General features: G+C 43.5%; 2 protein-coding genes across 3 annotated transcripts; both read right to left on the reverse strand.

The window, feature by feature from the left end:
* Nucleotides 1-72,869: 72,869 nt before the first annotated feature.
* LOC135550674 (UV radiation resistance-associated gene protein-like) lies at nt 72,870-208,972 on the reverse strand. The gene is made up of 15 exons (XM_064981695.1): nt 208,618-208,972; nt 203,578-203,695; nt 202,859-202,893; nt 199,343-199,504; nt 199,094-199,168; nt 198,898-198,983; nt 184,059-184,164; nt 177,525-177,651; nt 171,313-171,397; nt 168,782-168,881; nt 168,568-168,628; nt 162,115-162,280; nt 143,013-143,088; nt 91,642-91,733; nt 72,870-75,202 (listed from the first exon to the last, which is right to left on the reverse strand). Exons 1-15 carry the CDS (start codon nt 208,702-208,704, stop codon nt 74,398-74,400), a joined length of 2,181 nt encoding a protein of 726 aa, XP_064837767.1. The 5' UTR covers nt 208,705-208,972; the 3' UTR covers nt 72,870-74,397.
* Nucleotides 208,973-214,175: 5,203 nt separating this feature from the next.
* Nucleotides 214,176-240,563, reverse strand: LOC135550675 (diacylglycerol O-acyltransferase 2-like). 2 transcript variants are annotated; one of them, XM_064981696.1, is made up of 8 exons: nt 240,312-240,563; nt 238,727-238,858; nt 232,566-232,673; nt 232,216-232,286; nt 219,836-220,040; nt 219,284-219,458; nt 216,785-216,987; nt 214,176-215,811 (listed from the first exon to the last, which is right to left on the reverse strand). In XM_064981696.1, exons 1-8 carry the CDS (start codon nt 240,349-240,351, stop codon nt 215,657-215,659), a joined length of 1,089 nt encoding a protein of 362 aa, XP_064837768.1. In that variant the 5' UTR covers nt 240,352-240,563; the 3' UTR covers nt 214,176-215,656. The 2 variants fall into 2 exon arrangements, with proteins under 2 accessions (XP_064837768.1, XP_064837769.1); XM_064981697.1 differs by lacking the exon at nt 240,312-240,563 and adding an exon at nt 239,287-239,320.
* Nucleotides 240,564-243,793: the final 3,230 nt, after the last annotated feature.

Here is a 243,793-nt window from a genome sequence, read left to right on the forward strand (position 1 = left end):
GCCTACTGCCTTTATTCACATAGATCATTTCCTGTGGACCTCTCGGCCCTTTGTCTGACTGTGCCTATAATCCCCTTGGCTACATACTGCAGCACACTGCAGCTCCAGTGCCGGCCCTATCACTCTTCCCCAGCCCCAACCCCCTTTGCCAGGTATCCACATTTATTTCCAGCTGGAAATAACCACTGCCTACACCCGGACCCAGCCCCCATCAACCCAACTGTTATGTGGAGTGGAACAGGGAAACCCAAGAGCAGACTCAGACGAGGGGACTGGGATGAAGTAATCAAGACATTTATTGAAACACAGGGGGAAGATGGAGTGCAGGCCAGGGGAAGCTCGGGCGGGTTGCAGGAAACCAGGTGTGGAGGCTGAGGCTGGAGTGAGAGGGGTTGGGACAACAGGGTAAGTAGGTCCGGAGGGGAATCCAAGGGAGCAGTAGAGTGGAATCCAGGACAGAGTAGCAGGATGAGGAGACGTGGCACTGGAGACAGGAACAAGAGTCAGAGCAGGCAGAACTGTAGCAGAGAGGAAAACTGTGTCAGACAAGGAAAACAGGCACAACAGGATCTAATAGTAACAAACGGCTAGAAATGTAGACTGAGCAGAGATTACGATCTGGCAGTGTGGAAGTGGCAGGACTGAGTATTTGTAGAGGTCTTGATTATGGACAGGTTGAAGCTGGTGGGGATCTGCTCTGACTGAGCACACCTGTCTCCGCCCACACAATCAGAGAGAGGGAGAGAGCACTGGGGGAGTGGCAGCAGGTCAAGGAGACACAGGATGAGCAGTTGAGGGCATGACAGGAGCAGATGTAACAGTAACCCCCTTCTACCGGCGCCACTTGACTTATCTGGGTGTGAGGTATAGAAATCACGTAAGAGGGAGGGGTCCAGAACGTGACGGTGGAGCACCCAGCAGCGCTCCTCCGGTCCGTATCCTTCCCAGTCCAACAGGTACTGCCAGCCGCGACCCCGACAGCACACATCCAAAATCCGCCGAATGGTATAGGCAGGATGGTCATCAATGAGCTGAGGGGGTGGAGGAGCTGCTGCAGGCTGAGACAGGGGACTGGAGCAGACAGGTTTAATCAGGGATACATGAAAGGTAGGATGGATCCTGAGAGAGGCTGGGAGTTTCAGGTGCACAGCAGAGGGGTTAATGACACTTTCAAAGGGACCAATGAAATCGGAGGGAAGGTTTCTTCGATGACACCTTCAATGGCAGATCCTTTAATGAGAGCCATACCTTTTGACCTGGGGTGTAGACTGGGGCTGAGACCCGGCAACGGTTGGCTTGGGACTGGGTCCTGCCGGAGGCGCAAAGGGCAGCCTGAGTCTTCCTCCAGGTACAATGACAACGACGCAGATGGTCCTGGACAGAGGGAACCGCAACCTATTTGGCAGGGAACAAGAGGGGTAGGTAACCCAGAGCACACTCGAAGGGTGACATACCTGACGAGGCATTGGTGAGGGTGTTGTGGGCATATTCAACCCATGGTAGCTGAGCGCTCCAGGAGGAAGGGTTAGCAGAAGTCACACAGCGTAGGGCAGTCTCCATCTCTTGGTTGGCCTGGGGTCCCCTGTCGGAAACGATGTCAGTGGGAATGCCATGCCGACGAAACACGTGGCATACTAGCAGGTCCGCAGTCTCCCTGGAGGACGGGAGCTTGGAGAGGGGAATGAAGTGAGACACTTTGGAAAACCTGTCAATAATGGTGAGGATTACGAAGTTACCGTTAGATGGGGAAGGCCTGTGATGAAGTCCAGAGCTATGTGTGGCCAGGGGCGACTGGTTATGGGAAGAGGGCACAGCAGTCCGGAAGTGGTTTAGTAGAGGTTTTGTTCCGAGAACAAACCAAGCAGGCTGAGACAAACTCCAGGACATCCCTCCATGGTGGACCACCAGTAGCGCTGATGCAGGAAGGGGAGGGTCCGGTTCATACCAGTGTAACAGGTGAGGAGAGTAGAATGGCCCCACTGAAGAACCTCAGAGACAACACAATCTGGAACAAACAGAGCATTCCTAGGACCGTTACATGGGTCAGGCTGGTTCTGCTGAGCCTGGAGGATACAGGAATTGATCTCCCAGGCGATGGCGGCAATGATGCAGGTGGATGGCACAATGGTTTCTGGCTTGGTTCCCGTGTTGTCGGTGGTGAACTGGCGGGAGAGGGCATCAGGCTTGGGATTCTTAGAACCGGGGCGATAAGTGAGTGTTAAATTGAATCTACCGAAGAACAAGACCCACTTGGCTCGCTGGGAGTTCAGATGTTTGGTGGTCTGGATGTAGGACAGGTTTTTAATGGTCAGTCCACACAATGAATGGGGGAGCGGGGGGGGGGCAGAGCCCTCCAGCCAGTGACGCCATTCCTCAAGAGCCAGGAGTTCCCGGTTTCCGATGTCAAAATTCCTCTCTGCAGGTGAGCGCTTACAGGAAAAGAATGTACATGGGTGGACCTTCTGATCAGAGGGGGAATGTTGAGACAGAACAGCACCTACCCCGGTGTCAGAGGCATCCACCTCCACGGTGAACTGAAGTCCTGGGTTGGGCTGATTAAGGACCGGAGCGGAGGTGAAGCTTGACACTTGAGTTCCAGGAATGCTGCCTCTGCCTCAGGAGTCCAGTGGAACGGAGGTGGAGGTGACAGTGGTGAGAGGTGTAGCCAGACGGTTGTAGTTGTGGATGAAACGTCTGTAAAAATTTGCAAACCCCAGGAAACGCTGTAGCTGCTTCAGGTTGGAGGGCGCAGGCCACTCTGACTGCCATGACCTTGGCGGGGTCCATATGTAACTGTCCCTGTGCAATAATATAACCCAGGAAAGACAGTGGCAGCATGGAACTCACTTTTTCTCCAACAGCAGTTGAAGAACTTGGTGAACGTGTTGCTGATGAGCCTCAGGGTCCTTGGAAAAAATCTAAATAGACAAAGTGGCAAGGGTACTTGTTCTTTACTGTGATATTATTCAGCGCACGGAAGTCTATGCACGGCCTCAGTGACCCATCCTTTTTCTTCACAAAGAAAAAGCCAGCACAAACCGAGGAGGAAGATGGCTTGATAAGTCCTGCAGCCAGAGAATCCTGGATGTACCTCTCCATAGACTCTTGCGCGGGGATAGAGAGGTTTAATAACCGGCTACTGGGAAAAGGAGCTCCAGGCTGGAGGTCAATGGCGCAGTCATACGGCTGATGAGGTGGCAGCGATGGGACGCGGTGCTTGCTGAACACAGGAGCTAGATCGTGATACTCGGGAGGAACTGATGACAGGTCCGGAGATTCTGGAATTAACTGGGGAACAGACAAGGCAGGGGCAGAGTAACAAAATGAACTCCAAGTGGTTACCTTTCCAGCAGTCCAGTCAATCTGTGGGTTGTGTAGCTTTAACCAGGTCTTGATTATGGAACAGGTTACAGCTGGTGGGGGATCTGCTCTAACTCAGCACACCTGTCTCCGCCCACACAATCACACACACACAGAGAGGGAGAGGGAGAGAGCACTGGGGGAGTGGCGGCAGGTCAAGGAGACACAGGATGAGCAGTAGAGGGCGTGGCAGAAGCAGATGTAACACCAAAAGTGGGTGAGCAGGAAAAATGTACCCATTAGGATGTGGTTCTGTTATCTGTGTATGTATGTGTGGGTGAAAGAGAGAGAAAGAGAGAGAGGGTTAAAACTAAAGAGAATCAGGGTCTTCACATTCCATTGTACTCTCGTCTCTGTACAGCCCTCTTTGCCTCTTCGGTCACTTAGGTTCAACTGAAAAAGTGTATGGATCTGCTAAAGAACATGGAATCCTCCTGTTTTCTAGGTGAGCAAGACATGACATCTCCCAGAGGGAGATCTCCTCTCTTAGCCCATGAACACCACCTCTAAAAAATGTGATCTGATTCACAGTTACCTAGTATACGCAAACAGTATAACCTGGTACAGAAACACATGAACTCTGTATAGGCTAATCTACAGTGACATGTTAATGCTACAGCAGCTCCCTTCCCTCTCAGTGAGAGAGGGTTTCCCCAGCATGGGGCGGCAGGGTGCGGTACAATGCCTGATTTACTGCCACCCTAATGTGGAGCAGAGCTCAAAGAGAGACTCGAGGGGGGCCTGGGATGCACCCTAACCCCGTTCCCCTTTCCTCTTCTTCTCCTCACTCTCTCTCTCTTCATCTGAGAGAACACTGACACTGGTCAGCAGTGGCAGAGTTCCCCTACTATAAATGCATTAGGCTGGTGTCAGGTGCCTAGAGCCAACACATGGCTATTCTAGATCAGCTTGTTTGTTTACTTTGGGTAGTTGATCAATGAAATAAGGACGTTGGGCCTCTGAACACTGACAGACGGCAAGGTCAAAGAAATGTGTTTGTTTGTGTTCGAAAAACAACAATGAATTATTGAAGTACACACGCAGGATCTTAATTTGAGCCAGTTTGCTACAGCAGGAAAATAATCCTGCAGTAACAGGAAATGTTAATTATTATGTGGATTGTAATTGATTAACATTTTTTGTAGGAGTTGATACATTTTATGTTAGGGCAAATCACGTCTGACATTTTAAAGTGGAAATTGCTAACTTTAGAGGCCTTTTTATACCTTGATTAAACTAGAAGTTCGCATTTCCTGCTGTGCTCAGCAACAAAAGAGCAATCAAATTAAGATCCTACATCTGTACCCATGTTTTAATGTAAACCTTGTCATATTTTCTAATAGCATCCACGTAATGTACACAGAGAGATTCGATAGAGGCTTTGATATAGCCTATGCTGTAAACATTTAAACCGCCAATTAAAACCATACTTCACTTCACACACGATTTGTTTATGGTGGGTAATGCTGGAGTCACACACCAATCCATGCAATCTTCCCCGTCTCTTCATCCATCTGCTGTGACAGCTAAACTCAGCGCCGCAAAAAGATGGACCAAATATTTACTCTCCTTAATTGTTCCTTGTGGTGGCCTCCTCCTCCTCTCCTCTGACTCTCTCTCAGCAGGAGGGAATCATAGGTTTATTTCGGGAATCATCAGCAAGAGTGCTTGCTCGACTCCTTTCCTTGTGTTTTTATTCACTTTACGTCATAACACCTCTTATAACTGTACTTCCAGTTCAATGGTGTTTATGTTAAAACTGTGTATTGCTGTGGTTATCCAGTTCAAAATATTCATACATCCATACATAGATACCACTATGTTTGAGATAGTTGGCATAATAGAAGAAAGCAGCTTAACCGAGAGGAGAAATGTTATAGCATAATTTAACTTCATTAAACTAATTATTCTCCAGTTTCCAAGTATCAAATCTGTTTCCAAGTATTGCAGAAATGCTAATTGGAAGGGTTTTCCGAAAAGAGACATAGAATTGATAGAAAAACCCAGACTGTTGGTTAGGACGTATAAAACATGTCATCTCCATGGCAACTGAAACATTTCAAGATGGCCATTCAGTAAGGAGAATTCATAATTACATGACCTGCCATGACCACCTCTCCTCAAAGACCCTCATCCTGAAGAGTGCTCTGAAAGCTGGGCACATCAGAGGACATTACTCCCACCAAATATTGCAGCGAACACAGGAAATACACAGACTATTCTGGCATTTTCAGATGTGTCAATTGCTCGAGAAACATTTACATGAACCCTACTCTAAAATGCCTGCACTCAATTCTGGACTCAACTCAAGTCAATTCTAGAAGAATTTGGTTTCTATTTTTTCTTTGCGATTGCATCAATGATTGTAAAAGAGTGCAATGGGATCATTAAATGCCAGGAAGAATTATACTGGTGGGACCATTCTGAACAAAACAAACAGAGATCTCATCTACTTCTGAGCAAAACACAACACTTCAACTCCATAACACTTCTTCTTCTAAATAGTTTCCTTTCAAGTGTTTGTACACTTCACTGGAATAAAGGATAAGGCCTCATTTCATAGGGAGTTCACAAAATCATTTTAAATCGACTAAATATTTCCCAATTTGTCTCGCCCATTTCCTCTTTTCTTTCCTAACAGCAATTGGAGGACAGCCAGCCACAGGGGGGATTGTTTCCCTGTGACCCAGAGGCATAGCCTTTAATGTTGGCCTGAGATGTAGCCTTAGCCTAGTGGTCAACTCCCCTCTCAACAAAGAGGCTTTATTGGAGTCACCTCCCTGCAGGGAGTTTCTCCTTTTATATTGGGAGAGCTGAGATTAGCTGGTCTGGCCACTGTCCTTTTGTCCTGTTGTAGTTACAAGGTGAGGGCTGCTCTGCTAACCTAACCCTAACCCAACAGGCTCTGAGGGGTCAGTCCTACCCAGCAGGGTGGCACAGTGGTAGGCCAACACATTCCTCTTAGTTGGGTTCTATAGGCTGGGGTTGTGGCTGAGAGTAACCATCTCTGGTTACTGATCAAAGTCAGGTCTGGTCCCCAGTCAGGCCTGTCCATGGCACACAGCATGAGAGAGGCAGCAGAGTCACACTGAGACGCTCAGAAAAACCCTGGTGTGAGTTTGTCAGCTGACTACAGATTTACTTGAAACAAACACAGCATATGTGTGTGTGTATGTGTGTATATGTCAGGGTTTGAGTGTGTGTGTGTCAGGGTGTGTGTGTGTATATGTATGTATGGCATTAAGAAAATCATTCATTTAAGCCCCATTCATACCTGGTTCTAACTTGCGTCCTTTGTCCTGATCTTGTACACATTCTGATTGTGTCCACATTTTTAGACATGTGTAAACAATCAAAAGATACATTCTGATCTGATTGTAATCAGATTATCCTGCCCACCTCTGGAGGTAGTCAGACACGCATTGTGTTTGGATATCTTACAAATGTAAATCATAATTATTCCATTCTCTAAAATAATTGACAGGTGGCACCATTGACTGATTACATCAATATGTGTTTTACAATAATTAAATATTATTTTGAAAGAATTGCTGTGATATAACATACATAAGGGAGGTAAACAATGCAGACACAGTGGATGGTTAACAGACACATTATAATACCATGTGTAGACACATTTCTGAAAATGTGGACACATTCTGAATGTGCCTACAAGATCAGAACAAAGGACTCATGTTAGCACCAAGTATAAATGGGGCTAGAATTTTAGTCTCTCTGGCAGCACTTGACTGCATTGTTACATCATGCACGGTGAATTAGTGACTTATTTTTACTTGCAAAGGGAGGTGACCCGGTGTTAGAGTCAGACAGACAGCCACATTCAGCCCTGAAATTTAGCTGTAGCCTCTGTGGTTAACTCTGATCACAGAGGGTCACATCAAGGCCATCCCACATACACAATACATTGAAACACGGAAGTACCCACATGTGGTATTCAATAGTAAGAACAGGTGTTTTAACCATATCTCTTCTAGAATGAACAGCGGACATGTGCTTGTGAAGGTGGTTACAAACACAAACATCTCAAGGATTTTTTTGTGGGTCAGAGGCAGCCAGAGGCAGCCAGTCAGGATGGTTGCTGAAGGCCCATCCCCTCTGCAGCCCTGTTCTGTGGGGAGGATGCCCAAACCACACCAGAGTTCTGTTTTCTATCAGTCACTTTGAATTACCTCTCTCAACATCAACAGGCCAGGGGATGGGGGCTGTGTGTCCATCCACAGGGCCTGGGAAAACTCAGCAGACCATTGGTGTCTGGGCATAGAGGCTAGGTTGCTAGGTTGACCTAATGATCAGATGGAGAGCCAGTGGGGCTGAATAGTTGCATTTCAATAATTCTAGCCTCCTGTGGTAGCACACAGATACTGGCAAACCTATAATCAACATGAACAGCCAAAACACTATCAGATCATTTGTTATACTCAAATTTCCCATTGGCTGTGCTAGCTAGGTTGGCTAAAACTGCACCAAGGGTAAATTCCCTGTAAACTCCCCTAGGTTGACCCTTCCCACCGCCCGCAACCGTAGGGCTATTCAAAGGGTGGTGCGATCAGCCCAACGCCTCATTGGGGGCATACTGCCTGCCTTCCAGGACATCTACAGATACCGTTGTCACAAGAAGGCCAAGAATATCATCATGGACCTCAGCCACTCGAGCCACGGACTGTTCATCCTCCTACCGGGTGGAGACAGTGCAGGTGCATCAAAGCTGGGACTGAGAGCCCTGAGAGGTTGTACTTCCGGCGCCGACAGAGATGGCCGCCTCGCTTCGCGTTCCTAGGAAACTATGCAGTTTTTTGTTTTTTTACGTGTTATTTCTTACATTAGTACCTCAGGTCATCTTAGGTTTCATTACATACAGCCGAGAAGAACTACTGTATATAAGATCAGCGTCAACTCACCATCAGTACGACCAAGAATATGTTTTTCACGATGCGGATCCTGTGTTCTGCCTTACAAACAGGACAACGGAATGGATCGCATGCAGCGACCCCAAAAAACGACTCCGAAAAAGAGGGAAACGTAGCGGTCTTCTGGTTAGACTACGGAGACAGGCACATCGTGCCCCACTTCCTAGCATTCTTCTTGCCAATGTCCAGTCTCTTGACAACAAGGTTGATGAAATCCGAGCAAGGGTAGCATTCCAGAGGGACATCAGAGACTGTAACGTTCTGTGCTTCACGGAAACATGGCTCACTGGAGAGACGCTATCCGATGCGGTGCAGCCAACGGGTTTCTCCACGCATCGCGCCGACAGAAACAAACACCTTTCTGGTAAGAAGAGGGGTGGGGGTGTATGCCTTATGGCTAACGAGGCATGGTGCGATGAAAGAAACATACAGGAACTCAAATCCTTCTGTTCACCTGATTTAGAATTCCTCACAATCAAATATAGACCGCATTACCTACCAAGAGAATTCTCTTAGATTATAATCACAGCCGTATATATCCCCCCCAAGCAGACACATTGATGGCTCTGAACGAACTTTATTTAACTCTTTGCAAACTGGAAACCATTTATCCGGAGGCTGCATTCATCGTTGTTGGGGATTTTAACAAGGCTAATCTGAAAACAAGACTCCCTAAATTTTATCAGCATATCGATTGCGCAACCAGGGGCGGAAAAACCTTGGATCACTGTTACTCTAACTTCCGCGACGCATATAAGGCCCTGCCCCGCCCCCATTCGGAAAAGCTGACCACAACTCCATTTTGCTGATACCTGCCTACAGACAAAAGCTAAAAAAAGAAGCTCCCACGCTGAGGTCTGTCCAACGCTGGTCCGACCAAGCTGACTCCACACTCCAAGACTGCTTCCATCACGTGGACTGGGACATGTTTCGTATTGCGTCAAATAACAACATTGACGAATACGCTGATTCGGTGTGCGAGTTCATTAGAACGTGCGTTGAAGATGTCGTTCCCATAGCAACGATTAAAACATTCCCTAACCAGAAACCTTGGATTGATGGCAGCATTCGTGTGAAACTGAAAGCGCGAACCACTGCTTTCAATCAGGGCAAGGTGTCTGGTAACATGACTGAATACATACAATGCAGCTATTCCCTCCGTAAGGCTATCAAACAAGCTAAGCGTCAGTACAGAGACAAAGTAGAATCCCAATTCAACGGCTCAGACACAAGAGGCATGTGGCAGGGTCTACAGTCAATCACGGACTACAGGAAGAAATCCAGCCCAGTCACGGACCAGGATGTCTTGCTCCCAGGCAGACTAAATAACTTTTTTGCCCGCTTTGAGGACAATACAGTGCCACTGACACTGCCTGCAACGGAAAAATGCGTTCTCTCCTTCACTGCAGCCGAGGTGAGTAAAACATTTAAACGTGTTAACCCTCGCAAGGCTGCAGGCCCAGACGGCATCCCCAGCCGCGCCCTCAGAGCATGCGCAGACCAGCTGGCTGGTGTGTTTACGGACATATTCAATCAATCCCTATACCAGTCTGCTGTTCCCACATGCTTCAAGAGGGCCACCATCGTTCCTGTTCCCAAGAAAGCTAAGGTAACTGAGCTAAACGACTACCGCCCCGTAGCACTCACTTCCGTCATCATGAAGTGCTTTGAGAGACTAGTCAAGGACCATATCACCTCCACCCTACCTGACTCCCTAGACCCACTCCAATTTGCTTACCGCTCAAATAGGTCCACAGACGATGCAATCTCAACCACACTGCACACTGCCCTAACCCATCTGGACAAGAGGAATACCTATGTGAGAATGCTGTTCATCGACTACAGCTCGGCATTCAACACCATAGTACCCTCCAAGCTCGTCATCAAGCTCGAGACCCTGGGTCTCGACCCCGCCCTGTGCAACTGGGTACTGGACTTCCTGACGGGCCGCCCCCAGGTGGTGAGGGTAGGTAACAACATCTCCTCCCCGCTGATCCTCAACACTGGGGCCCCACAAGGGTGCGTTCTGAGCCCTCTCCTGTACTCCCTGTTCACCCACGACTGCGTGGCCACGCACGCCTCCAACTCAATCATCAAGTTTGCGGACGACACAACAGTGGTAGGCTTGATTACCAACAACGACGAGACGGCCTACAGGGAGGAGGTGAGGGCCCTCGGAGTGTGGTGTCAGGAAAATAACCTCACACTCAACGTCAACAAAACTAAGGAGATGATTGTGGACTTCAGGAAACAGCAGAGGGAACACCCCCCTATCCACATCGATGGAAAAGTAGTGGAGAGAGTAGCAAGTTTTAAGTTCCTCGGCATACACATCACAGACAAACTGAATTGGTCCACTCACACAGACAGCATCGTGAAGAAGGCGCAGCAGCGCCTCTTCAACCTCAGGAGGCTGAAGAAATTCGGCTTGTCACCAAAAGCACTCACAAACTTCTACAGAGGCACAATCGAGAGCATCCTGGCGGGCTGTATCACCGCCTGGTACGGCAACTGCTCCACCCTCAACCGTAAGGCTCTCCAGAGGGTAGTGAGGTCTGCACAACGCATCATCGGGGGCAAACTACCTGCCCTCCAGGACACCTACACCACCCGATGTTACTGGAAGGCCATAAAGATCATCAAGGACATCTACCACCCGAGCCACTGCCTGTTCACCCCGCTATCATCCAGAAGGCGAGGTCAGTACAGGTGCATCAAAGCTGGGACCGAGAGACTGAAAAACAGCTTCTATCTCAAGGCCATCAGACTGTTAAACAGCCACCACTAACATTGAGTGGCTGCTGCCTACACACTGACACTGACTCAACTCCAGCCACTTTAATAATAGGAATTGATGGGAAATGTTGTAAATATATCACTAGCCACTTTAAACAATGCTACCTTATATAATGCTACTTACCCTACATTATTCATCTCATATGCATACCTATATACTGTACTCTATATCATCGACTGCATCCTTATGTAATACATGTATCACTAGCCACTTTAACTATGCCACTTTGTTTACATACTCATCTCACATGTATATACTGTACTCGATACCATCTACTGTATCTTGCCTATGCTGCTCTGTACCATCACTCACTCATATATCCTTATGTACATATTCTTTATCCCCTTACACTGTGTATAAGACAGTAGATTAGGAATTGTTAGTTAGATTACTTGTTGGTTATTACTGCATTGTCGGAACTAGAAGCACAAGCATTTCGCTACACTCGCATTAACATCTGCTAACCATGTGTATGTGACAAATAAAATTTGATTTGATTTGAGACTGATTAACAGCGTCTATCTCTAGACCATTACACTGTTAAACAGTCATCACTTGCCGGCCTCCACTCAGTACTCTACCCTGCACCTTAGAGACTGCTGTCCAATGTACATAGAGCCATTAAAACACTGGTCACTTTAATAATGGTTACCCACTTAATATGTTTAAACTGTATTCTATTCATGGCTCATCCTATGTACAGTGCCTTAAGAAAGTATTCATGAACTAAGACTTATTCCATACTTCGTTGAGTACAGCCTAAATTCAAAATGGACTAAATATATATATTTTTTCTCACAAACAATACCCTATAATGACAAGATGAAAACATGTTTTTAGAAATGTTTGCTAATTGATTGAAAATTCAATACAGAAAGTACGTAACTATTCATACCACTGAGTCAATATTTTGTAGAAGCACCTTTGGCTGTGATTATAGCATCTTGGGTATGTCTGTATAAACTTTACACATCTGGATTTGGGGATTACTCAAACTCTGTTAAGCTACATGGGGAGTGGCAGGGAACAGCAATCTTCAAGTCTTTCCAAAGATTTTTAATGGGATTCAAGTCTGGGCTTTGGCTGGGCCACACAGGGTCATTTTAGTTCTGAAGTCATTCCAGCGTTGCTTTGGCTGTAAGCTTGGAATGTAAATCTTCGCCCCCAGTCCAAGGTCTTTTGCACTTTGAAGCATGTTCTAATCAAGGATTTGCCTATATTTGGCTCCACTCATTGTTCAATCTATCAAATCAAATGTTATTTGTCACATGCGCCAGATACAACAGGTGTAGATCTTACAGTGAAAGGCTTACTTACAAGCCCTTAACCAACTATGCAGTTTTAAGAAAAACCTAAAAAAGTAAGAAATGAAAGTAACAAATAATTAAAGACCAGCAGTAAAATAACAATAGTGAGGCTATATAAAGGGGGTTACCGGTCCTTACCTGTCTCCCAGTCCCTGCCGCTGAAAAGCATCCCCATAGCATGATGTTGCTAAAGGCAGAAACTCAAACAGGAAGCACCCGTAGTAAGCACTATTCAATGTTGGTCTGACCAATCGGAATCCACACTTCAAGATTGTTTTGATCATGCGGACTGGGATATGTTCAGAGTAGCTTCAGAAAATAATATCTACACATATACCGATAGGGCGAATGAGTTTATCAGGAAGTGCATAGGGGTTGATGTACCCACTGTGACTATTAAAACCTACCCCAACCAGATAGATGGATAGATGGGAGCATTCAAGCGAAACTGAAAGTGTGAACCATCGTATTTAACCAGGGCAAAAAGACTGGGAATATGGAAGAATACAAACAGTGAAGTTATTCCCTCTGCAAAGCAATCAAGCAGGCTAAACGTCGGTATCGGGACAAAGTTGAGTCCCAGTTCAACGGCTCAGACACGAGACGTATGTGGCAGGGTCTACATACAATCACGGATTAGAAAAGGAAAACCAGCCACGCTGCGGACACTGACATCTCGCTTCCGGACAAGCTGAACACCTTCTTCACTCGCTTTGAGGATAATACAGTGCCACCGACGTGACCTGCTATCAAGGTCTGTGGGCTCTTCTTCTCCGTGGCCGACGTGAGTAAGACATTTAAGTGTGTTAACCCTCGCAAGGCTGCCGGCCTAGATGGTATCCCTAGCCGCATCCTAGGGATACTATCTAGGCCAGATGGCTGGTGTGTTTACAGATATATTCAATCTCTCCCTATCTCAGTCTGTTGTCCCCACATGCTTCAAGATGGCCACCATTGTCCCTGTACCTAAGAAAGCAAAGGTAATTTAACCTGTTGAAACTCCCCATCCCGGATCCGGGATCGTGACTAAAGCCTCAGGCTCATTAGCATAACGCAACGTTAACGATTTCTGAAAATCGCAAATAAAATGAAAATAATGCGTCTGCTCTCAAGCTTAGCCTTTTCTTAACAACACTGTCATCTCAGATTTTCAAAAAATGCTTTTGAACCATAGAAATGGACTAATTTGTGTAAGAGTATGCTAAGCTAGCTTAGCATTTTGAGTAGCATTTAGCACGCAACATTTTCACAAAAACCAGATAACCAAATAAATAAAATCATTTACCTTTGAAGAGCTTCGGATGTTTTCAATGAGGAGACTCTCAGTTACATACCAAATGCGCAGTTTTTCCTGAGAGCGTCTGTGTGTAGGAGAAATCGTTCCGTTTTGTACATCGCATTTGGCTACCAAAACGAACCGAAAATTCAGTCACCGACAACGTCAAACTTTTTCCGAATTAACTCCATAATATCGACCGAAACATGGCAAACGTTGTTTGGAATCAATCCTCAAGGTGTTTTTTCACATATCTCTTCATTGATATATCGTTCGTGGAAGCTTGCATTCTTCTCTAAATTCCATGGAAAAATACTTGCAGCTGACTTTTGCGCACCAATTTCGGCGCAGGACACCGGGCGGACACGTGGTAAATGTGGTCTCTTATGGTCAATCTTCCAATGATATGCCTACAAATACGTCACAATGCTGCAGACACCTTGGGGAAACGACAGAAAGGGCAGACTTACTCCTCTCGCATTCACAGCCATATAAGGAGACAATGGAAAACAGAGCCTCAAAAATCCTGCTCATTTCCTGGATGCCGTCTCATCTTGGTTTTGCCTGAAGCTCACGTTCTAGGGCACGCACAGAAAATATCTTGGTAGTTCTGGACACGTCAGAGTGTTTTCTTTCGAAAGCTATCAATTATATGCATAGTCGAGCATCTTTTTGTGACAAAATATCTTGTTTAAAACGGGAACGTTTTTCATCCAAAAATGAAATAGCGCCCCCAGAGCATCAAGAGTTTAACTAAATTACTATCGCCCTGTAGCATTCACCTCTGTCATCATGAAGTGCTTTGAGAAACTAGTCAAGGGTCATATCACCTCCACCTTACCTGCCACCTTAGACTCACTTCAATTTTCTTACCGCCCCAATAGATCCACAGATGATGTAATCGCCACCACACTGCACACTGCCCTGTCCGATCTGGACAAGAGGCATACCCATGTAAGAATGCTGTTAATTGACTATAGCTCAGCATTCAACACCATAGTATCCTCCAAGCTCATCATCAAGAATGAGGCCCTGAGTCTGAACCCCGCCCTGTGCAACTGGGTCCTGGACGTCCTGACGGGTCGCCCCCATATGGTGAAAGTAGGAAACAACACGTCCTCTTTGCTGACCATCAACTCTAGGGCCCAACAAGGGTGCGTGTTCAGCCCCCTCCTGTACTCCCTGTTCACCCATGGCTGTGTGGCCAAGCACGCCTCGAACTCAATTATCAAGTTTGCAGATGACACAACAGTAGTAGACTTGATTACCAACAACAATGAGACAGCCTACAGGGAGGAAGTGAGGGCTCTGGGAGTGTGGTCAAATCAAATCAAATCAAATTTATTTATATAGCCCTTTGTACATCAGCTGATATCTCAAAGTGCTGTACAGAAACCCAGCCTAAAACCCCAAACAGCAAGCAATGCAGGTGTAGAAGCACGGTGGTTAGGAAAAACTCCCTAGAAAGGCCAGAACCTAGGAAGAAACCTATAGAGGAACCAGGCTATGTGGGGTGGCCAGTCCTCTTCTGGCTGTGCCGGGTAGAGATTATAACAGAACATGGCCAAGATGTTCAAATGGTCATAAATGACCAGCATGGTCGAATAATAATACGGCAGAACAGTTGAAACTGGAGCAGCAGCACGGCCAGGTGGACTGGGGACAGCAAGGAGTCATCATGTCAGGTAGTCCTGGGGCATGGTCCTAGGGCTCAGGTCCTCCGAGAGAGAGAAAGAAAGAGAATTAGAGAGAACATATGTGGGGTGGCCAGTCCTCTTCCGGCTGTGCCGGGTGGAGATTATAACAGAACATGGCCAAGATGTTCAAATGTTCATAAATGTCCAGCATGGTCGAATAATAATAAGGCAGAACAGTTGAAACTGGAGCAGCAGCACGGCCAGGTGGACTGGGGACAGCAAGGAGTCATCATGTCAGGTAGTCCTGGGGCATGGTCCTAGGGCTCAGGTCCTCCGAGAGAGAGAAAGAGAGAGAGAAGGAGAGAATTAGAGAACGCACACTTAGATTCACACAGGACACCAAATTGGACAGGAGAAGTACTCCAGATATAACAAACTGACCCCAGCCCCCCGACACATAAACTACTGCAGCATAAATACTGGAGACTGAGACAGGAGGGGTCAGGAGACACTGTGGCCCCATCCGAGGACACCCCCGGGCAGGGCCAAACAGGAAGGATATAACCCCACCCACTTTGCCAATGCACAGCCCCCACACCACTAGAGGGATATCTTCAACCACCAACTTACCATCCTGAGACAAAGCTAAGTATAGCCCACAAAGATCTCCGCCATGGCACAACCCAAGGGGGGGGGCGCCAACCCAGACAGGATGACCACATCAGTGAATCAACCCACTCAGGTGACGCACCCCTTCCAGGGACGGCATGAGAGAGCCCTAGTAAGCCAGTGACTCAGCCCCTGTAATAGGGTTAGAGGCCAGGCAGAGACAGCAAGGGCGGTTCGTTGCTCCAGAGCCTTTCCGTTCACCTTCCCACTCCTGGGCCAGACTACATTCAATCATATGACCCACTGAAGAGATGAGTGTTCAGTAAAGACTTAAATGTTGAGACCGAGTTTGTGTCTCTGACATGGGTAGGTAGACCGTTCTATAAAAATGGAGCTCTATAGGAGAAAGCCCTGCCTCCAGCTGTTTGCTTAGAAATTCTAGGGACAATTAGGAGGCCTGCGTCTTGTGATCGTAGCGTACGTGTAGGTATGTACGGCAGGACCAAATCAGAGATAGGTAGGATGTAATGCTTTGGAGGTTAGCAGTAAAACCTTGAAATCAGCCCTTGCTTTGACAGGAAGCCAGTGTAGGGAGGCTAGCACTGGAGTAATATGATCAAAGTTTTTGGTTCTAGTCAGGATTCTAGCAGCCGTATTTAGCACTAACTGAAGTTTATTTAGTGCTTTTTCCGGGTAGCCGGAAAGTAGAGCAGGAAAATAACCTCTCACTCAACATCAACAAAACTAAATAGATGATCGTGGACTTCAGGAAACAGCAGAGGGAGCACCCGCCTATCCACATCGATGGGACCACAGTGGAAAAGGTGGAAAGCTTCAAGTTCCTCGGCATACACATCACTGACAAACTGAAATGGTCCACCCACACAGACAATGTGGTGAAGAAGGCGCAACAGCGCCTCTTCAACCTCAGAACGCTAAGGAAATTTCTAAAACCCTCACAAACTGACAAGCTTTTACAGATGCACAATTGAGAGCATCCTGTCGGGCTGTATCACCGCCTGGTACGGCAACTGCACCGCTCACAACCAAAAAGCTCAGAAGATAGCCCTATTTGGTAAAAGACCAAGTCCATATTATGGCAAGAACAGCTCAAATAAGTAAAGAGAAACGACAGTCCATCATTACTTCAAGACAGTCAATTTGGAAAATGTCAAGAACTTTGAAAGTTTCTTCAAGTGCAGTCGCAAAAACCATCAAGCCAAAATAAATGCTTCACAGAGATCAAGTGACAGACACATCTCAACATCAACTGTTCAGAGGAGACTGCGTGAATCAGGCCTTCATGGTCGAAATGCTGCAAAGACACCACTACTAAAGGATACTAATAAGAGGAAGAGACTTTCTTGGGCCATGAAACAAGAGCAATGGACATTAGACTGGTGGAAATTTGTGCTTTGGTCTGATGAGTCCAAAATTTGGGAGTAGGTCAATGGATGATCTCTGCATGTTTGGTTCCCACCATGAAGCATGGAGTGTGATGGTGTGGAGGTGCTTTGCTGATGACCCTGTCAGTGATTTATTTACAATTCAAAGCCCACTCTAACAGCATGGCTACCACATCATTCTGCAGCAATACACAATCCCATCTGGTTTGCGCTTAGTGGGACTATTATTTGTTTTTCAACACAACAATGACGCAACACACCTGCAGGCTGTGTAAGGACTATTTGACCAAAAAGGAGAGTGATGGAGTGCTGCATCAGATGACCTGGCCTCCACAATCAACCAACCTCAACCCAATTGAGATGGTTTGGGATGAGTTGGACCGTAGAGTGAAGGTAAAGCAGCCAACAAGTGCTCAGCATATGTGGAAACTCCTTCAAGACTGTTGGAAAAGCATTCCAGGTGAAGCTGATTGAGAGAATGCCAAGTGTGCAAAGCTGTCATTAATGCGAAGGGTGGTTACTTTGAAGAATCTCAAATATAAAATATATTTTGACTTGTTTACACTTTTTATGGTTGCTACATGATTCCATATGTTATTTCATAGTGCTGATGTCTTCACTATTATTCTACAATGTAGAAAATAAAAAATAAATAGAGAAACCCTTGAATGAGTAGGTCTGTCCAAACCTTTGACCGGTACTGTGCTTTATGCCATCATCACAATTACATCTCAGAGATCTATGGACAGTTCTTTGGACTTCATGGTACAGTTTCTGCTCTGACATACACTTTCAACAGTGGGACTTTATAGGTGTGTTTATTTCCAAATCATGTCCAAACAATTGAGTTGGCCACAGGTGGACTCCAATCAAGATGTAGTGACATCAAGGAAATTGGTTGCACCTGAGCTCAATATGGAGTGTCATAGCAAAGAGGTGTGAATACTTATGTAAATTAGATATTTATGTATTTCATTTTCAATGCATTTACATAAATGCATAAAAACAGGTTTCCACCTTTGTCATCGTGGGGTATTGTGTGTAGATGGCTGAAACAATTAATATTTAATCCATTTTGAATTCAGGCTGTAACACAACAAAATGTGGAATAAGTCAAGTGGTGTAAACACTTTCTGAAGGCACTGTAACTACTGCAGTACACATACTTCTTCACATACTGTCTACACACACCATTCACATACATACACTGAGTGTACAAAACATTAGCAACTCCTTCCTAATATTGCCCTCAGAATAGTCTCAGTTCGTCGGGGCATGGACTCTACAAGGTGTTGAAAGTGTTCCACAGGGATGCTGGCCCATGTTGACATCAATGCTTTGCACAGTTGTGTCAAGCTGGCTGGATATCCTTTGGGTGGTGGCCATTCTAGATACACACAGGGAATTGTTGAGCGTGAAAAACCCACGCAGTTCTTGACACACTAAAACCGGTGCGCCTGGCACCTACTACCATACTCCATTCAAAGGCACTTCAATCTTTTGTCTTGCGCATTCACTCTCTGAATGGCACACATACACAATCCATGTCTCAATTGTCTCAAGGCTTAAAAATGTTTCTTTATCCTGTCTCTTCCCATTCATCTACACTGATTGAAGTGGCGACAGGCGACATCAATAAGGGATTATAGCTTTTACCTGGATTCACCTGGTCAGTCTATGTTATGGAAAGAGAATATGTTCCTAATGTTTTGTACACCCAGTGTATCTATTCATTCCAGACTCTGGTCCGGAAGCTAATTTCCTGCAATTCTATCCATTTTGTCATGGGGTTTTGTACTGTGTATTTATTAAAATACTACATTATTGATTTAGCTCAATCTATTATTTCTACTACTGTACATTGCATTATAGTTACACTGTTGATACACACCACATACTTATTTATTTACAGGATTCTTGACATAGCTCACTCTAAAATATCTACTGCTGTACATATCATTCTGAGTGTTACGGATACAAGTATACTGTGTGTGTATCCTGTGTGTGTTTCTTTTCTCTCCTTCTCCCCTCACAGGTGAAAATCATCACTCCCCAATCAGTCACCAATCATCAATCAGAAGACACACATCCTCCTGTTTCCTACCCAATCACCGTTCCTTTCCCTTTGTTTAAAAAGTCTGTCAGTTGTTTGCTGTAAAGCTCAATCTCTCTGGAAATGCCATGTCTGTAGATCTCTATGTGTCACTCTCTCTTTGTGTATTGACCTCTCTTTTGTTTGAGCACCTCCATATCACTTTGTCCTCACCTGTGAGTATTGTTTTTGGTTATGGTGTTTGTTTGCTGGTGGGAAAAGGGGGAACCATGACAAGTCGACTATGGGCATACACTACCCGTAGGTAAACTTTGTTAAATACACTAGTTAGAACTGGGCGGACCACCCACTGTATTTTTGGTTAGTTAGTTAGCTGTTGTTAAAGTAGGCTAGTCTAGCTTAGGGGTGTTTTTGAATACTTATTGTTTCTTTCCTTGGGTCCAGCTCAGCCCCTTTTCCTGCTCCCCCCATTACTTTGTTTTCCAAAAAACCCTGAGTTTGACGGTAGATTTCAGTTGTCGTGGTTATTTCATTCACACTTTTACTTTGTCACTATTATAAATTGCATGAGTTATGTTACGGGTCTCATTACCATCCCCCCCGAGACTGTCGGGCCAAAAGGGATTCGTAACACTGAGTATAGCTTGTGTAAATTCATCCGAAGTAGAAACATTTAAATTGCCTTTGGATTATTGTTAGATTTGGGCTCCCGAGTGGCGCAGCGGTCTAATGCACTGCATCTCAGTGCAAGAGGCATCACTACAGTCCCTGGTTTGAATCCAGACTGTATAACATCTGGCTGTGATTGGGAGTCCCATTGGGTGGCGCACAATTGGCCCAGCATAGTCCTGGTTTTGCCAAGACAGGCCATCATTGTAAATAAGAATTGGTTCTTAACTGACTTGCCTAGTTAAATAAAAACATTGCTATTTGAGTTGTGAACTGGATTCGTTCTGACATTCCTGGATATTTTTGTATTATTTGTGTACTTGTTTGACATTACATTGCAGTGTTATGAGCTAGTAACATAAGCATTTCGCTGCACCCCCTATAACTGCTGCCTGGGGCCTGTTGTGTTGCTAAAGACACAGCTAATTGGTGTCATCAAACCAAATGTATGGGTCCTAATGGTCTGGTAGAAATTATGCCTTGTAAATCAGGCAGGGTGGGAGGAGAAGAATGTTATCCCTGCATGACATGGCAGGCGTTCAGAATATTCAGAAGGTTTTCGAGGGAAATGTTGGAAACCGCAACCTGAATGACATAATTCTGCTGTAAAACTGGATCGACATTTGTTTGAGTTGAGTGTGCATGTATGATTCACAAGAAGCCCTTTTTGGGGATATGTGTTTCTTTTCTGAACACTGTAATGGAAAGAGTTTACTTCCTTGTGGCTAGAGTCAGTGTGATTGTGTCGCTGTGTGGTTATAGCCAGATGGCTAAGTCAGTGTGTCTGTTTGAGGGGTGACTTCTCTGAGTCTATTGGTGGGTAAAAGGCGTGTGGTAAGTACATTACAGTATATACAGTGCCTCCAGAAAGTATTCACACTCCTTGACATTTTCCACATTTTTTTTACAGCCTGAATTTAAAATGGATTAAATTGTGATTGTGTCACTGATCTACACACAATACCCATAATGTTGAAGTTGAAAGAATTCAATCGTTTTGTTACGGCAAGCCTAAATCAGTTCAGGAGTACAAATTTGCTTAAGTCACATAATAAGTTGCGTGGGCTCACTCTCTGTACAATAATAGTGTTTTACAGGATTTGACGAACCCATCTCTGTACCCCACACATACAATTATCTGTAAGGTCCGTAAGTCGAATAGTGAATATCAAGCACCGATTCAACCACAAAGACCAGGGATGTTTTCCTATGGTATGCAAAGAAGGGCACCTATTGGTAGATGGGTAAAACAAAGCAAACATTGAATATCCCTTCGAGCAATGTGCAATTAGTCATTTTACACTTTGGATGGTGTATTGATACACCCCGTCACTACAAAGATACAAGAGCACTTCCTAAATCAGTTGCCGGATGGATGGATCAACAACATTGAAGTTACTCCACAATACTAACATAAATGACAGAGTGAAGTAAGAAGAAGGAATAAAAATAAAACATGCATCTTGTTTACAATAAGGCAGTAAAGTAATACTGTGATAATTATGTTTGGGGCAAATCCAACACAACCAACACAAAATATGAAGAGTATCACTACTTATTTTCAAGAATGGTGGTGGCTGCATTATGTTATGGGTATTCTTGTAATCAGCAAGGATTAAGGTGTTTTTTAGGATAAAAATAACTGGAATAGAGCTAAGCACAGGCAAAATCCTAGAGGAAAACCTGTTTCAGTCTGCTTTCCTACAGACACTGGGAGAAAAATGTACTTTTCAGAAGGACAATAACCCTAAACACAAGGCCAAATATGCACTGGAGTTGCTTACCAAGTCGACATTGACTCAGGGAGTTGAATACTTACAGTGCATTCGGAAAGTATCCAGACCCCTTCCCTTTTTCCACATTACAGTCTTATTATAAAATGGATTAAATAAAAAAATGTAAATGGGAAAGTTTATTTCTGGAGCTCCCCGTAAGTTGTGTTTTGGGAGCTGCTTATCGCCTGCATTCAGGCTCTGTATATGTGGATCGTCTGTCTGTTGGATCCGCATGGGTTGATTGACACATCCAGCAGAATTGTATTCTGACATATGCTATGGGCTAAGGCATCTCGAAGATATCCCCTAGTCCTATACTGGACTAATGGCAAGATATGGACACCAGAGTTTTCAAGGTGGTAATTCAGCCATTCTGTGGCTCTGGGTGAGTTTTCTATATGGCCTACCGATTGCGAGCTAAACGGAAATGCGGCGCATTGGCCATGGAGCTGGCAGATATGTTTACATTTGGTTAGATTTACCAGTGTTATTTAGATGGAAGATGTGAGCTAAATGCGGTAGATCTATAGCTAGCTAGCGTTAGCATAGAGGTAGTAAGCTAGTCTTTCAGTTACCCGGTTCACTTCCATGCCAGTGATAATGCTGGTACTGCTGGCTATTTGAGATGCTTTAGAAGCCACGTTAACGGTAGGGACAGCATACACTTTGAGAAACAACTTCTTGCTGAAGTCCTCCTTCCATTGTTAGCTGTGGAAGTTCTCACGGTTGAAATGTACCCAGCAGATTGAAGAGTAGACACCCAATTTGCCTGCCTCCATCTCACAAATGTATCCTGCTTTTTACAACGTTTTTCATTCACCATGTGACGCTGATGCCTGTGCGTTGTTAGAGCTGATTTTGAGAAAAACGATAGTTTGAAGGCATGTTTATGACAGAAAGAGTATCTGGTTAACATGGAGACAGCTTGATTCACTTACTAAACGTCTCGTCAAAGAGATCACATTTATTTTGTGAGATAGCAATCAAGCCAGGATAACCAAATTGCGTCAGAAGATAATAAACCACGTTTCTTGTTACTATTACTTTCTAGCATGTCAATCTAGTTTACAGAGTAGCTAGCTAGCTAACGGGCCAGTTAGCTTTGTAGCCATGGATTGTGCACCTTCATGTTTAGCTAGCTAAGTAGCTGGTGGATGTTTACGTTTTGAAACCAACTTTCACTTTCACAAAGGATATTTACATTATCTATACTGACTGAAGCAGTTAAGGGACCTCATAGGCACCCTTAACTCTTTCAGGTAATTTAAAGGAGGAAATTCATAATTAAATGTTTTGTGTGACTGACAAAGTTAAGGAAATTTTTCTGCGAAAAGATAAGGGGGAAATTAACTTACGGGATTTTATGCAACCGGCCCAGACACTCAAGTATGCAGCTGGTTATATTGTTTTAACTACTCCTATAGAAATGGTAGTCTGTCAGCAGGAAGGTCTGATTTCTCTATTATTAAAACAAGACCCAGATGGCAAATATAAAGACCCAGTCTTTCTAAAAAACTGGAGGCCTCTTACACTTCAATGTTATACAAAAATTCTAGCAAAATGCATAGCACTCAGAATTAAAAGGGTTTTACCAGGTATTGTTCATCCTGATCAGACAGGTTTGTTACATAGACGATACATTAGAGATAATATACGACAACTACTAGAAATAATAGAACATCATGAAACGTATAAGAAGCCAGGAATGGTATTTATAGTGGATTTTTGAAAAGGCATTTGATAAAGTAAGCCTGGATATTATTTATAAATGCCTGGATTTTTTTCAATTTCGGTAATTCTCTTATAAAATGGGTAAAAAATAATGTATAGCGACCCCAGGTGTAAAATAGTAAATAACGGCTACGTCTCAGAGAGTTTTGAATTGTCAAGAGGAGTTAAACTAGGGTGTCCGCTGTCACCATATGTATTCGTTATGGCCATCGAAATGCTAGCTATTAAAATGTGATCCAATAACAACATTAGAGGATTAGAAGTACAAGGCTTAAAAAGAAAGGTTTCCAGGTATGCCGATGACTCAAGTTTTATATTAAGTCCGCAAGCCAGATCCCTGCAATCTCTCATTAAAGATCTAGATAACTTTTCTGTACTCTCTGGACTTAAACCTAATTATGATGTGTACAATATTACGTATTGGATCCTTAAAAAATACAACTTGGTGAAGTGAAGTAGACATAGTCGGTATTCATGTCACAAAAGATATAAATAAGCTCTCCACAATGAATTTCAATAGAAAAAGACAAATCAAATCATATGAGCAAAAAATGTTTCGCTTTATCTGGGACGCTAAACCAGACAAAATAAAATGAGCCTATCTATATAATGAATATGAATTGGGTGGGTTGAGATTATTAAATATAAAAGAATTAAACCTCTCTCTAAAAGCTTCACTCATTCAAAAGTTTAATTTGAACCCTAAATGCTTCTCAAGTAGATTAATAAGAAAAGCTCATCTATGGTTTAAAAATAGCCTTTTTGCCTTTATGCAGATTGCCATGTCTCATTTTCGATTAATTGAAAATGATATTTTTTTTCAAAGTATCTGTCTTTTTCAAACAAGCATTGCAGAGCTGGCTACAATTTCAATTTCATCCCCCTGAAAAAATAAAACAAATATTATCGCTGAACTCAAATGTGCTGGTTAATAAAATACCTGTATTTATGGGAAAGATGTTTTGAAAAGGGTATTTTGTTCTTAAATTATATTGTAAATTGTAATGGTAGAGTTATTTCCTTCATGGAGTTATCAGAATTGTACAGGAAGGTCTGCTCAATCCAAGAGTACAACCAATTGATTATTGCCCCAAAAATGGAGGAGACGGGTGGCAGCGGAAGGAGGTTGGGAACTGGTCTGTCTGCCCAATATAAAGGAAAAAAAATAGCATACAAAATAGGAGTATACCAGTATACCAGTTTCATTTGAGGACCAGGATGTTGACAACTGTGCCATACAGATTGCAAAATAGTTGGGAAGAGATGTTTGATGTACCGATTCCATGGTACAGGATGTATGAGTTGATATATAAAACAACGCAAGATTCAAGACTTCGTGCTTTTCAGCTAAAATTATTATATAGAATTCTTGCCACCAACAAAATGTTGAATATTTGGGGCATAAAATCATCAAAGCTCTGCAGATTTTGTTGTGAGGATACAGAATCAATAGGCCATTTATTTTGGTATTTCTCTCAGGTAGCCTGTTTCTGGTCTCAGGTTCAAGAATGGCTGAAAATGCATAACATTGATCTAAAATTGACCCTAGAAATAGTATTGTTAGGAGATCTGGAGAGACCGGGTCAGTCAATTACTAATATACTCGTAAAAGTATTTATCTTCAACACGCAATCTGTAGATTCTATTTGATTAGTTAAATTGAAATTGTACATTAAACATCATAGCATAGTTGAAAGATATGTGTTGCGTAGAAATACGAAGTGGGTGGCCAGCAGAGATAGATGGGATGATCTGAGGGAAGCTGAGGGTTGGGATGGGCTGAGGGAAGCTGAGGGTTGGGATGGGCTGAGGGAAGCTGGTATGGGGCGGCAGCGTAGCCTAGTGGTTAGAGCGTTGGACTAGTAACCGGAAGGTTGCGAGTTCAAACCCCCGAGCTGACAAGGTACAAATCTGTCGTTCTGCCCCTGAACAGGCAGTTAACCCATTGTTCCCAGGCCGTCATTGAAAATAAGAATGTGTTCTTAACTGACTTGCCTGGTTAAATAAAAGGTTAAAAAAAAATGTGGAATTGGAGACAAGTGGGAGTGGAGTTGCTGTGTGAGAGAGAGGAGGATGGTCAAAAGATAAAGGGGGAAAAAAGTCCAATAAAACATAATAAAAGTACACTTGAATGACACTAAGTGGCAGTGTTTTTACAACTAATGCCGGTTTGCCTGAGGCTGATGCCGTGCAGGTGTTTGTACACATGCATATACACACACTCTCATTCAAATAAACACATACAAGAACACACACATACATGTAATAGTGCCAGACATGCACACAAACATATACAGTTGGCATTGCTGTTATGATTTCAGTTGACCTTGATGTCCTTTGTTTTAAAAAAAGAATTTGCATTGTTTGCTGTTTTCTTCTGTCTTTTCCCTTTTTCTCTTTAGTTCATTCTCTTTGTTGTTGGTGCATTGCGGGGTTCTTGGGAATGGGGCATGGAATTAATTGTATTTTTTAATTTTTTATTCCGTGAGGGGTCTCGAATGGTGGAGGGACAGCTATTGGGGAACTGTGGTGGGATCTTGGAGGGTTCTGGTTTCACAAGATTGTGATCATGAAAAAGGAAACTATGACATGTATTTTATATCACTGTCATGCACACGCACCCTCACACATAAGGATTTCTCTGTTGCAGAAAGACTGATACATGTTTGATAGTTTCTTGATGCTGTATTGTTTGTCCTTCATGTTCTAATACTTTAATGTTACCCCTTCCTTGTGTTTTTTTTGTAATACATTTTTTTAAGTATTAAAAAGTATGTAGCTGGTACCACTCAACCTAGGATCTGAGTCAGGGTTGTGTGTTGACATAAGGCTCAGTAAAATAAGCCTGGTATAATGCTGCTGGGACATTTCTCAAGAAATGTATGTCCTACAGTCAGGGTCAGTTGCAACAGTTGGGCATTAAAAAATTGGTCTTAACCTCTTTGAACTCTAGGGGCAGTATTTCATTTTTGGATAAAAACACGTTCCCGTTTTAAACAAGATATTTTGTCACAGAAAGATGCTCAACTATGCATATAATTGACAGCTTTGGAAAGAAAACACTCTGACGTTTCCAAAACTGCAAAGATATTATCTGTGAGTGCCACAGAACTGATGCTACAGGCGAAACCAAGATGAAACTTCAAACAGGAAATGAGCAAAGTTTTTGAAGCGCTGTTTTCCAATGTCTCCTTATATGGCTGTGAATGCGCCAGCAATGAGCCCACAATTTCTGCCGTTTCCCCAAGGTGTCTGCAGCATTGTGACGTATTTGTAGGCATATCATTGGAAGATTGACCATAAGAGACCACATTTACCAGGTGTCCGCCCGGTGTCCTGCGTCAAAATTGGTGCGTAAACCTCAGCTGCAAGTATTTTTCCATGTAATTCAGAGAAGAAAGCAGACTTCCACGAACGATATATCAACGAAGAGATATGTGAAAAACACCTTGAGGATTGATTCTAAACAACGTTTGCCATGTTTCAGTCGATATTATGGAGTTAATTTGGAAAAAAGTTTGGCGTTTTGGTGACTTTTTTTTTGGTAGCCAAAAGTGATGTACAAAACGGAGCGATTTCTCCTGCACAAAGAATCTTTCAGGAAAAACTGAACATTTGCTATCCAACTGAGTCTCCTCATTGAAAACATCTGAAGTTCTTCAAAGGTAAATGATTTTAATTGAATGCTTTTCTGGGTTTTGTGAAAATGTTGCCCGCTAAATGCTATGCTAGCTATCACTACTCTTACACAAATGCTTGTTTTGCTATGGTTGAAAAGCATATTTTGAAAATCTGAGAAGACAGTGTTGTTAAGAAAAGGCTAAGCTTGAGAGCTAGCATATTTATTTCATTTGCGATTTTCATAAATAGTTAACGTTACGTTATGCTAATGAGCTTGAGGCTATAACTGGATACAGGGTTTTTTCGTAGCCAAACGTGAACAAAACGGAACAATTTGTCCTACACAAATAATATTTTTTGAAAAACTGAACATTTGCTATCTAACTGAGTCTCCTCATTGAAAAAATCTGAAGTTCTTCAAAGGTAAATTATTTTATTTGAATGCTTTTCTTGTTTTTGTGAAAATGTTGCTGGCTGAATTCTAGGCTTATAGCTATGCTAGCTATCAATACTCTTACACAAATGCTTGTTTAGCTATGGTTGAAAAGCATATTTTGAAAATCTGAGATGACAGTGTTGACAAAAGTCTAAGCTTGAGAGCAAATATATTTATTTCATTTCATTTGCGATTTTCATGAATAGTTAACGTTGCATTATGCTAATGAGCTTGAGGCTATAAATAGGATCCCGGATCCGGGATTGCTCGTCGCATGAAGTTAAATGCTAGGTTGGGTGCAGCTACTGTACGTCTGACTTTGGGATAAAGTTAGTGCAACAGGCGTAAGCAATGAGCGTTCATGAGATTTGATGCTTCATAATGATGGTTGCTAGGCAGCACCCATTGCTCGGCTGTTACCATCCTCGTGGCAGTTCTAAACTTTGTGCCATGTCCCATCACTTCGCAAAGCCTACCACTATGCATGCACGTTTGTTTGTTTTACCACAACTGGACAATCAGTATATCACTGAATTACCAAAATATTTCAATAAAGTAGGCTAATGCCATTGAAGGAAAATATTGTAACGTGCGGCACAGTCGATAGCGCGCCGGACCTCGGGCTAGAAGGTCGGGGGTTCGAGACCTGCTCCTTGCCTGTTTCATTACAATATCATATTGTTGCTTACTGAAACTGCCAAAGTCATTCAACCGTTTTAATAACTTTAAAGCAATAGCCGTGTGTGGTCAAGTATAATTGCATGATGATAATCTTTAGTGTAGTTTGCTCGCCTAGCAGTGTTATCAGAACCTATATAACAAGTGGATTATTTTGCTCTTCACTCGTGTAGTAGCCTAGGCTATATACCGACTAAAACCCTTTGACTTGTCTGATAATCAATCAATGTGATTTCTTTTCACTGAATCTCCATCCTTATATTTGGTTATTTGACTCTTGTCTGGACAAATGAGTGGAGGTGGCAGCTCATCTATTCTTTTACTAATTAATGTCTGATGAGACACATTTAGTATGCTATAATGTAGCATAAATTAAGAGTATTATTTTTGCTATTCTCAAAAAGCCTGCGGAGGTTGTGAAATATGAAAAGGAGACATCATTTTAAAAATACAGATTGCTATTATTTTCTCTGCATGAAAGAAAGTCCCAATTTAACACCCTATGCTTGCTCCCTACTAGGCATAGCCCAAGCGTAGCTCATAGAAGGGCTTACACCCAGGTGGTGCAACAGGTATAATTCATAGGTCCGGCGTAGAGAAATTTAATGTTGAGCTAAATGTAAAAAAAAGAAATACAAATAATTTCAGACTTTTTAAAAGGAACGACATAAACACGTACTTTTTGGGGTTCGAACCAATTCAGATCTTTATTTTGCTGGTCGGAACAGTGGAACAGAACAAAATAATACATTGAAGAATGGTTCTGTTCATAACTAAACAATTGGAAAATAATTTTGGTTCCAACCCCTGGACTGTATGCCATTACAGGTCTTTGGTTTCAAGCCCTGAATGGTCAACATGCTGCAGGGGGCTGAGTGGCTCCCCGCCCTCCTCCAGAGCCCAGAGGTCAATCAGATCAATGCTGTCATGTGACCTCCCCTCCTTGAACCACCTCACTTCACTAACCCATATCTCTGGCATCTAGGCCCAGCCACACCAAACAAGGAGCTCCGCCTGGTACAGTACTTGGACCCCAGAGATACTAACATGCAGGGAATGGATGCAGTTTGGAACACTGAACTGTTTGGAACTGACATCTACTTAAAAAATCCATCAATCCTTCAAAACATATATACAAAATATTGAAAACACACAAGCAATACTGCTCATTCAGTCCATAATTATGGGGTTTGTATGTTTACAGATGTACTGTACTTCTATCTGCAGACAGACTGACAGACTGCTCCTTTGAAGCCCCTGGGCCACAGCCGTGGAAGTAGTTTGGGGGTGAGGATGCTGCAGAAAAATATATATATTGGTCTGCTAATAAAGAACTAGGAAAGGCCCAGTGCACTACATTTGGGACATTTGAGTGTTTTCCAGCATTTGTAACTTGAGTCTGATAATTATCTGTACAAAACAGTTAATCTGATAATAGCTGTGGAATATATAGATACTTGCTTGAACTGTGTTTCTTGAAATACTTTGCAAATGCAACTTCTTTCTACGTGAAAACCCGAAATGGTCTATTCATTCCTTTTTAGTAGACACTTATCTAGAGCAACTTTTTGCATACTTTTTCATTCTTTTTCATACTGGTCCCCCATGGGAATCAAACTCACCACCCTTGTCACGTTCTGACCATAGTTCTGTTATTTTATTCTTTGTTTTAGTATGGTCAAGGCGTGAGTTGGGGTGGGCAGTCTGTTTGTTTTTCTATGTTGGTTTTTGAGTTCGGCCTAGTATGGTTCTCAGAGGCAGCTGTCAATTGTTGTCCCTGATTGAGAATCATACTTAGGTAGCCTGGGTTTCAATTTTGGTTTGTGGGTGTTTGTTTCCGTGTGAGTGTTTGGGCCAAACGGTACTGTTTCGGTTTTGTAAATTCAGTTTTAATAAAAAATCATCATGAACACTTACCACGCTGCACTTTGGTCTGATCCTTACTCCTCCTCAGACGAAGAGGAGGAAATCCGTTACAGAAACACCCACCACAAGAGGACCAAGCAGCGTGGTAACGGGCAGCGGCCGAAAACACAAGACTCCTGGACTTGGGAGGAGATTTTGGACGGCAAGGGACCCTGGGAACAAGCAGGGGAATATCGCCGCCCTAAAGCAGGGCTGGAGGCAGCGAAAGCGGAGAGGCGCCGGTATGAGGAGGCAGCATGGCAGCGCGGCTGGAAGCCCGAGAGGCAGCCCCAAAAATTTATTGGGGGGTGGCACACGGGGAGTGTGGCTAAGTCAGGTAGGAGACCTGAGCCAACTCCTTGTGCTTACCGGAGAGCGAGAGGGACCGGGCAGGCACCGTGTTATGCGGTGGAGCACACGGTGTCCCCGGTATGTGTGCATAGCCCGGTGCGGTACATTCCAGCTCCTCGTATCGGCTGGGCTAGAGTGGGCATCGAGCCAGGTGCCATGAAGCCAGCTCTACGCATCTGGTCTCCAGTGCGTCTCCTCTGGCCGGCATACATGGCACCAGCCTTACGCATGATGTCCCCGGTTCGCCAGCACAACCCAGTGTCGGGCTATTCCACCTCGCCGCACTGGCCTGGCAACAGGGACCATTCAACCAGGTAAGGTTGGGCAGGCTCGGTGCTCAAGAGCTCCATTGCGCCTGCATGGTCCGGTTTATCAGGTGCCATCTCCACGCACCAGCCCTCCGGTGGCAGCCCCCCGCACCAGGCTGTCTCTCCGTCTTCTCCCTACAGGTGCTCCCACCTGTCCAGTGCCGCCAGAGTCTCCCGTCTGTCCTGACAGGTGTCCTCCCGAGTCTCCCGTCTGTCCTGAGCCGCCGGAGTCTCCCGTCTGTCCTGAGCCGCCGGAGCCTCCCGTCTGTCCTGAGCCGCCGGAGCCGCCCGTCTGTCCTGAGCCGCCGGAGCCGCCCGTCTGTCCTGAGCCGCCGGAGCCGCCCGTCTGTCCTGAGCCGCCGGAGCCGCCCGTCTGTCCTGAGCCGCCGGAGCCGCCCGTCTGTCCTGAGCCGCCGGAGCCGCCCGTCTGTCCTGAGCCGCCGGAGTCTCCCGCCTGTCCGGTGCCTCCCACCTGTCCGGCGCTGCCGGAATCTCCCGTCCAGTCGGGACCGGTGGCGAGGGTCCCCAGTCCGAGGTCGGCGGCGAGGGTCGCTGCTCATAAGAGGCCAAGGGGGCGGTTGAGGAGGCGGACAAAAACTATGGTGAAGTGGGGGCCACATCCCGTGCCAGAGCTGCCACCGCGGACAGACGCCCACCCAGACCCTCCCCTATAGGTTCAGGTTTTGCCGCCAGAGTCCGCACCTTTGGGGGGGGGGGGTGTACTGTCACGTTCTGACCATAGTTCTGTTATTTTATTCTTTGTTTTAGTATGGTCAGAGCGTGAGTTGGGGTGGGCAGTCTTAGTAGTCTTTTCTATGTTGGTTTTTGAGTTTGGCCTAGTATGGTTCTCAATCAGAGGCAGCTGTCAATTGTTGTCCCTGATTGGGAATCATACTTGGGAAGCCTGGGTTTCACTTTTTGTTTATGGGTGTTTGTATCGTGTAAGTGTTTGGGCCACGGTACTGTTTCGGTTTTGTAAATTCACGTCGTTATTTTGTGTTTTGTGTTCTGAGTTTGAATTAAAAATCATCATGAACACTTACCACGCTGCGCTTTGGTCTGATCCTTACTCCTCCTCAGACAAAGAGGAGGAAATCCGTTACAACTCTAGCATTGCAAGCACCATGCTCTACCACCTGAGCCACATCATCACATCATCATAAATCACTTGATGTCTCAATGTACTCAATTGCTGTATCGTGCATTGTTTTTGTTCATCTATGATGAAAAGTCTACAGGTACAAATTTAGATGACCAGCCATGTACAATACAGTAATGTACATTTACATAAAGTGGTTTGTAAGAATGGTAAATAAATACTGCACAAAAAGTGGTTTTCAATGTTATTTGATCACGAAAAATATTTAATTTGGATGTTTTGTGTCTTTGCCCATAACGTTGCAAATATTTGATGTAAATATTTGAGGACATGGTTACGTTCTTTCTGGATTCCATTAGAATGACAATTTCAGAGAAAGGGACAGGGCAACAACTCTTACAATTCCAACTATTGAATCCTGCAAAATACAGTTTTAATTATACAACTACCTTTTTTTGCCTGCGCTACAGACATCTATATAGGTCCGCCAATACAAGTACAGGCCCAGTGCGCTACATTTGTGCAAAAATTAGCACCCTCAGCACCCTTACTTCCCATGGGTATGCCCAGGGCATCAAGATCTAAGCTGTATTGTATCTGCCTAGCTTTAATCTGGCCTCTACTACTGTGAACCATGACATCTCCACCCAACCAATCCTGTCCTGTCTGCCTCTTGTCTTCACCCTGCAGCCCTGATGCCTTGCCTTTTCTCAGTCCACTGCTGGCTGAGAGGAGATCTTAGAAATATAATTACAGCAACTGCAATTCCCATTCAAGTCAGAAATCTGACAATGAAAGAATGATAGAGAACCATGGAGCATATTTACATTGGTTTCTATTTAAATAAGTGAATTGTCTGATCACATTAAAACGTTGTCTGAAACTCCTCATAAAAACTCCTCAACTTTATCCCCTGTTCCCCAACACAATGTGAAACTGATCAACTGAAGCAATTGAGCCTCACATTTGCATAAGTGAGAACTGGCCTCTTAACTGTTTTTCACAAAAGCCTCTAAAGAAAACCTGTTTTGAAAAACTTGGAAATGTTCTGTCTCACACTAAGCCTGGAAAATAATACTTCTGTGACTGGAAGTCCTTGAGAAATGTCTTTTGGATTTGTCTTTTCAGACCAAACCTGATACGTGGCTCCAAGCTGTCTAATCTCTTTCTCTATGATTGTCAAAGTAAAGACGGTTTTATGAAACCCACTCATGTCACTTTTAAACTGTTGGCCATGCATCAAAATCAATCACCAAAAACGGAAAGTATATAGCTGTGTAAAAATGCAATAAAATGTCCTGTGGAACCATTTCTTCCCTTAATGTCTGAGCATGTCATGTTTGTCCCCTAATAAGTAAGCATTCATCCCACCACTTGACCTCAAGGAGAACTCACTCAACATCAACCCAGATCCTACCCTGCCATGGGTTCTGCCAGCCAGATCCTGCAACCCCCCCCCCCCCCTACGATGTTAGAATCTGTTAATAATTTACAGGACGCACAAAAGTAAATCACCAAAGCAAGAATCCAGAGCCATGAAACCATGGCACTCCAGTTCTTTGGCGGAGCAGATATGGGCATTCAATTTATATTGAGCTTTATAAGGCACATTACATTTAATAATTAAAAAAAAATGGGTATTTGATGTCGAAGTGTGGATCATGTAATCTCACACAACAAAGGACATCTCTGATCGATAAAGCGGTAAAAGTCAAACGTTTATAGGCCGCAGTTCACTTGTGTTAGCCAACCATTTCACACGCACACAATAACCAGACCTCAATACTGGGCTCTTCTTACATGACCTGTTGGACATACTGCAGCCCATTGAGCCAATTGGGGAAGAAGTAACTATGATGGAATATATATATATATATATATATATATATATATATATTGGGGCAAAAAAGTATTTAGTCAGCCACCAATTGTGCAAGTTCTCCCACTTAAAAAGATATGAGAGGCCTGGAATTTTCATCATAGGTACATTTAAACTATGACAGACAAAATGAGAAGAAAAAAAGGATTTAAAAAGGATGTAGGATTTTTAATGAGTCTATTTGCAAATTATGGTGGAAAATAAGTATTTGATCACCTACAAACAAGCAAGATTTCTGGCTCTCACAGACCTGTAACTTCTTCTTTAAGAGGCTCCTCTGTCCTCCACTCGTTACCTGTATTAATGGCACCTGTTCAAACAGGTTCAGTTAATACAGGTAATGAGTGGAGAACAGGAGGGCTTCTTAAAGAAAAACTAACAGGTCTGTGAGAGCCGGAATTCTTACTGGTTGGTAGGTGATAAAATACTTATGTCATGCAATAAATGCAAACTAATTACTTAAAAATCATACAATGTGATTTTCTGGATTTTTGTTTTAGATTCCGTCTCTCACAGTTGAAGTGTACCTATGATAAAAAATTACAGACCTCTACATGCTTTGTAAGTAGGGAAAACCTGCAAAATCGGCAGTGTATCAAATACTTGTTCTCCCCACTGTACATATATATATATATATCTATATATATCTCCAAAATGTTGTATTCAAATCTGCAGCTAAAAATCTGCAGCTCAAATCTGCAGCCAAAATCCTAATTGAAAGCTTTTGGAGTTATATATATATATATATAATATATATATATATATATAACTCCAAAAGCTTTCAATTAGGATTTTGGCTGCAGATTTGAATACAACATTCTAGGTATTGGGAGGCACAGTAACTGTACACTAGTGGAAAGGTATTAATTAATACAGTGTGTGTGTGTATATATGTATATATATATATATACAAAACATTCTCTCAAGGCTAAAAATGTATTCTTTAACATGTCTCCTCCCCTTCATCTATACTGATTGAATTAGATTTATCAAGTGACATCAAAAAGGGATTGTAGCTTTCACCTGGATTCACCTGGTCAGTCTATGTCATGGAAAGAGCAGGTCTTCCTAATGCTTTGTACACTCAGTGTATATATTGAAAGAAATACATGTACAGTAAGAGTACATCCTTTTTAGAAAGTCAAACGATTATTTCTGTGTAAAATCCTTCTTGAAAATCTGTATAATCTTTTCTGGTCTTCTCCATATGGTGCAACTATTCTGAGCAGCAATGTGGCTAACAGCAGAATCCTTATCCTTCAGTCAACAGAACTCTCTCCATTACCTGTCTCAGTGACCAACAGCAGCACGCTCTCAGCTGATGGCCAGAAGAACCAGCTACTGTATTACCTGTCTACACAACATGTCATCCACTCCTGAGAGCCATTTATCTGACCAGCTTTACCACTGATGCAGAACACAATATGGCCAGTAGAAACATGGCTCGGTGGCACATTCAAACATATTCCTCATAGGAACTGTGGTGAATAACAAAGCAACACATTATATTATATTCCTTGTTTTTAATCATAAAACACAATGTTGTGTGCTGTGTTTCATATTTCCAGTGTGGTCCAACTCTTTTCATGTATTATCTTCCATGTGTGGAGTGCATTACCATTATTTACAAAGTCATTTTCCAAGGGCAACATTTATTTGATATTGTGCAAAACATTTTTTTAACTGTGAACAAAATGTACAGTGAAGCCATTTCATATTTGTTCATTAGCATTAGCACATTAGCCTTCCATCAACTAATCTAAGGGACTCAAAGTAAGGGACTCAAAGCCCCATATTGCCATTTTAATGACGATGAATGGATATTTAAAAGTGTTGACACGAAATGTCAAAAGCAAGTGTAAACATTCACATACATTTAACATCACATTAAGATCCTATCACATCTGGCTGGCACCTACTTATGAAACACGCCTTCACTTATGTAATCTGTTCCACACAGGGTTACTGTAGCTTCGTCATTATTTTCCTTGTCTGTGAAAACCCAGGGAATGTGGAGTTTGTTCCTGTACTGATTGTTTTACAATGATAAGATGATAAACTTGAGGACTCTTGAGGGATTTTGCACCAGGCCCGGTTGTGCCAGCAAGGTGATACACAAGGATGGCATTGAACAGCTACCGCCCTCTGCCTCCCACCTCACATCAGCATCACCCATCCACACATTCCTGTCCTTTTAGTTGTGTGTATGAGTCAGTCAACCACATGGTCAGTCCAAATGGACTTCAGCTAAATGATTGCTCTATATGGCCTCTGCTTTGGACTAGGATGTGGAGGAGTTGTAGCAACAGGGTTGGCAGGCTGTGGACAAAAATAAAGCTATACTGTCTCCACTGACCTCTGGCAATAACCAGACCATTTTTTTCTGAGCACAGTATAAATATTTTGACTAGGCAATTAACAAGCTTTCTTCTCTTATGGTTATATAAACTCTAATCGCCTTCAATAAATAATTTGGGTTTATATATGAATGAGGACTTGCTCAGGGTGAAACAGAAAGGATGGGGCTTGTTACTGTTCTTCTGCTGCCGATGCAGAATGAGGTGGGGTGAGCTCCAGTGGGATTGAAACGGAGGCTGATTTCAAAAAAATAAACTGACCTCATATTTTACATGAGCTGGCCAAGTACGGAGCTTAAAATGGCCTCAATAGAATAAACAAATACGTACCCTGGTTTATTTGCACCTACTGTACAGTCTATGAATCCACCATTTTCAGAGAAGATCCCAATATACAGGTGTTAATGAGCATGCAGAACAACAAGTCTAGGTCCAAAAGGCTCCTTAACAGCTTCTACCCCCAATATATATGACTGCTGAACAATTAATCAATGGCCACACGAACAACTTACATTGACCGCATCGCACATACCCCTACCTACATGTACAATTTACCTCGACTAACCTGTACCCCCGCACATTGACTCGGTACCGGTACCCCGGTACAGACTCATTATTATTATGGAATTTTATTGTTACTTTTAATTAAAATATTTAACTTTAGTTTATTTTGTAAATATCTTCTTAACTCTATATTTCTTGAACTGCATTGTTGGTTAAGGGCTTGTAAGTAAGCATTTCACGGTAAGGTCTACACTCACGGTAAGGTCATGCATTCCATGCATGTGGCAAATCAAATTTGATTTAGTAATGATAATAATGATGTTGATTATGATGATGAGGACTGGAAGCGCTGAGAAAGTTTAATGAAAGTTAGTGGATCATTTTGACAAATATAACACAAAAACAACATAAACATGTTCAAATCAAATTTATTTATATAGCCCTTCTTACATCAGCTGATATCTCAAAGTGCTGTACAGAAACCCAGCCTAAAACCTCAAACAGCAAGCAATGCAGGTGTAGAAGCACGGTGGCTAGGAAAAACTCCCTAGAAAGGCCAAAACTTAAGAAGAAACCTAGAGAGGAACCAGGCTATGAGGGGTGGCCAGTCCTCTTCTGCCTGTGCCGGGTGGAGATTATAACAGAACATGGCCAAGATGTTCATATGTTCATAAATGACCAGCATGGTCAAATAATAATAACCACAGTAGTTGTCGAGGGTGCAACAAGTCAGAACCTCAGGAGTAAATGTCAGTTGGGTTTTCATAGCCGATCATTAAGAGTATCTCTACCGCTCCTGCTGTCTCTAGAGAGTTGAAAACAGCAGGTCTGGGACAGGTAGCACGTCCAGTGAACAGGTCATGGATCCATAGCCGCAGGCAGAACAGTTGAAACTGGAGCAGCAGCACGGCCAGGTGGACTGGGGACAGCAAGGAGTCATCATGGCAGGTAGTCCTGAGGCATGGTCCTAGGGCTCAGGTCCTCCGAGAGAGAGATAGAAAGAAAGAGAGAATTAGAGAGAGCATACTTAAATTCACACAGGACACCGGATAAGACAGGGGAAGTACTCCAGATATAACAGACTGACCCTAGCCCCCCGACACATAAACTACTGCAGCATAAATACTGGAGACTGAAACAGGAGGGGTCAGGAGACACTGTGGCCCCATCCGATGATACCCCCAGACAGGGCCAAACAGGAAGGATATAACACAGCACAGCCCCCACACCACTATCTTCAACCACCAACTTACCATTCTGAGACAAGGCAGAGTATTGCTCACAAAGATCTCCGCCACGGCACAACCCAAGGGGGGGCACCAACCCAGACAGGAAGATCACGTCAGTGACTCAACCCACTCAAGGGACACACCCCTCCCAGGGACAGCATGGAAGAGCACCAGTAAGCCAGTGACTCAGCCCCTGTAATAGGGTTAGAGGCAGAGAATCCCAGTGGAGAGAGGGGAACCGTCCAGGCAGAGACAGCAAGGGCGGTTCGTTGCTCCAGAGCCTTTCTGTTCACCTTCACACTCCTGGGCCAGACTACACTCAATCAGATGACCCACTGAAGAGATGAGTCTTCAGTAAAGACATAAAGGTTGAGACCGAGTTTGCGTCTCTGACATGGGTAGGCAGACCGTTCCATAAAAATTGAGCTCTATAGGAGAAAGCCCTGCCTCCAGCTGTTTGCTTAGAAATTCTAGGGACAAATAGGAAGCCTGCGGTCTTGTGACCATAGCGTACGTGTAGGTATGTACTGCAGGACCAAATCAGAGAGATAGGTAGGAGCAAGCCCATGTAATGCTTTGTAGGTTAGCAGTAAAACCATGAAATCAGCCCTTACCTTAACAGGAAGCCAGTGTAGGGAGGCTAGCACTGCAGTAATATGATCACATTTTTTGGTTGTAGTCAGGATGTTCATAGTGATATTCTTTGGCCCTTTGGTGCCTGAGGGTCTCTTGGCCTTTTGATTCACCACACACCTTCTGTGAGCCTGGTGGGTTGGTGGGAGAAACAAGAACAGGGAGGGGGGAAGCAAATAAATCAGTACAACAGCCCTCTTACACAAGATGATCCTTTACGATTTATTCCAAATATGTGGTTTGATATGCTTGTTTAAATTTATTCCCAGCACTGGACTTAGAAATATGAAATTATAGGCCTAGCACTTTCTCGGTCAGCCCTTGAACAAAATGACATTTTGTGAACATCTTATTACTGTGCTGTTTAAGTAAGTTTTAAAATATCTTCATAGACGTCACATAGATTTGCAGAGGTAGTTGAGGTCTTGAAATTGTTGTTGTTTATTTATATAAGCAGGTTCATGGTCATTACAACTGTAAAAAAGAAATGACATTTACATTCAGAGTCTGAAGCGTCATTTTCCGCTACCAAGCCTCTATACTCACAGTCAAAGCGTATTCCCGTTAGGGGTCTAGCAGATCTACATGTCCCTTTTTTCATGGTGATTTATGGGGCTGCTGAACTGCATGTAGGGTAATTAATAATGGTTTAATTTATCCCAGGCCAAGTGTACACAGACTTCACTAAATGAGAGGACAGCTCGACTCAGCCCAGAAAATCCCACATGATTTAAACCTAAACCTGCTTAATCCCCCTGGACACACACAGCTGAGGCCTTCTACAGAACAGAGCCATTCACTGAATCAGTAATAAAACAAAAACACCTGGCTACAATTCTGACACATGAAACATTGTATCTATACTGTCCTTTTCATATGGAAACAGGACGCCAAGACACACATTGTATCTTAGTAGAACAGTGGATGGGACGTACAGTGTCTATAAAACAAGCGTCATCTCTTCCAATCGTTTCCAGCACCTGTCAGGAGTCTTGGGGAGGAAGGCCTGATCGCTTCAATAGAGCATGAGCAGTGGGCATAAACGTTGGCTCAAAGGTGATCTGGAGGAAAACAATGGCTTGGGAAGGAAAGCCCTCTATTATTATTATTATTTTTTTTCTCTCTCTCTCTCTCTCTCTCTCTCTCTCTCTCTCTCTCTCTCTCTCTCTCTCTCTCTCTCTCTCTCTCTCTCTCTCTCTCTCTCTCTCTCTCTCTCTCTCTCTCTCTCTCTCTCTCTCTCTCTCTCTCTCTCTCTCTCTCTCTCTCTCTCTCTCTCTCTCTCTCTCTCTCTCTCTCTCTCTCTCTCTCTCTCTCTCTCTCTCTCTCTCTCTCTCTCTCTCTCTCTCTCTCTCTCTCTCTCTCTCTCTCTCTCTCTCTCTCTCTCTCTCTCTCTCTCTCTCTCTCTCTCTCTCTCTCTCTCTCTCTCTCTCTCTCTCTCTCTCTCTCTCTGGCAACTCTGCTCTATATCAACTCCTCTAGAAGGTCAGCTCCAGACAGGAGTGTGACCCCTTCTCTTTCTTGTTGTTGCATGGCCTGCCTGCGAATGAACGGCATGTCAGGTGTTAGCTGATACCTCTTTCTGCTGAAGAGCAAAGGGATATGGTCAAAAAATAATACGGAAAACGGTCCCATATTAAAAGCAGGGATGCATTAGGCTGGAAAACGTCTTGTTCTGAGTGGGGCTAAAGGTGAACGTTTTACAGACTGCAAAAAGTGTTGCTCTTTTTTTTCTTTCTAAAGTGTGCTGCTCGAGTGGCTCAGGTAACTAATAACACCACAGTTTGTATATAACTCGGAGGGGTGGGGGCTGTTCTGAGCTGGGAGACAGGACCCATGGGGGACATATAGCTCTCCTCACAGTCACTCCCTATAGGCTACCTGGGAGACACATCATGGAGACAGCACTTCCTCTCCTGGAGAGCCAAACAGCCCCGTGACCAGACAAGCATGCCTTTCATTTCATCTGACCTACTTTGGTCTGTCTGGCGGAGGCATGGCAGGAATGGTTGCTTATATTTGAGGATTCTGTGAATGGAATTATACATGGAATACTATTGTGATTAACTACTGATTAAGAAATTAGTTCTATGAAAACTTTTGTCTGTTTCTTTTCTCCAATATATCAGAAGAAAATAGTCTGCCTCAGATGAGAGGAATCCTGAGAGAATGTTATTTTACTCAGTTCTTGTGCTGACGAAGATGGAACTTTGCGTTATTCTGCTTGGGTGGCTCTTTGGCTGAGGCTCAGCCTCACTCAGCAGATATGATGACTTGTTAGCTGTGTGTGATGATTCGAAAAATTTGAAAATTCTATATTCTTATTCAAAACACCATGTTCAGCTGCCCACCACTTCTAGATCTTTACAACATGACTTGGTGGTAGAATGGAATGATAGAAGAGACTTTTCCAATCTGACCAATAAATTCAAACAGTCCTCTTTAATACGACAGTTAATTCTATAGATGAAGATATTGAGGAATCGTTTTGCTGAAACATTGAATTAAAGAAAAGAAGAAATCACATTCATGATATTTATCCAGAATTTAAAAGAACTGTTTAAAGGTTTGGGATGATTTTCCACAAATAATAAAACATACATAAGCAAACTACAAGCCAATGTGAAGGTATTCGCAGGGCGTTATTTTGTGTTTTGGTGGATGAAATCTATTTCCTTGTTTGATATTCTACATAACGCACACTCGATACTGTATGTTGTCTTTAATAAAGCAGTTAGTTAAGAAACAAAGCATTGATTGAGAAAAAAAACTTCTCAGCACGTACAGTACCTCCCTTCATGAATGACAAATGATTGCTTTATCACTGACAATCGTTCCCTTCGCCACAGCCATACTGTGAACTGTGCCAGTTGACCCTATGATAAACTCACAGAACTGTTGAGAGCCATGCAGTTGAGCTCTGGGCTTTAATCTCCTCATGTAAACATGATCTGTGTGTGTGTATGTGTCCAGGGTTGACTCTATACCTAACTTAGTAAATACCCTTGGGCACGTAGTAGAGTTTATATGCAGGGCACACCCTGGGTCGTACCTGTGTGCGTGTGTGTGGAGCTGTCCAACAGAACACCCTCAGCACATAAAGCCTCCAGGTCAGAGAGGCTGGTTTATTTGTATTTACTACAGGGCTGGCAGGTGGGAGAAAGGTGTGGCAACATTTCCCACCAACAGACAGCATGACCAAGAGTGTGCTGCTTTGATTAAAGGTCAGTAGTTACTCTGCCATCCCACAGACTAGCCACACACACACACACACACACACACACACACACACACACACACACACACACACACACACACACACACACACACACACACACACACACACACACACACACACACACACACACACACACACACACACACACACACACACAGGGCTTTACAAGTGTCATCCAGAGCTCTGATGAAATAAAGACAACGTTTTTTCCACTTTGCTCATAATACCATAGACCCGTCTCGTTTTTCCAGCATCCCCACTGGCTAAGCCCCTCGACAGGTCTCGTAAAGCTGCCCTGCCCTGCGCTGTGGAGAGGACATCCAAATAAAATAGAATCAAATCAAATGACATGCGCCGAATGCTTACTTATAAGCCCTTAACTCTATTTCTTGAACTGCATTGTTAGTTAATAAAATATTTACAAAATAAACGAAAGTAAAAAATGTAATAAAAAGTAACACAATAAAATAACAATAATGAGGCTATATACATAGATTACCGGTACCAAGTCAATGTGCGGGGGACAGGTGGAGTGGGGTGGTGTCAATGTATATAGTCTGTGTGGCCATTTGATGAATTGTTCACCCGTTTTAAGAGTTGGGGGTAGAAGCTGTTAAGGAACCTTTTGGATTTAGACTTGGCGCTCCGGTACCGCTTGCTGTGCGGTAGCAGAGAGAACAGTCTAAGACTAGGGTGACAGGAGTCTTTGACAACTTTTTGGGCCTTCCTCTGACACCGCCTAGTATATAGGTCCTGGATGGCAGGAAGTGATACGGCCCAGTGATGACAGTGATGTCTCGTATGCACTACGTATGCACTGTAGCGCCTTGCGGTCGGATGCCGAGCAGTTGCCATACCAGGCGGTGATGCAACCAGTGCTCTTGATCTGGGGACCCATGCCAAATCTTTTCCTGAGCGGGAAAATGCGTTGTCGTGCCTTCTTCACGACTGTCTTGGTGTGTTTGGACCATGATAGTTTGTTGGTGATGTGGACACCAAGGAACTTGAAACTCTCGACCCTCCTCTACAGCCCCGTCTACAGCCCCGTCCCTGTAGTCCACAATCATCTCCTTTGTCTTGATCACGTTGAGGGAGAAGTTGTTGTCCTGGCACCACACTGCCAGGTCTCTGACCTCCTCCCTATAAGCTGTCTCAGTACAGAGTACAGGAGGGGACAAAGCACGCACCCCTGAGGGGCCTAGCATCTGCGTCATCTGACCACTTCCGTATTGAGCAAGTCACTGGTACTTCCCGCTTTAGTTTTTTGCTTGTAAGCAGGAATCAGTAGGATATAATTCTGATCAGATTTGCCAAATGGAGGGCGATGGAGAGCTTTGTATGAGTCTCTCTGTGTGGAGTAAAGGTGGTCTAGAGTTTTTTCCCTCTCGTTGCACATGTGACATGCTGGTAGAATTAGGATGCATTAAAGTTTGCCTGCATTAAAGTCCCTTGCCACTAGGAGCGCCGCTTCTGGATAAGCATTTTCTAGATTGCTTATGGCCTTACACAGCTTGTTGAGTGCGGTCTTAGTGCCAGCATCAGTTTGTTGTGGTAAATAGACGGCTACAAAAAAATAGTGTATTCGGAAAGTGTTCAGACCCCTTCACTTTTTCCACATTTTGTTGCATTACAGCCTTATTCTAAAATGGGTGAAATGCATGTTTTTCGTCATCAATCTACACACAATACCTCATAATGACAAAGCGAGAACAGGTTTAGACATGTTTGCTCATTTATCAAACTTAAAAAACAGAAAAGTACTTATTTACATAAGTATTCAGCCACCTTTGCTATGAGACTCGAAATTGAGCTCAGATGCATCCTGTTTCCATTGATCACCTTGAGATGTTTTTACAAGTTGACTGGAGTCCACCTGTGGTAAATGAAATTGATTGGACATGATTTGGAAAGGCACACACATGTCTATATAAGGTCCCACAGTTGACAGTACATGTCAGAGAAAAAACCAAGCCATGAGGCCAAAGGAATTGTCCGTAGAGCTCAGAGACAGGATTGTGTCAAGGCACAGATCTGGGGAAGGGTACCAACACATTTCTGCAGCATTGAAGGTCCCCAAGAACACAGTGGCCTCCATCATTCTTCAAAGGAAGAAGTTTGGAACCACCAAAACTCTTCCTGGACCTGACCACCTGGCCAAACTGAGCAATTGAGGGAGAAGGGCCTTGGTCAAAGAGGTGACAAAGAACCCGATGGTCACTCTGACAGAGCTCCAGAGTTCCTCTGTGAAGATGGGAGAACCTTCCAAAAGGACAACCATCTATGCAGCACTCCACCAATCAGGCATTTTTGGTAGAGTTGCCAGATGGAAGCCACTCCTCAGTAAAAGCCTCATGACAGCCCGATTGGAGTTTGCCGAAAGCCACCTAAAGGTTTCTCAGACCATGACAAACAAGATTCCCTGGTCTGATGAAACCAAGATTGAACTCTTTGGCCTGAATGCCAAGCGTCACATCTGGAGGAATCCTGGCACCATCCCTACGGTGAAGCATGGTGGTGGCAGCACCATGCTGTTTTTCAGCGGCAGGGACTGGGAGATTAGTCAGGATAGAGGGAAAAATGAACAGAGCAAGGTACACAGAGGTCCTTGATGAAAACCTGCTCCAGAGTGCTCAGGACCTCAGACTGGGCTGAAGGTTCACCTTCCAATACGACAATGACCCTAATCACACCGCCAAGACAACGCAGGAGTGGCTTCGGGACAAGTTTCTGAATGTCCTTGAGTGGGCCAGGCAGAGCCCGGACTTGAACCTGATCTGACATCTATGGAGAGACCTGTAAATAGCTGTGCAGCGACGCTACACCTCCAACTATACAGAGCTTGAGAGGATCTGCAGAGAAGAATGGGAGAAACTCCCCAAATACAGGTGTGCCAAGCTTGTAGTGGCATACCCAATAAGACTCAAGGCTAAAATTGCTGCCAAAGGTGCTTCAACAAAGTACTGAATAACGGGTCTGAATACTTATGTAAATACGATATTTAAGTTTTCTAAAAACCTGTTTTTTACTTTGTAATTATGGGGTATTGTGTGTAGATTGATGAGGAAAAACACTAATGTAATCAGTTTTAGAATAAGACTGTACTGTAACAAAATGTGGAAAAATGAAGGGGTCTGAATACTTTCCAAATGCACTGTAGATGAAAACTCTCTTGGTAGATAGTGTGGTCTACAGCTTGTCATGAATTACTGTACCTCAGGTGAGCAATACCTTGAGACTTCCTAAATATTAGACATCGCGCACCAGCTGTTATGGACACCACCCCTCGTCTTACCGGACGTAGCTGTTCTGTCCTGCCGATGCACGGAAAACTTAGTCACCTGTATATTATCCGTGTCATCGTTCAGCAACGACTCGGTGAAACATAATATATTGCAGTTTTTAATGTCCCGTTGGTAGGATAGTCTCAAACAGAGCTCATCCAATTTATTCTCCAGTGATTGCACGTTGGCCAATAGAACGGATGGTAGAGGCGGGTTACCCATTCGTCAACTTATTCTAACAAGGCACCCCAATCTCCACCCCTTGTACCTCTGTCTTTCCTTCATGAGAATGACAGGGATTGGGCCTGGTCTCGGAGAAACAGTATATCATCCTAATCGGACTCAAAAAATAATAATCTTCATCCAGTTAGAGGTGTGCAATCACTGTTCTGATGTCCAGAAGCTCTTTTCGGTCATAAGAGACAGTAGCAGCAAGGTTATGTACAAAATAAGTTACAAACAATGTGAAAAAAAAACACAAAATAGCACAGTAGGAGCCAGTAAAACGGCATCCATCCCCTCCGGCATCATTCTCAAGCATTCTCATTACACGCTATTAGCTTCTAAAGCCCACCAAGTGTTGCACCCACAGTGGAAAAAGTCTGCTCTGTTTTCCCTTAGGAACAGACTGAAAACGTTAATCCCCCTATGAGCTATGAGTTGAGGCCTGCCAGAGGATTAGAGGCTACATTGAACAGCTCACTGAAGGTAGAAATAGCGGCGGCGGCCCCAACTCACAGCTCATAGGGGGGTCTGAAAAATGGTAGTCGTCATGTCCACACAGAAGTGAAAAAAGTGAGATATTCTAAGGACAAATATAACCTCCTGGGACTAAAGAACCATCCAGCAGCATTGCAGAGACGGGAGGTACTACATCAAAAGTGTCAGGGGTTCATTAATGCATTTTTGTTTTTCTCTTGGTGTCAACACTGTTATTTTATGAGCAAACAAAGTGTCTCACTTAACAGCTGTGACCCACCTGGGACATGGACATCGTGGAGGAAAGTATGTAAGGGGTAAATGCAGTAATAAGCCCATGGTCACCTTCCCAGGGCCAGTAGAGCTGCATTGCAATGACAGTGGGCTGGGGTGTGAAGCAGAGACAGGCAGGACATACACTCCTCATATAAACTTGGCTCATCTTGGGCCCCCAGACTAGGTCATGTCTAGATGGGATTCACATCTATATACACACACACACACACACACACACACACACACACACACACACACACACACACACACACACACACACACACACACACACACACACACACACACACACACACACACACACACACACACACACACACACACACACACACACACACACACACACACACGTGTGCGGCCTCTGACACACTATACAGGCCCATGTGCTCAGACACACATACACATACGGTGACACACGTGCTGAATGTGGAAAAGTTCCAGTATGCTCAGAGAGAAGAGCTCAGAGTGATGTACTGTACTGTACCATGTGGGAGGGCTGTGGACTGAAGACACCCAATCCGCATCTTGTGTCTGATACCGTTTATGTCGGCTATTTATGTTACATCAATTATTTCAGACTGGGATCAGTAGGCAAACATTTAATCTAATTCAGCACATGGAAAGCGGAACGGTAAGAAGTAGGGAGTTTAAAGCTATGCGTCTCTAAGAATAATAATAATAATACAAACTTTGTAGCTACCACAGTGTTGAAACCTCAGCTAGCCGCCATCACAGGAGGCAAAAATGAATTCCTGTCTCGAGATGCCAAAGGCTGTTAGAGTTAACGCCAGCGCTCCGGAGGTCTTCAATGAGAAGGGAACAGGGAGTCAAAATGACAGTTATTTTATGGAAGGAGCAGCTTGCACACAAATAGTGCACTAAAGAAAGGGAGAGTAGAGGAGAAGAATGTCTGAATGTTTTCATTTAAGACTGAGGAGGTGATTAAATCAGGGAAGAGAAACATGTCCCTTAGAGACGGGCCTTAGCAACGCAACAATGCGTCTCTACTGAGACATAAAGAGGCATTCAGTAGGAGGAAGACAGGGGGAGAGGAGGAAAGGACAGTTTACTTTTCTCATTCCCATGACTGACCTGTCTGACTAAGAGTCAGGAGCACAGGCTAACACCATTCACATCTGCCCTCATACTTTTGATAAACAGTCAAGCAGGCCGAGGAGTTTTAGTAACGTCCGTCTACCCTGCAACAGGTTTTAAATGCTGCTTCTCTTCCACTGAAGGGTTGTTGAGAACTGTGGTTGATGGGGATACAGTTAAAGTTACAGCAGCTGATGGACAAACATCACCAAAGTAGCACTTACCTAGCCCACGCCCCTAATGTAGCACAGTTTCTTTGTTTAACAGCTGTACAGTAACATATAAGAAGAAAACAAAGCCCATACTATTTTAGCCATGAACACATTCTGGGACATGGAGCATCTCTTTCTCAGTGGTGCCCGGCCTGTAGGTAAGACTTTAGCACTGTGCTAACCACACAGCCCGGCCCCTACTCCACTCCTTATTGTCCATATTGTCACCTCGTAGCCCTGATGTAACTGTTGACATCCATACGAATACCCACATACTTTCCCATTCAAAATGGATGATCTGATTACCATCCTGAGACAGAAAACAGACTGAAGAGAAACAACAATCTGGTTCTGTGTGTCAAGTCTGTATAGGCTCCTGCTCCTGCTCCAGGCCAGGTAGTTTTTTAATGCCTGCTAGCCTGAGGGAGATCCCCAGTGAGCACAAGGCATTCTGGGGGTAATGGGAAATCCTCCTCATTTCGCTCATACAGGGTGATTTATTCTGCCGACTTAAGTTGTAGCACATGTGTCTCGCATGGACATAACAGCATATCGGATATGACTGCTGCCACTATGCCCTATGATTCATTTGTTAGGGAATGAAGCGGAATTGGGGGGCCCATCCAGTGGTCTGCCAACCCTTGTACTGTACACAGACGGGTACAGCACTGAAGCTTAAAATGATCTCCTACATGTCACACTGATGCCAAGAGTACCAGTAAAAAAAATATTTCTAGCCAATAACTGTCTAACCAGTGTATGTAAAAACAGCATCTGCCTTTGTAAAATCTCACTAGAATTCTTCAGAACTTTAAGGTAGAAGGACAAATCTGTGGGATGAATTGAGATCCATAGAAAGGGCAACAATCAGGATTTTACAACCTTAGACTCCAAAATAGTGATTGTTCCTATTGAAATGTATTTCTGCCCTCCTTTTCTATTGTTCATCCCCATATCCAGTATCCACTTAGTGTCTATTCTTAGTTCTATTGTTCATCCCCATATCCAGTATCCATTTAGTGTCTATTCTTAGTTCTATTGTTACATCCCCATATCCAGTATCCACTTACTGACTATTCTTAGTTCTATTGTTCATCCCCATATCCAGTATCCACTTAGTGTCTATTCTTAGTTCTATTGTTCATCCCCATATCCAGTATCCATTTAGTGTCTATTCTTAGTTCTATTGTTCATCCCCATATCCAGTATCCACTTAGTGTCTATTCTTAGTTCTATTGTTCATCCCCATATCCAGTATCCACTTAGTGTCTATTCTTAGTTCTATTGTTCATCCCCATATCCAGTATTCACTTAGTGTCTATTCTTAGTTCTATTGTTCATCCCCATATCCAGTATTCACTTAGTGTCTATTCTTAGTTCTATTGTTCATCCCCATATCCAGTATCCACTTAGTGTCTATTCTTAGTTCTATTGTCTGTGGGATTATGGTGACATGTTCTCTTTTATCGCTGCCACAGCACCTTGAGTGTACATCACCTCCAGGTTACTGGAGGTCACCCAGTGCAACACGATCTCCTCAGCTTTATGCTGGATGTGTACAGTACTTACTGGCACAGTGTTCTGCTGTGACAATAAATGGTCATCCGGAAGTTGTCGATTTCCTTAGAGAAAGTAAACACATCTTTTAAATCAAGCCATTGTGGATGTTCAACCTTTCTTTCTTGTGTTGTCAATATTTTCAAGAGTTTATTTATTTGTCCTCGAACGTATCAGCACATATATTGCCGTAGCAGGTCGTATCTGAAAAGTGTGAACCTTAAGCAACATCCTGATAAGATGAAGGCTAGTTAGAGAAAGTATTTCCACAAATGAAAATCATCTTGATCCGCTATTCCAGTGGTCTCCAGTGTCACTGATTGGAGGATAAAGATAAAGAGGTAAAGACAGTATATACAATGTGACATGTGGTTGTTGTGGCTACAGTGGAACAGCTAAATAATCAGTGTATTTGAAGTCAATCTGAACAGAATTCATGTCACGTGTGTCTTCATGCTCATCAGGTTAAGTTAGACCTGGTAGGAACACAACTGAAACAGCAGTTGTGTCTCCTATAAGGAAGGAGGGACTGATTTTGACAGCTCACACATACATATGCATCCAATAAAACCCAGAGGTAGAGGGGTCAAATTTGAGCTGCTAAAACCAACAAAACATCTGAGGGTGGAGATATAAATCTGACAAAGGCAATATTAGTCAGAGAAGGATAAATGAGACCTTTCAAGAAGGAGAAGTGAAGGCATCTCTCCACAGGCCAGTGCAGTACCCCTCTGGGGGTTGAGCTCAGCGCTGGACCCCCGTCCCACCCCCAGGACTGGATCACTCCTTTAGCTGATCTAGCTCTCATTTAGACCAATCGTGTTAGGTCTGTGCTCTGTGGTGCTGCTCTCTGATCCTCACCCAGCAGCTTCTACTGTAATCCATATAGCAGAGCTCCTTCTCTTTCTCCCTACCTCCCTCCCATCCATCCATTCCACCACCACAAATAACTCACCTCAGCTGACAGGTAACTCAGAGTGAAACATGAGGTGCTATGTCTCATCTTTCTCAAGGTGGTGTGAATGAGAATCAAATTCATTTTGATTGGCGACAAAAAAATAATTTCATGAAACTTTCTGTGAATGTCAAACGAGATTAAACATATTGATATTTATTATCATTTTTATAATATTTCTTTTTAATAAGATAACGCTTAGGATTTAGTGTATTAGTTACCCTGGTACGCAGTGTTGGGGAGTAACGGATTTCATGTCATTTCAAAAAACGTTAACTATAATGCTTCACGTAACCAGCAAAAAATATTGAAATCAAATTACAGATACTTTTGAAAAACTAGTCGATTTCTTCAACGATTAATTTTAAATTCAGAAATTCAGAATGACATTCAAATCAGCATTGAAAAAAGGCACAAGTGTAAGTTTGTTCCACCTGAGCGAGTCTGACCACAAATCAGAGACCACTATGATGACACACCAACTGTGTTTGATGGATCGTGGGAAAAGAGCAGGAATAGGCTTTTGTAGGCTACAGTCCAAGCTATGTCTTCCAATGCTGCGACTGCTGTCGGCATCCACAGATTATCCAATTAAAGTAAACGCTTGGAGGTAAGGATGACAGCAGTGTTGTAGTATACGGTGATATGGATATCACTTATTATTGATATCTACATAGCACATTAATGTGATTATGAGTCACACTGCTGCTCTCTCATTTAGCTATTTGTGCCTTACGGATTATGGATGGCTATTCACAAATCTAAAATGCACTTTTGCAACAGCTACATAGCATGGATCCCAGCCTATGGAATAAAAGTGGGGCTTTTATTGCGCAATCTAATTCATGCTGATAAAAAAACAAAAACAAATCACATGCTCAAACTCGCACACTTTTTAAAGGGGCAATCTGTAGTTGCTACATCCATTTTTGGACTTTGATATATATATATATATACATATATAGATATATCTATAGAGTTGGGCAGGTTACTTTCTAAATATATATATATATATATATATATATATATATATATATATATATATATATATATATATATATATATATATATATCTATAGAGTTGGGCCTTTCTATATATGATATATATAACCATTGATTCTTGAAGAATATCTCATAAATGCCTCATGAGTTTAGTTCAACTGTCACACTCCAAAATATAAGCTTGTTTTTCTCCAATGTTTGTAAACATTGTAAATGTAAACAAACTCAGTATAGCCTCATATCAAAATGAATGTTTTAACCATGTTATCATGGATGGTCAGTCCTTGCATCCATAGCTCTGTCTATGAATCTGAGAGTGGTCACATTTCTGTTGGCCCATCCCTCAGCTTTTTACCAAAGCAGAAGCGGGGTGGCCGTTTTGTTATTGTTTCATCTGTGAATTTGCTCTTTAAACAGCTGCATATCATCAAGATATCAAAGTGTCACCAACAAAAAGGTAAACAATAGGCCTATAGCAAATGCAGCACACGGCATTCATTTTTCACATGTAAATAGCACTTTTCAGTAGCGCTGAAAGCATTCCATTCAGTGAGCGCAGCGTTTATTTTTCAACTCGAATCAATGAGCCCAATCAGTCCTCCATGACAGCAAAATCATAAACAACAGAGTAGGGCTGGCTAATATGTCCTAAGTTTTGGGGGTTATGCTCAGGTAAAACAATTTGGATAATCTATACTTCCATGCATCCAAGAGCTATCCTTGAAGCTCAAGGGGTATAACATTTATTGGAATTCTGATAGACTTTGGTTTTTAATGTAAATATATAATTTAATCGTATTGGTATATGTAACTGATTGTTATATGTAATGTAACATAACCAACCCATGAAGTAAAATTTAACATCCATATCTGGCCAGCTATGTACATTTTAACATTGATTTATTCTGCAATAGATGTCTTACAATTGATATCATTAATTTCTCTCTTCTAATGCCTCTTAAGAGGAAAATAATCTAAAAGTACCTGAATGTAATCAGATTATGTTAAGGAGTTTGGGTAACCCAAAAGTTACGTTACTGATTACAATTTTGGACAGGTAACTAGTAACTGTAACGGATTACATTTAGAAAGTAACCTGCCCAACCCTGCTGGTATGTAAATAGTAGCTTGGTCTTGGCAGTCCTCAAAGAAGTATCATGTGCCACGTAACAGTACTGCATAAATAAACCAGCAGCACATCCAGAAGAAGTAGGCAGTTGTTGGCCGCCCTTACAAAGTCAGGGGCAATTCATGATCTCTACGTGACCCGCTGCAGTTAGTACAGGCCGATATTAAATCACACCACTCGTAATTGATTCATTTCAGACGGCTCCCTAATCGTGCCATAGACTGGGTCCTGGCAGACAGACCTTATACTAGGCCGTAACCCCAAGAGGCCTCTCACATACCCCTCAGTGATAAAGGTCCCCAGTGGGAGCAGAGCTGGGATTAAGGAGGCTTTATGCTTCATGTTTGTCAGGCGTACAGCTCAGGCAGCTAATGACCGCTTCTTCATAAATCTCCCCCTGGCCTGCCTGGGACCTGGCTGGCTCAGAGTTCTGGATGGGACTTCCTCCTGTCTGGATCAGACACATCCTCTCTTCTCTAAACTCCAAACCAACCTGCCTCCTGTCCTATTTATAATAACAAAAAATCCATTCTCAGACCGGTAGTGTCTATGCTCTGATGTGGAGGGGAAAGCATTCTAAGGCACACATAGGCCAAGGGATCATTTGATTGGATGCAGCAATCACTATTAGGAGGCCATCTGCACATTGACACATACAGCCAATGAAAAGGGTACGCCCCCCTGGTACGATTTAAGACAACGTTGATCCCACTTATCATTGAACGAGACACTCCTGACATTGCGCAATAAAATACATTGAATCCAATAACGTCTGACTATGTCTGTAGCAAGCCGTTTCAATTTAGCCCCCTGTTCCATATCGGTAGGAATTCCACAGTAGGGGAAGACTGGAAACACATGTGGTTACAGGAGCTTCAAGATATGCTGCTGCCTGCTGAGCAGATGGATGCTCTGATGCTCTGCTCTTAACGTGGGCCAGACCAGGGACCAACAGAGGCCTTGCTTTTATCACCCCTACCTGTCTGGCTTATCTTTAGGGCTTCTGGAAGAAATGATGGAGAGGTGGGGAGCAGAGGGGAGCCAAAATTAGAGGTAGTAGGGAAGACAAGGAAAGACAAGAGACTGCTGTAGAGTCTCCGAGGGAGACTAGCTGTCAATCACAGGTGGGAAAAGCTTTGACTTTTACACTCACACCTCACCTGGATGTCAGGCTTTGATGCCGATCTCTCCGTGTGAGACCACCACTGTGGTCTGATTTGACATTTCATGCTGTCACTGAAGATTATATTACATGCCGTCTGTCTCTGGATGTACAGAAATATGTCCAGGAACAGGTCAAGAAAGAAATGCCCTCACATTGTTAAGACACTTCACTGAGGCCTCAGTTGATCAACCTATATCCCACTAGCACTGATGGAGATGCTTTGCAGGGACAGTGTTGGGTAAAGAAGTGGGGCAGGTGTAAAGGCGTGCAGAACCATGAGTGAGAACAGAGGCTGTGGTGTCTGTTGTCTGGCGTTGCTGTAGTCCAAGGGTGGAGCCCTCTGCTCTGTAACTCAGTATCTGTGAAAATGTGGGTTCTGTTTTGGAGGCACTGTCTGTATACCATAAACAGTTTCCTGACTGACTCTCTGTTGCCATATTTACATGTTCCGTTGTGATTTGTCAGTCAACAACGGGTCTGTTTAATTGTCTGCCCTCTGTTGACAGTGTTGTTGGAAAACATGACTAATGTAAACAAGAGTTTTCCCTGTTAGTTAACACCATCAACGTTTCCTTTTACTGTGGCAATTTGGATCGAAAACACAATATTAGCCACTTTAAATGCAATATACCAAAACAAAACAAACTATGCACAACGCATCAGAGTAGGATTCTATGGCATTGACATGCAAGACTCAGCCCTTACTCTACACAGACCTGTGCGGAATAACCAATCAGAGCTGCAGTAGGCCTATATGCAAATAGACCATACGGATCTGTGACATTTAAACTGGACTGTTTACAGCATGCGCTTGTTTTGAGATCAAAGCGAGAGCTGCACGTAGCCACGTGTGCACATTTTGTTAATATCCTTTGCCAGTTAGTGAGTTATTAGCCCACTTATAGATAATTTGTAGTCAGCAATACGGGAGTGATTGCTTCCTACAAGAGCACAAAACATGTACATTCCTAGACTTTGAAAAGAGAGTCAGGTAAAGAGCTTTTTTTTACTTAAAGGGGCAGTGTTGTATTTTGAGACTAATTAATAGTATCGAAATAATAATGCATTTTATTTTGTAAAGTGGTTTCTTTCATCAAACAACACAACAACATGTTTGTCACCTGCTTGTCTAAAGGACAAGTGGATAAACAGGTTAATTTCAAGCCCTGCATGTTTTTTCAAAAGTCTCATGAAATGTAGGTCTACATTGAACACCACACATTGGCTGCTACTGTAGGCTGAATGATAGAACAGCTATTTCCATGTTAAAATGCTATGGGATGCATTTTCTCCATTTTGTTAATGGTAGGCCGCTCTGGTAGGCCTACACAGTGTTCACAGTAAATGCACGCTGGAAGTTGCATAGAATGTGTGCTCAGCAGACCTGAAATTTACTCAAAATTGGAACAAATTGGAGGGAACATAGGTCAACATATATAGTAATTTGTGTCAAAATAATGAATTTGCCTTATCATGAAATAGCAGGTCAAAGCCTTGTCTTTCTATGTGATTGCTTCCCCAAGATAGAAAGAGCACTTCTCTAACCAACGGCAAAAGTGGGAGCAAAGTGTTTCCAGAGGATCTAGACTACAAACACACATTCCATAGTCCATATCCCTATCAAAGGCGGCTGTGAGGACATTCAATGGAATACAGTAACACTATCAGACATCTTTTATCAAAAACAACGACATAATAGCATTCTATCCTAACGAGAAATAACTTTCCTCAGATAATCCAATAAACAATATAATATGGAATGTCAATCCTCACTTTTTGAACGAGGCATTCATACTGTGTCCAATTGCAATGTAAAACCAGTAATGACAATGAAGTTAATAGCGTAATAGTTCTATTATATTATTAAAGGAAGGGCGAATAATATCCATTTCGAGGGTTTCTAATGGACCACTAGCGTGACAAAGACAGCATTAAACCCTGGAATGTTCTAGGAATCATTTACAACCTTGACATGTTATACTTCTGCTAAAAAAATCTTGTTGCATTCTTCATGGTGGATCAAAATCAAATCATTACAAAGGGAGCAAGGGGATACTCTGCTATACAGTAAGAGCAGGTAAGTCTCTATACATTAGAAGGGAGGAAGCAGGAGGATGTGAGAATCTTGTCTGTGACTAACTGTTGTGGCCCATCGATCACCAGTGAGAGATAGGCCTATCTTTTAATAAGGAGCCACACAGTGACAGACAATAGCAAGTATTTCTCAGTACTCTTCAAAAGGCCCAACAATCCTTTCTCCCTTATTCTGTTTTATCACATATGGGGTGTCTTTCAATCTCTCTCTCTCACTCTTTCTATATTTGTACCAGCTCATCCCCCTTATGCAATGCTACTGGATTTCAGTTCTTGAATAACAACAATTTTTCGGGGTTCGTCTCTCTGAAAAGTTGGTCAGAGAAGTGAGTGTGAACATAGCGTGTGGAATGAGTGGTGTCTGCCGAATGAGTGACCGCAGAGGAGAGCAGAGCTGGAGCCAAGGAGCAAATCGCTGGAAGGGTCCAAAGTTGCAGAGCCATGGCATGTTCCTTCCCCTGATGGAAACTAGGCCATATGGAACTCCAGATGGATATGGAATGCCTGGACCACAGAGCCTTCTCCACCTCCATAGCACCCAACTGAGGGTGTGTAGAGTGTGCAGTGTGTAGAGTGTGTGTAGGAGTTTGAAAAATAATAATAATGAATATGTGTGAGGGAAAATGAAAGGCTTTGATACAGACTACCATGAAAGTTGCAACTGAAGGGTAACACAATGTGGATTACACAATTTTCCTCTGCATGCTCAAATGCCTTGTAAAATACTCTGTACATTAAATAAATTACAGGTTTCTCTTTGCTGGATGCTTAGTGAGTCTAAAATGTACTGTTCTGCACCATTACTCAAAGCTGAATCAATAAAATACTACATTATATGTTTCCTTCTATGTCGCTATGTCTAATGTACTAGCTTTTCAATGGCAGGAAAATCTATCTTTTTATTCAGTCTATGATTTGATCCAAGATGTTTATGTATTCTGCAGAGAGTGCCAAAATTTCGCAGGAAGCAAGTGAATAGAAACAATCCACAGACAACATGACAACTAAGGAGGAATGGAGGGAAATGGGGAATAGACTAAAGGACAAATGGCAGAGAACTGCTAATCCGGGCCTAGCTGAGACTGAAATTGCTATGGTGGAAGAGGAGGACCAATGAATGAGCGGTGTGACTTGACCCTGAGGAACCTCACATAATTAAATAGAACACTATTTCATATCAGTGTATGTAAAATATTATGTTATAGTAATACATTATATTGCATATTGATGGTGAACCTTGGCTTCTACAGAGCACGCTTCCCCCCATCAGACCACAAGCTTGATCTGATTGGGTTCCTGACTACTATTAATGGAGCCCTATCAGATCCAACTGCACTGTCCAGCCAGCCCAGAGGATACTGGGCTGGTTGAACCCCATGTGGCATAGCATGTGGATATAGCGTGTGGAGACTTGGGGATGGATTTGTGTGTGCATTAAGAATGCTGATGAAGATGTTAGCAATGACAATGTTTCCTCAGTTATTTACTTAAATCTCTTCTTTTGGCTTAAGAAGCAGCATCTCTAAATATATAGTAAACTCTCAGATTTGGAGGTTGAATACAGAGAGCATGTCCCAGGATGACTTGGTCACTGAATTGTACTTTCATAGACATTTGACAAGTCTGCAAGAAGACTAGAGAGGTTTGTAATAAATTAAACTAACACATTGATGAATGGTTGCTGAAAATAATAATCCCAGATACATATCTAAAACCAATTGTTGGGTTTGGCCATCTAGGGCGGTCTGCCGCTGCATATAGATGTGCATAGCAACCGGGAGGATGGAGAAAAAAAAACATTAACAGCATATTTATCAGCCAAGGGAAATATTGTATTATTTCTGAAAAGATATCCATATATACAGTGGCTTGCGAATGTATTCACCACCCATTTTTCCTATTTTGTTGCCTTACAACCTGGAATTAAAACAGATTGTAGGGGTTTGTATCATTTGATTCACACAACATGCCTACCACTTTGAAAATGCTAAATATTTATTACGAAACAAACAAGAAATAAGACCAAAAAAACCCCAGGAAACTTGAGTGTGCATAACTATTCACCCCCCAAAAGTCAATACTTTGTAAAGCCACCTTTTGCATCAATTACAGATGCAAGCCTCTTGGGGTATGTTTCTATAAGCTTGGCACATCTAGCCACTGGGATTCTTTCCATTCTTTAAGGCAACACTGCTTCAGCTCCTTCAAGTTGGATGGGTTCCACTGGTGTACAGCAATCTTTAAACCATACCACAGGTTCTCAATTGGATTGAGGTCTGGGCTTTGACTAGGCCATTCCAAGACATTTAAATGTTTCCCCTTACACCACTCAAGTGTTGCTTTAGCATTATGCTTAGGGTCATTGTCCTGCTGGAAGGTAAACCTCCATCCCAGTCTCAAATCTCTGGAAGACTGAAACACATTTCCCTCAAGAATTTCCCTATATCTAGCACCATCCATCATTCTTTCAATTCTGACCAGTTCCTAGTCCCTGCCGATGGAAAAACATCCCCACAGCATGATGCTGCCACCACCATGCTTCACTGTGGGGATGGTATTCTCGGGGTGATGTGAGGTGTTGGGTTTGCGCTAGACATTGCGTTTTCCTTGATGGCCAAAAAGCTACATTTTAGTCTCATCTGACCAGAGAACCTTCCATATTTTGGGAAGTTTTCCACATGCCTTTTGGCGAACACCAAACGTGTTTGCTTATATTTTTCTATAAGCCATGTTTTTCTAGCCACTCTTCCGTAAAAACCAGCTCTGTGGAGTGTACAGCTTAAAGTGGTCATATGGACAGATACTCCAATCTCTGCTGTGGAACTTTACAGCTCCTTCAGGGTTATCTTTGGTCTCTTTGTTGCCTCTCTGATTCATGTTTATTCCATGTGTTACTCTGTTGTTGTTTGTGTCGCACTGCTTTGCTTTATCTTGGCCAGGTCGCAGTTGTAAATGAGAACTTGTTCTCAACTAGCTTACCTGATTAAATAAAGGTGAAATTAAAAATGTAAAAAATTAAATAAAAAGGCCCTCCTTACCTGGTCCGGGAGTTTTGGTGGGCTGCCCTCTCTTGGCAGGTTTGTTGTTGTGCCATATTCTTTCCATTTAAAAATAATGGATTTAATGGTGCTCCGTGGGATGTTCAAAGTTTCAGATATTTTTTTATAACCCAACCCTGATCTGTACTTCTCCACAACTTTGTCCCTGACTTGTTTGGAGAGCTCCTTGGTCTTCATGGTGCCGCTTGCTTGGTGGTGCCCCTTGCTTAGTGGTGTTGCAGAATCTGAGACCTTTCAGAACGTGTATATATATTATATATATATATATATATATATATATATATATATACTGAGATCATGTGACAGATCATATGATACATAGATTGCACACAGGTGGACTTTATTTAACTAATTATGTGAAATCTGAAGGTAATTGGTTGCACCAGATCTTATTTAGGGGCTTCATAGCAAAGGGGGTGAATAAATATGCACACACCACTTTCCTGTTTTTTATTTTTTAGAATTTTTTGAATCAAGTATTTATTTTCATTTCACTATTTTGTGTATGTCCACTACATGAAATCCAAATAAAAATCCATTTAAATTACAAGTTGTAATGCAACAAAATAGGAAAAACGCCAAGGGGGATGAATACTTTTGCAAGGCACTGTATTTTAGGATGTAGTGCATCCCTGGAAATAATCAGAATGAATGTAAACATAACAGTTTTGAAAACATAGCTTTCTCTTGGCACAACTTACCCTGAGTATGGGGTAAATTTAGCATAGGGACAGGGTAAGTTCAACCACCTTGGGATAAGTAGGTAATGGTGTCCTGGGACTGTGGCGGGTGAAATTCATGGCAAGGGGGTGTGGTTTACTGTAAATCTTACATTTATGCCTACATTCATATACAGTATAGATCTCTCTGTTCAATATCACTTACCCTTTCATTTCTTGACCAGTTGTCTGGGCCAGGCATGTTGTTTTGATGTGCCTCTTTTACTCTATCACAGCCTATCCTTTGCTCAGGTTCATGTTTGTTTTCTTTTTTTTGTCAAGGTTCCTCTTCAGTGTCATTCAGTAAATGTTTTCATCCCATGCTGCTGCTTGAATGGACTTCTTCCCTTCTCTGACTTCCTTGGCTGCTCTCTCAAGAACCTCAAGTGAGGTTAGACCGCTGCTTGTTTCACATTTGTATACACGGGGATGATGATGTCTGCTCTGTAACAATAAAAATTCACCATTTTGAGTTCATATGCATGACACTGCAAAAATACTATGCATATTATGCATAAAACTGACTAAACGTCATCATTATTTGTATGGGGTATGGTGGCCATTACTCAACATACACCATGGCCATTGGCTCATGTACAAAACAATCTTAACCCTTTGACGCGTACGATCACATATTTGTGATCCTTGTTGAATGGTCCCTGCAGTGTACGATCACATATTTGTGATCCTTGTTGAGTGGTCCCTGTAGTGTACAATCACATATGTGTGATCCTTGTTGAGGGGTTCCTGCAGTGTACGATCACATATTTGTGATCCTTGTTGAGTGGTTCCTGAAGTGTACGATCACAAGCATGTGATTGGAACAGGAGCAAAAGAACGTATGATACAACAAACGCGTTTAAACAGCATTGTTGTCTGAAAAGTATCGAAACAATGTTTTGTATTGATGGGAAATAAAGGTATTCACAACTTTATTCTTCAATTTCACCTTTTATTTTAAAAGATAAATGTGAACTTCATCATCCGAACATCACACGGTACACATTCACAGCTAAACTCATTCCATTAACCAGTCTAAATAACAGGTTGCTCTGACAAAAAAAAACAAGTTATTGACCTAACAGCTAGATTTGTTTACAATGTACCACATCTCTGGTGAGCACAAGCGAGAAATGTAATATTGTTTAGAAAAGAGATGTGTGTCAGTTAAGCTAACAGAAGCTAAATTCTTTATGATGTCAGCAATGTTTATTTATGTTTGACCTTGTGAAAACTCCCTAATTCCAGAATGCCATTCACTATAAGACACAAATAAAGTCAAAAGATGGCTGCGCTCATTTCCTGAAAAATATTAACTTGGTTTAGTCACTTTTCAGCATATAACAAATCGTCAATGTACATGTTACAGTGTATACAAGACCAGGAGCACATGACTTGACAAGTTGTTTACCGTTTTTGACAAATAACAAAGCAAATAAAATGTTTTCACCTTACAGATCATCACACCAAATACAAGCCTACCGCCTAGCCCAACCGTCGCGTCGTGAAAGCTACTGTAAACAGGGATAAAACCATTTTAGGGGGGTTTCATTTCATTTGTGGGGGGTTTTCAAGTCCATGGGGTGTAGAAATGGGTGAAGATATCATGGGGGGATTTGATGCAGGAAATATTACTATGAGGGGGGATTTATCAATAAATGGGGGGCAAACACAAGAGAAGTTTATATGATAAATAAAAATAAAACCCCTGGAAAAAGAGGTCTGAGCTGGCATCCCTGAAGTACTACAATCTGATGCCGCGTTCAAAACAACTAGGAACTTGGAAATCTCCAACTTCCAACTTCAGTGCATTCAAGACAACTGGGAACTGGGAAAAAACGAGCTCCGACTAGGAAAAATGATTTTGAATGGTCATCCAACTCAGAATTCTTCTTTCTAGAGGTCTGACTTCCCGACCTGAAGATCATTGATGTCATGATTTGACCTAGTATTTTTCAGAGTTCACAGTTGTCTTGAAAGCACCATAAGTCAGTCAAATGAACTATCCCTTGTTATGTCTTTGTTCTGACAGACACTTACGTGACAACCAGAATGCATTGTATGATGTCAACAAACATGGTGCCACACATAGCCGGCAAATAGCTTAGCATTAGCTCATCATAATCAGTACATTCAAAAAAGTATTTCACACACATCATATGTGTCCATTACAATCTATGCAAGAATCGGAATGCATGATTTGTTACCAGTACTTGAAAACATGTGAATAAATCCATACATACATACGGTGTGCTCCTGCAGAAAATAAGCCACTTACTTTGATAGGAACTCACACATGTCCAAAGTCCAATGTGTAAGGAAAACAACCAATGCGGGCGCCAGCCAGAAAACGTGCTGGGGGAAAACGCTTGTGAAAGGCCTGTTCTGACTAGAGATCCGCAATGTCTTCATACTTGATCTGGGCAAACACGAGGGAAGTGCTTGGGCTCTCGATGAAGAGAGAGATGAAGAGAGAAGTTTGTCCAGCTCAGAGGAGCCTCAAACATAAATTGTCCGCAACAGTGAAATGAGCTACTTCTTATGTGAATTAACGAGGAGGTGGAACACACCTCAATTCAAACTGTGGTTAGAAAATAATTCAAAATTGACAAGATGAAACATAACCTATGGATAATTAGCAGGCAGCATTCCTTGGTTTGAGGCCAGAGCGGGTAACTGTCCGGTTTGAGGCCAGAGCGGGTAACTGTCCGGTTTGAGGCCAGAGTGGGTAACTGTCCTGTTGCGTAACAATCACATTTTGGAACAGTGAGAGTTCAACTGACATCACGCAAATGAAAAAAACTCACACAGGTGCGACGGTTAGAGATAGTTTTAAGTATCTAGTTCCAAATATCTACTTTGGTTTAGATACACGCATCACGAAACCTGGAACATACGGAAAATTGACTTCGTGAAAATCTGTATTTTGCACCGAACTTGCTTACCACTTTTTACATGTAGTTTCTTCGTTCACAGACTCCATGACCTCTTCCTAAATATTTAATATAGAAACAACAGGTGGCTCAACTAACTCGTTGGCTCCACTTACCCCACTCTCTCCTAATGTACTTCAGAGGGCCCTATTTTCAGGCAGTGAGCTATTGCCTCTGATATCAAAGCATCACCACAGGTTGGAAGCCATTCTTCCCTTCAGTGAACATATTTTATACTCTGACTGACATACAGCCCACAGAACAGAGTAAATCTTATAGCAGGGTCTTCATACCTGCTGATAGGGTTTATATAACGAGATGCCAGGCCATGTTAGGCCAGGGCAGAACCTTTTCCTCCCTCTAACTTCACCTCCTCTTTTTGTTCCTCATGTAGCAGCTCCCTCTCTCCTTTCTTTCTCTCTCTCTCTCTGTCTCTCCCCTCCCTCTCTACTCACAGCTGCCTGGTTGCAGAGTGAAGAACAGCATCAGATGTACGTGAGTCCTGTGGTCAGGAATGGCTTCTGATCAAAGGCTTCAATACACCTCGGCATCATAACCAGATAATTAATAGGGAGAACTCCTTCTGGGTCTTCTCATATGAAAGGTATAATGGTCTTCTCTGGGAAAATAAATGATTGCCGTGTCATATAAAATATATGATTGGCTTCTTATGTACATCCTTGCTGACCGTGTACATGTGTGTCTCATTAAAAGATGCGCTCTGATTAAGTCAGAGCACAGACGACCAAACGTCTTCAGACATTTCGAGAGACAGTTTGGTCCAGGGGAGAAGCTGTCCAGAGAACGGTTCGAACTGCTCTGTCTAGACAGTTGAGGAAGTCTGCAGAAACGCAGAAAAGAGGGGATTTAGAATGTTTATAGACACTTACAAATGACGTGTGGGTGGGTTATACACTGAGTGTACAAAACATTAGGAACACATCTTTCCATGAATCCAGGTGAATTATTATTGACGTCACTTGTTAAATCCACTTAAACCAGTGATGGGGAGGAGAAAGGTTAAAAGAAGGAGTATGACATGGATTGGGTATGTGTGCCATTCAGAGGGTGAATGGGCAAGACAAAATATTTAAGTGCCATTGAACAGGGTATGGTAGTAGGTGCCAGACGCACTGGTTTGAGTGTGTCAAGAACTGCAACGCTGCTGGGTTTTTCATGCTCAACATTTTTTATCAATAATTGTCCACCATCCAAAGGACATCCAGGCAACTTGACACAACTCTGAGAAGCATTGGAGTCTACATGGGCCAGCATCCCTGTTGAACACTTTCAACACCTTGTAGAGTCCATGCCCAGACGAATTGAGGCTGTTCCAACTCAAAATTAGGAAGGTGTTCCTAATGTTCTGTACATTCAGTGTACATGGCTGACAGTGTAAACATAACTGCACTCTCCTCTTCTCATGCATATTTTAACAGAATTGGTGCATTAGGTCTACTAATCCTCTCAATTAGGTCTGCTGCCTGCAAAATGTGTCTGGGCATACATGGGTGAAAGGGTCACTGTCAACCACAGGAGGTTTGTGGCATCTTCATTGGGGAGAACAGGTTTGAGTTATTGACTGGAGCGGAATAAGTGGAATGGTGTCAAACACATCAAACACATGGTTTCTAGGTGTTTGATGCCATTCCATTTACGCCGTTCTGACCATTATTATGAGCCGTCCTCCCCTCAGCAGCCTCCTGTGCTGTCAACATTATAAATACCCTCTCCTCGCCTCATGTATATTCATTCAGAACTGATGCAATCCTAATCCCCTAAGAAAGGTCTGCAGGCTGCCATTGTTGTGAAGAGTATGGTGAGAGGATGGTCATCCATCCTATCAGTCACAAGATACACATAATCTATTAATGCATGGCTGTCCCTCAAAGGGAAAAGAAAGAATGAAAACATTTGAGAAATGAGGACAGAAAGAAAGAGAGAGCGATGCAGTGTCCAAGAGAGCACATCTTACATCTCACAGAAACACATGTAGCCATCTATAGCTGTACAACAAACTGATCATCTGGTAACAAAAATCTGATAATTCCTTTGGTGTCATGAGAGATATTTTGGTGATATTGTTACCCATTGTTAGCCGAAAGGGTCTGTTGCAAAAAATGTATTGTGTATTCCTCTCCCCCCATATGTCAGTGTCAATTACGCCACTCATAGTTTGTAAAGGTACTTATAGAATGGCACAAAGTGTTAATTTAACACACAGTGTTCATTTGAGCTTGTTAGCTAGCAAGCACTGCGTTGACGTCAGCCTAAGCGATTGTGTCCTATGAATTTAATCTCACAAAGGTCCACAAAGGAACCGTCACTGCAATGTTATTTTTTGCCCAGTATATTCCACTGTCATCTCTCCAATCCCAATATTGATATCTCTCCAATGAAATCAATTCCACACAAATTCATTTCATGAGGCTCAACATGTGCCTGTGGAGAGAAGTGATTCAGCCTCATAAAAAGGCAGGTTTGCGGAGAGGGAGGGAAAGATTTGGGCTTTTAAATGAAAACACTGGAGGGGTGACTGGACCGGGGGGCTGAGATGGGTGAAACAGCTGACTGGACTGCAATGCGGCGTTGCATGGCCTAGACATGCTCACACAGTCCAGACCCCAGGAGAGGAGAAGAGAGGAGAGGCTGGGATGCCTTCTTTTAGTATATTTTTGCAAACAATATTATCAAATTTTCCTTCATTGATCGTTTATTTTCTAGTACTCCGTATTTCCGTAATTACTTTTTTATTGTTGTTGCATTGTCGAGAGGTGAACCTGGAAGTCAGCATTTTGTTGCACTGTGTACTTCACATATATCACGTGTATATGACGAATAATCAAACTTGAACTATTTCTCAGACATGGGGACCGGAGCAGAGCGTTTTCCCTCCATACTTGTAACCTATTCCCCTTATCCTTGTATTACGACTATAATCCAGCTATAAATAATTATGGTCCCAGTATGAGGTATCTGCTCACTAATGACTTAAAAACTCCACTCCACATTCCTCTCTCTGTCAACTTAAATCTATACTGTTGAACACCTGCCAGATGTGATTTTTGACTCAAGCTCTCATCTCATTCTCATCACCTCTGATTAGCCTTAAATGGACTGTTGATGGGGCGAGGCAAATAGCATTACTCACACAATGGTACAGTAGGCTACACTCTAGCTGCATTTCATTCAACTCTATGACATTGAAGTAATGTTGATGGAATGGAACAATCGGAATGGAGTTTTCTATAGATGCTCCCACAAACTGCCGTTGTTTTAAACGAGGCAAGGCTCTGTACGTGTGTTGGTAATGTACGTGTAGGAAACACCATGAGTGGAAGGGGTATTCTCATATTATTCCATATATAGACAAACACACAGCTATAAAGCGAGCTGTGCACTGATTTGGACAGTGTGTATTTTGCGAGGTGGCGCTGATAGTGAACAGCCCAGCAGACCTAACACAATGGCCATTATGAACTCTCAAGCTGTGCTCCACGTTTCACACATACATAGACGGGTTTACAGATGGGAGGATAGAATTAGGCCTGCTCACTCTCCCTGCTCTATCAAGCTTTCTATTCGCCCATACAGTACACATTACATAGAGCCTTTGCAGTACGCATACCAACTTCCCCTTGCTATAACAGAGCATACACCTGTACATGACCATATTAAGTCACCCACAACTCCTTACCTGGGTTCCTAAGGCGACATCATCCCCCACTCTAGTGTCGCTGTGATTGGCTGAGCTGACATTCCCAGCTCTGTGTCTGAGGCACCTGTACAGGATTAGGTCGAAGGTAGACAGACACATTGTAACAGTGAGACAGAGAGTTTATAGAATTGCGGAAATAGGAAACAGCCTTATGAAGACCTGGACACAGAAAACACTGAGGGACGTATATAAAAGTGCTTGCATTAGTGCAATAAACAATAAACCATAAAAGGTACAACAAAAACTTATAAATAAAAGTAAGAAAACTGAGTTTAGAGTACAACGTAAAAAAGACAGATCCACATCATACTTTTTGGAGAAATGTCCTCTGGTGTGATGTTTGGCCATAATGACCATCGTTATGTTTGGAGGAAAAAGGGGGAGGCTTGCAAGCCAAAGAACACCATCCCAAACGTGAAGCACGGGTGTGGCAGCATCATGTTGTGGGGGTGCTTTGATGCAGGAGGGACTGGTGCAGTTCACAAAATAGATGGCATCATGAAGGAGGAAAATTACGTGAATATATTGAAGCAACATCTCAAGACATCAGTCAGGAAGTTAAAGATTGGTCGCAAATGGGTCTTCCAAATGGACAATGACCCCAAGCAAACTTCCAAAGTTGTGGCAAAATGGCTTAAAGACAAAAAGTCAAGGTATTGGAATGGCCATCACAAGCCCTGACCTCAATCCTATAGAAAATTTGGCTATGCTACCAAATATTAATTGCGCGTATGTAAACTTCTGACCCACTGGGAATGTGATGAAAGAAATAAAAGCTGAAATAAATCATTCTCTCTACTATTATTGTGACATTTCACATTCTTAAAATTAAGTGGTGATCCTAACTGACCTAAAACAGGGATTTTTTTACTAGGTTTAAATGTCAGGAATTGTGAAAAACTGAGTTTAAATGTATTTGTCAAAGGTGTATGTAAACTTCCCACTTCATCTGTATCCCCTTTCCCTTATACAGAATAAGATATAAATGCAACATGTAAAGTGTTGGTCCCATGTTTCATAAACTGCAATTAAGGTCCCCGACCATATGCACAAACAACTTACTTCTCTCAAATTTTGTGCACAAATATGTTTACATCCCTGTTAGTGAGCATTTCACCTTTGCCAAGATAATCCATCCAACTGAGAGGTACGGCATATCAAGAAGCTGATTAAACAGCATGATCATTACGCAGGTGCACCTTGTTTTGGGGAAAATAAATGACCACTCCAAAATGTGCAGTTTTGTCACACAACACAACGCCACATATAGATTTGTGGGAGCATGTAATTGTCATGCTGACTGCAGGACTGTCCAACAGAGCTGTTGCCAGAGAATTGAACGTTAATTTCTCTACCATAAGTTAACTCCAACCTCGTCTTAGAGAATTTGGCAATACAGCCGACCGGCCTCACAACCGCAGACCATGTGTAACCACACCAAGAACCTCCACATACGGCTTCATCACCTGCAGGCCCACCCATGGCTGCGCCCCTGCCCAGTCATGTGAAATCCATAGATTAGAGCACAATTAATTCATTTCAATTGACTGATTTCCTTCTATGAACTGTAACTCAGTAAAATCTTTGAAATTGTTGCATGTTATATATTTTCGTGGTATAATTGTGCATAAACTTGTGCATAAATGTGTGCATACAGCGCATTTGGAAAGTATTCAGACCCCTTCCCTTTTTCCACATTTTGTTAAGTTACAGCCTTTTTCAAAAATAATTTTAAAATATATATTTCTCATCAATCTACACACAATACCCCATAATGACAAAGCGAACAGGTTTTTTAGAATTTTTGTAAATGCACGATACCCAAAAAACAATACCTTATATACACAAGTATTCCGTAGCTATGAGACTCAAATTTGAGCTTAGGTGCATCCTGTTTCCAACGATCATTTTTGAGATGTTTCTACAACTTGATTGAAGTCCACCTGTGGTAAATTCAATTGACTGGATATGATTTGGAAAGGTACACACCTGTCTATATAAGTTCCCACAGTTGACAGTGCATGTCAGAGAAAACACCAAGCCATGAGGTCAAAGGAATCGTCCGTAGAGCTCAGAGACAGGATTGTGTCGAGGTACAGATCTGGGGAAGGGTACCAAAATAGTTCTGCAGCATTGAACGTCCCCATCATTCTTTTAAAAAACTATTTTGTGATTACGATTTTGTCTTATCGCTGCAACTCCCCAACGAGCTCGGGAGAGACGAAGGTCGAGTCATGCGTCCTCCAAAACATGACCCACCAAACCGAACACCTGCTCGCTTAACCCAGAAGCCAGATGCACCAATGTGTGGGAGGAAACACTGTTCAACTGACGACCGAGTGTATGTAAACTTCTGACCCACTGGAATTGTGATACAGTGAATGATAAGTGAAAATCTGTCTGTAAACAATTGTTGGAAAAATGACTTGTCATGCACAAAGTAGATATCCTAATCGACCTGCCAAACCTATAGTTTAACAAGAAATTTGTGGAGTGGATGAAAAACGAGTTTTAATGACTCCAACCTAAGTGTATGTAAACTTCCAACTTCAACTGTATGTAAATGTAATAATTTCAGTTTAAAAAAATAAATAAATTTGCCAACATTTCTAAAAAAAAAAAAACATTTCCGTTTTTGCTTTGTCATTATGGGGTATTATGTGTAGATTGATGTGGAAAAAAACTATTTAATCCAAAGGCTGTAACGTGGAAAAAGTCAAGGGGTCTATGGGGTATTATGTGTAGATTGATGTGGAAAAAACTTTCCAAAAAAGCAAGGGGTCTATGGGGTATTATGTGTAGATTGATGTGGAGAAAAACTATTTAATCCAAAGGCTGTAACATGGAAAAAGTCAAGGGGTCTGACTACTTTCCAAATACACTGTACAGTTGTGGCCAAAAGTTTTGAGAATGACACAAATATTAATTTTCATAAAGTTTGCTGCTTCAGTGTCTTTAGATATTTTGTCAGATGTTACTATGGAATACTGGAGTATAATTATAAGTATTTCATAAGTGTCAAAGGCCTTTGACAATCACATGAAGTTGATGCAAAGAGTCAATATTTGCAGTGTTGACCCTTCTTTTTCAAGACCTCTGCAATCCGCCCTGGCATGCTGTCAATTAACTTCTGGGCCACATCCTGACTGATGGCAGCCCATTCTTGCATAATCAATGCTTGGAGTTTGTCAGAATTTGTGGGTTTTTGTTTGTCCACCCGCCTCTTGAGGATTGACCACAAGTTCTCAATGGGATTAAGGACCCAAAATATTGATGCTTTGTTCCCCGAGCCACTTAGCTATCACTTTTGCCTTTTGGCAAGGTGCTCCATCATGCTGGAAAAGGCATTGTTCATCACCAAACTGTTCCTGGATGGTTGGGAGAAGTTGCTCTCGGAGAATGTGTTGGTACCATTCTTTATTCATGGCTGTGTTCTTAGGCAAAATTGTGAGTGAGCCCACTCCTTTAGCTGAGAACCAACCCCACACATGAATGGTCTCAGGATGCTTTACTGTTGGCATGACATAGGACTGATGGTAGCGCTCACATTGTCTACTCTTTCCAGCTGCCACAAACAATCGGAAAGGGGATTCATCAGAGAAAATGACTTTACCCCAGACCTCAGCAGTCCAATCCCTGTACCTTTTGCAGAATATCAGTCTGTCCCTGATGTTTTTCCTGGAGATAAGTGGCTTGACACCAGGCCATCCTCCAAAAGTCTTTGCCTCACTGTGCATGCAGATGCACTCACACCTGCCTGCTGCCATTCCTGAGCAAGCTCTGTACTGGTGGTGCCCCGATCCCGCAGCTAAATCAACTTTAGGATATGGTCCTGGCGCTTGCTGGACTTTCTTGGGTGCCCTTCACAACAATTGAACCGCTCTCCTTGAAGATCTTGATGATCCGATAAATGGTTGATTTAGGTGCAATCTTACTGGCAGCAATATCCTTGCCTGTGAAGCCCTTTTTGTGCAAAGCAATGATGGCGGCACGTGTTTCTTTAGAGGTAACCATGATTGACAGAGGAGGAACAATGATTCCAAGCACCACCCTCCTTTTTAAGCTTCCAGTCTGTTATTCGAACTCAATCAGCATGACAGCGTGATCTCCAGCCTTGTCCTCATCAGCACTCACACCTGTGTTAACGAGAGAATCGCTGACATGATGTCAGCTCGTCCTTTTGTGGCAGGGCTGAAATGCAGTGGAAATGTTTTTTGGGGGGGATTCAGTTAATTTGCATGGCAGAGGGACTTTGCAATGAATTACAATTCATCTGATCACTCTTCATAACATTATGGAGTATATGCAAATTGCCATCATACAAACTGAGGCAGCAGACTTTGTGAAAATGTATATTTGTGTCATTCTCAAAACTTTTGGCCACGACTGTACATTCCAAACAGTTTAACATGTTCAACAGTTCACAGTGAGGACATCCGGATAGGATAGTGTATTTGTAGTAGCTGAATACTCACATATCTATATGGTTCCCAGGATGTATGGAACAAGTGAATCCAGTTGTTTGTAACCCAATTTGAGCAAACCAATGCAGTTCTTTTGAGATGTGTTATTAGGTTACCCAGATTATTTGGGTTATTTCCTACAGTGGTAATGAAGGGCCTCAAACGGGCAGGATAGATTCATTGCAAGACGATATCAGTCATGTAACTCTTTAAAAGATGACCAGAGGACATATTAGTTTCCAGAGCCATGCGGTCTGTCAGGGTGGAGTAGACTAAAAGTGCATGACACAACTGGCTGGATAAGCTCAGAATCGGACAGGGACATGACTTTGGTAGTACAAAATGGAGGGAACTCTTTGTTGTCTCGTGTCTTAAAAGGAACAAAGAGGTTAAAGTAAGTTCCTAGAAGCTAAATATAGAATAAAGAGAAGGAAGGGGGGTAGAGGTACAGTATACTGTTTCAGTATGAAGTCATGTCTTGAATTGTTAATCAAATCATAGAGATATAGTAGAAAGATATGAGAAAAAAGAAAATAGATATGTAAAACATCAAGCCCTTTCCTTGTCTCCTCCTCTCTGGTCATTTAACTCAATTACAGATGAAAGGCTTTCTAAGGACAAGACCGCTGAACCTGAAAGCCCCTCCTTCCACACAACCATCTAATGGGGTGCAGGAATGTCGGTTGAGTTCTTACGTGACCATTGTATTTTCCTTTCCTTCTTAAAAATACTTTTGATGGCTCCATTATGAATGTATGTCAGCTATGGATAGGACATACACTGATTTCCTTTATGCCATGGGATGTTTGGCTGGAATTTAAGGTGCTCATTGGTCATCTCTTCACCTCACAGCTGCAACTAGCCAGCAGATCCAACACCTTATGCTTTTTTACAGCTGCACTACAAGGTCAGACAGGTTGTTTGCTTAAATTAAGACACCGTGGAGGCGGCGCGAGATATGGCTTGGAATACGTACCTCAATCCAGAGATAAGAAATGGCGTTGTACTCTGAATCGTACAATTATCCCAGCTGTTACACCGAGAAGATTAAACGACTGCTAGTTTTTTTCAGAAAACTGTATGCATCAGTGTATTTGAGTATGTGCCATCGAACTCATGTTGCTACAGGGTCCAGTTATGTTTTTGGAGCTCCAACAGAGAAATCAACTATTGAAAGAGAACAACAATGTTCTAGTGTGTGGCTGTTTATTGCCTTAGTTACTGCACCCTTCACAACACTGACATGGATTACCAATGAATTACTGTACTTCAGACGAGCATCATAGTGTTGGGAGAGTTGAACATATTCTAAGCCATTCCCCGCACTGGAATTCTATCTGGATTATACTTTGTAGTTCAACGCACGTTCTAGTGCCATTCATACATTGATGCTGTGGCTTCTGCTACCGCTACCTAGTACGAGGACGAAAAGGTCAGTTTTTCATTCAATCTTCTCGGCTTAACAGTTGAGATAATGGGACAATTCAGAGTCAACACCATTTTTCCTCTCTGGATTGAGGTATGTTTTCCGAGCCATAGCTAGCACCGGCCCCGTGGTGTCTTCATTTAAACAAACCGCCTGTCCGACCCTGTTGTGCAGCTGTAAGCAAGCATCAGGTGTCGGATCTGCTGGCTAAACTGCAACCAACCAAACACTATCTGGTACATTAGCTATGATGATACAGTTACCCAATAAAGACAAATCTAATCTACATTCCTTACAAGCTCTTACAAAATGCAACTTCATTGACTTCTTTATATCCCATTCTGAAGACATCTGGCTGCAGACATAACCATTGAACGACAGTTAATAAAGGGGTCCTATTTCTCTCCATGAAAGATAGAGGCTTGGATATCTGGCGATTTGAATAAAACTAACTGAAAAGCAGATTGAATAGTCTTTCGTTTAGAACAAATGAGAGTGTTTGCAGCTTCAATTCGAGCTAATGAGGTGTGCGTGTGTGATCCAGAAGGGGGACTGAGGGGGAGCCAGAGGACAGGGCTGGGCTGGACTGGATTGCCTGATTGACTGCATCATTATCCTGCTGACAGAACTACACCGCACTCATTAATTTACACTCAAACATACATACACTCACAAACACACCATCCCTGACTCAATAATGCACTCACACGTGCATGCACACATGCATTGGTCTCTCATACAAAATAGGTTTGATTTCAACAGCTGCATTTAGACAGGCAGCCCAATTCTGTTTTTTTTTCCTCACTAATTGGGATTTTGACCAATCAGATCAGCCCTGAAAAATATCTGACATGAAAAGATCTGATGTGATCGGTCACAAGACCAATTAGTGGGAAAAAATATCAAATTTGGCTACCTGTCTAAACACAGCCTAATCTCAGAAACCCAGAACTAAAATCTTGTGAATTGCATCAGATGCTTGATTATGTTCTGGGGCAGAGCGGTAGCTTCATCTCCATCTCTTTGCAAGTTACAGGCAAGACTATGGGCCAAATGTTCCTTCCCCTTCTGAAATTGAAAAGATGCGAACACCTGAGAAATTGGGACAAGAAATCAGCGCACCAGAACAAAGTTACTTGTAAGTTGTCCTCTCACACAGTCTGTTGACAGATGCTACAATACCAGTTATGTTACAAGAGATTACGAGCCTAACCTGGATAAATAAAGGTTAAATAAAAGGCATACGCACGCACATCTCTGAAACAAACACAGGTAGACCACAGTGTAAACGGGGCTACATACATCCATGCTATTGGACTGTAAGTCTTTATTAACAAAAAACTCTCCATACAAAAGTATATGTACAAGGTCACATGCTGTATAGCATTTAATGGAAATGACCTACAATGGTTTAATCTCTCATTTTAAATACAATACATTTCAACATCCACCACAGTACTTGATCATAATACACCCCCCCCCCCCAAAAAAGGGATGTTTTTAGGGGGCTTGTTCCAAATCCATCTATGCTGTATATGGTGGGCAGTATGCAAATCAGTTGTCCATATCAGCTTCTGTCTACAGGGATCTCTGGTCCTTTCCAGAGGGGACACAGTTAGATCCAGATTATTATGTACGTATTTGAAAGATTTGAACCCAGGGCTGATGACCATTAACACTTGACAATATCAATGAATGACTGACTGCCCATGAGAGGAAAAGAGAAACCATGATTTCCTTTAAAACAAGCAAACAAACAAATGCAGTGAGAGACATAAATAACACACATAGTGGCCAATGGACACCAACGCAAGAAAACAAAAAGTGTCTCAACAGGGAAAAGAAAAAGAAAGCAGACAAAATAGATAAGCGGACTAAAATGTAAAAAGGTCATTATGTGTCATTAATATGTAGGGCCTGAGTGCAACATTTCAACAGCATACAGTACACATCATTCATGTTTTGGTCTATTGAATAATATCTGGATAATTGGACTTCATATGAATACTTATATCAATGGTGCTTATTAAAATAGTCAAATAAGGAGAAAGCAGGTATGGAGGAGAAAGCCAGAAAAATTGCACTGTATCCCTGCCATGTGCCATGAGCTCAAGCCTGCCTAGCTTCGCTCCTCTCTTTTCTTTTCTCTTCTCAACCAGAACAGAACAGTGATGGCCCCTGGAGATAGAGACAGGGCAGCTGTCGGTCAACGGTCTAAGCTGCCCTGGCCTAGTGACTGGTCGGTTTCCTAATATGTGACAGAGGTCAGAGGTGGGATAGGTCTTTGCTGTAAGTCATTTCCTCTGTCAGCCATGCTGAAGACTTTGGCTCTGTTCTAATTAACCTTTCCTTCCTCATTCCCTTTAAGCCATTACTGATTTAGCAGGACTGTACAGGTACAAGTAGGGACTCCACTATAGCTTTCATGAACCCACTCATGTTAGATCACTGCTTACTTCAAGGAAGGATGCATTTTATGTGTGTAGTTACCACACACACACACACACACACACACAATCTCCATCTCACAACACTGCCATGCACCCTGAAAGAAGAAGGCCCAGGAAGCGTTTCAATCACAAACATTCGCTTTATTTCATTTAAAGGATTATAGAAATATTTTTTGAGAAGAAGTGCAAATTGGTCATCATTCCAGATAATTTAGCGCCTATGTTTGTTTTTCTATTGCTGCTTGGGGAGAGGGACAATCACACCAAAGCACACACACAGGACCCCCCCCCCTGCACTATGTTCATGTCCCTGACTCATGTGCCATGTGACTCCTGTCCTCACCCCTAAGGTCCCACAGGACCTCACTTCTCAGAGTTCTTGCGTGGCCTGCGGAAGCTGGACATGTTCTCGTTTAGTGCATAGATGCGGCGGGAGAACTCCTCGAAGCCGGCGGCATCCAGCTCGCCCAGAACCTGCTCGTCACACTCCACGGCCACGGCGTGCTCCACGGGGATGCAAGGGTAGTCCTCCAGCCTGGCCCCATCCACAAGGCCCATCCCTAAACCCAGGCCTGTGGCCTCTGTCCCCATAATCTCCTCTGCCTGCTCCACTGAGCAGCACATCTCTGGGTTTAATGCTATGGTCAACATTAGCCCTGCTGCGGGCCCCCCCAGCCCCTCGCCTGGCACTACTGAGCCGTTCATGGTATGGTCTGCATGCTGCTCACTGGTGGTGCTTCTAGCCGGAGTGGGGGAATCTGAGCCTCCTGTAGTAGTGCTGGAGGGCTGTTGCTCTTGCTCCTCCACAACCACCTTTACCTCTCTTTCTACCTCTCGTTCTCCCTCCCCCAGGGCTGGTCCCTGAACCTCCAGAGTCTTGGCCAGGTCAATGCTAGAGTCCAGGGAGGAGGACAAGTGCTTGGGAGAGGGGTTGGGGTCAGGCGGTGCACTCTGGGGCTGGTCCATGGACATGGTCGTGTCGTAGCTGGGAGGAGGGGAGGCCTTGTATTTCTGCTTGTCTGCCTCGGAACTGGCCCTTTTCCTCAGTGAGCCCGGATCTGGAGAGCTGGTGTGGCTGGGGAAGCCCACTTCGGACGCAGCCGAGACACTGAGCTGAGACTTGGCTCCTGTCGGGACCGGGATGGAGCTGGAGACATGGTGCCGGTCACTGTGGGAGAGGAGAGAGAGGGAGGTAGGGAGAGAAAGAAAGAGTTGATGGATATGCTCATAAGTCTTTCACATTCAACGAGGGTCATGGAGAGCGGGAGGGAGGCCCCCCTCCCCTGCCCAGCCCCCAGGCCTCTCTGATCGGACATGGTTCTGCATTGATCTCATCTCTCCCCCTCCTGATCCAGAGCCCAGACAGCTGGCCCACTGCAAATCACTCCCCATTATTACATAAAAAACATTTGCTCAGCTCATGTGACAGCAGGGCCCTGCAGAGTGGAAGCTCACAGCATGCCTCCTATAAAGTATTCAATACATTTTTGCGGAATAACAGATAACGGACGTGGCAGTGTAGACTGCAACCCCCATTCGTCCCATGCTAACGCCAACTGTAAATTAACTTAAAACGTCACCACCCTGTTGAGCCATACTTAACCTGTTCATTCAGGTATGAGGAGTCATTGGTGGCATATCTCACATGGTCAAAGGTGAAATTGGGCCCCTGTGCTGTTAGAGGTCCACCTGTGGCTGGTTAGAGAACAGAGGAGCCTGGGTAAGTGATCCTGGCTAGTTAAATGGCTTAATGGGGTGGTGTCCCTGTATCAGATGCCTGGTTGTCTTTTAGATAGTCTAGTCTAGCATGTGACAGCAGGACACACACAGAGGACATAAAGGCCTTTGCCAGGGGATGTTTCAAACACGACTGACTGGTCATTGCCAAACTGTTTGATGGAATGCTTCAGGACTCAACACATGGTAGCTTGTAAAGAGGGTCCTGACTGTGGCCCCTACCCCATGTGGAGACAGTAGAGCACAGGGCATTGATGCAGGGTTCACACACAGGGTTTAAAAACCCACACGTGCACGGCTCATTCCTGATGAGGGAGTCACGAGACAAGACAGCGGTTTTCACCCAGTCTACAGACCGCTCTATAAAGGAGGACCCGTAGAGTACACACACATGCACACAGTGGATGGCCAATGTCATACCTGATGATAATTACAGCTCATGGACAGCATTTAATAAGGCACTTACAGGAACACATAAGATGAGGTCAAACATTCATGCAAGGTAAAGCAAATAGACAAGGAGTAGATGCCAGTAATCTGGCATGAGTGCTCTTCTTTTGAGCCAAAACTGGGAATGTCCTGTGCTGTACTTACTCACCGTCTATCAGAAAACATCTAATGCAATTGCAATTGCCTTCACATTGGCCATTAACAACGATATATCCCATAAACCGAGTCAAATAGAAACAACATGCTGTTCAAAACCCTTGATCAGTTTTCTCCAAGACAAAGACAAATGTTTTGCCATTAGTGATTTGTATCGGTGAACTCTTAAACAAAATCATTCTGGTGTGTGTTGAGATGATTTGGAATACGGGAATAATAACAGACCTCCCAGGCCTACCGAGTGCCGCAGCAGTCTAAGGCACTGCATTGCAGTGCTGAGACACCACTACAGCCTCGGGTTCGATCCCAGGCTATGTCACAGCCGGCCGTGACCAGGAGACCCATGGGGCGGTGCATAATTGGCCCAGCATTGTCCAGGTTAGGGGAAGGTTTGGCCGGACGGGATTTCCTTGTCTCATCGTGCTCTAGCGACTCCTTGTTGCGTGCCTGCAAGCTGACTGCGGTCGTCAGTTGGTGGTTCAGGGTGAAAAATTGAGAGAATGCCAAGAGTGTGAAACGCTGTCATTAGGGCAAAGGGTGGCTATTTTGAATAATCTCAAATATAAAATATATTTAGATTTGTTTAACACTTTTTTGGTTACTACATGATTCCATATGTGTTATTTCATAGTTTTGATATCTTCACTATTATTCTACAATGTAAAAAATAGTAAAAATGAAGAAAAAACTTTGAATGAGTAGGGGTTCTAAAACCTTTGACCGGTAGTGTATATATTATTATTATTTTGAACTGATTTTGAACTGAATTATCATTCCAGCGAGCGAAACCAAACCGTGGCCCAGGCTGGGCTCCTACCAAACAGAGGACAGGTTGTACTGTTTATTAAGCAGGAGTTTCAAACGTTCCATCCGTAATTTATAACAAGCTAATGACTGCATTCAGTCCGTTATTCACTGAATGACGTCCTCGGGGCAAGAGCTCAGACAGATCCCATCTCTGATTTGAATTAATATCAGGCCTTCTGGTTTCTCCCTGGCTCTCTCCCAGTGCCCCTACCACAGAGAAATCCATGTCCGCTTTAGGAGAACCTAGGTTTGGACCCAGGAGATAGCTGGCCAACACAGATGCCTACATGTGTTTCGGCCTCGTCCCAGAAACACAGTAATATGATATACAACCAGACTGTGTAAAACATATGGCCTCTTCTTCTCTGGGAATGTTTAGATAGCACAATTTCCCTGGCCTGGATAAAAGAGAATTTCTTGTTTGGAGCACGTTTGTTTGTTACATTAAGTTCCCCTCAACATCTGTCAAATTAAGCACCTTAATCAAGAGTGTAGTAGAGAGGATGAGGGCTTGTGTGGCTGGAAGGAGAGGTGATCGAGGCTAGCCCAGACAAATTTCCTGCAATGCGCGGTCATAATAATTTTTTTATGCAGCACATCTGATGGCAGAGCAGTTGTGACCGGCTGGTTGTGACCAGAGCCTGGACTCAAACCCAGAACCTTAGACCACTGCGCCACTCGGGAAGTCCCACTTTGGACGTTTTAACTCATCATTAAGTTTGACAATTTCTGCAAGCACTGGTGGACTTCCTTGTCAATGATTTCCCCACATAAACACTACCTGAGCCCTCCGCCTAAACCATTAGGCTCATACTTGGCGGGTTCAACAGCAGATATGTCCACTTCTCCCTCAACATGTTTGTTTTAACGCGGGTCTCTCTTCCTCTCTGCAGTGTCAGACTCAGTCCTGGATATTCCAGGTAGGCCAGGAATTTACTAAACCAAACATTTTCCACTGTCTTCTCCTCAGACAGGCCTCATTTCAACTTCAAGGCATAACTCTTTTCATATCCAATTCCTGTTAAGGACCCGTGATCAGAGCCAAAACACACAATGCCAGATAAGATTCAGGCTTTGATGTCATTGAAACTGAAAATCCCACAGGAACTACTAAACCAAATGCTATAACAGAAATATTGTAATACTCACTACGGGGGGTGGAGGGGAATTTAAGTGAACATCTCCTGTCTCCAAGTCTGGCCCTTTGATGATGGAGAACTTAACATTCATCTCCACATCACCATAGCACAGCATGTACAACATATTGTACAAGTTGATAGTATAAACACCAACACTGTTGTCAATAGTGACTACATTGTAGTTTACTTTATTCTCAGCAGTTTTGTATGGCACAGAGATAAAGACATAGCCTAGCTATAGCAACCCATTCCAAACAGAGGTGAGAACTACAGTATCCCACACTGTCTCACAGTACAACAGATAGTGTGACTTCTTGCCTACATTCTGTTCATTACAAGGTAATAGCTGTCGGGAGTCAATGCAATATCACAACTATTAATGATATCGGCTGGCCTTGTTAGTACAGTACCCTGCTTCTCAGCGACACAAAGGAGAGCAGGTCTGATCTGTGCTGGACTGGGGTGTCTGATTCATAGAGAGGCCTGGTGGTGAGGAGCGTTCCTCCAGAGGTGATCTCATCCATCGGGACGACTGTACAGCTAAAACACACACACACACACCGCAACTCACAGCCAAGTGTGTGTGCGTGCGTCGATCTGTGTAGGAATGCTCACACTCATCCAAGCACATTCGTTTTATTTGATTCATTATACTGCATGAGTTCCTCCCCAACATTAGGCGTCTACTATTACTATCTCAACAATTACCATCCCTTTCCTGGAACAATATTATCTGCATAAAGAAACACCTACTGTGCTGTATGATGACATTTAACAGCTTCACCACAATGCATGTTCAGTTATTTACTGATACTAATCAGTACCAGTACTCCTGACCATATTATTGGTGATTTGGTCTGAACCTGCTTGGTTGTTTCTCACACACACACACACACACACACGGACGGACTGAAGGAAGAAAGGAAATGTTTAGCCGTGTGTGACTGACAACCAAACAGGTTCAGACCAAATCACCAATAATATGGTCAGGAGTACTGGTACTGACTAGTATCAGTAAATAACTGAAGGCAGATGGGAGGGGTCCAGCTTTACATCTGTTATCACTGTTCTCTCACCAGGGGTTTTGGGGGGGGTTCTTCAAAATCTCTGGGGGGCGGTTTCATTTACAAAGCAAGTAGAACTGCCTTTGGTAATGTCTAAATGTTTAACACGGTCTTTTCAGTCCCTCGGTTTTAGTTTAGCATTCACCCTGACTCCCTTATCCACATGCTTGGTTCTGTAACATTAGAGGGCAAGGTTCACAAGCCCTTCCATTTCTATACACCGGTGTCTACAGTGGCACTGAGATCGACAGAAGTCTAGACTCAGTTTGCAACTGTTTTAGTAGGAAGGGATCCGTTTAGAAACATTAAAGAAGACACACAGTCTCCTGTAAGGTACAAACCCTAAACACACCCATATATTTCCCAATGAAGTCCCCTGGATACATCCCATGTACCCATGCATGAGAGGATCCTTCCTAGTCAGCTTATTGTGCATGTTGAATTAGCAATATACGGAGGGGGAAACATCTCTACAGTTCATGGATGGAAACGGTTCCCTTGGACATGTCCTCGCCCCGTATAGAGGGGAGGAGAGGGGAACGGATATCAAACCTCTCTCCCTCTCAGTCTACCGGTTAACTCCCTGCAGCTGCCACACAGCATTTTTATGCGTCCATATTTCATTCGCTTGGCCCCTCCGCTGGAAATAGTATCTAAATTGAGGCTTTTTAAGGCTGGGAGAACTGGAAGTGATACGGTTGTGAGGAGGGTCAATAAAATAAGTCCCATGCAAAAGGAGAGTAGAATTGAATGCATGTCCTCCCTGTTTCAGTGTTTCACTACTGCAGGGTGGAGTCCCAGAGTCAGGCCACCTTCCGGCGGTTCGAGGGGAGAACTATGTGGGTCCTGTGACGAGGACCGAACTTATGGCCTGCTAAGACTAAAGGTTCTCACACAGACAGTCTGAGCTTAGTGTGAGCAGCCAGCCACCGCCCCCTGACGAATGTTCTAGCACTGTGTGTGTGTGTGTGTGTGTGTATGGGTAAGGCAGGCTCTCAAGACGGAAACAAAATCATGTACACCATATATAAAAGTAGGTGGATAACCCTTCAAATTAGTGGATGCGGCTTTTTCAGTCACACCCCTTGCTGACAGGTATATAAAATCAAGTATACAGCCATGCATTCTCCATAGACAAACTTTGGCAGTAGAATGGCCTTACTGAAGAGCTCAGTGACTTTCAAGGTGGCACCGTCACAGGATGCCACCATTCCAACAAGTCAGTTCGTCAAATTTCTGCCATGATAGAGCTGCCTTGTCAACTAAGTGCTGTTACTGTGAAGTGGAAATGTCTAGGAGAAACAACGGCTCAGCTGCGAAGTGGTAGGCCACACAAGCGGGACAGGACTGCCGAGCGCTGAAGAGTGTAAACACTTACCACCGAGTTCCAAACTGCCTCTGAAAGAAACGTCAGCACGATAACATGTCGGGAGCTTCATGAAAAGGGTATCCATGGTCGAGCAGACGCACACAAGCCTAAGATTACCATGCGTAATGTCAAGCCCGCCACCATTGGACTCTGGAGCAGTGGAAACGCGTTCTCTGGAGAGATGAAGCACGCTTCACCATTTGGCAGTATGACGGACTAATCCGGGTTTGGCGGATGTCAGGAGAATGCTACCTGCCCCAATGCATAGTGCCAATCGTAAAGTTTGGTGGAGGATGAATAATGTTCTGGGGCTGTTTCTGTGCTTCCAACTTTGTGGCAACAGTTTAGGGAAGGCCCACGCATATTACATTTACATTTACATTTAAGTCATTTAGCAGACGCTCTAAAGCGAGGTCCATACAGAAATGGTTTGTTAAGATCTGTGTGGAAGAACTTGACCAGCCTGCAGAGCCCTGACCTCAACCCCATCGAACACCTTTGGGATGAATTGGAACGCCGACTGCGAGCCAGGCCTAATCGCCTGACCTCACTAATGCTTGTGAGTAAATGGAAGCAAGTCCCCACAGCAATGTTCCAACATCTAGTGGAAAACCTTCCCAGAAGAGGGGAGGCTGTTACAGCAGCAAAAGGGGGACCAACTCCATATTAACGCCCAAGACTTTGGAATGAGATGGTCGATGAGCAGGTGTCCACATACTTTTGGTCATGTAGTGTATGTGTGCACATGGGTGCATGTTGCGTAAGCGCCTGTGTGTATGTGCGCCTGTATGTGTGTGTGTGTGTGTGTGTACATGGCCAGCTCCGGAGACAGAAACAGAACTTTTACGGTCCTCAGAAAGGGACACCTGAGTCAACACAGTGGAACCCTAGTTCCCCTGTGTACAATTATTGTGTTACTTTTTGATTGATTCCATTTTTTTTTTTTACTTTAGTAAATATTTTATTAACTCTACTTCTACAACTGCATTGCTGGTTAAAGGGCTTGTATGTTAACATTTCATGGTAAGGTAACACCTGTGTCGGTGCATGTTACAAATAAAAACTGATTCGATTTGCGGCCTCATTGTCTGGCAGTGGAGTGGGGCCCCAGAACCCAGAGGAAAGGAGTCATAGAATCCCAGAGCTCCACTCCCAAGCTTCAAGACACACCGCCAGGTCAGCCATTTTCATATATCTTCCTCTATCTTAACCCTTTAAACTCGTACCAGTATACTGGTTGAAAATGGCAGATTTGGGCACCGATAAACACCTACATTTGTTTAGGGTGAACAGTAAAATGATGTACATGATGTCAGAGCTCAGGGTCTGCGCTTCACAGCTCTGAATGGGTTTTGACTGACAGCCGGTCAGAGCTCAGGGTCTGCGCTTCACAGCTCTGAATGGGTTTTGACTGACAGCCGGTCAGAGTTCAGGGTCTGCGCGCTGAATGGGTTTTGACTGACAGCTCTGGGTCTGCGCTTCGCATGGGTTTTGACTGACAGCCGGTCAGAGCTCAGGGTCTGCGCTTCACAGCTCTGAATGGGTTTTGACTGACAGCCGATCAGAGCTCAGGGTCTGCGCTTCGCAGCTCTGAATGGGTTTTGACTGACAGCTCAGAGGGTCTGCGCTTCACAGCTCTGAATGGGTTTTGACTGACAGCCGGTCAGAGCTCAGGGTCTGCGCTTCACAGCTCTGAATGGGTTTTGACTGACAGCCGGTCAGAGCTCAGGGTCTGCGCTTCACAGCTCTGAATGGGTTTTGACTGACAGCCGGTCAGAGTTCAGGGTCTGCGCCGGTCGGAGCTCAGGGTCAGCTCTGAATGGGTTTTGACTGACAGCCGGTCAGAGCTCAGGGTCTGCGCTTGAGTTCTGAATGGGTTTTGACTGACAGCCGGTCAGAGCTCAGGGTCTGCGCTCGGAGCTCAGGGTCTGCAGCTTCTGAATGGGTTTTGACTGACAGCCGGTGGGGGTCTTTTGACTGACAGCCGGTCAGAGCTCAGGGTCTGCGCTTCACAGCTCTGAATGGGTTTTGACTGACAGCCGATCAGAGCTCAGGGTCTGCGCTTCACAGTTCTGAATGGGTTTTGACTGACAGCCGGTCAGAGCTCTGAATGGGTTTTGACTGACAGCAGGGTCTGGTCACAGCTCAGGGTCTGCTCTGAATGGGTTTTGACTGACAGCCGGTCAGAGTTCCGATCAGAGCTGACAGGGTCTTCGGGTCTGCACAGCTCTGAATGGGTTTTGACTGACAGCCGGTCAGAGCTCAGGGTCTGCGCTTCACAGCTCTGAATGGGTTTTGACTGACAGCCGGTCAGAGTTCAGGGTCTGCGCTTCACAGCTCTGAATGGGTTTTGACTGACAGCCGGTCAGAGCTCAGGGTCTGCGCTTCACAGCTCTGAATGGGTTTTGACTGACAGCCGGTCAGAGCTCAGGGTCTGCGCTTCGCAGCTCTGAATGGGTTTCGATTAAGAGGACTCAATTTATTTTGAAAGACAAAACCTTGAGGATTATAATAAATACAACTTTGATGTCATACAAAATGTGCACTTCACATCCTAAATCATAAAACTCATGTAATATACACTGTCAATGATCACTCTGTTTGATGTACAGTTACAAGAGGACATGGCGTTATACCCTGGGTTGTTCTGAACAGAATGAGCCTTTCTTTGTTTATTGTGAAGGAAATTTGCTGCTGCACAAGCACCTGAATGCTATCATGACTCCTTTCTATGCGCACCAAAATGATGATCTGTTTCCCTGAACTGCATGGGGAAAGCCTAACACGGTAATATTGTATTTTATAACTTTCAAATGATGCCCACCTGACCCAGATTACGATTTATAACGGACCGTTTTAATTGCGGAAACAACAACATCTCTTCAGTAGGTCATATGATTGAGTGAAGTCTGACCCAGGGGTGTGAAGGTGAACAGAAAGGCACTGGAGCGATAAACTGCCCTTGCTGTCTCTGCCTGCCGGTTCCCCTCTCTCTACTGGGATTCTCTGCCTCTAACCCTATTACGGAGGCTGAGACACTGGCTTACTGGTGCTCTTCCATGCCGTCCCTAGGAGGGGTGCGTCACAGACGTAAACTTCCTGTCCGGGTTGGCGCCCCCCTCGGGTTCGTGCCGTGGGGGAGATCTTCGTGTCAGGGGAGTAAGTTGTTAGATATCCCTCTAGTGGTGTGGGGCCTGTACTTTGGCAAAGTGGGTTGGGTTATATCCTGCCTGGTTGGTCCTGTCCGGGGGGTATCGTCGGATGGGGACACAGTGGCTCCCGGACCTCCTGTCTCAGACGCCAAACAGGGGGGCGAGGGTCTCACTCCCTCCCTCCCTCCCTCCCTCCCTCTCTACCTCTCTACCTCCCTCCCTGATCACGGACCATGCCTCAGGACTACCTGGTCTGATGACTCCTTGCTGTCCCCAGTCCACTGTCCTGCCTGCGGCTATGGAACCCTTACCTGTTCACCGGACGTGCTGTTTCGACTCTCTCTCTCTACCGCACCTGCTGACTCTGAATGATTGGCTATGAAAAGCCAACTGAAATTTACTCCTGAGGTGCTGACCTGTTGCACCCTCTATGACCACGTCATTTCCGGTCACAACTTGCAGACTTGTTTACGTGTTGCTGTGCGTTTTGTTGCCAACCTGTTTTGCTACCTGACAACTTTACGGTTTTTACTTTTTAATTACCGTGTTTTTTTCCCCTCAACTTTTTCACTCCAGACGCTTTATCTGGACATGGTTCGTCAGGACTTCCAACAGCCAAAGCTAAGTAGTAACATTAACATGATGCCTTCTAACTGCAGTCACTGTACTCATAATATACAGGAGAACGATCGCCTTACGGCAAGGATAGCTGTGCTACAAGCCCAGCTTCAGAAGCAATCGTTAGGCAAGGGTCATTTCAGTGTAGGAAAGGATGAAACAGTGTCTGTGCCACCAGTAAGTACAGATAGTAACGTTAGTATAAATCCCCTCGCACGGTCCCCGCAGCCGGACAACTTTCTCACGGTTTCTGGAAGGAAATGCTGTAGGAATGCTCAACCGGTGTCGCTCATTCAGCCGACAGAAACTTTCAACCGGTTTTCCCCATTAAGCAGCGAGTCGGAGTCAGAGGCCGAGCCTTCTCGTCTCTACTCCTCCCATTACGGGGTCTGAGACGCCGAAGCTTCCCACCATTAGCTCTGACAAATTGAAAACTCTAGTCATTGGCGACTCCATTACCCGCAGTATGAGACTGAAAACGAATCATCCAGCGATCATACACTGTTTACCAGGGGGCAGGGATACCGACGTTAAGGCTAATCTGAAGATGGTGCTGGCTAAAGCTAAAACTGGCGAGTGTAGAGAGTATAGAGATATTGTTATCCACGTCGGCACCAACGATGTTGGGATGAAACAGTCAGAGATCACCAAGCGCAACATAGCTTCTGCGTGTAAATCAGCTAGAAAGATGTGTCGGCATCGAGTAATGGTCTCTGCCCCCTCCCAGTTAGGGGGAGTGATGAGCTCTACAGCAGAGTCTCTGGCCCCCTCCCAGTTAGGGGGAGTGATGAGCTCTACAGCAGAGTCTCACAACTCAATCGCTGGTTGAAAACTGTTTTCAAGCCTGACCTGCTGAGGAGTGACGGACTCCATCCTAGCTGGAGGGGTGCTCTCATCTTATCTACCAACATAGACAGGGCTCTAACTCCTCTAGCTCCACAATGGAATAGGGTGCAGGCCAGGCAGCTAGCCAGCCTGCCAGCATAGTGGAGTCTGCCACTAGCACAGTCAGTGTAGTCAGCTCAGCTATCACCATTGAGACCGTGTCTGTGCCTCAACCTAGGTTGGGCAAAACGAAACAAGGAGGTGTTCGCCTTAGCAATCTCACTAGGATAAAGACCTCCATTCCTGTCATTATTGAAATAGATCATGATACCTCACATCTCAAAATAGGGCTACTTAATGTTAGATCCCTTACTTCAAAGGCAATTATAGTCAATGAACTAATCACTGATCATAATCTTGATGTGATTGGCCTAACTGAAACATGGCTTAAGCCTGATGAATTTACTGTGTTAAATGAGGCCTCACCTCCTGGCTACACTAGTGACCATATCCCCCGTGCATCCCGCAAAGGTGGAGGTGTTGCTAACATTTACGATAGCAAATTTAAATTTACAAAAAAAAAAAATACGTTTTCGTCTTTTGAGCTTCAAGTCATGAAATCTATGCAGCCTACTCAATCACTTTTTATAGCTACTGTTTACAGGCCTCCTGGGCCATATACAGCGTTACTCATTGAGTTCCCTGAATTCCTATCAGATCTTGTAGTCATAGCAGATCATTTTCTAATCTTTGGTGACTTTAATATTCACATGGAAAAGTCCACAGACCCACTCCAAAAGGCTTTCGGAACCATCATCGACTCAGTGGGTTTTGTCCAACATGTCTCTGGACCCACTCACTGTCACAGTCATACTCTGGACCTAGTTTTGTCCCATGGAATAAATGTTGTGGATCTTAATGTTTTTCCTCATAATCCTGGACTATCGGACCACCATTTTATTACGTTTGCAATTTTTCTAACTTAATTGAGGAAAATAAGAACAATCCGAAATTCCTTTTTGATACTGTCGCAGAGCTAACTAAAAAGCAGCATTCCCCAAGAGAGGATGGCTTTCACCTCAGCAGTGATAAATTCAGGAACTTCTTTGAGGAAAAGATAATGATTATTAGAAAGCAAATTACGGACTCCTCTTTAAATCTGCGTATTCCTTCAAAGCTCAGTTGTCCTGAGTCTGCACAACTCTGCCAGGACCTAGGATCAAGAGAGACGCTCAAGTGTTTTAGTACTATATCTCTTGACACAAAAATAATCATGGCCTCTAAACCTTCAAGCTGCATACTGGACCCTATTCCAACTAAACTACTGAAAGAGCTGCTTCCTGTGCTTGGCCCTCCTATGTTGAACATAATAAACGTCTCTCTATCCACCGGATGTGTACCAAACTCACTAAAAGTGGCAGTAATAAAGCCTCTCTTGAAAAAGCGAAACCTTGACCCAGAAAATATAAAAAACTAAAAATCGGCCTATATCGAATCTTCCATTCCTCTAAAAAATGTTAGAAAAGGCTGTTGCGCAGCAACTCACTGCCTTCCTGAAGACAAACAATGTATATGAAATGCTTCAGTCTGGTTTCAGACCCCATCATAGCACTGAGACTGCACTTGTGAAGGTGGTAAATGACCTTTTAAATGGCATCAGACAGAGGCTTTGCATCTGTCCTCGCGCTCCTAGACCTTAGTGCTGCTTTTGATACCATCGATCACCACATTCTTTTGGAGAGATTGGAAACCCAAATTGGTCTCCACGGACAAGTTCTGGCCTGGTTTAGATCTTATCTGTCGGAAAGATATCAGTTTGTCTCTGTGAATGGTTTGTCCTCTGACAAATCAACGGTACATTTCGGTGTTCCTCAAGGTTCTGTTTTAGGACCACTATTGTTTTCACTATATATTTTACCTCTTGGGGATGTCATTCGAAAACATAATGTTAACTTTCACTGCTATGCGGATGACACACAGCTGTACATTTCAATGAAACATGGTGAAACCCGAAAATTGCCCTCGCTAGAAGCATGTGTTTCACACATAAGAAAGTGGATGGCTGCAAACTTTCTACTTTTAAACTCGGACAAAACAGAGATGCTTGTTCAAGGTCCCAAGAAACAAAGAGATCTTCTGTTGAATCTGACAATTAATCTTAATGGTTGTACAGTTGTTTCAAATAAAACTGTGAAGGACCTCAGCGTTACTCTGGACCCTGATCTCTCTTTTGAAGAACATATCAAGACCATTTCAGGGACAGCTTTTTTCCATCTACGTAACATTGCAAAAATCAGAAACTTTCTGTCTAAAAATGATACAGAAAAATTAATCCTTGCTTTTGTCACTTCTAGGTTAGACTACTGCAATGCTCTACTTTCCGTCTACCTGGATAAAGCACAAAATAAACTTCAGTTAGTGCTAAATACGGCTGCTAGAATCCTGACCATGCTAGAACCAAAAAATGTGATCATATTACTCCAGTGCTAGCCTCTCTACACTGGCTTCCTGTCAAAGCAAGGGCTGATTTCAAGGTTTAACTGCTAACCTACAAAGCATTACATGGGCTTGCTCCTACCTATCTCTCTGATTTGGTCCTGCCGTACATACCTACACGTACGCTACGGTCACAAGACGCAGGCGTCCTAATTGTCCCTAGAATTTCTAAACAAACAGCTGGAGGCAGGGCTTTCTCCTATAGAGCTCCATTTTTATGGAACGGTCTGCTTACCCATGTCAGAGACGCAAACTCGGTCTCAAACTTTACGTCTTTACTGAAGACTCATCTCTTCAGTGAGTCATATGATTGAGTGTAGTCTGGCCCAGGAGTGGGAAGGTGAACGGAAAGGCTCTGGAGCAACGAACCGCTCTTGCTGTCTCTGCCTGGCCAGTTCCCCTCTTTCCACTGGGATTCTCTGCCTCTAACCCTATTACAGGGGCTGAGTCACTGGCTTACTGGGGCTCTCTCATACCGTCCCTGGGAGGGGTGCGTCACCTGAGTGGGTTGAGTCACTGATGTGATCATCCTGTCTGGGTTGGAGCTCCCCACTTGGGTTGTGCCGTGGCGGAGATCTTTGTGGGCTATACTCAGCCTTGTCTCAGGATGGTAAGTTGGTGGTTGAAGATATCCCTCTAGTGGTGTGGGGGCTGTGCTTTGGCAAAGTGGGTGGGGTTATATCCTTCCTGTTTGGCCCTGTCCGGGGGTGTCGTTGGATGGGGCCACAGTGTCTCCTTACCCCTCCTGTCTCAGCCTCCAGTATTTATGCTGCAGTAGTTTGTGTCAAGGGGGCTTGAGTCAGTTTGTTATATCTGGAGTACTTCTCCTGTCCTATTCGGTGTCCTGTGTGAATTTAAGTGTGCTCTCTCTAATTCTCTCTTTCTCTCTTTCTTTCTCTCTCTCGGAGGACCTGAGCCCTAGGCCCATGCCTCAGGACTACCTGGCATGATGACTCCTTGCTGTCCCCAGTCCACCTGGCTGTGCTGCTGCTCCAGTTTCAACTATTCTGCCTTATTATTATTGGACCATGCTGGTCATTTATGAACATTTGAACATCTTGGCCATGTTCTGTTATAATCTCCACCTGGCACAGCCAGAAGAGGACTGGCCACCCCACATAGCCTGGTTCCTCTCTAGGTTTCTTCCTAGGTTTTGGCCTTTCTAGGGAGTTTTTCCTAGCCACCGTGCTTCTACACCTGCATTGCTTGCTGTTTGGGGTTTTAGGCTGAGTTTCTGTACAGCACTTTGAGATATCAGCTGATGTACGAAGGGCTATATAAATAAATTTGATTTGATTATTATTATTATTTGACCCTGCTGGTCATCTATGAACGTTTGAACATCTTGACCATGTTCTGTTATAATCTCCACCCGGCACAGACTGGCCACCCCTCAGAGCCTTGTTCCTCTCTAGGATTCTTCATAGGTTCATGCCTCTATAGGGAGTTTTTCCTAGCCACCATGCATCTACATCTGCATTGCTTGCTGTTTGGGGTTTTTGGCTGAGTTTCTAAATAGCACTTTGTGATATCTGCTGATGTAAAAAGGGCTTTATAAATACTTTTGATTGATCGAAAAGTAAGGGCTCTATTTCCGGCTGTTATTAAAGCAAGTTAGTTTGCAATTTCAAGTACATCAAAGCTGAGCAGAGAGACTGAAAAACAACATCTCAAGGCCATCAGACTGTTAAATACCCATCACTGGCCGGCTTCCACCTGGTTACGTAATCCTGTACCTTAGAGGCTGCTGCCCTATATACATAGACTTTGAATCACTGGCCACTTTAATAATGGAATGCTAGTGACTTTAATAATGTTTAAATAATGTTTACATACTGCTTTACTCACCTCATATGTTATACTGTATTCTATCCTACTGTAGTTTAGTCAAAGCCACTCCGCCATTGCTCAATCTAATATTTATATATTTCTTAATTCCATTCTTTTACTTTTAGATGTGTGTATTGTTAGATTCTACTGCACTGTTGGAGCTAGAAACACAAGCATTTCACTACACCCACAATAACATCTGCTAAATATGTGTGTGTCCCAATACAATTTGATTTGATTTGGAATTTCTGGTAGGCCTAGGCCCAATATAAGCATGAATGCTATTGAAGCCATGCAATTTACTTAGAACAAACGTGGACTGCAAATGGATTCAAGTTAACGTATTTAGCAAAGATAGGCCTACATTCTGATTGACCGGTGAGGGGCCAAGCCTCGATATATCCACAACTATTTGTTTCATCAAAACCCAGCCCTTTCGCACCAACGCCAGCAAGTGCACTGATAATTGTGATAGTGAAAATAGTTAAAATATTTCTGACACATGCCTGAACCTATAGCGCTATCGCCTGCGCTTAGATTTACCATTGTGTTAGGTTGTTAAAATAGAGCCCTTAGATTTACCATTGTGTTAGGTTGTTAAAATAGAGCCCTTAGATTTACCATTGTGTTAGGTTTGTTAAAATAGAGCCCTTAGATTTACCATTGTGTTAGGTTTGTTAAAATAGAGCCCTTAGATTTACCATTGTGTTAGGTTTGTTAAAATAGAGCCCTTAGATTTACCATTGTGTTAGGTTGTTAAAATAGAGCCCTTAGATATACCATTGGGTTAGGTTGTTAAAATAGAGCCCTTAGATTTACCATTGCCTTAGGTTTGTTAAAATAGAAACCCCAATTGTGTGATGGCGAGGGTGCAGGGTTGTGTTTGCTTGCTCTAGCTCCTCAACGGCACAACTAGGAGAGCATAAAAAAACACTTTGTAGAGGTGTGTGGCCACTTGGAGACACCAGTTTGTCCTCTCACCTTGTAAGAAATGTTTGTCTTATGTTTCACCTACCCACATTTTCCCAGGAATATTCTTATCATGCTAATGAAAGTATCCAGAGTATTGTCAGATTTTGTTATCAACAAATGTAGCAAAAAGTTCAGTAAATGTAAAATGCACATTAAATCAACAGTGTAATGTTTGGATTCAGTCTTGTGTCAGGTGAACTGTTCTGTCCTCACCTTTGGATTAATAACTTTCCCATAATCTCCAAACTGTTCCCTTTCAATTGCTACCATGGTTATGCATCTGCTTTTCATATTTCTTCTGTTACAAGCAGTTCAATTTAGCCCTATCCATATAGGACAATTCCCATGAGTGTAAAGGGTTATTAAGGGCTTCCACTTCCCATTAGGAGGATATGGAGGATTCAATTGCTTTGCTTTAAAATGGCCTCTTTCCTTTCAAAACAAAAGGTTATTCAATTAAGGTTGTAAAACACATTTTCCCCTTTTGCTGACCCTGGGAGAGCAGAGCAGATCAAAGGAGATAATTTCCCCTTTTATAGGGCTGTGTGCTGGATGGTTGGAGTCATAGAATTAGAATTACTAGAACAGGTATTCCCATTCAAGTCAATGTTCTGTGATGGTTGAACTGGCGGCTGTAGTCTGAGAATGTCTCTACTATGGACTGATTCTCAGGTTCTATGGTGGCATCATTCAATGTCTGCGGCCTGAGGCTTGGCAGATCTGAATGAATGTCTGACGTCCATCAGACCCCATGAAATAGCTGCACACAAACACAGTAAGTTCAAACGCATGTGAAGTTTAACTCTGAACTCCTTAGGCTGGTTTTGAAGAACCCCTAAGAAACATACACTGCTGTATTCACCAATATTTTCAACTGAAACCATCTGAAGTGAAAAAATATGTAAAGTAAGAGATAGTGAGAGCAAGAGTGCTATGTGGGGTGGCCTAGTAAGACAGTGAGAGAATGAGAGTGCACTTATACAAGTGCTTACCATCGGACTAGAAGGCCATGCTCCAGGAAGTTCTTGAGGTTGGGCAGGGTCTGACGGAGGTCTGGAGTGGACAGGCCATGCTGGTATCTCAGCTGGGAAGGAAAAACAAAGCATACCTTAGCAGCGAACAGAGCATTCTTTACCATATCATACTGAACCATACTATAACCAAGCATATCATACTGAACCATATCATACTGAACCATACTATAACCAAGCATATCATACTGAACCATATCATACTGAACCGTACCATAACCAAGCATATCATACTGAACCATATCATACTGAACCATACTATAACCAAGCATATCATACTGAACCATATCATACTGAACCGTACCATAACCAAGCATATCATACTGAACCGTACCATAACCAAGCATATCATACTGAACCATATCATACTGAACCGTACCATAACCAAGCATATCATACTGAACCGTACCATAACCAAGCATATCATACTGAACCATAACCAAGCATATCATACTGAACCGTACCATAACCAAGCATATCATACTGAACCGTACCATAACCAAGCATATCATACTGAACCATATCATACTGAACCGTACCATAACCAAGCATATCATACTGAACCATATCATACTGAACCGTACCATAACCAAGCATATCATACTGAACCGTACCATAACCAAGCATATCATACTGAACCATATCATACTGAACCGTACCATAACCAAGCATATCATACTGAACCATATCATACTGAACCGTACCATAACCAAGCATATCATACTGAACCATATCATACTGAACCATACTATAACCAAGCATATCATACTGAACCATATCATACTGAACCGTACCATAACCAAGCATATCATACTGAACCATATCATACTGAACCGTACCATAACCAAGCATATCATACTGAACCATATCATACTGAACCATACTATAACCAAGCATATCATACTGAACCATATCATACTGAACCGTACCATAACCAAGCATATCATACTAGAACTGTACCATAACCAAGCATATCATACTGAACCATTCCCATCATATGTCTCTGGACAAGGCAAGAATTCATACAACCCAACAGGGAGACTAAAGCATATCATACATTGAACTTCTCACTTTGGACTATTAACCAATGCATATCATACTGAACCATATCATAACAGACATCTGTGCTATAACCAATGCATATCATACTGAACCGGCATAACCAAGATATCATACTGGAAGAGATGGGGTAACCAAGCATATCATACTGAACCGTCCTCCAAACCATATCATACTGAACCATATCATACTGAACCTCCCCCTACTCTCTAACCAAGCATATCATACTGAACCATATCATACTGAACCTCCTCCCATAACCAAGCATATCATACTGAACCGTACCATAACCAAGCATATCATACTGAACCTCCCTCCATAACCCAGCATATCATACTGAACCTCCCTCCATAACCAAGCATATCATACTGAACCATATCATACTGAACCAGTCCTCATAACCAAGCATATCATACTGAACCATATCATACTGAACCGTACCATAACCAAGCATATCATACTGAACCGTCTCCATAACCAAGCATATCATACTGAACCATATCATACTGAACCTCCCTACCATAACCAAGCATATCATACTGAACCGTCCCTCTCCATAACCAAGCATATCATACTGAACCGTACCATAACCAAGCATATCATACTGAACCATATCATACTGAACCGTACCATAACCAAGCATATCATACTGAACCATATCATACTGAACCGTACCATAACCAAGCATATCATATAGAACCGTACCATAACCAAGCATATCATATAGAACCGTACCATAACCAAGCATATCATACTGAACCATATCATACTGAATCGTACCATAACCAAGCATATCATATAGAACTGTACCATAACCAATCATATCGCTTTTATTCATCCATTCCCATGTTTCTCTAGTTTTTGATGTCTCTGGACAAGGCAGAGAATTACAACCCAACAGGGAGACTAAAGCATATCTGAAGCATTGTAACTTCTCACTTTGGACTATTATTTACATAATGGTTATCATCCTTCCATGCTAACAGACATCTGTGCTAATGTGGAAAGGTGTGTGGAGCGGCAGATGAAACGTGGACGGTGAGAAGGCAGAATGACGAACATCTGGAAGAGATGGGGTAAAACCACAGAGAGCAACTCTCCCTCTCTCCAGTCCTCAAACCTCCCTCCCTCTAGTCCTCTAACCTCCCCGTCTCTCTCTCTCTCCAGTCCTCTAACCTCCCTCCCTCTCTCCAGTCCTCTAACCTCCCTCCCTCTCTCCAGTCCTCTAACCTCCCTCCCTCTCTCCAGTCCTCTAACCTCCCTCCCTCTCTCCAGTCCTCTAACCTCCCTCCCTCTCTCCAGTCCTCTAACCTCCCTCCAGTCCTCTAACCTCCCTCCCTCTCTCCAGTCCTCTAACCTCCCTCCCTCTCTCCAGTCCTCTAACCTCCCTCTAACCTCCCTCTCTCCAGTCCTCTAACCTCCCTCTCTCTCTCCAGTCCTCTAACCTCCCTCCCTCTCTCCAGTCCTCTAACCTCCCTCTAACCTCCCTCTCTCCAGTCCTCTAACCTCACTCTCTCTCTCTCTCTCTCTAGTCCTCTAACCTCCCTCTCTCCAGTCCTCTAACCTCCCTCTCTCTCTCCAGTCCTCTAACCTCCCTCTCTCTCTCCAGTCCTCTAACCTCCCTCTCTCTCTCCAGTCCTCTAACCTCCCTCTCTCTCTCCAGTCCTCTAACCTCCCTCTCTCTCCAGTCCTCTAACCTCCCTCTCTCTCTAGTCCTCTAACCTCCCTCTCTCTCCAGTCCTCTAACCTCCCTCTCTCTCCAGTCCTCTAACCTCTCTCTCTCTCTCTCTCCAGTCCTCTAACCTCCCTCTCTCTCTCTCCAGTCCTCTAACCTCCCTCTCTCTCTCGCCAGTCCTCTAACCTCCCTCTCTCTCTCGCCAGTCCTCTAACCTCCCTCTCTCCAGTCCTCTAACCTCACTCTCGTCAGTCCTCTAACCTCCCTCGTCTCCTCTAACCTCCCTCTCGTCAGTCCTCTAACCTCCCTCTCTCTCCTCTAACCAGTCCTCTAACCTCCCTCTCTCTCTCCCTCTCCAGTCCTCTAACCTCCCTCTCGCCAGTCCTCTAACCTCCCTCTCGTCCTCTAGTCCTCTAACCTCCCTCTCGTCCAGTCCTCTAACCTCCCTCTCGTCAGTCCTCTAACCTCCCTCTCGCCAGTCCTCTAACCTCCCTCTCTCCAGTCCTCTAACCTCCCTCTCGCCAGTCCTCTAACCTCCCTCTCGCCAGTCCTCTAACCTCCCTCTCGCCAGTCCTCTAACCTCCCTCTCTCTCTCCAGTCCTCTAACCTCCCTCTCTCTCTCCAGTCCTCTAACCTCCCTCTCTCTCTCCAGTCCTCTAACCTCCCTCTCTCTCTCAGTCCCTCCTAACCTCTAACCTCCCTCGCCAGTCCTCTAACCTCCCTCTCTCTCTCCAGTCCTCTAACCTCCCTCTCTCTCTCCAGTCCTCTAACCTCCCTCTCGTCAGTCCTCTAACCTCCCTCTCGTCAGTCCTCTAACCTCCCTCTCGTCAGTCCTCTAACCTCCCTCTCGTCAGTCCTCTAACCTCCCTCTCTCCAGTCCTCTAACCTCCCTCTCGTCAGTCCTCTAACCTCCCTCTCGTCAGTCCTCTAACCTCCCTCTCGTCAGTCCTCTAACCTCCCTCTCGTCAGTCCTCTAACCTCCCTCTCGCCAGTCCTCTAACCTCCCTCTCGCCAGTCCTCTAACCTCCCTCTCGCCAGTCCTCTAACCTCCCTCTCGCCAGTCCTCTAACCTCCCTCTCCCAGTCCTCTAACCTCCCTCTCGCCAGTCCTCTAACCTCCCTCTCGCCAGTCCTCTAACCTCCCTCTCGCCAGTCCTCTAACCTCCCTCTCGCCAGTCCTCTAACCTCCCTCTCGCCAGTCCTCTAACCTCCCTCTCGCCAGTCCTCTATTCATCCGTCATAAAATCAACGCTCACAGGGACGTGAGCCAAAGTCAGAGTGGACAGGCTGTTCAATTTGCAGGTGTAATGACATCACTATATACAGTATATGACACAAGACAGCACCACACCAAGGCAGTCAGGGAAGGAGAGTAGTCCTAGTCACCCCTGCTGTCCTCAGGTTAAATAAACAATCTTGTATCTCTCCCCAACAGCAGAGCAGCAACATGCTCCATGTCAGTCATATAACTCACTAGGCCCTGTGTCACAGACACTCACACCGGTCAGTCTACATGTTTTCTTTACATTATACTGTGACCCCCATTCTTCTCTACACACCGCCATAACCTGGATCCATCCCGCTCTCCCTCGCTCCACGCCTTACACTACAGTGATTGATGAAGCACATGTGATTCTAATTAGGCCAGACACAGTACCAGTGTATTGCTCCCACCAGTCCAACACTCACCCATTACATACCACTGCAAACCAACCATACACCATATATATATACACACACACACACACACACACACACACACACACACACACACATATGCATATATATATATATATATATATGATAACGGTGGGGAGAAGTACAACGATAACAGAGGAATTACAGAGAAGTAAATGTTGGAGCCCCGGGGGCCAAAGGTCACATTTCCTAGTTTGTGTTTATAGTTAGAGGAAAATAATGGTTTTCTGGGATCAGCAGTCATGTCAACACATTCATTGAAGTCTGTTTTTTGTGGCCTGGGCTGTAATATTCTGTCAGGACTGTAATGCTGTATGGTGGTTCTAGTAAAGCTTGACTAATGGCATGAGGAGTGGCATAAGCATTAACACATGGGTCCCTGCTGCCACTGCCAGAGCACACAGTACAGCAGGGTGTGTGTGTGTGAGAGAGTGTGTGTGTGTATGTGAGAGCGTATCTATGCATGTGTGTGAGAGAGTGTGTTTATGCATGTGTGTCAGCACGTATACAGTACATATTCACGAATGCTCATGCCCATGTGTATCTTTGGCTCGGTATACCCCTCTCTCCCCTCTGGGGGACCCATGGAACCAGCGTTATCTATGGTATCTGCACAGACCTCCCAATCTCTGTGGTAGGTTTTGTGTTTGACCAAGAGCAGCACAGATTGAACAAGGCAGGGAGAGGGGCGTACAGTGTGTAGCTCCAAACCCCTGTTGGTGATACTACAACAACACTGGGATCCATTCATGGTTTTAAGTAAAACTTTGGGTCTGACCAAATGACGGTGTAGCGCTGTCCACAAGGCAGACCAAAAGGAATCGGTTTTGAAATAGTCGGCCAAGATCAATATTTCCTGTTTTAAAACCCAGAAAGAATCCAGCTACGTTTGGCAGGGGGCCTTGAATGTTCTCTCTCCCCCCGAAGAGGAAAATGAAATAAAACAACAGCTTACACTGAAGATACTGATGAGATATAAGCATAGAGTAAATGTTATGTTTCGAGCATAGGTAAACTTATTTTGATCAGCCATATTACTGAGTCAAGGACAACAAACTCATGGCCAAGCTTCAAGGCTCAGCAAAACACATTTTTAATCCTCACTCTTTGTTAGTGACTGAATGGTACTCGGCTCAGAGGTGCGCGTGATGTGAGCTTTCTGACATGCTATTGTGTGTGTGAGCATGAATGCATGTACGTGAGACTGCTATCATTTACCCCCAGGCTGTGTTTGAAACCCTGCCAAGTGTGCAGCACAGAAATGGGATAGGGGCAAAGACAGAGTGAGGGATGACGTCACTGGATTGTCCCGCGCACACTATTGTTGGGGTAATTGTTAGGGGGATACAGAGGAGAGGATCCTGAGTGTGTGAATGCTCAGAGGACTGAGAGATGACTCTCCTGGAACCTGGACAAAAGTATGTGTCTTACTGCTGAAGCCTCCAGGAAAGATACAAGATAGGGAGAAGCCATTCCAGCAGCACTTCTCTCTACAAGTTCCATCATGCTCACACAGGTCTGTGCCAACTCTCTGCCAATGGGCACTACACACAACACTTGACCAACAAGTGTCTGGTTGGCACCATCCCTGATATGGCCTGCCTCCGTGTCATGGCGTCTACCTAAACCATATAAATGTCATCTGTGCCACGTCCTTAAGACCATGTGTGGTAGGCTAGTTGCAATGTGCTTTGCTGTCTCTGGAGCCTGGACTGAGGTGTGTAGGACTCAGGCTGTCTGTTGAGGAGGCGCATGCTTGCCATGGACTGGTTTCCCTGCTGTTCATTTACATGAAGTTATTCCTCAGAGCACCAAATCATATGTGTGTGCCTGTGTGTGTGTGCGTGGACGGCTCTTGGCTCTGGACTTGGAGGGGGAAGGATTACATCCTGGCCCTTCACTGCTGTCAAAGCAAACAACTGCCCTTTCCCCCCCTCCTTCTTTTCACCCTCAACTGAGGGACAAATAGAAAAACATTCAATGTTCTGGCCACATAAAGAGAGTTGGGAAAACATAACAGGGAAGCTGTGAGTGTGAAAGAGAGAAATGTGAGACAGCTTTGCCTGACATGAAGCGGGATGTCGCTTTCAATTAAAAGCAACAACACAGGCTTGAACACAGAGAGAAACAAACTGCCTAGAGGGAGGGAGGGATAGTGGGTCTGGCTTGTTAAATAGACCATTTGTTTAGGAAACTGACAAGGCGAGAAATAAACTCTGATTTTGTTGTCCTATGATACTCAAATCACATGGCGTGTTTCATTTTGGATTAAATGAGAGGGTTGACTGAATAAAAATGTAAATAAATATTATCGTAAACATGAACATTTCCAGCTCAACAACTAATTAGCACATTTCTAAGTCAAAAGTTTGGACACACCTACTCATTCAAGAGTTTTTCTTTATTTGTACTATTTTCTACATTGTAGAATAATAGTGAAGACATCAAACATACATATGGACTCATGTAGTAACCAAAAAAAGTGTTAAATCAAAATAGATTTTAAAATTTGAGATTCTTCAAAGTAGGCACCCTTTGTCTCGATGACAGCTTTGCACACTCTTGGCATTCTCTCAACCAGCTTCATGAGGAATGCTTTTCCAACTGTTTTGAAAGAGTTTCCAAATATGCACTTGTTGGCTGCTTTTCCTTCACTCTGCTGTTCAACTCATCCCAAATAATCTCAGTTAGGTTGAGGTTGGGTGATTGTGGATGCCAGGTCATCTGATGCAGCACTCCATCACTCTCCTTGATCAAATAGTCCTTACACAGCCTGGAGGTGTGTTTTGGATCATTGTCCTGTTGAAAAACAAATGATAGTCCCACTAAGCGCAAACCAGATGGGAAGGCAAATCGCTGCAGAATGCTGTGGTAGCCAAGCTGGTTAAGTGTGCCTTGAATTCTAAATAAATCACTGACAGTGCCACCAGTAAAGCACCCCCACACATCCTCCTTCATGCTTCACGGTGGGAACCACACATGCGGAAATCATCTGTTCACCTACTCTGCGTCTCACAAAGGCACATCGGTTGGAACCAAAAATCTCAAATTTGGACTCATCACGCCAAAGGACAGATTTCCACCGGTCAAATGTCCATTGCTCTTGGTTCTTCTCCCAAGCAAGTCGCTTCTTATTATTGGTGTCCTTTAGTAGTGGTTTCTTTGCAGCAATTCAACCATGAAGGCCTGATTCACACAGTCTCCTCTGAACAGTTGATGTTGAGATGTGTCTAGTTTTTTGAACACTGAAGCATTTACTTGGGCTGCCATTTCTGAGGCTGGTAACTCGAACAAACTTATCCTCAGCAGCAGGTCGAAACTCTAGGTCGTCCTTTCCTGTGGCGGTCCTCATGAGAACCAGTTTCATCATGGTTCTCTGTCTGTCCCCTCCCTGTCATCATAACGCTGACTGACCTTCATGTCTTAAAGTAATGATGGACTGTTGTTTCACTTTGCTTATTTGAGCTGTTCTTGCCATAATATGGACTTGGTATTTTACCAAATAGGGCTATATTCTGTATACCACCCCTATCTTGTCACAACACAACTGATTGGCTCAAACGCATTAAGAATGAAAGAAATTCCACAAATTAACAAGGCACACCTGTTAATTTAAATGCATTCCAAGTGAGATTCCAAGTGACCTAACTGAGATTATTTGGGATGAGTTGAACAGCAGAGTGAAGGAAAAGCAGCCAACAAGTGCATATTTGGAAACTCTTTCAAAACAGTTGGAAAAGCATTCCTCATGAAGCTGGTTGAGAGAATGCCAAGAGTGTGCAAATCTGTCATCAAGGCAAAGGATGGCTACTTTGAAGAATCTCAACTATATTTTGATTTGTTTAACACTTTTTTGGTTACTACATTTCATAGTTTTGATGTCTTCACTATCATTCTACAATATATAAAATAGAAAAAATAAAGAAAAACCCTAGAATGAGTAGGTGTGTCCAAAATTCTGACTTTAGGTCAGCCTGTCATTTCACATTTTCGGCTGGCCGCACCCATAGGGGGAGGGTTATTTCGCATGACGTGATGCTAGCTGGGGGCCTGACAAACAGATCCAGCACAGCTCCTCACACAGACCTTTGAGTCTGTCCCCTCCCTGTCATTCAGACACCTGCATTTAGCCACTTCACAGACTCCTGTATAGAGCACTGGTACAACACAGGAAACTGTCTTAGTGTTTTGATACCGCCTGTGGGCTGGGCATGATGTGTTGCAGGATGTGTGAATGGACCTCTAACCACGACAAGAAGAGTCAAAGACACCTCCCAGTCCCATCCACCACAGTAGGGCCTAAGAGCCAGAGGAATGTCGTGTCTGTGTACAGCTCAGCTACTTCAATCCAACCGGGCCCAACAAAATGCACTTCAGCTGAATAAAGCATCCCAACCCGCTGGTTTACATGCTACCCATCACTTTGTGAGGCGCTGTTTGTTTTCAACTCAGGCTCTGCCGCAGCCATGTAAACATCCCGGCGTATGCCATGTCTTACTGTTTACGGTCATTTTGTCACAGCCAATCGTCCTCAAATCTGAGAATGCCTTGACGGGGGCCTCTTCCAGTTCTGAGGTTAATTGCTGGCGACCTTCCTTACTTACCAGAGCCGTCGGGCCGGCCTTCATAATGGAGTGCCCCTTTTCACCATGAGATCATTTGACACGCCGTTCGTCCGCACAGCAGTCACAACAGTTCATGCGGTTATTAGAATCACCTGACAAGTGGTGTGCCGAGACGTCCACCAGGGATGGGGAGCAGACTCACTACAGGAAACCTGTAATGTGGTTCATCAGGAGGGTTATTTTCACGTCACAAGGTTATAGAGACTCAACCATCTCATTAGCAACGGAAATTGTTGAAAGGTTATAAAAACGATTCTAATAAATGCAACAGCTGGACAATGGATGAAGATACTCAACTTTTTTAAATGTATTTTTATAATCCATCAGATAGACAGAATTATAGCACAAAATGTTTACTTGCACGGACAAATTATGAATGGAGTACAGGGATTTGTGTGTGAATTCAGGCATGTATTTAGTCAAAAAAAATGTATGTACTCATACATTTTCTTATTGTAGGCTGTATTTAAAAAAAAGATTCTGTTAAAATAAAGAAAATGATTTACATAAATACAGCAGGTTTATCTGCATACAGAATATTAATGAATGAACATAAATGGGTGGAACAGGGCTGCAACGACCAAACACCTGCTCTGTCTACAAGAGGTCGACCGATTAATCGGAATGGCCCATTAATTAGGGCCGATTTCAAGTTTTCATAACAATCGGAAATCGGTATTTTTGGGCGCCGATTTAATTTTAATTGTATTTTTTTAAACCTTTATTTAACTAGGCAAGTAAGTTAAGAACACATTCTTATTTTTTATGAAGGCCTAGGAACGGAGGGTTAACTGCCTTGTACCTTGTCAGCTCGGGGGATTCAATCTTGCAACCTTATAGTTAAATAGTAATAATAGCAATAACGACCTGCCTCTCTCTAGTTGCCCTCCACAAGGAGACTGTTAGGCGAATGCAGTAAGCCAAGGTAAGTTGCTAGCTAGCATTAAACTTATCTTATAAAAAACAATCAATCATAATCACTAGTTAACAACATGGTTGCATTGCATTTAATCTGACTGAGCATACAAGTATCTAAGTGTCTGAGTGAGCGGTGGTAGGCGGAAGCAGGCGCGTAAACATTCATTAAAACAGCACTTTTGTGCATTTTGCCAGCAGCTCTTCATTGTGCCTCATGACTTCAAGCCTATCAACTCCCGAGATGAGGCTGGTGTAACCGAAGGGAAATGGCTAGCTTAGCGCACGCTAATAAGGTTTCAAACGTCCCTCACTCTGAGCCTTCTAGTAGTTGTTCCCCTTGCTCTGCATGGGTAACGTTGCTTCGATGGTGGCTGATGTTGTTGTGTTGATGGTTCGAACCCAGGGAGGAGCGAGGAGAGGGACGGAAGCTATACTGTTACACTGGCAATACTAAAGTGCCTATAAGAACATCCAATATTCAACGGTTAATGAAATACAAATGGTATAGAGGGAAATAATCCTATAATAACTACAACCTAAAACTTCTTACCTGGGAAAATTGAAGACTAATGTTAAAAGGAACCACCAGCTTTCATATGTTCTCATGTTCTGAGCAAGGAACTGAAACGTTAGCTTTCTTACATAGCACATATTGCACTTTTACTTTCTTCTTCAACACTTTGTTTTTTCATTATTTAAACCAAATTGCACATGTTTCATTATTTACTTGAGGCTAAATTGATTTTATTGATGTATTATATTAAGTTAAAATAAGTGTTCATTCAGTATTGTTGTAATTGTCATTATTACAAATAAAATCTGCAGATTAATCGGTATCGGCTTTTTTTTTTTGGGGGGGGGGGGGGGTCCTCCAATAATCGGTATCGGCGTTGAAAAATCATAATCGGTCGACCTCTACTGTCTACCCTACCTGTGCTGTCTAGACTGCCCCATGAATTACTGTTGTCATATTCTCTTGCATAATTCAACATGTGTGTCAATTGGAGGACACCTTCCGATTAAAAATCTACAGTTGAAGTCGGAAGTTAACATACACCTTAGCCAAATACATTTAAACTCAGTTTTTCACAATTCCTGTTATTTAATCCTAGTAAACATTCTCTGTATTAGGTCAGTTAGGATCACCACTTTATTTTAAGAATGTGAAATGTCAGAATAATATTATAGAGAATTATTATTTCAGGTTTAATTTCTTTCATCACATTCCCAGTGGGTCAGAAGTTTACATACGCTCAATTAGTATTTGGTAGCATTGACTTTAAACGGTTGGGTGAACTTGGGTGAAACATTTCGGGTAGCCTTCCACAAGCTTCACATAATAAGTTGGGTGAATTTTGGCCCATTCCTCCTGACAGAGCTGGTGTAACTGGGTCAGGTTTGTAGGCCTTCTTGCTCGCACACGCTTTTTCAGTTCTGCCCACAAATCTTCTATGGGATTGAGGTCAGGGCTTGTGATGGCCACTCCAATACCTTGACTTTTTGTCCTTAAGCCATTTTGCCAGGATTTTGGAAGTATGCTTGGGGTCATTGTCCATTTGGAAGACCCATTTGCGATCAAGCTTTAACTTCCTGACTGATGTCTTGAGATGTTGCTTCAATAAATCCACATAATTTTCCTTACTCAAGATGTCGTCTATTTTGTGAAGTGCACCAGTCCCTCCTGCAGCAAAGCACGCCCAGAACATGATGCTGCCACCCCGTGCTTCACGGTTGGGATGGTGTTCTTCGGCTTGCAAGTACAATCTTTGTCCCCATGTGTCCCCATGTGCAGTTGCAAACCGTAGTCTGGCTTTTTTATGGCAGTTTTGGAGCAGTGGCTTCTTCCTTGCTGAGTGGCCTTTCAGGTTATGTCGATATAGGACTCGTTTTACTGTGTATATACAGTGCCTTGCGAAAGTATTCGGCCCCCTTGAACTTTGCGACCTTTTGCCACATTTCAGGCTTCAAACATAAAGATATAAAACTGTATTTATTTTGTGAAGAATCAACAACAAGTGGGACACAATCATGAAGTGGAACGACATTTATCGGATATTTCAAACTTTTTTTAACAAATCAAAAACTGAAAAATTGGGCGTGCAAAATTATTCAGCCCCCTTAAATTAATACTTTGTAGCGCCACCTTTTGCTGCGATTACAGCTGTAAGTCGCTTGGGGTATGTCTCTAGCAGTTTTGCACATCGAGAGACTGACATTTTTTCCCTTTCCGATTTTCCCATACTTTCGCAAGGCACTGTAGATACTTTTGTACTGGTTTCCTCCAGCATCTTCACAAGGTTCTTTGCTGTTGTTCTAGGCTTGATTTGCACAGTCAACTTAGTGTATGTAAACTTCTGACCCACTGGAATTGTGATACAGTGAATTATAAGTGAAATAATCTGTCTGTAAACAATTGTTGGAAAAAGTACTTGTGTCATGCACAAAGTAGATGTCCTATCCGACTTGCCAAAACAATAGTTTAACAAGAAATTCGTGGAGTGGTTGAAAAACAAGTTTTAATGACTCCAACCTAAGTGTATGTAAACTTCCGACTTCAACTGTACATGCTTGGCTCTAGATTAAATTGATCTAAAAATACTTTACATTGTTTGCAAAATCAGAGATAATATCAATAAAATCTGAGCGTTCATTTTTGGAACTTGCTTTAGTTTCGGCGCCTCTAATTTGTAAACATTTCAATTATATTAAATGATTTACTTCTTTCAATTCCACAAAAAATGTACACCCATCAAAATAAAGTTATCTTTCTTCTCTTTCTTGTGATGTAAGTGTTGAGATGGTGTGTTAAATAAAAGATTTAAGTGTCAAGTGGATTTTGCACCCCTCAAACACAGGAAATAGATGGCTGAGAAAGACAGATCCTCAGGTGGGTGGGGCATGCGTGTTGCTACTCTCATTACCCTCAGTTGACTCCACCATCGACAATTAGGCCTACTCATGAATTCCAATCAGAATAGTACTAAGTACTAATCCTGCTGGTAAAATCTGGGGTTCTGTCCCCTATGGTAAACATTAAAATAGTATTAGTGTTTCTCATAATACATGAGGGAGACTAGGCTTAGTTTTTTTCAACTCCCTAAGGACAGCAATCAGGGGCCCTCTGTTGGCTCGACTTTAACCCACTTTAGAGGGGCCCTAGCAGGTGTGGCCTCCCAGGTCAATAACAGGGCCTCCAGTAGAGGTCAGGATAATATGTAGTGGTGGTCCGTATATCTCCATACGGTCTCTAATGAGAGTCCCTGGCTGTTACGGGAACAGCACTATGGCTATGGGAGAAGGCTGTCATCAACAATACTTCAAGTGCTTTTTCTTTATAAAACTGTGGCATGTGTGTTAACCATTACTGGGTTTGGTTGGGTCACTCATATAAATATGTATCATATAACAGTAGCTAGATAATGTAGTGAAAACGCAAAAACAACTTTCCTTGATCTGAGACCATAGTAACAAAAAAAAGAGCAACATAATTCCATCTGCCACACAAATGATGACAACAAACAAGCCTTGAATGAGTAAGCAATTCATCCTTATGGACCAGTGCCTTCCTCTCTCTTTATGCTTCATAACTTCTCCTCCTCCACAACATCAGGTCCACATGTTGTGGTGATAAGCAGGCCTGTGTCCACTGCTATCACAAGCCTGTTTCCTCTAGATTCTAGCTGACGCAGCCATAGCATATCTTAATGACCCGTGAGCGCAGACCAGCCTGCTTGGAACACAGCTACGAGAATGGACTGCTTATGTGAAACTGAATAACCAAAAACGGTTAGCATTTTTCGTCATGAATCTTGTTCTGGAAACAGCTTTGCAGAGTCGTCACTAGCTGGCACAGCCACAAAGTAATGACATCAGATTTTAAACCTAATGGCTAACACTAACCTTATATTAAGAACAAAAAGCACATGTGTTTTTAAGAACTTTTACAATATAGTACATTTTTACTTTACATTTGGCCTAAGGGGAAATCGCTCAGTTCTGCCTTCAGGACAAGACTCATGACAATACATGTCAACCTGCAAAAGAACTATGGGTTATTACAGCAGAAACTATACATACTGTAGGCACCCGACTCATACATAGAGCCGTCCAGTATATAGGGAGGGCAACTCAATAATAGGAAGGTGTTTCTAATATGTTGTACACTCAGTGTAAGAGCTCTGTTAAATCTGACAAGAGGCCCTATTGAAACTGCCATTACCATTATCATGGAACGTCCTGCACCAAAATGAGGACTGAAGTTTTACAGTACATAAACAACACAAGTGTTTCTGTTTATGAGATATCTCCCCACATTTACCAGAATTCCTGCAGTCTTCAGTAGCAGTTAGGGATGAGTCAGATTCCAGATTCAATGTTTCCCAGGGTTTATACTCCACTAGGCCCATCCACTGTATGGACACTTCTACACCTCTATTAGATTAGCTTGGTATATATGCAAAAGATTATCTAGTCCCTCGTGGCAGACTGTTGCATAGGGCAAGATTTGGTTCTGAGAGCCAAGATGAAAGATTATGAGCATTCAAATGTAATTATTGGTGTTGGCAGTGACCTTATCACAGTAAGAAATTCATGAAATTAGCCAAACCTAAAAGAAATATTGGCCATAGGCAGCTTTTATGCATATCTTGAAACAGCTCCTGGACCAAGCAAAATATGATATATCCTGTACCTATTTTTCTTACAAACACAGTGCACTTAATATTCCATAGGGTACATCTCACTAGTTTCTTTCCCATCCTAAATGTACACCATCTGTCCTCCTCCTTCTCTCAGTCTCCTTTTCCTCCACTCTTCCTTCTCTCCCTGTGGTAATTCATCCCAGGTGTGATGTGTTCACTGCAGTGCCATCTCTCTAATTCAAACCAGGTGTGATGTGTTCACTGCAGTGCCATCTCTCTAATTCAAACCAGGTGTGATGTGTTCACTGCAGTGCCATCTCTCTAATTCAAACCAGGTGTGATGTGTTCACTGCAGTGCCATCTCTCTAATCCAAACCAGGTGTGATGTGTCCACTACAGTGCCACCTCTCTAATCCAAACTAGGTGTCATGTGTTCACTGCAGTACCATCCCTCTAATTCAAACCAGCCCGGCACGCCCCTTACTGTTACACATTATTGAGAATTATAATGCCGCCAAATCCAGTCAACAGAGTCACATAATTATGGGAAAGGCTGTGTAAACTGAATGGGAAAGGCTGTGTGAGATTAAATGGGAAAGGCTGTGTGAGATTAATAGGAAAGGCTGTGTGAGATTAATGGGAAAGGCTGTGTGAGATTAATGGGAAAGGCTGTGTGAAATGAATGGGAAAGGCTGTGTGAGATTAATGGGAAAGGCTGTGTGAGATTAATGGGAAAGGCTGTGTGAGATTAATGGGAAAGGCTGTGTGAGATTAATGGGAAAGGCTGTGTGAGATTAATGGGAAAGGCTGTGTGAGATTAATGGGAAATTCGGTTAGGAAACCACCGGTGACAAGAGCCCAGTTATTCCCCATTGACCCCAACCACTGAAGGGTAGGATGGGGGCTAGACCTCATCTCTATCCATACACAGCCATATAGAGCCTCACAAACAACCTATAGGGGCTGTTTGTGTGTTTGGGATGACAAATAAACAGACCAGTGGCAATAACATATGGTTATTATACAGTAACAACATGTTCTATAATGACACCTATTGAAAGAGCCACCATGTCTGTCCATGGGGTTGGGGTCTGTCTGGTCTTATCCTAAGGAGGAGTGGTGAACTCTCATCCACTGTAACACTAGATCCAGGTTACAGTAGAGCAGAGAAACCCAACACCCACACTGCCTCTTTTACTGTACACACAGGGGTCAAAACGTCCTGTTAGTAATGCAGGAAAACTAGCAGGACCATCATTTATCCTCTGTGTTAATTCTATGGCAGTTAGTTCTCATGGTGACTCTGTCCGGATCTCCCTAAACAGTTTGACGAGGCTGACCTCACAGTCACAGTACATTCCCCTTTCAAATGATTCTGGTTCCATCCTTGAGGGAAGCTTCAAACCTTTGAAGGCAACATGGTAAATGGAACCTAGCAGGGGTAGGGTTTGGAACGCACTCACTATGGCTGGTGAATGGAGTGAAAGGGTGGGTAATTTTGGCTTGAGCCGGCACGAGTCTAAAGTCTCCTGCTTAGCATGGAAATATGTATTAATGGAGGAAATTGTTCCTCAAGAAACAAAACAAACTTTGCCTCAGTTGTGGCGTACGCCTTTCATAAGGCACTGCCAAATATAACCATTAAAACATTAATTACATTTTAGCCAAAGTCTGGTCGGTCACATAAATTGTTTTATTTGGGAGAAAGTGTTGCGGTATTTTAATAGGAACCTATATTTCATCTTTATTTTTTAAGCATGCATGTTTCCACAAGGCCACTAAAAACAGTGCACTGTGTAGCTTGGGGAATATACAAAAATCGGTCAGTGGTCAGGTGCCCATCCTGGCCCTGCTGGCCAACCACAGCTCCTCTAACTCATCCACTAACTCCCTCTCTCTGAAAGGGTACATTTTCTCTTTTTATGGGAGGGCTTTACGACCAGGTTATTTTGTATTAGTCCTTACTACAGGTCACAGTCAAAGCCTGAGTCGTTACACTGACCACATTTCTTCAAAATCTCACATGGTAACGATGAACCTGGGATATTTTGCTGCTCTGTTTTGGTGGGTGAGAGCTAAGAGCTATTTCCCAAAAAGCTGAATTTATAGTGATGGGGGGGGGGTTGGGTCGATACAGTTACATATTGGGATATTATTGACATTAATTGATATCATATCGGGATATTATTATCGTATTGATTTGACATCGCAATATTATTTTTGCGCTAGCTGGCTGTATCTGCACCAAACGCCAGTATAGCTTCTTGTCCATCTTTTTAAATAGGGGAAAACAATTCTGCACCTTTATTTCCATAATTGTATAAAACTTGTTTTCTCATGGCTCTCTTTTGTCCCTCTGCAGCAGACATATGGGGAAAGGAAGGGGAAAAGGGATACCAAGTCAGTTGCATGCAACCCAACCAAGGTGTGGGGGTTGGCCTTAATCGAGGTCTGCGTCATCAGCACCCAGGGAGCAGTTGTTAGGGGTTAACTCACTTGCTCAAGGGTAGAACGGCAGATTTTTCCACTTTGCAGACTCTGGGATTTGGACACACCTACTCATTCAAAGGTTTTTCTTTAATCTTACTATTTTCTACACTGTAGAATAATAGTGAAGACATCAACACTATGCAATAACACGCATGGAATCATGTCATAACCAGAAAAGCTTTGCCTTGATGACAGCTTTGCACACTCTTGGCATTCTCTCAACAAGCTTCATGAGGTAGTCACCTCGAATGCATTTCAATTAACAGGTGTGCCTTGTTAAAAGTTAATTTGTTCAATTTCTTTCCTTCTTAATGCAATTGAGCCATTCAGTTGTTGTGATAAGGCAGGGGTGTTATACAGAAGATAGCCCTATTTGGCAAAAGACCAAGTCCATATTATGGATAGAATAGCTCAAATAAGCGCATAGAAACGACAGTCCATCGTTACTTTAATTTCAATAACTTTGAAAGTTTCTTCAAGTGCATTCGAAAAACCATCAAGTGACACGATGAAACTGGCTATCATGAGGACCACCACAGGAAAGGAAGACCCAGAGTTACCTCTGCTGCAGAGGATAAGTTCATTAGAGTTAACTGCACCTCAGATTGCAGCCCATATAAATGCTTCACAGAGTTCAAGTAACAGACACATCTCAAAATCAACTGTTCAGAGGAGACTGCGTGAATCAGGCCTTCATGGTCAAATTTCTGCAAAGAAACCACTACTGAAGGACACTAATATGAAGAAGAGACTTGCTTGGGCCAAGAAACACGAGCAATGGACATTGGACTGGTGGTAATCTGTCCTCTGGTCTGATGAATGCACATGAGATTTTTGGTTCCAACCGCCTTGTCTTTGTGAGACGCAGAGTAGGTGAACGGATTATCTCTGCAAGTGTGGTTCCCACCATGAAGCATGGAGGAAGAGGTGTGATGGTGCTTTGTTGGTGAATTCCAAGGCACACTTAACCAGCATGGCTACCACAGCATTCTGCAGCGATACGCCATCCCATCTGGTTTGCACTTAGTGGGATTATCATTTGTTTTTCAACAGGACCCAAAACACACCTCCAGGCTCTGTAAGGACTATTTTACCAAGAAGGAGAGTGATGGGGTTGCTGCATTAGATGACCTGGCCTCCACAAACACCTGACCTCAGCCCAATTGAGATGGTTTTGGGATGAGTTGGACTGCAGAGTGAAGGAAAAGCAGCCAACAAGTGCTCAGCATATGTGGGAACTCCTTCAAGACTGTTTGAAAAGCATTACTCATGAAGCTGGTTGAGAGAATGCCAAGTGTGCAAAGCTGTCAGAGGCAAAGGTTGGCTACTTTAAATAATCTCAAATATAAAATATATTTTGTTTAACACTTTTTTTGGTTACTATATAATTCCATATGTGTTATTTGATAGTTTTGATGTCTTCACTATTATTCTACAATGTAGAAAATAGTAAAAATAAAGAAAAGCCCTGGAATGAGTAGGGGTGTCCACATTTTCTAACTGGTACTGTATACTGACATAATAAAATAGGATTAAAGCAAATAGGATCAAAACACTAACTACAGAGGAGGGCAGTCCTCCGTGGAGGAATTTGGATCAGAGGGGAAAAGGGTAATCGCTTCAGAAACAAGTGGTCTTTCTCTCACATATCTGACTACAAGTGTGTGTACGTCTAACTGCTATATAAGTGAGTGCTAAAGTGTGTGTGTGTCTATGTGTGCACATTCATGTGTGTAAGAATGGGAAGGAACCAAAAGGATAGGGTTGTGAACATAAAGTATTAGCAGACCTTCTAGCCATAACCTGTCTCTAAGATAAGCCACTCCTGAGCTCCAGTATCATAAAGCCTTAGATTGTGGTGAGCTTCTCAAGGGCCAGCCAGGCAGGCAGTGAAACAGACAATGTCCACATTATGCCTCAGAATCAATAACACCAGAGGTTTTTACATCATCAATTCAAAAAAGAAGAGCAAGGTACAGTATAAAAGGGAATATCATTTCAATGTTTTCATGGGCAAAATGGACCAACTCAGCAATTATGCCTAATGCAATAGTAGAAATCAGAGAACTTATTTTGGTGGCCAAGCACAGTAAATACCTCCATTGATGTTAAACACTGGGACACACACATGCAGTGGTAGATAGAGAAACAAGCAGGCAGGTATGCCAGCTCACTGTTCCCAGTGGCAGGCCTTGGAGAAGCAGATCATCACAGAGAATGTTGAGTACTCGGGACAAGCTGGAAGTTAGGGTTAGGGTTAGGGTTAACCCTAACCCTAACTGAAATGACGGGCTCCATCTACAACGCTTTCAAGTGAAAACCAGATTTACCCACACCTTGACTTACAAATGAACAAATGCCGCTTGACACAGAGACAATAGGAAGGATGGAGAGAGACATTGGGGCGAAGAGAGAGATTTGAAAAGAGAGTAGTGGATTACTGGATTGAGGGTAATAGAGAGTAAAGAATAAACCTCATCTCCAATAGCCATAAGACTGGTTGAGAAATATCAGTTTGAAGGGAAACAAATCCAAACCCCAATTATAATCAAGATTAAAAAATGATTCAGCTTTCTTTTCCATTGGCTTTTGTCGAGTATCAAAATTAGACACAGCGGTGTTAGGTAAAGGGGTATGGCCCGTGTCCGGTTTACTTTGGAGTCCTAAATATTCCCCCCCATCACCTGGGTTGGTTCAACAGTGACCCAGCCTAGTGTTAAAGATGGAATCCGCATTAGGGGGGAAAGCTGAACTGTCCACCCCAGCACCTTTGTTATTGTTTTTGTTTTGTGGACTAAACAGAGGTGAGGTGCGTCGAGCAGTGTGACAAAAAAAGAAAGAACTGCAGAATTCCTACTGCTATCACAGTGCAATGATGCCCGAGGGAAAGAAACAGTGTTGTCTGCAGTAACGTCTTTGTTGTTGTAATATCCCAAACGGATGTGGCAGTATCACCATTGGGGAATCCAGCTTTAAGGACATTTAAAAAAAATATATTTCACCTTTATTTAACTAGGCAGGCAAGTTGAGAATAAGTTCTCATTTACAACTGCGACCTGGCTTAGATAAAGCAAAGCAGTGCGACACAAACAACAACACACGGAATAAACAAGCGTACAGTCAATAACACAATAGAAAAAAATAAAGTCTGTATACAGTGTGTGCAAATGGCGTGAGGAGGTAAGGCAATAAATAGGCCATAGTAGAGAAATAATGACAATTTAGCAGATTAACACTGGAGAGCAGATGATGATGTGCAAGTAGTGATACTGGTGTGCAAAAGACCAGAAAAGTAGATAAAACCAATATGGGAATGAGGTAGGTAGATAGGATGGGCTATTTACAGATGGACCATGTACAGATGCAGCGATTGGTTAGCTGCTCAAATAGCTGATGTTTAAAATTAGTGAGGGAGATAAGTCTCCAACTTCAGCGATTTTTGCAATTCGTTCCAGTCTATGGCAGTAGAGAACTGGAAGGAAAGGAGGCCAAAGGAGGTGATGACTTTGGGGATGGCCAGTGAGAAATACCTGCTGGAGCGCATGATACGGGTGGGTGTTGTTATCGTGACCAGTGAGCTGAGGCGGCGGCGCTTTACCTAGCATAGACCTGGAGCCAGTGGGTCTGGCGACGAATATGTAGAGGGGGCCAGCCGACTTGAGCATACATGAAGCTCTCTCTCTCAACACTGTGACATGGCTAGGGGAAAGAGACAGGAAAACCAAAGCCCAGGCAGATGTATGTGTGAACAAAAAATGATTTCTCACAATTATTGATAAGAATTGGAGGGCTAAAGTAATCTCAAAAGCATTCCATCAAACAATTCCAAACTGATTTGTTCTGCTGCAACAAACTCACAAAATATAACATTTTATTCCAAGAATCCTGCAGCCAATTATTGTTACCAAACTCACATATTTTGTTTCCCCCTTATTTGTTTTGTATCAGATAAAGGCAAAGTAATCTTCGACTAGACGAGCAAATTATATCAAAGCCTGTCCAGAATTCACCCCGTTCTAAACCTTAAGACTCCATTTGTAATAACTCATAACTAAGTTTGCCTAGCCATCTTACACAGATTGCATTCATTCTCTCTAATTTCTCTCCAGTCACTCACTGCCACCCCTCATTTGAAACAGCCAAAACAAGGTAAAAAAACATATTGTAATATCAGACGGGTAGTGGTATAATGTCTCCCCTCAAGATAACACCATTGATCCTGGGTATTAAATGCCTGCACACAGGGAGATGAAAGAAAACTCTGATATTGCTTTATGCAACACTGCTGTGTGTGAGAGTGTGTGCGTGTGGGGGCACATTATGTTATGAGAGAAGTCAGGGGGAAAATATTATAATACAAACTCTATCTCTTGCTGCTCTTGGAAAATGAGTGAAGAGTACAAATGTTGAATGTCTGGAGTCTGGGCCCTCCATGTAAGGTAACTGGCTGCTTCTCAAACGGTGCTAACCAATATCAGAGCTACCACAACTTCAAGAGGGAGAGAAAGAAAACACACACACACAAAAAAAACATATTGTTTGGTCCAAAAATCAAAGGATGACCTAAACTTTAAATCAGCATGTTTATTGGAGGCCAACCTCTCCAGTTTGTTCTGAGAGATGGAATAGAGAAAGAGGTGGTGTGTTCCTAACGAGGAAATAGAGAATGGGGTTATGTACCTAATGAGCTGGAACAGGAACTGGGTTGAGACAGTCTTTCATGCTCCTAACTGTATGTGACTTTTTATTTCAAACCCTTAATTAAGTGTGTACGCAGATGATTATTCCATACAGAGTAAGTCATTAAGTGCATGTAATTGGGATAAACTTTAGTTCAAGCAATATGGGATGGGACGCTATATCTTGTCCAGAGCACTGAGTTGGAGAGGAGACCCAACTCCCCTGTATGTCTGCAAGAATGGATAGATGAGAGTCCGGGCTGGGATGTTGACAGGTGGCCCTTTCCTCTCCTCCTGCCACCCCTAGAGATGCAGCTCTTTCCACTCTCTACCTCTGAAAGGAAGGGTGTGCTCCAAACTACTTCACTGTGGCTGTTGTAGAGACAGTGGGGCAAAAAAGTATTTAGTCAGCCACCAATTGTGCAAGTTCTCCCACTTTTTTATTTTTTTATTTAACCTTTATTTAACCAGGCAAGTCAGTTAAGAACAAATTCTTATTTTCAATGACAGCCTAGGAACAGTGGGTTAACTGCCTGTTCAGGGGCAGAACGACAGATTTGTACATTGTCAGCTCGGGGGTTTGAACTTGCAACCTTCTGGTTACTAGTCCAACACTCTAACCACTAGGCTACCCTGCTACCCCACTTAAAAAGTTGAGAGGCCTGTAATTTTCATCATAGGTACACTTCAACTATGACAGACAAAATGAGAAGAAAAAAAAAATCCAGAAAATCACATTGTAGGATTTTTAATGAATTTATTTGCAAATGGTGGTGGAAAATAAGTATTTGGTCAATAACAAAAGTTTCTCAATACTTTGTTATACACCATTTGTTGGCAATGACAGAGGTCAAACGTTTTCTGTAAATCTTCACAAGGTTTTCACACACTGTTGCTGGTATTTTGGCCCATTCCTCCATGAAGATCTCTCGGGCAGTGGTGTTTTGGGGCTGTTGCTGGGCAACACGGACTTTCAACTCCCTCCAAAGATGTTCTATGGGGTTGAGATCTGGAGACTGGCTAGGCCACTCCAGGACCTTGAAATGCTTCTTACGAAGCCACTCCTTCGTTGCCCGGGCAGTGTGTTTGGGATCATTGTCATGCTGAAAGACCAAGCCACGTTTCATCTTCAATGCCCTTGCTGATGGAAGGAGGTTTTCACTCAAAATCTCACGATACATGGCCCCATTCATCCTGGTCCCTTTGCAGAACAACAGCCCCAAAGCATGATGTTTCCACCCCCATGCTTCACAGTAGGTATGGTGTTATTTGGATGCAACTCAGCATTCTTTGTCCTCCAAACACGACGAGTTGAGTTTTTACCAAAAAGTTATATTTTGGTTTCATCTGACCATATGACATTCTCCCAATCTTCAATCTTAAGCAGGGGGACACGCCTGGCACTGCAGGATTTGAGTTCCTGGCGGCGTAGTGTGTTGCTGATGATAGGCTTTGTTACTTTGGTCCCAGCTCTCTGCAGGTCATTCACTAGGTCCCCCCTGTGGTTCTGGGATTTTTGCTCACCGTTCTTGTGATCATTTTGACCCCACGGGGTGAGATCTTGCGTGGAGCCCAGATCGAGGGAGATTATCAGTGGTCTTGTATGTCTTCCATTTCCTAATAATTGCTCCCACAGTTGATTTCTTCAAACCAAGCTGCTTACCTATTGCAGATTCAGTCTTCCCAGCCTGGTGCAGGTCTACAATTTTGTTTCTGGTGTCCTTTGACAGCTCTTTGGTCTTGGCCATAGTGGAGTTTGGAGTGTGACTGTTTGAGGTTGTGGACAGGTGTCTTTTATACTGATAACATGTTCAAACAGTTGCCATTAATACAGGTAACGAGTGGAGGACAGAGGAACCTCTTAAAGAAGAAGTCACAGGTCTGTGAGAGCCAGAAATCTTGCTTGTTTGTAGGTGACCAAATACTTATTTTCCACCATAATGTGCAAATATATTAATTAAAAATCCTACAATGTGATTTTCTGGATTTTTTTCCCTCATTTTGTCTGTCATCGTTGAAGTGTACCTATGATGAAAATTACAGGCCTCATCTTTTTAAGTGGGAGAACTTGCACAATTGGTGGCTGACTAAATAATTTTTTGCCCCACTGTATGTGTCAGGCAGCCAAACAACCTAAAAGGCACAAATACTGGTAACATAACAGATACGATGTACAGTGCATTTGGAAAGTATTCAGACTCCTTCCCTTTTTATGCTGCAGCCTTATACTAAAAATGACTAAAATACCAATCATCAATCTATACACAATACCCCATAATGACAAAGCAAAAACAGTTTTTTTTTTTTTTTTAGAAATGTTTGCAAGTTGCCAGAATATTTTTTAAATAAAATATATCACATTTACATACAGTTGAAGTCAGAAGTTCACATACACTTCGGTTGAAGTCATTAAAACTTGTTTTTCAAACAAACTACAGTTTTTGCAAGTCGGTTAGGACTCTACTTTGTCCATGACAAGTCATTTTTCCAAAATTTGTTTACAGACAGATTATTTCACTTATAATTCAAGGTATCACATTTCCAGTAGGTCAGAAGTTTACATACACTAAGTTGACTATGCCATTATTAAACAACTTGGAAAATTCCAGAAAATGATGTCATGGCTTTAGAAGCTTCTGATAGGCTAATTGACATAATTTGAGTCAATTAGAGGTGTACCTGTGGATGTATTTCAAGGTCTACCTTCAAACTCAGTGCCTCTTTGCTTGACATCATGGGAAAATCAAAATAAATCATCAAAGACCTCAGAAAAAAATGGTAGACCCGCACAAGTCTGGTTCATCCTTGGGAGCAATGTCCAAATGCCTGAAGGTACCACGTTCATCTGTACAAACAATAGTACGCAAGTATTAAACACCACGGGACCACACAGCCTTCATACGGCTCAGGAAGGATACACGCTGTCTCCTAGAGATGAACGTACTTTGGCGCGAAAAGTGCAAATCAATCCCAGAACAACAGCAAATGAAATGACCTTGTGAAGATGCTGGAGGAAACAGGTACAAAAGTAATGTATGCATGCATACATACATACATACATACATACATACATGCATACATGCATACATACATACATACATACACACACACACAGTAAAACAAGTCTTATATTGACATAACCTGAAAGGCCACTCAGCAAAGAAGAAGCCACTGCTCCAAAACTGACGTAAAAACAAGCCAGACTACGGTTTGCAACTGCACATGGGGACAAAGATCATACTTTTTGGAGAAATGTCCTCTGGTCTGATGAAACAAAAATAGAACTGTTTGGCCATCATGACCATCGTTATGTTTGGAGGAAAAAGGGGGAGGCTTGCAAGCCGAAGAACATCATCCCAACCGTGAAGCACAGGGGTGGCAGCATCATGTTGTGGGGGTGCTTTGCTGCAGGAGGGATTAGTGCACTTCACAAAATAGATGGCATCACGAGGCATCAAAATGATGTGGATATATTGAAGAAACATCAGTCAGGAAGTTAAAACTTGGTCTCAAATGGGTCTTCCAAATGGACAATGACCCCAAGTATACTTCCAAAGTTGTGGAAAATTCCTTAAGGACGACAAAGTCAAGGTATTGGAGGGGCCATCATAAAGCCCTGACCTCATTCCTATAGACAATTTGTGGTCAGAACTGAAAAGCGTGTGCGAGCAAGGAGGCCTACAAACCTGACTCAGTTACACCAGCTCTGTCAGGAGGAATGGGCCAAAACTCACCCAACTTATTGAGGGAAGCTTGTGGAAGGCTACCTGAAACGTTTGACCCAAGTTTAAATGGTTTAAGGCAATGCTACCAAATACTGAGTGTATGTAAACCTCTGACCCACTGGGAATGTGATGAAAAAAAAATTAAGCTGAAATAAATCACACTACTATTATTCTGACATTTCACATTCTTAAAATAAAGTGGCGATCGTAACAGACCTAAAACAGGGACTTTTTATTTGGATTAAATGTCAGGAATTGTGAAAAACTGAGTTTAAATATATTTGGCTAAGGTGTATGTAAACTTCTGACTTCAACTGTAAGTAGTTAGACCCTTTACTCAGTACTTTGTTCAATCACCTTTGGCAGTGATTACAGCCTTCTTGGGTATGACGCTACAAGCTTGGCACACCTGTTTTTGGGGAGTTTCTCCCATTCTTCGCTGCAGATCCTCTCAAGCTCTGTCAGATTGGAAGGGGAGCGTCGCTGCACAGCTATTTACAGGTCTCCCCAGAGATGTTCGATCGGGTTCAAGTCCAGGGCCAATCAAGGACATTCAGAGACTTGTCATGAAGTCAATCCTGTGTTGTCTTGGCTTTGTGCTTAGGGTCATTGTCCTGTTAGAAGGTGAACCTTCATCCCAGTCTGAGGTCTTGAGCGCTCTGGAGAAGGTTTTCATCAAGGGTCTCTGTACTTTGAGCCGTTTATCTTTCCCTCGATCCTGACTAGTCATCCCCACAGCATGATGCTGCCACCACCATGCTTCACCGTAGGAATGGTGCCAGGTTTCCTTCAGACATGACGCCAAATAGTTCAACCCTGGTTTCCTCAGACCAGAGAATCACGTTTCTCATGGTCTGAGAGTCCTTTAGGTACCCTTTGGCAAACTCCAAGTGGGCTGTCTTGTGCCTTTTACTGAGGGGTTTCAGTCTGGCCACACTACCATCAAGTCCTGATTGGTGGAGTACTGCAGAGATGGTTGTTCTTCTGGAAGGTTATCCGATATCCATAGAGGAACTCTGGAGCTTTGTCAGAGTGACGATTGAGTTCTTGTCCACCTCCCTGACCAAGGTCCTTCTCCCCGGATTTCTCAGTTTAGCCCGGCTGACCAGCTCAAGGAATAGTCTTGGTGGTTCCAAACTTGTTCCATTTAAGAATGATGGAGGCCACTGTGTTCTTGGGGACCATTTTTTTCTATCCTTCCCCGGTTCTGTGCCTAGACAATTCCGTCACGGAGCTCTAAGGACAATTGCTTCAACCTTATGGCTTGGTTTTTTCTCTGACATGCACTGTCAACTGTGGGACCTTATATAGAAAAGTGTGTGCCTTTCCAAATCATGTCCAATCACAGGTGGACTCCAATCAAGTTGTAGAAACATCTCAAGGATGATCAATGGAAACAGGATGCACCTGAGCTCAATTTCAAGTCTCACAGCAAAGGGTCTGTTATTTAATTTGAATACATTAGCAAAAAAATCTAAAAACCTGTTATTGCTTTGTCATTATGGGGTATTATGTGTAGATTCATGAGGGAAAAAATGTATTTAATACATTTTAGAATAAGGCTAATGTAACAAAATGTGGAAAAAGTCAAGGGGTCTGAATACTTTCCAAATGCACTGTACATGCGTGTGCATGACTTAAGAATGTATATGTCTGTAGTCAAACACTACCTTAACTACTTCGCCACATGTCTGTTTAAGTATTGGCACTGTGTGGTACCTTCGGGCACCATGCGGGCAGCTCGTGGGACAGGGGGGACAATTATTCTCCACCCAGACAAGCTGTAGCCAGCCCAACAACCGAACGAACGAGTGTTAGACGTGTTTAACCCAAAGAGAGGCATTTCCATGGTGATCTGAAGTCCCACGCCCTGAGTGGCAGCCTACACCAATTAGTGTAGTTTTGTGGGAAGGAGGGTGACGAAGATGGAGGCAATTTCTCTCAAAGTCCAATCAAATGCACAAAAAGAACCCATCCACCCCAACACCCCCTTTAAAGCAAGGCAGTGTTTATTTAACTAGCTCTTTCATTAGCCACTTAACTCCTCTTTCTCAAACAACTGTGAAACGATTTTGTGGGCCTTGGGACAGTCAGAGGGCCTCCAGTCCTGCTACAGCTCAGCTCATCACAGACACTTCATTAATAAGATTTGGGAATGGCTTTGGCTCGATGGGGAGGGATTACATGACAGTAAGGGCTGACACCATCCATAACCCTCACTCTCCCAGTCAGAGTAATGCAGCCTGACATCAGGGGTGCAAGGAAGGGAGGGAGCCTCCCTAATGGGGTGAGATTTTATTTGATGGGAGGGGAGCGAGTGGAGTGTGGAGAGATTCTGACATCCTCACAATATCTGTGTTTGTGGGATACATGCTTAAGGGAGAGGGGGAGAGAGACAGATTGATTCTGCTGGGATTTTTCACAATGAGTAGAGTTTAAGGAGCAGATCTGTTAAATCGGATGAAAAGGACTGCCGCTCTGAGGAGAGAGGAGTAAAAAAAAAGACCTGAATGAAATCCAAAGGAGAGTAGGGGGAAAGGAAAGGAGGAGTGACTAGTAATGGAGAGAGAGAGAGAGGCTTGACACAGCCCAGACAGAATGGTTGATATTTTTTAAACATCGACCAGATGGGGCCAGCATTGTTTTATTCCAAAAGCTGTTTAATTTCATTGAGGTGGAATAGGCCTTGCAGATGATGAAAAGCCATTCAGCCAGAACGCACATGAGAAAGGCAGACAGAGCATTTTGATGAATATACTACAAAAACAAGTTCTGAACTTGCTGACATAAAATATAATTCACACGACTTGAGGGAGAAAAGCGAGCTTCGTGCTTGGCCGGCCCAAAACACCCACAAGTACAGAATTTCTATTTTTTTGTTTAAGACCTCAGTTTTACACGTTATGACACAGCTCTGATAAGAGGACCAATCTAATCCCAGCAGACGCAGGGAAACTTAATAACTTAATACAACTTAATAAAACAAACCTGCCACTGACTATGTGAAGTCTTTACATCTTCTACTACTTATCATACAGTTGTATTATTATTTTCCCTCTGTCCCCCCCCCCCACCACACCGTCATTCCTCAGATATTATGAAAATGTATTTTAAAGTGGGACTGGCTGGGAGAGTTTTTTTGTTAAAATTATTGGTTTTGAAATGTCTAGAGACAGACCCAAACTGTAACCTAACGGCTGGGTTACAGAGGACAACAGACCACACCTGGGTTAAAATAGTATTTAAAATAGCTCAAATACAGGAGCTGTGCTTGTTTGAGCTTGCCTGGTGAAAGGGAACCAACTAGAGTAGTCCCAAAAGTGCAAACCCTGTGCATCTGGCACTGCAGGCAGGTAACTTCAAACGCTCAAAACATTTGAAAGAATTCAAACACTATTTGAACCCAGGTCTGGCTGGAGCCAGACTCCAGCAAACAAACAGCCTCTGCTACAAATCTCAAGCAGCTGGAAACTTCAGCCACACTATTAAGTTAAATGACGGAGCATTGGAGCCAACACTTTCCTAACACCCATAACCCTTAGCTAGCACCATTGTTGTTGTGTTCTCCTCTCCCCCTGCAAACTGTGGAGGAAACTTTAAAAGCACACAGATAAAAACTTTGATTATTATATAATTTTACTACAGTTTTCACTGAGGACGCAACATGACAGGTCATAACGGTTTCATTGGATAAGAACACGTTTTCTAATGTGTTCAAGATTTAGGGTCCAATATTGAAAGACCAAATGTGAAGAGACTGCAATCCATCAATGCCTCTTGATGTAGGAATTACAATTGGCAAGAAAAGAAGAGCATGACGAGAAACCAACTCTTTCCACTGATCCCTTTGTCCCCATCAATCTCTTTAACTTCTAGTTTGCAACAATTGTGCTGTCGCCTCCCTTGCAAAGACAGCAGAAAACCCACACACAAGAAAGAGTGTGAGTATGGGGAAACAGTACGCATGATTAGGCCTTTTTCCACACATATATTAAGTGTAGCGGGCTGCTCTGGCACCTCTTTGCGGTGATAGGCAAACCCTGAGCTACTGACCTCAAACCATGGAAATTCAATTAGAGGAATTTAAGTGTTTCACAAAGCCGTAGGTGGCTGTCCAGAGGAATGCCTGTAAAAACTTGGCAACCCATGCATCCCAGGCGTGATCGCCGCTCCCCGCTCCACCCACAAGCCCTACATTGGAAACCACAGGATGGTGACATACAGTGGGGCAAAAAAGTATTTAGTCAGCCACCAATTGTGCAAGTTCTCCCACTTAAAAAGATGAGAGGCCTGTCATTTTCATCATAGGTACACTTCAACTATGACAGACAAAATGAGAAGAAGAAATCCAGAAAATCACCATGTAGGATTTTTAATGAATCTATTTGCACATTATGGTGGAAAATAAGTATTTGGTCACCTACAAACAAGCAAGATTTCTGGCTCTCACAGACCTGTGACTTCTTCTTTAAGAGATTCCTCTGTCCTCCACTCGTTACCTGTATTAATGGCAACTGTTTGAACATGTTATCAGTATAAAAGACACCTGTCCACAACCTCAAACAGTCACACTCCAAACTCCACTATGGCCAAGACCAAAGAGCTGTCAAAGGACACCAGAAACAAAATTGTAGACCTGCACCAGGCTGAGAAGACTGAATCTGCAATAGCAGCTTGGTTTGAATAAATCAACTGTGGGAGCAATTATTAGGAAATGGAAGACATACAAGACCACTGATAAATCTCCCTCGATCTGGGACTCCACGCAAGATCTCACCCCGTGGGGTCAAAATTATCACAAGAACGGTGAGCAAAAATCCCAGAACCACAGGGGGAACCTAGTGAATGACCTGCAGAGAGCTGGGACCAAAGTAACAAAGCCTATCATCAGTAACACACTACGCCGCCAGGAACTCAAATCCTGCAGTGCCAGACATGTCCCCCTGCTTAAGCCAGTACATGTCCAGGCCCGTCTGAAGTTTGCTAGAGAGCATTTGGATGATCATCTGACCATATGACAAACTTTTTGGTAAAAACTCAACTCGTCGTGTTTGGAGGACAAAGAATGCAGAGTTGCATCCAAAGAACACCATACCTACTGTGAAGCATGGGGGTGGAAACATCATGCTTTGGGGCTGTTGTTCTGCAAAGGGACCAGGACGACTGATCCGTGTAAAGGAAAGAATGAATGGGGCCATGTATCGTGAGATTTTGAGTGAAAACCTCCTTCCATCAGCAAGGGCACTGAAGATGAAACGTGGCTGGGTCTTTCAGCATGACAATGATCCCAAACACACTGCCCGGGCAACGAAGGAGTGGCTTCGTAAGAAGCATTTCAAGGTCCTGGAGTGGCCAAGCCAGTCTCCAGATCTCAACCCCATAAAAAATCTTTGGAGGGAGTTGAAAGTCCATGTTGCCCAGCAACAGCCCCAAAACATCAGTGCTCTAGAGGAGATCTGCATGGAGGAATGGGCCAAAATACCAGCAACAGTGTGTGAAAAACTTGTGAAGACTTATAGAAAACGTTTGACCTCTGTCATTGCCAACAAAGGGTATATAACAAAGTATTGAGATAAACTTTGGTTACTGACCAAATACTTATTTTCCACCATCATTTGCAAATAAATTCATTAAAAATCCTACAATGTGATTTTCTGGATTTTTTCCCCCTCATTTTGTCTGTCATAGTTGAAGTGTACCTATGATGAAAATTACAGGCCTCATCTTTTTAAGTGGGAGAACTTGCACAATTGGTGGCTGACTAAATACTTTTTTGCCCCACTGTATGTATATACACTGAACAACAATATGAATGAAAAATGCCCAAATTTTTATGATTTTACTGAGTTGCAGCTCAAATAAAGAAAATTAAATAAATTCATTAGGCCCTAATCCATGGATTTCACATGACTGGAAATACAGATATGCATCGGTTGGTAACAGATGCCTTAAAAGAAAGTAGGGTTGTGGATCAGAAAACCAGTCAATATCTGATGTGACCATAATTTGCCTCATGCAGCGTGACACATCTCCTTCACCTAGAGTTGATCTGGCTGTTGATTGTGGCCTGTGGAATGTTGTCCCACTCTTCTGCAATGGTTGTGCAAAGTTGCTGGATATTGGCAGGAACTAGAACATGCTGTTGTACACGTCAATCCAGAGCATCCCAAACATGCTCAAAAGGTCACATGTCTGGTGAGTATGCAGGCCACGGAAGAACTAGGACATTTTTTACTCCCAGGAATTGTGTACAGATCCTTGCAACATGGGGATTTACATTATCATTCTGAAACATGAGGTGATGGGGGTGGATGAATGGCACGACAATGGGTCTCAGGAACTTGTCATGGTATCTCTGTGATTTCAAGTTGCCACCGATAAAATACAATTGTATATGTTGTCAGTAGCTTATGCCTGCCCATACCATAACCCCACTGCAACCATGGGGCATTCTGTTCACAGCATTGACATGAGCAAACTGCTCACCCACATGATGCTATACACACTGTCTGTCATCTGCCCAGTACAGTTGAAAGCCTTTTACTGTTCCCAGCACAAGGTGCACCTTTGGATGGATTATCTTGGCAAAGAAGAAATGCTCACTAACATGGATGTGAACAAATTTGTGCACAACATTTAAGAGAAATAAGCTATTTGTGCGTATGGATCATTTCTGGGATATTTTATTTCAGCGTTTATATTTTTATTCAGTATATATAACTACAGTGCGAGAGCTTTCTATGAATCAGATGCCTGGTCTGGACCTGGCTGTCATTCTAACAGAAGGGATTGACAGTGTTACTCTGCTTCAGCTGGACGGACATACCAAAAAGAACCAAGTAAAAGGTGGTATCGGCAACCTACGTTAGCTTTGGGTGTAAATGTTGGGCCGAGCTCCAAGATCCAGTGGTGCCACTATTCCCTCAAGTGTTAACTGCCTTCCCTGATATGGGTAGGCAGTTAACACTTAAGAGACGGTAACATTGGGCACACTACCACTTCTGCATTTAAGGGGAATGGGAGCTCTTGGTTCCAGTCGTAAAAGGTTTCACCATAGACCGACCCAATCTACCCATTAAGTGGCTCTGGATAGGTACTGACCATAGCTTACAGCAACATCTGTGATGGAAAATGGAACAAGAACACACAATGACAGGAGCAGCAGTAGCCACACTTCCTCCCTCCAGTAGCAGTGGGCAGCCAGCAGTTCAGGTCTCCCCTCTCCTCCAGACTACCCACACATCTCCTGCTTCTCAGACTTGGCCAGAGAACAGTAAACTAAACTCCGGGAGGGAGGGCGGGAGGCTGGGGGAGACCTTGGCTGTTCCTATTTGTCTCCCCCCATATCCCTCCATGCCTGGAAACATTCATCACTACACTCACTGAGGGAAGAACATTTTATTAATTTATTTAAACAAAAAAATACTGAAGCTGTGTGTGATACGGAGAACCTGCTGATTTCTTCCAGCTCCAAGGGTGGCCGGTTCATATAGAGAAAAAAGAACTATGTGATATGCAGTGTGTTGCTGCTACTGTATAACGGAAGTTATGAATGTAACTATGGTTCTATGAATACCTGGAAGACCGTCAGTATGGTTGAAAGTATGGATTATATCACTCCTTATTATTACTCAACCTGCAATTAGCACAACAAAGTCAAGCCGGTGACGTGACAGCATGGGAGGACATGCCCTCGCGGTTCATATAAAACCGTACATCAGACCACGCACTGTCTGAGATTCTTCTCGCCCAAAAGATTTAAAGCGACAAGAAAGTACTGATGGTATTCATAGAAACATAGTTACATTCGTATATTCGTCAGTACGTTTGAAAGTTGGATGACTCATACAAACAAGGTCACAAGGTCGCACTACTAACCTCTGATTAATGAACCAATGCCCCTGAAAGAATGACAGAGCCCATGGTGTGGCAGGATGCAACGTTGACCTTGTAAAATCTTGAGAAAAGGGATGTTGACCAAGTAGCAGCTGCACATTCAGGGGGATGCCTCTCAGGGCAGCCCAGGATGTGGCAACACTTCGGGTCAAGTGACATATCACACTTTCAGGACAGGGAGCCCTACACCCTTGTAAGCCTGAGTGATGGCATCCACAACCCAGTGTGAAAGCATCTGCTTGGACAATGCAAGGCCTTTTTCACTTCCCACCGAAGAACAAAAACAACTGATCTGACTTCCTGTCGTGCTCCGTGGCTTGCATATAGTATTTGAGGGAACGGACTGGACACAGGAGATTTGCTCGCTCCTCCTCCACATTCTGGAAAGGAGGGGGGCAGTAGACCACCAGCTCGATGACTTGATTGATGTGAAGGGGTGATAAAACCTTAGGCAAAAAGTCTGGATTGGGTCATAAGGTCACGCCTAGGTCATCTGCCTTCCATCGTAGGCAGACCGGGCTCACAAGTTTCGCAAGTAGCTAAGAGGAAAGCTGTTCTCGGAGATAAAATGGTTATGTCCGGCTTCTTTGTGTGCTCTAAAAGAAGGTAGTGTCACAACCTCCAATACTAGTGGCAGGTCCCAGGATGCAGCCGGCGGACACCTTATAAGAATTGGCAGATGAGGTAGTGGGCCACTGCCAATTTTCGATTGATACGTAAATGGTTAGCCAATAAGGCTGAGGCATACACCTTCACGGTATAGAGGCAGAGCAACCGGAGTCCAATAGTTTCTGAAGGAAGCTCAATATAACAGGTACAGAGCAGGATACTGGTTCCTCCACCCTGGTAGACCACCATTCGGTAAACAGCTTCCAGCGACCAGCATACATCATCCTGGTCGATGGTGCTCTGGCATTCTGTAACGTCTCGATAATAGCAGGATCACAGCTAATCTCCCTCCAGAAGACTGAGGAGGGTTGGAAACCAGGGTCTCGCTGGCCACAGAAGCCTGTGCTGAGCCTGAGAGACCCTATGCAGCTTTGCTAAGATCAGGGGTGAGGGGCGTTTCGGCGGGAAAGCATACAGTAGGCCCTCTGGTGTTTCTGTCCTTCTTGGGGTCCAAGCAGAGATCGTTTAACCACACTTGTAGTGGCCTTAAAGAAAGCATGCCTAACGGTGTCACTGCGGAGGCCGCCGCAAGCACATCCATCAGTTGTTGGAATGTTTGTACTTTCACCAATGCATTCAACTGGAATTGTTGCAGAATAACAAGAATGCTGTCTACGTGCTGAAGTATTATACAATGGGGAGAAGAAGTATTTGATAAACATTTTTGCAGGTTCCTACTTACAAAGCATGTAGAGGTCTGTAATTATCATAGGTACACTTCAACTGTGAGAGACGGAATCTAAAACAAAAATCCAGAAAATCACATTGTATGATTTTTAATTTTTTACCCATTTTTCTCCCCAATTTTGTGGTATCCAATTGTTGTAGTAGCTACTATCTTGTCTCATCGCTACAACTCCCATACGGGCTCGGGAGAGACGAAGGTTGAAAGTCATGCGTCCTCCGATACACAACCCAACCAGCCGCACTGCTTCTTAACACAGCGCGCATCCAACCCGGAAGCCAGCCACACCAATGTGCCGGAGGAAACACTGTGTACCTGGCAACCTTGGTTAGCGCGCACTGCGCCCGTCCCGCCACATGAGTCACTGGTGCGCGATGAGACAAGGACATCCCTACCGACCAAGCCCTCCCTAACCCGGACGACGCTAAGCCAATTGTGCGTCGCCCCACGGACCTCCCGGTCGTGGCCAGTTACGACAGAGCTTGGGCGCAAACCCAGAGTCTCTGATGGCACAGCAGTGCAGCACCCTTAACCACTGCACCACCAGGGAGGTCCCTTGTATGATTTTTAAGTAATTAATTTGCATTGGATGGCCGGGTGGACAGCAGGTCACCGTCCCGGCTATCTGAGTCGGGGGGGGGCATCAGTTTCGTAGGCTTTCCCTCTTTTGGTGGCCCTGGGTGGGTCCTGGCGAACCACACCAGATGCTGGTAAAATTATCAGTGAAGACCAGGCCTTCAACTCTGGCTAGCCGCACTTCCCTCACCTTCACAGGCTGGATGGCGCAGTTAATGCAGGGGCCAGATAGGGCCTCACGCAGGTGGGCAGGGCACAGGTCATGATCATATATTACTTGTAATTCAGCTCAACAAAAGGAGCAGCCATGCATGCCCAGCATCATGGTGATGCGGTGTTCTCTCAGCTCAGAATGTGAAGAAAATAAATAAAATATCAATAGCAAATATTTCTTATCCTCTCTGGGATATGTGGGACGCTAGCCCACGTCGCCAACAGCCAGTGAAATTTCAGGGCGCCAAATTCAAAATAACATAAATCCCATAATTAAAATTCCTCAAACATACAAGTATTTTACACCATTTTAAAGATAAACTTATTGTTAATCCAGCCACAGTGTCTGATTTCAAATAGGCTTTACGGCGAAATCACAAACGATTATGTTAGGTCAGCACCGAGTCACAGAAAACCATAAAGCCATTTTCCAGCCAAGGAGAGCCCTCACAAAAGTCAGAAATAGCTATTAAATGAATCACTAACCTTTGATGATATTCACCAGATGGCACTCACAGGACTTCATGTTACGCCATAAATGTGTGTTTTGTTCGATAAAGTTAATCTTTCTGTCCAAAAACCTCATTTGAAATTGGTGTGTTATGTTCAGAAATGCATAGTCTCAAACAAACATCCGGTGAAAGTGCAGATAGCCACATCAAATTACAGAAACACTCATAATAAACATTGATAAAAGATACATGTGCATAAAAGTGTTATGCACGGAATTATAGATAAGCTTCTCCTTAATGCAACCGCTGTGTCAGATTTCAAACAGACTTTATGGCGAAAGCACACCTTGCGATTATGTTTGGTCAGCATCAAGTCACAGAAAAACATACAGCCATTTTCCAAAGAAGGAGAGGTGTCACAAAAGTCATAAATACAGTTATAAATATTCACTTACCTTTGATGATCTTCATCAGAATGCACCCCCAGGAATCCTAGTTCCACAATAAATGTTTGTTTTGTTCGATAAAGTCCATCACTTATGTCCAAATACCTCCTTTTTGTTCGAGCGTTTAGTTCACAAATCCAAACTCAAGAGGCGTGGGCAAGTCCTGGCGAAAGTTCAGACGAAAAGTCCAAAAGGTTATGTTACAGTTCGTAGAAACATGTCAAACGATGTATAGAACCAATCTTTATGATGTTTTTATCATAAGTCATCAATAATGATTCAACCAATTCCTTTGTATTTAGAAAGGAAAAGGAACTCAGCTAACTCACAGGCGCGCACAAGACTGCGCTCATGGCATTCTGCCAGACACCTGACTCAAACAGCTCTCATTCGCTCCCCCTTCACAGTAGAAGCCTGAAACAAGGTTCTAAAGAATGTTGACATCTAGTGGAAGCCTTAGGAAGTGCAATACGACCCCACAGACACAGTATATTCGATAGACAATGACTTGAAAAACTACAAACCTCAGATTTCCCAGCTCCTGATTGGATTCTTCCATGCCATATGAGTTATGTTATACTCACAGACATCATTCAAACAGTTTTAGAATTTTCTGATTGTTTTCTATCCAAATCTACTAATTATATGCATATTCTAGCTTTTGGACCTGAGTAGCAGGCAGTTTACTCTGGGCACCTTATTATCCAAGCTACTCAGTACTGCCCCCCCCAGTCCCAAAGAAGTTAAGCAATATACTGACTCGTCAACTAACTAACATAATAGTAACAGGAAACTATATACAACAGCTACCACAATACAGAGTAAGGGTAGAGAGCTACAATAATCTGGCAGGAGCTGTACAGCAACTGCAAAATAATTTTGGGAGAGCCTAGCTATGACCACAGGGCTGGAGCAGGGGGCTTATTTATGTGAAACACGCACGAATGGTTGTTGTTTAGTAAGCCAAGCTGACTACACAGTGGCAGCTAGGTTGAGTTTGTAAACTAGCTCGCTAGCTAGCTTGTAGCATGCTAGTAATACAAGGGGAGAGGGAATGCCAAGAGGCAATCCGAATCTCACGTTTTATAGCTGTCCAGGCTAACAACCTTCCAAGAAGTGGTTATCTAGGGAAGTAACCCGTTTGAGTTTTAAATAGTTGAAGGACGACTAGTGCCTGGTGGCCTTGATAACTTCTCTCAGCACATATCAAATCTGCAGGCTAAGGTTAAATCCAGACTTGGTTACTCTATCATAATCTCTCCTCTTTCACCCCAGCTGCCAAACTAACCTTGAATCAGATGACCATCCTACACATGCTAGATTACAAAGACGTAATTTATAGATCGTCAGGTAAGGTTGCTCTCAAGCGGCTAGATGCTCTTTGGCCATCAGATTTGCCACCAATGCTCCTTATAGGACACATCAGTGCACTCTATACTCCTCTGTAAACTGGTCATCTCTGTACAACCGTTGCAAGACTCACTGGTTGATGCTTATTTATAAAACCCTCTTAGGCCTCACTCCCCCCTATCTGAGATATCTACTGCAGCCCTCCTCCTCCGCATACAACACCATTTCTGCCAGTCATATTCTGTTAAAGGTTCCCAAAGCACACACATCCCTGGATCGCACGTCTTTTCAGTTTGCTGCAGCTAACGACTGGAACGAACTGCAACAAACATTCAAACTGGGAAGTTATATCTCAATCTCTTCATTTAAAGACTCAATCATGGACATTCTTACTGACAGTTGTGGCTGCTTTGTGTGATGTATTGTTGTCTCTACCTTCTTGCCCTTTGTGCTGTTGTCTGTGCCCAGTAATGTTTGTTCCATGTTTTGTGCTGCTACCACGTTGTGCTTCTGCCATGTTGTGTTGCTACCATGCTGTGCTGTCATGTTTTGCTGCCATGCTATGTTGTCTTAGGTCTCTCTTTATGTAGTGTTGTCTCTTGTCGTGATGTGTTTTGTCCTATATTTTTATTTAATTTACTTTTGGTAGGCTGTCATTGTAAATAAGAATGTGTTCTTAATTGACTTGCATAGTTAAATAAAGATTGAATAAAAATAACAAATAAATACGAGCACAGCAGTGGAGGATATCTAGACAAGGTTAGCCGCAGAGTGCGGAGGCCAACACACACTCTAGCTGGTGGGCTAAGTCAGCACAAGACAAGGAAGCCCGATATCCTTAGATAGAAGGGATAGGAATGGGAGAGCGGTCACACCCACAGGCTGTTGGTGACAGACTGACAGTACACACAGCTCACACAGAGTTAAGCTTACCCTACCGGGACCTGAGAAGATTCAATCCGAAAAACAGGAGTCGCGGAGCAGACAACTTGTGTGAATACGCTAAGGCAACTGCCAGAAGAAATAAGAGATCTGGAAACCCTTCCTATCAAGGGACGCTCAATCACAGAAAGTGTTTGAAAGAAAACAAATCCTATTTGAACACAGGTGTGGGGAGTTCATAAATAATGTGAGAGAGGGTTGGGTCTGCTGTCAGAGTTCTCACTCTCTGGTGCTGTTATTGCTAGACTGTTAACAATCTCTCAATCCAGCGGGCATCAACCCTCTCTCTCCCTTACCCATTTACTTAACCCACTTACACTGCCAAAAACAATTTCTTGCTTGAAATGTGACAAATAAAGTTGACTAATGAAGTGTTTTTTACTGTCTGAGAAGTTAGAGAGATTCCCTTTAAAGTGGCAGCTTAATGCCATTACAATGTAAACCACATTGTCAGAGGCAGGGGTGTGGAACGGGCTTCGTATTAGATGTAAAGGGCCTATTACCCATGCAGTTATTCCTCCGCAGGCGGCCATATGGGACTTTGCTTTGAGCGTCGCAGCTATTCTTCACCACCAGGCTAAAACAAAAACAGACACATGTTTATGACCCTTCCTGCGGTCTCAAAGAGAACTTGACTTGCTCCCTCCCTCCTCAGAGGGACGTGCAGGGGGGGAATGTAAGGTGTAGTACATTGACAAGCTGCATCTCTGGGCGAGTCTGTCCCATCCATTACGCCACAGGTTTACCACATCAATCCCGGTGAAATTGAAAACCGATGTTGCCTTTGTGGAGGAAGAGTAGATCGGCGAGCGTGTGAGTGGCAGCAGGCAGTTTGGTTTGGGAAGCTGATCAACTCCAGGTCCTGCTGTCCCTCTTGATGAGGTATGTAATGTGGGTGGGGATGGGATCAGGGTCAGGTAAACAAACAGGGTACAGTGTGTTGCTGCCCTGGTTTTGGAGGACACAGAAACCTGTTTGTGACGTTTTGCGGAGGCAGATAAGCAGAGCAAAAGAAAGAGGCTGGTTGTTTAAGAGGGGATCGTGCAGAGTGCAGACTGACGCGATATCTTGGATTCTTCGGAACCCTGGACAGACCAGGCTGTGGGGTTGAGTCACGGATCACAAGTCTCTGCACTCCCCAGAAGAAGCAGTCCTCTCCATAGGAATTAATGGTATTCAACAGTATTTCAATTAAATGTTTCAAGGACAAAGTTACATGTATTTAAGTGTTTTTGTTGTTGTTGTAGTGTGGACAGTAACATTAAAAACTTCCTAAAAAGTATACTATAAGGAAATTTAATGTTTTAATATATTTTTTCATTTAAATTGCTAATGTTTAGCTCACATAATATAATTTAAAAGTATGCATTAAGAGATCTGCACTAGAATAAATGTGGCAAAAAACAACAACGTAGAAATGAATAAATGCATTTCTAAAGCTTCCAAATATTTTTTTAAATGTGTGGGGAGTGCCTTCAAAACAGCGCCCCCCTGTGAATATAAATAATTGGATACAGACAGTACATGACACACTGTTGTTATTCTGGAGCCTTGTAGGTTGAACGATGACTGACCAAGGGTAAACAAGTGTTTAGGGAAATGCCAACATGTGTCCATGGAAAACCTAAAGTAACGTCCAGTTCTATCCTCTTCATTTCAGTAATAAATCATTGCCAGCTTATTCAGGTCACAAAGCCCCATTGTCGGCCTGGCTGAAATCCATCCAGAAAATAGAAAATACCCGACCAAGGAAATAAGGTAATAGCTGGAGATAATTTTGACGGGGCGTTGTGAACATTCAGTCAGTTACACATGCTATGCAGCTCTGACTGGGTTTGAAAGAGAGGGAAAGCAGCCAATACGGAGGAGGGGTCTGGGTAGAGTTCTAACTCTGTAGCACGATGCCCCGAGTAGTGCTAATATGGTTTCTATCCACCGCAAACATCATCAAGTGAGACAAACACAGAATGATATCCTGCCAAGTAGTTCTCACACCACTCCTGTTGGGGTTCAAAAGGAGCTTTGTCAGAACGGTGAGGAGCGGATGTTATGTAAATGAGAGAAAGACTCAAATACTAAGCGTGGAGAATAGAAGAGATGGAAAAGAGGGAGTAGGTGATGGTGGAACAAGGAGGGTAGAGAGAGAGAGTGTGAGGGGAAGGGAAAGAGACAGAGTTGTAACACTGATGCATTCTATACACGGATGGCTAGGATACGTAAATAAATAAACCACCATAAATAGCTAACGGCATCTCCACCACTCCACATCATTATTATCAATGTCATAATCATTGGTTAAGATCACTCTCCAATCAGACATCCTGCCAGCCAAGCTAGAACACCTTCTGCCTTCTTTTCCAACTGCTGGGCTCCACCAATAACAATTATCTTTATTATTGTCATTCATTCGTTAAGATCACTCTCCAATCAGGCTAGAACACCTGCCTTTTCCAACCGCTTGGCTCCAGCAATAAAAGCTAGCTACGTCCCAGCTCATGCTCCTGACGTAGCATGCTGGCAGCCCATGCTCCTGACGTAGCATGCAGCCCAGCCAGGCACCTCCACTAACCACAGTGGCTCCTTCATGAGTCAAAGCCTTGTTTTATGGAGCCACCACTCTCTCTCAATGGCTGGTGCATTCCTTTGATGTGCTCCAGACCACCAGTATGGCCAAGAGGCACCGCCAAGGGTGCATTGTGGGTAATGAGGTTGTGCTCAGCCAGAGACCTGGAAGCTGGAGTTTGGAGGTTGACAGAGTTATGCAAGTGGAAGGTTTTCCCCATGGACCTCGTTGCTGGGCATGGTGGTGTGCCCATGCCTTCTGCCCCCCCCTTCCGTCAGCTAGTTCAAGGTTGGTCTCATTTTAATTCCCATGCAACACAGAGCATCCTGCTCCCAGACCAGGCATATACAATACCCCTGGCTTAGTGACTCAGAGCTAATTGTTGTACCCCCCAACCCCCTCACCAACCTACCCCTACTCTCGTTCCACCACCCTTCAACCTTCATATAGCATCTTTTGGAGTCTAATCAGGCCCACATGTCTGTTTCACAAAAGAGCGTATGGATAACAGGGAGGAGAGAGCGAGATAGATAGAGCGAGCGAGAACACAGCAGCATGGCAGAGATCCAGCTTTCCCAGTCTCACAAACTTTGCTAATTTGTCTGTGTGAAACCCAGGATCTGAGAGTTTAGTGAACCTGCCCCCTGCAAAGAATATTTCAACACCTGTGGCCTCCTACTTAAGATACAGTAACGTTATATAACACCTGTTACCATTTCAATATAGAGTATGCTCCAGCTTCTGGCACAGAGGGGGGTGCTCCCTCACTTCATTACGTAGTTCACTCATTCAAAGGGGCTAGAATAGGACAGGCCCCTCCGTGAGATGCACAGGGCATCAGCAACGCTTAAATCATGTTACTGGGGTGCAAATAGGGACCAGAGTGCAAAGATGCATGTTAACAAACTTTCAAATGTCTCCACTTCAAATCCTAGTATCCATTTGGGAGTCGTTTGTGTTGCAATGCCATTTGCAGACCGCACAAGGAAGGAAAAAGGAGGGCAAACAGGGTTCTGTCCAAGTAAGAAGATAGCATCGACAGACACGGTGGCCCTGTTTCAAGCTTCTAGTCAACTTTGCAATATTTAGTTTTTTTGTTATTATTTATATTTTATTCTCAGAACGTTTCATGTATTATTACGTAGACAGAAATGACTTTTGGATATTAGATCAGCGGTCACACCAGAAATCGACCAGAAATTTGACTTGAACTTCCTGATGCAGCTCTATTCAACCCGGGGGCTGCCCCCAAAATGCCAATGACATAAGAGGTAGAAGGACTGGGGCCCTAGTCAGACTCAGGGGGCGTGCATACCATCCACCACTGTTGAGTATATTACTCACTAACGCTCACTCCTTTGACAAAGTAGAGGAGCTCAAGGCGAGGATCTCTTTCCAGAGAGACATCAGGGACTGTAAAATACTCTTTTACGGAATCATGGCTCTCTCTGGATATATTGTCCCCGTCCATCCAGCCAGCGGGGTTCAAATCAAATTTAATTGGATACATTCACATGGTTAGACGTTAATGCGAGTGTAGCGAAATGCTTGTGCTTCTAGTTCTGAGAGATTACTTATCAGAGCTTACTGCACTAACAATTCACCAACAAGATGGTAATACACACAAATCTAAAAAGGGTGAATAAGAATATGTACATATAAATATATGGATGAGCGATGGGCGAGCGGCATAGGCAAGGTGCAATAGATGGTATAAGGTACAGTATATACATATGAGATGAGTAGTGTGAGATATATTAACGTTATTAAAGTGGCACCGTTTAAAGTGACTACTGATCCATTCATTAAAGTGGCCAGTGATTTGAGTCTATGTAGTTAGCAGCATTTCTGAGTTAGTGATTGCTGTTTAGCAGTCTGATGGCCTTGAGATAGACTGAAAAACAGTTTCTATCGGTCCCGGCTCAGGTGGTGGTTGTCCTTGATATTTTTGGCCTTCATGTGACATCAGGTGCTGTAGGTGTCTTGGAGGGCAGGTAGTTTGCCCCCTGTGATGCGTTGTGCAGACCGCACCACCCTCTGGAGAGCCTTGTGGTTGAGGGCTGTGCAGTTCCAGCCTGTGATATAGCCCGACAGGATACTCTCGTTTGTGCATCTGTAGAAGTTTGTCAGGGTTTTTGGTGACAAGACAAATTTCTTCAGCCTCCTGAGGTTGAAGAGGCGTTGTTGCACCTTCACCACACTGTGTGGGTGGACCATTTTAATTTGTCCGTGATGTGTACGCTGAGGAACTTAAACTTTCCACCTTCTCCACTACTGTCCTGTCGATGTGGATAGGAGGGTGCTCCCTCGGCTGTTTCCTGAAGCCCCCGATCATCTCCTTTGTTTTGTTGACGTTGAGTCAGAGGTCGTTTTCCTGACACCACACTCCGAGTGCCCTCACCTCCATGTAGGCAGTCTCGTTGTTGGTAATCAAGCCCACTACAGTTGTGTCTTCTGTAACCTTGATGATTGAGTTGGAGGCGTGCATGGCCACGCAGTCGTGGGTGAACAGGGAGTACAGGAGGGGGCTGAGCCCACATCCTTGTGGGGCCTCAGTGTTGAGGGTCAGGGAAGTGGCAATGTTGTTTCCTACCATCACCACCTGGTGGGCGGCCCGTCAAAGTCCAGGACCCAATTGCACAGGGTGTGGTTGAGACCAAGGGCCTCGAGCTTGATGATAAGCTTGGAGGGTACTATGGTGTTGAATGCTGAGCTGTAGTCAATAAACAGCATTCTTACATAGGTTTTCCTCTTGACCAGATAGGATATGGCAGTGTGCAGTGTGATGGCGATTGCATCGACTGTGGACCTGTTGGGGCGGTATGCAAACTGAAGTGGGTCTAGGGTGGCAGGTAAGGTGGAGGTAATATGATCCTTGACTAGTCTCTCAAAGCACTTCATGATGACAAAAGTGAGTGCTACGGGACGGTAGTCATTTAGTTCAGTTATCTTTGCCTTCTTGGGTACAGGAACAATGTTGGCCATCTTGAAGCATGTGGCGACAGCAGACTGGGATGGGGAGCGATTGAATATGTCCATAAACACACCAGCCAGCTGGTCTGCATATGCTCTGAGGACGTGGCTATGGATGCCGTCTGAGCCAGCAGCCTAGCGGGGGTTAACACGTTTAAATGTCGGCCACGGAGAAGGAGAGGGGGCTGCAAGACCTTGTTAGTGGGCAACAACGGTGGCACTCTATTATCCTCAAAGCGGGCAAAGAAGGTGTTTAGTTTGTCTGGAAGTGTGACGAAGGTGTCCGTGACGTGGCTGGTTTCTTTTTGTAGTCCGTGGTTGCCTGTAGACACGTCTTGTGTCTGAGCCGTTGAATTGCGACTCGACTTTGTCCCTATACCGACATTTCACTTGTTTGATTGCCTTGCGGAGGAAATAACTACACTTTTTATAGTCAGCCATATTCCCAGACCTCATTCCATGGTTAAATGATGTGGTTCGTACTTTCAGTTTTGTGCGAATGCCGCCATCCATCTACGGTTTCTGGTTAGGGTAGGTTTTAATAGTCACAGTGGGTACAACATCTCCAGTGCACGTCATAATAAACTCACAGAGTCAGCGTATAAATAGATGTTCTCTGAGGCTGCACGGAACAGTTCCCAGTCCGTGTGATCAAAACAATCTTGAAACGTGGATTCCGATAGGTCAGACCAGTGTTGAATAATTCTAGTCACGGGTATATCCTGTTTGAGTTTCTGCCTTTAAGACGGAAGGAGGAAGATGGAGTCGTGGTCAGATTTACAGATGGGATGGCCTTGTATGCATTGCAGAAGTTAGATAAGCAGTGATTGAGGGTATTACCCACACAAGTACTGCAATCAATATGCTGATAGAATTTAGGTAGCCTTTCTCTCAAATTTGCTTTGCTAAAATCCCCAGCTACAACAAATGCAGCCTCATGATATATGGTTTCCAGTTTACATAGAGTCCAGTGAAGATCCTTGAGGGCAGTTGTGGTGTCTGCTTGTGGGAGTATAAACACAGCTCTGACGATAACTGACAAGAACTCTCTTGGGAGATAATCTGGCCGGCATTTGATTGTATGGAATTTTAGGTCAGGTGAGCAGAAGAACTTGAGATCCTGTATGTTGTTATGATTACACCATGAGTTGTTAATCATGAAGCATACACCTCCACCCTTCTTCCCAGAGAGGTGTTTCTCTGTCGGCCTCGATGCATGAAGAAGCCCGCTGGCTGAACCGACTCTGACAACAGAGAATGTTACAATCTCTGTCTCTCTGGAAGGCAACACTTGCTCGAATTTCATCTACAGAGAATGTTACAATCTCTGTCTCTCTGGAAGGCAACACTTGCTTCAGTATGTGCAAACTGGAAACAGAATTTCATCTACCTTGTTGTCAAGAGACTGGACATTGGCGGATGGCTTCTCCGTCCTCCTTTCGGCAAACCTTATAGGTTGAGTTACTCCTGGGGTATATCCAATAGTTCTTCCTGGCTGTATGTAATAAGAATAAAGATTTTGTTCCCACTGGGGTAAAACTGAATGTCAAAAATGGACAGTCTAATGACCTCCATAAGGCAATCAAACATGACATAAGGAAGTGGATGGCTGCAAACTTTCTACTTTTAAACATGGACAAAATAAAACAAGATGCTTGTTCTAGGTCCCAAGAAACAAAGACAACTTCTGTTGAATCTGACAATTAATCTTGATGGTTGTACAGTCGTCTCAAATAAAAAGGACCTCAGCGTTACTCTGGACCCTGATCTCTCTTTTGACGAACATATCAAGACTGTTTCAAGGACAGCTTTTTACCATCACGTAACATTGCAAAAATCAGAAAACATCTGTCCAAAAATGATGCAGAAAAATGAATCCATGCTTTTGTTACTTCTAGGTTAGACTACTGCAATGATCTACATTCCGGCTACCCAGATAAAGCACTAAATAAACTTCAGTTAGTGCTAAATACAGCTGCTAGTATCCTGACTAGTACCAATTTTTTAAAATCATATTACTCCAGTGCTAGCCTCCCTAAACTGGCTTCCTGTTAAGGCAAGGACTGATTTCAAGGTTTTACTGCTAACCTACAAAGCATTACATGGGCTTGCTCCTACCTATCTTTCCAATTTGGTCCTGCCGTACATACCTACACGTACGCCAAGCTCACAAAAAGCAGGCCTCCTAATTGTCACTTGAAGTTCTAAGCAAACAGCTGGAGGCAGGGCTTTCTCCTATAGAGCTCCATTTTTATGGAATGGTCTGCCTACCCATGTGAGAGACGCAGACTCGGTCTCAACTTTTAAGTCTTTACTGAAGACTCATCTCTTCAGTAGGTCATATGATTGAGTGTAGTCTGGCCCAGGAGTGTGAAGGTGAATGGAAAGGCCCTGGAGCAACGAACCACCGTTGCTGTCTCTGCCTGGCCATTTCCCCTCTCTCCACTGGGATTCTCTGCCTCTAACCCTATTACATGGGCTGAGTCACTGGCTTACTGGTGCTCTTCCATGCCGTCCCTGAGAGGGGTGCGTCACTTGAGTGGGTTGAGTCACTGACGTGATCTTCCTGTCTGGGTTGGCTCCCCCCTTGGGTTGTGCAGTGGCGGAGATCTTTGTGGGCTGTACTCGGGCCTTGTCTCAGGATGGTAAATTGGTGGTTGAAGATATCCCTCTAGTGGTGTGGGGGCTGTGCTTTGGCAAAGTGGGTGGGGTTATAACCTTCCAGTTTGGCCCTGTCCGGGGATATTATCGGATGGGGCCACAGTGTCTCCTTACCCCTCCTGTCTCAGCCTCCAGTATTTATGCTGGAGTAATTTATGTGTCGGGGGGCTGGGGTCAGTTTGTTATATCTGTAGTACCTCTCCTGTCTTATCCGGTGTCCTGTGTGAATTTAAGTATGCTCTCTCTAATTCTCTCTTTCTTTCTCTCTCTCAGAGGACCTGAGCTCTAGGACCATGCCACAGGACTCCCTGGCATGATGACTCCTTGCTGTCCCCAGTCCACCTGGCCGTGCTGCTGCTCCAGTTTCAACTTTTCTGCCTGCGGCTATGGAACCCTGACCTGTTCACCGGACGTGCTACCTGTCCCAGACCTGCTGTTTTCAACTCTCTAGAGACAGCAGGAGCGGTAGAGATACTCTTAATGACGGGCTATGAAAAACCAACTGACATTTACTCCTGAGGTGCTGACTTGTTGCACCCTCGACAACTACTGTGGTTATTATTATTTGACCATGCTGGTCATTTATGAACATTTGAACATCTTGGCCATGTTCTGTTCTAATCTCCATCCGGCACAGCCAGAAGAGGACTGGCCACCCCTCATAGCCTGGTTGCTCTCTAGGTTTCTTCCTGGGTTTTGGCCTTTCTAGGGAGTTTTTCCTAGCCACCGTACTTCTACACCTGCGTTGCTTGCTATTTGGGGTTTTAGGCTGGGTTTCTGTACAGGACTTTCAGATATCAGCTGATGTAAGAAGGGCTATATAAATAAATTTGATTTGATAATGTCGCACATCCACCACTGGCCCAGTGTGTGTGTGTCGATGTGTAACCAGAGTTGTGCTTTGTGACAGCAGCCAGATGCTACACACCGTGGCAGCTCAACCCCGGCCGGGCGCAACGTAAGGAGCACATTAAATCCCTCAAATGTAGAGAGAAAAACGTTTTTAAAAAACAAACAATAATAACAACCGGCCTACGAAGCAACGTAAAGCGCTGGCTCTATTGGTAAATGATATTAGTGAGTGGAAAAGCTAGGCTCAGTGTTTCTAATACGGTTGGGGAGGTCATGAAAGCAGCCATTTCCTAATAAAGACTTCAGGGTATTAAGAACCATACAGCGGAACAGAGTGATCAGACACAGGAGTCATGCGGTGTACAACAATTCCCTATAGATGGTTGGAAAACTGTCTTTGTGGTGGGTTCCGCTAGATCTAATATGATATGTTTACAACTTTCACTGCTCTGGAACCATTGTCAGCTGCAGGGAGCTGATCCATGCGGTGCACTTATGTTGATTTTGAGACGGCCCAGTAACTCATCCTAAACATCGCTCCAGTCACATGGAGTTCATAAGATGCAGGTGGTGAGGGTTGGCAACAACACATACACCACACTGACCCTTAACACGGGGGCCCCTCAGGGGTGCGTGCTTAGTCCCCTCCTGTACTCCTTGTTCACCCACGACTACAACACCATCATTAAGTTTGCTGACGACACGACTTTGTTTGGCCCGATCACCAACAACAAGACAGCCTATAGGGAGGAAGTCAGTGACCTGGCAACAACCTCTCCCTCAACGTCAGCAAGACAAAGGAGCTGATCGTGGACTACAGGAAACGGAGGGCTGAGCATGACCCCCATTCACATCGACGGGGCTGTAGTGGAGAGGGCTTCAAGTTTCTCGTTTTCCACATCACTAATATCCTGACTACACCGCTTGCGTCGCAAAATAAATTTAGGAATCTATGGTATTCAATTATTGCACCCACACTGCTCACGCGAGCCAACGAACGTCAGCATTGCCAAGGGCTAAAATAGAAGTCATTACTATTTCTGACGCAGATCGCTCTGCAAGTCCTGCCTCTCCCATCTCCTCATTGGTTTATAGAAGCAGGTACCCAAGTGCCATCTCCTCATTGGTTATACCCACATGGGTGATTGAAAGACTAACAGTTTTGCCGGTTGTCGTGGTAATACTATGAAAGCGTAGATGCCAATCACCATATAAGTTCAAAGATGAAAAAGCCTGAAAGGCGGAAAGACGACTAGAAACGATTCAGTTGACCGTTTTATGTGTGGATTAATTGTCAGAGTAAAAAAGGAAAAACCTTTACCTTGTGCATTTCAGGTAAAATAACAACTCAATGTTTATATCCCAGGACAAATTAGCTAGCAACAGCAAGCTCGCTAAAGAGGACAAATTAGCTAGCAAGCTAACTTGCCATACATGTTTAATGCTTTTTGACCTGTCCCCAAATTTATGTCATTGGTTCAGAGTTTGTTTTGATATTTTAACCTGCGTGTTGTGATTGCGTTTCGTGTAGGGGGACAAAATAAATGTATGCACGATAGCGCACGCGCGCAGCCGGTTTGGTTGTCAGGAATTATGTCTAAACAAGTCGTGAAGGCACAACAACGCATCTTCCCCCTCAGGAGGCTTACATCTGAAATCTGTCATGGGCGCTGAGATACTCAAAACGTTATACAGCTGCACCATTGAGAGCATATTGACTGGCTGCATCACCACTTGGTATGGCAACTGCTTGGCATCCAACCGCAAGGCACTACAGAGGGTAGTGCATATGGCCCAGTACATCACTGGGGCCGAGCTCCCTGCCATCCAGGACCTCTATACCAGGTGGTGTCAGAGGAACACCCTAAAAATTGTCTGACTTAAGTCACCCAAGTCATAGACTGTTCGCACAGCAAGTGGTAACGATAAGTCTGTAATCAATAGGATCCTGAACAGCTTCGACCCCCAAAGCCATAAGACTAAGAAATATTTAAACTAGTTAACCAAATAAAGTAGCTACCAGGACGAGCTGCATTGACCCTTTTTGCATGAATTTTTGACTAATCACATACACTGCTGCTACTGTTCATCTATCCTGTTGCCTAGTCACTTCACTCTTACCTATATGTACATATCTACCTCAATTACCTCGTACCCCTGCACATGGACTTGTTACTGGTACACCGTGTTTTTAGCCAAGTTACCATTACTCATCGCATTTATTTCTAGTGTTATTTTTTCCCCCTCTCTGCATTGTTGGGAAGGGCCTGTAAGGAAGCATTTCACTGTTTGTCTATACCTGTTGTTTCCAAAACATATGACAAATTCGATTTTGAGATACTGGACTGAGAAAAACGCATGACCTCACCATTATCTGGCTCGCCAACCACATATACATGCCATCGTACAGTACGTACATATATACCTTCGTACAGTACATACTCCCAAACATACAGCACTGATATCCCTCCTTCGACATGACAGTTACTGCAGTACATTAATATCAATCAAATCATGCAATCCTGAACCCCTTTTTTTCAGGCTAGTATTTTAACTCTAAACTTGGCAGAGAAGCAGAAGAGACAGAATATTTAGGGCAACTCACCACAGAAAAAGGTCACCAGGCTATAACTCTAAAAAAAACTGGAAATATATGAACCTTTCATGTAGAATTTAAATCATAAAAATACATCAAACATACTGTGAAAAAAACAGTTTCTAGATTTCAGTTTTGTTGCATAAAGCACATACTCTAGAACTGTTCAACATAAAACACTATTTACCCGGGATCCACACATATTGTCCAAAATAAAGAGTACTGCTGATGAAGGTCATAACGTGCACCCTTTACCTCTCTCCTTGGGGATTTTCAGTCTAGGCTTATTTTAATTTGCTGTCTAAAGTGTTCCCCCACATCTCTTTCTATTTTGTTGTTGGACAAAGGCAGATGGCAGCAGTTTGAATAGCAGCTCGCTAGCAGGTTGCGTCAAAGTCCAAACCTCCCAAAATGCAGTCATTTGAACCCAGCCACCTGTTGGAGTTAATTGCCCTGCCTAATAAATAGACTGGAGAGATTTGAATTCCTTCATTCCACATTCTCACCATTGGCTTGAGAAAGAGACAGCGAATGGAATGCAAATGTATATATTTGGTGCTAAATGATTGAGGGAAGGGGGACTCACACAGGTCAACACATTAGATTCACTTTCATCAGCCCAGACAGGGCAAGAGTTTGGCCCCTTTTACAGAGAAAAGAAGAGTGAGTGAGTGTCTGCATGCATCCCAGTTTTTCCATATTTTTATTGAGAGTTTCCAGGCCATTCAAAGGGATAGGAACACAGGAACAAGGCTCCAGTACAGATGGACATGATTGAGCCATCCAAAACATGTGTAACAACCTGTAGACCACTGCAAACTCTAAGGCTGTTTCCCACACAAGAACCTTTCAGTGCCATCAGACCACCTGACATGTTTGTCACATCCTTCCCGGGAATTAGTTGGTATCCGTATGTGTCTGACAGATATGTGAGTGGTCCATGGTCTTACCTGGGCGATGTTCTTGTTGATCAGGTAGACTCCATATTCAAACTGAAAGCGTTCTCCTCGAGGGTACAGGGGGAATCTGTGAGAGCAGGGGAAGAGAGGAAGAGGTGATGAGTGTACAGTACTGGAGCAGGTGGTTCATATTAGATTGTATTCTTTGTTGGTTGAACTTAGAGATTCACCAACTAGACTTCTGAGCACTGAAGTGAATTCCTTCCCTGTTGACACTGCCATGTATTACTACAGTCCGGACCTGGCAGGGTACAGTTTAGATAGAACACTTCAGCAGAAGCCGAGTGAATATAGATAAGCCTGTTCTGAGTCTATAATCACATTCACATACAGACCGCTCTCCTCCCACCCCAACCCTCATCTTGTTAAACTAAAATATCCAACAAGCTCCGAACCGTCCAGGCTGCATACTGTAGGCCCATCAAACAGCCTGCCCACCTGCTTCTACACTACAGGGAACAAAGACAGACCGACAGATGGAGAGGCTCACTGCGATTCCATTGAGCTTTCAGGTGCCAGTCAGATGTCTAGGTAGCAGGGCAGGCAGAAACACAGTGCTGAAAACCCCTGGATTGTTTATGTGGAGATATTGGAAGGATGGCCTCAGGCCAAGCTTGCTGACACCATTAGTGACAACAACACTCTCCTCTCATTCCATTATGGCTAAAGTCAGCCTCATCCCCCATGAAGAATGGTTCCTGTCATTATGTGCTTATGTCTGCTACCCAACTGAGAGGATGTACTGAGAGACACACCCAGGGCAGTCTTACTCTGCTTACACACACACACACACATTAACCCTGTACAACAACTGACTTCTCTTTGCTGTCAGGCTCAGCAGTCAGTTTGGGCAGGAGGTGTGAGCGAACATCCGGCCCTCCTCCCTCCCCTCATCCATATCTCATTCCTGTCAGGGGCCATGGCTGTGCCCCGTGGGGCATGTTATACTGTTAATCCTTTGTTAGAGGAGACATGCCCTCTCCCCTCTAACTCTGACCCTCAGATGCCGGAGAATCAGGGCCGAGGAGCGCAGGGCGAGAGTCAGGAAGCCCTCCTTATCACGCCACTGTTACAGGGCAAGGTGCATGAGGTACTGACTGTAGCCTTAACAGAGCTGCCGTAGCTAGACTATCTCTAATGCTTTAACGCTTTAATACACACTGAAGTCTAGTCCTTATCGTCTGTCCAACCATACACACAATAAATTAAGTTTCTTGTGAGGTGCATTACATAGAAACTCTTCACCAAATAAAGTAGACACATATTAGACACTGTTCATTTGACAGATGAAGGGAAACACTGTAGTAGCCACACAGCCGGAGACACTTGTTCTACTCCTACATACTCTGACTAGTCAAACCCCAGAGGAAGCTGCGTGCCAGTGGTAATATCTCATGACCAGGAAATAACTAACAGAGGGTGAAATAACATCACACACACACTGTCATAGCAGGCATTCCAACAATCACATTCTCGTGACAACATATGATTAGTTTGCTGATGAGACGGACAGAGAGACAGGCTGACATGTGCACACACACAGAAAAGCAAAGGCACACATGAACACACACACACACACACACAGTTTGCCATCACGGGGAGGTGATTAATGAGTGCTGTCCAGTGGGTCTGAAATCACATTGAAGGGACTCCGGTTCACCAAACACCAGGAATTCCTCCAATACATCCAGTAAAATGAAATATATTATAACACCAGCAGGGGGGAGGGGAAGAGGACGTCAGAGGTGCCAAAGTGTGGGGGGGATATAGGGAAGTAGAGAGAACAGTTAGAGAAGAGACAGCGAGCAGTTAGAGAAGCGACAGCGAGCAGTTAGAGAAGCGACAGCGAGCAGTTAGAGAAGGGACAGCGAGCAGTTAGAGAAGGGACAGCGAGCAGTTAGAGAAGGGACAGCGAGCAGTTAGAGAAGGGACAGCGAGCAGTTAGAGAAGGGACAGCGAGCAGTTAGAGAAGGGACAGCGAGCAGTTAGAGAAGGGACAGCGAGCAGTTAGAGAAGGGACAGAGAGCAGTTAGAGAAGGGACAGAGAGCAGTTAGAGAAGGGACAGAGTTGGAGAATAGAGAGAGAAAGAAGAGCCAAGGGATGGAGAGAGAAGGAGAGGGAAGGGAAAAAAGAGAGAGAAAAGAGGGGAGTTGGAGTGGAAAGCAGTGATTTTTATCACTGGTCCGGTCTTGTCTTGGAATCTGTGATAAAACAATCTGTTTCACAAGCGGGATGAAGTGGATCAACATTAGCCTTGGAGCAGCTCTCCAGCTCTCCATCCATCCACAGGCCAGAACACACACACACCTCCCCTTTCTTGGTTCAATTATAATTCCCCTCTCATCAGACAAACGCACACAGACATGCACACACACACATGCATGCATACACAAATGTTTGCGCACACACGCACACAGCCACCCAACACTGGTTTCCTTTCCTTCATTAAAACAGATCTATTGCTACCATGTCCCGACCCTCTAACACACCCCTCCTCTGGCAGCTCTGTTGAACGCCATCTCTTTGCACATGGAAAACTAAATATGACACTAACAAGCACCATGACCACCACTGTCTTTGACATCTACCTAAAAAAATACAAAACTATATATACAGTGGGGCAAAAAAGTATTTAGTCAGCCACCAATTGTGCAAGTTCTCCCACTTAAAAAGATGAGGCCTGTAATTTTCATCATAGGTACACTTCAACGATGACAGACAAAATGAGAAGAAAAAAACCCAGAAAAACACATTGTAGGATTTTTTATGAATTTATATGCAAATTATGGTAGAAAATAAGTATTTGGTCACCTACAAACAAGCAAGAATTCTGGCTCACAGACCTGTAACTTCTTCTTTAAGAGGCTCCTCTGTCCTCCACTCGTTACCTGTATTAATGGCACCTGTTTGAACTTTTTATCAGTATAAAAGACACCTGTCCACAACCTCAAACAGTCACACTCCAAACTCCACTATGGCCAAGACCAAAGAGCTGTCAAAGGACACCAGAAACAAAATTGTAGACCTGCACCAGGCTGGGAAGACTGAATCTGCAATAGGTAAGCAGCTTGGTTTGAAGAAATCAACTGTGGGAGCAATTATTAGGAAATGGAAGACATACAAGACCACTGATAATCTACCCCGATCTGGGGCTCCACGCAAGATCTCACCCCGTGGGGTCAAAATGATCACAAAAACGGTGAGCAAAAATCCCAGAACCACACGTTTGACCTCTGTCATTGCCAACAAAGGGTATATAACAAAGTAATGAGATAAGTATTTGGTCAATAACAAAAGTTTATTTTCCACCATTATTTGCAACTAAATTCATTAAAAATCCTACAATGTGATTTTCTGGATTTTCTTCCCTCATTTTTTCTGTCATAGTTGAAGTGTACCTATGACGATAATTACAGGCCTCTCTCATTTTTTAAGTGGGATAACTTGCACAATTGGTGGCTGACTAAATACTTTTTTGCCCCACTGTATATGTTTTGCTTAATGAGATAAACCTGAACTGTCAAGGAGCCTGAAACAGAAACAGCCAGTGGAGAACAGTAAAAGTAAAACCCCTCTATCTCACACGCCAGTAGAGCCCTAGATGTCGGCATGCAGATGGACGGGTAGAGGAGATCTGTAATTAATAAGAGAGGCGTGGGGAACTCCTCTCTTCTAACGGAAAGCTCATTCTCTTATCTTTATGGGGTTAGAGTATTTACACAGCCCTCCGGCTAATCAACCCAGCCAGTCAGGCCTCTACTGCAGGCAGGTCCAGGCTCCCTCACACACAACCATAAAATGTGATAGCAGGAGAGCCAATGCCTCTTCCGTTCTTTTATGTGTGTGTGTACAGTATCTCTTCCTCCCTCTTTCACTTCCCTTCAGTCTCTCTGTCTCGCTTCCTCCCTCCTGTTGATGTACAGTAGGTTGTTTATTCGAAGAGTCTATGTAATTGTTCTCTCTACACAGGAAGGACCAGCTGAAGACCACCAGTGTCTACGGAGTGTGGTCAATTTATGAGTGACAGTTAAGTGGCAGCATTCACATTTTACTGTAGGCTGGCTTTTTGAGAGGGGGACGCAGGAAAATGGAGGAAAAGCAGTCCAAAGACCAGGTTTTGTGTTGGACTTGGTAAGCTTCACTGGCTGGCTGGGGATTTTGTTAGTATGGCTATGTGGTGGTGAAGTCGATGATTGGACCAAGTTGAGAGCTTAGATTCATTTTAAACCTTGACCCCTGACCTAACATGGTCATCTTCAGAATAGACTGACCTTTAAAGAGAACAAAACCAACTTTTACAGAACAGCAGGTTAATGAGTGCACCTTGCACATACAGTGTGTATAATAGGGCACTTGCTTCTTTCCCCCCTAGGGATATTACATTGTACAAGCCTAAGTGCTGTAGGGTTGTAAAGGCTGATATTATAGCTGTGCTGCAGGTGGGTGGTCGGATAATTCAGACTTAATCTGGCCCTGAACAACGTTGAACTATTCCCAGTGACTCAGTGGCCTGCTGTAATGTACACACAGCCTGTGATCCTTCCGCCACAGCACATCTGTCCCACCGAGAGCCTGTTTACATATAACTAATTAATATGCCAAATGTACAAAACAACAGCTCTGGTTCACATAGTGGAGTTGGGAGATAGCTATCCGTGGCTGGCAAAAAAATCCCCAGAAGTTCCCGAGAATGTCTTTAATGTGCGATTTCAAACACACCAGAACCATAAATCACGTGAGGCCTGCTTTTTAAAAAACACCTGCCACCATGCAACTTTCACAGATAATGGCACCGGTTACTATATAAATCACAGGGAGTTGTAATTTCCAACATTGGAGAAATTATTACATTGAGCATCTGTCAGTGAATGCTATTTTAATGACTGCCACACTGCTCCGCTTACAACTGGGGTAACTCTAACCGCAACGGCATCTTGGAGCGAAAGCACTGCTGTTAAAGTGTCTCCTGAGTGATGTGCCATCCGGTTGCCCGCTCGGTCACTCTGTCGTTTGGTCTGTTTTCATCATCAGACAGAAACGCTTTTAGACGATGCAGCAGCCAGTCTGTCGGTGGTGTTTTTCTTCTTCCATTCTCCCTCTGCTTTCATCTCCCTCATTGTTTTAATTAGATCCAGAAAGCTGGACCCAGAGGACAGGGTCTGGCCAGCTCTCTATGGGGCTAGCTAGCTGCTCCCTCTCCCTCCCAAGGAGCGCCTCTTTATTTATCATGGGGTATCTAAACTTCCTCCCATGTGCAGCCTTTTAAAACGGTCCATTAAGTGCACGGTGACCTGAAGTGAAACGGACAGAGAATAGGAATTTAGAATTTGTGTTCCCAATCTTGTGGCAGGCCATCGCAGGCCATACAGCTGACTGCTACCACAAGGTCTTAAAGCAAGAGAGGAGAGAAAGAGATGGAGAGAGAGACCATGCCGCTATTGGCAGTAAGACGATACTAGTCAGGCCAACGGTTACCCAGCCATGAAAAAGCTGTGTAAAATATCATACGCAGATGAACTGAGCCAGCTGAACCATTCCATTCAGTGAACGATCATAGCTATAACTTATTATTTTCCGTTATTTTCCGTGTTTTAAAGAACTAATTGATGTCGGTTACATTATTTGACTTCCATTTTGTTACGTTTTTGTCCTGTGAGCTCAATGCACACATCGCACAGTTTCTCTGGAAATAAATCCGATCCAGCCTAAACAGTGTAGTTTAGTGTAGTGATGTAGCCGGGAGTTATAGTTTCCAACAGGCCAATATTCTTCATAGTTCAGCACATAAAATGTGGTAATTAACTACAATGACCACAATCCATTGCACATCTACTTGTCCAGTCTGTTTCCTTTACACCTGCTACAGAAGAGAGGTGATATAGAGAGCAGCTGTTGCTTCCCGAGCTGTCTCTACCTGAAAATACATGATCTAAGTGATAGATAGTTGTTATTCAGCAGTCATAAAAGTATGTATTATTGTAGTGATTTTGTCAGACAGAAGCTCTATAGAGACGAGATGAAGACTTGGAATAAAATTGTCATAAAATAAAATAAATATAATATGCACAACAACTGAAATATTTGATTAAAGTAATGCGAATAACTGATGGTCAATAAGTGATGAGCAGTAATGGGCAGTCACTACCATCATGGGACTTTTATTCATTGTTTTATTCTGTGTTACATAATTCAACCCACAAAATGCATTTAATGTTTTTTATTTTTTTATTATCGAAATCGGTGATTATTATTATTTTTAATCAAACTGAAACCGAACACAAAAAGTACTAATCACTAGAGGCAGATGTTTATTATTAACATCTTATGTATTTCATTTCTTATTAACGTCAGAGCGACAGGCTCCGCGAGACTGCTAAACTATCTGCACTAACTCTGTCGTGCACTGACCCTACACACTCACTGGACTTTATACACACACTTCACTACACTGTCACTCCCACACAAAATCCTCACACATACAAATACACTAAATATACATATACACACACACACACTTTTCTGCTGCTACTCTGTTCTTCATTTTACCCTTATGATCATCTATCCAGAAGCCTAGTCACTTAACCCTGCCTTCACATACATTATCTACCTCTAATACCTCGTACCTCTACACATTAATCTTTACTGGTACTCCCTACATACACTCAATTAGTATTTTGTAGCACTGCCTTTAAATTGTTTAGCTTGGGTCAAAATTTCAGGTTGCCTTCCACAAGCGACCCAAAATAAGTTGAATTTACGGTGAATTTTGGCCCATTCCTCCTGACAGAGTTGGTGTAACTGAGTTAGGTTTGTAGGCCTCCTTTCTCGTACACGCCTGATCAGTTCTACCCACACATTTTCTATAGGATTGAGGTCAGGGCTTTGTGATGGACACTCCAATACCTTGACTTTGTTGTCCTAAAGCCATTTTTGCTTTGGAAGTATGCTTGGGGTCATTGTTCATTTGCAAGACCCATTTGCGACCAAGCTGTAACTTCCTGACTGATGTCTTGAGATGCTGCTTCAATATATCCACATCATTTTCATTTCTCATGATGCCATCTATTTTGTGAAGTGCACCAGTCCCTCCTGCAGCAAAGCATCCCCACAACATGAGGCTGCCACCGCTGTGCTTCAAGGTTGGGATGATGTTCTTCGGCTTGCAAGCCTCCCACTTTTTCCTACAAACATAACGATGGTCATTATGGCCAAACGGTTCTATTTTTTTTTAATCATCAGACCAGAGGACATTTTTTCAAAAAGTACGATCTTTGTCCCCATGTGCAGTTGAAAACCGTAGGCTTTTTTACGGTGGTTTTGGAGCAGTGGCTTCTTCCTTGCTGAGTGGCCTATCAGGTTATGTCGATATAGGACTTGTTTACTGTGGATATAGATACTTTTGTACCCGTTTCCTCCAGCATCTTCACAAGGTCCTTTGCTGCTGTTCTGGGATTGATTTGCACTTTTTGCACCAAAGTAGGTTAATCTCTAGGAGGCAGAATGCATCTCCTTCCTGAGCGGTATGACGGCAGTGTGGTCCCATGGTGTTTATACTTGCATACTATTGTTTGTACAGATGAACATGGTACCTTCAGGCATTTGGAATTGCTCCCAAGGATGAACCAGACTTGTGGGGGTCTACAATTCTTTTCGGAGGTCTTGGCTGATTTCTTTTGATTTTCCAAAGATGTCAAGCAAAGAGGCACTGAGTTTGAAGGTAGGCCTTGAAATACATCCACAGGTACACCTCCAATTGACTCAAATTATGTCAATTAGCCTATCGGAAGCTTCTAAAGCCATTATGACGTTTTCTGGAATTTTCCAAGCTGTTTAAAAGGCACAGTCAACTTAGTGTATGTAAACTTCTGACCCACTGAAATTGTGATACTGTGAATAATAAGGGAAATAATCTGTCTGTAACCAATTGTTGGAAAAATGACTTGTTTCATGCACAAAGTAGATGTCCTAAACAACTTGCCAAAACTATAGTTTGTTAACATTTGGAGAGTGGTTGAAAAATGTGTTTTAATGACTCCAGCATAAGTGTATAAAAACTTCTGACTTCAACTGTAGCTCCACTCGTGTATTTTATTCTATTCCTCGTGTTAGTAACTATTTAATAAAAAATGTTTTACTTTGCATCGTTGGTAAAGGTTCATAAGCATGTATTTCACTGTAAAGTCAACACCAGTTGTATTCGGCACATGTGATAAATGCAATTTCTCAAAACAACAGGGAATGAATGGATCCTAAGTAATAGAGTTGAGAAATTGACAGAGTGATGGCAGAGTAGAGGAGAGATCTGGTAGATGCCTGAGGCATCAAGGCATTGGAGCACTGAATATGGGGAAGCAAGCCTGGAGCTCCCTGGGGAGCAGCCTGGTCTCACTGGCCCACTCTCAACCCATCTTCACGGGATTACAGGGAGGTTTTACAGGGTAGCAGGGCCAGTCAACCACTTATACAACTGCCATCTGGCACACCAGAGAATCATTCCCTTTCCCGCGGGACATCCAACAGACTTGACCATTACAGTATTTCCCATTGTCCTCAAATGTTACTGTACGATAAAAAGAGAAGTGAAAGTATGTGCCTGACTCTAGTCTGTGTCTTGTCATTGAGCAACTATTCTACCCCCTCATCTCCCCTCTCTCGTGGCTGCTATGTGACCCTGATAGGGGTGTGGGGGGGGGTTCGACGGCCCTTCCCCTGGTTCCACATGGTCCATGTTAAGGGACTTGAAACAGAACGCCACATAACAATAACCCCCTTCCTTTGAGTTTGCAGGTCCAACCGAACCAAGGCCCTCTCTTAGCCTCCTTCCCTCCATCCACTGGCAGTCACAGAGAGCACTTCCTCCCCCAACCACACTACACTAGAGCCACGCATTGATGTGTCAATCCCTACTTAGGCGGTTATTTTCTTCAGCCTTCCATTTTATGAAGAAAATTAGGCAACAAAATGTTTTTGTCCCTTAATATTCCTAGTAACGTGTATGTATGAAGCAGAGCTTGGGTTTTTAACGGCCAAGCTCTGGTCTCAATCATACCGGTGACATCTGGATTGCATCTCCCTTATTCACCCCCATTCAATCAGACACACTGGAGCTATGGAGCTGGAGAGGGGTTCTCTCTGCTGCTGCTCTGTAAAATAGGGGAGCAACGTATTTTTAGAGCTCATTGCATTCTGAGAATATTTTTAGAAGGGTGAAAGCTTCCGAGATTCCAACTAATGGTGCGTTCAAGGCAGGATTACTGCCCACAAACAAGCCAAGTGGAGTCATCGCCATTTACCACCTTTCTCCAAAATACACCCTCCAGTCCCAATGCGGCCCCATTCATTCACACACACTGACTGAGACTTCTCTACCCAGGTGTAGAGGGAGCACTAGTTCAAGCTGTACATCGGTCTGCCTACTCTTACTGTGGCTAAAAGGCAACCTACATAAAAGCCAAGGCGGTCATTATCTGAGACGGCAGGTCTGGAGTGGAATATAACAGTAATGCCTTCGCTCTACAGGTCAAACATTTCTATATGGCTGGCACAGTCAAGAGAACCTAAATGGTTGTTAGGCTCGTGTTAGCACAAAAAAAAAGAAGAAAAAAAACTTACGCGAGGGATAGGAAAGTTGTCTTACTCGACTATATGATGAACTGTAGGTGGTGTTAAAAAAAGTAAGCTGGCTCCTTGGGAATATGAACATGAGGAATTTTCACATTTTTAACTAGACTGGCAGGGTACGATGTAAGAGATGTTTGGCCTCCACAGAATCAGTCAGTCAAACAACAGCTCCACAGTGGGGACACTCAGCTCCATCTAGCAGCGACCAAGCTTTGCCAAGACGTCACTGGCATCTGGAACACACCACTCAGAGAAAGTAGTACACAGACAGAAGAACGCCCCACACCACCCCATATTACAAGTGCCAACTGGTGACCAGAGAAGCATAGTGAGTGGTGGATGAATTGAGCACCTTTGGGAGGAATTGGAACGCTGACTGCGAGCCAGGCCTAATCCCCAACACCAGTGCCCGACTTATTAAACATTATAAAAGTCACTAGTGTTAAATGACTACGTACATAGGGCCTCAGCACTCTAAAGTGCAGGGTAGAGTACCGGGTGGTAGCCGGCTACTAACCGTGACTAAGTTCCAAGGCAGGGTAGTGGTGACTGTTTAACAGTCTGATGACCTGGGGATATAAGCTGTTTCTCAGTCTCTCAGCTTTGATGCACCTGTACGGTCTCCGCCTGGTAACGGGGCGAACAGGACGTGGCTTGGGTGGCAATGGTCCTTAATGGTCTTCTTGGCCATCCTCTGACACCAGGTGCTGTTGATGTCCTGGAGAACAGGCTGTGTGACCCCGATAATGCGTTGGACTGAAGGCACCACCCTCTGGAGAGCCCTGCGGTTGAGGACGGTGCAATTGCTGTACCAGGCAGTGAAACAGCCCGACAGGATGCTCTCAATTGTGCATCTGTAGAAGTTCACAAGGGGCTTAGAGTAGTTTCATCAGCCTCCTGAAGCCTTCATACATCACATCTATATGAAGGGAACATTTGAGATCATCAGTGATGTATGTGCACGCCGAGGAACTTGAAGCTTTTGACCCTGTCGATGTGGACATGCTCTCTCTACGGTCTCCTGTAGTCCACGATCAGCTCCTTCGTTTTGTTGACGTTGAGGGAAAGGTTAGTTCCCTCGCACCACTCTGCCAGGCCTCTCATCTCCTCCCTGTATGCTGTCTCATCATTGTTGGTAATCAGGGCTACCACTGTTGTGTCATCAGCAAACCTGAATGACTGAGTTGGAGAGGTGCGTGGCCATGCAGTCATGGATTAATAGGAAACACCAGAGGGGCTGAGCACGCACCCTTGTGGGGCCCCTTTGTTGAGAATCAGAGCGGCAGATGGGTTGTTGCCTACCTTCACCGCTTGGGGTCAGCCCGTCAGGAAGACCAGGACCCAGTTGCAGAGTGACAGGTTCACATTCAGGGCCTGATCATAATGATTAATTTGTTTTATTTCACCTTTATTTAACCAGTTAGGCCAGTTGAGAACAAGTTCTCATTTACAACTGCGACCTGGCCAAGATAAAGAAAGGCAATGCGACAAAAAACAACACATAGTTACACATAGGATAAACAAAAGTACAGTCAATAACACACTAGAAAAATCTATACACAGTGTGTGCAAATGGAGTAAGGAGGTAAGGCAAGAAATATGCCATAGTAGCAAAGTAATTACAATTTAGCAAATTAATACTGAAGTGATAGATGTGCAGATGATGATGTGCAAGTAAAAATACTGGTGTGGAAAAGAGCAAAAAAGTAAAAAACAATATGGGGATGAGGTAGGTAGTGGGCTATTTACACATGGGCTATGTACAGCTGCAGCGATCGGTAAGCTGCTCAGATAGCTGATGCTTAAAGTTAGTGAGGGAGATAAGTCTCCAACTTCAGAGATTTTTGCAGTTTGTTGGCAGCAGAGAACTGGAAGGAATACCTGCTGGAACGAGTGCTACAGGTGGGTGCTGCTATGGTGACCAGTGAGCTGAGATCAGGCGGTGATATTCCTAGCAAAGACTTATAGATGACCAGGAGCCAGTGGGTGTGGCGACGAATATGTAGCGAGGGCCAGCTGACGAGAGCATACAGGTCGCAGTGGTGGGTGGTATATGGGGCTTTGGTTACAAAACGGGTGGCACTTTGATAGACTGCATCCAGTTTGCTGAGTAGAGTGTTGGAGGCTATTTTGTAAAGGACATCGCCAAAGTTGAGGATCGGTAGGATAGTCAATTTTACGAGGGTATGTTTGGCAGTGTCAGCGAAGGATGCTTTGTTGCGAAATAGGAAGCCGATTCTAGATTTAATTATGAAATGGAGATGCTTAATATGAGTCTGGAAGGAGAGTTTGCAGTCTAGCCAGACACCTAGATATTTGTAGTTGTCCACATATTCTAAGTCAAAACCATCCAGACAAGTGAAGTGATGCAGGCGGGTGCGGGAAGCAATCGGTTGAGAAGTATGCATTTAGTTTTACTAGAGTTTAAGAGCAGTTGGAGGCCACGGAAGGAGTGTTGTATGGCATTGAAGCTCGTTTGGAGGTTAGTTAACACAGTGTCCAAAAAAGGGCCAGATGTATACAGAATGGTGTCGTCTGCAGAAGTGGATCAAGGAATCACTCGCAGCAAGAGCGACATCATTGATATATACAGAGAAAAGAGTCGGCCCGAGAATTGAACCCTGTGGCACCCCCATAGAGACTACCAGAGGTCCGGACAACAGGCCCTCTGATTTGACACACTGAACTCTGTCTGAGAAGTAGTTGGTGAACCGGGCGAGGTAGTCATTTGAGAAACCAAGGCTGTTGAGTCTGCCAATAAGTATAAGGTGATTGACAGACTCGAATGCCTTGGCCAGGTCGATGAAGACGGCTGCACAGTACTGTCTTTTATCGATGGCGGTTATGATATTGTTTAGTACCTTGAGCGTGGCTGAGGCGTACCCGTGACCAGCTTGGAAACCAAATTGCACAGAGGAGAAGATCATTGATCTGTTTGTTAACTTGCCTTTTGAAGACTTTAGAAAGGCAGGACAGGATGGATATAAGTATGTAACAGTTTTGGTCTAGCGTGTCTCCCCTTTGAAGAGGGGGATGACCGCAGTAGCTTTCCAATCTTTAGGAATCCTGGACGATACGAAAGGGAGGTTGAACAGACTAGCAATAGGGGTTGCAACAATGGCGGCGGATAATTTTAGAAAGAAAGGGTCCAGATTGTCTAGACCAGCTGATTTGTACGGGTCCAGGTTAAGCAGCTCTTTCAGAACATCTCCTATCTGGATTTGGGTGAAGGAGAACTGTGGGGGTGTGCGGAGCTGTTGGCCAGGGTTGGGGTAGCCAGGAGGAATGCATGGCCAACCGTAGAGATATGCTTAGTAAAATTCTCGATTATCATGGATTTAATCGGTGGTGACAGTGTTTCCTAGCCTCAGTGCAATGGGCAGCTGGGAGGAGGTGCTCTTATTCTCCATGGACTTTACAGTGTCCCAAAACTTTTTGGAGTTAGAGAGACAGGATGCAAATTTCTGTTTGAAAAAGCTAACCTTTGCTTTCCTAACTGACTGCGTGTATTGGTTCCTGACTTCTCTGAAAAGTTGCATATCCCGGGGACTATTCGATGCTAGTGCAGTACGCCACAGGATGTTTTTGTGCTGGTTGAGGGCAGTCAGGCTTGGAGTGAACCAATGACTACATCTGTCAGTTCTACATTTTTTGAAAGGGGCATGCTTATTTAAGACGGTGAGGAAATTACTTTAAAGAACAACCAGGCATCCTCAACTGACAAGATGAGGTCAATATCCTTCCAGGATACCCGGCCAAGTCGATTAGAAAGGCCTGCTTGCAGAAGTGTATTTGGGAGCGTTTGACAGTGATGAGGGGTGGTCGTTTGACCGCGGACCCATAACGGATGCAGGCAATGAGGCAGTGATCGCTGAGATCCTGATTGAAAACAGCAGAGGTTTATTTGGAGGGGAAGTTGGTGAGGATAATGTCTATGAGGGTGCCCATGTTTATGGATTTAGGGTTGTACCTGGTGTGTTCCTTGATGATTTGTGTGAGATTGAGGGCATCTAGCTTAGATTGTAGGACGGCCGGGGTGTTAAGCATATCCCAGTTTAGGTCACCGAACAGAACGAACTCTGAAGATAGATGGAGAGGCAATCAATTCACATATGGGGTCCAGGGAACAGCTGGGAGCTGAGGGGTTATAAAACAGGCGGCAACAGTGAGAGACTTATTTCTGGAGAGATTAATTTCAAAATTAGAGCAAGAATTGTTTGGGCAAAGACCTGGAAAGTATGACAGTACTTTTCAGGCTCTCTCTGCAGTAGATTGCAACACCTCCCCCTTTGGCAGTTCTATCTTGAAGGAAAATGTTGTAGTTGGGGATGGAAATCTCAGAATTTTTGGTGGCCTTCCTAAGCCAGGATTCAGACATGGCAAGAACATCAGCGTTTGTGGAGTGTGCTAAAGCAGTGCGTAAAACAAAATTAGGGAGGAGGCTTCTGATGTTAACATGCATGAAACCAAGGTTTTTACGGTTACAGAAGCCAACAAATGAGAGTACCTGGGGACACACAGGGCCTGGGTTAACCTCTACATCACCTGAGGAACAGAGGAGGAGTAGGATGTGGTTACGGCTAAAGACTATCAAAACTGAAGGTCTAGTGCGTTGGGGACAGAGAATAAAAGGAGCAGATTTCGTGGTAGAATAGATTCAGGGCATAATGGACAGACAAGGGTACGGGTACAGTGGAGGTAAACCTAGAGTGACAATAAGAGGTTGCATCTCTGTAGGTACTAGTTATGCTAGGTGAGGCCACCCCATGTGTGGGAGGTGGGACAAAGGAGGTATCTGAGGCATGTTGAGTGGGGCTAGGCGCTCCACAGTAAAATTAAACAATGATAACTACCCTAAACAACAGTATACAAGGCATATTGACCGAGAGAGACATGAAGCGATCACAGGTGTTGATTGGGAGATCGAGCTAAGACAACGGGTAAGACAGCAACAGCTAATCAGCTAAGATAACAACAATAGGTAAAATGGGGATGAATGGGCAGAGTGTCAGTTTATTTTACCTTTATTTATACAGGTTTTTTCTCATTGAGATAACATCTCTTTTCCAAGAGAGACCAGTTAACTACACACAGGGCCTGAGTTTGATGCTGGGGGCGACAGATAAACAAACCAAACCAAATGGAGTACCGTGATTAATGAACAGTCCAGCAGGCATCAGCTATGTAGCCAGGTGATCATAGGGTCCAGTGAACACCAATAGATGAAACAGGGAAGTCGTTACACGCTAGCAAGCGGGAGACACTGCGTTCATAGAGTTAGCAGGCCGGGGCAAGCAGAAGCGTCTTCGTCGACATCCGACAAAGGCCGGTTGAGGGCACATCGGATGGAATTACGTCGGCAGTTGTGATGGATCTGCGGGGCTCCATGTCGACAAAGGTTCTAGGCCAAACTGGCAAAAGAGGTAATGTAGCTGGACTAATATTGCTTGCTAGCCGGGAGATGCGCCTGGCTCAAGGCTAACTGGTGCTAGCTTCGGGACAAGGGAGTTAGCCACTATAGCCACTCGATAGCAGCTAGCTAGTTGCGATGATCCGATGCAATGTTCCAGAGCTTACGGTAGGACTTTGGCAATGTAGTGGCTTCTAGTCGTGCTAGTGAAGAATCCGGGAGGCATCAGCTGTGTAGCTGAGTGATCATAGGGTCCGCTGAGCAGGCCTGGTTCAAAGTCTAGCTTCGGGGCTGGGCTACTCGGTAGTAGCTAGCTAGCTGCGAGGATCTGGAATAATGGTCCAGTAATGGAGTAGTCTGGAGTAAGGATGGAGAAAAGCAGTCCTGATATGCTCAGGGTTGATATCGCGCTGTGCAGACTGGCATTGTACAGGCTGGCGGGTATTATCCGGGGTAAAAGCAGCTGGTGTCTGAGCTATAGGTAAAAGCCACTAGCAGTGGCTAACAGTAACTAGATAGTTAATTAGCTGGTTAGCATCTGATGGCTAGCTTCTGATGGAGGTTCTAACTATAAGGTCTAAAAATAGAGGATCCGTATCACATTAGGTGAGACGGGTTGCCGGAAGGTATATTTAAATTTAAAATGGAAAAAGAGATTGAAATAAACACAAAAAAATACTAAATTTACACAGGACAACGACAAACACGTCTGCACTGCTACGCCATCTTGGATTGATGTATAATGATGTGCTTGGAGGGGAACTATGGTGTTGAAGGCTGAGCTGTAGTCAAAGAACAGCATTCTCATATAGGTATTCATCTTGTCCAGGTGGGATAGGGCAGTGTGCAGTGCAATGGCGTTGCGTCGTCTGTGGATCTGTTGGGGCGATATGTGAATTGTAGTGGTTATAAGGTGGTTGTTGGGTAAGGTGGAGGTGATATGGTCCTTAACTAGCCTCTCAAAGCACTTTATGAGGACAGAAGTGAGTGCTGCGGGGCGATAGTCATTTAGTACCTTCACTTTCTTCGGTACAGGAACAATGGTGGACATCTTGAAGCAAGTGGAGACAACAGACTGGGATATGGAGAGATTGAATATGTCTGCAAACACACCAGCCAGTTTGTCTGCACATGCTCTGAGGATGCGGCTTGGGATGCAGTCTGGGCCAGTAGCCTTGCAAGGGTTAACACTCTTAAATGTTTTACTCATGTTGGCCCCGGAGAATGAGCACAGCAAAATTGGTAAGCAATGGGGGTCCGCGTCAGCGGCTCGGTTTTCTTCAAAGCGGGCAAAGATGGTGTTTAGCATGTCCAGGAGGGAGGAGTCAGTTTCCATGAGGTGGCTGGCGCTGGAACAGTAGCTGGTTGGAGTGACGGGTGGTGGAGACCCCCTGTGAGCCCCTCCAGCTGCCATGATGACACTCAGAGGAGAAGAAGAAGAAGAAATGGCCCGATACTGGCTGTAGTTGCCTCTGATTAGGCCTCGCACTCTCACCATGTGCATGTTTTCGTTTAAGGGTTTGAATATATGACATATGGATGTGTGTGTGGAGGAATGCATGAATTTATTTACATGCCTTCCCCTGTGTCTGATTAAAACAATGATGAGCAGCATCCATAAGTGCATGTGAGAGAGTATGAGAGAAAAACAGATAAACACACTGGGAACATCTCATCCTTACACGGTTATTCAGTTCAAGCCCAGAACAGTCAAAAGAGTTTGATGAGGCTTTGGTTAGGGGTTACTGGGGGACTTAATGGGGTCCAAGGGGCTTGCGGACCTGTTAGGTCTACGGACCTGTTAGTTACTATGAGTTAATGGAGGGGTGTGGTATGGCCCTTCTCTCTCTCTTATTAATTAATTGGGCAAAATGAGGCTGTATGCATTAGCTTTTCAAATAACAGTCTGTCTGCTACCCCCTCAACCACCTAAACAGCACAGCGCAGAGCAGCAAACACACTGCCACTCTTCCTGTCCCACTCTGGCCATTAGCCACCACTGACACGGGACTCACAGCTGCTCCTTTTACAGTAGGCTTGTGTTGGTGTAGACAAGAGGGGGGCAATAAGCCCCTATACCTAAATAGCCTCGTAAGGGGAACAGGACACACCATATAATATTGTATTTCTACCGAATGCTGGTGATCTCCATCTGCTACAAGCAAAGAATAACAGTTTAATTTGAGCAAGCTGTGCAGAACCGGAGATGACAGGCTACGACTATGTAGCGTGGCAAGATGCAATACAGACTTTGTGTTGCTTTTTCATTTCTTGGCGGTTGGCACTTTACTTACATTTATAATTAATCAATCTAGCACCAAAGGGATCAAATGTACCCACATGTACACTTTACCCAACAGTACAGTGTCTGATAATACCTATTTTCAAAGCATCTTGTTATTTTCATTTATCTGATGTATTATTAATTTTGATGCCCATTGTTTTTTTTTCCTGGTCGAGGTGGGTCTTGCCTGGCTGTGCACAGAATGTACAGGAATGTACAGTTGCATACCTGACATGCAATTATCACAAGGCAACAGGAGTTTTGTTGGAAGCTTGATGCATAGTTACCGGATCCAAACAGATACAAATAATCATTTCAATACAGTGTCCTTACTGTAATTGTGGTGCCCGGTACAATTTAAACAGGATTTAAACAAGCAGGCTGGTACAGCCCAGAGGCTCGGCCCCAAGAGTGTTATCCTCTCCTTGTGTCCATGGCAACAATATTATCATACATATCCCTACATCTTAAATACCTCTCTCCATTCAGGTAAATTTGTCTAAATACAGTGTGGGTAGAACGGTGCCTAGCTTAGCCCCTGGGGTACAAAGATTAAGGCACAGGGCAAGGTGAGCAAAACAGGAATCTTCAACAATGTGCTTCATCATTATGAAAAATAGTACTGTCTACTGTCTGGGTTTTTCTACGAAACGACAAAGGAACGTTTAAAACAGTGGTTGCGGCATGGTAAAGAGGATTGTAAAAAAAGACCTGTGAGTGAACCTGACACCATTTGACATGCTGCATAACATAAGGCTTCGCTGTACAAAGCAGTCAAAAGTTTACTACTTGCACGGAATGATTACATCAAGCTTGTGACTCTACAAACTTGTTGAATGCATTTGTAGTTTGTTTTGGTTGTGTTTTGTGTTGTGTTTTGCCCAATAGTAACTGAATGGTGACTGGAGTCATTTTATTTCTAAGTGAGTAGATAAGATGTTTATGAACACTTCAAAATGAATCATGACAATGCCACGATTAAGAAAAACAAATTAATCATGAATAATATTGAGTGAGAAGGTTAGAGACTTCAACAATAGGCTAACCTCTCACCATTACCAATAACAGGGGAGGTTAGCATGTAGTATATTAGGTACTAAACCTTTGACTACTTTAATACAGTATAAGTGAATTTGTCAAAATGGGGGGACTAGATACATAAAGTGCTATCATTACTAAATGGTAAAACAATGAAAATACCCTCAAATAAGAGCTGGCATCCTGTACTGTTGCCTAATATGAAACATTCTCAAATATAAATATTTACATTCACTCTCCAAATACATATGGAGAGGAGAGTACATGCTGTCCTCATTTAGCACCTACAGTACATAAGTCCCTTGTTATGACCAGGATCACAATGAGCTCTCCAGGCGTTTAGAGTTTATATCTCTACTCAACTGCAACATTGTTGGGTACTAGGAATCCTTGGCATCCATCAACTGGCTACAGTAGGATTCGCTATTGTCCACATTTGGCCCCTTTCTGCCGTTGGCACTTTCTTATGAGCAGGATCAATACCCTCCATACTCCTAGTTTGTCACTTATGAGCAGGATCAATACCCTCCATACTCCTAGTTTGTCACTTTCTTATGAGCAGGATCAATACCCTCCATACTCCTAGTTTGTCACTTTTGTCAACTATATAATTTAAAAAAAAATGTGTAACAGTATATGTGTGGAACTGTTAATGAATGGAAAACACACTTTGAATACTCAATAATTCAAATGTTCAACATAAATAACGAAATATTGAAGGCTGTTGTAGGTTGCTTACTCTCTCTCCTTCTCGCTGAGCTTGTCTGTGATGGTGTCCTTGATGGAGGAGCGGGAACCCTTGTGGATGACAGGATACCTAAGAGGGATCTGCAAGAAGCAGCTGATCATCAGCACCAGGTGGGCCGTGTAACCCAGGGCAACCGCCACGCTCCCATCATCCTTCGCTGTAGGAAAAAAACAAAACCGAGGTCATTCAATTTCTGTTTGAAAGTTTTACTGTGAAATGGTAGCAGAGGGTTTGAATGAAAAACTGTTTAATTGGATCTGATTTGAAACACCATGCCTGTTAATCACTTCAATGGCTGTGTTTTAATGGTTTATTACTCCAACACACTATAATGCTAAGACTAGAAACTGAAGCTGGTCAAAATGGCAACAACCATCTAAACAGTCTCAGTGTTTCATCTTTTCTTCAAAGCAAGAGGTCAGGAATGCTGTGACTGCAATACTAATGCATTTGATATACGTTTCATATAAATTAATCATATTGAAATGAAAGATCAAATCACGAAGGGCTAAAATAATTTCAGTTTCTATCCTCAGAATGCAAACACAAAATAAAGGCATCACAAAATGGAAAACACTTTGTTCAGTAATCACACGGATAAAAAGCAGTCATTTATGTGGGCAAAGTGTTTTGAAAATGACAGTGTGTTTTTGGTGACGCAACACACGTGAACTGCTGTAGAATACGGCACCTAATTTACTTCAAAATACCTCATATACTTCAGAAATGTACATGAAAAGCACAAGTGTTACATAAAACTAGCCCCTCATTGGTCAATTATATTTTAGGGGAAAATGTGATGTTTCATCAACATTTCTGACTAGAAAACAGGCCTGCCGCCTGGAGCTGCTTTCTTTGACACCACATTAAGTTGTGTCAAGTTCACAACAGCAGAGCAGAAGGACATCGCTCCAGGAGAAAAGATGATGCTTTCCAAATTCCCAAATCATAGTGCTTTTGTCTCAAATGTTTAGAATAACAGACTGCAGCCTTCGTGAATCTCAGACTAGTAGGGCTTAAATATGGTGTGTTGGTGCATATCTACAAGACCCTGTATTATATCATTATTGAGTCTGCAGCACCTCTGACACCAGTGCCGAGGCCATGGAGCCGAGGCCATGGAGCTGATCTCTTAGACTGCCAATATTTTCACATATTTCCCCATAAAACTAGTTCTATCCAACATGAATGTCAGATAAAGGGAACATAAGTTTAACTGACTAATGTACTGGGGACACTGAAGAACTACAGCTAGGTAGCCTCAGATGACAGGGAAGATTTCGTCACCTCATCACCTCAGAGAGAGAGAAAGCACGGGGGGGGGGGGCACTTGTTTCCACCCTATGACCCCCTTCTCATTGGCAGCATCTCTCCTCTCCCCTCTTATATCTCCTCCAGCCTCTCCCCTGTCTCCTCAAACCAACACCCTCTATTCTCTACCTTACCCTTATCCAGCCTCTCCCATCTCCACTCTCCCATTTCCTGTCCCCTGTTTCTTCCAGCATCACCCTTCTTCCCTCTCCCCTCAGTCTCCACATGCTGTGCAGCCCTGACACCGGTGGCTCACTAATCTACCACAGCCGTCCCCTGTATGTCACCCAACAGCCACACAGTTCTGGACATGGTCGGCTTAACACTGGGCAGGCCCTCCTCCCAGGGAGGGCCACACAGAAATCAGAGGGTCAAAGGTCAGGCCTACATGATGAGGTAGGGTCAGGGAAGTGGGGTGCTGTATAGCTGTTATGGTTAAGGTGGTTAGACAGGATGTGTGGCCAGGCAGTCCCTCTTTATCACCTCCAGTAGGCCTCTGTCCATCTCACTCGCTGTTCTACAACACAGTCACACCACATGCTCCACATCCACATGAGAGGGAAGGGAGGACAAGACAGGTTGGATGGGGGTTGTGAGTGTGTTAGGACGCCTCTTGTAGCCCTCAGTCTCCTAGTACACTCTCACACCACATGCTACGTGGTTTACTCACTAGATTTACACCACCCCCGAAGCGCGAAGCAGCCGCACACCTCCACAGGGGATGGGAAGCCACTCAACGCTGCAGACACAAACGACGAGCCGTCACGTCAGGACGGGGATAGAGGGGGTGCATGCTCACACCGGGTTTTGCGGTTGGAGTGGCGGTAGATCGCCTCGTATGAGCCATCCTGATCTCGATGGATCACGATGGATCGGACGAGGCTAGGGAGGAGGCTGCTGCATCCAAGGATGATCAGGGATAGCAAATCTGACTTTCCACAACACACATAGGTGTGACATGGAGGAAATGTAAACCACTCTTGAATCATCATCATCATCATCATCCAGACCTCTGCCGTGTAAAGACGCGCACACACACAATCCTGATCTGCTGTCCACAGTAAATGAGGCAGACTTCCGACATATTTTGCAGATAATACTATGCTGTATAAATAAGAAGTGGAGATATGAACTAACAGTCCAGCAGAGGAGTAGAGGAGTATGAGTCCAGCAGAGGAGTATGTAAAGAGAGAAACTGTGACTGCTTCCTGTTTCAGTCTCATCCCTACACACTACCTCCAGTTACCCATGGATCTCACCACTCACTCCTTTTATCAATTAGATTTGCTACTGCGTCCTCTCTCCTTCATCCTCTCGCCTCCTTTTGAAAAATATTAAAGTTAATCGAGGATAGTGAATGTTGATGGAAATGTGCTCATTTGAAATGAGACGGTCCTGCTCCACTCGCATGTCATTAGGCAACTGACATTTACAGGGGTAGATCCCAAAAGAAATGTAAAATGATCAAAACAATATTGAGTAAGCTGCGCAAGACATTTTATAACTAAGACTGTAAGTAGCATATTGTTTTTAAATGTGTGCATGTTCTTCTCCTCTGACACAAAGGCAGATTTCAAAACACTTCGGCGGTAGGATAAACTTGTCCTTCTGCGCCAAAGGGAGGAGTTCGAGGAGGGGAGCTTCTTCCATTTGCCTACTCACTAACTGACACCCTTCTCTGCCAAAGGGAGGAGTTTGAGGAGGGGAGCTTCTTCCGTTTGCCTACTCACTAACTGACACCCTTCTCCGCCAAAGGGAGGAGTTCGAGGAGGGGAGCTTCTTCCGTTTGCCTACTAACTAACTGACACCCTTCTGCGGCAAAGGGAGGAGTTCGAGGGGAGCTTCTTCCGTTTGCCTACTCACTAACTGACGCCCTTCTCCGCCAAAGGGAGGAGTTCGAGGGGAGCTTCTTCCGTTTGCCTACTCACTAACTGACACCCTTCTCCGCCAAAGGGAGGAGTTCGAGGGGAGCTTCTTCCGTTTGCCTACTCACTAACTGACGCCCTTCTCCGCCAAAGGGAGGAGTTCGAGGGGAGCTTCTTCCGTTTGCCTACTCACTAACTGACACCCTTCTGCGGCAAAGGGAGGAGTTCGAGGAGGGGAGCTTCTTCCGTTTGCCTACTCACTAACTGACACCCTTCAAGAATTTATCGGTTTCTGGGTATCAGAGGAGAGAGGACAGAGGACAGACTTTTTCTCCAAACGAGAAAACCCCATTCACTCTCTGGTCCTTATAGAGTATATTGGCAGCAGAAATCAGACTCCAGAGGTCAAATAGAGCGGAAGCAATTTCCACATTCTTGGATGATGGGGAGCACTTTGTTGGCCATGGACCAGCTTCCATTGACTAAAGGTTGATTCCAAGAAGTATGTTGAAACCTTTCCTGTGTTAGTACCTGGACTTTCTATCAGAGTATTTCATCTAGCCCAGTGGTCACCAACCGGTCGATCGCTATCTCCAAGCCATTCCTTGTCGATCGCCAAATATTTCTGTAAAAAACCCAACAATAAAGCCTGGCTTTCCCATTTATTTTTTATTTGTCTCGCACTGTTGGCACAGGTACACCAGATCCAGCTGCCCTGCACGCCAGATAGGTGAAGTGTTCCCATTTTGAACTATTTCATATGTCTGAAGGTACGAACTCCGCTGCCAAGATACTCTCCCAGCAGGCCCGAGAGCAAATCAAGTAGGGCTGGGCGATATTGGCAAAATATCATATCACTGTATTTTACACATTTTGCAAGGTATTTTACTGAATTTTATGTTATTGAATAATAAAAGTTGTACATTTGCTTTATAAGTAGTGCATGACACTAGGATGCCAACAAATATATTCTAAGTGATTTCAATGGGTCTTTCTACATTGATTGTTTTATACTGTTTAATTCAAATTCAACCAAAATTCATTTTGAGCATTTTCATCAATTTCTGCATTTCCTTTACTCATTTGAGATCATTTCCACTCTGCCACGTAGGGCTGCACGATACAAACAACAAATTATCTAGGCCTTATGTTTTAACAAATGTTCCAATTGCGATTTGACTTGCGATTTAGAGAAAAAAACTTGGGTGAACTGTTGGAATCATGGAAATAGAATGAGTATTCTAATTCTATAGTTAGAGAATAATAGTGGGCACTTAAAATACAGTGTTTGAAATGTATTTATTTACCTTTATTTAACTAGGCAAATCAGTTAAGAACAAATTCTTATTTTCAATGACAGCCTAGGAACAGTGGGTTAACTGCCTGTTCAGGGGCAGAACGACAGATTTGTACCTTGTCAGCTCAGGGATTTGAACTTGCAACCTTCCGGTTACTAGTCCAACGCTCTAACCACTAGGATAACCTGCCGCCCAAAATGCCATGGATGACTTATTGTGACAGAGTAAGAGCAAGTGTTGATAAGAGTTTCCTATGAGACGCAATAATCTTTGGCTGCATAAATGTTCTCTCTTAGCTACCTTATGTAGCTAACATATTCATACTTCACCTATTCCTCTCTGATTTAGAAGATACTATTGCACAAACAACATGCTGATTTAGGTCTACACCAGCACTAGTATTATCAGGTTGTATAGCTAGTTATGTTTGATCTAACTCAGTACAATAGGTAGATATCTAACTAGCAATTAGCATTAGCATCTACCACAATTTAGGCCCAACTTCCTAAGAAAAGACAAACATGCGGTTTTCAGATGTAAGAAACACAAACTAATAGTGTAATTATAGAACACTAGTGGATTTATAGCAAAGTGAAAACAGCATCATTGTCATCAACGTTGTTGCATGTGCTGCGTTGACCATGCAGGCTGAACGCAAGTGTCTTGTGGTCGAGGAAGAACAAATGCGCTCCTTGAATGACAGGGGGCAGGGCTAGGTATGTGTGGAAAACGGCATGGAGAAAGAGAGGACTCAAGTAGCGGACTAAACTGTAAAAATAGATATTACGTCACGTGTATCACATTTAACAAACCAAACATTCAAATACCGTTATAGAAGGTCAAGTAAAAACCCAAAACAGGTCCGTGCATCAATACCGGTAAATAGTAAAATACGGTACAAAGCACAGCCATAAAATCAAAGCAGCTATAGGCCTACCGATGGCCAATCAGATGGCTCAAATTACCATGTCTGCAGGCGATGAAAGAAAGCCTCATTGAGTGCACAGCAAAGTTGTTACTAGAGAGAGACTATCAACTAATACAGCAAAGAGCTGCTGTTTTTAAGAGCGTGTTCATGTTTACATTTTTACTCAGGACTGTCAACACTTTTTATTCAACACTTGTGCGTTCTCCCTACTTCCACTTGTGCAACAACCAGGACTGCAGCTGAAATAAATTAGTAGGAAATAGGCTTGCTTTGTTATTATTAGTGGCTTGGCTCTTTTTTAATATTTCACTTTCTCTGGTCATAGGAGTAACAACAAACTTGCGCATGAGGCACAAGACGATGTCCCCTTTTTGTTCAGTGTCAGTGGCGGAAAGGGAGAATGGAGGGACATAGAGAGGCAAACTGAGTCTGCTGCTCTCTCCCTCTGCTGAGACTGTCCATCAGATGCAAGCACCACCAGTCCAGTAAAAAGACAAAATTATTCAAATGTATCCTCACTCAGCTGTGCCTCACAAGTAACACAACAACTGATCTATTACCAGTGTGATCATACAGCCTACCTAAAACAAATGGTCTGAGAAGAACAACAATGCTTTGGCAGGGAAATTAAAGCAAATGCAATATGCAGTGATAATGTATTGGGCCACTAGTCTCCTAAACAAACCCCATTGCTACGGTACTGTTTTTAATAGGTTAATGTTGCATATGCTTACATTTTGACTCAGAAAGTGATCTTGACCACTGATCTAGCCCATACAAACACAGCTGCCTCAGCCACGAAAGTCACACAGTTTCCTCCATCAGCTGCAATTTCTGAAACACTTGTCATTGAACCTTAGAGCAGATATTGTACTGTTGTAGTGCACTATAGGGAATAGTGCCATTTGGGTCACAAAACGGAGTGTCCCTACTACAGGGTCAGAAGTTTGAACCTTCAATAAAAGGAAACAAATGAGCCCCGTGTTATGCACGTCTCTGTCACTCCAAACCCCTCCATTTCCTGCTGAAATAGATAGGTTACCTTGGAAATCCTCCGAGTTGGGCAGCTTCACTCCACAGATGACATAATCGGACTGATTAGCCTGTAGGACAATTAAACAAGAGTTTTATGAGGATGAGAATCCTCGGAGAGCAAAGAGGGCACTCTCCTTAGAAATTGTAATGACCACTGATTATTTAAGCCATTCAGCTCTGTCACAGCTCTTGCGTGCGTTACTCAGGAGGAGGTTACTCACGGCCGTGGTGACCAAGTCGATGGGGTAGATGTAGGACAGCTCAGAGAGGAGCTGACGACAACGGAAGGTGAGCTGAGCATTGGACTTGAGGAACAGCTCCCTGGGGAGACAGGCACAGAGACAGTAACACACACAACCACTTCATGACTCACTGCCCTGACCGACACAAAAAGGACAATAACAGAGGAGGAAGAGAACAGAGGGAGGACCGGGGATTGAGAGGACAAGAGACTGGGTCAAATAGACAGGGACAAAGAGGCAGGAGGATAGAAAGGAGGAAAGGAAAATGGGTGGAAGAGATAGATGAGGAGGTGAGGAAGAGGAGAAAGACAGAGGGAAGGTACGGTACATTAATATATACACAATTATGTGAGGGAAAAATAACCAAAGTGGCGATGGGGAGAGATGTGAGGCGAGACCTGACATCTCAGCTGTAGAGAAAGGGAATAAGGGGTGTATGTAGGGGGATAGAGAGGTGGGGTGAGGGACGGATGGAGGGTAGCTATGGTGATCGTTAGTAATGAGGGGTGGCGGTGCGTTGATGGGAGCCTGAGGTTGAAGAGGAGAATAGCAGGGTTGTGTTTGACTTGGCCCAGGCCTGGATGAGAGAGAGACCTGATGGCTCTGCTCTGAATCATTTCCACAGTAATTGTAAGAGCAACTCAATTATCATAACTTCCAAACTACCCCCTTCCCCACATTACCGGATTTGGCAGGGAGGGTAACTCACAAACCTGACTTGCCTAGGTGAGAAAGATAAAACATCTGGAATCATGTTTGTTTTCTCATGTCCACCACTTGACAGCCACTGGAGTCTGACTTCAGAGCAGTCTGAGAAGTCAGAAGTATGTGAGTGAGTGAGAGAATGTGTGTGTGCACAGTACTGTATAAGTGTGAGTCTGCACAGTACTGTATAAGTGTGAGTCTGCACAGTACTGTATAAGTGTGAGTCTGCACAGTACTGTATAAGTGTGAGTCTGCACAGTACTGTATAAGTGTGAGTCTGCACAGTACTGTATAAGTGTGAGTCTGCACAGTACTGTATGTCCCAGCACTGGGGGAGTACAGTTTTGTGGGTAATGGGCCATCATTTCAGACACATGAAAAGGTGTTGGGGAGAAAATGATCATTGGATGTGAAATGGCCTTGTGAAAGATAAGGATCTTTCACATGTACTCCTCCCCCCATCCTGCCTGCCGCGCCTCCCTGCCCTGCCTCCCTCCCTGCCTGTGTGCGTGCGTCCCTGCCTGCGTGCATGCGTCCCCGCCCGCCCGACTGCCTCCATGCGTTCCTACCTGCCTGCCTACCTCCATGCGTTCCTACCTGCCTGCTGTGCCTCCGTGCGTCCCTGCCTCGTCCCTGCCTGCCCCGTGCGTTTCTGCCTGCCTCCCTCTGTGCGTCAATCCCTTCCTGCATGAGTTTGTCGCTGCCTGCCTGCCGCAGTGTGTGCGTTCGTCCCTGCCTGCCTGCCTCCCTCCCTCCCTCCCTCCCTGCATCTGTGCGTCCCTTCCTGTCTGTCTGCCTCCGTGCGTCCCTGCCTGCGTGAGTTTGTCCCAGCCAGCATCCGTACGTGCGTGCGTCCCCGCCTGCGTGAGTTCGTCCCAGCCAGCATCCGTACGTGCGTGCGTCCCCGCCTGCGTGAGTTCGTCCCTGCCTGCTGCGTGTGCGTTCGTCCGTGTCTCCGTGCCTGCCTCCGTGCCTGCCTCCGTGCGTCCCTGCCTGCCTCCGTGCGTCCCTGCCTGCCTCCGTGCGTCCCTGCCTGCCTCCGTGCGTCCCTGCCTGCCTCCGTGCGTCCCTGCCTGCCTCCGTGCGTCCCTGCCTGCCTCCGTGCGTCCCTGCCTGCCTCCGTGCGTCCCTGCCTGCCTCCGTGCGTCCCTGCCTGCCTGCCGACTCAGAAGATACAGATGCTTCCTAGAAACGTCCCATCTCAGTACAGCAGACTTTGTCTTAACTGTTCTGGTTAAGTCCATATGCAAGACCCTCCAATCCCCCATTTAAACCCAAACCACCGACAGACACACTTCCAGGAACCTGCTTATTACATGAACTCAGCAACTCTCTAACAAACACTTTTTTCCACCTACTGAACCATACATACACATTTTTCCAGTCAAAGTCAATTTCCTTGTTTACATGATGCATTTCATGCTGCCCAGCCAGCTAGTGTTTATACTGTAGCATTGTGCTTTTACTCCTGTTCTGGTCCCATCACTGACAGGTAGCCAGACAACCAAACTGTGTATATACAGGGTCAACACAGTGTGCACCCCTGCAGGCAAAGGCATCAGACTGGTCTTTGACGCAATCTGCTTACTCTCGCTCAGGCTAAAAACACAAATAGGCAGTGCTAAGCCAACATCCCCTCTTGTTAAGCAGGCTGTAATCTCCCCACAGCATTTAGAACCATTGACAGCATATTAGAACACGCCATTCTGTGGGGCTTTGGTAATTTCTAGCAGATGGCACGGTGAACAAACTGGGAGCGTGTGTGTGTAAAAAAATATATACTTTAATTACAGGTTGACACTTACCTTTTGGCAGTGCATTCTTTCTGCTGCTCTGTTAACGACTCCCTCTCAAGCTCCAGACTCCGGTGTTTGGTGGAGAATGCTTCCTCTAGGGAATGAGAAGGGAGGATGAGAAGAGAGAGAAAGAGGGAAAGAAAGAAGCGATGAATTTGAGAGAGATAGAGAGTGATAGCGAAAGAGATGAAAGCAACAGGGAGAGAGAGAAAATGTGGTAAATTACCAGGTGTGTTCTGGTCTGGTGAATTTGCACTAGTATCGAGATGTGATTGTTCAAATCAAAGCTTTGTCACATCCGCCAAATACAACAGAATACCAATTACCTTCCCATGAAATGCTTACTTAACTGCATTGTTAGTTAAGGGCTGGTAAGAAAAATAAGAGTTAAGAAAATGTTTACCAAATGAACGAAAGTTTAAAAAAAAATAAGAGGACAATAACGAGGCTGTATACAGGGGGTACTGGTACCGAGTCAATGTGCGGGGGCACAGGTTAGTCAAGGTAATTGAGCTAATATGTACAAGTAGGTAGGGGTAAAGTGACTATGCCTAGATAATAGAGAAGCAGCAGCATAACAAAAAATGGGGGGGGGGGGGGTCAACGCAAATAGTCTGGGTAGCCATTTGATTAGCTGTTGAGCAGTCTTATGGCTTGGGGGTGGAAGCTCATAAGAAGCCTTTTGGACTTAGACTTGGCGCTCCGTTAGCACTTGCCGTGCGGTAGCAGAGAGAACAGTCTACGACTACGGTGACTGGAGTCTTTGGCAATTTTTTAGGGCCTTCCTCTGACAACGCCTAATATACAAGTCATGGATGGCAGGAAGCTTGACCCTAGTGATGTACTGGGCCATATGCACTACCCTCTGTAGAGCCTTGCGGTCAAAGGCCGAGCAGTTGACATACCAGGCGGTGATGCAATCGGTCAAGATGCTCTTGATGGTGGAGCTGTAGAACTTAAGGAGCTGAGGACCATTGACAAATCTTTTCAGTCTCCTGAGGGGGAATAGGCTTTGTCATGCCCTCTTCACAACTGTCTTGGAGTGATAGTTTGGAACTTAAAGCTCTCAACCTGTTCCACTACAACCCCGTCTATGAGAATGGGGGTGTCCTCCTTTTCCTGTAGTCCACGATCATCTTCTTGATATGTTGTTGCCTACCCTTACTACCGGGAGGCGGCCCATCAGGAAGTATAGGATCCAGTTCCAGAGGGAGGTGTTTAGTCCCAAGGTCCATAGCTTAGTGATGAGCTTTGAGGGCACTATGGTGTTGAACGCTGAGCTATAGTCAATGAATAGCATTTTCACATAGGTGTTCCTTTTGTCCAGGTGGGAAAGGGCAGTGTGGAGTGCAATAGAGATTGCATCATCTGTGGATCTGTTGGGGCATTACACATATTGGAGTTGGGTCTAGGGTTTCTGGGATGATGGTGTTGATATGAGCCTTAACAGTCCTTTCAAAGCACTTTATAGCTACAGACATGAGTGCTACCGGTCAGTAGTCATTTAGGTTTTTTTTACAAACAACATTGTACAGTTGGTTAAGAGCATGTAAAAAGTCAGCCATCCTCTCTGGTGCCAGCCATCCTCCACCAAAAATTCCTTCGACCTCCTGGCTTGGTTTTTGCTCTGACATGCACTGTCAACTGTGGGACCTTATTTAGACAGGTGTCTTCCTTTTCAAATCATGTCCAATCAATTTAGTTTACCACAGGTGGACTCAAATCAAGTTGTAGAAACATCTCAAGGATGATCAATGGAAACAGGATGCACCAGAGCTCAATTTCGAGTCTCATCGCAAAGGGTCAGAATACCTTATTTACATACGGATCTGTTTTTTATTATTTATACATTTGTATTAATAAATACATGTATTAAAAACTGTTTTCACTTGGTCATTATGGGGTATAATGTGTTGATTGCTGAGGATGTATTTTTTTATTTCATCCATTTTAGAATAAGGCTGTAATGTAACAAAATGTGGAAAAAGTCAAGGGGTCTGAATACTTTCCGAAGGCACTGTATGTACGGTCACTGTGGGGACGATGTCATCAATGCACTTATTGATGAAGCCGGTGACTGAGATGGTATACTCCTTAATGCCATCAGATGAATCCCGGAACATATTTCAGTCTGTGCTAGCAAAACAGTCCAGTAGGTTAACATCTGCGTCGTGAGACCACTTCCGTATTGAACAAGTCACTGGTACTTCCTGCCTTAGGTTCTGCTTGTAAGCAAGAATCAGGAGGATAGAATTATTGTCAGATTTTCCAAATGGAGGGTGAGGGAGAGCTTTGTATGCATTTCTGTGTGTAGAGTAACGGTGGTCTAGAGTTTTTTCCTCTGGTTGCACATGAAACACATACTGGTAGAAATTGTTGGTCTGATGCCTTCTCCATTAAATACTGGTAACTTCACACTGCTACTTTGATCAGGAAAAAAAAAACATTTCCTCCCCACACACAGCACATAAAACAGCTACACATGAATAATGATGGCAGGATTTGTTTTACTTTTGTAAATAAACATTTAGTCAAATAAAGAGAAGCATAAATACAAACCCCAACTCCCTCCCAACCATCCCATGTACACCACTGTTGACAGGCTGAACGCAGCACATATAGAGTGGCTCCAATACACACAACTTCAAACTCAGCTGGTTCAAATGACCCACTCTTCCACTTCATGTTATATGTCAAAGTTGTTATGCCCAGACAGAAACACCAAAGCGGGGTGGCAGGGAGGATTAGGGGGGGTACATGGAGGATGAGCGAAGGAGAGGTTCAGAGGCCAGGGCCAAATCTTCATCAGATGAAGAATGATAAGAATTCCTGTCTGGAATGGAACAGAATAGCCAGCCCTTTTGGTTTAAGCAAAGACTTGAACAGCTTTCTAAAGGCCCCCTTCACCTGCATAGGCCCTTAGCTTGCCCTGGCTTTTATGGAACCACCACTATTACCCCTCCACCCCAGTCTCCTAAGCATCAAGCCTCTGCTGCCAAACTAAAACAAATGGAGACTGTGTAAAAACGTGTGTGTGTGTGTGGAGGGCTACCCTGTGGTGCTGTTTGGCTACGTCACACAGTTTAGAGATGTTGATCTTTCACCACTCTCCAATGTTGTTGTGTTCGCCCTTCAGAGACAAAATAATAATATCCTCCTTCACTACCTCTATGTCACGGGTGGAAAAACACCCACACACCCTACTATAAAGAGCTACCTCTTTCCATCTCAGTAAAGAGTAGAGAGGGAGAGAGTAAGAGAGAGTTGGAGGGAGAGAGAGCAAAGGAAATGTGGAGGAAGAAGGGGATAAAGTAATGAAGCAAGGACAGGGTGTGTTACTGTGTAACGATGGAGGACGTGACTGTTGTGGCCCGTGTTGGTACAAGACAGGATGTCTGCCCTTCAATAAGCCCTCCTTTCCTTTTCCACAGCCCTGCTACACGCTCTCCATCCTTCTCTCCTCTGCCCTGATGAAAGGCCTGGAGAACATCTTGAGGTTGCTCACACTCTCTGTGCAAGGGAGGGGGGGGAGCGAGCGAGAGAGCAAGAGAGCGAGCAAGAGAGCGAGAGAGAGAATTAGAAGGCTGGAACGCAGATCGTTTTCAACACAAAGCGATCCAACAGACCGGCCTTGTCGTCATCAAACCCCTTCAAGTCTCTCACACACACAATGTTAAGTGTAGAGAGAGAAACAGGCTGAAAGAGATTGAAAGAGAGGGCGAGAGAAATAACAAGAGAAAGAGATGTCTCTCAAGTTGCTCCTACTGGCTCTTATAGGCCCCCTCCAGTCCAGTAATACCACTCTATCACTCATTAGTAAAAATGTCAGTCACAGTCGCCCTCTCTCGCCCTCAATAATTCAACATGGTCGCTGTGCAGCTTAGGGAGCTGGTGACTGTGGGTATACTGTTGATAGGTTTAGTGGGGGACCAGAGAGCTGAGCTAAGTCCAGTGATAGATACCCCCCCACATCTCTCGCCACTTTATAAATCCTGACTCTTAACTCTGGGTAACTAACTCCGCCACTGACGTTTATTGGCCTACAGTCGCCTCTGTGCCGCGGCAGAGAGGGAAAATAACTACTGTTAATAACCGCGATAAATACTTTTTACCGCCCTAATTTATAACAGCTGCTCAAGGTGGTAGAGGGGAAAATTAGGTGAGAGGAAATTGTGACCCCTCTGAGCCCGTTCATTCTAAAGGACGAAAGAAAGATGTTGAAAAGTTGAAAAGCAGAGAAGTAGGAGTTAAAATAATAATAATTGGGACAGCATGATTAAGCAGAGGACTGTGGGGGTTAAGGTTAAAATAATAATAGGGACAGCATGATTAAGCAGAGGACTGTGGGGGTTAAGGTTAAAATAATGCTCCGTTTTCTCTGGGCTTTGACTCTGCAAAGAATTACAGCTCTGCTCAGGCCTCTTACACAATCATAGACACACACACAGGGATGCATGCAGTCCACCATCATAGCAAATCAGCAGCCATTGGACAGCCTGTTAACTTACCCTGGTGCTCTCCTGTATGCTGTATCTTCACACAGTCATAGTGGCCAAGCGCGGCGCACTCACGCACTCACGCATTCACAGTGTCTACCAGCTTCATAGCATTCATCACATACCTGTGGCAATATTAAACAAGACTCATGAAACCCCCAACCCATCACTACCCTCACACACACACGCATGCCACCCCAGTACTGTATATTTGTGTTTTACCCCCATTTGTTGACAGTAAAAGGGGATCGTCAGAAAAACAGTCATTTCACAGAAAGGACTGAGGATTGGAAATAGACAGTGCAGATATGATTCTGACATGGTTTCAGAAAAGCTCAATATAATGTAGCCTAGTGGGTAGCATGGGGTGGACAGAGACTGGAGCTAATGACAAGGCTCTCTGGTCCTAGTAGTCTACTGAGGTGAGTCTAATGATGGTGTTACCATGGAAATCATACATACCTAACCTGCTCTTATCTACTACCAGGTACTTTTCCTTGTTCGTTTAAATAAGCACCTGTCCTCTCTTCACAAAGGACATTCTCTATTTGTGGCCAGGATTTCCCTCCAGCAGTGGTCTGAGTGGTGACAGAGGATTAAGGTCCATTCATCAGGACAGGGACACAAAGAAAACCTTTCCTTGACCCCTCCTTATAGTGTCTGTGTGTGTGCGTTCGTCCATGCATGTTGATTGGCTTACTGTGTGTGAGCCTGGATATTAAGAACACAGTGTGTGCAGGGATGATGTGCTGCAGTGCAGACGGCCAGCCAATCATTAACAGAAGTCATCTTAGGGAGAATTAAGCTAGCCCCTTGGCCAAACACAGAGCTTGGATCCCTCAGAGCCTTAGTCCACCCAAGTCCTCTCAGAACCCACCCTACCCTGATGTTAAACAAATACAAAAACAGAGTGTTCAGAGAAAACAGAAGAGGTAAAAGGAGGGACCTGGAGAGAGGGGGTCAGAGAGTGAGAGAATGATACATTTGCACGTGTACAGTATATGTATGTATGCATGTCTGATTGTGTGAGTGCATGAACCTGTCTGTGCGTGTCCATCAGGGTATGGTGGTGTGGAAATGAACTCTGCTTGGTGTTTTATTTTCCTGTGGACATACCAGATATGCAGCAGTAAACTGGCCTATAAAACAAACCCACCCATCCCAGACATGATACAACCTGCAGTTATTCAACCCATATAATTGGCTGAATGACACCATAAAAGGCAAAGGATTTACTTTACCGGCCCTGGTAGGACAACTTGGCTGGCCGGCAAAGACATTTCTCTGTCTGAAAGTGTCACACGGCCAGGGAAAACAGTCACCGTGAAGGAGTGACTCAGAGCCTCCAGACGTTCAACAGTGAAAGAGGTTTCCTGTATGTGAGGTGCTGTAGTGTACTCTACTGTAAATGTTTGGAGTGGAATATGCAGTAAAATACAGTAGAGCACACCAAGAACAGCTGTTGGCTGACCCAAAGTGTACTTGTCTGTGGGTTGTGTTCCAAATGGCCACATATTTCCTTTGTATTGAACTACTCTTGGTCAAAAGTAGTGTGAGCTATATAGGGAATAGGGTGCTGTTTAGAACGCACCCTGTGTAAAGCACGTATTAGGAATACAATCCCATGTGAACCCCCAGTCCCACAAAGTACTCAATTTAAAATTGTGGCCTTGTGGAAATGCCTGTCTATTGTGTCTTTAAGTTGCAACTCCAAATGCCATTTACCTTTCTTCTGAAGCACTGCTCTCTCCTTCTGCCGCAGGTCTGTCTCCCGGCCCAGCGCTTTCCTCTGTCTCTCCAGCTCACTGCGTAGCGTTCCCAGACGCAGCTGCATGCACTCCCGCTCCTTCTTCTGCAAACAGAGGCGGGTATGGAGAGAGAGAAACATTTGAAAAGAAATAGATAGAAAAGAGACAAAAGATCAAGGGAGAGAAAAAGGAAGGATAAACAGAAAGAGACAGAATACATAGTGATTCACCACAGCAAGTGCTTTTAATTGTCCCCGCCTACCACCATACCCCCATTAGGTCCTTTAGAACAAACCATGTAATCTAGGGCCAATCACGTAACGAACTCATTCAATACGCCTCTACTAACCCAAAAGACACGGTTAATCCTGGATGAGCGAAGACAAGTGGGGCCCACAGAGGATGACAGAGGACTCTAGTGGCCAAAATAATATATTTTAATATATTTGCAGCGCCATTGAGGGATTCCACCATTTTCATTTAGTCAACTGAGTGGGACTTGCAACTTCATTGGCTGAACCCTGGCTGAACCCTCCTGGTGACAGGATGGACCCTCCTGGTGACAGGATGGACCCTCCTGGTGACAGGATGGACCCTCCTGGTGACAGGATGGACCCTCCTGGTGACAGGATGGACCCTCCTGGTGACAGGATGGACCCTCCTGGTGACAGGATGGACCCTCCTGGTGACAGGATGGACCCTCCTGGTGACAGGATGGACCAGTCAATCGTGAAGAAGAAAATGAAGAAGACTGCTTCAAAATGGAGATTGCTTCAATAGTGCTGCCTACGCCATCACAGACGCCACAATGGCACAGATACAAAGATGAGTCCTCTGTCCATCTATGGTGGGGCCTCAAACAAATTATTTCAAAACAACCCCTAAAAACAGCCTCCACGAGAGAAATCGGAGATCCTCATGAGAAATTCCACAGTAACGGAATTACACTTACACTACGATTTTTCATTTCAAAATGTATGCCAAACAAAAACCATTGATTTCAAAACCATACAACTCTATGCACAATGACTACTTTTAACTATTTACACAGTAAATAAATATATTTTGTTAACATTTATTGGAAAAACTGTGCAGCTACAGTTTGTAATAGAATTACGGTAAAATTTTCCTCATGCAGAGGGCAAATGTGAGATAAGGTCACTGTCAAGCGAGAGAAACAATACTGCACTAACTGGTGTGAAGGACCAGGAGGTTATGCAGCAAAATGGTATCTGATAGAAGTTGTGGACAAGAGCAGGACGCACTTGCGTTTGTGGAGGTAGGAATCCGTGCCGATGGGTTAGGCTGGTGTGCTTTGTGAAGGGTTCATTCTGGGACAGACATTGCGGCTGAACCCTCACTAAGGCCTGGAGCAAAGCTGACTGCAGTCGGGAGAAGAGAGGCTGGGCCCTAAGCTGCCACATCCTGACTAGAACTTCCTCACTTCTGCCCTTTTCTCATACATTGAAGGCTGTATGTTAAGAAAGGCTTGGGCTTTATCAGAGCCGAGTCAAAGTCTAGGAGGAGAGGAAGATAAGAGACCACCAACATCACCTATTCACTCATGTCAGCTGCAGACTAACCAACAGACTTGTCCTGATGGGAGCTTCATTTCTAGTAAGGTTATCACAATACCAGTATCGCGATACTACGATAGCAGATATTCCATGGCAAGAAAATAAAAACACAAATTAGACTAAACTCTATGGTCTTATAAAAACCTACTTCATGTAAAATTATGGGTGCTATAGCTTGCCAAATAAACACGTGACAACATAATGCTGTTTGTTTCTAAAAAAACAACTACATCCGCTTCAGGCTTTGTTTCCTTGCCACGATACATCCAAGTATAGAGATACTGGTATCGTGACGAACCCAATTTCTGGCGTTTTCTCTTACACTGCAGAGTGTGTTTGTAAAGACAGGCTTTGTCTTTAGCAGGGCTTTAGCAAGACTGGAGTCAGAAAGTCTGAAGAGGAAGAGGGAGCATCCTCTTAGCACTCCTTTCATTTGACAGCTTCAGACTATCCAACATCCTTGTCTTTCTAACTTCACCTTCTTGGTGGGGAGGGGAGCATTGAGTTACAGTTAGGCATCGTATGACAGTCCTAACCATCCAAGGCCATTCCAGGTAGAAGATAACCCCTTCTCTTCCCTGGTCGGTAGACAGCTGGCTGTAGATTGATCATGTCTGAGGGAGGAACTGCAGGGCACAGGGGTGACGGAGGGGGCAGGGCCAGTGAAACACAAGACAATGATTACATCTGAGTGGACAGACAGACTCAATCCTGCTGTGAATGAATGGGTAGCCCTATAGCCCCATGAGGGTAATAAACACAGCCTGACGTTCCAGTCTATCACCATAACAAACACTGCAGACTGTCAGAGAAGTAAGAGTGAAGCTGAGCTGCTGTGTGTTTGTGTGCGTTTCCAGATGGCTTCCAAATGGTCTCGATTGGAGGGAAGGAAGGGGCATATGAGAAATTATCATGAGACACAAACTATTGTGGAGGTGACGTGATAAATGTGGTACCATCACAGAAATTGTACAGTACACCATAAGTATCCTAGCAGGCTTTTGGTGTTGGGAGGAGGTGGTTCAGGGTCACACACACAGTGCTGGCATCAACACCAGATGACTCTCCCTCCTAACACCGAGTGTCGGGTGACATCTAGCTCACCACATGCTCCATGGCCTGGTTAGACCTGGATAGAGCGCTCAGTATGCAGGTCATTAGTCAACATGTCCAGCCACCACAGGGTGTCTCCCCATCAGCCCCTAACGTCTCACTCTATCTGGGGTTCATTTAAGACCCTGTTGGGAGGACCCCTCCAGCCCTGGATGTACTACCCCAAATGAAGAACAGTGCTTGCTCTTTCATTGGGCACATAGGTGGGGAAGATAAGAGGAGAGAGAGAGAGAGGGATGGATGGATGGAGGGATTTATTCAAGTCAGTTAAAAACAAATTCTTATTTACGATGACGGCCTACCAAAAGGCCTCCTGTGGGGACGGGGGCTGGGATTAAAAAAAAAATGTTTTAAGGACAACAACAACATAAGGAGAGACCGAAGACAACCACACAGCATGGCAGCAACACATGACAACAAGATGGTAGCAGCACAAAACATGGTACAAACATTATTGGGCACAGACAACAGCACAAAGGGCAAGAAGGTAGAGACTACAATACATCACGCAAAGCAGCTACAACTGTCAGTAAATATGTCCATGATTGAGTCTTTGAATGAAGAGATAAAACTGTCCAGTTTGAGTGTTTTTTGCAGCTTGTTCCAGTCGTTAGCTGCAGCGAACTGAAAAGAGGAGCGACCCAGGGATGTGTGCTTTGGGGACCTTGAACAGAATGTGACTGGCAGAGCGGGTGTTGTATGTGGAGGATGAGGGCTGCAGTAGATATCTCAGATAGGGGGGAGTGAGGCCTAACAGTGTTTTATAAATAAACAACAAGCAGTGGGTCTTGCGACAGGTTTACAGCGAATAGCGCTCATCCTCCTCCATCTCAAACCCCCTTCGATTCCTCTGATCGGTATCATAATCCACCACCAAGGAAAAGGTTCATGAAGGCCAGAGAGAGAGTTAGCTGCCTGAGCAGCTCTCTCCTTTCCCAGTCTGGCTGCTTGATACGATGGTCCCAATCAGTCCTGCATTCTTCCATCCTCCGACCCACCAAAAATTAACCTTAGAGAGCACCTTTATTTTGCCAGTTGTCTAGAGCAGCATGTGGTATCAACACACACAAACACAGACAGACACGGCGATCGCAGCCAGGATCAGAGTAAACGCTGATAGGCCTCTTATCGTATGAGGCTTTTGTAGGAAAAGAGCGGGTGTCAGTCACCAGACAGGCCAGATAAAACCTCCATCTCCCTGAGTGTCACAGCCTATATGGAGTGCAGGAATGCTGCAGCTCGCGTGTTAACCACGAACCACCGCCCTCCTGTGGTCCAGAGTTGACAGGTAGGGTGAAGGCCAATGTGTGTGTTGTTTGTAGTCTGTGTGTGCATGCGAATATGTGCCGGTGTGTGTGTGTGTGTGTGTGTGTTGTATGTTGTCTGTGTGCATGCGAATACGTGACTGTGGGTGTGTGTGTGTGTGCTTGCATGTGTGTGTGTTTGCGTGAGTGTGTGTGTGCGTAAATGCGCACCTACCTGTGTGTGTGTGCATGGTGTGTGTGCGTGTGCTTTCATTCGTGCATGCATGTCCTACAGCCTGTTTGAAGGGCCCCAGGACATCAAAGACTCTGTCGGTCAGCTGAGTCAACAGCGACAGAGGAATAACCTGGCCGTAACCCTGGAGATCAATGGCAGAGTGTGGGTGAGAGGGTGAAAGGGCCACGGTGGGCCGTGGTGGTGGCCTCACCTCTGCACTCTTTGATCCCACACAGACAAGAGAAGGCGTGGGCAGACTGAGGGCGAGAGGGATACGAACAGAGAGAATTCACACACAGAGAGGGAGACCCAGAGTAAGACACACACAATGCCCCCCTCTTTTGAAACCACTAACTCAATAAAATGATATTAAAAGGAGCGGTCTAAGCTACAGTACACAGAGAGAGCAGCGGGGGCTGAGCTGATCTGAAGGAGGTATAACATGATTTATTAGCTGAGGTGAACTCTGAAAAGCCTTGGAATGTTTCATTGAGGTGAAGTACCAGCCACAAGCCCGTTTCAATAGGAGAGTTGTGCTCTGTGTGTGTGTGGGCCTTCATCATCGGACTGCCTGACGGTGCTGGTAAGTAGTCAGACTAATTCAGCGGTAAAGAACACAACATTTAGATATCAAAAGGCTGAGAGACAGAGAGGGTGACAGATGTCTGAGGTGTTGAGGTGAACAACAAGAAGAGACTGTTGGAGCAGTCTCCTCAGACTGCCGCCGCACTCCTACAGATATGGTGTCCTTGTTTTGGCAGTCGCTGACGGTCACTCAATGAGCCCTGTCAGATAAGAATTTTTAGATCGGTAAGTTAGTCCAGCCAGTTCCCTAAAATTGAAGTAATACTGACTGGGCACGCAGGGCATGTGCCCAGGGGCCCTGACCTCCAGGTGCCCCCCATTGATTTTGTTAGTCACCCTCGCTCAGATATCATATTAACATGGCATAAGTCATGGACAAATGTGAAATTACAGGAAATAAGCTTTAAAAACGGCACATTTTTTCTCTGTGCCCATGGCAAAATGAGTAGAATAGCATGAAAAGTATTGTAAAATTGCAACATGTTCTCTTCGTCCGATAGCAAAATTGCAGGAAATGTACTTTCAAACGTAACATTTTCTCTTCATTGCCAAGACTGGGGCCCAGTAAAAGGTTTTGCCACGACGTGAAGTGGCCGAGCCTGACGACACACACTCAATTCTTCCGCTGCTCTGTCGTTCGCAACATACTTCAGTCTGAAACCGCCAACATTGAAGTCGTTTGTGGGGCATGAGGGGCGTTGTACAAAACAAAGTAATTAGCGAATGGATTGTCTAACAAAAACAGTGTGTGTACTGGGTCTGGTACAACCCATCGGTTTCTGGACCAATCAGACGGCCCTGAATGTGTTCGCATTCGGTGAAGGGTGAGGGAGGTACTCAGATCCAGACTCATAGTGGATAGGAAACTAACCTCTGTGGGCGCAACGTAACATTTGTTGGTAGCAAGGAGTATGGGTAGCCAGGCAAGGGGAGGCCCAATAAACAAATCTCTTTTAGGGCCCCCAAAAGGCTGGGGCCGGCCCTGGCTACTGGTTGAATGCATTTAGTTAAGAGAGTTATGTAGTTCAACTGCACAAATAGATTGATTGCAAAAATCAGTTGACTGCATGTATGGTATGGATGTGGGTACGCAGACACATGAGCCACTACGGCCTCCCATGAAGAGTTCAGATTTCTTGTGGCCGCCCACCCAACTCAAAGTTGCCCATCCCTGCTTTAAAAGAAAGCTGTGGAGGAGGGGACAGGGGGGTTAAATCCTATCTGCACAAATCTGCTTTTAACGTTATAGTGTAGCATATACCTTGAGCACCAAAACATGGAGGTGTCAAGAGCCCCAGGGCTTTTATAATAGGAGCTTGTGAAGTGTGCACTTACAATAAACACAACATTCAAAACCTAGGATTACCGCTCCATTTTCACAGCAGTGTGGCTGCAAATTCCAAAAATGTTAAATACGCTTGCTTTCTATTAGTTTTGACTCGAGGATAAAGACGAGGTTGGAGACAAATTGTGGGTGTCTTGTTAAAAAGCCCCCCTGCAATAGAGGGTTAGAGGTGGTCATTTTGGCTGAATACAGGAGTAGCTGCTGCTTATCTGGTTCAGCACAATTATCTTAAATACACTTTAAATAAGTATATCTCAGTTCTCATAGCCAGAGGTCACATCTAACTAACTGACTATTGTAGTTAGCACATAAACACGTGATACTGGCACGACGTAGATAATGGGTTTGCAAGAGAATTAGTTGCAGATGAGAAGAGATCAGTGGAGGATCTGTAGTTTGCTGGCTGACTCACACGCTTGGTGCAGGCCGTTGTCGTCCTCAGTTTCTCCTCAATATCCTTGCCAATCTTCTGCACGGTCACCTGGGTCTGCTTGATGGCTCTCTGGGCCGTGTGGAGCCTGGAAAGTACAGGGAGGAACAACATCAGGATAGGAGCTGAGGCTCTTCACCTGAGGAACAAAATAGACATGTACTGTATAATAGAGGATGCTTGAATGTGATGCTGACAGATTTATATCAGTAGGCTAAATAAATAAACACACAAGAACAGAGGGCGGACACTCCGGACAGTGTAATGTCAGCCATCTTGTTAGCGTGTTTATTTGCTGTGCTATTTGTTAATGTTAGTTAGGTTTGTTTGGAGGGCAGAGGGAGGAGGTATGAGTTATGATGGACCACATGGGGTTCTTAACTCTGTGGCGACGATTTCTTTCCCTCATTGTTTAACTTCCTGATTTACCGGGGTTTAATCTACATTGTTGTGCCGTGTTGTCTCCAAATGTCTCAAAGTTAATGAAGGTTCCAAAGGAACAAAGGACAAAGTGGTTATTGAGAACATTGAAAGAACAAAGTTCATTACAATGAGTCTTCAGATGTATTCCTACAGACTCAGGGGACATATCAAGTTCTTAAATACCCATTAACCACAAATAACCCAAAAGTATTTTAGTCACTATTATTTTCTAATATATCTAACCACGATTTAAGGATCAAATGTTGCCCTATGGACCTGAAAGTATTAAAGTCAGACCACTGAGAGAAACCTCAACGGACCATTTAATAAAACACTCACCACAAACACGGAAGACTTTCCCAAAACCATTGGGTACTAACGCCATTCATTCATTCATTCATTGTCCTCTCTGGAGAGATAGGGAGGGAACAATAACAACAATACCAAAAGACAAGCCAGAACTTTATTGCAGCTATCAATCACAGACTTGATCAACTCTCCAAGTATGGTTTCAACAGCTCCAGGCCTCATGGGGAGTGAGGGAGACCAAGCTGCTCCCCACAACACAGCAGCCCCAGCTACATGGTTTAAAAGGAACAGACAACCATCACACCAGGCTGAGATCTGAGGGTCCTTCTCACACACACAAGAGGAAGGCAGCCATTAGCAATAATATTGTCAGAGACTCGAAACCATCCTCGTTTTGTCTAATTTACAGACACGCTCAATAGGAGATAAGCGTTAGATGTGGCAGTGTGGCCGGCAGTTCCCGATTCAGTCCCTCTCATCTACAGTATGAATGGCTCTACAGTCTGGTCTGGGGTCTGGTCTCCTGATGGAGATATGGTTTTCATTTCTCGTCAGTAAAATTCTCCTTCACCATGTTCCCTCAATGGGACCACTTCAGCCCCCATTCCCTCCATGCCACAACCCACCATTTTTCCAGCCACATCATTCCACCACTGTCAGGAGTGGGCTGTTCCATACTCCTCATATCTCCATCCCCCCAATCGCTGCTAGTCAATCCCTAGGAGAAACCTTAGTACACGCTGCCTGACCTGGCCTGTGTTTGCAGCACTTCTTAACCCAGATAATGTTAAGGCAGATTCCTGCCCCAAACCACTACGTGTAGTCTTCTGTCAATCAAGGCGCCAAAACCCCTGCCAAAACATACAGTGCATTTTCACAGCTTGTAGCCTCAGATTGCAGAGTTCTCCTGGCTTTGGGCTGAATCAGTGGACTTGGTGGAAGCCACAAAGAGTCTTAAGGGGCCAGGACTGTGAATAATCCCATAGTGGTGCCAAAATGCTCTGTGATCTTTCATACTCCACTTCTGGGGTCTTTTAAATTGTCATTAGGGAACAAGTAAACTGAGGGTTGGCGGTATCCCCTTCCTCTAGTATGTATAACTTAAATAGGAATATTCAGCCACATCTTCGGTCTAAAATGTATCTATAGCCTACTACGTTTCTTTCTTAGAATTCCTCAATCATCATCTCATTCATTAACACCTCACTTCGGAGCATAAATCTGAGAAGAAGACTTTGTCTTCCCGGTTTACCACAATTTCAAAATTGTGACTACAGACTTTTCTTCTGTACGTGACTGTAACCACATACAGTGGGGCAAAAAAGTATTGAGTCAGCCACCAATTGCACCAGGCTGGGAAGACTGAATCTGCAATAGGTAAGCAGCTTGGTTTGAATAAATCAACTGTGGGAGCAATTATTAGGAAATGGAAGACATACAAGACCACTGATAATCTCCCTCGATCTGGGGCTCCACGCAAGATCTCACCCCGTGGGGTCAAAATGATCACAAGAACGGTGAGCAAAAATCCCAGAACCACACGGGGGGACCTAGTGAATGACCTGCAGAGAGCTGGGACCAAAGTAACAAAGCCTACCATCAGTAACACACTACGCCACCAGGGACTCAAATCCTGCAGTGCCAGACGTGTCCCCTTTGCTTAAGCCAGTACATGTCCAGGCCCGTCTGCAGTTTGCTAGAGAGCATTTGGATGATCCAGAAGAAGATTGGGAGAATGTCATATGGTCAGATCAATCCAAAATAGACCTTTTTGGTAAAAACTCAACTCGTCGTGTTTGGAGGACAAAGAATGCTGAGTTGCATCCAAAGAACACCATACCTACTGTGAAGCATGGGGGTGGAAACATCATGCTTTGGGGCTGTTTTTCTGCAAAGGGACCAGTACGACTGATCCGTATAAAAGGAAAGAATGAATGGGGCCATGTATCGTGAGATTTTGAGTGAAAACCTCCTTCCATCAGCAAGGGCATTGAAGATGAAACGTGGCTGGGTCTTTCAGCATGACAATGATCCCAAACACACTGCCCGGGCAACGAAGGAGTGGCTTCGTAAGAAGCATTTCAAGGTCCTGGAGTGGCCTAGCCAGTCTTCCAGATCTCAACCCCATAGAAAATCTTTGGAAGGAGTTGAAAGTCCATTCCTCCATCCATACTGAACAAGGCAGCTAGTTGTCTGCCAATAAGTCACCTAAGCTACATACATCATTGGACTTTTGGGGGTGGAGGGGTGTTACACAGATGCAGCTCATACCCACTGCTTGTGCTTGAATGTGGTCCATGTGAGAGCAGCAGCTCTGGGTATTAATCCATGGACTACATATGGATGAGTGAAAACGCAACTTCGGCTCTCCTCTTATGATGCAACAACCACTTGTGGTTGGAGTTCGTAGTGGTTGCTGTGGGGAAAGTGGCTATGGTTGCAGAGTGAGAACGGGGCCTGTGGTCATAAAAGTGGGAGATTTTAGTAACTTTATGGGACAGTCTATAAAACGCTTAGGTATGCAGTCCCTCAGATCCTTCCTGGAACTGCCTCCTTTAGTGGGTTTAGTGCCTGACCCTCCATAGGCTCGGTTTAAAACTAATCCAGCTCGCAGATATTTCCACAAATCTATGGTGCCTCCAGCTACTTCCATGTTGTTTTTGTTTTTTATTAAAGTCAAATCAAATTTATTTACATAGCCCTTCGTACATCAGCTGATATCTCAAAGTGCTGTACAGAAGCCCAGCCTAAAACCCCAAACAGCAAGCAATGCAGGTGTAGAAGCACCTGCATTAAAGCTATTCCTCAGACGCCTCAGGATATTACTGTGTGTGTAGGAGGATGGAGCCCAGACCAACATTCATCACTCCTGTATCTTCAGTAAGTGGGGTCAGACATAACTCCTAATGATGTCACACTTTAAGACAGGAGAAACTCTACTACAACCATTCACTTTCCTTTCATTTTTTCTTTCTTCATTTCAACCTGCTTGGGAAGATAGAGATAGCCGTTGGTGATTGTCCTTGGAAACATCAGGGCAAAGCTGTTTTGACAGTTTTATCGGTCTGAGGTGATTGTGATGGAAGAATCTTATATAGCACTTCCCTAGGTGAGTGCTGTTATCTTCCCAGCCCTTAACGCATGTCTGCACCCTTATCAGCTCAACCAGTCTGGGGATAGGAGGGCCTGCCCATCATATCACATCAGGCCCTATATGGGCCCCTGGATCACAAGGTGTGAGGCGGTGGACCAGTCCCAGGCCCCTATGCCCTCACTGGGGCAGTGCAACCACCAGGCTGGCACCCACCCCTCCGGAAAGCACACTGAACCATAACATCTTTACCTTTTCTACAACATGAGGACGACGAGTGAAAATAACAAGTAGGAATTACTGGGAGTTACGATTCAAATAAGTACGCACTTTAGATCCTTAAGGACATTCAGTCCTTGATTTAAGATGTAAATGCATCGGAAAGCATAACATCTTAAACCCTAAATCCGTTTGTGGATGAATGCCTGTAAAAGCATGTGGATTCCAACGAGACTATTCTTGAACATTCATATGGAACATTTTCCCTAAACAGAAAGCTGCTTGGAAGCAATCTTTAGAGAATTCTTGTTTGCAATGCTGCCTCTCGCAGCTGAAGGGAGGAGAGAAGGAAGCTTTGATGGATTTGAGACAAAAATCAATGAGCATTGTAATAAACACAAATGGTATTGACTTTCTGACCTTAAAACACATCCGCTATGTAGTAACTCCTTCCCGAGCGGCCTCCACAAAGCACTGGCTCTGATGGCCCGTACTGTTCATGGATTCATTTACCCAACTGATGATCTCTAAATAAATATTTACCATGGTTTATACGTAGCGCAACAGGCCAGCAATCGCAATCAGTGCCGAGCAACAGCAGAGGCAGATGTATCATCTGGCTTACAGAGATTTTTGTTAAAGTCGCAAAGAAAAAAACGGGTGTTTCAAAAAGAGAGAGAAAGAAATCGAGCGAGGAAGAGAGCGAGCGTGAGAGCGAGAGCATCCCCGTCCCCCTGGAGAGTAGGGGCACATCGAAACAAAACACATTTCATTGCCTTATATAGCGTTGGCGGTTGGGGGTGCTTGTCTCATTCACAAAGCGGTTGGTGAGATGGCTTAAAGCCCGGGTCCATTCCATTCTTCCACAATGGTATGCAGTGGTTTTCGGTTTTTGTTCATTTGCATGCATTTTTCATCACCCCCTCATATCGTTCCAGCCGTGTACTTTTTGTTTTGAGAGACCACTTGATGTTGCAGGCATGGAAACTTTTTGTGAATCTTTTGTGTTGCAGAGAGAAAGTGAGGTGCAGTCTGGTGCAGTTGGCATCTAAGAAAACATACGAGGGAGGTAGAGGAGGAGGTTGACAAAACACTTATTTTACTGTGTGATAAGATGGGTTTCATTTATAAAATGCTCTAATATCAGATGACAAGAGATTGGGGCCCTTGTTAATGTTTTTGGCCCCTCTCCCCCTCCACTTCTACTTCCTCTGTATACTGATACTGTATAGGTCAGATACACAGACCGACACAAACACCTCACAGCCAGGCCTGGGACATACAGTTGGCAGGAAGAGAGACAACTTGATCAGACATATACTTTCACTGAATGTTTTGATAGTTCTAAGTAACAGATTAAAAACTACTCTACTGAACTTCTGTCGAATCAATCATCAATTCAATTATGACTGTGAAACCAATAGAATACATTCACACCGTGAGTAATCTATACCCTTGAAATATATATAAAAAGCAATAGATTGTATGTTTTACAGATAACGCAATGATTGTTCAGGTACACAACAGCTAAGAGGAAGGGAAAAAGAGGCTAAGGTGAGAAATAAACATCTTCTGTTCGCAGCGTACCTGTACCTCACCGGCGGGGCGGACAATGTCGCTATTCATATTTACCCTGTCGCTATTCATATTTAACCTGTCGCTATTCATATTTAACCTGTCGCTATTCATATTTACCCTGTCGCCATTCATATTTACCCTGTCGCCATTCATATTTACCCTGTCGCCATTCATATTTACCCTGTCGCCATTCATATTTACCCTGTCGCCATTCATATTTACCCTGTCGCTAACTCATATTTAAATATAGTCACCTCTGTACATAGAGGAGTTAAGATTGTGGGGGGTGACAGAAAATATTTTGGTGCACCTTCATGTGCATTTTCTCTCTGTGGATGGTTAGATGACTTTTGAAGGGGTTCTTCCAATATTCTGTAAGTAAAAAAATCTTTGCTTACAATATATGCCAACTTTAGAGAGAAAGCCATGGTGGGAAATCCTGTTACCTGTAATAAATATGACCCGCTTTCAAACAGTCCCTTATTTACCACGGGTATACTCCCTTTAATTAAATACATCCAAGCAAGTAGGCGGCACCGGTGAGGAGTGGGAGTGTGCTGATCTGGCCACATTTGTATTCGTAATCTTATCCGTAATTGTCAGATGCTAATTGGATGGGATGACACTCAAATCAGCTCAATTGAAGTGCTTTAAAATGCTTAGGCCTACACTGGTCTCAAGGCATGTTTTACTGTATCGCATCTTCTACCCCCCTAACCCTTCAGATATAAACAAAAGACTGTATAAAGAAGATGTTACGGTAAAGCACATGGGGTTTTGTCTTGGTATGAAAGGGATATAAGAAAGGACATGTTAGTCTTCTAGGGTCAGAGGGGCCAGGCCCTCTGCAGAAGATTACTGACGAGAGGTTCCCATCTCCTCCCCTCAAACTGTCCCTCTTGGTCACTAAAGCTGCAAGAGGTAATGAACTAAACAATGAACAACTAAAATCCTAACCACACAAAGACTCTTCTTTTACCACCACGGTCGGTTTCATAAGTTAGGATTAAAGTTACCGCCCTACTTTCTCTCCGTAATGGGTAACACACAACACGAGTGGCCAATCTGGCGATGCTACTCTAATGCACAACATGCCACGAGTAATCGAGGGAAGAATGCAGCCCTAGATCAACGGTTTGAGATTAGGGCTGACAGCAAGCAATGTTAGGGAACTGCTGGGCTGGGACGGAACGAAAGAGAGGGAGCAGGAAAACGCTCTGTGTCAGGACTCAACATGGGCACCAAACCGAAGCAAACAGGCCGAACCAGGGAGGGACTTACCTGAAAAAGGCATAAGAAACCCTTGTTTTCATTTAATGTTGCAAAATGTTTTGCTATGGTGTGCATAAAATGAATTAAAACCCAGGAGTCCATGGGCCTAGTGGCTAGAAAGAAACAGAGTGCAGGCTAATGGCTTGGCATGTGAGAAAAGTACATTTGTTTAAAGATCTGTTAAAAGGTTTTGTTAAATTTCAGCCAGTAGTTTTGAAATTAGTGCTCACGAGCCAAAACGGGTCCCCGAAAATTGTGCACAATTGTTTGAGCCTCGGGAGCGAATGCCCAAAGAGAGAATGTAAAAAAAATATGTAAAAATGATTTATTTTTTTAAGTTAAAAAAAACAAACTTTGGGGTTGTTCATATGGTATGCATGTTGGGCTCACCCCGGAAACTCATTGGGCAATACTGTGCTGACCTGATCCCTCCTCAACATTGCAACCTCATTAAACATCATTCCACCTGCCAATCAACATTTTCCATCAAGTCCGGCTGTTGCAGGATAGTTCCCGTTATAGCACGTGGTCTCATCAGAATAGTATTTCAAATGAGCAAGCAAATGTGAATGTAATTTTATACAACGGAAAATGTATACTTATATGTTTCCATCAAATGTCCTACTCCTAGAAAGTGTGTTGATTATATCATATGCCAATGTGATAAATGATGATCGCTGGCAATCAACAGCTGCAGTGTTCCCAGCATTGGATTACCTAACTTAATGGAATACGTGTCAAAGTCTATAAAGACAAAAAGTGGATGCGTGGAATTATTTGATTTGGATAGATGGTTGATACAAAGGTAGGCCTATATTTTCCTCTATAAAAAAAGTGGATGAAAGTTTGCAGTATACATTTCTCAAGCAAATCAAAGTTATGTGTCGTTTCACGATTCGCAAATGGGATAGATGGATGCATGCCTTGTGAAAAACCTTAAAGCCTATTGCACAATTAATTCCAAAAATCAAACAAACAACATAGACCAATTAGAAGATACAGGTTGTGACCATAGTGTTTCTGATCAGGTTGACAATGATCTTCTAATATATTTGTGTGGGTACAATGCTATCTTTTGAGAACAACATTTTGTGGTTTGCAGAGAAAAGCATTAATGAAAAGAAACTACTATCGAGGTCTAACAGATCTAACTTCTAATGTTTTCTAACTTCTGATACATGGATTTGATCGATTTATTCTATGTATTATCACTGTTAACATGAAAATAATTATAATATCTAATGGTTAGCCATGCAGTCATTTGAAACATTGACTCAGAGCGCACGTTCACTACATGACTGGAATGAGCGCGTAGATTGCATGTACTACATGATGGCAGGATAGAATGTAAGGATTCGCCGGGCGCAGTGTACGCTGACCAGGTAGCCAGGTGTATGGTGTTTCCTCCGACACATTGGAGCGTCTGGCTTCCGGGTTGGATGTGCGTTGTATTAAGAAGCAGTGCGGCTTGGTTGGGTTGTGTTTCTGAGGACGTATGGCTCTCGACCTTCGTCTCTCCCGAGTGCGTGCGGGGGTTGTAGCAATGAGACAAGACCGTAACTACCAGCAAAAAAAGGGGTTGTTATTTTTATTTTATTTTTTTGAAGAAGAAGAATGTAAGGATTCTATGGCTTTTTCCACTGAGAGAGGACAGTAGATTGTTAATTATGCATGTATGAGCCACACAAATGGCACGTTGAACCCAAAACAGGTTTCTTTTTTTTTAAATAAGGTATTTTTCTATCTTCCAGGAACATCTCTTTGAAGGGATATTTCGGGATTTTGGCAATGAGGCCCTTTATCAGTCAGATGAACTGGTAAATAACATTGGTATGTTTGTGTCCAACATGAAGGAAGTTAAAAGTTTGTGAGCCAAGGCTAACTAGCATTAGCGCAACAACATGCTAGCAGATAGCGCAATGACTGGAAGTCTATGGGTAACACTAGTTAGCAATTGGAGCTAGTTAGCAACTTCCTTAAAACTGCACGCAGACATAAAGATGGTATCCACAAGTTAATCTGACTCTGGGGAAGTGAATAAAGGGTCTCGTTGCCAAAATATCCCTTTAAGTACACTCCTGAGGTGTGAAAGAATAACAGCATAGCCACGTACATATTCTGCAAAGTGATTTGGGGCTTAGTAGCCAGTTTGTGGTCTGACTGATGGTGTTGGGACCCTGGGGGTCAGCTCTCTGGGCTTGGAGACAGAGCGGGCCATCTGTTTAAACGGGTCCCTTTCATCCAGCCCAGAATAATATCCTGTGGCTGAGAGCTGAAGGTTGGAGAGGGGCACTCAACCGGCAGGCGACCCACAGGACTGCTCTAAGGCCAAACGTTAACTAGAGGAAAGGCTTATCGCCTTCGTTAGACACTGCGTCAGGGCAGACCCACTTAAGACTTCACAATTGAACACTGCCTCTGTTTTCACACACTGAATACACACATACAGTCCCTTCAGATAATATTCATTCCCCTTGACTTAAAGCCTGAATTCAAAATGGATTAAATTATTTTTCCCCCCTCACCTATCAACACACAATACCCCATAATGTCAAAGTGAAAACATGTTTGGAGAATTGTTTTGCAAATTTGTTGGAAATCTCTCATTTACGTAAGTATTCACACCCCTAAGTCAACACTTTGTAGAATCACCTTTGGAAGTGATTACAAAGGTGTCTTTCTGGGTAAGTCTCCGCACCTGGATTGTGCACCATTCGCCCATTATTCATTAAAAAAAATATTCAAGCTGTCAGATTGGTTGTTGATCATTGCTAGACAACTATGTTCAGTCATGCCATAGATTTTCAAGTAGATTTAAGTCCAAACTAAAACTCAGCCACTCAGGAACATTCACCGTCTTCTTGGTAAACAACTCCAGTGTAGATTTGGCCTTGTGTTTTAGGTTATTGTCCTCCTGAAAGGTGAATTCATCTCCCAGTGTCTGGTGGAAAGCAGACAAACAAGTTGTCCTCTATGATTTTGCCTGTGCTTAGCTCCATTCCATTTAATTTTTATCCTGAAAAACTCCCAAGTCCTTAACAATTACAGGCATATCCATAACATGATGCAGCCACCACTATGATTGAAAATATGGAGAGTGTTATTCAGCAATGTGTTGTATTAGATTTGCCCCAAACATAACACTTTGTATTCAGGACAAAAAGTAAATTTCTTTGCAGTATTAATTTAGTGCCTTGTTACAACAAGATGCATGTTTAGGAATATTTGTATTCTGTACAGGCTTCCTTCTTTTCACTCAATTAGGTTAGTATTATAGAGTACTGTAACTAAAATGGTGATCCATCCTCTGTTTTCTCCTATCACTGCCATTAAACTGTTTTAAAGTCACCATTGGCCACACAATGAAATCCCAGTGCGGTTTCCTTCCTTTACAGCAACTCAGTTAGGAAGGACGCCTGACCTTTTCTAGTGACTGTGTGTTTATACACCATCCAAAGTGTAATTAATAACTTGCTAAAATATTCAATGTCTTTTTGATTTTTTTTATCCATCTACCAATAAGTGGTCTTTGTGGTTGAATGTGTGTTTGAAATTCACTGCTTGACGAGGGACCTTACAGATAATTGAATTTGTGGGGTACAGAGATGAAGTAGCTCATGTTCAACAATATTATTGCGCACAGAGTTAGTGCATGCATCTTATTATATGACTTCTTAAGCACATTTTTACTCCTAAACTTACTTAGACTTGCCATAACAAAGAGGTTGAATACTTATTGACTCAAGACATTTCAGCTTTTCATTTTTGTATTCATTTGTAAACATTGAAATATAATTCTACTTTGACATTATGGAGTATTGTGTGCAGGCATTTAATACATTGAATACATTTAAAATTCAGGTTGCAACACAACAAAATGTGGAAAAAGTCAACGGGTGTGAATACTTTCTGAAGGCCCTGTATAGGGAGGCCAGTGAGAGAAATAATCTGGGAATACAGGGAAAGAACAACGTGTGAATACTTTGAAGGCCCTGTATAGGGAGGCCAGTGAGAGAAATAATCTGGGAATACAGGGAAAGAACAACAGGTGTGAATACTTTCAGAAGGACCTGTGTAGGGAGGCCAGTGAGAGAAATAATCTGAGAATACAGGGAAAGAACAACAGGTGTGAATACTTTGAAGGCCCTGTATAGGGAAGCCAGTGAGAGAAATAATCTGAATACAGGGAAAGAACAGGTGTGAATACTTTCTGAAGGACCTGTGTAGGGAGGCCAGTGAGAGAAATAATCTGAGAATACAGGGAAAGAACAACAGGTGTGAATACTTTGAAGGCCCTGTATAGGGAAGCCAGTGAGAGAAATAATCTGGGAATACAGGGAAAGAACAGGTGTGAATACTTTCTGAAGGCCCTGTATAGGGAGGCCAGTGAGAGAAATAATCTGGGAATAAAGGGAAAGAACAACATGTGGCATTGATAGAGTGGAAAAATATTCCTCTGACATAAATCTGTGTTAAGAGCCTTGAATTCTGTGGCTCATCTGTTCAATGAAAGATATGTAGGGCCTAAATTTCCACCCAGGGCACATGTGCCTAATATTGAAAAACACATTACCAGGACAAAAAGGAAAAATAGGCGTCAAACCATGATAAACTGAAGGCAACCTGATAGTCTGCTGACAGACAGCGCTCCAAACAGACTGCTGGATACATATAGCCCCTCTCATCTCCTCGTTTCGCTTCCAGTCTGTCAACATCCCAATGCTACGCAGTCCAAACCTACTTCTGGTCCAATCAGATCACCCTATACCCCAAGGCCCTATACCCCTGTGTACTCTACACCAAGAGGGAGAGTAAGTAGAAGTTACCCCTAATATAACCACAGAGTAAGAGCGAGGTGAGAGTGAAGGAGAGAATGGAAGCTGGCAGAGTGAAGATGTAGGAGCCAAATGGCTCATGAGAAAGTTTCAGACATTGATTGTTAAGTTAACTAAATAGTACCACAGATGGCACGAGGAGTGATAGATTTTTTTTTTTTTGTCATGCTGGTGAGAGAACATGTTGCAGTTTTATAGATAATTACCTGCAATTCTATGCATTTTGCCATGGCTAATGTGTTATTTTACACAAACATAATAGTAAAATCTGTACTGCTAAATGCATTATTAGGGGAATTTTCAATTCTCACTGACTGTCTTAGCTAGCTTTTATTTGGGTGATTGTTAGTTCTCAAAGATACATTTTCTAATAATATGTCATTATCTTTTCTACATACTTTCTGTATTTTGTTACTTAAGTTTACACTGAAAATGTTTTTCCATTATGAATAAATATAACATTTTTTTTTTTTTTTAAACACTGTTTGGAGATAGGTGTCCCGAAGAAACGCTTAGGCAGCCCGCCCAAGGTTTTCAATGGCAGAACAATCCATGCCCTGTATCAGCGGTTCCAGGAGCATCTTGGCCGTTCTACCTGGTTCTTCCCTCAGTCCTCCTTCCTCCTCAGTCTGCCTGCCCATCCAAACATGTCGTGTTCCCACACAAAAACACGACTTGGAATAGGAGGCTTATGGGTGCCGTCAAACCAGGGTCTAGTCGACAGTGGCAAATGTACATCATCAATCAAGTGTTCTTGTAGAGGAGAATCACAGCAATTCCTGTGACAGCCAGGCAGTGAGCAGCACTCACACTGAGGCAAAATGGAGGAGGCTGTTTAAGCTACAAAATATTATGACCTCATCAAAGAAAGATAAGACTCTCAAGCCTCATTAGAAGTGTAGACAAGATCAGGCACTAAATCCGACTGGGGAAAAAGAACAATGTTCTTTTTTTACACAAAAGATCATACAAATTATTGCCTGATGATCTTCTGAACTTCCCAATACCTTTCTGATGCATTTCAGCCACACAACCATACTTCCCTTGGCTTGAAATACTGTCAAAAGTACTGTGAGGCTTATTTGGAACAGGCTGTCATAGCCCCAATTAAAAAAGGAAACAATGACCATGGATTACATCATATTTCTTACATGGTGGGGTCACGAAAACATTTTGATATCAAAATGGGGTCGCAGGACAAAAAATGCTTAGGAACCCCTGGCCTTGGTCATGTTGGAGTCAATGAACCCCATCACTTCAGCCTCTATAAGCCCGGCCCCAGGCCTGCAGAGGATCCTCAGCCTCAGGCCCAGGAAGGAGAGGGAGGGAGTCAATGGAGCTGCTTTAAATTCCTCGGAACCCCACCGGGATAGAGAGATGGAGAGAGCAGGACTCGACAGCACTGAGCAGAGCCCATAGAAAATAGCTCACTCACGCAACTTGGAGGACATTTTCTCTTCCAAAGTAAGGCGAAGACACAGAACAGTCATCAGCCAGAGGAAGACCTTCGGGCTGGAGGAATCTCCACCCCAAAACTGTACAGCTCACCTCAAGCTGGGGTGAGGAGTGATGCATAACACTAGGAATGTTTATATTTTATTATTGAATCTTCTGATTCAACAGAAAGAATAAAGACTTGAGGAAGATACTTATGATGAATGCTGCCTAACTATACAAAATTGTTATTAATTAACAGTTCAAAACATTGTGCCCCCCTGTACATTGCAGTCTAAAAGGGTCATAAAATGTAGCTTGAGCCAACTTCTAATTAACTGTGGTGTTCTCCAAGGCAAGCTCTGCGCAAACCCTGTAGGTAGTGTTAACATTACACCACATTCAAATATAGGACAACAGAGCTGTGGTTTGTCAACATGGAGCAAACCGCACTTGGAAACATGCCTCCCTCCTGAATTGCCAATGGTTTTAGAAAATGATCATTTGCTGCCCTCTTGTGGAATGAAGAGCTATGAAAGACCATTAAATCACTGATATGTAAGGGTGTCCACCCAAAAACGTACAGCATCTTTGGTCCATTGGGTAAAATAATATATAATTGTGTAGATAGGTTTTATTAGATGACTATGTCTCTCTCATAATCTGTTCAAAAGCTAATGGAGTTTCTACCCTGGTAAAATGGACAAAATAAGGGTGAATAATTAAATGGAGGCCAGAGGGGGAAAAAAAGTGGTCAGAAAAATACTAATATTGCTTCAGCTAGGCTGGCTGCTGTGCAAGAACTGTGGCTAACTGACAGGCTCACCGTTGAACGCATCATCATTACTCTCGAATCCGGATGACATTGAACAATATAGGTGGTAGGACACATATCGATTTTGAGACAACATGTAGTATTTTCATATACGCTTTTCTTATTAACGCGAAATTCCTGTTACTTTTCGATTTCTCACAACAACAAAAAAATCAACGGAGCAATGAGCGTGACACAAGCATTTTCGTTGCTTATTACTGGTTACAAATCCACATTTTGTGATATAATGTTAATGATGTTAGAGAAAGACCCCACTATACAATTCAGAACATGAATAATAATTAACATGAACATGAATAATAATAAAAAGTGAAATTTCATCACCAAAGCGCGTTTTCACCCATCCTGATAATTCAAATGGAATTCTCCATCTGTTACATTGTTAGACATTGCCAACGATGACAGAGTGCCTTTATTTGACTAACTTGATTAAAGCCTTCCATATGCATTTCCTGTTATGTCCAAGAAAACACACTACAGACTGGATTTTTGGCAGCTCTCAGTGACTTGGGAGGAAAAAAAAACTGCCTCCATAATTACAAAGGCATTTGAGGCAGTTTCCTGGCGCCATCTTATGGACAACGTGGGGAATGTATACAGTGACAAAAAAGTATGTGACATATACAGTAGTAGAGAATGTTCCCCACAAGTATATTTAGCATTTCCAATCTTCTCTGGCAGCTAAAGGAAGGTGCTCCCGGTAATGAGAAGGGCAGCCAAAGAAAGTACAAGCCAAGAGGCTAACGGGACATATTGTCATTTGGGAGATACTAACTGTCCAGTGTCTTATGTGTGGGAATGTTTGGTGGGTGTAGTCCGTCTCACCTCAGCAGAGAGAAGACACTGTAGGAGTTCCTCACTGAACTCTGGTCCACCTGCAGTAAACTGTTCTTCTTCCTCTCAGAGTGGTCCTGAAATATGCACATTACAACAACAAACCAAATACAGAAAAACTAATTATACAACAGAATGTCTATAGTCTATGTTCGGGACAGAATTCCTGGAACAAAGTCAGTAGTACCTTATGATCAAAGTCAGCTGCATAGTAGCCATCATTCAATCCAAATATGATCTCATTTGGATTCCTGGAGCGGATCTGTGAAGGAACAAAGCAGTGGTATTTAGTCTGTATTAAAACAAGAGAGGCTGTTATTGTCTATATGACTGCAGACTGTACTGTATTCTGATCAGAGGAAAGCATGCATGTCTGCTAGTCAGCATACATCCCAAAGCAGCCTACATTATATGAGCGTATGTTGTTTCCACTGACCTGTTGCCCTGTGTATCTAAGCCCGTCCAGGTTGACCTTCCACTCTATGAGAAGTATGAACTGTTCCTCTCGGCCACCCCAGATCTTCACCACAAAGCAGGACACAGACGTGTCCAGGAGGTCCGGCAGCATGCCAAAATCCAGGCTCCGCCATGTTGGATTCTGTAAAAAACAGGACACGAGAATTGATGAGACAGCTGAATGAATGATCCCACTGGGATGCAAAGTTTTGATAAGTTCAACTAATATTGCGTCTTAAAACAACCAAGTGTTTAATTTGTTCCTGATTTTGTGACAGGTTGAGAGGCACATTTGAATGATTCAAATGACAAATCATGTGTGCTCAAGTCACTTCCACACACCCTACCGACACACAAAATGGTGCGGAACCAGGATGTTCATTTAACTGTAATGTAACTGTTGTCCCACTTACAAAAGTCTGACCAAATATTTACAAATCCAACTTCAATATCCCGAGGCGATTTGTCATCACAAAGGCTTGGCTTGTCCAACAAAACACTATAGGTAACTAGGTTTCAGACTGATTTCTGAGCTACTCAAACCCAGCGGGCAAAACTGGTTGCAATGTTATTATGACGTCACATGCCACATTTTGCCTGCTGGGAAGACAAGGTCCCTGGACTCCCTGACGTTTGTCGGTCTATCCTGTGTCATACACTACTGTACAAAGAAGCCCACTCCCACCATTCAAAGAGCCTTCCCATCTGCCTTCCTGCAGAACGATATATAACTGATCATCTTAAACTGTTTGTAAAATGGAGGATTGACAAAGCCAAAGTGGAGAGGGGGAGGAAAACAACAGAAATAAAGGAGGGAAAGGCCTTTATTAAGGGGGGTAGTGTGCCGTGCACAATGTCCCTCTACATAATAACAGGAAGAGCAGGCGGAAAGGAGCAGCCTCCTTTGACAGACGAGAGACCACAAAGGGGAAACAGACCAGAACACGAGAAAGCAAAGGTCACAAAGAGGAATGCTGATGTTTTTAAACACAAAAGCAGATTTCTGATCTCTGCCAGACATGATCATGAGCTTCATCTGCAGTGCATTATAGACGAGAGAGTAAAGGAAAGGGAGGCTTGGAAAATAGCTTAGGCCAGCTCATGACTCTGCATTTAGCCGGTTAGTAATGGTCTGCTATACTTGGCTGCATTCATCATAGACTGAATAGACTCCATGCAGAGATGGGAGCGAGTAGCAGCTGTTGTTGCACATAGGGTGTATGACCAAATCTAACAGTCGGTGAGGACAATCGTTTCCACCGCTAATGAGGAAACCAAAAATATGGAAACTACCAACTGAAGTTGCGTTAATAGCACTATAGTTGAGAACACCATCAGCAGTATCTGATTTTACTGAATGGCAACTTTCAGGACACAATGACAGCCCTGCTATGAACACATTTACAGAGAGAAAGAGAATGGAAGCTTGTGGTCATATCTCATTGATGTAAGCCTATTTGTTTCACCTTCTCTCATACAGTGTGTTGCTACAAGGCTGCTTCCCACCTTCCTGTTTGTTTATATGACTGGGGGACAACACAAAGAAAGAGATTAGTGCATGCTATTAGTGCAGTGACATTGACTGTTTCCTGTTGTCTTGGTCTTGTTGCACACACACATCCTATTACAGCTGTCAATGAGAGACCGAACAATAAACCCCATGTGCTGTGCCCTCTGTGAAGCTGAGGAGACAGGAAGAGAGCTCCACAATCTTGGTGTGGCTGATTTTTGCAACATCAATCCATCCAACCAACCAAACAAGTATTATGGACACTTGTCTATGACTGCTCAAAGCAGATCAATCAAAAAGTAACCTGACAGAAAGTGAGGTTAAGTAACATCAGCAGTTGTTTTGACGGAGAGAAAGTGAAAGGTAGGCTACTTGACTTGATTCTGTTAGAAACAAACACCAAGGCAGCTGGCCTGAGTCCATGTGTTGACTGTCAGGCACTACTCCTCCACAATTCGGCAGTGGAGGAAGTATGCCCTCGTTCCACACAGCAGCACTGGAGAAAGTGACTACTGTATACACTTTCTCGTGCACCACACACACGTTGTGAGCGTGCAGAAACTAGGACAGGGGTAGGCCCAGCGCTTAAAATCGAGCCGGACACCGTCGGAACAGAACCCGGCACCTCTCCGTTTTGAACTGTTTCATTCAGGAACCTACTTGGCCGGATCCGGTACCGCTACATAAAAAAAAGTAATTGGAACAACAATTAAATTCCTGCAAAGCTATAAAAATCTGACTGTAGTTTTGACACAGCCAGATCAAGTCGGGGCAATAGCGTCATCCGCATATAGTGGAAGTTGACCATTTTTAACAGATTGACCAATGATATTTATATAAATAGTGAAGAGAACAGGTCCCAAAATCGACCCGTGGTACACCTTTATTTACTTCAAGAAATTGGACTTAATGATGGCCTGAGTTCTGTCACTAAGATACCATGAACAGGTGTCCGAGATCAGGCCTTCAATAAAATAGCATGATCAACCGTGTCAAAAACTTTTGACAGGTCCACAAACAAAACATTTCATTTTAGTGTCTAAATCATTGACAAGAACATTGTTAACTAAATTGGTTGCTGTAATAGTGCTGTGCCCAGGCCTAAACCCTGACTGGTTTACATTCAAAATACATTTCCCAGATTTAAAAAAACTGCTAAATTTTACATTTACCAAAGATTGAACAACCTTTGCTAGACAAGGAAGCTTTGAAATGGGCGCGGTAATTATTACTCTGCTTAAATAGGCCTATTGAGTGAACACTGTTTTACAAAGTAAAACAATTTTACAAAGTAAAACAAGAGAGACAGGCTTTGGCACAAGAGTATCGGCCATTGCTGGCTAGTGAGCTGCACATCATTGGTTGAGTCAGTGAAAGTGGAAAGCTTTTCTAGGACTATAATTCACTGACCGTTTTTGTTTATTGATCTCAGATTCTCAGTTCGGCAATATCAAAGTAGCCTGTCATATTAATCATTTGTGTGTTATTAAAAAAGATTATGCTGAAGCCTCCAGTCATATAAAATGACATAGAATTGCATGAAATGTGTTTATAAAAAGGCCAAATTCTTCCCAGACCCAAGTACAAAAAAAATGCAACTTCTGTAAGCGCCTCTACTCTAATACTCTATGCCACTACATAAATGCGATGATAGGCATGCCCTGCTTAATTATAAAGGTGACTTCTATTTCTTTGTCCATTCCAGTACCTCGGAGCACCCCCGGTCACTCCCCTCTCGCAGTCACTTTTTGTTATGGCACCTCCCAATTTACAAGCACTGGGTAGGCCTAGGACTTGTTTCAATTCACGAGTCTTCGGAATATAACTAGGCCTATAACCGGTAGTGTGCCTCCACAGATGTGAGCAGACAAAGCATATGACATAATTGATTATGACATTCCATAGCTGGTGCTACGGTCAATTTTTGTGAGGCCAGGAGGCCCTGGCCAACATGTGTTTGTTCTTTTTTCAAACAACAACACTCACCAATGAATCTCGGATGACCTCACTCTTGTAAAAGTCTGCGAGGGAAGGAGAAAAGCCAGGTTAGATTTACTTGAAAGCTTTCTCAAGCAGAGAATGAATAAACACACAAAAGCTCAAACAACACTTGTGAGGATGCAACTCCTTTCAGGACTACAATGATGGGAGGAGTCCCATTAAAGGGTTTGCACAGCAAACGTTTCTAGGATTACCTGACAACAGTAAGCCGTGAGGTTTAGCCTTGATCTGGGTCATTGGTGGTCATTGACTTATAATCAAATGATTTGTCCTTAAAACAAAGTGAAAGACCACATTTACTGTAGCATCAGCGTCCCCTAACAAACCAAACCCTTGTGCATTTAACCACACAGCGTAATGGGACTCTGACCTTTCTCCCACTTATGAGAGTAATGCAGTCCACCTTAACGCTGAACATTTAGACCTAAAGGGGGCTCTGGCACCAAGGGCCAAAGTCTAACGTGAGATGTCCGCATGGTAACATGGCTTTTGGTTAAATCGTGCAATCATGTCAATGGAAGAGTTGATAAAAAAACTTTAGTTATGTGCACAGACCTAGTTTGGATTCAGGCCCAAAGACATGTTAAGTCTATTTGTACTGTGGACTGGGCACAGTAGTATGAAAGTGGAATTAGTGCAGTAGCTTAGTACACTGTCTTACAGAGACAGCGTGCTGTATAGTAGCACTGTACAGTAGTACTGACCTCTGGATATCCGGTCCTCTAAGCAGAGATGAAGGGTAAAATATGTGTCCAGTAGGGGAGAGCCATTCTTGTTGACAATGTTGCGGGCTGCAATGCTTCTGAGATGACGTAACCGCCTCTGTCAGGGAGAGAGAGGCAGATGGTGAGATAGTCAGGAAAAAAAGAGATGAGAAATAGAATAGATAGAGGCAGAGCTGGACAGTCAGGGATAGCGAGCAGGAGAGAGAACATTTTAAATGGTCTGCCCAAAACAATGGGTAACTGTCAGGCAGTTTGAAAGCCTAATGTGTCAGTTTCAATGCCTTTACAATTGTATTAACACCTTCAACAGTCTCATCTTGTTACACAATCCAAATTGATGCATATCAATTTACGAAACTGTTACAAATGAACTAATTCACACAGGATAAACATACAGTAGCAGCCAACCAGAATACACAATGTCATATAGCAAGGTCATTACTGTTCATCAGGGGCCCCAATAACACTCAGTCGTGGGCTTATTTTTCCTTGAGCGGATGGTCGGTAGTTATAAATCATTTGTACTTGACACATTGACCACAAGAATCCCAAAGATATATAGTATTTGACCAAAACAGAATCATTTCAAACCTTGATTACATTGGGATACGATCGCATATACTGTATCCCTCTATTTATGCATGGGAATACCTGGGAACAGACTTACTAAATTAGAATCAATTTGAGCTGATTTCACAGTCTTATGCCTCATGAAGCTGGTTGAGAGAATGCCAAGAGCGTGCAAAGCTGTCATCAAGGCAAAGGGTGGCTACTTCAAAGATTCTCAAAAATATTTAGATTTTAACACTTTGTTGGTTACTACATGATTCCATGTGTTATTTCATAGTTTTGATGTCTTTGCTATTATTCTACAAAGTAGAAAATAGTAAAAATAAAGAAATCCCCTAGAATGAGTAGGTGTGTCCAAACTTTTGACTGGTACTGTATGTCAATGCCATAATTTGCAAATAAATTCATTAAAAATCCTACAATGTGATTTTCTGGATTTTTTTCTCATTTTGTCTGTCATAGTTGAAGTGTACCTATGATGAAAATTACAGGCCTCGTCTTTTTAAGTGGGAGAACTTGCACAATTGGTGGCTGATGAAATACTTTTTTCCCCCACTGTATATAGGTGTCAGAGGCCCATTATCAGCAACCATCACTCCTGTGTTCCAATGGCACGTCATATTAGCTAATCCAAGTTTATCATTTAAAAAAGGCTAACTGATCATTAGAAATCCCTTTTGCAAATATGTTAGCACAGCTGAAACCTGTTGTTCTGATTAAAGAAGCAATAAAACTGGCCTTCTTTAGACTTGCTGAGTATCTGGAGCATCAGTATTTTTGGGTTTGATTAGGCTCAAAATGGCCAGAAACAAAGAACTTTCTTCCGAAACTCATCAGTCTATTCTTGTTCTGAGAAATTAAGACTATCCCATGTGAGAAATTACCAAGAAACTGAAGGTCTTGTACAATGCTGTGTACTACTCCCTTCACAGAACAATGCAAACTGGCTCTAACCAGAATAGTAAGAGGAGTGCGAGGCCCCGGTGCACAACTGAGCAAGAGGACAAGTACATTGGAGTGTTTTAGTTTGAGAAAGATGCCTCACAAGTCCTCAACTGGCAGCTTCATTAAATAGTACCGACAAAAGACCAGTCTCAACGTCAACAGTGAAGAGGCAACTCCAGAATGCTGGCCGTGTTGCAAAGAAAAAGCCATATCTCAGACTGGACAATAAAAATAAAAGATTAAGATGGGCAAAAGAACACGGGCCCTGGACAGAGGAACTCCTTAAAAAAAACATTTTTAAGTGACCCCAAACTTTTTTTTGCTCTGAAAACATGGGGGTGGGGGGTGGTGAATGTGTCCTGGCTATTGGGGAACCCTGCTGTACATCCTCAAGTTAAAAAATAAACTGTAATTTTAGAATATGGTGGGTCAGTTTGAGATAACTTAAAGTATCTGGTTAAACATTTACCTCCAAAAAAATACATTTTATGGAATGATTCACGTCCGGGAATAACTGACCACAGATGCAGACGAGAGTTCCATTTGAAACCAGAGTTCATGTTTTGACTTCACTGTGCGTTTCCATTACAAAAGCCTTGCATACACAAGAGAGTCACAGTTTCATCAACAAAAGCTCAAGCCAGCGTACCATTGATGCACAAAAACTCTTTGTACAGAACATCACCATGGTTGGATATCATAAAAAAAAATCCATCCTTCAAAAACTGAGCATAAAATAAAAGGAACCCGCTTGAAGAATTAGGCTCAGTTATGTCCAATCAAAAAAAAGATAGGCTAACTGAACACTTTTTTCCCACAGATGACTGAATCTATAAAAATAAAAAAATGGCTCCAAAGAAAAGACCTCATAATTGAGAGTGGTTAAGTCAAGAGAACGACCATGGGACATGACACGATACTCATAAAAAGAGGGGCCCCTCCAGGCAGCAGCATCAGCGAAGCAGCAGGACTTTATGTCAACGGCAGGCCTTCACCTGATCTGCATTCTTCAATCTCCAGCAACCCACACTGAGCTTCCACCACCACCACAGGCATTAGGGATAAATCGAAGTCATGGGATTCCCTAAAAGATTAAGGCCCTCGAAACAAAAACACAGCTTGTTCAGCAAAGGCTTTTTCCCTCCACAAAAATGTCAGAAGACGTTTCTCCGAATGAGCTAATTTGTAGCTATGAGAACAAATAGGGTCTCCAGCAGAACATATAATCTACCTACTAGGCCAACTGGTGATCTTTAGCGCTGGGACAATGCCAGTACCAGAATATTTTTCCCATGGCAAAAATGAAAACACCAAGCAGACCAAACTCGGTTGTCCTTAAAAAACCTGTTGTACGTAAAATATGGTGTACTTTAGCTTGGGACATAAATAAATGTGACTCTGGATGACAATGTAAGTTTATTTCCACCATTTGGGCTGTTTTCCTAAAGAAGTTAGATCTTCTTTGTGTTTTGTTTCCTTGCCACGATACTAACGAGTGTTGCGATAGTGCTATTGTCCCGGGCATAGTCATCGTGCTGTGAAGGTAAATGGTTGATTCCATCCAGGTATTTATTTTGTACCTTTGCCTAACTAGGCAAGTCTGTTTAGAACAAATTCTTATTTACAATGACGCCTACACCAGCCAAACCCGGACGACACTAGTCCAATTGTGCACCGCCCTATGAGCCTCCCAATCACGGCCGGTTGTGATACAGCCTGGATTCGAACCAGGGTGTCTGTAGTGACGCCTTTAGCACTGAGATGTAGTTCCTTAGACCTCTGTGCCACTCGGGAGCCAAAACTTAACAGTATTACTTCTGCCCCTCTCCTTGCACCAACCTGGGATCGAACCAGGGACCCTCTGAACACAATAACAACAGATGCCCACGAAGCATCGTTACAATACGGGCGGTTTGACAGAGAACTGTAAATGTTCACAAATTTTGGTGTTACAGTTTCAGTGGCCTTTACTTTCAATGGTCCCATTTCATAGCTGTCAAAACAGACAGTGTTTTTATTCATGGATCATAAGTTCTTACTCTAAGGGACAGAACTTAACACGCAGGTCACGATCGAGCTCTGAACCTTTGCACAATGACCACATAATAAAGTAGTAGGCCTTGGTGTATCCTACTGTACTCCAAATTAAATAAAAACATGTTAGAATAGGGGCAGTTCCATGGTAACAGAGTGACACAGACTCAGATGTTTCACTTTAAAATGCATGTCAAACAAAAACTAATGATTGCAAAGTTAAACAAACCATATACCCACATTGACAACTTAATTTCCACAGAAGATTCTACAAAAACATATTTAGTTGATGAACAGTGCAGATGCAAAGTTTGGTAACAGAATGATGGTTTGTGCTGTTTGCAGTTATTCTGTTACCAAACTTTGCATCTGCAATGTTTTTACACTCCTCAAATTGTCCAGTGTTGGTGACCGAGTCGTCACATGGGCCACTTCTTCTTGTACTGAGCCGTTATGTGGCCCACCATGTTAGCTTGCACGATTCTTGACATTCTCCTTCGACCTCTCATCAACGAGCCATTTTTGCCCACAAAACTACCGCTGGCTGGATATTTTTTGTTTGTCACACCATTCTTGGTAAACCCTAGACAGCGTCGTGCATTGAAAAGCCCAGGAGCCCGGCTGTTTCTGAGATACTAGAACTGGCACGCCTGGTACCGATGATCATACCACGTTCAAAGCAGCTTATGTCACTCGGTTTGCCCATCCTAACATTCAATCGAACAGTAACGGAATGCCTCGATGCCTGCTTTATGCCACATGACTCACGGTCTGTAGGAGCTAACCATTTTCATGAACGGGGTGATGTACCTAATAAACTGGCCACTGAAAGACATTTACATTTACATTTACATTTAAGTCATTTAGCAGACGCTCTTATCCAGAGCGACTTACAAATTGGTGAATTCACCTTCAAGACCACTTTTTGGTCATATCAAGTGCAAGGGCTTGCAGGTAAAGGTGCATTTTGAGAGCTGTAGACGTATAGCTATGTCTGATGTGGTTTCAGTCCTATTAAGGCCAAGCTGGTTGCTGAGGAATTATTCATAATAACTTGTGCAAAGACCTTGGGCATCAGACTGAAGGGTCTGTCCTGTAACTAGTTCATAAGTCAGGTGACCAAATGACTGTAGTGGTGCCTCGGTATCAGGCCAGGTCTTACTAAACTGGCTAATTATCATCGTCTCTGTAGCTTGCAAACTAGATAGCTAACAATATCTGACGTTTGCACATGTATATTGTTATTAAATACAACTTTGTATGTAACGGACTAAGGCTTAGAAGTTAGAGCTGTCTGGATACTCAAGAGAGCTGTAAAAGTCAGCTGAGCTAACGTTAGCTTGCTAGTTAGCTTAGCTCACTCTGCAGGCCTGTTGTATTCATCTTGCAGCTGACACACAGCAACGTAACAATACAGGACAATACGCATATAATCTACATAAACTCCGAATTACGGGTGTTTGTCCTTACCTGCTGAGATGTGAGCTCAACGTGCAAGGCTCGAGAAGATGAAGCTCCAGAGTTGACAGGGTGATCCCGACCGGTGATGGAGTTCATTCTCCTAACGGCACCAGGGCGTTCGCTCCTTCATTCAACAAAACATCTCAGCCCTGCCACCGATCAAACCCAGATCCTGTACATCTAGATTTAACTTCTACGGTAGAAATGTATGCATCGGTGTAGCGAACGTTCGTAAGAAAACAGCACTCTTGAAGCTGTCAGTTAGCAAGCTATGTAGCTAGCTAGCTAGCTATGTGACATAAACAAAGTAGGACTTGCTCAGGTAGCTTTCGGTCTGTTAGAGGGCAGCAGCAGTAGATCACTGATTGGTCCACGGCTGTGCCTGTCGTTCGATTTATGCATTGCTATTTGTCAAATATGTCTATCACAAAGAAAGGGGCGGAGAGACAAACCTCGAGAGCTGCAATATGAGGAAGTGGGTGTTTATGTATGGCGACCAATGATGTATCATTCGCTGATGGTGACAACAAATATTTTTGTAACTAAACCAAGATTGACCACAGTCCACATTTCCAACGGGAACAACTGAGTCAGTGGGCAGACATCTAGCGAGATCCTATTGGCGCGATCTAGCATCATCTGCATATTTCCGTTAGGGGACGCCTACTCTGAAGTGTGCGTTTGCAATAGCTACATTCGCTTCTGCACTCCTAAAAATTGCGATTTTCTAAAACTTTTTCAAAGGGCAAAGTCTACAAAACGTAGTCTACTCTTTTCATAACAGTTGTTAGTTTTGGGAACAAAAAACTGTATTGAAATTAAATGTTTAATCGATGAGAAAATGTGCAGAATGTAGGCCAAATTCCATCTTGTTCCATCTTCTCCCACTGCCGGTCAGTGGCCTTCCTCCATGGTCCATGGTAGTGAGTGGAAATGCCAGGCGGATGCTTCACATTTATGCATCCGGTGAAATATCTGTCTCATTGTTCTGTCTGTGGCAACAACGCACTCAACCAGAGATACTCTATATAATGACGAGATGGTCTTATCTAACAATCAAATCAAATGTTATTAGTCACATGCTCCAAATACAACAGGTGTAGGTCGACCTTACTGTGAAATGCTTACTTTCAAGCCCCTAACCGACAGTGCAGTTTCAAGAAATACAGATAAGAATAAGAGATAAAAGTAACAAGTAATTAAAGAGGAGCAGTAAAAAATAACAATATATACAGGGGGGTGCAGATACAAAGTCAATGTGCGGAGGCACCGGTTAGTTGAGGTAGTATGTACATGTAGGTAGAGTTAATTAAAGTGACTATGCATAGACGACAACAGAGAGTGGCAGTGGTTTGGAGGAGGGGGGGGGGGGGCAATGTGAATAGTCTGGGTAGCCATTTAACTAGATGTTCAGGAGTCGTATGGCTTGTGGGTAAAAGCTGTTTAGAAGCCTCTACAATGGTAGTAGTTGGTCGTGTTCAAGAGCATAAAATCCATGATGCATTGTGGGTAAATGTTGACTGAGTGACTGATCTACAAATAATAATGAGTCGTTTTTTTTATGGTGCAAAATGATTTGTGGATCAGTTAGTCGGCAGTCGCCTGCAATGTTGAACAAGCTGGTTGTCACAAAGGTGGAAAGGCAAGCACGGACAGGCGAGATCAGGTGGGAACATTCTAGCCAATGAGAGGGCAGATCAAATCTAATTTTATTTGTCACATACACATGGTTAGCAGATGTTAATGTGAGTGTAGTGAAATGCTTGTAATAAGCATGTAAACAACAGAAATAACTGATATTTAAAAAAAAATCTCAAAGTTGCCTAGATGCCATATGCGTCCACTTATATCAGTACATTCGTACCAAACTAAACATTACTTAACTTCTATTCAATCAAATAAGCCTCACTTAGCAATCACATTTTTTGCTGAGTGGAGAGTGGAGTGGAGCCTCTATTTACGCTCAGATTCGAAGATGCTTATTAACATCAAAGTAGATACAAGACGACAAATCTCTGCAACCTCCTGCACGTCACCTCTAGCTGGCACCTTTGCTAACAGGTACATTTAAAGTAATGTTGCCAATTTATTATTTACTATGTTTAGCTTGCATTAGATAGGTTAATCCGGAGATAATTACATTTGCCTCGATTTGGCAGTCTTGTCCAGATCAACATGGGATTTGTAGTTCTTTATGATAGCCACATTAGCAGTTCATTAGCATTTAATCTGTTGGGGGTAAATACTGGTGAATACATTGATAAAAGTCTCCTTGTCCGGAGAAATATATACAAGGTTATCAGTCACGCAAGGGTAAGACTACACAAAACACAGCCATTATTTTAAGTGTTTCTAAAATCTCCTCTGGGAAAAATGTATGGTAAAAAAACGATTGGAACCATTTCTTACTGCTAGGTTTTATGGGAATTATGACACATACTGTGGTACTCTATTGTATGGACCTTCAGCAATCACAAAATAAAGCACCAATCAACCTAGCCTTCAAACTTGCACAAGGTGGCAAGAAACAGTATCAATTCAACAGTTAATAACCTTTTATCGATGAGATTTTCTTGTCTCCTGTGTCCTCTCTCCTCAGTCGAGGAGAAGTTGGCGAGGAGAGTGAACATGGATGGAAATGCTCTTGCTTGAAATGAGATGGTACTTCTCCACTCGTGCGCCATTAGGCAAATTACGTTTACAGGGGTGGATCCCAAAATAAATGTGTAAAGTGATCAAAACAAATTAAGTCAGTTTTGCAAGACATTTTATAAATAAAACGATAACATTTTGTTTTTAAACTAGCAATATTTTTCTCGGACAAAACAAAATGTATTCAAAGGTGTGGTAGGCTGCCTAAGCGAATGAGAAGGTCAGTGATGAGAGGCTCTGTCCAAAAAGAAACAAAAAAAAGGCGAGTAGAGTCGGGAGTGAGTATTTTGCCCTTTCATAGACACTAACTGGGGGTTCTTTGGAGAAGTTCCACAGGGAGAAATGTTTGGAGAATGGGAGTGATTGGAGAAGATGGCAGAAAAGGAAATAAGCAAGAAAGTGGAGCATATTATGAATAAACATGGAGTGTGGGATTACACAGGCCTTCTGAAAGATCTGGTGACAGAGAAGATAATGGACAAGGAAAAAAAGGAGAAAAGTGGAAATGGTTATAAGGGAATATGAAATGAGGGATTTCACAGAACATTTGGAAGAACTGGAGGAAATAGAGAGAGATGAGAGTGAGGATGAATTAGATGTGGTGGCAGGTGCAGTGATGACTGTGGAGAAGAAGTTGAATGTAGAGGGAAGCAGTGTGGAGAGGAAGGTTAGCATCAAGTGCAAAAAGAGGGATACATGTTCCAGTAGCTCGGAGATGGAAACTGATGACAGTGTGGATGAAGGTCCTGCAATGGGGACCGCTAAGGTCAGGCCTCGGTCCGAGGATATAAAGGATAATTCTGGCCCAGTGTGAGTAAGATTTGTGGAGAGAATGGATCCTTGCATTTTGGCTGATCCATATGTGGTGGTATATTGACTGGAGACGAGGTTGGGGACTGTTAAGTTGGTGAAAGTAACTAGGAGTGGACTAGTGATGACTTATTGTGTTTCTTCAACCCAGAGGGAGTGGGAGCTCCGGATCTCACGATTAGGGAAAATGAATGTGGCTTGCTTTGCTCTCCGGAGCAGGGTGCCATTCAAAGGATTTAATTATTTATTTTTGTAACCTTTATTTTACTAGGCAAGTCAGTTAAGAACAAATTCTTATTTTCAATGATGGCCTAGGAACAGTGGGTTAACTGCCTGTTCAGGGGCAAAATGACAGACTTGTACCTTGTCAGCTCGGGGACTTGAACTTTTCGGTTACTAGTCCAATGCTCTAACCACTAGGCTACCCTGCCGCCCCATTAAAGGGGGTGGCATTAAATGATCAGATTCTCAGTGTCTGTGATGTTTGCCGCAACGCAGATCCGGTGGGGAAACAGAAAATATATTGTCTGTCCTGCTGAGTTTTGATGTAGTCTTTGCTAGATAAGGTAGATAGATATAGATAGATGGGTAGGAAGTGTAAGTTGTCCCCTGAGAGCGTTTGTTCCTGAAATACTTCAGTGTTTCAGGTGTCAAGTTTCTTGGCATGTTGCAGCAGTATGTAGGAGGGGGAGTACTAGATGTGCAAAGTCTGCAGGAGGGCATGAGACGAAGGAATGTGAAGTTTCAGTGGAGAAACTGGTGGGGGTGCCCTTTCTCTCACTGTGTCCGGTGAGAGAAAGGCAGGTTGAGGTTGTGCTGAAGCAGTGAAGAGAGTAGGAGAGGAAGATGGGTCCAGGTTGAGGGATCCTGAGAGGATTCCTGTGAGTAGGCAGAGACTAATAGAGGGTGATGGGAAGAATATGTGCTTCAGTAAGGTAGGTTTCTATGGTTGTCAAATGTACTGCAGAAATGGATTGAAAGTCATAGAAAATAGAGGTTGTGGTGGCAGCGTCAGAGAAATACTGTTGGTCTGGATTAGGATTAGATGGGGTACATAGTGGAATGAGGTGGTGTGTTCATTTTTAGTTTTTTTAGAGAGGGCTAATAGTTGGCAGGGTCCTTTTCCCCAATTGTATAGTACTGTATTACAAAGAATTTCATGTAGGTAGGCCATGAATAGCCTCACACACCAGTGCAGTAGGTAACGGTGTATGCATCTTAAATTGAATGCGATCCGCCAACACAATCCAGAAGAAGAAGGGGGAGTGTGGTAGATTTCAAAACTCTTCTGTGGTAGTATACACACACGAGTATCCTCGATGAAAGGTGGCTATCGAGGAGGGGAGGACACTTCCGTTTGCCTAATAACAAATTGACACACTCCTTGACCACTCAACCATTTATTGGTTTCCGGGTCACGGAGGAGAGTGGATAGAGGACAGTCTTTTGTCCAAACAAGAAACCCCCCCTAGTCTTTGAACAGCATGGCATCTCTTTCGCAATACATTTAGCAAAGGCCTACTTTTCCTTTTCAAGTAATTAGAGGTAGAAAACTAAATGACACATGACAAAATGACAGTTGAGCAGTAGCCTATTTGTCATTAATTAAATCACTCATTGTTTGTGCATCTATTTACATTTTTGATCTCACAAAATATTCAAAGACGTTTTCATGAACATCCCTCACATACAAGAAATGGACCTACTCAACTCTTATGTTGTGATAGAGTGACAGTAGGGGATTATCAGACACTAAATCAAGTATCATTGGATGATCTTAATCTGGAATTAGGGGTCTTTGTAGTAACTGGAGTCCGTAAAAAAAGCCATGGAATGTGTTTTAAGAGAACATTTTGACGTTTTCTATCACTTGAGGAGTTGTGTGCATGCATCAATGTATAGTTCCCCCAACCCTAGGACATTTGGTGTGCTTGTGATTATGTCTACAAATGCCTTATTTTATTGCTTGAGCAAAATTACATTCTGGCATTGTGATGTCGCAGTGGGACTGAAAAATAGTTAACAAGTTTTATTCTGGAAACATAAAGTTTAATTTAAGTAGACTGTGATGAAGCCATTCATTCACAAAATAAACATGCATTGGCTGCTATTTATTGCTGTATTTATTGCACATGAATTATGAGAGGATGTTCACTGCTCTTTGCAAAAAGTCCCCGATGAATCTAGAAGAAATTAAGTTTTGAATGACACACTATTTATCACCAATCTCAATTATTTTGCCATGAGGTGAAATCTTGTAGTTGTTTTATCTTGCATAATATACAACATACATACATTTCTTCACCGAGGATCATTGGCTGGATAATGGACTTGATATGCCCCATATGAAAAAATCATTTATCTCAAACACTTCTTGGTAATTACTGGGGGAGTTCGTGACTTTTATACTCTAATTCAAATCTGTAATAGCAACCCCTTTGCCATTTTACTCAATTGAGTGGAAGCCCCCTAAGCCCCCCCTTTTTAAATAAGGCATATGCTTTGCAATCTCTTAATTTCATTAATCAGTAATCTGCCCTCTGGGTAGAGGAAGAAATGTTCTTCACCCTGAAACTGTTCTTACATCACCATCATTAAAGTGCATGGGGCCTCAATGCACTAGGTAACACTCTGCAACCCAGTCAACACACTCATGTGGAGAAATGTACAACAAAACTAAAACACAGGTCAAGGTTAAATGACAAAAGCACCATAGTGATTCTCTTAGAAATTGGCAAATTTGACATAGGACTCTTTCAAAGGCATGTTTTAGAGAAATACCTCAGAGGGTTGACACAAATACAAAAAGTGCATCAATATATTAATTTTCATTGAAAATGTTCTTATTTACAAAATACAATTAATACTTAGTTCCATCACACAATCAGATTGTATTACCAATATGCACAATCTAAATCCATTCAATAGAATTCCTTCACTTTCAAGTTTCAATGAAGTGTGCATGTGTGGGGAGGGGACACCCATCAGCTCATTGGCTCAATAAACCACACTATCAACATCTCACTAAGGCAACACCCTTACAATTGCATTGTTTGTGCTTTTAGCAACAACAACAAAAAGTAAGGTCTGAAAACATCATCCTATATTTACCTTTCGGGGCACTTAACACATTCGTTGTACAGGCCTATTCTAAGTGAAAATGACATGGATGCATGGAGGAAACAAAGATGGTGCTTGTGTGTGTCTTGTGTAACCTTCTAGTGCCACCTAGTGGGAGTTCCACTGCACATTAAAGCAAGGGATCATACCTTAACTATACTCCCTCATCTTTTCTGTCATGGAACACATCTATAGATGTGTCATACACTCAATAAAATATTCAATAAATGGAGGTTAGTCAACTTTGCCATTGACAGTGACTAGGTCAGAGAGAATAGTAAGGTGACCTAAGACCTGCCATTTTCATCCTGAGTGGAGGACCGACGTGAGTGTTGCTGAGAGCACGGTGGGTTTATATACACACAGCTTAATGTATATAGATTGAATTCCAGAGACAATCAATCAGAGCCAGGCAAGTGAATGGAGGGGCAGGGCTGAACAGACTGCTGCCACAGCTGACCCTTTCTCAATGGATGTGCAGGATGTCACTCTCCTTCAGGCCGAAGCGTGTCTTATACTTGTCAAAGAGGCTGGTGAGGGAATTGATGTACATGGCATGGTACAGATCCACCATATCCCGAGGAGGCTGCTCAATCTTTGGCACTGTGATCGGTTCACCCACTAAGAGAAATAAACATGTACAAATCTGTATCCCAAAAATCAACTTTAAAAAACATTTAACATATTGGAAATACGTAGTTTGATGAGCTGTAGTGTTAAACATTAATATAGCCTTGATGCAGGGGAGAGTAAATATTGACTGGGTGGATGGTTATGTTAACACAGAGGAACTAGAGTAGCTCAACTGCTTGGTAGTATCCATAACAGTCCGATCATTGAAATTATAATTACAGACCATCCGAAGACTGAATCCCTAACAGAAGCTAAGTCAACAAGCACTAAATGCCTGTAAGAGATGGGATTGAAAAGGGAGGGTAAACAACTGGAAACCAAAGTTTACCAGTAAACTACCAGAAATGTGGTATCTTTCAAGGATTTTATGTTAATCTATCACAAGACATCAAGAGGTTCCTTTGGGTACTTCCGATTATCACAGGCGTCTGTAATAATCTCTGGCCCTCTGTGTGGACTAATCACATGTCAAATATATGAAATAGTGAAGTAAGATGATAGAAAAATAGAATGACAAAGCTGTAAAACATTATCCTACATATAAACCATCAACTAAGAGAACACCATTGTTTTTAATATGAGGATTATAGGATGAAATATCCTATATATATATATATTTTACTATGTCAACATGTATTTGTTAATGTTTCGGTGTCAAACTGGTGTCAGTTGTGAATACAGTCAATAGTTGGAATAGTTTCCGAATTAATTGAAAATAATGTTGATTAAATGCTTTTTTCATGAATGAGGCTATTGAACCATATGGTCTATCTACTAGAAAGTCATGGACAATATGGAGACAGATGTAATATATTAATACTATAAAATGAATACATTTTTCAAAAGTTATTCAAGAATAAATTACCAAAGTTACGATAGATTCCAGTAAATATGTTAAATTACCGGTGGCTTGCAACCCTAGTGAGACAGTCAATAGGGTCTTGGAGAGGGTTTTACTTACCGATGGTGGTGATTGGTTTGTTGTAAGGCACCAATCCCCAGGAATCGGAGGAGAAGAAGCCACAGCCATGGAACAGACAGGGCGCAAAACCAATAATCTTCTGCAGTCGCTTTTGAGCCAGCCGCCACCAGGTTCTCTCCTCGAAGATCACCTGTTTGTACACATCGTTCTCCCCAAAGGAGTAGACTGGTACCAGGTCAGACCTGACAGAGAGAGGGAATTTACAATAGTCTCCTGAAGTTACTCATAAGGCTACTAAACCATGTGGTTTATAACAGCTCACCTACACCAATTTACCCAGACTTTGTTTTCAGTAGCTCAGTTGGTAAAGCATGGCGCTTGCAACACCAGGATAGTGGGTTCGATTAATGACTAAGTCACTTGGGATAAATGAAACATGGTGAAGCCCCAAAATTGCCCTCGCTAGAAGCCTGTGTTTCAGACATAAGGAAGTGGATGGCTGCAAACTTTCTACTTTTAAACTCGGACAAAACAGCGATGCTTGTTCTCGGTCCCAAGAAACAAAGAGATCTTCTGTTGAATCTGACAATTAATCTTGATGGTTGTACAGTCGTCTCAAATAAAACTGTGAAGGACCTCAGCGTTACTCTGGACCCTGATCTCTCTTTTGAAGAACATATCAAGACCATTTCAGGGACAGCTTTTTTCCATCTACGTAACATTGCAAAAATCAGAAACTTTCTGTCTAAAAATGATACAGAAAAATTAATCCTTGCTTTTGTCACTTCTAGGTTGGACTACTGCAATGCTCTACTTTCCGTCTACCTGGATAAAGCACTAAATAAACTTCAGTTAGTGCTAAATATGGCTGCTAGAATCCTGACTAGAACCAAAAAAATGTGATCATATTACTCCAGTGCTAGCCTCCCTACACTGGCTTCCTGTCAAGGCCAGGGCTGATTTCAAGGTCTTACTGCTAACCTACAAAGCATTACATGGGCTTGCTCCTACCTATCTCTCTGATTTGGTCCTGCAGTACATACCTACACGTACGCTACGGTCACAAGACGCAGGCCTCCTAATTGTCGCGAAAATTTCTAAGCAAACAGTGGAGACAGGGCTTTCTCCAATGGAGCTCAATTTTTATGGAATGGTCTGCCTACCCATGTGAGAGACGCAGACTCTGTCTCAACCTTTATGTCTTTATTGAAGACTCATCTCTTCAGTGGGTCACATGATTGAGTGTAGTCTGGCCAAGGAGTGTGAAAGTGAACGGAAAGGCTCTGGAGCAACGAACCGCCCTTGCTGTCTCTGCCTGGCTGGTTCCCCTCTTTCCACTGGGATTCTCTACCTCTAACCCTATTACAGGGGCTGAGTCACTGGCTTACTGGTGCTCTTTCATGCCGTCCCTAGGAGGGGTGCGTCACTTAAGTGGGTTGAGTCACTGATGTGATCTTCCCCTTGGGTTGTGCCGTGGCGGAGATCTTTGTGGGCTATACTCTGCCTTGTCTCAGGATGGTAAGTTGGTGGTTGAAGATATCCCTCTAGTGGTGTGGGGGCTACGCTGTGGCAAAGTGGGTGGGGTTATATCCTTCCTGTTTGGCCCTGTCCGGGGGCTAGGGTTAGTTTGCGCTCTCTCTCTCTCTCTCTCTCTCTCTCTCTCTCTCTCTCTCTCTCTCTCTCTCTCTCTCTCTCTCTCTCTCTCTCTCTCTCTCTCTCTCTCTCTCTCTCGCTCTCTCTCGCTCTCTCTCTCTCACGCCCTCAAAACTTGAGACATCTGTGGTATCGTGTTGTCTGATAAAACGTAACTTTAAAAATTTAAAAATGATTTAACCTTTATTTAACTAGGCAAGTCAGTTAAGAACAAATTATTATTTTACAATGACGGCCTACCCCACCCAGACTCTCCTCTAACCCGGACGACGCTGGGTCAATTGTGCCCGCCCTATGGGAGTGGATTTTTATTGTCCCCAGCACAAGGTGCACCTCTGTATTGATTATGCTGTTTAATCAGCTTATTGATATCCCACACCTGTCAGGTGGATGGATTATCTTGGCAAAGGAGAAATGCTCACTAGCAGGGATGTAAACATTTGTCCAACAAATTTGAGAGAAATAAGGATTTTTTATTTCAGCTCATGAAACATGGGACCAAAATTGTACAAGTTGCGTTTATATATTTTTGTTCAGCGTATATTATATGTTCGGAGTCACAAGCTGATGGAGCCTGTCCTTTGGCCTTGACCCAGTGTCTGTGTACAATACTGCATGTCAGGAGGAGCTCTGCGCACTTGAGGACAAATTACCACATGTGAAAGTATGTTTTATGTGCCAATCAAACCTATTGTTGAGCCAACTCTCTCTATTCCATCAAATTGGTCATAATGACACCAGTGTCTGTGCTGACCCAGTAAGGTCTCTCACCAAACATGTAGTCTGATCAGTTGATGCGTGTAACTGAGAGGTGTGTGTGTGACCGGAAGGTGCGCCTGTCAGGATGGTGTATGTGTGGCCGGGAAGTTTGTGCTCTAAACTCACCCTTGCTGGAGGGCCAACCTCACAAAGCCCTTGCGGTTATTCAGGGTGACAGAATTCTTTCCTGGAGCACAGTTCAAAGATTCAGCTGCTCCCCCGACAACAATGACCACTGCATTGCCAGTTCCATTCTGAGAGAGGAGGTAGTCAATGGAGTTACGGTTCACTGGGCAGATACCTGACACATGGAAGAGGATGGGGTTAGGCTCAGTTATCACACATGGGCCCAAAGACCAAACAAGTCAGTGTGTTTGCAGTGGAGAACACATTTGAAGAGAAATCAATACTGTTTGAGCACGAAAACATTCTTAGTGGATGTTGAGCAAAAGAAACCTTTGAAATGAAGATAATTAAGCTAACAGCGCAGGTTAACTGAAGCAGCTCTTTACAATAGTGACATCAGCAAATACAGTTTAGAAGGCACAGGGGTTGTTTAGTATACATTGGGCAATAGGACAAAGCTCAGAGTTCTACCTGATTAGAGTCGGTAGATACAGGGCTGGTATCAGCAGTTTACTGAGTACAGCAGGACAAAACTCAGAGAAACCATCTCACCTCCAGACATGAGATAGTCTCTAAAGACTGGCATCCGGAAGTTTCCAGCCAGGGTGGCCAGGGAAGGCTTGATGCCCGGGAACTTCTTAGAGAAGCCGGTGGCCTCTGTTCCGAAGTTACAGAAGGCTCCAAAAGAGAAGATCCCATGGGGGTGGTAGCCAAAGATGTAGTTTCGGCTTGGCAGCAGGTTGTGTGTCTTGATGAGCTGGTAAACAGGATGACAAAGAGACATGGTGGTTACAATCACACTAAGCAAAATATAACTCCAGAGTGTTTGTTAAGCAATTTAACAGGTCAGAGAATCTGCACAAAATTAAGCCAATTCAGTTGTGCAGTTATGATAACATTAAGTTATTTTTATTACTTGTCTCAAGAAGTTAAAGGCCATTTACCTGTGCATTGTACTATATGTATTAGCATATTTCCCTGAAATTGTGACAGCTTATCAGTTTAGCCCTGATATGACATATTTGCACTCAAGTAATAAAATAATTACAGGTAACAAACAGTGTTCTGTGTCTGGGATGTTTATCTGCACGTTTCCCCTATTATGAACAGCAGTCCCATTACAGAGCTTCAATATTCTTAAAAGTTGTTTTGAGTATGAGAAGGAGAGCATAGGCTCCATAACGGTGGGAGACAAATTGTGTCTTCAGTGAAGCGACTGCCCCAATGCCACGCTTATGGAAGAAATTGAAAGGGCACAGAGGATATACACACAGATCCAAAGAGATGTGTACACAGGACTCTAATCAAACAAGGCCCATTGCATAACCACATTATCAGATTATCTAAGACCATCTGTGAGGTTTCCACAGTGATAGCATGGTAGATATAAAGAGAACCATTTGGTGATATGAAAACAGGTGGCATTTACAACATGCGTACAGTAAGTAGAAGAAATGGAAGAGAGGAGAACTTGCTGACCCTCAAGATGTAATAGTCACTGTCCCTGAATGTACCAACACACTCACGCTGCTCCCAGCCATGTCTACCAACTGGTGTTCAACTCCATTAGCTGCAAAATCTAGACAAGGTAAGCAATCCTTCATCTGAAACAGGATGCTGCCAGGTGAATTATATAATGGGTATAGATCTCTGCGAATACCTGGCATACAGCACATCCTTGTGTCAGAAAACCACAGCCCCTTAATCCCACAACCAGCAACTCAAGGAATTACTGTACTGTAAATCAAATCAAAGTTTATGGTTGAGTTATCGCAGGTGCAACAAAATGCTTGTGTTTCTAGAGTGTGCAAAGCTGTCATCAAAGCAAAGGGTGGCTACTTTGAAAAATCTAAAATATATTTTTGTTTAAAACGTTTTTGGTTACAACATGATTCCATGTGTTCCTTCATAGTTTTTATGTCTTCATTATTATTCTACAATGTAGAAAATAGTCAAATAAAGAAAAACCTTTGAATGAGTAGGTGTCCAAACTTTTGACTGGTACTGTGTATATGAGTCATGACTAGAATACAGTATATACACATGAATAGAGTAAACATTAGTGACAAGTATTCAATGACTATATACATAGGGCAGCAGTCTCTAGAGTGCAAAGTAGAGTACCGGGTGGTAGCCGGCTAGAACAGTGATTAAGGTTCAGGGCAGGGTACTGGGCGTAGGCCGACTACTGGTGAGTGTTTAACGGTCTAATGGCCTGTAGATAGAAGCTGTTGCTCAGTCTCTTGGTCCCAGCTTTGATGCAACTGTACGGTCTCCTCCCTGTAGATGGTGGGGGGTGAACAGGCTGTGGGGGCCCGTCGATGTGGATAGGGGCATGCTCATAGGGGCGTGCTCTCTCTGCTGTCTCCTGTAGTCCACGATCAGCTCCTTAGCTTTGTTGATGTTGAGGAAGAAGTTATTTTCCTGGCATCACTCTGCCAGGGCCCTCACCTCCTCCCTGTAGGCTGTCACATCATTGTTGGTAATCAGGCCTACCACTGTTGTGTCATCAGCAAACTTGATGATTGAGTTGGAGACGTGTGGCCATGCAGTCATGGGTGAATAGGGATTACAGGAGGGGCTGAGCACACGTTCCCAAGCAAGAAAACCAAAAACGTCTCTCAAACAAAACAGGGAACTAACAAAGAGTCACTGACAACAACCAAAACAAAACAGGTGGGGTTTTAGGAGGGGTTCTAAAAGGGCACTCATGGGGGTGTCCACTGAAAGTTGCATAGCAACAACAACTGGGACCTAAGACACCCATCATGAGCATCCACTAAATGCACCCACTAAGAGGCAAACAAAATAAAAAGCCACACCAAACTGGAAGACAGGAAGTAAACCATGGAACAAAATGAAAACAGGGAAATCAGACAAAATAATGTTTTTCAAGAAATCAAATCGGGAGTGCCAACTACAGGCGTTGACCCTCCACATCACTAAAGACAACGGGAGCCTGTCACTCTTAAAACTAACAAGATGGACAAGCCAGCCAACTACAGGCGTTGACCCTCCACATCACTAAAGACAACGGGAGCCTGTCACTCTTAAAACTAACAAGATGGACAAGCCAGCATAGGTGTAACACATTCTGACTAATGAGGTAACACCAATCGGTGCGCCCTACGTGCTAACAAGTTGTACGTGCTCAAGTCCATTCTCAAAACATAAATGGAAAAACCAAAGCCTTTAACTGAATTTAAAGAAACTGTCGGAGTTCAACGTATGGATCACGAGCAGGGTCAAAGTTCAAGAGACAATACACACACTCTTGATTTCCCCTGGCTGTTAGTCATCATCAGGACTCAATTATTAATAGTTAAGATAACCTTTCACCTCGATTCTTAACAGGTAACACTAACAGTATCAAAGCTCTGGTTTTACTTAAAAGCCTTTGATTATACTTTCTATTTTTTAAGTAAAAAGGGTTGTAGGGTAAAAATGATTGTCAGGTTAATGTTTCAAGAATGCTCCATTTTAAAAACAGTCATGCTCATTCACCATTAAATCAATCAGCTGAACGGATTGAACTGAAGGAGGATTAAACATAGCAGATGTAATGTGAATGCCGTTAGTTCAATGATATTACTGAGAAGCGTAAAGGCATACAAACAACTCAGTTGATTCAATCCTTGGTCAGGAGGGCAGCGAGAGAAAACACAAGTGTAACTTGCCAAAAAATATGAATGGTAAAAATATCTTGCTCTGTCAGGATACCAAGAGACCAAGAGTTTAGCATAGGTTTAGCATGTGTTGACATATTATATTGGAAAGGGGGATACCTAGTCAGTTGTACAAATGAATACCTTTAACTGAAATGTGTGTTCTGCATTTAACCCGACCTCTCTGAATCAGAGAGGTGCAGGGGAGCTGCCTTAAAAACCTCTTAAGGATTGGACTCTTGTTTTAAATGTTCATCTAAAAGACATATCCAAATCTGCCTGTAGTTCAGGACCTGAAGCAAGGATATGCATATTCTTCATACCATTTGAAAGGAAACACTTTGAAGTTTGTGGAAATGTTAAATTAATGTAGGAGAATATAACACATTAGATATGGTAAAAGATAAAACAAAGAAAAAATATTTGACCTCTGTCATTGCCAACAAAGGGTATATAACAAAGTATTGAGATTTTGTTATTGACCAAATACTTATTTTCCACCATAATTTGCCAATAAATTCATAAAAAATCTTACAATGTGTCACGCCCTGGTCGAAATATATTATGTTTACCTTCATTTATTTGGTCAGGCCAGGGTGTGACATGGTTATTGTGGTGTGAGGTGGTGTGAGGTATTGTCAGAGTCAGGCGATTATCATTGTCTCTGATTGGGAACCATATTTAGGCAGCCATATTGTTTGAGTGTTTCGTGGGTGATTGTTCCTGTATCTGTGTTTATGTTCACCAGATAGGCTGTATAGTTTTCACGTTCCGTCTGTTGTTTTGTACTTTCAGTTATTTCATGTCTAGTCTTATTTTCATTAATAAACATGAGTAACCACCACGCTGCATTTTGGTCCGCTCCTCCTTCAACAGAAGAACGTCGTTACACAATGTGATTTTCTGGATTTTTTTTTCTCATTTTGTCTGTCATAGTTGAAGTGTACCTATGATGAAAATTACAGGCCTCTCGTCTTTTTAAGTGGGAGAACTTGCACAATTGGTGGCTGACTAAATACTTTTTTGCCCCACTGTATGTCCTGGGAAATGTTCTTGTTACTTACAACCTCATGCTAATCACATTAGCCTACGTTAGTTCAACCGTCCCGCGGGGGACCCACCAATCCTGTAGAGGTTTTAACCACATCTTCGACACCCGGGGAACAGTTGGTTAATTGCCTTGCTCAGGGGCAGAACTACAGATTTTTACCTTGTCAGCTCGGGGATTCAATCCAGCAACCTTTCGGTGACTGACCCAACGCTCTTACCACTAGGCTACCTGCCGCCCCTATTTGTGATCTAAAAAAGACGATATGGGGTATGTTAAATACCAATAATTATTGTCACCATTATGATTCTTATGAAATCAGTTTTAATTATGGCAGTAGCATATTGAGTTAGAAAACCATGATGCTTCTGCAACAATCAACTATCATTCTGCCTAGTTTATGGCACAGTGTCTTATTTTAAATACATTTTCCGTCAGAATTTTATACATTTTCACCCCAATTGTTATTACCAAAATGAATCCGGATATCTCAGGTCATTGTATAATTTTGTTATAGAAAAACCTATCTTATTTGAATAAAACAAAATGTTGATGTAGTTATACTAGTTGAAGTTTCCATTAAACTATAATATTTCATACCTAAAAACACAATGTCTGTGGACATTTCTCATTAGTAACACTATTTCCAGTTACTGTAAGAACTCCAATCATTTAAAAAATGTTTTATTCACCCATGATACATCATCTAGAGGAGTAGTCCTTAGGTGAGCACAAGTTCATTTCATGTATTCACTTATATGCCTTCAGAATGAGGATCTTATTCTCAAACATCCCCTTTAAGACACTTGACCTTCTCATTACCGAAATGACTAAAAATGTCAAATTGGGAAAAACAAATAAAATCAGTGGCGGCTGATGGGAGGAGCTATAGGAGGACGGGCTCATTGTAATGGCTGGAATGGAATAAAAATATGGAAACCAAGTTTGACTCCATTCCAATCATTCCATTCCAGCCATTACAATGAGCCCGTCCTCCTATAGCTCCTCCCACCAGAATTCACTGCGTTACATGTAACACGTTACAATATTACTTTGCGTGGAAAGTAACGTGTTTATTACTTCTCATTACTTTCATAAAAAAATCTCAACTGTCGGAGGGAGAGAGCCATGCGCTCTCTACCAAAGATAGATTACATATTAGTAGCCTAACTAATTCAATAATTAATTCAATATTTCAACCGGAACAGAAAGACCTTGGTCACAAGCTCATCTTTTATTTCCTAATGTAAGGCTGATGTATTCATTGATGTATTTATGTCTGAATTTTGGAGCATTCCTACATTTGCGCAAAAGACTATTCGAGAGTCCCCCGGGGCCATGCCCCTCCAAGACACAAGACAACATTTATGTGAAATGTTGGCTGTACAAGAACTGTTGTTTGAATCCCTTAACAAGACAAGAAAATATCAACCTACCTTTCTGTAATGTCAACCATCGAAATCAATATTTCCATTTCTCCTCCTTTGGCTTGTCCAAATTGATCAACCACAACACGGCAGCTATATGTGCCAGGGCACTGATCATGCAATTGACTGCTGTCTCTATACAATGCGTTATGATAATGTATAATCTATATGAATAATCATACAAAATTAGGATTCGACAAAGCTTTTTGATGCAAATAGAACTTTTCTATTGTCTGAAATGATAGCATTATCACATTGGACAGGTTAGTACTGCTCGCTCGCTGGAGTAAGGCAGCCTGTAAAACAATAAAACTGTTGGTTGTTTAGTCATACACGTTTCTAATGTTTAAAATGAAAAAATGTAATATTAGGATATTATACCTATCCAACACCATGTGGCGGAGAGTGATACAGCGCCCAGACCCACCTGGGCAGGGGTGATGTTGTGGATGTTTGTGGATGTTAAGTATTGTAAAAAAAAAAGTAAAAAAAAAAATGTAAAATCACAAATTTGATGGGGAGCATTAATCGCATTTCTATAGCTGCAGCATGGATAATTTGGATCAGGGAAATTATTTTCTGAGGGTCCAATAGCTTTTAGAAAGTTAGACGAATTAAAACTATGAATAGAAAATCCCTTTAACCTATACAGTACGTGTCATCCTATGAAATGTACATTATGTTGCACAGCCTAATATAAACTCAACCTCTGTACAGATGTCCTTTCTTTCCATTCAAAATATTTCTCTCCAGCCGCTAGTGCTGATGGCAACGAAATGAATATCTGGAGGGCACACTTTCCACTAGACGGTGAAGCCCTCTATGGGCTTTACTATCACAGAAATAAATATCTGGAGGGCACACTTTCCACTAGACGGTGAAGCCCTCTATGGGCTTTACTATCACAGAAATGAATATCTGGAGGGGACACTTTCCACTAGACGGTGAAGCCCTCTATGGGCTTTACTATCACAGAAATGAATATCTGGAGGGCACACTTTCCACTAGACGGTGAAGCCCTCTATGGGCTTTACTATCACAGAAATGAATATCTGGAGGGCACACTTTCCACTAGATGGTGAAGCCCTCTATGGGCTTTACTATCACAGAAGCGATCAATGGAAAAAATCAGAGGTGTTCTCCGTAAACGTAAACGTGCTACCCACAACACTGGTCCAAATACACTAATATTACCTGTAATTACCTTGGAGAAATTACTTTTTCAAAAAATGTCACTTTATGCTTAAGTCCACTTTTGAAAATACATGCACGTAATTACAGTACTTATGCTAAAAGAAGGGGTATTTTAGTCAATTGCATTAAGATCAATGATTTGTATTATGCAAATCATCTGAGATTAACAATTGACACAGTTTGATGATGTGTTAGGTTACTAAATCTCAGTACAGTTTTTCATTGGCAAAACTCAAACTCATCTCCAAAACCTGATTATCATTACCATAATGCACTAATATTTAGGAAATATGAGTTATGGAGGAGGAGGTAACCGGACGGGTGTATCACTGGCTGAGCAAGCTCCGTTAACAAGAAAGAAACAAAAATTGTGTCCAGCTTGAGGGGGAAATGTGGTACCCCCCTACCTCCCTCCCCGATGGGACAGATCATGCGTGCCCTGGCGACCCACTCGCACCTGCCACTCCACATAAACTGAAACACAAGCCTCACTAGAGGCCTCCTCAGACAAGCCGGCAATGGGTAGATGTACGCCAAATACAAAAGAGACGGCAACACATCCACCTTTAGGACCAGGACTTTGCCCATAAAAGACAAATACCTAGCTTTCCACATTGCTAGCTTCCTCTGTACCACTGCGATACGCATGTTCCAGTTTAGTGTCGCTGAGCCGGAGGTCTCAAAATGGACCCCGAGAATCCTCAGGGCCCCCTCACAGAGAGATAACCCCCCAGGCACATCCGTTCTACCGCGCCATCTTCCGAAAAACTTGACGGAAGACTTTGCATGGTTCAGAACTGCTCCCGACGCTCGGTGAAATCCCCAAAGATGGCAAGGGACCTTGTCAGGCACGAGTCCTTGCACAACAGCAAGGAAGTGTCGTCGGCGTACTGCGTCATCTTAACACGCAGCCCACCACTTCCAGGGATCAGCAAACCTTCCACCCCTGTGTCTGCCCTAATGGCAGCCCCCAGAGGCTCCATGTACAGAACGAAGAGGAGAGCCGAGAGTGGGCACCCCTGCCTGACCCCAGACGAGAGGTCAAAAACGTCACCCAAGTGACTATTTACACTAACTCGGCACCCCGCTCCGACATATAATGTACGAATCCATCCTATAAACTTCTCCCCAAATCCTAATCGACCTAACACTCTGAATAAAAAGGATCTATTCACGCGATCGAAGGCTTTCGCCTGATCTAGCGCTGCTACCATAAAAGGCAGTCCTCTATCTTCAACCCAAGCGATGGAGTCCCTGATTAACTGTAAGTTCCATCTAATAGAGCGGCCCTCTACCCCGCATGTCTGATCCTCATGAACGACGTAGGGAAGTTCTGTGCGCAACCGGTCTGCTAAAACCTTTGCAAGTAGCTTGTAATCTACACACAGCATGGTCAACGGCCGCCAGTTGCCAAGGTCTGTTACTTCCCCCTTCTTATATAAAAGTGACAGCACACCAACAGCCATTGATCCCCCGGGACCCCCGTCTCAAGGATGGCCTTCAAGACTTCGAGGACCACTGGTCCAAGTATACCCCAAAACTTGAGATAAAACTCAGCCGGCAACCCATCCATCCCAGGCACCTTCCCTTTTCCCATCCTCCTAAGAGCGCTCTCAACCTCTTCTAGTGAGATCTGGGCCTCCATCACTTCTCTAATGTCCTCCGGCAACCGCCTGGACAAGTGTTCTAAAAACACATTTCCCTGCTCTACATCTATTTCCCTTTCCTTAAATAAACCTTGGAAATGATCAATTGTCACCCTGACCATATCCTCTGGTTCTCTAACAATACTACCATTTTCTTCCCTAACACCATGTATTACCTTCCTACTCTGTCTTGCCCTAACCAACTTAAAGAACATAGCCGAACAAGTCTCATTATGTTCTAGAAAGCCACTATGCGCACGCTCCAGGAAAGCTCGAGCCTTCCACTCCTGCAACTCCCTGAGCTGCGCCTTTAGGGTTGCGGATCTCTCCCAGTCAAACGACCCGCCGAGGTTGCCTGCCTCGTATTCGAGTTCAATTAACCTTTGGATACGATCCACCTCCCTCCTCTCCTCCCGTTTTTTCCTCTTGCAATACCCTATTATAAAAGCCCTAATCCTCACATTAACTAATTCCCACCACTCTAACACCCCCTCCCACATGGACCGGAGGCCCTCAAGCCTCCAAAAGAAACCAGAAAACCCGTCAACAAAAGCCTGCTCCTACAGCACATCCCGATCTAGCTTCCAGTACCCCCTACCAAAGAGGCAGACTGGCGACCCCACCTGCAGGAGCACCCCGTCGTGATCCGAAAAGAAAACAGGCAACAGCCGCCCAGACAACTTACCCAAAGACCTGGGTACAAAAATATAGTCGAGCCTCTGCTCAACCCCCCTGGAGTTGCGCCATGTAGGACCGTCCATTTTCGGAGTAGTGTGCAGACCACCATCTACCAGACCATGGCAAGCCATTAGCCTGGCAATGGCGCCTGCACTGCTATCCCCCCCTCTTCCTAAATCTGTATCAAAATCCCCCCCTATCACTAATTTCCTATTTGTGACACACAGGGGCGTCAGGCAGTCCACCATCTCACTCCTGTCTGCCACCACCTGTGGCCCATACACCACCACTAATCTAAATTTACAATCCCTTATCGTGACATCCACCCCTATAACCCTCCCCTGCATTACCACAAAAGAATCCTCCACTTTTACCTCCCTGTGCCCACACAAAATCCCTACCCCCGATGAGTGCACCCCCCCCAAACCGACTCCCCCTTGTCCCACTCCCTCTTAAACCTACTAACATCCCCTCCATCCCTCAGGTGAACCTCCTGTAAAAAACAAAAATCAAACCCCACACCCTCCAAATAACTAAAAACCGCCCTCCTCTTAACAAAATCCCTTAAACCCCTTACATTTAAACTAACAAAAGTAAACTAATTAGACTCCATGAAAAAAAAACATGTAATACACTCAAATTCTAAACCCAGACAGAAAAAAAAACAAAAAAAACAGGAGACTCACCCGATGCTCCCCTGCTCCATATCTACCGGTGAGAACACCATCCGTAATCCTGACATCCCCCCTCTTCCTCCATCACACCATCCCAGGATGCAGGAATAGTGTTTGGCTCTGGGGTGCCCTGCACCCTGGGTCTACCCCCCTCACAATCCTCCCTAGTGTTCTGTGTGCTCCCCAGTGTTGCAGCTGGTTTGGAAAAAACACCGTCTTAAGTTGGGGAGGCTGTTGGTTAGTCCCCAAACAAAAAAAATCTCCCCACCTCCTCCTGTACCCAGTCCTGAGTCTTGTTAGGTGTGTCCCCACCCAACAGAAGTTGAGGGCCTGGGGAAACCAGCAGCAACCCAGAGGTTTCTCCCACCCCCATCACTCTCTTGGCCATCCCCTCCCCCTCACTGTCGGCCAATCGCACCCTCCTCTTCATTCTCTTCTTTGGTGATGGCGGCAGTGGAGAGATACCACCCCCCCCCCAGCTCCTCCACCATACCCCTCATCTCTTCCACCAGGGCACTTTCCCCCCAGTCCACTTGCTCTTCCACCGTCTCCTTCTCCACCACTCCTCCCTCGCTTTCTTCTCTCTCATGCTCCTCCACTCGGTTGCCTTCTTCCGCCGCTTTTCCTGGTTCTCCTACTCCCGTGCCTTCCGTTTCCTTCTCTCTTCTATCTGCCGCTTCTTGCTCCTCTTCCGTCCTTGTGGCCTTCCCCTCTGGACCTGTACTCTGGTCATGAGGCGTGCTTCCTTCCCCTCCTCTTCTTCCCACATCCCGCGCTCCTGCTCCCCCCCCAGCCGCAGACACATATGACCTCTGACGGGCCGGGCACCCCCGCCAAAGGTGTGCTGTCGAGCCACACCCATGGCACGTCTTAGGCTTGTCACAATCCCTCGCCTAGTGATCCTCAGATGCACAAAATCTGCATTTTCTTGTACTGCACGAGGCGAATATGTGACCGTAGGCCATACAGCGCCTGCAAAATGGGGGCTGACGTGCATAAAACAACGTCCCCCTGTCAGCCCCTAGGGAGAACATAGCAGGAGGATGGAGGTAGCCACTATGTCCCTTTGGGTCCTCTCTGAGGAGGGCCTGGAAGCCTCTCCTCCCATTCCAAAACCCAAGGGAGTCTTTGAGGTGCCTTGCTGAGGAGACGTTATCCATGTATCTCCCCAGAAAAGCCCTCACCTCTTCGTCCTTAACGTAAGGGTTGTAAATGTTGACAGTTACAACCCTAAAGTTATTCTTCGCCAGGCTTGTTATTTCGTAGTGGCACATCGGCCTCTCACCTCCCACTGCTCTTGCCCTTCTCAGGATATCATCGTGTTTTTCCTCTGTATATAGTGCCACGTCGTATGCTCCCTCCAACGAGTTGCCTTGGAAACAAAACACGTCCTTCACCGTCATCTTTAGAATCCCCATCAATATTATCCTTCCAAAAGATTCCCGTCCTAAAGGCTCCAACTCCTTTTCCTTCCAAGCAAACCGAATCGTGTTGGCCAGCCCAATCCCAGGGACCGACCGTGTTGATGTATTTAGCACCATCTCCGCAAGGAGAATGGCGCTCGTTCTCTTCTCTTCCAAAACAAGTAAAAAGAAAAACCAAAGTGACCGAGCCTATCTGGTGAAACTACACAGAGACAGGAACAATCACCCACAAACACACAGTGAAACCCAGGCTACCTAAATATGGTTCCCAATCAGAGACAATGACTAACACCTGCCTCTGATTGAGAACCATATCAGGCCAGACATAGAAATAGACAAACAAGACATCCAACATAGAATGCCCACTCAGATCACACCCTGACCAACCAAAACACAGAAACATACAAATAAACTATGGTCAGGGTGTGACAGCTGTTGTGGTAAATGAGAATTTTTGTGTTGGTAGTTGTGGAAATTGTGGTAAAATGCATAATATCTCATCAATAAACATAATAATAATTATGAAATAGATAAATACAGATTCTAATCCAAGAGGAATTATGGTGGAAAATGTTTATTTTGTACTCCTTTTTTTGTCAAGTGCCAGTTGTGAGAATCCCATTTCATTTCCACTTGAACAAACTAATAGTCACATCACCTGCATTTCTCATTGCTTAACCTTAACTTCTCCCACTGTGATTTCTGTCAAGGCTGATGTCCTATAAAGCAGCGTATGCCAATCCTCTCTCTCCTCAGTGTGTGTCTCCCAACAATAATAATGGAAAACAAAATCATCAAAAGCTTTCTTCTATCATGTGGAGCAAAGTCTATCCTTCCAACCGAAGTAAACTCCTTTAAAGCATTATCACAAGGGACAAAGAACAACGTGGAACCTCCAGCTGATACTGGATACAGTCACAGATAACACCATCTTCATGCCTGCGCTTATAGGATACTGTTACTGGGATACACCATAATCAATAACAATATTAATGATCTTTAACTTTGTATCTGCCCAGAAAAAGCGAATTGTATCATCTGTACCGGCAGTGCTGCTGAAAACAACATATACATGTATTATATCATTATCTGGCTTCACACCCCAACGCACATTGCACGCACACACGCAGACCCAGAGAGACCCTGTAAATGTTAAGCCTATTCCTTTCCACTCACCCTGATGGGGAAGTAGTCTCTGAAGTAAGTCCACATGGTCCAGTTCCTCACCCAGGAGGACCTCCTGCCACCTGAGAAGGCAGAGGTAAAGATCTCCAGTCAGACTATAACCCACATCCTGAATAATGCAACATACATACTGAATCATTTACATCAACACTACCTGGGTGACAATTACCCAATTTCCCAGCACAGCTCCCTATGGTCACAGACACAAAACACTGCGTCTGAAATGACACCCATTTCCTATTTAGGGCACTACGTTTAATTACAATAGGGCAACGATAGCCTTGAGGTTAAGCCAGTAACCAAAATGTTGCAAGTTCAAATCCCAGGGCTGCGGTACTTGCCTTGTTTGGGGGTGTTCCAGTCGAAGATAAGCCAGGCAGTGTACATGGCAGCGATCACCCAGAGGTCTGTGCAGAACATGTAGATTAAGAGCACAGTGCCAGCGGCACCTATGGGGTAGGAAATGATAGGGGAGAGAGCAGAGGAACAGGCATTCAGCACCTGCAATGTACCACACTTCATTAAAGATCCAATTTAACTGTTTTTATCTCAATATCAAATCATTTCTGAGTAACATTTAAGTACCGTCGTTAATATTCTAATCTCTGCAAAAAGAAAATATGCGCATTTTTCTACCACCGGTGTTTCAAACTGACTTGTTGCAGATACAATTCAGTGGGTGATGACGTAGTGCACACAAAATGTACTTTTTCTCTTAGGATTTCATGTACCAAATTCAAATGTGATATTCAATGTGTTTCCATCGCATTTTCTACTCTACGGATAAGTTAGGTAGTTAATTAGGCCTAGAAAGGTCTTGGTACATGCTCTCTAGCCAACAGCTCACAGATAAAGTGTGGGAAGGTTCTGCGGATAGGTTAGTCTACATGAGATTATTATGGATAAGAGTGAGAATATTTGTATTTGTCGAACGTCAGTCAAGCATCGACCATCATGTCACCAGAATAAGAATATTTACTGGAAAGGAGCATCAAGCTCATACCATGCACTTTCACCACCATCCTGTGAAGTTCATCATAACTTATTTCATCTGTAGCTGGTTATGGCTAGAAGGGATGCAGCTTTTGTCAAATTAACATCAGATTTGATTTTTGTAGCAGGTTAGGATAATTTACGCACCTGGTTAGGATAATTAACGTAGCCGTTTAGAAGAATTAGGTTAAGGTTAGGAAAAGGGCTACGGTTGGCTAAAATGCACAAAACAAATCTATTTTCACCGTTAATTTGACAAAAGCTGGACTTCTAGCTTTGACCTTTGTAGCCGAATAAACTAAATGGTTTCCCGAGTCGTAATGGGAGGAGCACACACCATGTCATCGTGTGACTCCAAGATTACTTCGATATGATGGTTATTCCAAATCAAATTTGATTTGTCACATGCACCGAATACAACAGGTATTCACAGTGAAATGCTTACTTATAAGCCCTTAACCAACAATGCACCTCTAAGAAAAAGAAGTGTTAAGTAAAAAAATAGAAAAGTAAATCATTAAAGAGCAGCAGTAAAATAACATTAGCGAGGCTATATAAAGGGGGTACTGGTACAGTTTCAATGTGCAGGGGCACCGGTTAGTCAAGGTAATATGTACATGTAGGTAGAGTTATTACTATGCATAGATAAATAACAGAGTAGCAACAGTGTAAAAAGGGGGGGGGAATGCAAATAGTCTGGGTAGTTATTTGATTAGATGTTCAGGAGTCTTATGGCGTTGGGGGTAGAAGCTGTTAATAAGAAGCATTTTGGACCTAGACTTGGCGCTCTAGTACCGTTGCCGTGCGGTAGCACAGAGAACAGTCTATGACTAGAGTGGCTGGAGTCTGACAATTCTCTGACACCCCCTGGTATAGAGGTCCTGGATGGCAGGAAGCTTGGCTCTAGTGATGTACTGGGCCGTACGCACTACCCTCTGTAGTGTCTTGCGGTCAGAAGCCAAGCAGTTGCCATACCAGGCAGTGATGCAACCAGTCAGGATGCTCTTGATGGTGCAGCTATAGAACCTTTTGAGGATCTGAGGACCCATGCCAAATCTTTTCAGTCTCCTGAGGGGGAATAGGCTTTGTTGTGCCCTCTTTACGACTGTCTTAGTGTGTTTGGACCATGATAGTTTGTTGGTGATGTGGACACCAAGGAACTTGAAGCTCTCAACCTGTTCCACTGCAGCCCCGTCGTTGAGAATGGGGGCGTGCTCGGTCCTCCTTTTCTTGTAGTCCACAATCATCTTGGGGCGGCAGGTAGCCTAGTGTTGGCAAGTAACCAAAACGTTGCTGGATCGAATCCCTGAGCTGACAAAGTAACAATCTGTCGTTCCGCCTCTTCCCTGGTTGACAAAAACTCCTTTGTCTTGATCACGTTGAGGAAGAGGTTGTTATCAAGGGCACCACACGGCCAGGTTTCTTAACTCCTCCCTATATGCTGTCTCATCGTTGTCAGTGATCAGGCATACCACTTTATTATATCAATTTGCACATAAAGGTGTTTCCACCGTCATTTCTCACAGAATTAATTTTCCTGACACAAAAAGTTCCCACCTTGTCTAGAATATTTTGTTTTGTCAACATTTGGAAAGTTTACTGACAAAGTTGCAGTTTCCATGAGGCCCGATATTACATTTAAGTGCCTTCAGAAAGTATTCATAACCATTAACTTTTTTCACATTTTGTAGTGTTACAGCCTGAATTTGAAATGGATTACATTTATATTTTTTGTCACTGGCCTACACACAATACCCCATAATGTCAAAGTGGAATTATGTTTTTAGTAATATTAACAAATTAATTACAAATGAAATGCTGAAATGTCTTCAGTCAATAAGTATTAAACCCCTTTGTTATGGCAAGCCTAAATAAATTCAGAAGTAAACATATGCTTAACAAGTCACATAATAAGTTGCATGGACACACTATGTGCAATTATAGTGTTTACAATTATTTTTTAGTACTACCTCATCTCTTTACCCCACACATACAATTATCTGTAAGGTCCCTCAGTCAAGCAATGAATTTCAAACACAGATTCAAAAACAAAGACCAGGGAGGTTTCCCAAAGCCTCGCAAAGAAGGGCACATATTGGTAGATTGGTAGAAATAAAAAAAGCAGACATTGAATATCCCGTTGAGAAAGTTAGTAATTACACTTTAGATGGTGTATCAATACACAGTCACTACAAAGATACAGGCGTCCTTCCTAACTCAGTTGCCGGAGAGGAAGGAAACCGCTCAGGGATTTCACCATAAGGCCAATGGTGACTTTAAAACAGTTACAGACTTTAATGGCTGTGATAGGAGAAAACTGAGGATGGATTAACAATATGTTAGTTACTCCACAATTACTAACCGAATTGACAAAGTGGAAAGAAGGAAGCCTGTACAGAATACAAATATTCCAAAACATGCACCCTGTTTGCAACAAGGTACTAAAGTAATACTGCAAAAAATGTGGCAAAGCAATTACCTTTTTGTCAAGAACACAAAGTGTTATGTTTGGGGCAAATCCACTGCAACACATTACTGAGTACCACTCTCCATATTTTCAATCATAGTGGTGGCTGCATCATGTTATGGATATGCTTGTAATCGTTAAGGACTGGGGAGTTTTTCAGGATAAAACTTAAATGGAATGGAGCTAAGCACAGGCAAAACCTGGTTCAGTCTGCTTTCCACCAGACACTGGAAGATGAATTCACCTTTCAGCAGGACAATAACCTAAAACACAAGGCCATATCTATACTAGAGTTGCTTACCAAGAAAACATTGAAGGTTCCTGAGAGACCGAGTTAGTTTTAACTTAAATCTACTTGAAAATCCATGGCAAGAATCTTATTTGACAGAGCTTGAAGAATTTTGAAATAAATAATAGGCAAATGTTGCACAATCCAGGTGTGAAAAGCTCTTAAGTCGTGTTCACATTGGCAGTTTGAAGTGACTCAAATCCTATTTATTTGCATAATTTATATTTATTTGTTATTACTCCTGTATTCTGAACAGCCAAAAAGCACATGGAATCAGATATTTCAAGCTCCATTTCAAACCACCTTCGTAGGTGGTTTGAAGTCAGATACAAATCTGATTCTTGGCCATGTGACTTGTCTGAACGGTCAAATCTGAGAAAAGATTTGCTTAACATGTCACATAATAAGTTGCATGGACTGTGTGTAACAATAGTGTTCAACATGATTTTTGAATGACTACCTCATCTCAGTTCCCCACACATAGATAACTGTAAAGGTCCCTCAGTCAATGAGTGAATTTCAAACAGATTCAACCAAAGACCAGGGAGGTTTCCCAATGGCTCGATAAGAAGTGTATATATTGGTAGATGGGTAAAAATAAAGCAGAGATTGAATATCTCTTTGAGCATGGTGAAGTTATTAATTACACGGGATGGTGTATCAATACACCCAGTCACAACAAAGATACCTGCATCCTTCCTAAATCAGTTGCTGTAGAGGAAGGAAAGCCCTCAGCGATTTCACCATGAAGCCAATGGTGACTGTAATAAGGTTAAGAGTGTATTGGTTGTGATAGGAGAAAATTGAAGATGGATCAACATTGTAGTTCTTCCACAATACTAACCCAATTGACGAGTGAAAAGTTAGACTGTACAGAATAGAAATATTCCAAAACAAGCATCCTGCTTGCAACAAGACACCAAGTAATTCTGAAAACAAAAAGCAGCAAAGCATTAAACACTTTTCAGGACAAATCCAATACAAAAATGTACTGAGTACCACTCAGTTAAGGACTGGGGAGTTTTTCTGGATAAAGAAAATATCCGGAATGGAGCTTAGCACAGGCAAAATCCTAGAGCAAAAACAGAATTGACCATATATATATATTTTTTTACATCTTTATTTAACTAGGCAAGTCAGTTAACAACAAATTCTTATTTTCAATGACGGCCTAGGAACAGTGTTTTAGATGCCTTGTTCAGCGGCAGAACGACAGATTTTTACTTTGTCAGCTTGAGGATTCGATCTTGCAACCTTTCAGTTACTAGTCCAATGCTCTAACCAATAGGCTCCCGCAGTGGTCTAAGGCACTGCATCTCAGTGCAAGAGGCGTCACTAAAGTACCTGGTTCGAATCCAGGCTGTATCACATCCGGCCGTGACTGGGAGTCCCATAGGGCGGCACACAATTCGCCTAGCATCATCCGGGTTTAGCAGCCATTGTAAATAAGAATTTGTTCTTTACGGACTTGCCTAGTTAAATAAATCTACACTGGAGTTGCTTACCAGGAAGAGTTACAGTTGGTTGTCTAGCAATGATCAACAACCAATTTGAAGGTGCTTGAAGATGTTGCCAAATAATCAAATGGGGAAATGTTGCACAGTCCAGGTGTGGAAAGCTCTTAAGTCATGTTCACATTGGCAGTTTGAAGTGACTGAAATCCTATTTATTTGCATATCCGATTTTGTTATTTGTCCTGCAGTCTGAACAGCCAAAAAGCACATGGAATCTGATATTTCAAGCTACATTTCATACCATCTATGAAGGTCAGATACAAATCTGATTCCTGACCATGTGACTTGTGTCTGAACGCTCAAATCTGATTTGCCCTTAAGTGGTTTTTAGACTGTTATTCGGCATATCTTCTTGCTTGATAGCGAGCTACTCTGTTGACAGTTTGATTAGGACTTGTGGTTGCCAACTAGCTTGTTAATTGTTTACAAACAAAATTATTGAATGAGCTAGAAACCAAAACAGCTACCTAGCTAGGACTCATTTTTCAAGTTGGGCTTTAGAAAAGTGTTCTTACACTATGATTTTGAACATTCAAGGCAACTGGGAAATGACCATGGCAGGCATTGTTGTGATAGGGAACACCACCAATCAGCCTACACCCCTGCAAACACACCCGTCGTTACTTTGACAACTAGCATAGCTGTGTCAGCAAATGACTACTGTCTGAACACACACAAATAAATCTGATTTGGTCACATGTAACTTGCTGTTTGGACAGTTGGTAGTCCAAATCAGATTTGAAAAACAAAACTGATTTGAGCATTAAGGCCTGCAGTGTGAACATGGCTTTAGAAACTTAGCCAGAAACACTCACAGCTGTAATCGCTGCCAAAGTTGCTTATACAAAGTATTGACTCAGGGGTGTGAATACTTACTCATGTAAATTAGATATTTTTGTATTTTATTTTCAATGAATTTGCCACAATTTCAAAAACATGTTTGCACTTTGTCCTTATGGGGTATTGTGTGTAGATGGGTGAGCATTTATATATCTAATACATTTTGAAATCAGGCTGTAACACAACAAAATGTGGAATAAATCAAAGGGCATGCCTACATTATGAAGGCACTGTATATGGCCCACCAGTGAAAAAGCTATTCTCAAATAATATCTCTAGTAGTAAGAAAGCGTGAGGGGGAGACATCTTACGGGCTTGATCTCCTTGTAAGGTCACAGGTCACTATATCCTTCAGCCACTACTAGTTAGAGCCACATGGAGAGACAATCGCACACTCACCCATGGCGAGGAAGCTGATTACCCACTGCAGAACTGAGATGACCTGAAGGTGTTTCTCCATCTTGGATCGGAGTACAGGCCAAGGAGCGGAGGGTAGGTCCTGAAGGGCGGAGAGGATGCTGCAGCCGGTGCCTAAAGGAGATTGACAGGGTCATAAATGAGTCATACTGTATAGTACATAAGAACCACATCAATGGATTAAGTCACAGACGGGCTCGAGGGAGTCAGCAAGAAGACTAAAGAGATAAAATAATGAAACTGTCATCAACCTTTTCCCAGGCTTTCAGTCTGTCAACCACAGAAACACACATGAACAAGGGAAATTAGATTATAGACTTGAGACACTGAACAAAGGCTCATGCCTTACAAAGCTCTGTGTTGAAACAGACCACAAGCAATAAACACCGCATGTCACGTCAAATTCCCCCCCCCCCCCCGCCACTGCAGTCGCTATAGAGATAGAGCAGAGCCACAGTCCAGACAGCTACACGTAGAAGTGACCATGACAGACCAGTCCACAGTATAAGAGAGAGCCACTGAGGGGACTGTGCTAAATCTACCCAAGCTCATAGTGCCTGATCAACAGATCCTCCCGATGCCACAGGACAACACAGCCACATAATCCCATTTTGAAAGACTAACTAACACTGTCATGCTGTAAAACAAACATTGACCATTCTGCACTCTGGCCCACACTCTCACATTAAGTCAATGATGCTTTCAGTCAGGGCTACTGGGTAGGATCAGCCTCAGAGGGTCAGGGACATGATGTGAACTAGGAGTACTACACAGTGAGTTAGTCACCGACCTCACATCTGCCCACTATCGGGCAGCAGAAGGGCACAACGTTGTGGAACGCTGCAAATAGAAATAGATCATGTTGAACATTCTTGCCTATCTGGCATGTAGAATAAGGGATCTTGTCAGGTCTATTCATGATATTTCTAACTTCAATGTTCATGTTTTCCTACTGAAAACTTCTCTGCCTTCACAGATTTTTATTTTCACTTCTCTGCCTTCACAGATCACACAAAAATATACAAGCAACATGTATGAAAACCACTGTGCCCAGATACACTCTTCATCACACACTCACACATACAGTATACACACTTACTTATCTGTTGACTATCTGTGTATTTCAGAACAAATGGCTCACATGACAATGATGTGTGGTAATTTCTAGACAAGAGCCCATCGTTACTTAATCACTTAATCGCACACAGTGTATCAATAGAAAGCACATAGATGCAGACTACATGACCATTTGATCATATAGAGTTGTGTAACAAACAAGGGGGTCAGTCACTATTTAGAAAATGGAAGTTATGAAATACGAAATATGAAAACTATTGCTAACACGAAACTATAGCATCCACAACAAACTTCTGATTATGTTTGGCCTGCCATAGTCCTCCATCATTTCAGAATGTATTGCAAACTGCTTCTACAAAACGGATTAAACGTCAACACAATAGAATTTGGAATATCATGAAGGGGATGCATTTCTAAAAGACGCTCGGGGGATATGATATTTGAAGTCTGCATGCAAACAGTGGATTTTTCATTAGGGCGCATCTCTTACCTTTTAGGACACCGGGGTAGGCAGCAAGTATTGTCTTCATAACTGTGGCTCCGGGAATCAACAGATCACAATACTTGGAAATATTTACTACAATAAAGTTTATCAACTCTACAGTTCCTCTATAATGACTGCATTAAATTGAATAACTGAGCGGCATTTAACCCGTATGGGAGGAGCCAGTTCAAAGTCAGTACGTGAGAGAGGGTGGTAGGTGTATTGGGTCCAAACCGAAGCGCTCCTGTAGAAGAACCGAAGAGGATGCAAATTGCGCTACTCGAAAACATTATTTTTCTCACGTCAGCCTGTGGGGGTCTGAAAGCACTTTTATCAGGTACTGCAGTGACGTGATGTCGGCGTCGATCAACGGTCGTGTTTTGACCATTTCCATCTTATCTGACAGCCTGCACTGCTATGCAATTCTTATGGATTTCTAACTTTTAGCGCCATGAAGCTGAACAGGTCAAAGTCAAACATGCGTAACAGGTCACTATGGTATAGCCCGGGCATAGTTGTTTACTAGAGCAGGGCTTTGGAAGGATGGCCACGTGAGGCTAGTTGCTTACCTGTAAAGGTAGAATAATTGATATGTGCAGAGGTGTCAAACAATTGGCCTGGGGAAACAAGAGGCCTGATAGCAACTGTTTCCAATCACTTGAAAATATTTGTTAGGCAAGTTATGATTCACACATATAGGCCTAATCAGCATATCCGTCGGAAGTTGGGGTGCTGCAGCAAACCCCTGAAAAATCAGAATCAAATATATAAACAGTATATATATTTTTTTTTTTTTACGTCACAAAAGTAGTGCACTGGGTCTTTACTAGAATTAGCTGACTGATATAGATGTAGCATGGGCAAAAACATTTTTTTCAGCACCTCTACTGTAGCAAAAAAGGTAGTTGTATAATTGAGAACAGTATCTTGCAACATACAATAGTTTTAATAGTAAGAGTTGTTGCCCTATCCCTTTCTGTGTCAAGCAAAAAAAAAATGTATTTCACAGGTAATATCAGATGAACTGCTATTGTGACAAATGCTGGTAAACACTCAAATATATTTTGTTAAAAACATTTCACAAAAGTTGTGCACTCGGCCGTTACTGGGTCCCATATTAGCAATATAGAGGTCGTCAGCACGGGCACCCCAAAAAATTCTGCAACCCCCCATCGGCAAAAGAATCACAGCACCTCACCCCCAAAATACTTCCCGTGGCTATGCTAAGCAGCAATCTTATTGTGGGTCCTTCAGTAGGCCTAAAGAACAGAGAAAATGACATGAGATGATACATGTTGGTAAGAGACAACCTTTCACTGTTCCTACTGTATTGAAAAGGTAATGTCAACATATTCAGAAAAAAAATTAGGGATTCCATCAAGCTGTTGCTCAATTTGATTTAGCCCTTCCCTTATGTTCAAAAATGCTAGACATGTTATGAGTACATTTTTGTGAATCATAATTTGTAAAAACGAATCTTTAGCTTAACTTTGTAAAAGTGTTGCTCAACCTCTGAGCCTCAAAGGGAAATAATACATATATGTCTGTGTTCAGCATGGGGGCACCATGCAGGAAGCGGCTTGATTCTAGGGGAGAATCTCAATTGGTTTTGGTTGCTTCCTCTTCTCTGTCCTCTCCTCGCTAGTTTAAAAAGGTGAAAGGTAATCGAGCGTAGGAAAGGAAACGTGGAAACAAATGGCTTGTACGAAATAAGACTCCTTCTCGACTCTTATGTCATCAGGCAAATTACGTTTACAGGGGTGAAATCCCCACATAAATGTGTAAAGTGATAAAAAAAAACAATTTTATTTTATAGATAAAAAGATAATAGCATGTCGTTTATAAATGTGTGCATGCATTTCTCCATAGACAAAACAACAGCTGATTCAAAGGGGGTGTGGTGAATTTTAAAACACTTCTGTGCTAGCCACCGAAAGGATACTCTCGAGCAATGTTCCCTCTAAGCTGCTCGCATGCTCAGGCAAGCAGCTCCCAGGACTGCCACGCAGATAAATATCAGCCTGCGCAGAGAAGCACGAGATTGAACTTCACTCAACTTTCTCATTTTCCCCTTTAGTGAACACTATAAAAGTTTCCCTCTACAGTGGGAATTGTGATCGAATCATCACAATATTAGACACTTTCAATGCAACATACCGAAACAAAACAAACTATGCAAGAAATGTTCTTGTATGTAGAGCACATTGGAGTAGGATTCTATTCCATTGACAGGCATGACTCATACCCATACTCGACACAGACCGGTGCGCCATAACCAATTATAGCTGCGGTATCCCTATATGCAAATAGACTATTGCCATATATGGATCTGTGCCATTCACTTTGAACTGGACGGTGTTTACAGCATGAGTGGTCGCAAAGTAGATGCACTTGTTTTGCTGCATGTAGCCACGTTTACACATTTGTTCATATTCTTGATTAGTAATTTAGTTATTAGCCCAGTTATAGCTCATTTCTAGTCAGCAATAGGGTAGTGGTTGTTTCCTACAAAAGCACAAAACGTGTGCATTTCTAGCCATCTTTGAAAAGCAAGTCAAAGAAAAAGCTTTTTTCTGTCTTAAAGGAGCAGTGTTGTATTTTGAGACAGGCTTGAATAAGCCAAGTAGCCAATAGGCAGAGGGTTGCATAATTTGTCTGATTCTCCGTAATAATGATATGGGAATAATAATGCTTTTATTTTTTTAAAGTGGTTTCTTGCATCAAGCAACACAACATTTTCAGTCACCTCCTTGTCTGAAAGACAAATGGATGAACAGATTAATGTCAATCCCTACATGTTTTTTTCAAAACTCTCATGAAATGTTGGCCTACATTGAACATCACATCACATTGGCTGCCACTAGGCTGAATAATAGAACAGCTATTTCCATGTTACAATGTTATGGGTTGCATTTTCTCCATAGTTTTTATGGTAGGCCACTCTGATAGGCCTAAATTATGATGAAATAGCCACAGTAGCCTACTTGGCCACAGTTATAATTGTATCTTAAAGCAAATACAGCCTCTGTGTTCAGAGTAAACTAGCACCAGAAGTTATAAAGAATTTTCACAACATTCAACTGTGCACTCAGCAGACCTGAAATTTGCACATTGTTAGAGGGAACATTGCTCGCAAGTATTCTCGGCGAGAGGCTATTGAGTAGTGGAGGACACTTCTCTTTTCGCCTACTAAAGAGTTGACACTCTCCTTTGACCAAGTGACCACTTATTGGTTTTCCGGGTCATAGAGGAGACGTGGATGGAGGAGTCGAGGAGAGGACAGACCTTGAGAATCCCCATAGAACACACCATTCAAGAGGTCATAAGAGGTCAAGGTCAAGTGGCAGGTCAAACTGACTTCAGACCAGTGTTTCTCAGCTTCTGATCATAGTTATACACTGAAAAATATAAAAACGCAACATGTAAAGTGTTGGTCCCATGTTTTATAAGCTGAAATAAAGGAAACCACAAATTTTCCATACACACAA

The sequence above is a fragment of the Oncorhynchus masou genome, chromosome 12 (assembly GCF_036934945.1).
Source record: "Oncorhynchus masou masou isolate Uvic2021 chromosome 12, UVic_Omas_1.1, whole genome shotgun sequence".
Lineage (NCBI taxonomy): Eukaryota > Metazoa > Chordata > Actinopteri > Salmoniformes > Salmonidae > Oncorhynchus > Oncorhynchus masou.

Coding starts and splice junctions, on each gene's coding strand:
- LOC135550675 (XM_064981696.1), bottom strand. CDS start 240,351: ATGAAGACAATACTTGCTGCCTACCCCGGTGTCCTAAAAG. Junction 238,859..240,311: donor CTACCCCGGTGTCCTAAAAG/GTAAGAGATGCG, acceptor AATCTCCTTTAG/GCACCGGCTGCAGCATCCTC. Junction 220,041..232,215: donor GAGACTACTTCCCCATCAGG/GTGAGTGGAAAG, acceptor CCTGTTTACCAG/CTCATCAAGACACACAACCT.
- LOC135550674 (XM_064981695.1), bottom strand. CDS start 208,704: ATGAACTCCATCACCGGTCGGGATCACCCTGTCAACTCTGGAGCTTCA. Junction 168,882..171,312: donor AAAGAATGCACTGCCAAAAG/GTAAGTGTCAAC, acceptor CTGTCTCCCCAG/GGAGCTGTTCCTCAAGTCCA. Junction 162,281..168,567: donor CAACTCGGAGGATTTCCAAG/GTAACCTATCTA, acceptor TTTTTCCTACAG/CGAAGGATGATGGGAGCGTG.